Source organism: Malus domestica, chromosome 01, assembly GCF_042453785.1.
Source record: "Malus domestica chromosome 01, GDT2T_hap1".
NCBI lineage: Eukaryota > Viridiplantae > Streptophyta > Magnoliopsida > Rosales > Rosaceae > Malus > Malus domestica.
The window spans coordinates 31,805,818-32,043,149 of NC_091661.1; the positions used below are offsets into that span (position 1 = coordinate 31,805,818).

Here is a 237,332-nt window from a genome sequence, read left to right on the forward strand (position 1 = left end):
GTCAACATCAAAAGTATCCCATATCATCAGGGTCGAACATACTCTAGATTTGATGGACTTGTTTTGACCCTCAAATTCTTGAGTCGGCCTTGTACTCTGGAGGAAACCAGAAAACCCTCCAGCCCAGTTCAAGAATAAGCCTGTGGAAAGTTACTTATTCAAAATCAAAAGTATCTCATATCATCTTTTTTCCATTTGCTTCTCTTTATCCTTGTTGCTGTTTACGACACAAGGAGAAGGAGAACAATCAACCGGAAGTCGAAGTCGAACCTCCAATCCAGGTTGCTTGCTTGGAAGTCTGATTGCTTACCTTGTCTGTTACCTCATTCGCCAAATCTCCTAACTCGGCGACTTCGAGGACTCCTACTATAGGGTTTGTATCGCACTTGATCAAGCCTGAAACTACAAGTAAAGCTTCAAGTGAAATTGATACATTACCTTGTGCATCTTCATCGGTTAAAGATACCACGCCTCGATGGAGGAAAAGTACTTCCAGAGAAGATGCCACATCTACATATGAGACAAATAAGGCAAGTGAACATGATACCACACTTCGGTACTTAGAAGTTTCGTGATTACTCAATGGCTTGGATCTTGCAAGTCTCTAACCGAGGAGCTTCCCTCACTCGGGAACTTAGGGGAGCACTGTTTGTACCATACTTGACCAATCCCGAAACTACTGAGCACCAGTCAACATTATACCGTCAAGGACCCAGAAGAGTTTCCCTCCAACCAGGAGGCCAATCACAGTGCGACACATGTCGAAATCAGAAGCCAATCATAGTGCGACACATGTCAACATCAGAAGCCAATCACAACATGACACTTGTCAATGTTAGAATGAAACTAGAAACTCTCTTCTATAAATAGAGATCATTCTCTCACAATATTTCCTAATGTCATTTGTACTAAATCATTCACTTGTACTCACTAAAGGAGAGCTTGAACCTATGTACTTGTGTAAACCCTTCATAATTAATGAGAACTCCTCTACTCCGTGGACGTAGCCAATCTGGGTGAACCACGTACATCTTGTGTTTGCTTCCCTGTCTCTATCCATTTATATACTTATCCACACTAGTGACTGAAGCAATCTAGCGAAGGTCACAAATTTGACACTTTCTGTTGTACCAAAGTCCCCACTAATTTTGTGCATCAACATAATGATTTCCTCACCATTTTAGTAAATAAAAGAAAAAATGCCCGCGCTCCGCCGTAGGTTTTGAAATCGTAACACAATTTAACAACCATTTCTAAATTATTCAGAAATTAATCCGAGAAAACATCAAGTTGAAGAAAAATGAGTTCTCAATCAGAGAAAACTTCAATTTCATGCAAGTTTTTTTGTTGTAATTTCATAGCTTAACAATGCAAAGATTGGAATTTGCATTTGGTTTAAAGAAGATAAACTGATGAGCAAAATGAACTAAAAAAATATAATCTATTCCAATATGATTATCCGTTCATGTTCAAAAAAACAAAACGAAGAATATATAAGCATCCAAACATCAGTTAAAACTAAACAATGAAAAGCAATAACACTAAACCATTTCATTAAAGACATAGATAACATATTTGGCTCTTTGTACCTAAAATAAAAAACATTTGCTTTCCTATATGCTCTGAAGTTTGCATAAGTGCTGGAAATTTACAATATATAAAGAGACAATTAGAATAAAACACATTTGAAGGAAAAAGTAATAACAAAAGAAAATAGTGTTTTTTACCTATGATCCATGTGAGGAGTAGAATTTTCAGTCAAAATTGACAACCCAAGAGCTCTGTAAATCAAATATATAGGAAAAGATCAATAAAAAGTGAATTACAGTTTCTGAAATCAGAATGTAACATTTATTTGAAAAGATTCAGACTCATTTTGGATATAGATAAACAATGGCATGTTAAAAACCAAAATGATAAGGCATTAGACATTCAACATTTACGTAAAAAAAAAATAATAATAATATACATGTTATCCATCAATGTTTTGGTAACAAATTCCCAAATTGCTCTCCATATTGCCCAAACCATTGAACCAAAATAGGACAAATTCACTGCAAAAATCCCAATTTTTCCTACTTTTGAATGAATCAAGCATGCCATTTCAAAACCAATGTAACTTTTGTTCTCAAAACAAATTCACAGAACACACAGACAGAGAAACCAACTCAAATTGCAATTTCAAAACAAAAGTAACTTTTGTTCTAGAATCATAGTCCAAAACAAGACGTTTTGAATTTGAGTTTAGAGGTAATAACATATTGTTTTAGCCAACTCGACTATGTCTATACTAAAAGGTCACAAACGGTAAAGTCGAACAATTAATCCACACTTATTTTATGATTGTCATGCAGACATAAGTTTGGCCAGTTGATTATGACGTTTCAAACTTGAGTTTAGAGGAAGTAGCGTATTGCTTTAGCCAACTAAAGTAAGCCTATACTAAAAGGTCACAAACAATAAAGTTAAACAATTAATCTACCTTTATTTTATGATTATCATGCAAACATAAGTTCGGTCAGTTGGTTATGACAGTGTATTCACCTCATTATACCTGAGCTCGTATCCCTCTTCGTGTTAGAGTAAGTTAGAGTATCGCTTTGTCAGAACATTAGAAAAAGTTAGCTACAAAAAGGCTTCTAATTTGGTCCATCTCACCATTGCTACAAAATTACAAGTAGGGGATAGTTGCAAGCCTACATATATATGCACAGACAGCTATAGAACTCTAGGATTTTTACACATGCACAGCAGCTATACATCTCTTTCTTCCTTCTTAGCTTCCTTCTTTTTTTCCCCACATCAATGGGCACAATGGAAAGGCCAAATGTGTAATCCGGACGCTAGTTCGGTTATTCGGTTGCAAACTTGTAGATCAAAGGCCAGTTTCCTGATGTTTGTCCGCTTGGATACGAAATACTGAGCTTCGAACAGGCACAGTTAAAAAGGAGGAATGCCGATCGAAGTTATTTTCACTCTCTTTGCTGAAGAAAACTGGTTTACATCCATTCCGCACGGTCTGGCTGTAACCCTTGACCATTTCCCGTTTACAAGTTTTTGGTTCGTTATGTAACAAAGCCTCAAACCAAAGTTCTTCTGAGCTTGCGGTTGTCAGGGAATCAGCTGAGAGCAAGGCATTCTTATTGGTGAGAAAACCACTGTGAGTCGTGCATGATCGGAAAGAGAGTAGTCTTTGGGCCACGTTCCTTTCTCCACTTCAGGAGGGAAGAACACCGCGTTTTTTACACTGAAACCAATTGTTTGTTCCTGAATACCCTTGGAATCACTGTCACAGTCACTACCACTTTCATCCTTCTGCTCTGACCCCGTAGGATACCAAATTCGCTGCTGCAATGCCATTAGTCGTAGCATAAACGTTATAAAACTGTCTAATGGTGCTGAAAAACAGATTTAAAGTTTGAACTGCTAAGTTTTCTAAACCAAATTGCAGGGGTAACAATCCACAAACGCGAACAACCTAAGCCCATTGACACTGGAAAGCAAAAGCATTTTCCTACATAAAAGCTTAAACCCCCTGTACTACTAATCAATCTCCGTGGTGTATATTAGACTAATAACAATGAGAAATAGTTGGTGAAAATAACTCACCTGAAATTCTATACTATCAAGAAGGCCGTTCCCATCTATGTCTGCTTGAACCCACAACTCCTTTGTCTCTTCGAGGCTAAGTCCATGGCAATGACCCGTCATGTTAAGCTGTGTAACATAGAAATTAACCAATTGGAAAATTTACTAAGAGGCAAAGATTCAGAACAAGAGAAAAGATTAGGAGAAAATCTCAGTTTTAATTGATATCGAACCTGTCGAAGTGCTTCACAGAAACCTGAATAGGTTATGTAATCACCAGGATTATCAGCCTTTAGAAAGGCAAAGGCATCAGCCTCTGTCAGCGAAGCTCTTCGTAGTTGGTACTGAATTGTGAAAATTTATCCCATTAGAAACAGAACAGACAGCAATGTGGCTGAAAAAAGTATACAGCCAATGAACATGTATTGCTAACCTTGAACATGCCAAATACTGCTTCGGTCCAACTAGTTTTTAGTAGCTTACGGTACCTATTAGGATTGAGAAGCCATATAAAATCAACGCCGCATATGTTTCCCCGATGATTTCTGTGGCTAACCCACTGCATAAAAAAAATATGAAATACATGAGTTACAAGCATACAAAAACGAAATTGTAGGTGTTTAAGTTGAAGATACTGACCTTATGTGCATCTGCATCGGTGTAATGATGAGCAGTATCGTAAGAAGATACGAACCCCTGGGACCGAAGAAACTTGTAAACATGTCCACTTTTGCTTCCATTCCAGTCACTGAAGAAAGAACAGATTGAAACAAAATATTACAAATGGCTGCAATTTGAACACTAGGGAAAAAAAATATAAAATGTAAGGCATTAGAAATACCCGCAGAGTATAATCGGCATGGGATTAAGCTTGTTATCTTTCTGATAAGATTCTACATGTTGAAGGATTTTGTAGACCTACAAGGAGAAACCGACAAAATGTTATCACTAAGAAAATGTTATCAGTGTGTAGAAACAAGGGAAGAGTATGAAATCGAGAGTGAAGCTACCTGATGCAGTCGAACTATACACAAACTCGAGTCATGAGGAAATAACAAGTGGGTGTTCACAATGAGAATTTCCTGCCGAATATCATTGTTTCGAAACTGCGAAATTGGGGCAGCTAATTCCACATGTAACAACTGAGCAACACGATCACCACAATCATTGAAGTGCAACTCTACATAGTTTACAACTCTGAAGTAGTCTTTATGCACCGCGGTCAGCAAACCTGAACACCGGCAGAGAGAGAAACACCTTATGACGACAGTGTTTAATGTGTCTATAAAAACAGGATAAGCAGTTTCCATCATATACCCCAACAAAACAGACTCTTCGTTCCATTCAAAATCGCAAATTAACTTATTTCGTTAATCTTTCCCCATCTCCCCATCTGCTTTCTTTCTTATTCGTTTTCTCGAATCTAGATTAAAGGAATTGATGATGGTACCGTCGCCGCGGTTGTTGGTTCGTCCTAGTTTGAGATTGATATAACCAGCATCCCCAAGTCTCTTCTCGTAAATGTTAACAAGCTCTTCGTTGCCGACCCAGAACTCCTGTGGCAATCAGAGAGAGGTATAAACACCACAAAAAAATTGTGTAGCAACTCCAACTCCCATCCCTAATGCTTTCAAAAGGTTTTAAGAAATGCAAACCTGAAGACAAATGATAGAGGATCTCTCAGCCAACAAACAATCCAATATCCTTTGATTCCTGGCCAGCCAATAGGCTCTGTAATCGCTTTCCCGACAATCGGGGTCCTGAACATCACAAAGGAGAAGCTTAAGATTAACAAACTCCATTACCAAATGGTAGAAAAATGGATCAAACTTCCAAGGTTTACCATGAAATTCAAAACTAAGATTTCCCATTAGAAATAATTGGCTACAAACTCAAAAGGCATAAGCTTTTGACCAAACAAATGAAAAATGAACAACCATTCATACAAAACCAACAAAACCCATCACCAAAAAGCTCAAAGCTTTACAACCATATATATATATATATATATAGAGAGAGAGAGAGAGAGAGAGAGAGAGAGAGAGAGAAATGCTAACGTCATGGTTGAGGCGCTTGTAAATTGGAGCGAGGATGTTGAAAGTGGTGCAGGTAATGCAGGGCTGTTGGTGGTGGCCGTCTCGTTTGGAAGACGCAATTGCGTAGCTTCCAATTCTCGAAATCCTTCCCTTCGTCTTCGTCATCGTCATCGTCTTATTGTTCTCTCAACTTTCCCACCATTAAATAAACACGTAAAAATTTCACTGCCGCCGCCGCCACAGCAGACAGAGGAGGCAGAGCAACCCACAATATCTAAAAATGCTATACAACTGCCCGCCTGCCTTTTGCCGGAAACCAAGGCCAAAAACAATGGGCACAACAAAAAAACAAAACTGCTTTTTCTTGACGTCGATTGGATTGAAAGAATAATGACCGGACTCTCGAAAGATGCGCTGGCATTCGGGACGAGGAGGAGGAGGAGGAGGAGGAGGATGGAAAAGTTAACGGAACTACAGGTAGTGGGGGAGTGATCCTCGGACTCAAAGACCCCACCACAACCACCTCGGATTACTTGTCGTGGGTTGTGCTTAAGGGACAACCTCATATATGTTGTCTTTGTGAAAGCGTCAGTTACGTAGTACAAACAATGCGTGTATGTATTTTGTGATGCGTCTCTGAGAATATATTTAGAGTTGGAGGATGAGGAGGACGGCCATGGATGGGGGGCCTAAAAAAGCATGTATCTTTTGGGGGATTCGATTTCCACCCTCCAAAAATAAATACCGTTGCGCGCATTATTCGCGTTTTGCAATTTGAACCCCGAAGGATCCCAGAAGCTTCTTTCGTTTTGCTTGTAACCAACGCGACCTCTTCCCTCTTGCCTCCTTTGCTTGCCCTCTTCCTCAAGTTACTATCATTTTTTTTGGAGAAATGTTAAGGGGATATGTTACTTTACAATGATTTTTACGCTAACATTATAAAATAATGTCTTAAAAACATAAGATCATAGAGAGTTCATGGAAAGTTCTACATAATGTCCTTAGCCTTTCTCTTTATTTTTTCAAAAAATGTGACAATAGAAATTTAATATTAATTATTTTCTTTTTTGGGTCTATGAAAGTTCTGGGAAATTTTAAAAGAGTTATAAAATATATGAATTCGGGTGTATCAATTAAAGATTTTTAAAGAGCACTGAGTCCAAGTGTATTATCAATATTTATTTTAAAATGAATGATTTGATGGATTTAGGGAAATTTCATACCCTACATTAGAATTTGACAAATTCGACTTCTCTTGTTAAATTTGAGTGAATTCACTCAAAATTTCAATTAAATACACCCCTAACTTTCTGAGAAGTACTTGTCCTTGATTATTACATTTTAGTACTCTCCGTGAACAATAGCCCTTATGATTAAGGGAATAAAAATAAAAGGTGAGGTTGTAGTTCATCTTCGAGGGATATTAATCAAGGTTATGTGGGGGTAATTACAAGTAGGCAAGGTTGATAAAAGGGCTCCACAGAATGTTAATCTTTCTAGTTTCCCATCAGCCGAAAGTTGGATGACTATCATGATTGAGATTTGTTCTGGTTGACTACTACGAATTAGATAGTGCTTTGTTGCCTTTAAGCACGTATTAATCAAGGTTTGGAGCATAGTTGAAGGGGAATAATCATCTTTTTCGGAACAAGTATCTGATGTGATGGCAACTGAACCCTATCGCCAACGTGTATTGAGAGTGCCTAAATTAGTATCCAATTACGAATATTCTGCTAAATTAAGATCTTAGAATCAAAACGATTACCAAAAATGTAGCGTATCATGGTATGTAAGAATATTTTTTTTTCTAAATACAGAATGTTTAGAATGCATACTTATTTTTTCAAGTGTAAATTACAATTATTATTATGGCAAACTATGGAGATTTGTTTTCTATCTTATAAAATTATTGCGTTCTTGGAACAATTGATGGCCCCAAAAAGAGGTGGGAGGCATAACTATGTCTACGTGATTGAACACATATAGTAATGGATTGGATTGACAACATGTTTGGCAATTGGCATTGGAAGCATTGGAAAAAAAAAAAAAAAACTTATTATCCATTTTATTATTTATATATTTGGCAAGTCAGTCATATAAACAAGTAGATTGGTCCCTGAGAGTTGGTTGAGGCATAGGTACCAGTCCCACTGACGACAATCTCTTTCGGTAAGTAATCTTAAAAACTAAAAAAATAGGTTGACACCTCCTCTGTAAGTCATTAAACAAACTTGTGGCATGCCTGATCTAAGAAGAGAGAGATTTTTCAATGTGCTCAAAATACAGGACGGTACGGCATTATCCTAAAACATTTTGTTATAAAAAATAAAATAAAAAAACAATTGGATCGACTGCATGTGATGAACTTCGCCATCAGGTTGCTTTCGGTCATCCATGGCGTGCGGTGTGACATTGTAGCTTGTCATGTGCTGGTTAAGTCTCCTCAGACTTATTGCAACAAACAACATACCATGCATATGGGTGGCTGCACAAAGAAAATGAAAAATTGTCTTGTTTTTGCACATATTGTTCTCCTTTGGACGCATCTGTTTATTTACGTCTTTTGATTAATTTTTATATCTTTAATTTGAGAGAAAATATAAAACACGAGTGTTGACACGCCCCGACCCTAATATTCTCCGAATACCAGGATATACATGTGCTGGCCGACACCCGAGAGTGACGAAAACCATTAATTGATACAAAAGCTAAGAATAAGAAATAAATAAGGGTTATGAATTTAAATACAATGAATTAATAATTTAGGAACGTATTCAGAGCATACAACTAAACCTAATCACCAAAAAGAATTAAGATAAAATTGAATGAATAAAGAAATGGGTCACACATCGAGAGGATTCAAAGATGCTGCTGCAGAAGTGTCTTGACGCCGGGATTAGGTGTCTTAATCCTAAGTCCTGAATGGGGGCGCAAAACAAAGGTGAGTGGACCAAGTTCATATATACAATAATAATAAAACAATTATCAATGTACTAACCCCCACAGTTTAATAGTGAAAACTACTAGCATAGTAAATGAAGGATTTAATAAAAATCCTAGCATGCCAAAAATATCTCAAAAGTCATATCGCGGAATTCAAAATAGTAAACGTATCATAGATCGTCTCGTAAGTGCGGTGTGCTGCTAAAAAGATCACTGAATAAATATAACTCTCGGCCCAATACCTACTCCGTGGTCTCTGCGCCCGTAGCCAGAGATTACCAACTCCCGGCCCAATGCCTGCTCCATGTCCCTCAACCCTTAGCTAGGGATTATTTCTCCCGGCCTAAATGCCAACACCAGTTCCTCGCCCCAGGCGGCATAGTGTCCTCTAGGTACCCACAAATAGTTACGCCTCTCATAAATAACCACTTCATAGTATAAAGTCATCCATCGTCTATATTATAAAGAGGGGTTTCTAAAACATGTTCTAGCATCCTACCGTCATCCATCACATAGTCTATCAGATCATGGTTTTTATAGAAAATACGATATATTAAAATATAGCTCAATATAGGCCAACAATTAATTCCTCACCAAAAACACTAGACGAAAATCAATATATTCAGTAATCAGGCTTAACATAAATCAAATCATAAACTCGTAGGCATGCTAATCATTTATGAAATTAAACTATAAAATTATGTAATTTTAGAAGGGGTCCACTCACAGTACTTAACCACCAAAAACTGCGCCACTAGCGAAGACAGAAACGTCACAATAATTGCCCCTAAGCACATAAAGAGTCCAATAAATAAAACTATATAATAGAAATTGAATTTGAGAAAACGAACATTGGAAATGGGTTCAGGACGTCGAATTACCCTAAGAAGAGTCCCAGACGAAAACCCGAAAAGTCAACTCTAAAGTCAACGTTGATCGGGGGTCAACAGTCAAATTAGGTCAAACGGGTTTTAGGCTTGAATCCGGATTAGGGTTTAGGTTTAAATAAGGTTAGGATCTATTGGGTTTTGGTTTTAGGATCCTAAGGTTTTTGGTTAAAAAGGTTTAGGGTGAAAAGGGGTGGTTTGGGCTTAGGCCCAAACCCACACACAACACACACACACTCACATACTACACAAACACACACACACACACACACACACACACACACACACTCATGCCCCAAAGGCCTCACAACCAAAAGGGTTGGGCTCGGTAGGGAAGGCCCAAAGGCCTTGGGTTTGGTGGGTCGTCGGACCCAAGGATGAAGAAGGCCGGAAATTCGGCCGGAAACTGCACAACCTTTAAACGGCCATAACTTTGTCAAAACTCAACGAAATCAAGTGAAACAAGAACGAAAGTTGTAGCCCTCGAAGAGACGAATAGAATGGTACCTCACATGATGTCTAACTCGCGGTGGTTTGGTCGGAAAATGCCTCGAAAGCCTCGAAGGTCGTCGAAAACTGGGTAAGATTCAAATGAGTATAACGTCTTCAATACTCAACGAAATTGAGTGAAACAAAAAAGAAAGTTGTAGTACTCAGGGAGACAAAGAGAATGATACCTTGCACGCCTGCCAACTCACCGTGGTTTGGCCGCAAATTTCCTCAAAAGTGGCGGTCTGCGTCGGAGCTGTCCGGGTTTTGTTGTCCTTGCAGTAACTGAGAGAGAGAGAACGAACTGATGATGATGATGATGATGATGATGATGATGATGACTCCGTTGACGTCGGAGAGGGTGGTGTGGTGATGGGTATGAGCTCATAAGAGGACGAGAAAGAGAGAGACGAGGGAGAGAGAGCTCGGGTGAGAGGAAGACAAAGAACTGAGATAGGAGAGAAAGAGACCGGAAAACACACAAAAAAAAAAAAAAAAAAAGGTGGGCCCCACGGGCTCACCAATTAAGGCTTTAAAACAATTTTTAAATAAAAATGGGGTTGGAGTGTCTCAAATGTGCTGGAGAAAATGGTGCAGAATAATCCTCAAAAACAAAAAACCATGAAAGCAATTCCACCCCTAAAGACTTTGCACTAGCACACAACCCATTTATCCACTCAAGTGAACAGTAATATACTCCAGTGAACAGTAATAGGCTAAAGCATCTCCACCCCTAAAACCAAATAGCCTAGTCAATTTTATTAAAATATTATTAATTTTTATTATAAAATAATAATTTAATTTTTAACAAATGCATCTCCGCTCCGCTCCCCTGTCTCTGCCTCAGAAGCTCCCCTACCGCTCCCTTCCAATGTGCAGAAGAAAGAAACCCATTAACAAGATGAAGGGATATGGGAAGAACACAGTGGAAGGGATCTATCTCTCTCTCTCTCTATAAACCTCAGCCTCGAGGAGGGCATCGAAGGCCCCCAAACCCCCATCCCCATCGCCCTTTGCTCCGCCTGCAAATTGGCCTTCTTCAACCTCAGCCTTGAGGAGCTCTGCACCAAGATCTCTCTACGACGCGTTGATTGTGCGGGAGGTTGATGGCCCGACTGACATCAGATGACCCGACTGTGGGTTTTTCGATTTTAGGCCGATCTCTTGCCTGGCTTGGGTTGGGTGCTGGTCAAAATGCTAGGCTGGAGTGGATAGCCTGGGTGCCGGGCTGGTTTTTTGGTTGGGTGCTGTCCTATCAGTTCCCGATGGAACTGCTCTAAAGTTAAGAATTGAGACATTACAATATGTGATCTTCACAAAATAATAGGGCCTAGAAATTTGCTTAACTTCCTCCAACCCATTCTAATCCTAAGCACAATACTTTACATGAATATTTTTACTACAACTACCTTGTTCTCTTGGAAGTATTTTGTGTGATTTTTTAACCCTTTTTGTGCAGGTACTAAAAATCCTATCAATACATATGGCAGCTCAATCCAAACATTGGCTTGCATAATTTCTCCTTCTTCATTAGATGTCACAGAAAACATTGATTACAAAGCTCTCATTGCCTTCAAGCTCTGCAAAAATATACAAGCTTGTAGTATTGGTTATTCTAGCGTCTGTTATCGTGTTTAAAAGTGAAATTAATTTATCTTGTTATGGTGATCAATCAGGGATTTCATCTTCCGTTAGATCAAGATGATATAGACTTGTGCCTCACTGTTTCTTGTCGCATCTAAAGGTGGTTGAAGTTATTGAATTTGACGGAGATCATGATTCATGAGACACAACGTGCAATAAAGAGTTTACTACTTAATGCGCTGGTCTTGAAGACGTTAGTTATTACACTCCGTAAGTTGCAGAACAAGGTCGTTTGTTAGTTTTACGATTGAGCATGTTGGATTTAGGAGATGCTTGAAGCAAAAGTTTGCACTCAGTTTTATCATACAGGTGTTTGAAATTTGAATATTTGTGCCTTGCTGCCAATCCATTAAAATCTTCACATGATTTGTCATTTGGCGCCTGCTCTATATTCACAAGTAGCAGCAGCTGCATTAACTCATATCTCGCAGTGACTGAATGCCACTACAAATTGTCAACTTCTTGCTGGCTACTCAATAGCTTCGTTCCAAGAATTTTTATACAGGAGCCATGTATGTCACCGAAGAACACAATGAGAAGAGAGAAAAGAAAGAGAAGCAAAGATGGAATAACAGAATCAGTCTTTCAGCAAGCTTGCCTGAAGATGTTTGTGGTGTTTTTGCAGGTAGTGTGTGTGTGGTCAAGCACAGTAAAGACCCCATTTTTGATATAAGAGAATCGATACGGGAGATGATTCAGTCCGAGGGCGTTTGTGATTGGAATGATATGGAGGAGTTAGTTTACTGTTATATTGCTCTTAACTCATCAGAAGTTCATGAAATTGTTAGAGATGCTTTCCTAAGTTTATGTACTAATTAATTTTATTTTCTTGTATGTTGATTCCTTACATAATGTTTTGAGATGCATAAATAGTTTAAGAATACAAAATCCTACGCCCGTGAACTGACAAGATAAATTACGATATATAACGAATTGTTCCACTCTTAATGGCGTCAGATGTCTGTCTCTCTTAAATCTTGACATAAATTTAGTTTACTTACCATTTTATTTAAAATTAGTTATGGGAATCGATCTCATTTGAAACAGAATCCTGAGATCCCTAGGCTTTTTCTTCTGTGTTTATCACCACTTCCTCCAACATCTCTCAAACGCCACCTCCGTGATAGTGAACTGGTGAAGTAGTCGGCATTACAACAGCTGTCAATTGTGACCCTGTGGCGGCCGGCTCATCGTTTGTTTTTGCCGGTTCTGGCTGAGCTTGTGAGTCTGGCAAAGCTGAGGCTTTCCTCTCCTTTCTTTTACCCCACAAAAATGAGTACAGCCCAACTATGATCATAACCATCCCCAACAAGCTGCACAAATTTGAGTTCAAGCAAAGTATTTGATTGACATTTTTGGCGTAATGTAACAAAATTTTGACATACAAAAAATACTTAACAAACCATATGAACCATACGTTCCGGTTCTGATCTCTTCGCCGAGTATGAGAGCTGACGATAAGGCAACCAAAATTAGAGACAATGGGTTGAACATGGGAGGATACAGAGGTCCTTGGACTGAGATGGCCCATGAAAGTAAGCAGAATGTTGCAGCTGTGTTTAGTGCTCCCTATGCAATTTAATTTGCTTCGTTTAGTATGCAGCTAGCCTACAACTTATCCTATATTTCAACCAAGAGAACAAACCAATTCAGCTTACCGAATAAATTATAGTACCGAGTTGCAAATTCCACCCTAACCGCCATGAAGCTGCCCGTCTGTCCATACATAAGCCTATGACTGTTGATTGCACGGCTGCCGTGAGGCACATTAACATTGTTGCCCAATATTTCAAAGGGAATAATTTCAGAAACCTAGCCTGTTGAGAAAGATACAAATATCAAACAGGTTTGCAATATCGTTAATCACCGTGACAAAAGAGAACTTAGTGTCAATTTCGAATACATACTTGGACTATGAACCACGCAGAATAGGACAGGCAGCTACCCGCGAGCATGAAGGTGCCGCGAGTCCAATGAGCGTCAGATGTATTGACAGTGTATCGATGAGGGTGATTACTGTGCTGGCACATATAAAACGCTTTTCCCTTGTAAAGGCTCGCAGTTATGGCCCCTCCCACGCATACAATTACCCCAAGAGTCTTGATCTTGCCTGCCCTAGTTTGCAGGTTCAGTTTCTCTATGCTACAACCATTCAAACATAAAAATAGAAACATCTTTTTAAACACATTGCTAACGAAAAAGGGACACGCGGAAATAACTTCGGTTATGGAGTTTCCATCACAAATGTAGATATCTACCGGGTTACGATGGAGAGCACGAAAGTAGCTACCGGAATTAAGTTGAGGAAGTTGGTGGCATATGCAGGCGCGGTGTCCCGAAGGCCGTAGTAATACAATCCCATTGCTATTGTGATACTGCAGTTCGATCAATACATATGAAGAAGTAGACTACTTTTGTGCAATTTACATTTGTTGTGATTAGGTTCTTTGCCATACTTCTAAGGAATGCATTTAATCTTTGAATTTCCACTTTTCAAGTGATTTGAAATAACAAATACCAAACTCTATGCAAAATCAAACAATACCAAACTCCATGCAAAATCAAACAATACCAAACAAGGCTTACCCAGTTAAGGCATTGACAAAGAGCCAGAACCAAACACACCAACCTAACTTTTTTTCTTTCTTTCTGCACAAAAATGCCACAAAAAACACTCAGAATATGCAAAGAAAAAGACACGAGAAATCACAGGAAGAATGTGGGCTAGCAAAGAACAAAAACCTTTCAAGAAAGAAGGCGAAAGGGGCGACACAAATGGCGGCAAATATGTGCCGGTACGTGATGAGTGCCAAAATGAAGGTTCCTTCACTCAGTATAACTTTGGAAAGCAATTGCATCCCTGTCACAAATATCTGCACCATCAACATGGCCAACACTAGCTGTGACCACTTGAACCATTTTTTCACAAACCCCATTTCCATGCCTGTCTCTCTAGTCTCTTGATAGCTCTCTCGTATTTAGAAGGCGATAAGTCAGACACGCGGCCTTACCAACGGGCCAATACCTTAACAGCTCTCTATATATCTGATGATGTCGAACTAGAGTGCAAAAGGCCGAAAACACTGCTCGATATATATAACTTCATCATAAACTACAAAATAAAATGACAAAAAAATTATGAAGTATTGAAACATAATGAAAACATGAGGAACAATAATATAATGTGTGTTCATTTAAGTATGTAACAAGTTTCTTACAATTTATTAAAAAAATAAAATGCAAAATGAAAGTGATATATTTTCTGTCTAAGTGAGTTGTGACCTAGGCAGGTCTCTAGGCAGTCTAGGCGAGCACCTCAGCAGGTCAATGTGTATTTTCTTAATTTTCAAACGTCTAAGCATTAATCAGGACAATGGCTAGCCGCTTGACGCCTAGGCGGTGCTAGGCGGAAATTTTTAAAATAGTGCCTAAACCTGATGACCTCTATGTACGTGATGGACCAAACTAAGTTGCAAAGCATTGGATACACTACCTTAATCAACTGGTCTCAATGACTCACTTTGTATTTGATTGATGATATCAATGTATGGAGAGAAGAATCAAACGACAATGCATGAAGTGAGAGTACGATTGACTATTTGTACGGTGCGATGGTTCCCAAAACACATTGTTCCAAAGAGAGAAAGAAGGAAAGAAATGAATGGAAATGCACATAGGAAATGGAAAATCGAATTAGGTCAGTCTGTGTCCCTCACAGATGGGTACAGATGCCATATAGATATTCGTCGTTAGGAACCTCTCTGTGTCAATCAGTCACAGCCAATGCTACTACGCTCTCAGCCTTTGTACGTCGATGGCTCTTATCAGTGCCCTGCCCTTTTCTGACAGTGTGTGTTGTTAATCATGCAACAAGAATATCGAATACCAAACTATGATAAAACATATCAGCTTTGATGCTTAATCAATAAATCCAACACTTCTCGAGAAGAACTATGCAACTAAGACACGATCATGACGTTGTTTTTTAGTTGGCGACACGTTATTATGTGGGAAAGTTCAAACACATTGTATAGAGCTAAAGCTACTATGAGATATCGTCCAGGTAGCCTTTATTGAAAATCAAAACATAACACTTGTATTCCTTATTTTCTTCTTTTAATTAATTTGAATTTGATAACCAGTCCCTAAAAATTAAAGAAATACTTGAAAAAAAGAACACAACCAAACATGTTCGTGCGAAACATAGAAAAAAAACCAAAACAAAAAAGTTCCACAAATTCAATCTCATAAGTTGGTCAAACTGCTAGATATCTTGGAAATTACATAACTAGTTTCGATTGAATCACGAATGTCTCTTCATATGTGCAATTCTTAATTTCTTATATGAAATGATCATTCTGGTTGGGACCCACTTAGAGTATGTATTTAATATGAGCCATTGTAAACTCTTCGATTTTTCAGAAGATTTTCGTATCAGTTTTCTAGAGCGGTGATATTTGCACTCTCATATTTTTAGCTCTAAATTCATTTTATTTGTGTTCCTTAATTCATTTATAATTTATTTAATACGATGAGAAAAAAAAAATTGATATGCAGCTTAGTCCCTAAAACCTCTAATTTATTCAAACAAACTCACTCACTAATTTTTCATGAACACTATTTTAATTTAATTCAAATGATACACTCCCAACAGAAAAAAAAATTGCGTTGTCATTTAATTAAACGGGAGTGCTTGCAACTTTTGTATTTAAATATTTTTAGTTCTTTAAATGACACATATCAATTCTTTTACATAAAAAACGAGGAAAGTTTCCACCAAATTCACTTAGTATGGAATCCAAGCCATTGAATTTTGATCTAACGGCAACAGTTATTATAACTTTTAAATGGCCCCCTGTTTGTAGCAGTTGGATCAAATTTCAACGGTCCAGATCCAACTAGGTGGATTTGGTGGAAATGGATCCAGAGATGATCCCTTTCCAAAAAAGGATACCTTTCATGTTTTTGGCTATAAATTAATGGTGAAGGTCAGCTTGTGTAAAAAAAAAAAATAACACGAATCATGTGAAGAAGTGAAAATGTCCAAATACAAATATTAGTGCAAAAATCGTTAAAATTTCTCTTAATTTAAATTTCTAATGAGATATAATGAGCTCTCGCTAAAATTTTTATTGTGTTTCACAGAAAAACATGAAACTGCTAATGAATCAGGGAAGCATTTGTTCTTTTTCAAGAAAGTTTCAATAATTTTCTTTTTTCGCAAGTAAAAGTTTCGAGAAGCCAATCCCAAATGGGCCGTGAATAATTTTACTATTTTGGAAGAGCCCAAAACCTTTACCACTTGAACCTAATCAATAGACACACCAACTTTCTTAACTTGACAGGCCCATCTTGTACTATAATTTAAAAATCAAGCCCAAGTCCATATCACCTTCATTCTTTGAGCTACGATCGGCCCGGCCCATTACAAGAATAAGTCCTAGGGTTTAACATTCTTATATATACATTTGACAAGAGGTTAGGGTTTCCTGCCTCGCCCAAATCACACTCACACACCAACCGGAGCCGCAGAGCGAGAGAGAGAGATAAACAACCAGAGCAGCGGAGATGAAGACCATCCTCTCCTCCGAGACCATGGACATCCCCGACGGTGTCAAGATCAAGGTCCACGCTAAGATGATCGAGGTCGAAGGTCCTCGCGGGAAGCTCATCCGCAACTTCAAGCACTTGAACTTGGACTTTCAGCTCGTCACCGACGAGGAGACCGGAAAGCGGAAGCTGAAGGTCGAGGCCTGGTTCGGCACCCGCAAAACCAGCGCCGCCATCCGCACCGCCCTCTCCCACGTCGGAAATCTCATCACCGGAGTCACCAAGGGGTACCGCTACAAGATGCGTTTCGTGTATGCTCATTTTCCCATCAATGCCTCCATCACTAATGAGGCCAAGGCGATCGAGATCCGTAACTTTTTGGGTGAAAAGAAGGTACCTTTTTGCACCCTTTTGCCAGATTTTAACTGGGTTTGATTTGTTTTTGTGGTTATTGGAGTTTGATTGTTTGTTGTGCATTTTGGGTTTTGTTTGCTCAATGATTTGTTGCAACTGTTTGATTTGTGAAAGTCGATTTTGTATGTGAGATTTCATTGCGATTGTAGGCTGAGATTTATGATTATTTTCCTGTTGATGTTGTCGAATTGCACTAACTGTGGTAACGGTAGGCTTTTTATTTCGGGTTTGGGTTTAGATTGGGCATGCTTGTCGTGATTACTTAATTTTTGTTCGACTGAATACTTGGTTACGTGTAATGCATAAGGCAACTTTAGATATTGTAGTCCACACTGTCATCGGTGTAATTTAGTTCTTGAAGATGGCATATGTAATGTAGTCCCTGAATATAGCGTATCGACATTTTCCATGGCAATTGACACCAAAAGAATGAATCTTTCCTATTGTTGTTGTAGAATTGTGTCCGTTTCTGGTTATTGCTTGATTCGTGTTTTATGTTAAGTCCAAGGGGTAGTAGCCCGTACTCTTAATTTAGGTCCAATTAGGATTATACCATTTACATTCATTCTTCTGCTAGACTTTGGTGATTTTTGCCCTCTTTGAATGCAATAAGGTGTTGGCAATATTTCATGGGAATATAAAGAGCCGAATGACATGGTTATGAGAAATGAAAAGTTTGTGTCTGAATGCAGATTGCGGTTGTATATTATCAATGAATATGTCATAGGTTAGGTTAAACTGTTTTTACCTTTTAAACGTGAAACAACTTTTAGTATTTGGTAACGTTGTGCTTTCTAGTCTATTCGTCTTGATGATTTGTGTGCTTGCTCAATCAGGTGAGAAAGGTGGATATGCTTGATGGTGTTTCCATCACCCGATCTGAGAAGGTCAAGGATGAGCTGATCTTGGATGGAAATGATATCGAGCTTGTTTCTCGGTCTTGTGCCCTGATCAACCAGGTCCCCCCCCTCTCTCCCCACTCTATTGATCTAGTTTTTATCTCTCCCTCTCTCTCTCTCTCTCTCTCTCTCTATGCAGACATAATATTTATCATGTATAATGCTATGCTCACTTGCTGATAATGTACATATTGTATTTGTTTCGACAGAAATGCCATGTCAAGAACAAGGATATCAGGAAGTTTCTTGATGGTATCTATGTGAGCGAGAGGGGAACCATCCTTACAGATGAATGAAGGGTGTTTGTTTTTGCGTACTTTCTGATGTAGTTTAATTTCTTCATCGAATTGGCTAGTTATTCCTTTTGTTCGAGAGTTCGTGTGGACGACTATATAAGTTTGGTTGACTTTGTATTCGATAATTTTGTGTTGAAAAGTAATATTTCATTAGGTTTTGGTTTTCTGTTGGACCTAAATATATTGGGTGATAACTTTTGTTCCTTCACAAAGCATGAACTTGTTGACGAGCTCACAGAACCGAGCTCTGTGCAAGTTCCCAATCACGGGACCTCCCCACATACACAACCCGACCATCACTTGTTCATTTGGTAAATTTAGGTTTGATAAACTTCTTGATTCTAAATTTTTGTTTTTGAAACTAATGAGTACTAATGGCTATCGGTCGAGAAGACCAGCTGTTTCACAAGATTCGAAAGTCATTGATGAATTATTACTGACGACGTCTTATTATTAAGTTGAGAATGACTTATATAGAACGAGTTTATAACTAGTGTAGTATTCTATATCAGTTAACTCAGGGTTAGATCGAGACACATGTGACGATGAATTTATTCCGTATAAGCAACTCTTCACAAAAGAGTGTCCCAAAATCGAAATATTTGTAGGACTTCACCCTTCCTCTTGATGCCAAAAAACGAAAGCATGCACTAAGTAGTTATGCCTAATCAAAATATTTAGATGAATTATTGGTGCTATTATTTACTATACGTATATGCGATTTGTGCCCCTACCAATATCTCGTTGATAATATTTCCTTTGTTTTATTGTTTATATGGTTTGGCGGTCTACAACAACGCGACAAAGAACTAAAAAAGAAAGATGGTGCTACTCATACACCTTATTTTATCTCACATGCTTTGTTAATTTTTGTCATTTGATTATTTTCGATTTATTAGATCTGATGACCGAATTAAGAGGTATGCAGAAGATAAAAAGAGCATGTGAATAGCACCACCAAAAAAAAAATGAAAGAAAAATTGGTGGCCGTGGAAGGAAGTTTGAGTAGAGGGAAAAGAACATAATTAAGCACCGAGAATTAAGAGGTATATAGAAGATAAAAGAGAGTTTTAACGAAAAGCTTACGGTACTGTTCACTTTAATGAAAAACCACATTTTTACATTAAAAAGTCAAACCTGGTACTATTCATTTTACTCTTTATTTTATCCTTATGGTTAAAACTCAAAGTTTTCAAACCCTTTTCATTAGTTTTCCTAAGATAAAATGAGAATGCGAATGTCACCGCCCAAAAAAAAAATGAATGAAAAATTGGTGGCCTAGTAAGGAAGTTTGAGTAGAGGGAAAAGAACATAATTAAGCACCAAGAATTAAGAGATATACAAAAGATAAAATGAGAATGCGAATGACACCGCCAAAAAAAATGAATGAAAAATTGGTGGCTGTGGAAGGAAGTCTGAGCAGAGGGTCTTTTCTTTCTTCTCTCCCTGCTTCTACAGTTTTCTCTTCTCAATTTTCTCTCTGGTCTCCGCTGTTCCTCTCCTCTGGAAGGTTTCCCTCTTCCCTGCCTATCTTCGATCCGGTTGTCAGCCATGTTTTCTGAGATTGTGTGTAGAGTTCCGGCCTCTGCTCCGGCTCGGGTGGTACAACCACCACCACTTTCTCTTTGTAATCTGTCAGTGACAGCGTTGTTCGTGGGTATCCGCGAATTTCAATCTGATAGTCGGCTTTGCTCTCTTGGCTGCCGATTATCCTTTGTCGATGGCTGTGCTCGTGCAACAATTTGTGGTTGGAGATGGCATGGGTGGCGGCGTTGCTGGCCGGTGAAGGGGGCTCAGGCGGTGGACCTGTTTCAGAGGGTGGAGAAGGCTGTGGAACTTTCTCGCGGAAGTTGTGTGGTGTTTGGGCCCTTCTTTTGTTGGGCTTTTTTCTGTTTTCCTTTAGTTTTTAGGCCTCTTTTGGTTGTATATCTTGTGTGTGTTGGGCCTTTGTTGTAAGTGTGTTTTTGTAATAAAATAAAGTTTCTCCCTTAAAAAAAAAGAACATAATTAAGCACATCACATCCGTGGACCCAAAAGCCATCTCCATCGTAGCTGAAAAATTCTAGGTAGAAATGTCTCGCCGCAATAAAAAGAATAATTTTTTTTATATTCTCATAGATCCACTTGATTAACTATCATAATCCTTCTCCATTTAGCCAAAGACAACTCTAGAAATATATAGGTTTGTTCGGAATTGCAATTAAAATGATTACAAGTGCTTTCAGAAAAAAAAAATGTTTTTGGTTTCAAAAGCATTTAATATACTTTCTAAAAGAAACATCAGTTATTTGTTTCTTACATGAAACCCTAAAGTGTTTTTTCAAAATTCACTTTCATTTTTACTAAAAATTGATTCAAAAAACATTTTCAATCATTTTAAAAGTACTTTCAAACGAGTCCATTTATAGAAAAGGGTGTGATATATATAATAGCTATCATAATCCCACCACCCATTGATTGCTTTAGATTAATTTGGTAGTTTAATAGATTAAGGCACAATTTCGAAATTTGAACTTATCTAACGATAATTAATGAGAATGATCATCACCGCAAAAATGCACCACGATGCGTTCTAATCAATTAGATTAACTTGTTTGCTTGTGTATCTTACCCGCATATTTGCCAGTATCTGTCAATGATCGATCAATAATTAAACGAATGAAAAAGCCACCCATGTAGGCCTCCAATGTCCTTACGTACTTATCACAATAAGTGCTACTACTTCAAGCTTGTCCACCCAAATGTTTCACTCACTTGTCTTCACCCTTCTAAGAGAGACGTGCTCGACCGAAGATTCCAACTTCGTGAGACGATTTCCGGCGACGTTCTGCACGGTGGAAACCTGATCGGAATACTTCTTTGCCGCCGCGGAAATGGGTTGCTGCACCTACAAGTACTACTTCTTGTGGTTGACATGCTTGGCTTATCTTGTTCTTGTTCAAGGTAGTGAGAAGAAGCACCATTTTAATGGACCTGTTGTTAACGTGACGAAGCATCTCAATTTCCAAGATTTTAACTTTGTCAAAAACCCCAGAGTTTTGGAAGATGTAAGGCTCCTAGGCAGTGCCAAAATCTCAAGCTCATCGTCAGCCATACAAATCCCCGATGATCATGATCAGTACTCCGACGTCAACGGCGGCGATGATATCCATCATCTAAGACAGCAAGCAGGCCGAGCCCTCTACTCCTCTCCCATCCGACTCCTCGACCCTCACACTCAGTCTCCTGCTTCTTTTCAAACAACATTTTCTTTCCAATTCCACAACGGTTCTAATTTAAACGCTTCTGATCATGGTGGTAGTGGCCTCACCTTCATCATTGTCCCTGACGAGTTCACTGTCGGAAGGCCTGGCCCGTGGCTCGCCATGCTTAACGACGCTTGCGAGGATGATTACAAGGCGGTTGCAGTCGAGTTTGACACCCGCCTCAACCCTGAATTCGGAGACCCGAATGACAACCATGTTGGAATCAACTTGGGAACAATTGTCTCCACCGAAACAATCAACGCATCCGACGTTGGTGTATTTCTCAACGACGGCTCAGTCCACCGAGCGTGGATTAGCTACGATGGTCCGAACCGTTGGATGGAAATTCGTTTAGGATCAGAAGACAGTACTAATCACCCGCCACGAAAACCAATCTTCTCTGGCCCTCTGGATCTCTCACCATTTCTCAATGAGTACATGTTTGTCGGATTCTCTGCTTCAACGGGAAACCACACGCAAATCCACAGCGTCCTCTCGTGGAACTTCACCTCCACTAGTCAAGCTTTTCTCTGGATGCCGTCGATGGAAGCGTGCGAGAGTAACATAATTGTGACTGGCAGAGGAAGTAGTGCCGCGAGCGCTGAGCCTCGCGGGACTTTCTTAATCTTCATTGCTGTGGTGGTTTTGGCTCTGGCTGTGGTGGTTAGTCTGTACTATAGCGGCAGGCGCAAAACCACCGGAATATCAGACACTCCCGTTGTGTTGCCGGAGAAGACGCAGAGACCGAGGCCTCCGAACAAGCCTCGATACTTCACAATCTCCGAAATTTCCTTGGCTACTCAGTCCTTCAGCGAGTACGAAATTCTTGGTAGCGGCGAAAGAGGCGTGTACTATAGAGGGAAGCTTTTGAATGGTTGTCAAGTGGCTGTGAAGCGGTTTTCTTCTCTGTTTTTGAGCTCGGAAGGGCTAGATAGGCGGAGACTTTTCAAGGAAATAAAGGGGATTAGCCGGGTTAGGCATCCGAATCTGGTTCCAATCAGAGGGTGGTGTCAAGACAAGAAGGAAACCATGGTTGTGTATGAGTTTTTCCCCAATGGAAGCCTTGATAAATGGTTGTTTGGGGTGGGGGTCCTTCCGTGGACGCGGCGGTTCAAGGTTGTGAAAGATGTGGCTGACGCCCTCAGTTTCCTGCACTCCAAGCAATTATCCCACAAGAACTTGAAGACAACTAGTGTCTTTCTTGACGTCAGTTTCCGGGCTGTTTTAGGCGATTTCGGGTTTGTGCTAAGTGGTGCAGAATCAAGAAGGTTTGAGTCCGCAGTGAGCCAAAGTGCGGATGTTTTCGAGTTTGGTCTGTTTGTGTTGGAAGTGGTCGGTGGGAGGCCGCGATTGGAGGCGGATTCGGGGCCATTGGAGGAGAGGGATCTGTTGGATTTTGCATGGAGAATGCATGAGATTGATGAGATGGTGAGGGTAGTGGATAAGAGGATGGGCACTGTGATAAATTTGGAGCAAGCAATTAGGGTTATGCAAATAGGGTTGCTCTGCACTCTGAATGCGACCAAAGGTAGGCCTTGCATGGAGGAAGTGGTGGAGTTTCTTTGCATGGAGAGACAAATCCCCGAGTTGCCGCCGAGTCGGCCGGTTTCTCTCTTCCCTTACAGCAGCACCGGCGCCCTTTGCACTGGTTATTCCTGTGCTTCTTTCAAATGAAATTGCAAATGTGAAACCAATTAGCAATATTATGTGCTTCATTCATATTAGGAGGTCGCACTTGGTGCGATGGCAAGTGCCTTCGCCCATGAGTGGCAGGTCTCGGGTTCGAGACTTGGGAGCAGCCTCTCCATAAATGGGGGTAAGGCTAGCCGACATTCACCTTTCCCAGACCCTGCGTAAAGCGGGAGCCTTGTGCACTGGGTACGACCTTTTTTATTCATATATGTAGTCAATATGTTTTGTAAGGCACACACAATTGCAATTGGCGCAAAATCGAGCACATTAATGTTCTAGGATTCATACAGCCGACTGTATTTAGTGGAATAAAACTTGGTTGTTGTTATTATAATTGCTGGTCTATTAGTATGGATGTGATAAGATGTGCTAATTAGATTTTTGAGTTTGGAAGAGTTGAGCTGCAATGTGCAACCCCATCTATGCCAATTGCCAATCTTGAGCAATAATGTTGCTACGATGATAGGAGAGATACCACCATCGTGACAGCATATGATTGGTTTAAGATACCATCAACGTTGTATCTTTTGCTAGTCCTCTCTTTCTCCTTTCTCCCTCCTCCCTCCTCCTTCGTTCCCCCAACCTTTAACAGTTACGGTCTTCCCCGCAAAGTTCTCAATCAATGCTCCAACACGTTTCATCGGCTCTCTACTTTCCTTGTCTAGATCATTAACAAACATTCCATCTCTATTTTTGCAGACTAGGTTTTGCTTGTTGATCTAAATTTTTTGCTGCAATCGGTTGTATTGTATAATTATTGAAGTAACAAAGCTTAGTCCTTAAGAAGCTCTCAATCAACGCTCTTACACGATTTAAGCTTTGCTACAAGCGTTGATTGAGAGCTTCGTGTGGAAGACCCGTCCAACAAAACCAGCCTAATAATGATGATTAAACAAGTAGAAGTACTAGTGACACTCTCTTCTTTTGAGACTTTTTATAAATTCTTTATCACATCACAGTTTAACATCACTTCTGTATCAATAAAATACTCTACCAAAAACATGATGTGATAAAAATTATATAGAAAGTACCACTTTGAGAGTACGTTACATTTCTCTTGGACAAAACATTAGATTAGGATTAATCGTGTTGTTAATAGTAATACTAATACTGTTGGCGAAGCAAATTTTCAGGTAAATACCGCAATTAATTACATTTACATGTCAAAACGAAAAGTAAACAAAATAAAAAGAGATGAAAATAGCGGAATTGTTCTTGGAGAGCAAGAAAATAAGAAAGATGGGAAAGAGTAGTTAGATTTGATCCTCCAACAAGACAAGGGCTTTATAAAACCCTTCGCCTTCGTCTTCGTCTTTGTCTTCGCCTCTGTAAAGCCCTCCATTGAAATTCTTACTTCCGCCACAGAAATCCGCCCAAGAGCCAAGAAGATGAGTATGTTCAAGCTCAATTCCCTCAGCTCGCTGCGAGCTCTGAGGCACCTCCACGCTTCCCAATCTGCCGGCGTCAGAGCGCTCACCTCCTGTTCGTCATTAATCCTCAAACAGTCGAACCCACTTCTCTCCCCCTCTCCGTCGCCGTTTCCCTTCGCACCGTCGCACAATCTGCTCGCCATTCGGAACTACCGGAGCAGCCGCGATCTCAGGTAATTTGCTCTCCTGTGTGTATTGGGTTGGTGGGTTATTGGTAATCCGAAATGACTTGCAGATTTGATTTGGGATTTGCGTTTTTGTGGTTTTTGAAATCATGGGTTCGAGGAGTTTGTGCGTCTGAGTGAGTTATTTCGGGCTGTATGTGTAGAAACTATGGGATTACGCCTCCCAAGAATTGGGGCGTTCGGATTGTGCCTGAGAAGAAGGCCTTTGTGATTGAGCGGTTCGGAAAGTATGTCAAGACTCTGCCTTCTGGAATCCATTTCTTAATTCCTTTTGTGGATAGAATCGCTTATGTGCATTCACTGAAAGAAGAGGTCATCAATGTTCCTGACCAGTCTGCCATTACCAAAGACAATGTCGCCCTTATGATTGATGGTGTGCTTTACGTTAGGGTAATATCACATTCTCGAATTGGGTTTGTGTGTATGTTTGTTTACTGGGTTCCTGAGAGCTTCTTTTCGATTATTTCTTGTGCCGGTGCAGATTGTGGATCCTATGTTGGCCTCCTATGGAGTTGACGATCCTATTAATGCAGCTATTCAGCTTGCACAGACTACCATGCGTATTGCTATCGGGAAAATCACCCTTGACAAGACATTTGAGGAAAGGGAATCCCTCAATGATGAGATAGTGGTATGTTTATCTCCTTTTTTTGCTTCTAATAACTGTAAAGATTAATACTCTGGAAATGAATCATTCTTCTTGTTTAACAACAACAACAACAACAACAAAGCCTTTTCCCACTAAGTGGGGTCGGCTATATGAATCCTAGAACGCCATTGCGCTCGGTTTTGTGTCATGTCCTCCGTTAGATCCAAGTACTCAAGTCTTTTCTTAGGGTCTCTTCCAAAGTTTTCCTAGGTCTTCCTCTACCCCTTCGGCCCTGAACCTCTGTCCCGTAGTCACATTTTCGAACCGGAGCGTCAGTAGGCCTTCTTTGCACATGTCCAAACCACCGGAACCGATTTTCTCTCATATTTCCTTCAATTTTGGCTACTCCTACTTTACCTCGGATAACCTCATTCCCAATCTTATCATTTCTCGTGTGCCCATACATCCCACGAAGCATCCTCATCTCCGCTACACCAATTTTGTGTACGTTAATGCTTCACTGCCCAACATTCTGTGCCATACAACATCGCTGGCCTTATTGCCGTCCTATAAAATTTTCCCTTGAGCTTCAGTGGCCTACGACGGTCACACAACACGCCGGATGCACTCTTACACTTCATCCATCCAGCTTGTATTCTATGTTTGAGATCTCCATCTAATTCTCCGTTCTCTTGCAAGATAGATCCTAGGTAGCGAAAACGGTCACTTTTTGTGATCTTCGCTAGATTGCTCCGGTCATTAGTGTGGATAAGTATATAAATGGATAGAGATAGGAAAGCAAACACAAGATGTACGTGGTTCACCCAGATTGGCTACGTCCACGGAATAGAGGAGTTCTCATTAATTGTGAAGGGTTTACACAAAAGCAAACACAAGATGTACGTGGTTCACCCAGATTGGCTACGTCCACGGAATAGAGGAGTTCTCATTAATTGTGAAGGGTTTACACAAGTACATAGGTTCAAGCTCTCCTTTAGTGAGTACAAGTGAATGATTTAGTACAAATGACATTAGGAAATATTGTGGGAGAATGATCTCGTAGCCACGAAACTTCTAAGTACCGGAGTGTGGTATCGTCTTGACTTGCCTTATCTGTCTCATAGGTAGATGTGGCATCTTCTCTGGAAGTACTCTTCCTCCATCCAGGGGTGGTATCTGTAACTGGTGGAGATGCACAAGGTAATGTATCAATTTCACTTGAAGCTTACTTGTAGTTTCATGCTTGGTCAAGCGCGATACAAACCATGTAGTAGGAGTCCCCCAAGTCGCCGAGCTAGGGGATCTGCTGAAAGAGGTGACAGACAAGGTAAGCAATCAGAGCTCCGGCTGATTGTTCACATTCTCCCTATCTTGCAGGCAGCATGAAGGATAAAGAGAAGAAAAGTGAGGAGAGATGATATGGGATACTTTTGCTTTTGAAGAAGTAACTTTCCACAGGCTTATTCTTGAACTGGGCTGGAGGGTTTTATGGTTTCCTCCAGAGTATAAGGCCGACTGAAGAATTTGAGGGTCAAAACAAGTCCATCAAATCTAGAGTACGTTCGACCCTGCTGATATGGGATACTTTTGCTTTTGACAGAGTAGTGGATGTATCGGCACGTGTACTGTTACGCTTGTCTCCACATGCTTCCTTGTATCCTTCTCACTTGCCCTATTTGTTCCTCAGGCAGATGCGGTATCTTCCCTGGAAGCATAAGATGTTGAAGATGAGTACTCGAGAGCAATGCCAGGTAAGTAATCAGGTAAGGGGTTCCAGGCAGTCAGTTCCTGGCTGGAAGCTTGATTCCAAGTGCTGACTGATTGCTCTCTTTCTCCTTGTCTTACAGGTAAGAACAAGGCCAAAGGAAAAGACAGGGAAAAAGCATGATATGGGATACTCTTGCTTTTAACCCTGATGATATGAAATATTCTTGCTCTAATATAGCTTGTTTACAGAGGTATTATCGGGGGAAAGAAAGCTGAATATTTCGAAAGGCTTCGTTGGGAGTGCCCTCTCAGATAAGAGAAAGGGTTGAGCATTTTTGCAGGTCTGCCTGTCCGTTAGGGATGGAGGTCGACATATATAAGAGTCTCCCTAACATCAAGTAATAATGCTATTCCTTTACCCTGCTTGGTTATAGCACGGTAGTGGGAGCTGCCAGCTTCACATGTTTTAACTCTGTCAGAGCACTTTGAAAAAGTGGTCTGTGGTATCTGGAAAGCTGATGTTGCGTGTGAAGATTACAGACAAGCTTTATCCAAGGAGATCCAGCTCTTGAAATTGGGAAAGTGGTGCCTCTTCGATTTTCGAACAAGCAATCCTGTCGGGGATCTGGCTCTCGAGATTCGGAGAACGATGCCTCTTCGATTTTTGAGAAAGCAATCCTGCTGGGGGTCTGGATCTCGAGATTCGGAGAGCGGTGTCTCTTCGATTTTTGAGAAAGTAATCATGTTGGGAGTCTGGCTCTCGAGATTCGGAGGGCGGTGCCTCTTCGATTTTGGAGCAAGCAATCTTGTTGGAAGTGTTTTCTCGAATGTGAGTAAAGGTTGGACGTGTTTGCTAGTCTACCTTGCCACGAAGCACAGAGGTTGACACACAGGGACTTTCCAATTATCCAGCAGTGGTACTGTTCCTTTACCCTCTCTTCGATTTTTGAGAAAGTAATCATGTTGGGAGTCTGGCTCTCGAGATTCGGAGGGCGGTGCCTCTTCGATTTTGGAGCAAGCAATCTTGTTGGGAGTGTTTTCTCGAATGTGAGTAAAGGTTGGGCATGTTTGCTAGTCTACCTTGCCACGAAGCACAAAGGTTGACACACAGGGACTTTCCAATTATCCAGCAGTGGTACTGTTCCTTTACCCTCTCTTCGATTTTTGAGAAAGTAATCATGTTGGGAGTCTGGCTCTCGAGATTCGGAGGGCGGTGCCTCTTCGATTTTGGAGCAAGCAATCTTGTTGGGAGTGTTTTCTCGAATGTGAGTACAGGTTGGGCATGTTTGCTAGTCTACCTTGCCACGAAGCACAGAGGTTGACACACCGGGACTTTCCAATTATCCAGCAGTGGTACTGTTCCTTTACCCTTGTGGGTAATAATATGGTAGCTAGACCTTCAAAATTTATGTGTTTAAACTTTGTTAGTATTGTTTCTTTGCAATTCTTTTACCCTTCTTGGTCAGAGCGATGTAGTGGGAGCTGCAAGCTTCACGTGTCTCAACTTTGTCAGAGAACTTTGGCAAAGTTATCTGTGGTACCCATGAGCTACTGTTGCGTGTGGGAAGTGGGTGATTAAACAGTACGATTCATGTGCTTTCTACTTCGTCAGAAATCTTCGACAGAATGCCCATAATTTCCGCAAAGCTGAGTGTGCGTGTGACAGGTGCTGACAAGGCTGGAAAAGTAGGTGCCTCTTCGATTTCTGAGATCGGCCCTCGTGGTCTCTGAGCATCCCAGCTTTTGAGAAAGCAAGCCTCTTCGATTTCTGAGATCGGCCTTCGTGGTCTTTGAGCAGCCCAGCTTTTGAGAAAGCAAACGCCTCTTCGATTTCTGAGATCGACCCTCGTGGTCTCTGAGCAGCCCAGCTTTTGAGAAAGCAAACGCCTCTTCGATTTCTGAGCAGGCGCCTCTTCGATTTCTGAAGCTTCGTCGAGTGCAGATTTTTATAGGGGCTGACATTAAGTTCCAAAGCACACTTGAATATCCACCAGTAGAAGCTCCATTCTTGCACTTCTAAGATCTTGATTTGTCCGACCTCTTCTCTCTTCAACACCTTTGAAAATGTCTGGCCCCTCCGACCGTCGTTTTGACTTGAACCTTGTTGAAGAGGCAGCCCCGCCTTCTCCAGACAACATATGGCGCCCATCCTTCGTCTCCCCTACTGGTCCTCTTACCGTTGGGGATTCCGTGATGAAGAATGATATGACCGCTGCGGTAGTGGCCAGGAACCTTCTCACTCCCAAAGATAACAGACTACTTTCCAAACGGTCTGATGAGTTGGCTGTTAAGGATTCTCTGGCTCTCAGTGTTCAGTGTGCAGGTTCTGTGTCTAATATGGCCCAACGCCTATTTGCTCGAACCCGCCAAGTTGAATCATTGGCGGCTGAAGTGATGAGTCTCAAACAGGAGATTAGAGGGCTCAAGCATGAGAATAAACAGTTGCACCGGCTCGCACATGACTATGCTACAAACATGAAGAGGAAGCTTGACCAGATGAAGGAATCTGATGGTTAGGTTTTACTTGATCATCAGAGATTTGTGGGTTTGTTCCAAAGGCATTTATTGCCTTCGTCTTCTGGGGCTGTACCGCGTAATGAAGCTCCAAATGATCAACCTCTGATGCCTCCTCCTTCTAGGGTTTTGTCCAGTACTGAGGCTTCGAATGATCCTCCTCCGGTGCCTTCTCTTTCTGGGGCTCTACCGACTGCTGAGACTTCTCCTAAGCAACCTTTGTGAAGGCTCCCTTTTGTTTGTTTATTTTGACTCAAGTATATGTACATATTTGTAACTTATCGGGGATATCAATAAATAAGCTTTCCTTCATTTCAACGTATTGTGTTAAATACACCAAAGCCTTCTTCGCTAAGTTCTTTGAATTTTCTTTTGTTGAAGCTTGTATGTTGAAGCTTTGTGAGTGGAGCATATAGGTTGAGGTAGTGTTCCCTTAATTTCCCGAGTGAGGAAAACTTCTTGGTTGGAGACTTGGAAAATCCAAGTCACTGAGTGGGATCGGCTATATGAATCTTAGAACGCCATTGTGTTCTGTCCTGTGTCATGTCCTCCGTTAGATCCAAGTACTCTAAGTCTTTTCTTAGGGTCTCTTCCAAAGTTTTCCTAGGTCTTCCTCTGCCCCTTCGGCCCTGAACCTCTGTCCCATAGTCGCATCTTCTAATCGGAGCGTCAGTAGGCCTTCTTTGCACATGTCCAAACCACCGTAACCGATTTTCTCTCATCTTTCCTTCAATTTCGGCTACTCCTACTTTACCCCGGATATCCTCATTCCTAATCTTATCCTTTCTCGTGTGCCCACACATCCAACGAAGCATCCTCATCTCCGCTACACCCATTTTGTGTACGTGTTGATGCTTCACTAATTTTTATGATATTTCTGTGATAATTTTCTGGTAACAAGAAAATGTCAATGGGTGGCATGCCTTAACACGTGTCTTTTTAAATATTGTTTCAGCAGCTTTATGAAACCTTATTTTCTATGTGAGCTAACATTTTAGGTTAAGAAATAATATGAGTGGCATCATTTTGCAGACAGTTCTCAACAAGGCTGCATCCGCATGGGGGTTGGAGTGCCTCCGCTATGAAATAAGTAAGAGATCCCTTTTACAAGTTTTTCTTCTGATACTCTTTGTTAACTTCTTCCAAGATCTTTCTAAATGCTTGACTGTTCATACTTGGTTAGAGGACATAACTCCTCCTCGTGCGGTGAGGGAATCTATGGAGATGCAAGCAGAAGCCGAACGCAAAAAGAGAGCTCAAATTCTTGAGTCTGAGGGTAAGGAACTCCATGTCTATTTGATATTTCAATTATACATGTAAGTGAAATGCTATAGTTAAGCGCAATGGTTGCAAACAGATGATGGCATTCTTTTTTAATTTCTGGATTTCCTTTACCTGAAGTATTTTCAGTCACTATATAAAGTAGAAATATGCGCTGGCAGAGACTAATGTTTTCTAATCTTTCACAGGAGAAAGGCAGGCCAACATAAATATTGCAGATGGAAAGAAGAGTGCTATAATTTTAGCAGCAGAAGGTAGATACTGTTCTCTGAAATAGTTTAGTCCCAGTGGTATACAATATTGTGGACTAATTTGATGTTCATGGTCCTTTAGTCGCATAGATTTGGCACAAACATTCTTCCACTGAATTCCCCATTCTCATTTTACAGGAGAAGCGCAATCCATTCTTGCTAAAGCGAATGCAACATCTCGAGGAATTTCCCTTGTGTCAAAGACTCTCAAGGAAAGTGGGGGTGCAGAGGTGAGGTTCTTCAATTCCCTTCATTGTGCTTGTTTTGAACGTGGCATGCAGTTGGTTGGCACTTGTTTTCTTATTCCATTCAGGGTACATCGGCCTTCCTTTGGTTGTTAAAAATATGAAACCATCAATGCATTTGAATATTCAAGCCGGGATACTTCACCTTCAGCTACAAGTAGTGTTAATGTTTGTTAAAAGGTGTATAATTGGAAAATTCATTTTTCTTCATGAGAAACTTTTGACATCTTAATGCAGCAATCGCAAAACAACAAACTTTCGTATGTATTACACATTCACATTCCCACCTTTGCAGACCTTTTAACCCTCCATGACTGTTAGCAAGATATTTTGCATGTCCAACACATTACACTTGTCAGCCCCTACAATGATTATACTGTTATTTTGCTTATGTTTCATATAAAAATATGTAACATCATATGGTTTCCCTCCTGCATCTTGTCAAATAGGCCTACTATTAGTTGGGAAGAATATTGCTAAACTCGGGCTCTTTATCTTAGTTATTGAAATTTTAGGGGAGATGATGCATTCTTTTTGCCAATACTTTATTCTGGTCAACCCGTTTGTTTGTTCATTCTTATAAGCAAAAACTCTTGGCTCTTTAACTGCTCGCTGTTTCTCCTTGTTCACTCTGATCTACTGTTTTTGCTCATCCCTCATAAAGCCTTTCTGCATCGCCTCTTCTAGAGCCAAGAGTTTTTCCTTACAAGCACGGATCATGTGGTGCATAGATTTTAGAAACTCCCTGTTGCGTGCTTGGTATCTGTGGAGGAAAGCAACTAATATTAAGGTCTGATTTGCAGGCAGCTGCCTTGAAAATTGCTGAGCAGTATGTTGATGCCTTTGGTAATATCGCGAAACAGGTGAAAACCAAACCTTCTAACTTTGGGCAACATATATGCTGCGTCTAGTGATTGCTTAAGTATTCTGCCTTCTTTTTCCGTGAACGGTTTTGCAGGGCACAACAGTGTTGCTTCCTAGTGCTTCAAATAATCCTGCTGGCATGATATCTCAAGCCTTAAGTATCTACAAAAGCTTGGTTAACAATCCTTCCACCCTTGGATCAACTGGAGGCACGCACAGTGATGCTTCCTCAGAAGGATCTGATCACGGTGTTCGAATGATCGAGGAGACAAAGAATCAAGATAATGCAAAGGAATCAGGGTTTTCGCTTCAGAACCGCAAGAAAGGAGCATAGAGTTTGACTTCTCTCAATTGTTTGCCAATTCAACCAGTTATTGGGTTCTTTCACACCAGACATTTTTCATCGTAGGATGCTTCGTTGTTGTTTTAGCCGGAAGGTAGGACGTGTCCACTTACTATGAGCTGTGATTAACTAAAAGGGTGTCTAAATGTTTGCAATGAGAATGACAGATGCCAAATCATATAAAGGAACTGAAAATTTTTGGGTTGGAACTCGTTATTTTGCATATTGTCTTATTGTTCTTTCACCTAGTTCAATGGTGAACGTTTATGGTGGATCAGGTTTTCCTTTGGGCCGTTGGGTTCCGGAGGCCCCCTACTCGTAGTGTGTTTTTGCTGGTAGGTGATTGGGTGTGGGTTCAAAAAACCGAAAATAAAAAATAACCGAAACTGAAATAACCGAACCGAATTGAATTCTTTTGGTTCTTGTTTTCTGTTCTAAGTTTAGGAGGTGTAGGATAGAATTTGAATTCTTGATCATATATAAATATATCAAAATAAAGATTGTCTGTTCGACCAGAGGCTAAAATCTTGATCATATATAAATATATCCAAAAAAAGATTGTCTGTTCGACCAGCCTTCCGTTTAAGAGGCTAAAAAAAATTGTTATTTTTGGGCTAGGAGGTCTAGAAGAGGATGTTTAAGCGGCTACAGGGATTGGTTTTCGAGATATTGATGCTGGGATTTTCTGGCAGCAGATGAAGATTCCAGGTTTTAGGGAATGGCTCTAAAATTCTTTGGTAGGGATAAAGGATGTGCATAATACCTGGGGTTCCTCGGTTTAAAGAGAAAGAGAGAGTTTTTATTTGAGGTAGGGATAAAGGCAGCATGTGATGCCCCTTAATTAATTATACTCATCAATAAAAATGTGTTGATCTAGTTAGAATGTTTATGTTATGATTGTGTTGGAGATGTTAAAATTTTCAAATTTTTTCATTTTTTGAAAAGAAAAAAAAAACTGAAATCGAACCAAAAAAAAAAAGAACCAAACAGAAATTTCGGTTCGATTTCGGTTTTGACAAAAAACGAACCAATTTGAACCAAACCTAGCCCTATGTTGGGTTGTCTAAATCCTAACAATTGGATTTTTATAACATGTTAAAAGACTTGGAGAGTTTCAGGGCCAGTTTGAAAATGCTTTCAAAATTATTGAAATTGTTTTCGGTACAAATTGATGCGTTACAAAAGCACCTAAAGTGATATTTGGAAGAAGCACCAAAAATGTGTTTTTTGCAAGAAGTATTTAAATGTTTTTCCAAGATCCATTTGGATTTATAATAAGGATTGATTTTAAAAATATTTTTACAAAAAACGGATTCAATGATTTTAAAAGTAACTTCAAATTAGTCTTTAATCACTCAAAGCGACACTTTTGTTCTTAGAGGGGCCTCGTTGGGGGTCTGAGTGCCGCTTGAGGGCATCGAGAGGGTTCAAGCATTTGTGTTTAACTTTCGGGTACGTGGTCCTAGATTTCGACTCGATACTTGATGTGTTTGTCGGATCTTGTCGTGGATTAGCATCTACTTCCATAAACTACGGTAGAAAATGGTGTTTAACATCACCATCTGGCATGCGCGTTTGCGTTTGAAGGTTATGTCGGGCTGGGATCACCTACTGATCCCAGCTTGCAGAGCCAACTGACCAAATGGTCTCAACCTTTCAATTTCATCTTACCTTGTTTTGCATGAATATTTTTTATATTTAAATTGATTCCTAGCATCAGGATAAAAAATGAAAGGATGAGATCTTTTGGTCAGTTGCCTCCGCGCAGGCTAAGATTTAGAGGTGATCTCAGTCTGGTTATGTCAATAGCAAATTAAGACTTTTATGTTCCATATGTCAAACAAGTTCAAAAAAACAAGCCACTCTTGCTCAACAATTACTCCTTTAGGTTTTTTTTGGGGGGGGGGGGGGGGGGGATTGCAAAGGGTAGTGCTAGGGAGACATTTGGTTTTAAAATTTAGTCATCCTAGCATTATTTTTACTCGATTATATGCGCCTGCAAATTAGACATAAACGAAGTGTAATTAATTATTGAATCATTTGATGTCATGAAAGACAAGAGGTGAGGATTATATGTTGCTGACTTGAGCTTAAGTTAATTACGATATTGTTTCTGCTTTTTACCCAACTTAGAGTCATGCTCTTAATAATAAAGAATAACTGCTTTTGTAAAGAGATTTTTTCGTATGTTGGGAACACATGTACACTAAGTATAAGTGCAATAATACAATTAGTCAAAAACCTGAAGAAAAAAAAATTACATTTGATGTATCGAACCGTGTTTCTATTACTCTAAGAAAATTTCTCGCTGATGTCTTTATTTTAGTAGCACCCGTACCATCTAAGTTGTTTTTGTTCTTCAGAACTTGGCTCTCTTTTCTTACACCATGAATCAAGGACAGTGTGGCATGGACATACAGTTTTTCCGACATGGGAATTAAAAATACAAGATTCCTTTCCACCAATATAGGATTCTAACAAATGATACTGATTCCCTGAATTTAAATAAAATTCAAATTGAAGTAATATATTATTTTTTATGCATATTCAAATCCCGTCCCGCCGGGATTAAGGTTTTATAATCCGACCTTTCTCCCACACCGGGTTGGTTTCTGAAAACCCAGAGAATGCCTCGACTCCAGAAATTGTCATTTGCTATGCACTTTGTCCAATCCAAGGGTCCTTGTCCGATTTGACCCTTGCAATTTGTCCCGAACAAATATCATCCCGAGCTAAATCCATCTGCTAATCACAACCACATGTCAGTTCATCACACCATTTATCGATAATTTTATTTTATTGATTTCTACTCTCCACTCAAATCCCGCTTCAAGTAAATTTTAAACAAACAAAAAAACCGAATTCCCAAATTCCATTTGGCTTTGGCATCCAAAAAGGAAGAACTTTATAATCAAATTCTCAAAAAGTCGTTAAATTTATCATCTGGGATTATATGGGTATCGGAGTCGAAGAATCGGGATGCACGGAGGTGCCCCTATCGAAATTCAGGTACAACTCGCCGTTTGTTCAAGTGAGTCTCATCGGATTGGTCTGTTTCTGCTGCCCTGGCATGTTCAACGCCCTCTCCGGCATGGGCGGCGGAGGCCAGGTCGACCCGACTGCCTCCAACAACGCCTCCACTGCCCTCTTCGCCACCTTCGCCATCTTCAGCATCCTCGGCGGCGGCATCTACAACATCCTCGGCCCCCACCTTACCCTCCTCTCCGCCTGCTCCACCTACGTCCTCTACGCCGGCTCATTCCTCTACTACAACCACCACAAGCACCAGGCTTTCGCTATTGTCGCCGGAGCAATCCTCGGAATCGGCGCCGGCATCCTCTGGGCAGGCCAAGGTTCCATCATGACGTCGTACCCTCCCCCGAATCGAAAGGGGACATACATCTCGATTTTCTGGAGCATTTTCAACATGGGTGGCGTCATCGGAGGACTGATTCCGTTTGTTCTTAATTACCACCGGAGCCAAGCGGCTTCTGTCAACGATGCAACTTACATTGGGATAATGATTTTCATGTCCATCAGGACTCTTTTATCCCTCGCTATCCTGCCCCCAGCAAAATTGTCCGGGACGACGGGACTAAATGTACGGACATTCAGTACTCAAACGTCACAACTGAGGCCATTGAGATTGCCAAGCTGTTCACAAACTGGAAAATGCTTCTTATAATCCCGGCTGCTTGGTCGAGCATTTTTTTCTACACCTACCTATTCAACAACGTCAATAAAGTTATGTTTAATCTGAGGACGAGAGGATTGAACAATGTGTTCTACTGGGGAGCGGAGATTTTCGGGTCCCTTGGGATTGGATACGTTATGGATTTCAGCTCCAAGAGCAGGAGGACTAGGGGTTTCGTGGGCATTTCGGTTGTTGGTGTCCTCGGGACCGCAATTTGGATTGGCGGACTTGCCAACCAGCTCAACTACTCTCGAAGCGATTTGCCTGAGAAGTTGGATTTTAAGGACTCCGGCTCTGCTTTCGCGGGACCGTTCGTGTTGTATTTTAGTTTCGGGTTGCTTGATGCCATGTTCCAGAGTATGGTTTTCTGGGTCATTGGAGCCTTGGCTGATAACTCTGAAATTCTAAGCAGGTAATGTTGGTATATGGTCCAGCCCATGATCAATGTTCTAGATTATTCTAGTAAGCAAGAGATGAGGCTGGAGCTTGCTAGACAATTCTAGCATGTTATTAAGTTGATGGAAGAAGCTAGAGAGTACTAGCTTCCTTGGTTGCAAATGGAAAGATCTAGAAGCTACAAGTATGTGGCTAGTCTAGATTTTTCTATACTAGAGGTTTGAAGAAGGAACTAGAAACTAGTAGAATGCCAAGCCCTCACCTATAAATATGGGTGTGATGTAACCAATTGAGAACGAAGAGTGAGTAGCAAAGGATCAAGTCCAAAGCTAGAGTTCCACTCCAAGAGTGAGAGTGAGAGTGTTCCACTACACATTGTGTGAGTGAAGTTTAGAGTGATAGAAAGTGTGTGTTATACTTTCTTGTATCCATCAAGCCTTGTCTTTGGCTTGGTAAGACTACTCTTGTTGTATTCATCTTCCTTGTTTGGTGGACGTAGGCATAAATTGCCGAACCACATAAATTCTTGGCGTCCATTTTCTACTTTACCTTGTGCATTCTCTATCTTGTAGTACCGACATTCCTAACAAGTGGTATCAAAGCCCGGTTGGCTCGTACTACGAGATGGAAGGAAGTGGCACTATGATCAAACTCACCAACTCCAATTGGGTAACATGGAAGCCAAGGATGGAGGACATTCTCTATTGCAAGGATTTGCATGAGCCAATTGAAGGAGATGCCGCTAAGCCCGAGAGCATGTCCGATGCTGAGTGGAAGAAGATGAATCGCAAGGCTATTGGCACAATTAGACAATGGGTGGACGATAGTGTTTTTCACCATGTGTCTAATGAAACCAATGCTCGCGAGTTTTGGACGAAGCTTGAGTCCTTGTTCGAGAAGAAGACCCCAGCCAAGAAAGCCTTATTGATCAAAGAGCTCATCAATGTGAAGTACAAGGATGGTTTAAGTGTAGCAGAACACTTGAACAATTTCCAGAATATCATCAACCAGTTGGCTACTATGAAAATGACGATCGAGGACGAGCTACAAGCGCTCTTGTTACTTGGATCCTTGCCAGACAGTTGGGAGACCTTTGTGGTGAGTATAAGTAACTCTGCTTCTAATGGTGTTCTTACTCTTGATAATGTTAAAAATAGCATGCTCAATGAAGAAACAAGGAGAAAGACTTCTGGCACAGATAGCAGCCAAGTATTTGTCACAGAGAACCGCGGAAGAAGCAAGAGTAGAGGGCCTAGAGGTCATGGCAGGAGTCCTAGCCGATCCAAGTCAAAGTTCAGGGGTGCATGCCACCACTGTGGCAAAGAAGGCCATATGAAGAAAAATTGTCGAGTTTGGAAGAGAGAGCAAAGGGAAGGAAACAATCAGAAGAAAGATGATACTGGCAATACCACCGCTGTCATCTGTGGTGATGTACCAGAAATATTGTCTGTTGGTGAATGTCTGCATATGGGCAACTCTGACAGAGACATTGAATGGATTTTTGATAATGGAGCTTCCTTCCATGCTACGTCCAAACGGGAGTTCTTCAGTACATACAAAGAAGGTGACTTTGGCATAGTGAAGATGGGGAATGAAAGCTATTCCAAAATTCTTGGAATTGGTGATATCTGCTTAAGAACTAATCTCGGCTGCCAATTGATGTTGAAAGATGTGAGACATATTCCTGATATACGTCTCAATCTGATATCCATCGGTACCCTTGATCGATAAGGATATTATCACCATATTGGCGAAGGAAAATTGAAGCTTACTAAAGGCTTAATGGTGGTAGCAAGAGCACGACTTTGTTGTACGTTGTACCGGTCAAATGCCAAGGTTTTGAAAGGTGAGTTAAATGCTGTGGAGGACTCATCTCTAGACTTATGGCATAAGAGGCTAGGCCACATAAGCGAGAAAGGCCTACAAGTTTTGGCAAAGAAGTCTCACATTCCCTTTGCCAAAGGTACGTCGTTAAACTCTTGTGAGCATTGTTTATTCGGAAAACAAAGAAGAGTTAGTTTTTCTGTTCCATCTACAAAGAAAGGAAACTTGTTAGATCTTGTTTATTCAGATGTGTGTGGTCCCATGGAAGTCGAGTCACTTGGAAGAAATAAATATTTTGTTACTTATATTGATGATGTTTCACGAAGGGTGTGGGTGTATTTGTTGAAATCCAAAGACCAGGTGTTTCAGACATTCCAGGAGTTCCATGCCATGGTGGAGAGGGAAACTGGGAAACCTCTCAAGTGCCTTCGTAGCGACAACGGCGGCGAATACACATCTCACCAGTTTAGAGAGTATTGTGTAAAACATGGCATACGTCATGAGAAGACAGTTCCTGGAACTCCACAACATAACGGTGTTGCTGAAAGAATGAACCGAACCATCATGGAGAAAGTCAGGTGTATGTTGAGGACTGCAAAGTTATCTAAGCAGTTCTGGGGTGAAGCTGTAAGGACAGCCTGCTATTTGATCAACCGATCTCCATCAGTACCATTAGGTCTTGATGTTCCAGAGAGAGTATGGACTGGTAATGATGTGTCTTACTCTCATCTGAAGGTGTTTGGTTGCAAAGCTTTTGTGCATGTGCCCAAAGAGCAGAGATCGAAGTTAGACTACAAAGCTACACCGTGCATCTTTCTTGGTTATGGCGGTGAAGATTTTGGTTACAGATTATGGGACCCATACCAGAAGAAGTTTATCCGAAGTAGAGACGTGGTCTTTTATGAAGATCAAACAATTGGGGATTCGGATAAAGAGGCACAACCAGATGGCGCAGTCAGAGGAGTTGATCCATTAGCTTCAGATGAAGAAAGTCACGATGACATCCCTGAAGCAACTGCCAATGAAGTGCCTGCAGAATCAGATAATGCTAATCAAGAGGAGCCTGATCAAGATGTGCCAGACCATGAGATTGCTGATCAGGGGGAGCCTAGTCAAGAAGAGCAGATTCAAGGAGAACCCAATCAGGGGGAGCCTCCAGCCCTACAAGAGAATGAAGATCAGGTCAGAAGATCCATCAGAAGTCGAAGACCGTCTACCAAGTATTCTTCATCAGAGTATATCATGTTGACTAATTATGGAGAGCCCGAAACATATGAGGAGGCCAGAGCTCATAACGACAGTGACAAATGGATGAAGGCAATGGAGTCGGAGATGGATTCCTTATCAAAGAATGATACCTATGAGCTGGTGGAGCTTCCAAAGGGCAGGAAAGCATTGAAAAACAAGTGGGTGTTCAAATTGAAAAGAGACGACAACATGACAAGGTACAAGGCTCGTTTGGTTGTCAAAGGTTTTGGTCAAAAGAAAGGAGTTGACTTTGATGAGATTTTCTCACCGGTGGTGAAGATGACTTCCATTCGAGTTATCCTTGGTATGGCAGCAAGCATGGATCTTGAGCTCGAGCAGTTAGATGTTAAAACTGCATTTCTCCACGGCAATTTAGAAGAGGAGATATACATGGAGCAACCCAAAGGCTTTGAAGTCAAAGGTAAAGAAAATTTGGTGTGCAAGCTCAAGAAAAGTTTATATGGTCTTAAGCAGGCTCCGAGACAGTGGAATAAGAAGTTCAACTCATTCATGGTGAGTAATGGGTACAAGAGAACTCATGCTGACTCTTGTGTCTATATCAAACAATTTTCTGGAGGTACATTCATCATCTTATTGCTTTATGTTGATGACATGTTGATTGTCGGACAAGATGCTTCTATGATTAAAAAGCTCAAAGAAGAGTTATCTAAGTCCTTTGACATGAAGGACTTAGGGCCAGCCAAGCAGATTTTGGGCATGGAGATAATTCGTGACAGAAAATCCAAGAAGTTGTGGCTGTCACAAGAAAAGTATGTTGAACGGGTGCTTGAAAGGTTCAACATGAAAGCAGCCAAACCGGTAAGCTCACCTTTAGCCAATTATATCAAGTTGAGCAAAGAGTCGTGTCCAAAAACATATGAAGAAAAGGAGAAAATGGCAGTTGTTCCCTACTCTTCAGCAGTAGGAAGTATCATGTATGCAATGGTGTGCACACGACCAGATATTGCTCATGCAGTAGGTGTGGTGAGCAGGTTTCTCTCTAATCCAGGGAAGGACCACTGGGAAGCCGTTAAGTGGATTCTCAGATATTTGAAGGGGACTTCTAAGATGTGCTTGTGCTTTGGCGGTTCCAAACCAATCTTGGAAGGATTTACAGATGCTGACATGGGAGGTGACCTGGATGGTAGAAAATCTACGTCTGGGTACTTGTTTACTTTTGCAGGGGGAGCCGTGTCTTGGCAATCCAAGTTACAAAAGTGCATTGCTTTGTCCACAACCGAGGCTGAATACATAGCCGCTACAGAAGCATGCAAGGAGTTGTTGTGGCTGAAGCGGTTTCTCCAAGAGTTGGGTTTGAAGCAAAGTGATTATGGCGTTTATTGTGATAGTCAGAGTGCTCTGGATTTGAGCAAGAACACTACATATCATTCACGCACTAAGCACATTGATATTCGTTATCACTGGATTAGAGACGCTATCGAGAACAAGTTGCTACAGCTGAAGAAGATTCATACCGATAATAATTCTTCAGACATGTTGACAAAGGTAGTCACAAAATCAAAGTTGGAATTTTGCATTAAGGCTGCTGGGATGAACTCCAGGTAACTTGGAGTCATGATCGGAATTCCTCCCTCATGGACTGGAGGGGGAGATTGTTGGTATATGGTCCAGCCCATGATCAATGTTCTAGATTATTCTAGTAAGCAAGAGATGAGGCTGGAGCTTGCTAGACAATTCTAGCATGTTATTAAGTTGATGGAAGAAGCTAGAGAGTACTAGCTTCCTTGGTTGCAAATGGAAAGATCTAGAAGCTACAAGTATGTGGCTAGTCTAGATTTTTCTATACTAGAGGTTTGAAGAAGGAACTAGAAACTAGTAGAATGCCAAGCCCTCACCTATAAATATGGGTGTGATGTAACCAATTGAGAACGAAGAGTGAGTAGCAAAGGATCAAGTCCAAAGCTAGAGTTCCACTCCAAGAGTGAGAGTGAGAGTGTTCCACTACACATTGTGTGAGTGAAGTTTAGAGTGATAGAAAGTGTGTGTTATACTTTCTTGTATCCATCAAGCCTTGTCTTTGGCTTGGTAAGACTACTCTTGTTGTATTCATCTTTTTCATATAGTGAAGATTCCTTGTTTGGTGGACGTAGGCATAAATTGCCGAACCACATAAATTCTTGGCGTCCATTTTCTACTTTACCTTGTGCATTCTCTATCTTGTAGTACCGACATTCCTAACAGGTAACAGGATATTCCTTGCTTCTCAAGTTTTTAATCTCTCAATGATCTTTGTGCGTTTAGACAATTTTTCGTGCGCTGGACTGGACAATCCAATCCAATCCTGTGCCCGAAATGTGGCTTTAGTGACAGTCGCAGAACGAAGTGTGATGCTAAAAACTTATTTTATTTTGTGCATGTTTTGTACAGGTATGCTGGATTCTACAAGGGAATACAGAGTGCAGGGGCAGCAGTAGATTGGCAAATCGATACGTGCAAGGCATCCTTCCTCTCCCAATTGGTTACGAATTTCGCGCTTTACACCGTGAGTTATCCGCTGCTGGTGGTTCTGATCTTGCTGGCCGTGAAGGATGAAGGTGAGGCTGATGTGGAGGAATTTACCAAGCGGAAGGTTGCTGAATTAGCTGATGAAATTAGTCATAAGCCATCCGAATATTTGTCTTAATTACGTCCATACAATCGAATCTTCACGAATTAGTGTAAGGGAAATTCTAGTGTAATTGATGTAGCACGTTCAAATTGTCAAGTATTTTACGGGGTAATCAGAGTTCATGTTTTGATAAAATATCTGAATGATTAGTTCTTGATCACGATTGTCCATTATAGTCATGCATGCTTGGAAGGAAATGCTAGTGTAATTGATGTAGCACGCTCAAATAATCCTGCTGGCATGATATCTCAAGCCTTAAGTATCTACAAAAGCTTGGTTAACAATCCTTCCACCCTTGGATCAACTGGAGGCACGCACAGTGATGATGCTTCCTCAGAAGGATCTGATCACAGTTTTCGAATGATCGAGGAGGCAAAGAATCAAGATAATGCAAACGAATCAGGGTTTTCGCTTCAGAACCGCAAGAAAGAAGCATAGAGTTTGACTTCTCTCAGTTGTTTGCCAATTCAACCAGTTACTGGGTTCTTTCACACCAGACATTTTTCTTGTAGGATGCTTCGTTGTTGTTTTAGCCGGAAGGTAGAATATGAGTTGTGTGATTAACTAAAAGGGTGTCTAAATGTTTGCAATGATATTAATGACAGATGCCAAATCATATAAAGGAACTGAAATTTTTTGGGTTGGAACTCATTATTTTGCATGTTTTCCTTTGGGCCGTTGGGTTTCGGAGTCCACCCCCTCCTCCTCGTGTGTTTTTGCTGGTAGGTAATTGGGTTGGGTTGTCTAAATCCTAATTTTTGGATTTTTATGACATGTTAAAGGACTTGTAGAGTTTAAGATTGATTTGGATATGCTTTTAAAATTACTGAAGTTGTTTCGTGAAATTGGTTTTCTGTTACAAAAACACCTGACATGTGTTTCTTGCGGGAAGCACCTAAAATGTTTTTTCAAGATCCACTTGGATTTGCACTAAGAATTGATTTCAAAAATATTTTTACAAAAAATAGTTTAAATCATTTCAAAAGCACTTTCAAATGAGTCTTTAATCACTCAAAGCAACACTTGAGTAGTTCTTGAGAGGGGCCTCGTGGGGGTCTGAGTGCCTCTTAGGGCATCGAGAGGGCTCAAGCATTTGTGTTTTAACTTTCGCGTACGTGGTCCTAGATTTCGACTCGATACTTGATGTGTTTGTCGGATATTGTCGTAGATTAGCATCTACTTCCAGAAACAACGGTAGAAAATGGTGTTTAACATCACCATCTGGCATGTGCGTTTGCGTTTGAAGGTTATGTCGGAGTGGGATCATCTCCGGGATCCCAACTTGCAGAGCCAACTGACCAAACGATCTCAACCTTTCAATTTCATCTTATCTTGTTTTGCGTGATTTTTTTTTTGGATATTTAAATTGATTCTGGACCACAGGATAAAAAATGGAAGGATGAGATCTTTTGGTTAGTTGACTCCGTAGGCTGTGATCCGGAGGTGATCTCAGTCTCGTTATGTCAACAGCAAATTAAGACTTTTCTGTGCCATATGCCAAACAAGTTCAAAACAACAAGCCACTCTCGCTTAACAATTCCGCCTTTAGGTTTAGGAAAAAAAATACAATTATTTGATAGGTAATGTTAGGGAGACATTTGGTTTAATTAATTATTGAATCATTTGATGTTATGAAGGGCAAGAGATGAGGATTATACGTTGTTGACGTGAGTTTAAGTTAGTTACGATATTGTTTTCGCTTTTTACCCAACTTCGAGTCATGCTCTTAATAATAAAGAATACACCGCTTTTGTAAAGAGATTTTTCAATATGTTGGGAACACAGTTTGATACACTAAATATAATTATACAATTAGTCATAAACTTGAAGATAAAAAAATTATTACATTTGACGTACCGAAACATGTTTCTGTCACACTGAAAAATTTCTCGCTGTGTCTTTATGTTAGTAGTACTCGTACCATCTAGGTTGTTTTTGTCTTTCATACTTTGTCTCTCTTTTCTTGCACCATGAATCAAGGACAGTGTGGCATGGACATATAGATTTTCCCACATGGGAATTAAAAATACAAGATTCCTTTCCACCAATATAGGATTCTAACAAATGATACTGATTCCCTGAATTTAAATAAAATTCAAATTGAAGTTAAATATATTATTTTTTATGCAAATTCAAATCCCGTCCCGCCGGGATTAAGGTTTTATAATCCGACCTTTCTCACACACCGGGCTGGTTTCTGAAAACCCAGAAAATGCCTCGACTCCAGAAATTGTCATTTGCTATGCACTTCGTCCAATCCCAGGGTCCTTGTCCGATTTGACCCTTGCAATTAGTCCCGGACAAATATCATCCCGAGCTAAATCCATCTGCTAATCACGATCACATGTCAGTTCGGGTTAGTTTGGTATTGTTGTGTTTTAAAAAAAAAAAATTGTTTCTGTTGTGCTGTAAAAATAATTAGCTGTAAAATAAAGCAGTTGAGTGTTTAATAAACTTGTATTGTAAAAGTGCTTTTTTGTAGCAGTGTTCAAGTATTTGGTAAATTTTTATGTAAATCTGCTGAGATTATGTTAAATGACTAAAAAGATGTAATATTAAATGTGACATAATAATTTATTTTATTTTTATTTATAATTTCATCTTCAATCTTCATCATTTATCTTGATTTTGTTTTTTATTTATTTATAATTTCAGCTTCCATCTCTCTCGTTTATCTTTGTTTTATATTTATTTATATTTTTATCTTCCATCTCCATCTCAAATGGAATCGTGCAATTAAAATGGGACCAAAGTCATCTTCTTCCTCGTGCCCGACTATGCAGAAGAAAAAAAAATCCGATTTTGACGTCTTCATGTACGCCCGCCTAGCCCGTTCCCGGACCCGCATACCTCCGCCTAGTCCTTCTTAGTCTCGCCCAAGCATTCTGCTTTTTGATTTTGTGGTTGATTCAGAAGGGGTAGATTATCCGACGAGACCAGAGGGGCACTTGGGCTTCATTTTCGAAGAGGGGAGGGGTGCGCCACCCCTCTTATCCTTCTGTAGCTTCGCCTATGCTCTAGCCCCCTGGATCGCAAGCATTTTGTCCCTATAATAGTTCCCGTAAAGCATAAATCTTCAGAAGTTCATCCTCCCCAATAACATAATCGCCAGCGGCCTTGAATTCCTTGCGAAGCCGGACTCGACTCGTCCTCTCGAACAATCGGATTCGAAGATCTGATACGATAAAGGAAGCGAGAAGGAGAAACGAAGAGGGTATGATTGGGTTTAAGAAAGTTTCATTAAACTTTACTATTCATCCACCTGCTTTGAAAAAAAGCAGGTTTTGAGAAGCAGTAAAATGTTGCTTCCATTTTTCTGCTTATTTTGGCTAAAACTTTGAAAAGAAGCGCTTATTTTTATATTTATCAAACACATTTTACACTCCAACTTTTATTCATAGCTGTTTTTTTATAATTTCAGCCGTGCCAAACTGGTACTTCATCACACTCTTTATCCGTAATTTCATTGCTTTCCACTCTCCACTCAAATCCCGCTTTTAGTAAATTAGTTTAGTTTAAAATATCGCTCGAACAAAAAACAAAGCCGAGTTCCCAAAGTCCTTTTGGCTTTGGCATCCATAAAGGAAGAACTTTATAATCAAATTCTCAAAAAGTCGTCAAATTTATCATCTGGGATAAGGATTATATGGGTATCGAAGGAGTGGAAGAATCGGGAGGCACGGGGGTGCCCCTATCGAAATTCAGGTACAACTCGCCGTTTGTTCAAGTGAGTCTCATCGGATTGGTCTGTTTCTGCTGCCCTGGCATGTTCAACGCCCTCTCCGGCATGGGCGGCGGAGGCCAGGTCGACCCGACTGCCTCCAACAACGCCTCCACTGCCCTCTTCACCACCTTCGCCATCTTCGGCATCCTCGGTGGCGGCATCTACAACATCCTCGGCCCCCGCCTTACACTCCTCTCCGCCTGCTCCACCTACGTCCTCTACGCCGGCTCATTCCTCTACTACAACCACCACAAGCACCAGGCTTTCGCTATTGTCGCCGGAGCAATCCTCGGAATCGGCGCCGGCATCCTCTGGGCCGGCCAAGGTTCCATCATGACGTCGTACCCTCCCTCGAATCGAAAGGGGACATACATCTCGATTTTCTGGAGCATTTACAATATGGGTGGCGTCATCGGAGGACTAATTCCGTTTGTTCTTAACTACCACCGGAGCCAAGCGGCTTCCGTCAACGATGCAACTTACATTGGGTTCATGATTTTCATGTCCATCGGGACTCTTTTATCCCTCGCTATCCTGCCCCCCAGCAAAATTGTCCGGGATGACGGGACTAAATGTACGGACATTCAGTACTCAAACGTCACAACTGAGGCCATTGAGATTGCCAAGCTGTTCACAAACTGGAAAATGCTTCTTATAATCCCGGCTGCTTGGTCGAGCATTTTTTTCTACACCTACCTATTCAACAACGTCAATAAAGTTATGTTTAATATGAGGACTAGAGGATTGAACAATGTGTTCTACTGGGGAGCGGAGATTTTCGGGTCCATTGGGATTGGATACGTTATGGATTTCAGCTTCAAGAGCAGGAGGACTAGGGGTTTCGTGGGCATTTCGGTTGTTGGTGTCCTCGGGACTGCAATTTGGATTGGCGGACTTGCCAACCAACTCAACTACTCTCGAAGCGATTTGCCTGAGAAGTTGGATTTTAAGGACTCCGGCTCTGCTTTCGCAGGACCGTTCGTGTTGTATTTTAGTTTCGGGTTGCTTGATGCCATATTCCAGAGAATGGTTTTCTGGGTCATTGGAGCCTTGGCTGATAACTCTGAAATTCTAAGCAGGTAATAGAATATTCCTTGCTTCCCAAGTCTTTAACCTTTCAATGATCTTTGTGCGTTTGGGCAATTTTTCGTGTGCAGGACTGGACAATCCAATCCAATCCTGCGCACGAAATGTGGACTTAGTGGCATTCACAGAACAATGTGTGATTCTAAAAATTTATTTAATTTTGTGCATGTTTTGTACAGGTATGTTGGATTCTACATGGGAATACAGAGTGCAGGGTCAGCAGTAGCTTGGCAAGTCGATGCGCACAAGGCATCCTTCCTCTCCCAATTGGTTACGAATTTCACGCTTTACACCGTGAGTTATCCGCTGCTGGTGGTTCTGATCTTGCTGGCCGTGAAGGATGAAGGTAAGGCTGATGTGGAGGAATTTACCAAGGGGAAGGTTGCTGAATTTACCGAGGAGAAGTTGCTGAGCCTGCAGCCTCAGAGAAGTGATCGTAATGATCGTCGGCTTAATTAGCAGATGAAATTAGTCATAAGCCATCCAAATGTTTGTCTTAATTACGTCCATACAATCGAATCTTCACGAATTATTGTAATGGAAATGCCAGTATAATTGATGTAGCACGTTCAAATTGTCAAAAAATTTACAGAGTAATCAAAGTTCATGTTTTGATAAAATGTCTGAATGACTAGTTCTTGACCACGATTGTCCATTATATTCATGGATGCTTGGAAGGAATACTGAGAGAGTCTTCTACTCATCGAGGAACCTTCATGTCAAACCCTAGCTAGTGATAGAGCCAGATGATATTTGACGTGATTTTCCTATGATCTCTCGAGCCTTGAGTATTTACAAATGCTTGGTTAACAATCCTTCCACCCTTGGACCAACTGGAGGCACGCACAGTGATGATGCTTCCTCAGAAGGATCTCATCATGGTGTTTGAATGATCGAGGAAACAACTAAGCAAGATAATGCAAAGGAATCATGGTTTTTGCTTCAGAACCGCAAGAAAGGAGCATAGAGTTTGATATCTCATAGTTGTTTGCCAATTCAATCAGTTATTGGGTTCTTTCGCACCAGACATTTTTCATCGGAGGATGCTTTCGTTGTTGTTTTAGCCAGAAGGTAAGACGCGTCCACTCAATATGAGCAATAGATCAGGTTTCCTTTGGCCCGTTGGATTTCGGAGGCCACCCTACTCGTAGTGTGTATTTGCTGGTATGTGATTGAGTTGGGCTGTCTAAATCCTAATTAGTGTTTTTTATGACATGTTAAAAGCCTTCTGGAGTTTTAACCACTCGAGCAAGGCTCGAGCAGTCCTTGTGAGGCCTCGGTGGGGGTCCAAGTACCGCTTGAAGGGGCCTCGACAGGACTCGAGCATTGCTCTAGATTATCTTGACGGGTTTTCGTCATATTGTTAAACGTCTTTTAGTAAGGAAGCGTCGTAATCGTGGAGCAATAATGTGTTTGACTTTCGGATACATGGTCCGAGATTTCGATTTGATACTTGATGTGTTCGTTGGATCTTGTTGCAGATTAGGATCTACTTCCAAAAACTACAGTAGAAAATGGTGTAGAGCCAAAGTCTATAATCTTGAAACGTAGGTCATCCCTTTATCCTTTCCACAACCCTATTGCTGGTGGTCCGTTCTTGGACCACCATAAGTACCGATGAAAAGTCAATCACGTCTTGTTAAAATTTTCACAATTGATTTGGAATATTAATATAGTGATATTCTCGGCATATGTAACGTTTAAGTCATCATGATATTGTGTCTGTATCTTAAGTCAGTCGCACAACAGTAATAATTGAACTCTGAACAAGATTATAAAAGTTGCTTGAGTAATGAACTTATTAAACAAAAACTCATTCATTTAGGAGACCGAGTTTACAATTGTCGAATGTTTTTTTTTTTTCCACAAACCAACAAAAACAATATCTTCCTCTCAAGAACGCTCGATAACTCCCTATTGAAATGAGTTTTTAATCCTTTTATTTTCTTTAAAATGAGACTAATTAGTGGTTTCGTCATGACAATTTACTTTTTATAGACCGAAAAAATCCGCAGAATATATTGAAATGAGTTTTTGGTCGATCAGGAATTGCAGCCGCCCGACTTGCCGTTTAATGAGCTAATAATGCCAAAATGCTTTAACGTCACTTGGTGCGCTTGCGTTTGAAGAGTTTGTCGATGTCAACAGCAAACTTAGACTTTTCTGTGAAGTATGCCAAACAAGTTGAAAACAACATATAGCCACTCTTAATTTACAATTTCTCCCTCACGCTTGGGAAGGAAAATACAATTACTTGATTATCTGCGCCTGCATAATCATATTAGACAAACCAAGTTTAATTAGTTACTGAATTATTTGATGTTACGGAAAACAGAAGATTATACGTTGCAGACATGAGCTTAAGTTGGTTAACATATTGTTTCCGTTTTTTACCCAACTTCAAGTCATGCTCTTAATAATAAACAATACATCGTTATTATGAGGAGATTTTTCAGTTGTCGGAAACACGACCTGATACACTAATAAAATAAAATTGTACCTAATATTTTATCCGTACGTCTTTATTTCTTTAAATCTCATACCATCGAAGTTGTTTTCGATCTTCACACTTTATCTCTCTTTTCTTGGACCCTGAATCAAGGACGGTTTGGCATGGACATATACTCATATGCCCATTCCAACTTGGGAATTGAAATACAAGATTCCCTTCCACCCCTAATCTAACGAATGATTAAAAATTTGAAACTGTGATTTTTTTATGCATATTCATATCCCATCCCGTCAGGATTAGGGATTTATAATCTGACTTTTCTCAGCATCATTCTCACACGCCCCGCTGGACTCTGAAAACCCAGACAAAGCCTGGACTCCATAAATTGTCATTTGCTATGCATTCTTTGTCCAATCCAAGGGTCCTTGTCCGTTTTGACCCTTGCAATTGGTCCCGGACTATATCGTCCCGAGCTAAATCCTTCTGCTAATCACAACCACATAAGTTCATCCTTTCGATTCTCCACCAAATCCCCGTAAATTAGATTAGTTTAGAATATCGCTCGATAAAAAGTTCGGATCCCAGTTCCATTTGGCATTCAAAGGGAGGAACTTTGTGATTAAAATCACACAGAAGTCGTAAAATTTATCACCTGGGATTCGATGGTTTCCGAAGGAGTGGAAGAATCGGGAGGCACGGAGGTGCCCCAGTCGAAATTCAGGTACAACTCGCCGTTTGTCCAAGTGAGTTTGATCGGATTGGTCTGTTTCTGCTGCCCTGGCATGTTCATGGCCCTCTCTGGCATGGGCGGCGGAGGCCAGGTCGACCCGACTGCCTCCAACAACGCCTCCACCGCCCTCTATACCACCTTCGCCGTCTTCGGAATTCTCGGCGGCGGCATCTACAACATCCTCGGCCCCCGCCTCACTCTCCTCTCCGCCTGCCCCACCTACGTCCTCTACGCCGGCTCATTCCTCTACTACAACCACCACAAGCACCAGGCTTTCGCTATTGTCGCCGGAGTAATCCTCGGAATCGGCGCCGGCCTCCTCTGGGCAGGCCAAGGCGCCATCATGACGTCATACCCTCCCCCGAACCGAAAGGGGACATACATCTCGATTTTCTGGAGCATTTTCAACATGGGTGGCGTCATCGGTGGACTAATTCCCTTCGTTCTTAATTACCACCGGAGCGAAGCGGCTTCCGTCAACGATGCAACTTACATTGGGATAATGATTTTCATGTCCATCGGGACTCTTTTATCCCTCTCTATCCTGCCCGCCAGCAAAGTTGTCCGGGACGACGGGACTAAATGTACGGACATTCAGTACTCAAATGTCACAACTGAGGCCATTGAGATTGCCAAGCTGTTTACGAATTGGAAAATGCTTCTTATAATCCCGGCTGCTTGGTCGGGCAATTTTTTCTACACCTACCAGTTCAACAACGTCAACCAAATTATGTTTAATCTGAGGACGAGAGGATTGAACAATGTGTTCTACTGGGGAGCGCAGATGTTGGGGTCCATCGGGATTGGATACGTTATGGATTTCAGCTTCAAGAGCAGGAGGACGAGGGGTTTCGCTGGCATTTCAGTAGTTGGTGTTCTCGGGACTACAATTTGGATTGGCGGACTTGTCAACCAGCTCAACTACTCTCGCAGTGATTTGCCTGAGAAGTTGGATTTTAAGGACTCCGGCTCTGCTTTCGCAGGACCCTTCGTGTTGTATTTTAGTTTCGGACTGCTTGATGCCATGTTCCAGAGCATGATTTACTGGGTCATTGGAGCCTTGGCTGATAACTCTGAAATTCTAAGCAGGTAACAGGATATTCCTTGCTTCTCAACTTTTTCATTTCTCAATGATCTTCGTGCGTTTAGGCAATTTTTCGTGCGCAGGCGTGGACAATCCAATCCAATCATGCGCACGAAATGTGGCCTTAGTTACAGTCACAGAACAAAGAGTGATGCTAAAAACTCATATTTTTGTGCATGTTTTGTACAGGTATGTTGGATTCTACAAAGGAATACAGAGTGCAGGGGCAGCAGTTGCTTGGCAAGTCGATACGCTCAAGGCATCCTTCCTCTCCCAATTGGTTACCAATTTCGCGCTCAACACCGTGAGTTATCCGCTGCTGCTGGTTCTGATCTTGCTGGCTGTGAAGGATGAAGGTAAGGCTGATGTGGAGGAATTTACCAAGGAGAAGGTTGCTGAGCCTGCAGCCTCAGAGAAGTGATCATAATGATCGTCGGCTTAATTAGCAGATCAAATTAGTCATAAGCTCTGAATATTTGATTTAATTACGTTCATACAATCGAATCTTCACGAATTAGTGTAAATTATGTACCATGTTCAAATTGTCAAGTATTTTACTGAGTAAATGTTGTAATGGAGGTACTATATTGAAATAAAATAGTAGGTGGGGTATGAAAGTGAAATGTTTTAAAGATGTTGTATAGAGTTGTAATAGACTTTAAACTTGAGGGGTAACTATGTAATTTACCCTAATAAATAATACACCGTTATTGTGGGAAGATTTTTTCAGTACGTCGAAAACCCGGCCTGGTACACCAAATATAATAATATAATTAGTTGAAAATTGAAAATAAAATTTCAACCAATTATATTATTACACTTGTGTACCGAACGTGTTCCAAATACACTGAAAAATTTATCGCTACTTTAGCATAACGTCCCAATAAGTTAGAAGTATATGTAATATTTTATCCGCGCGTCTTTATTTCTTTAACGCTTATAGTTATACCATCTAAGTTGTTTTCGCTCTTCACTCTTTGTCTCTCTTTCCGTGGACCATGAATCAAGGACAGTTTGGCATGGACATATACAGTATACTCATATACCCATCCCACTAGGGAATTAAAATACAAGATTCCTTTCCACCTATTATCTAACGAATGATTGAAATTTTGAAATTGACTGAATTTTTTATGGATTTAACTTCGCTGCGGCTTTCATCCAATTTCGATTGGACACGTATACCAGTTTTGATTAAAAAAATTAAAATTTGAACACGTGTTCAGTCGGGTGTGAGCAGCTGCTGAATCTGCAGCAGCCAAATCCAGTTTTTTTTTATTTTTTTTATGCGTATTCATATCCCGTCCCGTCGGGATTAAGGATTTATAATCCGACTTTTCTCAGCATCATTCTCACACGCCCCGCTGGACTCTGAAAACCCAGACAAAGCCTGGACTCCAGAAATTGTCATTTGCTTTGCATTCTTTGTCCAATCCAAGGGTCCTTGTCCGTTTTGACCCTTGCAATTAGTCGTGGACTATATCGTCCCGAGCTAAATCCTTCTGCTAATCACAACCACATATGTCAGTTCATCCTTCCCATAAATTAGATTAGTTTAGAATATCGCTCGAGAAAAAGTTCGGATCCCAGTTCCATTTGGCATTCAAAGGGAGGAACTTTGTGATTAAAATCACACAAAAGTCGTAAAATTTATCACCTGGGATTCGATGGTTTCCGAAGGAGTGGAAGAATCGGGAGGCACGGAGGTGCCCCAGTCAAAATTCAGGTACAACTCGCCGTTTGTCCAAGTGAGTTTGATCGGATTGGTCTGTTTCTGCTGCCCTGGCATGTTCAACGCCCTCTCCGGCATGGGCGGCGGAGGCCAGGTCGATCCGACCGCCGCTAACAACGCCTCCACCGCCCTCTATACCACCTTCGCCGTCTTCGGTATCCTCGGTGGCGGCATCTACAACATCCTCGGCCCCCGCCTCACTCTCCTCTCCGCCTGCTCCACCTACGTTCTCTACGCCGGCTCATTCCTCTACTACAACCACCACAAACACCAGGCTTTCGCTATTGTCGCCGGAGCAATCCTCGGAATCGGCGCCGGCCTCCTCTGGGCCGGCCAAGGTGCCATCATGACGTCATACCCTCCCCCAAACCGAAAGGGGACATACATCTCGATTTTCTGGAGCATTTTCAACATGGGTGGCGTCATCGGTGGACTAATTCCCTTCGTTCTTAATTACCACCGGAGTGAAGCGGCTTCCGTCAACGATGCAACTTACATTGGGTTCATGATTTTCATGTCCATTGGGACTCTTTTATCCCTCGCTATCCTGCCCCCCAGCAAAGTTGTCCGGGACGACGGGACTAAATGTACGGACATTCAGTACTCAAATGTTACGACTGAGGCCATTGAGATTGCCAAGCTGTTTACAAATTGGAAAATGCTTCTTATAATCCCGGCTGCTTGGTCGAGCAATTTTTTCTACACCTACCAATTCAACAACGTCAATCAAATTATGTTTAATCTGAGGACTAGAGGATTGAACAATGTGTTCTACTGGGGAGCGCAGATGTTGGGGTCCGTCGGGATTGGATACGTTATGGATTTCAGCTTCAAGAGCAGGAGGACGAGGGGTTTCGCTGGCATTTCAGTAGTTGGTGTTCTCGGGACTACAATATGGATTGGCGGACTTGTCAACCAGCTCAACTACTCTCGCAGTGATTTGCCTGAGAAGTTGGATTTTAAGGACTCCGGCTCTGCTTTTGCAGGACCCTTCGTGTTGTATTTTAGTTTCGGACTGCTTGATGCCATGTTCCAGAGCATGGTTTACTGGGTCATTGGAGCCTTGGCTGATAACTCTGAAATTCTAAGCAGGTAACAGGATATTCCTTGCTTCTCAACTTTTTCATTTCTCAATGATCTTCGTGCGTTTAGGCAATTTTTCGTGCGCAGGCGTGGACAATCCAATCCAATCCAATCATGCGCATGAAATGTGGCCTTAGTTACTGACACGCCCCGATCCCGATATCCTCGGATATCAGGATGGTCACGTGCTGGCCGACACCCGAGGGTGACGAAAGCCATTTATTGAGTGCAATTGCTGAAAATAAAGGATAGATAAAACTTATAAATGTAAAAGAATAAGGAATATGCATTTAAGGAACGTGTTCAGAGCATACAACTAACTAGAACACTAAAAGAATGATATAAAATGGAATGAATAAAAGAATGAGTCCCACACCAAGAGGACTCGAAAATGCCGATGCGGAAGTGCCTTGATTTTCGGGATTGTAAGCCTCGATCCTAAATCCTGAAGGGGGCGCAAAACAAACATGAGTGGACCAAGTTGATATATATATAATAAAACAGTTATCAATATGTAAACTTTATGTGGTTATATAATTAAAACACAAACGAAGGAATTTTAGCTGACCTGATCATGAAGCGATAGCCATTGGAGATCAAACGGAGAAGATGAAGGATGCGGCAACACCAAAGTCTTCTACAAAGCACCTAGCCGGATACAACTACTTTATGGGAAGTGTTTGTTGTGTATCTAGGGTTTGCAGGGACCTTAGTATTTATACTGGCTAAGGCATTAAGGTTCCATCCATAAAGGAATCCCAAATCCCACTTTTTAGCCTATCAGTTAGGTATCATAATCACATAAAATCAAGGACTCCATCAATCTTACTTGTATTACAAGACACCTAATATAAGATTGATATCTTTAGGAAATAAATCACAATATCTACATTAATCTCCAATATTACATTCCTATTATATGTTGTAGACCATTTAAGGTTGATTTACATCGGAATAAATCCAACATTCTCCCACTGGTCTACACATATAGTATTTATGTTTATACTTGAAATTGGAGATTAATGTCACTTTAATGGCCATGTAATTGTGATAACATCCTATCCTTGATACAAGTTTCTGTCAAATAAGTCTTTCAACATGGAACTAACAAGGTTGTAAGGTTGACACAACCAAAAACCTTCATAATCACACATGCTAAAATCCTCATCCACATGAAACACCATCAAATTATGATTGCAAAGATGAACTTTAATTACCTTAATGTGTCTCAACTTTTATCATCTCAGGTCCTCTTTAATGCAAACTTCTACTGCAGTTGCAAACAAAACTTCATAAAACACAATTAATTCAACACCTACGAGCAAGATGAATTAACATGTTTTTGACACTAGTTCATATACCATATTAGTTACTTTCGTGAGAAAAAATTTTCAACACTTATGAGCAAGATGAAAAAACCCTCACAACTAATACAACATATAAATCATGTCATGCCATTTTAAGTCGAACCAAAAGAATTAATCCACACCTACGAGCAAGAAGATTAACCATTCCTTTATGACTTAAAATGCAATTTGCTTAACTGGATATCAGATATATCATCATCTGATAATTGACCAACACATAAACATGTGACTTCATGAATCCAACCGGAGATTAAACTAAATGAATGGATTCAATCAACCATACATACCTTATAGGTCATCTGCAAATGTAAGGCATCAATTACATGAAACTCAAGCTCCCACTGATTTGCAACATCGTCACTTAATTTGCAAATCACTACTTAAATCATACTTTTGAAATATGCTTGTGGGAACACCCTTACTTAGTCAATGAATGCATATCACTACAAAATTGTCTTTCTTTAACCTTTCCTTAACACCTTAAATAGCATAATCTCAATGAAAGGTAAAACTAAGACATTCACCGCTGTTTATACAAAACCATGCATTTCACAACCATCTATTTGCATTAATAATTCCATATTTGTGCTAAGTCCCCATGAGCCTCAAAATTCTTCTAAAGATTAACAAATAATCAATCAAGGCATCCAAATGATTGCAAGTAAAAATATACACATACACCAAGTACTCATTCTGCAACTTAAACATATTATTGTCATTCGAGTCATGGCATAATTCTAATTTCATCAACCAAAACACATATTCATGGAAGATAGAATAACACTTTATGCAAGTCCACTTAATGCTCAAAACTTTAGAACAACTCCCACTAAACTTTTAGAGTTTATACACTTATTGCAAATAAGTTAATGAGTGTGATGATTGCAAGTAAAAATATACACATACACCAAGTACTCATTCTGCAACTTAAACATATTATTGTCATTCGAGTCATGGCATAATTCTAATTTCATCAACCAAAACACATATTCATGGAAGATAGAATAACACTTTATGCAAGTCCACTTAATGCTCAAAACTTTAGAACAACTCCCACTAAACTTTTAGAGTTTATACACTTATTGCAAATAAGTTAATGAGTGTGAAGCCCAATTTTCTTTCACTAATTCTCCCACTTGGGCAAACACTCATTCATATATTCTTTCAAGGATTTACCTAAACAAATTTGCTTCATATTTTAGACATAATTAAATAGACATCACAACCAACATAAAGTTATCAAACAGAATTTCAGCAATGAGTTACACTTACTTTAGAATTTATCATAATTAATTTACAAGCTTAATTGCTACCAAAATTTTACAGATCAAAAAAGACATACTATCATAAAATAAAAATATAGGGCCGTTTTAGGTCAAACTAATTGTCTAAAGTGACGTCTCAAAAGACAAAAACAATATGCCAGCAAAACTGTCTGTACGAGCATGGGTTACTAGTAAATTCACCATAATTACACTACATGGCAAAACTTTACGAAAATTTGCAGACACATAGTAGACATATATATGTTGAACATATCAAAAATTCAGGTCGTTTGGTGATCATTAGACGTATCATTCACTCAATTTAAATCAAGACATGCAATCTGCCAGAAACAATCATGTGCATCTATCATGAATTGATACATCCATAACAATTCAATTTCATATCATTTCAATTTTGATGTCCAAGGGAAACTCTAGTAGTCAAATTTCATCATCTAAAACGACATCATACTTCAAATTGAAAAGATTTACAAGCATAAGACTTAAATAATGTGTACCTTAGCAATCCTTGATTAACCTTCATGGGTCCAATACTTTGCATCAACAAGTCTCATGAATAGACACAAAATATGTTATGATGCAACCGATTTCCATGCCTTAAAACCACAACCTATTATGGGGCTCATAGTGGGATTTTGTAACTGATGGCATGGAACTTTATCCCCAATAAACTTCATGAAACTAGATTAATTTACACCTACGGGCAAGAAAATTAATTAGTTTCTAGTACTGAATTATATGTCACAAGAGTTACCTTCATAAAAAACTTCAACACCTACGGGCAAGATGAAGTTTTCACAAACTCCTGTGAAATAAAACTCATACTATGCCATCTTAATTAAAACAAAGGAAACGATCCACACCTACGGGCAAGAAGATTATCCCTTTTATTCTAATTAAGATGCAACGTTGATCAAAGTAACTTAAAACCATAGTCCCAGCATCAACTAAGCCGCTACGGCTTGCTTAGTTGACAAGACATTAATCATCTCCAGCCTTCATGACTCCTTTCGATATCCAATTAATCTCAAAAAACCTGACAACATACTTGAAAGGAGATTAATCACATATAGATCAAGTTGTATAAGAGCTATAATATCAATCTTCCACCACAAGGATATCAACACGTATGAGAAAACATGATGGAGCTAATAGATTCAAAATGGAAACACTTTAAACAATATAGTCGCTTTTAATTCAAAAGCCAAATTGTGATATCACTTAAATGCTCTCTTAAGTCAAACGAGTTCCTTTCCTTTTGTACCTTTATTTCTGTAGTAAAAGACTCCTAAAACATTAGCATCAAAATCGTGCATTAGCCTTGTAAATACCAAATTAAGTAAAGGAACAACCAAAAATTCTTTTCTTCCAAAAGAAAAAACTCCAATACATGCCATACATTAGCCTTGAATAATTTCTTTTCTTCTCCCCTTATGGCACATAAAATTGACTTATCAAAACATTGTTTAAATTCTTTAGGCATGGGAAAAACTAATAAACTATATACAAGTTTGAAGACTTATGCTTATCAATTTAGTCACATGCTCTGAATGAAATACATACCTTATGCCTTCATATGTTCACCACTTCTTTATAAACATATTTATAATCACATGACCAACCACAATTCTCAAATAAATAGTTAAAATACAAATGAGAATTGTCACATAATTACTACAAACCTTATTCACTTGTATTATACCCTTATTCTTGTCATTGGATGCTTTCTGTCATTCTCAGTCAATCCATAAGTTATGCATTAGTCATGTACAATTAAATGACTATACTGAGATAGGAAAGCAAAATTGTAGACAAAACTAATTTGATTAGTCATGCAAATTCCGCATGGAGTTAATATCATTATAAACCGTACTTGAATTAATCCCCCATCATGCTTAGTATACTGCATTACTAATCAACACATTTGTGTTAGGACAACCCAATCCCTTTAATAAAACATGCCATATGTCCATTTTAGTTATTACCCATGAAAAACAGAGCAATAGACTTACTCTTGTACTAATGCCGAAACACCCAGACTATTTGTACAAAATATAGTCTCAAACAATAAAATAATTTATGCATTTTTACATATGCTTCTCCGCATGTTTACCATATACATACCATTTAGATACTGGTGTCATGATAATTTTACACATGCAATGTGAACTTCTAGATACATAATTGGCTTTAGAAAATTACGTATACTTAGCTTGATCAAACAATTGATGGCACTTATGCAATTGCAATTCATGGCAAACAATATTAGTCCTTATTCAAATGGATAACAAATGCAATAAAGATTTGGAGTTTAAGAAGTAATTCCAAAAAACCTTATAAGGTATGTAATTATATTTTGAGGGGTGCTTAGTGTCCCCTTGTTGCCTTTCCACCCTGGAAGCAGTGACTGGAGCTGCTTGGACCAGCCAATAGGCTCACTCATGCATATTACTAACAAAAAAAACCACGAACAAGCAAGATATATATGCACTTTTATATGCATGCATCTTGGCATATCTTAAAAATCTACTTTTCCCTCGTTCTGTATGCCACTTATATGCAGAATTAATCATGTTCAAAACATATATTTTCTCTTTGTTTTGATAACCAAGTTTAAAACTTAATAGTCAAAACTAACCATATGCATGATCAACTAATTAATTCGCAATTGACACATATAATGATCAATATTGTTTGCTTTGATAGGAGACTTTACCGAGCTTGTTGACTTGAGATGCTTCATAGTCTTCCTTGGCAAGATTAGTACAGAAGTACATATTTCTATATGCTTACAAAATTGACAACAACGTTAGCCAAAAAGTTGTATCTACCACTAAATCAATTCAACCAAAACATTGGCATGAATATCGAAAGAAAGCTTAAAGCATGCCATATTCTTCCAGTCATAATTAATTCAGTAAAGATGAGCAAAGCAAACTGTTCCAATCTTTCTTTATGAGAACTGAATACAAGAAAGGAAGCTTGAAGTGCTTGAAAACCTACCATTCAACAATTATTAGTTTACCAATTTATGAGTGATATATCTCAAAATTCTCCAGTGCAAGGTTAGAACCGACCTCCATCAGGATCTCATATGCGATGCATATATGAACCTCCTTATTTGGCTTTGCTGATCATCTCAAATTCTCCGGTGCATGGTTAGAACAAAATGACTATTTCAATTGAACCAAAACATTAATATGAACATTGAAATAGAAAACGTTAAGCACCATGGTAATTCCAATTATACAATTCCATGAAATAATGAACCAACTATTTTAATCTTCCTTTATTATAGTTAATTCAATATCATCATTTAGTGCTTCAATTAGAAAAGCCCACATTTGGAATTGAAGGGTGGTGGCGGTGGAAGAAAACTTGAACTCAACTGGCACCACTCGCAGAAACAGATTATCCAATTATGTAATTGTTTAATTTAACTGATAATTTCGGTCTCTAAGACCAAATAGGAATTTATGTAAAACATGTGCCGTGCATATCAGACTAATATGCCAAGTATATACAATTATATGCGGAACCGTACTATGCAGTTTTCAAGCAGGTCCAACATGGTGATGTTGCCGAATGCAATCACAATTTGGATTTAAAAAACCGCAGTCCAAAAGAAAAGATATTATATAATCAAACTTCAAACCTAATAGGTTTTAATCATATAACCAGTGGCTCTGATACCACATGTAAACTTTATGTGGTTATATAATTAAAACACAAACGAAGGAATTTTAGCTGACCTGATCATGAAGCGATAGCCATTGGAGATCAAACGGAGAAGATGAAGGATGCGGCAACACCAAAGTCTTCTACAAAGCACCTAGCCGGATACAACTACTTTATGGGAAGTGTTTGTTGTGTATCTAGGGTTTGCAGGGACCTTAGTATTTATACTGGCTAAGGCATTAAGGTTCCATCCATAAAGGAATCCCAAATCCCACTTTTTAGCCTATCAGTTAGGTATCATAATCACATAAAATCAAGGACTCCATCAATCTTACTTGTATTACAAGACACCTAATATAAGATTGATATCTTTAGGAAATAAATCACAATATCTACATTAATCTCCAATATTACATTCCTATTATATGTTGTAGACCATTTAAGGTTGATTTACATCGGAATAAATCCAACACAATATACTAACCCCCAGGTTTATGAAAACAAATATATAATGATGAACATAGGTTTTCCGAAACCTAGCATGATGTGCAGTATCTCAAATCATAACTCATATATAATAATCACTAGTGAATTGTCCGATAACCTGCAGGCCCCATGCCGGCTCCCCGTCTCTGAGCAGACAGTCAGAGGAAAATACACTTCAGGCCCCATGCCGGCTCCCCGTCCCTGTGCTAAATAGCCAGAGGAAACACACTCCAGGCCCTATGCCAACACCAAACCGTCGCCCGGGACGGACCGGAATCTATCCCTACGTCCCGTAGCGGAAAGGACCACTAGGTAAGTACAAAACCATTGAACATACATATATTGAAAAACAACTTCATAGTATAAAGTCATCCATCATCTATACTATAAAGAGGTGTTCGAAACATGTTCTAAATATCATATCGTCATCCATCAGATATTCTATAAGAACACGGGTTATAGGAAAAATAGTAATAATTCAAGGTAGCCTCAGTAAGCATGTTATCTCAAAACGTTTCATAAAACGTAATCATTAAATCATGCATTTCATGTATGCATTTCTACTATTAAAACATGCTTTTGAAGGGGTCCACTCACAGTACTTAGCCGCCGAAGAGCCACGCAAACTAACGTCACCAATATTGCCCCTAAGCACATAAAGGGTCCAATTAATAAAACTATATAATAGCAATTGGATTTGGGAAAACGGACGTTGGAAACGGATTCAGAACGTCGAATTACCCTAAGAAGGGTCCCGGACGAAAACCCGAAAAGTCAACTCTAAAGTCAATGTTGACCGGAGGTCAACGGTCAAATTAGGTCTAACGGGTTTTAGGCTTGAAATCCGGATTAGGGTTTAGGTTAAATAGGATTAGGATTTATTGGGTTTTGATTTTAGGGTTCTAAGGTTAAAATGGTTTAGGGTTAGGAAAGGGGTTTGGGTTTAAGCCCAAACACATACATATACTATAACCACACACACACACACACACACACTACACAAGGCCCTAAGGCCTCCTAACAGAAATCAGGGCTTTAAGCCCTTGGTTGAAAACCGGCCCAAGGCCAACCAAAACTAGGGCCCGAGCCCTTTGGGTTTTAAAAACATATAATTAAAAAATAAAAACTGAATGGGTTAGGGTACTGGGCTAAGGCAACACGGGCCTAAGGCCCGAGGGAGAGGGAAAGGCCGGATGGCCTGGGTTTGTCGAAGGAGAAGGCCGGAATTTCGGCCGGAAAACCACCCAACTTTAAATGGCCATAACTTTGTCAATACTCAACGAAATCAAGCAAGACAAAAATGAAAGTTGTAGCCCTTGAAGAGACGAAGAGAATGGTACCTCACACGACGTCTAACTCGCCGTGGTTTGGCCGAAAAATGCCTCGAAAGCAGTCGGACTCGCCGGAAACTGGGTAAGATTCAAATGAGTATAACTTCTTCAATACTCAACGAAATTAAGTGAAACAAAAAGGAAAGTTGTAGTACTCGACGAGACGAAGAGATTGATACCTTACACGCCGGCCAACTCGCTGTGGTTTGGCCGGAAATGGCCTCGAAAGGGGCGGTGCTCGCCGGAGCTTACTCCGTGCCGTCGAACTCGCAGGGCAGGGTCCGGGGTTCGTTGCGAGCCTCTCTTCGATGGTGACTCGGTCCTAGTGAGTCCAGGGGAAGAGAGAGATGCGAGAGGTTGAGGGAGAGAGAGAGACGGGAGAGCTGAGAAGGAGAGAGCTACGGGAGGGAGAAACGAAGAAGAAGAAGAGAGAGATCAGAAAACATAAAAAAAAATAAACAAGGTGGGCCCACGGGCTCACCAATTAAGGCTTTAAAACAATTTTAAAATATAAAAGAGGGTTGGGGTGTTTCAATCTACCACCCTTATAAAAAAATTTCGTCCTCGAAATTTAAAACAACATACTACACCGAAAATACTCGAAAATAGGAAGAAGAATAATATATATATATATATATATATATATATGTAACGAAGAGATCAGGTAAGAGCGGTTTCACAAAAGGGAAAATGCCACGCCGTCGCGATCGGCTGCAATGATTCCATCTTTCGTGCCTCTAGGCTCAAACTTTCTTTTTTTTTTTCCATCAGTGTAAAAATAGAACACATACTTTAATAAAATATAAAGTTGAAAACACAAAATAGCTTAAGGCCAGATAACGTCAAAATAGATATGTACTAACATATAGTTCAAAAACTCGAATCAACTTAAAAATGAAAACAGAAATACTTTTCCAAAAACATTTGTAACGTCAAAACAATTAACTAGAGTAAATGAAGTTAAAATACTTATACTGAAAACCAAAACTGAAAAATGAGAGTGGGTCTCGCCCAAGAATTCGAAATGTCATATATTCCGAGAATAGATGTGCCTTTAGGTCGAGTCCCAAGAAATACAAATTCTGAATCTGCATCAGCTGTTGTAGACGAATCTTCTTGCCCACTTGCTTAACGAACCCACCCAATAAGCTATCGATATCACAGTCTGCAGCCCGCAATATCGACCTCACATTTGTTGTCTCGATAGGCAAGTAGTAATTTCTCAAATGGTGTACAATTTCACATATCGTAGGATCGATCCTCCAAATACAAGTTCGCAAGACTTTTCAGTCAACCAGTGTTTTCCATGAAAAACTATCGTACCAGGTCGTAAAAAGTACCATACACCAAACCGAACAAAACAGAAACTGTCGTCATAAAACTCTATCCAGCACCAAGCATCATATCCTTCTCAGTTCTTCCAAATGTGACCAACTACTTCAGAATTTCACCAGTAAAGAACCCATTTGAAAATTGTACCTTGGGATTCAAGAGAAGTGGCTACCATGTTAGTAGTAGACCTAAAAGCTCAAATCAAGCAAGCAGAAAACGAGAAGTCATCTTCCTCAACACGCAGTATCTCTTAGGAACTGTTGTAGTGCTCAATCCACCTCTCCATTTTTGCTTAGTTGCAGATTTCAAGTCAAACAAGATCAAAGTTAGTGGAAAGAAGAACGACTCGCAAATGGTCATCCTAACAACCAAAGACAACACGCACATTTCGAGAGAAGTGTAAAGATTATCCAATTCTCGCTTCGACCGTCCTGTAGTGCCATCTCAGAATGCACCAAACATATCTGCTAGAAATGTTTTAACAACCACGTACTCACAATAATAAGGTTCAGAAATGAAGCAGTGGAAATGTGCGTTGAGGCGAACACATATAGTTGGAAAATAACCGATGTGATGCCTATGAATTCTAGTAAGATGGTGATACAATATGCTAACCTTATGCACCAAAATCTTCACCAGTCTCTTACCAAAATACAGCTTAAACCTCATACCCACATGGAATTCTTTATGGTAAGTCTGGTAAGCTTGTGAAAAGATTATGCTCCCAACATTCATGTCCGAATCAACACGAACTGGGTGCCCACTTTCACCGAAACGATCGATTGTGAATTTCTCACTGGTTAGGCGAGAAACCATGTCGAGAAGGCTAAAAGAATACTTAAGAATTTGAGGATCAAAACAAGTCCATAAAAAGATAGATTACAAGAAATCAGGATTTGAACCAGAAACCACGCCAAGAACAAGCTCATATTGTTCCGGCATGATTCAATTTTACATTGAGAAACCAACAAGCGAAGGAAGATAAAGATGCAGAAATAGAGTCATTGTTTCTGATTATTTTGCAAATCATCACATTATGGTCAACTGGTTCTTAGCCAAAAGGAAATAGGTCTAAGCTCAAGGATAGTTAATAGCTGATAATAAGATTTGACGAGGTCAAAAACATTACGAGATTCACAATACTTTGTGAGAGTTGTTTCAAAGTTCAGAAATTAAACATAGAACCTCTGAATCAGCAGAATGACGAAGAAGAAAGATACAAAGCAACTTGCGTATGCATGCAGTGACACGATTGGCTACCTTAAAGTGATGCTCTTGAGCAAACCAAAGCTCAATGAGTCCAGAGAAGTTTAGAGTAAAGTTCGATCTTCGTACAATGATAAACCTGGTAGAGTCTCAAGCCATTACAATGAAAATTACAAGACTGAACATTTAGGCTGCAAGCAATAGACTAAGTTCACCTTCGCCAAAAAGTACGCAGACGAGGAAATAGGGTTTGCCACCAGGTACCCAACCCAGGTGAAATTCAAGGAATCTGTTTATCCAAACAAAACTGGATATTCATCATCCAAATCCAACTACAACAACAACAAGAATTGCAACTCAATTTGAAAATTAATGAGAATAACGTCTGCTACTGAGGAGTTTCTCAAGATTTCAATGTAGAGCCGACTCCGCCCGCAATTCCTAGGGAACGCATGTTGCAGAGTGGCATCGCCATTTCAAATCTACAGCTGGTCTTAACCAGAATCCCTCAAATTGAGATTTCTAAAACACGTCGCTGAGTATCGATCCGATGCTGAAAGTCGTCCAACGATTCAAACACGTCACCGATGAGGCACAATCCCGACACGAATTCTTGAATTTCAACAAGAAGGTGACAATTCAATCAGAGAGAGATTCACACAACTGCACCAACTGGCACAAAATCCGGAAGTCGTGACATCCAAATGATGTCAAAACCAACACTTTAAGAGAATAGAAAAGAACCCTAAGTATGCTCTGAACAAACCACGCTCTGATACCAATCTGACACGCCCCGATCCCGATATCCTCGGGATATCAGGATGGTCACGTGCTGGCCGACACCCGAGGGTGACGAAAGCCATTTATTGAGTGCAATTGCTGAAAATAAAGGATAGATAAAACTTATAAATGTAAAAGAATAAGGAATATGCATTTAAGGAACGTGTTCAGAGCATACAACTAACTAGAACACTAAAAGAATGATATAAAATGGAATGAATAAAAGAATGAGTCCCACACCAAGAGGACTCGAAAATGCCGATGCGGAAGTGCCTTGATTTTCGGGATTGTAAGCCTCGATCCTAAATCCTGAAGGGGGCGCAAAACAAACATGAGTGGACCAAGTTGATATATATATAATAAAACAGTTATCAATATACTAACCCCCAGGTTTATGAAAACAAATATATAATGATGAACATAGGTTTTCCGAAACCTAGCATGATGTGCAGTATCTCAAATCATAACTCATATATAATAATCACTAGTGAATTGTCCGATAACCTGCAGGCCCCATGCCGGCTCCCCGTCTCTGAGCAGACAGTCAGAGGAAAATACACTTCAGGCCCCATGCCGGCTCCCCGTCCCTGTGCTAAATAGCCAGAGGAAACACACTCCAGGCCCTATGCCAACACCAAACCGTCGCCCGGGACGGACCGGAATCTATCCCTACGTCCCGTAGCGGAAAGGACCACTAGGTAAGTACAAAACCATTGAACATACATATATTGAAAAACAACTTCATAGTATAAAGTCATCCATCATCTATACTATAAAGAGGTGTTCGAAACATGTTCTAAATATCATATCGTCATCCATCAGATATTCTATAAGAACACGGGTTATAGGAAAAATAGTAATAATTCAAGGTAGCCTCAGTAAGCATGTTATCTCAAAACGTTTCATAAAACGTAATCATTAAATCATGCATTTCATGTATGCATTTCTACTATTAAAACATGCTTTTGAAGGGGTCCACTCACAGTACTTAGCCGCCGAAGAGCCACGCAAACTAACGTCACCAATATTGCCCCTAAGCACATAAAGGGTCCAATTAATAAAACTATATAATAGCAATTGGATTTGGGAAAACGGACGTTGGAAACGGATTCAGAACGTCGAATTACCCTAAGAAGGGTCCCGGACGAAAACCTGAAAAGTCAACTCTAAAGTCAATGTTGACCGGAGGTCAACGGTCAAATTAGGTCTAACGGGTTTTAGGCTTGAAATCCGGATTAGGGTTTAGGTTAAATAGGATTAGGATTTATTGGGTTTTGATTTTAGGGTTCTAAGGTTAAAATGGTTTAGGGTTAGGAAAGGGGTTTGGGTTTAAGCCCAAACACATACATATACTATAACCACACACACACACACACACACACTACACAAGGCCCTAAGGCCTCCTAACAGAAATCAGGGCTTTAAGCCCTTGGTTGAAAACCGGCCCAAGGCCAACCAAAACTAGGGCCCGAGCCCTTTGGGTTTTAAAAACATATAATTAAAAAATAAAAACTGAATGGGTTAGGGTACTGGGCTAAGGCAACACGGGCCTAAGGCCCGAGGGAGAGGGAAAGGCCGGATGGCCTGGGTTTGTCGAAGGAGAAGGCCGGAATTTCGGCCGGAAAACCACCCAACTTTAAATGGCCATAACTTTGTCAATACTCAACGAAATCAAGCAAGACAAAAATGAAAGTTGTAGCCCTTGAAGAGACGAAGAGAATGGTACCTCACACGACGTCTAACTCGCCGTGGTTTGGCCGAAAAATGCCTCGAAAGCAGTCGGACTCGCCGGAAACTGGGTAAGATTCAAATGAGTATAACTTCTTCAATACTCAACGAAATTAAGTGAAACAAAAAGGAAAGTTGTAGTACTCGACGAGACGAAGAGATTGATACCTTACACGCCGGCCAAATCGCTGTGGTTTGGCCGGAAATGGCCTCGAAAGGGGCGGTGCTCGCCGGAGCTTACTCCGTGCCGTCGAACTCGCAGGGCAGGGTCCGGGGTTCGTTGCGAGCCTCTCTTCGATGGTGACTCGGTCCTAGTGAGTCCAGGGGAAGAGAGAGATGCGAGAGGTTGAGGGAGAGAGAGAGACGGGAGAGCTGAGAAGGAGAGAGCTACGGGAGGGAGAAACGAAGAAGAAGAAGAGAGAGATCAGAAAACATAAAAAAAAAATAAACAAGGTGGGCCCACGGGCTCACCAATTAAGGCTTTAAAACAATTTTAAAATATAAAAGAGGGTTGGGGTGTTTCAGTTACAGTCACAGAACAAAGTGTGATGCTAAAAACTCATATTTTTGTTCATGTTTTGTACAGGTATGTTGGATTCTACAAGGGAATACAGAGTGCAGGGGCAGCAGTTGCTTGGCAAGTCGATACACGCAAGGCATCCTTCCTCTCCCAATTGGTTACCAATTTCGCGCTCAACACCGTGAGTTATCCGCTGCTGCTGGTTCTGATCTTGCTGGCTGTGAAGGATGAAGGTAAGGCTGATGTGGAGGAATTTACCAAGGAGAAGGTTGCTGAGCCTGCAGCCTCAGAGAAGTGATCATAATGATCGTCGGCCTAATTAGCAGATCAAATTAGTCATAAGCCATCTGAATATTTGATTTAATTACATTCATACAATCGAATCTTCACGAATTAGTGTAAATTATGTACCATGTTCAAATTGTCAAGTATTTTACTGAGTAATCAAAGTTCACGTTTTGATAAAATGTTGGAATGATTAGTTCCTGACCACAGGCTTGCTTCTTTCATGCTTAGAAATTCAATGATCTCCAGTTTTCAAACAGGCTCGGGCTCCTAAGGCTAAGGGAATGAATATTGGCATAGGTCAGTTGCCCAGTTGCACCCTGAGTTTGAATCCGACTCTTCATAGAAAGGAAATGGTGGTTGTAATTAACATTATCTGCGACAAATTTTATTCTTAAAACATAGATGGTTAATATATGATTCTGGCATATACATATAGATTAATTAAAATACAGGATTTTCACTACTTTTGGAGTCCCAAAAATTCATCAGATACAAAGTGCGCCAATATCCATCGTCAACACTGTGTTGTTGCACTTCATGGCTTTAGGGTTCTTGTTTTTTGGGATACATTAATTAATGCATAGCTGGATTGGAAACGCGTGCGATGCGATTAAACAGTGACAAGAGGTGCATCTTTAGATTTTAGCCTTGTCCTCTGAGGCGACAGGAGATGCTGCCTTTGCTACATCCCCCTCTGTTGCCTTTGGTTTGATATCCGCCGCTGGCTTCTCTTCATTTGCCTTCGGTGCAGGCTCCTCCACCAGCTCTTTCTCCTTGGTCTCCTTCACAGCCTCAACGAGATTGATCTCCGCTAATTGCTTGACAGCAACTTCCGCTTCCTCTTTTGGCCTCTCGGTTGCTACCACCTCAGCCTCTGCCGCAACAGCAGGGACAACAGCACGTGCGGCCGCAGCCTCAACTTCCTCTTCCTTTGGCTTTGAGAGGTCTATCAATGGTGCTTCATTGGTGGTCTCCTCTTGTTTTGCAGCCTCGGTGGTAGTGGCAGTGGTGGTAGTAGTAGTGGCCTCACCCTCCTGAGGACCATCAGCCTTCTTGGGGCTGGTGGTCTCGCTGGGGAGGGTCTCTGGGCGAGGGGTGTCGAACTCCTTTGGCTTGCTCGCACAGCCTCCCATGATTTGATTGGGTCGATGGGACGAGTGAGCGAGTCTCTGGAGTTGGACGCCGGGGTCCTGGATTAGGTATTTATCAAAGGAGAGGAGAGTGGTGTTTGAGGCTGAGGGAAAATGTTTTAGGACATAAAGGGTTCATATAGTGGAAGATGGGTCTTATGTTTAGGAGAAATCGTTGGTCATCAGCCTGGCAATTACCCGCAACTTGGTACCAACATTCTCTTCTATATAAATATTCCATGACTTTTTCAAACCCAACAACTCTATTTCTCTGTCTCCTCCGATTTTCTTGCTGGGAAATTAGAGGATGGTGGTCCTCCAGTTCGTTAATATCGTTGGTCGTTTTCCAATTTTGTGCGGCTGCCCCCTTCACCAAGTGTCCCTTGTTCCAACATTTTAGATCAACGACGCCTCCAAAAACAAAACCAATTAACCACTAAACTGAAATTATTAAGAAAATTACTTGATATATATACATCTCTAATAAAGATATGTATAAACATGTTTTGTCTTTAGCGGAAGAATGTCTACTTGAGGATGTAAATGTGTAAATTTGGTCTCATCATATTGAAAAAAATATTTGTAAATATACATGACTGTTTAATTAAAAGAATGAGAAATTTAAGAATTAGTCAAATGCATAATTGATCTCGGTGCTTAATTTAGTATTAGAAATATGATCGTTTGATTAAAGGGATACACTTATCTAATTAGCTGACTTAGCTCGTACATAAACATAATATTAGCAATCTATAAAGCAGTGTGTTTTCTTCGTTTCTCGTTAATATAACGACATGTTTATACTAAAAGAAAAAAATTAGGTTAAGTCACACAATACATCAATCGTAATAATCAATTATCGAACTTAAAATCTCTTAGACCATAATTCCTTCGAGTTTTTGGAAAACTAAAAAGAAAAAATAGTATACTTGGTAAAAAGAAATGGCATACGCGCCAAAATCCTCTATCATTACACGTAAAAGTTGTAATCAAGAAGCGGGGACAATGGCTGTCCCAAAAATCCGGCCGATATCAGCGTTCAGTGTCCAAATCCGTCAGCAGCAAAGACGACACCGTAGATGCACAAATCAAACTCAAAATTAGGAGGCACATTACGCGTCCGATCTTTGTTCCCTTCATTAAACACGGAAAAATTAGGGATCGAACTGGAAGTTAAGCTAATCATCTCCCTAATTATACCAGAAAATGGAGGGGATATATTGAGTAAGTAGTCAAAAGGGAAGAAACATTCCCATGGTAAACTCAGATTCGGGAACTTCATAATTAAACCGCAAAACCTAACCTGACCTGATTTGGAGAATCACATCTCTCAAATTTGGGGAAGGTTCAGGGAGCAAGAAGAAGATCAACAAGGATTTTTGGGGAGCTGAGGTGAGATGATTTTCTGGGAAGAAAGGTTTTGCAAAGATCATTTTCTTTGCGAAATATAAAGGCGAGCTTGACTTTGCTTTTCTTTCGGAATTCATCGAAAGAAAGGAAAAAGCTCGCCTTTGCGGGGTAGATTGATCTAATGGAAACCCATTTCGCAAAATCGGTACCAGTCCCCCTCATCCTCCTAAGCCTCTTCCCAATCTTTGTCTTCTGTTCCTTTTCCACGGTTGAATCCGACCACGAATCATCAACGATCATTAATCTCCGATTGCCCTCAGATGCCACGTCCGCGGATCGATGCAGCGCACAACTGGAGTCACCCTTGTCCCGCCCCATGTGTCCGGTAAACTGCTTTAGGCCCGACCCGGTGTGTGGGGTGGACGGGGTGACCTACTGGTGTGGGTGCCAAGAGGCACAATGTGCCGGTGTCAAAGTGGCGAAATTAGGGTTTTGTGAAGTTGGCAGCGGGGGTTCTGCCGGCCCTCTCTCTGCTCAGGCGCTGCTTTTGGTTCACATTGTTTGGCTGATCGTCCTCGGCTTCTCGGTTCTTTTCGGGCTTTTCTGAGTCGACAAAGACGACCTAGTCGACGATGATGATTTTGCTGGTTTCTTGGTTGTCAAGAAAGCTTTAATCTTTTTAATTTCTTGCAATGCAGAGACCATATCTTTCAATTGTGATCAGCAACATAGAGACATACAAAGGACATGAGGACATGCGTGTTGTGCAAGAAATTCTTGATCTTTTTTGTATTTTAATTAATTTTTTCTTGATTAGGTTATCTTTGATATGGTAACGGCCTCTCTTACTGAAGATTCTTTGATTAATAGAGGAGGATATATACAGATACAAGTTTGTGCTTACGTTTTGATCATTTGTATTTGTACATGCAAGAAAATCGAATTAACGGCTATTTAAAGAAAAAAAATAAAAAAATTAGCCAAGTTAGCTTGGATTTTCATTAAACATTCGTCCCTCCTTCGTTGAAATGAAAATATGCTCATACTTTATGTGAAAAATGCAGATGAGAATTTACGTCTGCATGCGTTAAGAAAAATATTATAAGCGATTTAGAAGCGGATTTAGCATTTACCAAGTTCACACAATTATTTGACAAGTAACACGATTCGATATGCTTCATCCATTTAAAGTATAAATATAGTACAAATTCATTCAATCATTTCTCTCTTCAACCTGATCCCTCAAAGAGTGAATGGATGTTGTATCCGCCGAAAGCTTATCATCCTCTATTACTTCACCAGCATAGACAAAATTTACACCAGGCCAAGAAGCCTATTGGAGGAGTTTAAAAATGCCACTTTGGTAGCTATGTGATATCTGTAATCTGGTGCTCATTTGGTTATATGAATTAAATTCGACGTTAATTTCTACTGTATTCATTTTGGATCGGAAGAGCTGATCGATCGGAGTGGCATTTGAACACGGAATGTCACCATAGATGGAGTAGAACTTTAGTGCTCCAGGCCTTTGATCTTGTCGAGATAGTACTGCATTTTTTGAGTATCTTGAGCCGACAGATTAGATCCAACAAGCAGCTTGTGCTGTTCAAATTTTGATTCATCACACTTCAATGCGGTTTCTTTACAAGCTTTGATACTTCCTGATACAAAGAAAACAAAAGAAAACATTGGTATTTAACTTTCTTTAACAGATGGGAAAGAAGGCAACTATGTTGTGTCTTTGTGATGACAGTAACTTCAGATTAGCTTAAAAAATGAACACTACGAGATTAAATGTGACCTCTTAACCGAGCACAGTAACTGAATTCAAGAGTCAAATGAATAACTTAATTGTAAGGTATTGTGCATTTTCGAAACAAGACTTAATCTGTTGCAACTCAACTCACCGCTTAGGTCCAACAAATTAAATAGAACCGGGCAATCTGCAATACTCCTGACCATGGTAATTGCAGCCCACACTTTCTGATACTCATCCCTTGAAGCTCTAATGATACACATTCTCGTAATGTCATTCACATACTTGACTGCACAAAATTACAAGGAGAAATTGAGAGAGGCCATTTTACGGAAAATTAACTGCAAAAGCGCATACTACTTACCTTGGAATGATCCAAGTGATGAAGCCAGACCGCACTCCCCAAAATTTACCAGAATGCTGTCTCGGATAGCTTTCATGACATTGTACGAGGTAATGATAACAGGATCTTTTCTCACCAGTTCTCTATTAGAATCCAAGATAACCTCCACTACCATATACCTGTTCTTAAATCCCACCATGATCCTTTACCTGCTTACAACAAAACCACATCTGATATATCAAATCTAATAAGAATATTAGATAAAAATATCATACGAAAAACTTAGTAGCTAACTTAAACTGTAATTTCAAATCTCAAATTCAACAAACAAGTAACTTCACAGCGAAAATATGTTCAAGCAATTAACTTTTTGATCGAATATGAAAGATAGAGATCGAAAACACATGCTAGAAACCTAAAAAATCTTGAATTATCAAAACAGAAACTATTGGTTTTTTTTCTTTCCAGAATCCTGAAATTGCATACTTTCACGGAAAGGTTATTTCTTTGTGACCAAAAGGTCACGGTTCGAGCCATTAAAATAGTCTCTTCGCAAAACAAGGACAAAGCTGCGTACTTTCTCCAACCACTCGCAAAGCGGAGAGCTTTATTGTCTTGGGATCGCTCTTTATTTTAAGAATTTAAATCATGATAATACATACAAAGATTATACACATGAAACATCTATACCATGATTAACATTAATTGAAGTATCATACTATTATCAATTTGATTAAAAATAAACATTGAGGGGAAAAAAACACAGTCAATGACAAAGCCGACAATTTCCAAACTAATTCTTCAGAAAGGTGACGAATTTAAACAAAATTTGAATAATTTTAAGCAGAAGAGATATAGGCAGACCTAAAATTCGAGTCTGAAACTGATATCCGAGCGCAGGGAGGAGCAAGCGTGGCGATTCTGAGACCGTAACCCTAGCAAACAGTGTAGACAGGGTGAGGAGCGAAGAGCAACGGAGCTTAGCCGGGTTGAAAAATGGTTTTCGGGTCAAGATCCACAGCTTAAACCCAAAAGGGCCGGGGTGAATTTGGGCCCGTGGGAGTTCGGAACAGCCCAGCGAGGAAGACGGGGAGAAATAGACGTGGCGAATGGTGGTTCGTGTAAAAAGTCATAGAGGGAGAGAGAGAAGAGAAAATTTTAGTTGTGACGAGAACATGATTAATACATCATATGTTTTTATGTAAGTGATGAGAAATTTTATTTTTTAAATTATTAAATTTTTAACACACATTTCACTATTTATATAACGACACATGATGTATGTGACGATCAAATTGAAAAATCTTTAAAAGAGAGGGAGAGCATTTGAATCTTCAATCTTTACGAAGAAGAGAGAGAGACCGTTGGAGGCGGGACCGGGAACACATGACACTCCGACCTCGAGCTTCACATTTTAATATATATATATATATAATTTTTTGGATTGTATTTTTAAAACTATTTAAAAACATCAAATACTTGCTACATAGTACTACGATTTAATGTATTTCTTATTTTTTTAGAAGTGGGAAATTTTAAATTCGAATATCGATAAATTTGATAATAAAAAGAGACATGTGTTACAGTATCGTTGATTTATAATATTATGCAACAATAGAAGGTGGATCTAGTATTTGTTTAGAGAAAATAGATAATATGCTTGGATTATCCTCTTTTATAGGTGAACCCTTTGAAAAGTCAAGTCCACTTGAGAGAAATTGGGTCGTACTTTAAACAGGAAAAAAGGGGGCACAAAGTGAATTTCAACCGCAATTTACCCGAAATTTCACTCGTATTTCATTTGGGAATTTGGCGCTTTATCAGTTTGGGTTAGTTGGGTTGGAGTTTTTGGATTTTTGTCCTCTCCTCTCTCTACAGTACCTACAACGTCAACTACTCCACCCCACTTTCTCTCTCTCTCTCTCTCTCCTCCCTTTCTCTCTCTACTTTTCTATATATCAACCCCCCACACTCACAATTTCTTTGTTAGCTTGCTAGGCATTTTGGATAACGAGAGAGAAAGTCTGAGTCTTTGAGAGAGAGAGAGAGAGAGAGAGATTGGTGGGGAGTAGGTGGTGGTGCTGCTGGGTTGCTGGGTTAGCGTTGAAGAACAGCGCAAGTGAGTCATTTTCTTCTTTGTTTTCTATTTTTTCCTGGAATTTATTAGCTTTGTTTGAGATAATTGCTTGTATATAATTATGTTTTATGATTGATTAATCGGGTAAAACAAAAAGTAAATACATTTTTTCTGTAAATTTTAGGGGCAGTAAATTAAATTGTGTAACTTTACATCCCACATTGATACATGCATCAGATCTGATGAAGAAAGTGAGTTGTTGGCTTCATATGGAACATGATCGGTGTTTCTGTCATGTTTCTGTGATCTTGTACATAGTACCTTGGTTTTTTTTCCCCTTAATTAACAAAGTACCATGTTTTTTTTTTTCCTTAATTAAAACAAATGTTTTGAGTAGCTTGATTCTTAAAACATTAAGAAATGCAAACAAGGTTTACGTGGGACCATGTTTGCTGGTGGAATCTGTTGAATTGACGTTCCGAAACTCATCAATTCGCAGTTGCAATGGAGGTGGATGGCAATTCTGTGGTGGCAGGACCAACGAATGTTGTATATCTGTCGACAATCTTGGGCCGTGATGGGTCAAATCCTGTGCACAAATGTGACTGGAAATGTCAGAACGAGCACGTCTGCGCGAATATGTACCTCTGCAAGCTAACTGGAGCCACTCACATCTGTGACAAAAACTGTGATCAGAGGATCCTGTATGATAACCATAGCTCCCTTTGCCGGGCAAGCGGAAAGATTTTCCCCCTTACACAAGTAGAGGAACAGGCTGTGAGAGGGGTCCGGAGGAAGCATGAGTCGGAGAACTCTTCTGCGGACAGTTGCTCTTCTAAGCGCAGACGGGATGCCCAGCTCCATCCTTCTCCCTTCGAGCGATCCTTCACTACTGCCAGTCTGATCTGCAGCAAAGTTGGAGATGGCATGGATATGAGCTAGACTTATATAAGATAAATGAAAGACCTTTATTGCTTATCTTAATCTTGTTCCTTTTAAACTTTTCCCCATTTTCATTTCGTGGAACGGAGATGGACGATGAACTTGATGAGTACTTTAAGTGGCGGACCTAATGTGTCCTACCCGTCTGTAGGAACAATCTATATTTGTAGTCCTGTTTACTGCAATTTAACTCCTCCATAAGCTCTTGACTTTAAAAGAATGTTCTTTAGGGGTGATCAGGGTATGTTTAACTGCTTAAGAATCTTGGATTCAATTCTTATTCTTGCCAGCCTTACTGGTCAGGAATTTTGGCTCTATTTGCTGCAGGGTGCTTTCAGGTCGTTTTTACGACTTTTGTCATGATTTAGCTTTGACTTCTTTTAATTTATGATGTTTATGTCGTCGAAAGGCAATTATTTGTATTAATTTGGATCTGTAATATTATTGGTTCTTGTTCGCTACGATTGCAGGCAGTATAGATTGTTGTTGGGCTACTTTTCCCTAGTTTAGTACAGGTTATGAAGGAGTAATCCGGATTTCACTTGTTTTATATGTTTGCATCATCTACATTGTTTTTTAGCTCTGGTTATTTGATCGAATGTATCTGAAATTGGTCAATTTTGCAGGACTTGAAGCATGTGCTATCGAGGAGATATTAGATATGCTTGTTAATAATGAATAATGTCTTTTTTATTTAGAAATTTTTTGATATGGCTTCTTATGAATTTTGTTTTGTTTTCTCGTGTAGGTAATTGTATAATTTCTTGGAGGACAAAGCTACACCTGGTGATGCTGGAGAGTTGAATGAAGTTGTAACTTACACAGGCAAAGCTACCACGTGCAGAAATATGGTAAAACTTCCAGAATATGGTAATTTATCAATCCCTTCGATTTGCCTTGTTGGTGAAGTACAATACAGCACTGTCTGCTCAGCCATCAAAGCACCTGGTAGCCACCTTGAACTACTTTTGAGTCGCATTAGATCCATCTTATCTTGTGCTGGTGGTTCGACATAAATTGTGTTAGAGTTGTCTGGCCCATGCCTATTTGGGTCGTCAATGTTTCCGTGTAAGGCAAATCCCTCTGCACCGGCATGTTTGAAAGTAACTGTGCTGATAAGGTAGAAAGTGTATCGAAAGTTGTAACCAGGCAGAAGTGTTGCCTCCTCCAGCCTGTTTTTAGCTTTCACTGAACCATTTCTAGGCTACTTGTAATCTTTTAGGTTACTGTTAACTTCGAAGTCCTTTTATTCTAGACGAACAGAGGAAAGTCCTCTCGTTGCTTGTAAATTTTCTAGTGATGCCCAGATGTTTTTATTAATTTGGCATCGTCAGTTTGTAAAAACATTGCGAGTTTGTAATCGACACAATTTATGAGCAAGGAATTACATGTTCATGTTCATTTTCATGGTCAGTGTTTCCGTCTTCTTGTTCTTTGGCTCGAGCTTACTGATCAGACACTGCCTGTATACATGTAGAGAGATCGAATTCAATCCAAGTGTTGAAACAGATGTTGCTTGTTCTCTAAGACATCTTCGAAAGAATATCGTTTATTTTCCTCGAGGAAGATTATATGATTTGGAGTTTGATTAATCCAAGTTTCTTCTTGGTAGAAAGAAAAGGAATCGCTTCTTGAAGAGGCCATCCAAGATAAAAGAAATCCTAAACCCGAAAAGGTCATCTTGCGGCTGAGATTGCACGTCTCCTTCCCTCACAGATTCTTCCAATCCTTCCATAAATCCCATTCCACCTGCAAAGCCAAACACTAAACCAAAACCTATGAGCCTAGACAATGCCATTTACGACGAGACCTCAAACTTTTCTTCGCTTCTCTTACATCCTCGTTCCTTTTTTCATCTCTTTATCGTACTCGGCCACATTCACTATAACAAACAACTGCCCGGAAACCATCTGGCCCGGCACATTAGCGGCTTCTGGCACCCCTCAGCTCCCAACAACGGGGTTTCGGTTGGACCCCGGCCAGAGTGTGAAACTTCCTTCTACTCCAGGATGGTCGGGGCGTATATGGGCTAGGACAGGTTGCACATTCGATGAGCTGGGAGCTGGCACGTGTCAAACTGGCGACTGTGGAGGCAGGCTGGAATGTGGTGGCAGTGGTGCCACTCCACCTGCCTCGCTATTTGAGATAACTCTTGGCAACGGCAATGGTATAGATTTCTACGATGTCAGCATTGTAGACGGCTACAATCTGCCCCTCATTGCCGCCCCACGCGGCGTGTTTGGTGCATGTAATGCCACCGGCTGCGTTTCGGATATCAACACAGGTAAATTAAGGTCTTGATCAAGTTTTAGTTTCGTAATTTTTCTGGCGCCAAATGGTTCAAATTTTGAAGGCCGAGCGGCAATGAAACACGCATGCAGGTTGCCCGAAAGAGCTTCAGGTGGTGGGAGGAGGAAGCGAAGGGAGCGTGATCGGATGCAAGAGCGCCTGCGAGGCATTTGGTTTGGACCAGTACTGCTGCAGCGGACAGTTTGCTAACCCGACGACATGCCAGCCTTCCAATTATTCCACCATTTTCAAAAGAGCTTGTCCAAGAGCTTACAGTTATGCTTTTGATGATGGCACAAGCACTTTTACATGCAAGGCTTTTGATTACGCCATTTTCTTCTGCCCCAACGGCAACGGGTACATTTTTTCTCCTCCTCATCATCATCTTTCGCATAAATTCAACAACTGCTTATTTTCTTTTCGACTCTCGGATTTCACACGAAAAAACATCCCTGATGCAGGATTAGAAACTCAGATGATGCGCTAGCTCCTCCGAGATATGAAGTGCTTGGCAGTAGGAAGGTTGTGTCGATGGTTTATTCTTCTTCAAACAGGCTCTTACCAGTTCCGCTGCTAATCCTTCTTCTCATCGTCTACATATTATCTTGATCGTTTGAAAGCAACTGTGAAGCCGGGAGTGTTGAAGCAACATTGTAGACGAGAACCTCCCTTGTCTATATGATCAAGTACATGGGATCGGAGGGCTTCCACAAACAGAGACTTTGACAACTTACTTTTGAGTCTTAGATCATTCATTCAGGAACACCAAATTGCATTGAAATGTAGTAGATCAATCGTTGCAATACAATACTTGTATCTAATCATGAACAATGGATCCTACATGTAAAAATTTCAAAGGAATACAGGCCACCAATCGGCATTGTTATACAGCAATGGTCACTAAATACTCCATGAACCAACTTGAAACAATGACAGTAATACGATACATCCGCGTATTATCAATCCCTTCGAAATGGCATATTATCGGCCTAAATCAGACACAGTGGGCTGCCACTTCATAGAACTCAAACCTTGTTATCTTGTGATTACGTCTGTTGAGCTGCTACATAATCTGATCCGCTAGGTATTCTACATCACCAATCTACTCCTGTCGACTATGAGAACTAATATCCCGATTTTGGGGCAGAATAAATGATAAAAAAAATTGTGTCCCTCATTTCTTCCCCTTAGCTTTCTTGGAAACTTGAGGTTTCTTTCTTGGTTTCTTCGCTGGTTGTGGCTTCCCTCCGGCAGGTTTAGCTCTCTTCCTTACAACAGTCTGTCGACAGAAAACTTCATATCATCAAAAAATTCATTGCATTTACCCAAACGAATTAGAAAAATTAAGGTTCTTAAACAGACCGATGCTTTCTTAGCCTTCGAAGTGGTTGCCCCCTTAGTTTGTTCTTCAGCATCCTCGTTTTGATCAGCTTGTTGAGGAGTGGCTTTAGGAAGTTTGTCACCCTCATCTTCTGAATCAAACGAGAAACCATCTAGGGTTCCTACTCATTCAAAATGATGAGATGTTGAGGAAATTACTGTTTCAAAACTTTTAAAGAGAAAATGGAAATAAAGAAACAGCCACCACAACGAAAACCAACCTTCAACCATTGTTTCAGCTTCATCAACATTTGATTGTGGTTTCAGCTGAATGAAGTCATTCATGATAGCTTCAATCTGCTCAAGGAATATACAATTCAGAGTTAAACGATTCCTTTTTCATTGAGTTATCCAGTTTATGCTTTAACTAACCTTTGCCTCCGACTGACCAAAGCTAACCTGAACAAAAAAAAATGTGTCATATCACATCACTGTTATAGTGCATCTGATTTCGTTAATCGGAAAGATAATTGATTTCTGCAAGGGACCATGTAGAGACAAGAGCTTACAACACAAAATGTCCTGGAAGGAACTATTGTTGTTTTGTATATGGTTCCTGTAACGTTAAACCAAAGATAAACTAATCAGATGTAGGCAGCTAATGAAGAAACATGCGGCACAATAAGTTGCACTGACAAGGCTGAACAACCACCAATTTGTTTATCTATATAAACAAGACACACCTTTCAAATCCAGGTACATTTCAGGATCCGCAGATTTGGAATCTGAAATAATTACCCGTCCTACAGCACCCATATCACCACTCAAATCTATGGATTCTCCTTCACACTCAACAAGTGCCTATACAAAAAGAAAAAAAAAAGCATTTCTTTTACAAGGGAAAGTAATTGGGGAGGTAAAACACCACGCTATAGAACAATATCTCTTCAACATTAGTTTCTACTTTTGATAAGAGCGCTATCTTGCTGACTATAGGTACAACCTATAACCAAGTGAGAAGAACAATGTCCTAATGTACCTTTGAGCGTTGGACTTTTTCGGAGAGCACCAAAGGCAACCTTGAGGTGGAGACCTGCAAATTACATACAACCGAAGCAACTCACTAGCTATAAAAAGATTCTATAGGAAATCATTGTTGCTTATATGCTCTTACATGAGGCTCAATGTGCTTGCCAGATGCTTCTTCCTCTGCAACTTCCACATCATCACTGTTTCCTGAACCAAAATTTCTCTCTTAAAAGTCTATAAACCTCATGATCAGGGTGCTAAAACTTTCAACCAAACCCTCCGCATTACCTTCTCCTTCCTTGGATATCTCAAGTTTCTTCTTTTTCAGGGGTTTCTGATCTTCTACTTTTTTCCTTTGTTTTGGAGAGTTTCGTTTTAACTTCTTATCGGATGGAGACTCTGCAGCACTTTCCCCAAGAACTTTACCCGAATTCTCGTCTTCATCAGAAAGTTTAGAAGATTTATGTGGAGACAATTCTGGGGAATCAGTTTTATCCTCCCCCGAAGGAACGCCATTCAGTGAAGCCTCGGAATCTGAGGATAATTCCACCGATGAATGAGTTTCCGGTACCTAAAATCAAAGAAAACCTTGCACTCAACACCCCAAAAAAAAAACAAATGAAATTTACGAAAAATACAAAAGTAGAGAGAGATATAAAAATCCAATCAAATCCCTAATCCGGTAAATCAGCTAAGCAACTTTAACCAGTAACGTGAACAAGATATACCCATCAGGGCATGAAAGCTTCAACTTTTAACCCTAAAGAGGAGGAATGAAAATGAGTCTTCACCTGGAAAGAGCGCAGCCAATCTGGCGACTCCTCCCTCGACGAGCTCATTCCGGCTCCTCGAAAGCACTAAACTTTGATTCCTCCTCCTCCTCCTCCTTTCCACCTTCTTGCATGAAATTTGTTAAAGCATTTCATCAAACGATTACCGTACAGGAAAAGGACAATGTAATACAAAATTAACATATAAGATGAGCTGATTCGGTAGAATATTGCAGGGTGAGAATCCGTATGCATAAATGTGAAGCTAAAGAATCAGCAGCAGCCATGCTCACAAAGTGTTTGTGAAAATGCCAACACCACAAACCAGAAACTGGGCATAAAACTGATATCGAACTACATCTGTGAAGCAAATAATACAAGTATCTGGAAGTGAAAGGAAGAAGGTACCACGATGAGACGCCGGCGGCGCAAGAGTGAATCAGACGGCTGCTAGCCACCGGAGCGTGATTCGATTTGCGCCAAAAGTATCTAAAATTTGATGTAATTTTCATTTGAGGTCAATGTCACCGATAGTCTCTTTGAAAGAAAAATGCACATTACCAAATTTACGTAACAAAATATTATGTTTACTTATAAACAATATAATTAACAATTAAGAGTCATTCAATAAATTAAAAAAAAACTAATGAAAATGACTTTAAAACTTTGTCCAATATCAAAATATGTAGTTTTCCACTTTTTACATTACAGTCTCAATCAGAGTAACAGGCCTTAAAGGGGTTTCTAACGGGCAAAGAAAAGAAAGACCTATACACATCCACTCCTTTATGCCTTCTTTCTGAAGATTCATTCCTTTGGCACGGAACCTTCACCCAATCTTCAACCAGGTCAGGCATACTATGTTTGATGGATGAAGCATCCCTTCTCTTATAAATATAAAGAAGACTGTTCGAAGGTTGAATTTACTTGCTTGCCTAGTATCACAGAACTAGGTCAGCTGCTGATGTTTCCTTTAACGATAATGACAAAATAAAGGGTAAAGTGAATAGTACTATAATTAACTTTTTAGTGTAAAAATATGATTTTTCGTTAAGATGAACAATACTGTGAGCTTTTCGTTAAAGTTCCCTAAATTAAAAGTTTATTCAAGAGCATTGCTAATTTTATAAGAAACGAGTTTGACCAATTAATAGTACTCATACAAAATGAGTGACATTAAGTACCAACGTTCATTTCTGCAAGCTAATGAAGTAGTTAGTTGCAGTTTGTATAGGACACAGGGCTGGCTTGGTATTGTTGTACTTTGAAAAAAAAAACTGCTTGTGCTGTGAGAATAAGTTCATTTTTGCTGTTTCACGTTTTCAGCTTTTTTTTCATAAAAAACTGTGAAAATAAATTGTTTTTAAGTGTTTACCAAACATCTTTTTGAGTTTAACTTTTTTTTATATCCACTTTTTATAAAAACACCTCAGTACCAAACCAGTACAGAGTATATAATATCATCGTCTTGGTGAGACAACATCACATAAGCCTTCTCCGAATGTAAAGAACCATCAGATGCAAAATTGAAAGATGGATGGCAAAGCTTATGTGTGGGTGTATAGATATATAAGCTCTGAAAGCATATTCAAAACAATATACAGCTCTATAATTATGGCTCTGGTAATGCAGATGGAGATAAATGTCTTCAAAATTTTACTAGCTAATATATACACACTCAACAAATTTGTGGGGTCTTATATTAGGGTAAGAAACAACCATAAACAGCAGAAACAATAAAAACTAAAACTAAAAGCAAATACAAATGAAACTAAACCTGAAGCCTAAGAATAAAGAACAATACTTGACTTCTCAAAGATGAGTAGGAATTCCTACTTAAAACATTTGTTTTAATCACAGAATTTTGTGCTTATGATCAGAACCGTTTATACTACAAATCACATTGTAAAGATCGTCTCTGCAAAAAATAAATTAAAACTAAAGATCATTTAGTCAATCTATCGTAGCAAATACATAGACGGTTCATAATGTTTTTACCAATACTGTTCGTTTGTTTTTAAATAGTTTGATGACTAAACGACCTTAGTTTTAATTTTTTTTTTTTCAGATGCGATCTTTATAGGATAATTTATAATATGAACGGTTTTGATTATAAAGACGAAGTTCTATAAATTGACAGCGAACAATTTTAAAATTTTTTAAACAGAAGTTCTTACTAATCTTTGAGTAGCTAAGTATTGTTCAAGAATAAAACCCCATGACAAGAAAATTATCGACTAAACTATGCCGCTCCAGATTTGACAGATAAGATACAAAATCCGACGAAAAATATGATAACAAACACTCCAGTTACCGCCCCACGCGTCTTTTTCCGGCAACTCTCGTAACTAGCTTCAGCCGCGAGGAGTAGAGCCTCCAAGTTTCTGTAAGTAATGGGCTCGCGGCGAGACTGAGCAGAACGGATCACTTCATTCTTATAGTAACTGTCGACATTTTCCATGATCACATCAACGATTTCGGTCTCAGGAACAGGAGAACCAGCTAACGCTAGTTCGCGGGCAATGGCATTGACGCGAGAAAGAAATTCAGCAATCGACCGGTCCACATGAGTAGTACGACGAAGATCACGGCGGAGCCGCGATACATGTGTCTGACTGGCTGAGGCAAACCGTTCTTCCAAAGTTAGCCAAGTTTTGTGAGCTGTACGGTCCTGCTGAGCGATGCAGCCAAGCACATAAGCGCTTAAGGTGCTATCGATCAAGGAAAGAGCAAGCTGGTCCTTTTGGACCCAATCTTCGAAATCGGGGTTGACAGTGTCGTTGGTTTTGATTCTGTCATCGTCGTCGGGGAGAAACTGAGGTGGACATGGAGAAGAACCATCGACAAAAGACATGAGTTTGTGACTCTTAAGCACGGGAACAATTTGGGCCAGCCAAACAGGGTAATTGTTGCAGTCGAGTTTGACGCTGTTAACGTGAGAGACGTTCGGAAGATCACAAGCAGTGGAAGAAGAGGAGATAACCATTGGAAAATTAAGTACGAAACAGAAGAGCAAAGTTTGAATGTCAACTGAATGAAACTTGTAGAAATATGAGTCCCTGTATTAATGTTCAGAAAATATTGCAATATATAGGGTTATACTAAACCCTATTTAGGTATGAATTTTACACTAATTATTAAAAATTACATTCCTATATTACATGCTAGATTTAGGTAAGAAGATTCTGAACTAATTCAGGATAGTCTAATAGGGAGTCGTGTATCTCGTATAAATACTGCTAATGCGTTTTGGAGAGAAACAAACTCTCCGACGACAAATTTGTTAAAACGGAAAGAATTCATTCATATTAGCATTTGCATATACACTTTGTGTGTATGAACATATTTTTTTTAGAAAAATGAGAAGGAGAGAGGGAGAGAGAATGTGGGGGTGGGGGAGTGGTAGGTTTTTGTTTTTGTTTTTGTTTTTTTGGTTTTTTAAATTTTAAATATTGAAGATATTTTAACATCATCTGTAAGTGAGATTTCTAAAAAAAAAAAAATGAACCTGTGAAATTACATTGTAAATTACCAAAGTAAATGGAAATTTTGAGGTAAATTTTTTTTTTTTAACAAACGATATTATCTACCCGAAAAGAAGATAAATCTAATAATCTACCGCAACTAACGAGGGTTTACACAACTGTTTTGACGGTGGAAGTTATCTTTTGGGGGGCTTACTTTTGCCAGGTCTAAGTCACAGCGCTTAGGGCAGGGTTTTAGGGAAAGATAAAAGAGTGAGGAAAACAAAGAAACCTCGTTATCCATCCATAGAGAGGGACTGTATGCTCCATTAGCATTTACAGAACCAGAACAAGGAGAAAAAGCAGAAAGCGAATTGTGGGGAGTCAAATCTTGCATGGAACAAGGTAAACAGGGAGTTATGGTGGCGAAAATGGTGCCTCCTCAGAACCCAATAGAGCAATTGCAGGCTCGCTTCAAGGAGCTGGAGGCTGGCTTCAGGGGTTGGCTGGCCAAGCAGTCTCTGCCCGTCGAGGCCGCCGTCGTCACCCTCACCAGCGGCGCTCAGGGCGCCGCCATCGGTGCCTTCATGGGTACTCTCACCAATGACGTGTCTTCCTCTCTTCCCACTCCTCCTCCTCAGGCCGGCCTTAACCCACAAGCCATGGCCTCTTTCAAGCAAGCTCAGGTCTCTCTCTCTCTCAAATTTCACTCTATTTTCGCTTAAACTACGAATTGCCCTTTGTTTGGATTGGATTTCTATTGGGAACTGCGCGGAGAATTTGGAGAAAGATTGAAACTTTTGCGCACCCCATTTGGCATTTTGATTTGATGATTAATCCCAATATTTTGTTTCTTGTTTGTAGTAATTTTCAGTAATTAAACACAGAGAAAGTTAATTTATTGGGGAAAAGTTATTGCTTTGTTCTGTGTGTTTGCTTACTGTGATTGCTGTCGGTGCCGGAAAATGCTATATCTTTTTCTTCCTCTCGGAGATTACCTATCTAAAATTTGATTCTTTTCACTTTACATGCGTTAGTACTTTAATTATTCGGCTTTTCACATATAACCCTTTAAAATATTACACTTCAAAGAAAAACACTTAAACCCAACCTTGCTTACATTGCAATGGGAGGACACTGAAGAAGTTTCGCAACGAAGAATCAACTGAAGTATTTGTTCTATGAAACTTATAGTTGTCAGGGTGTTTTTCTAATTTACTATTATTTGGTAGTTCTGTTAAACATTTGTAGAAGTTGAAACTTGTTCTTGTAGTCGTGTATTTTAGTATGAACCCCAAACATTCTTTAAGGTTCTCAATGGTAACAGATAAATTTTGAAACATGGCTACCGTTTGAATTAGTTTGAGCAGTTGCTCTTACTTGGTGGAGCTGTTCCGCTGATATACACAAATTGTTTGCTTTGATTATAGGCCCTTGCTGGTGGTCCGTTGGTCCAAGCTCGCAACTTTGCTGTAATGACTGGTGTCAATGCCGGCATATCCTGTGTCATGAAAAGAGTGAGAGGCAAGGAGGATGTCCAGTCTAGGTGAGCGTATTCATTTGTCCACACTGTTTGGTGTTTATAAATTTCCAGTCACATTCAATTGAGATTATGATTGCTTTGATGAAGAATTATAGGCAGTGGTTAACAACATTGAAGTCGGTGTGGATACCTGGTCTCATATGGCCATATTTATTCTGTTTTGTGACTTAGCCAAAACCATATGAATTGTGAAATAATATTAGGGTAACCTTTCTTTTAAAATTTATCTTAACTCCTGTCCTATGTGGATGCTGCCTTGCTGCCTTGCTGCCTTTTAGGCTGTATTTAGGTCATGTGGAGTAAGGAACAGACTTTAATGGATTGGTTCATTTGGTAAAATTGAAACTTACTGTGAGGGTGAGATGCGAATTCTGGGTTCTTTGCCCCTGTATAAGCCAAGGGCGTGCCACCACTGCCTAGATTTTCAGCAAGTCCCTAGGAGATCTCCTGTCGATTTATTTCTTCCACCCCACCACTCCTTTTTCTTTCCCGTGAAAAAGTGTTTCTTTATCTAGAAATGGATCATCTATCAAATTGTTCTTCATTTATATAACTACTTCAATGTGCCGCTATTATAGATTTCATGTGTTTCTGTTCCAAGTGGCCTTCGTTTCTTTGTTTTGTGAAAACCCTATTTTTGTTTCTATGTACTGCAGCATGGTGGCTGCTTTTGGTTCGGGAGCCCTGTTTTCACTGGTGAGTGGCATGGGTGGCCCCAATCAAGCAGCAAATGCAGTTACTTCTGGACTCTTCTTTGCACTTGTTCAAGGTGGACTTTTCAAGGTGAGACTCCCACAAGATATGATTTATCAGTTTGGTAATAGCTGGAAAGTGAAGTGTTTTCATTTTCTAGTCCTTAGCTACATGATTGCATTGCGGTTTTGGGAGACATTAGTAAAACAAACATGTCATTTGAAACGCAATGAAGCAGCTGAAAATCTGGAACTCACTTCTTCTTTTCTTTCGAAAATACCAAATGTAAATGAAGGTGTATGCGGTTGCATGCTATTCCAATTTCATAGTTCTAATACTATGCGACCTGTATGAGTTAGTACTGCTTGCATTGCATGCACATTTGTTTGTATCGGGGTCTTGTACTTATACGCACTGAAGGCACTTTTCACATGGTTATGCAGTTGGGACAAAAATTTTCTCAACCACCTACTGAAGATATCTACTACGCTAAAACAAGAAGCATGTTGAACAACCTTGGCCTCCAGAGTTACGAGAAGAATTTCAAGAAAGGCCTATTATCCGACAACACTTTGCCTCTGCTCAACGATAGGCAAGTAGCAGGACTTTCAAATTCTTTATCATTCCTTACTATCATAAAAGTTACTTTTTATGTCCGTATTTATAAACCACTTCAATTAACGCCATTCCGTTTGTCCTGCCATTTCGTTTCAGTGCTCTTAGAGACGTGAAAATCCCTCCCGGACCCAGGCTTCTCATTCTTGATCACATTCAGAGGTACCATTCATGCTCCATAAATACTTATATCGCACCCGCAAACTTGTGAGTTGGTTTGGATTATGACTAAATTTTTGGTTTCAGGGACCCGGAGATAAAAGAGAAGCGAGGACAGAATAGTTGAAGTGCGTATTTGTCGATTTAGTCTGCATCGCCATCCTAAAGGAGAGCCCTTCCATCTCCAGATCTAAACCTTGGACTGAGAAGTGAGATATGTTTTGAGTTGAGATAGTGTGATTTTGTTGTCCGACTGTCCTTAAATATTCAACTGCTACAATTTGCTTAGATTAAATTAAATGATTGCATAATTTTTCTATTTACAGACCAGATACAAACACCAAGATATAATGGTTAAAACATCGAGAGTATCCCATTCTCGGGGTATCTTAAAAAATCCCGAGTTCCAACAGGCAAGTTGATCAATCCAAAGTTTTACAATGCGTCTTCCACCGGTTTAGTGGATGATTGGATTTGCGTGTTTTGAATTAAACATTTCAATGGAGTCGTTCATAAAATCGTACTCTTTGATCTCGTTGGATGCATGAAGTGAGCGTATCTTATTGGTTACCGGAACATGTGTAGTAATATGCACTAGTACGACATTACACATGGGCGTTGGAGATGGCAGATGTGGTTTCACATGGACACCATTGTCTTCTTTGTGATCTTTTCTTGCGGAGGTAATTGCTTGCACTGTACGTGTAGCTTCGCATCGCCGTTGTCCCGTCCTTTTCTGAATCGGATAAAGGTGGAAGCTGAACGCACATGAAGTAAGAAGCGGAATGCGGAGAAATGCGTAGCAATTATGTTACACAAACACGTATGACTTATGAACAGAGTCTGAATTGCAAGATGTCATACGATCACGTATGACAGACGAACGTAGTGTTCTTATATTGTATCAAAAACGTTACTCGTGCAACGTTCATATGGAATGAGAGAAACTTACTTGCAATCGAAACGTCACTGTCACTGTCACTGTAATGGTATCTAAACCCAACTAGTGTTTGCTATAACCGTATTCTATTCCAATAGAGTATTGTTTTATATTGTACTTATTTCATATGACAATGTTTAATTAAATTGAGATATAATCACAATAATGTCTCAATTACATAAAAATTGAAATATGAAGAGCAACTTATATGAAACAGGTTCACCGCTACATAACGTCTCGATTCAATAATATATTGTCATATGAAGAAAAATTTACACGTAGTAATATATTATTGAACTGTGATATTATTTGACGGTGAATCTATTTTATGCAACTAAATAGGAAAAAAAAAAGAGGATTAGGCAAGAGGACGTAAATTGGAATGGAGTGTGGACCCATGTGGCACCATCTATGGCTTTCCTCCGGCTTCGTTTCCACCGTTCAGTTTCAGCACCTACGGTCGTAAGACCGAAATACCCTCTTTTGAATTGTTATGAGCACGTCAAGAGATCATTGATGTGTCTTCTGTCATGCCATTACCGAAATACCCTCTTTTTTCAGGGAGTATGAGAGACATTTACATTACACGAAAACGTTTTTTATGGTAATGTTTAAAACAATTCACATGTCGGTACATGTTTTGGGATTTTTATATGACGTTGCATGGTGTATTTGACATTGTCATCTTGATATTTCCGGTTATTGTAACTATTTCGGAAAGCATATAGAGAGATAGAGTTGGTCAAACGGAACAAACAATTAGTAGACTTTCATCATTTTTTGCATGAGAAATGATAAGGAGACTCTCAAAAGTAGAACTCTCCATGAACTACCTGTCATCTCATATCTTAGCACATTATTTTATAATATTGATACAAAAATTAATGTTAAACTGTGAGGTACAAGAAAATTACTTATTTTATTGTGATTGTGATGTCACCCTAGAGATATTTTTTTCTTCCCCATGTTCATTTCGGTGGGGGAAAAAGAAAGTCGCAAGTTTGTCCACAAAAACTATTCACCTTTCACCCAATTCTTTAATCTTCACTGAGATCATCGACTAACCAACCAAAATCTGGTGGTACCATTCCATGCACCAACCAATCTACCCCACAATTTGCTCTCCTTTGCTCTAATTAATTCAATTACTAATCATAATCAGTTAATTACCCTACAAAATTAATTATTCTCTTTTGTTTACAACCTTCAAAGTGACATATTCTTCAATGTATCCGAAAAACAGACCGATATGTCATGTTATTATAAAAGTGGAGGAAATGTTTATTTTCTTTTTTTCTTAAAGTTCTATCACTAATATAATAATATATAATGTATGTACCCGTATTCTGAACACATTGAAAAATCTCAGTCACAAACTATTGTGGCCTCCTCACTAAATTTAGTGTAAGTTAATGAAGATATCCCATTTCAGCTTAAACCTGACGAGTTATCCAATCCAATGTGATATAATCGACACCCAATGAGCATTTTAAGACTATCAACCGGACGGAGAAATTGCAAACACCAAGAACAAGAATTGCAAAACAATATTGATCTCTTCTTCCCTATATATTTGTTTTCCTTGAAGGGCAAGAAAATGAATCGAATGATTCAAATCGTCAAACAACATAATAATACACAACACGTACACGCCCAAATTACAACGAAAAACTCGTCCCTAATTACAACCAACAACACAACCAAAAACAGTTAAAGAAGAGGAAGCGGTTAGTAACTCAAGTTTTAACCAGGCTGTCATTTGGAAGCGAGTCCCGGCGGCAGGGCAACGGCGGAAGCCTGGAGGAGGCGCTGGGCCTGCGAGAGCTTGTCCACGAGGGCCAGAATCCGGGCATGATCCATACGCGCCTGATCGACTGCCTCGGCTTCGAGCTCACCGAGCTGCGAGCAGAGGCGCTCCTCCGCCTCCTCGGCGACTCGGAGCCTTTCGCGGGCCCTCTGGAGCTCCGCCTTCATCCTCTCCTCCCTCTCCTGGCTCTTCCTCAACTCCCTCTCCAATTCCTCGTTCCTCTGCCTCAGCAGCTTCTCTTCTTCCGCCGCCGGCTGTTGCTTCGTTACCGCCATTTTTGTTAGACTCGAAGAAGCTCACAGGTCTCAGCTAACGAAAATACAAAGTGTTTTGTGAGTTGTGGTGCGCAGAGTACGTTTATGGAAAATACAAAGTGTTTTGTGAGTAGCGGTGCGCAGAGTACGTTTATAAAGGCCAACAACAGGTGTCCAGGTTCAATGGAAATGCTTTGGTTTCGAATTTGTGACTCTGCTTACGCATTTGCATCTGTCATCCTAACTCTTTGTAGTGCCAAAATTCTATTTTATTTGAGATGCGTTCGTATGCCAGTACTAACTTTTATTATATTGAATTGGACTTAAAAGTTAGTGTAATTCCATATCTATTACGTGCATGGACCAACTTTAATGGAATGATATGTCGTTAAACGGTAACCTGATGACAACATGATGTTAGCTAGCCGTTTCTAGCTGGCGTCATACTGACGCCAAGTAGCCGTTGGCATTCAAATGGGCTGAGCTAGAGGATTGGTAGAATGTCAAGCTTGACATTGTGGAGCAGGAGGCCTGGCAAAATATCAAGCTTGACATTTTGGTGCTGGAGGGCTGGCAAAATGTCAAGCTTGACATTCTGGCGCTGGAGGGCTGGCAAAATGTCAAGCTTAACATTCTAGCACTGGGGGGCTGGGCTAGAGGACTGGCTGGCTGGCTAGAAATGGGTAGTCCGCTGGCCTGATTTGGGGGTTTGGGCCCGGTGGGGCCCATAAGCCTTTTGGCCTAACCCTCGGTTGGAGACGATTTTCGTGTCATTCTTAACTATTTTTAACATTATGGTCCTTTGATCGGGTCGGTTGGAGATGGCCTTAGAGATGAGTCATCGAGCACGTTCAAATATTGGCCCAAAAATCGATGACCACCATATGAGCTCATAATGTATTCTAATGTTTCTAGCCGACAAATCTTGATTATTAATTTTTAATTAAAATTTGTACGATTAAAAACTTTGAAATATAAGATACCTGAAGCATAATAGAATTTGTATGTGGTTATCTCCGAGTAACTAATCATCTCCTCAATTAGATATTTAGTAACGTTTTTTGTTACCAAATTGGGGTGTGTTATCCACACACCTCTTTTTACTTCTCTCACACCTCTTGTTAATTTTTGTCATTTGATCTTCTTCAATTCATCCGATCCGGCAGCCAAAAATTAAAAAGGTGTGAGAGAAGTAAAAAAATGTGTGTGGATATCACATCCCTACCAAATTATATGTAAATACAAACAAATAACAAAGAAGATTCATTTGGTTAACGTCAATATAGCTGACCAAATTTTTCATTGTCATCTCACATTATTAATATTGACGTTTTAAGTGTTTTTAAAATGATTGAAAGTGTTTTAGATTAGAGTACTTTTGGAACAAATTCTTAGTAAAAATATAAGTAAATCATAAAAAAAAAATCACTTTTGAAACACAAAAACACTTTCATTAAAAACGCTTTCAATTATTTTAAAAACACTTTTAAATAAATTGTATTAGTATTAGCACTGTGTGTAAAAAATGAATTTTTTTTTTTTTTTGAAGGAGCATCGTGGCCTTTCGTGGTTGCATAAGACACTTGATTGACAAACTAGTGGGCGGGCCGTCCTTATCTTCATAAAGTTGGACTACGCGGTAAGCATGCTGCGACACGATGAATATTCCGAGTGAACGAATAAATGTTATTAATTTTTCGATACATACTAGATATGTAGTGTTTCAAAATTTTGTGTAAAGAAATAGAGTTATTTAATTTGTTCTATCCATTTGTCGAGTATTGTCAAACATTTTTTTTTTTAAGGAAACGATAGCAGTTGTATTTCAATAATAAGGCATTACAATGAATCAAAGGAAAATTAGGGAAAGAAACAATCCTCAACCAGTATCCATGATAGTACTAGGAGGAGATCCCAACCACTCACAAAATTGATCCACAGATAAACCAGTACGAGCTAGCCTATGAGCAACCCCGTTAGCTTGCCGGCGAGTGTGGGTAAAAGAAACTTTAGTGACTGTAGAAACAATGGCCTTGATGTCTTCTATCACTTGTCCAATGGAAGATAGATTGACAGAAGAATCATAGACAATCTCCACAAAAGCGAATCACTCTCACATAATAAGTTTGTAAATCCCCTTTCAAATGCCCAAATCAAGCCAACCCGGACCGTCACAGCCTCTGCTTGGAGGGGTGAGAAGATATCAGAAAACTTCTCACATTTAACAGCCAAAAAACCTCATGATTCATTACGAACAATCAAACATTTAGTAGGCATGAAAGGGCATGTACCAAAAATACAGGTGGTCGTAGGACCACTTGGTTCCAATGTCCATCCGCCATTATGAGCATTGTACTTCATGAGTTTATTAAGTTGAATAAAGGTATATTCCATCTTCTGTCCATAATTTAGACAAAAAAAGAAAGTTTCAGATCAAATTACTTTGCAAATGTGAACAAATGTAATCTAAAACATTAGATCTCCAATATTTACCGACGATTTATTCCATGTTTACTTTTATTTATGTGGATGTAATATGAACATAAATGGTAAACAAATGAGTACGTCTTTCTAAAAGCTGATTATTTTTCGCTATATTATCTTAACGAGTAGTGCTATTCACAGTATCACACGCTTATTTTTACCTCCCTCATACTGTTGTTAATTTTTTTCATTTATCTTGTTCAATTTATTTGATATGATAATTAAAAATTTAGAATGATACGTGAGAAATAAAAAAAGTTGTGTGGATAGTATTATTCCGTCTCAACGCGGGTCCGTGGAAGGTTTGTGGCCATTCGTACCATTGTCGTCCTTTTAATTGTGACATAAGTGGTATTTCGAATTGGACCAACATCCGGTGCCAACTTTTGTTTGTCAAATCATTTTTTAAATTAATTACTTTAAAAATTACGAAAATAACGATTGACCTCGAGTGCTTAGTTGCTAAGTATATTATTTTGGCCAACCCATCTAATCACGCTAGCGGCTTAAAGAAAGACCAAATTTATGAGCAATTAAACTAAAACCACACTCATATTGCTAACATACAATTTATGAAAGAAAATTTTCGATGTCACGGAAACACAGTCTTCAAGACACAAAATTTTATAATAAAAGTGGTTGGATACTAAAAAAAAAAAATTTAATCACTTGTATTATGACACTTTGTATACTAAACTATATTTCTGACCGTTAATAGAATTAGTTGGTGTCGGTGAGAGATAAAATTAAAATGAATATTTGGCACCCTGACGATTAATCATTCTAATCTTCCCTTTACTATGTATGATTTTATGGATTATGACATGCCCTCCACCCAACAAACACAACTTGCCATCATGTGCTATGGTCAACTCTTGCTTTTTAAAGCCCGATGGGCCCCGTGTAATAATTAAAACTAGAAGCTCGTTTGAAAATGTTTTCGGTGAAAATATTTTTAGAATAAATTATTAATAAAAATGTAAGTAAATTTTGAAAAAAATACTTAAAATGCTTCTTACAGAAAACACTTTAAGTATTTTTGGAATCCAAAAATATTTTTTCTAAACTCGGTTTTAGTTATTTCAAAAGCACTTCCAAACAAGTTTTAAAACTAAAAGAGCACAGATTATTTTAAGTTGTTCAAAGCATTTTCCTTTTCATATATTTCAAATACAAAGAGTAAATATAAAATAATTATCGCTCTAAAAATGTTAATTTTGAAATGGTTAACGGACGTTGGGCCGAAAAGACGATACGAGATTAAACTCCCGTGCAGTTTATGAATTTGATGGATTGGGCTTACGAGTTCGACTCCCCAAATGCCCAATATTATTTTCTTTTTTGTCCTCATCTTGAGCTTAAAATTTAGGAAGTTTTAACAAAAAAAACCCACGATACTGTTTACTTTAACAAAAAATCACATTTTTACACTAAAAGATCAAACCTGTTACTATTCACTTTACCCTTTATTTTGTCATTATCATTAAAATTCAAAGTTTTCAAACAATTTTTATAAATTTTCCTTAAAATTTAAAGGATTTTTAACTCAAATAGTCAGATTAATATAATTCTTCATTTTAGTCATTCAGTGTTTCTATTAAATAAAGATAAAATCTCTATTTAATAAATTGAATGCATTTTTATCATTTAGTCCTTATATGTATTTCATTGAAAGATCAAAATGATTGATAGTAGACAAACTCATACATCACTACTTCTATCGATTTTAAATCTTAAAACTCAAAGTAAAGAGTTGTACCAATTTTAAGTACCATTTTGGCTAAAAAGAAAAAAACATACCTTAATTTTAATATAGGAAAACTAATGAAAATAACTTGAAAACTTTGAGTTTTAATAATAAAGATAAAATAAAAGATAGAGTAAATAATACCAGAGTTAATTTTTTAAGATAAAATATAATTTTTCAAGATAAAGATATGATTTTTCGTTAAAGTGAAAGTTATCAGGAGTTTTTATGGTTAAAGCCTCGTAATAAATCGACCATCATCTTTCGAGTTCATCCCCCTTCTCCCCCTCCGCCTACAGTAGTCAGACCACTTGCAATGACATAACTCAAATCAAATGATTGAGCCATTTTTTTATTCATCAAAACTTGAAATGTTTACTTAAAATTCAAAACAATCAAACAAATTGAGCAACAAGAAGAAGAAGAAGGGGAATACGTGGGCTCTCTCTCTCTCTCTCTCTCTCTCTCTCTCTCTCTTGCATTGCAGAAGAAAACTCCAAATTTACCATCACTCTTCCCTTTCAGTAAGTTTCCTGTTTCCGCATCATTTATTTTTCTGATTACGTTTTCAATATCATCTGGGAAGATTAGATCTCTCGTTTTTAACGTAATCTGATTATTTATAGTTTGATTAAGATTGTTAATTTATTACGAATTTCGTCATCTTCTTGTTGGATCATCCGAGGACCCATTTACCCGATATGCTTGATCCGTTACTTTCAGATGCTTAATGGGTCATTGAATGCTTTGCATGTTGAATTTTGGATTTGGGTTTTATTTGGATCATCTGATTTTGCTCCATTTTTGTTTCTTGCATTATCATCTTGGTCAGTTGTTGATTTAATTTTGTTCTGGCACTTCTGAAGTACTAACCTTTGGTTGAAAAAGGTTTCTTGAAGTGGGGGTTTAATTTTCACTGCTTTCGTCTGTTCGTTTAATCCGATAATTGCATTGGTGCACATCAAATAATTCTATAGTTTAATGCAGGATCGAGACTTTATCCGAATTCATGTTGTTGTTTTTGAGTGATTTGGGCAAGGAGTGGTTTTTGTGGGTACCGGTTGCTTCTGAGTGAAATGCTGTAAAGAGGGAGTGGGACTCTAGTTAAAGATTTAATTTTGAGGAATTATGGACTTTCAGAATAATTCTCAGCTAGAATCGGGGAAAATGGAACAGATAGTTTCCCAATTTCTGTTGAAGAGCTTGCATATTGTTTTGGACTCTAGGATTCCTTCTCTTCACCCGCATGATCGCAGCGGTGACCTGTCATCTGCTACTCGAGTGAGAAGGAGTGACAAGTGGTTTAACTTAATACTAGGGGACCGCCCTGCAGCTCTTGAGAATTTGAATTTTTGGCACAGAAGTGTAATGGATCCGATGATAATTGACATAATACTTGTTCATGGAGGACCTAGTTCTTCTTCTGTTGACAATCTGTATGTGAATTCTGTGGAGGGGACATCTGTTGAGACAATCATAGAGAGGTGGGTTGTCCAGTATGAAACTCCACGGGTTGTCGCTCCTCAAACTGGTGACACTTCGGCCTCTTACAAGAAGACATACAAGAAGTCCATCATACTTTTACGTACCCTTTATTCGTATATGAGGCTTCTTCCAGCTTATAGGATCTTTAAACAGTTAAGTACATCTAGTCAGACTTACAATTTTGATATCATCTACAAGGTGTCTTCACTTAGAGATCCATTCTCAAGGGCGGAGGAGGAACTAATGGAGGAGCACAGTTTTGCTCCCGTAGAGGCTCATCCTGGCTGCCTTTCTTTATCTGTGACTTACCGTTCAACACTAGCTGATTTCAATCTCGAGCCTTCATTACCAATGCCACCGAGGATAATTACTGATTATGTTGGTAGTCCTGCCACGGACCCCCTGAGGTTTTTCCCCTCATCAGAGAAGGGTTTTAGTGCAACTTCCTTTCCGGTGGGAGGAGCACGACCGCCATCTGGTGCGCCACACCAACGCCCACACAGCTGGACAAGTGGCTTCCACAGGTCACCCTCCTTTGTGCACAATAAACCCTTAGTTGGATCTCCACCAGCATATCGTGCATCTCCTATGTCATATGATGTTGGATCTCCTCCTATTGATACATTTGCTAACAGAGGTCAAAACTTTAGACCTCTAAGTCATCAAAGAAATATGAATTCTGATGAGTATCAGCTTTCACCTCCATTTTCGGCATCCCCATCGCCATCTCCCCCAACATACTTATCCAGTGGTAATTTCAGTCCTATGCAAACTCGAATTCGTTCAGGAACTGCTCCTGTAAGCATCCCCCTTCCAAGGGGGGGCAGAAGCCCTAGATACTTATCCCCCAATTTGTCTGATCCAAGTAGAAATTCTCTTCCTCCTTTATCATCCAGAAGCACAAGAAATGATCATTCCTCTCAAGAGTCTCCATCAGGAATCAGGGCAATCAGAAAATTGGAGGTTTCAAGGGCTGGAGAGACTCACCCTGGAAATTCTAATCATTACATTGGTCAGAAGGTAGTCCTTGTTTCCCGATTAAGCAACCTCTGGTCTTGAAGTTAATTGTTTCTCATGGTTTCTAGTAACACCAGTTTTTGTTTGTTTCATAGATGACGAAAGACAGCAAAGATGATTCAGGGCGTTTCTCAGGATTGTTGTCGTCTAGTGGCTCACCACGTGTTGGATTTTCTAGAAGCTCGAGTAGACTGTCTTTCCAGGACGATTTGGATGATGTTGAGTTCTCATGTCCTTTCGACGTGGATGATGTTGATACATCAGATTCTCAAACCAGGTACTTAATAATTTTTATGGTGTATACTTTTTATTCTGGTCGAATCTTTATGCTATATCTATATATGTAGTCATGGCCCTTTTTTGATCGAATCTTCCAGCAATTGTATTATATTAATTCCACCACCATTGTTGTGACTACTTTACTACATGCATTTTTTATGCTTCTCACCTTAATGTTTATTTGCTTTCGGCTTCTTAAATTGCTGGGCTTTATGATGGATAAAAGAAGCATAAAAGAGAACATAGTTTGGTCTATTTCTACCCGGATCCCTGTGATTAAGTTAAAACCAGTGTGTTTGTGTACATGATCTATCATTTGCCTGGTTCATCTCTTGTAACGGAATTCACTTTGTCTGCAAGCACTGCACCCAAAATCTGATATACTCGGTTCTATTACTTTCAGCTCCATTAGAGATTGTTACTGTAGTTTCCTTAACTAGAATTTTTTATGGTAATGTGCTATGGTATGTTGAAAAACGTAAGAAATGGAAACATATGATTACTATAATTGACGGGTTAATTACTTTTAATGACTTGAATTGACGTTTCTTTTTTCTAACCTTATCGTATACACTTGATCTGAATGTACATTTGGGATATTGCTTGCTGCAAAGATGCATAGCTTGCTCCGTATCATCTTATATTTCTCTTTTCACATTTTGGGTGAACAGTGACTGCAAAAGGCCTTCAGAGTTCACATCTCAGTCACTGCCAATGGGTAGAAAATCACAAGATGCTGCTGTCGGCGTTCTGGTTCAGATGCTGAGGACAGCTCCGCCTCTGCGCCAAGATTCAAGTTGTTACTCATCCCAGTCCGGGAAGAATGAGCATGAGGGAGGAGTTGCTACGGCTTCTGGTTTCTTTATGCCTCGGAAGACATCTGATGCACTGGAGGAGCTCAGAAGTTACCGAGAAATGAAAGACCTTCTTCTCTCTAAAAGCGGAATGAGGGTGCTTGCCAAAGAGGAATCATAAAGAGTCAGAGTTGCTGCAAGTATTGCCTGAGTTGTGCGCCATTGCCGCGCTATAGTTTCAACGTCTTAGAAGAAAAAACATACATTTTCATGTGAATAGAATGAATGGAGGACTAACAGCCTGTATATATCATGACCTAAAACTTAGTTATTGTCGTTAAATCTGTTTACTGCGATTTTAATGGCCGTTAATGTTTAGAAAGTGTTTATACCTTATGTTGATCTCTCTCTCTCTCTCTCTCTCTCTCTCACACACACACACACACACACGCACACACAGCATCCGAGCAAAAACTTAGAATTTGACACATTTGGATAATCTTTTTGACGATGGAAAAAAAATAACGGAATCATGCAGCTGCAGGCTTTTGCTTAAACAATGATTTTGAAAGCAACAAAATTAGAATCAATAACAAATTAGATATTGAAAAAGAAAATGGAACTCGAAGGAACCGAATTAGGCCTGACAATTTCTTGTACGATCTGTTAACCCGACACGAAAATAAGAGGTTTTGGATCAACCCGTTAACGAGTCGGGTCGTTATCGGATCATCTGTTAAGAAACAAATAAGATATCATTTGTAAGATTTAGACATTAAGATGACAATTTCTTGCATTACCTGGTAACTCGACACAAAACGACATGACCAGTTAACGAATCGGGTCGTTATCAGGCTACATGTTAAGATAAAGAGTTAAAGGGTATAACACGAAAACAACACAAACACGATAAGCACAACCGTTTGCTAGGTCTAAATTGAACTCTTAATTTGCTGAGCTATTTAAATTGACAAATTGACAAAGAAGATGGGCCAAAGAAATAATTTTGGACCCCAATTGGCAAATACATCAGAATTCAAATACGACAAATGACCCTGAGGTCCGTACGAGAATAAGGTAAAATAAGTACAAAATAGTAAGGGTATAATTGACTCTTTCGGCTGCGGTATCTTTGCGCCGCCGAATATTCACTCTCACGTGAGGTGTACAAACACACGTGCGTGGTTGAGAAAGAAAGAGTAACCGCGCTGTTCGAGCAAGAGCAAAGCAAAGCGTGCGCACCGGCGGAGGCCCTCGGAGTTCTTCAGCAGCTCCGCCGCCGTGAAAGTAGTGTATCGGGTTGATAATCCCATTTTTTTGGTGGATTTTTGATGTGTTTAAAATTGTGATTGTTGAATTCGAATTGCAGGCGTGCCAACGGTCACTTCGAGGAGGTTGAGGATGATGAGGTCGATAAGCAACTGGCGAGGGATTTGGAGTTTGCCCAACAGCTTGCTCTCGCTCCTTCTTCACCTCCACCAGCCATGGTAGTTACTCTTTTACTTTCTCCCCTTACTCTTTTCGGAATTGCTTTCGAAGCGCTGAAAGTGTTTTTTGACAATCAAAAGCGCTTATGATGGAAAAGAAAAACCATAGATTCATAGAAGCACTTATAGCAGAAACACTTTTGAGCAGAAGTGATTCCTACAGAAGCAGTCCCAAACAAGCCCTTATTCCTTGCTCATTGAAAGCATATAGGATAAAAGAACAGATTTTTATTCGTTTTTCTCAGAAAATATATTATTATTTTTTGTTTGTTATGTTCTTGTTCTTCTTCGTTCAAGCTGTAATCCGAAGTCAGTCTACTAACTTGTTAGTTTCGTATTGATATGCTTTGCAGAAAGATCAAGCAATCGGTGAATTGCCATTTTGGAGATGTGATGCAGAAATTAGTATGGGGGAAAAAGTTTCTTGCTTGATTGCTTTACAGACTAGGACTACTTTCCACAAGATTGAAGGTGGCTTAATGGCATTTCTTAGAGGCTGTTTGGAGTTAGAACATGGAAATGCAACCACCATTTTGTCTGGTTATATTGATCAATTTCAGAGCATTCAATCCGAGGACAAGGGGTGGTGTTGCGGGTGGCATAACATCCAAATGCTTAGCTCCCACTTGCTTGTGCAAAGGCAAGAAGCTTGGGAGGTTTTGTTTCGTGGTTCAGGTTTTGTTCCTGATATCCCATCACTTCAAAGGTGGCTTGAGATTGCTTGGGGAAAGGGTTTTGATACACTTGGTTCGGATCATTTTGCTGAGAACGTTTATGGCTCGAGAAAATGGATTGGAGCTACTGAATGTGCTGCCCTTTTCCGTTCTTTTGGACTTTGAGGAAGGGTAGTGGATTTTGATCCCAAGGAACTTGAATCATTTTATCCTTCTCTTCCTCGTTCAAGTCTTGGGAAAGAGATGAAGACTCAAGAGAATACATAATGGCGGAAAGAGGAAAGCAATCCAGGTTCGTGGCCCGTTGGATAGGTATTTGTTGGTAAGGAATCATGATACTACTCAAGCAAGTTCCAGTGGACTTGAAAAGTCGGGATGTTCTAGTATCCAGCTTGGTGACTCTATGGGTAGCCCTAGTGATGAGAATTCAGGAAATAAGTTTACAAGGAAAAGCAAGGGTCATCAGGTTCTCATTGATTGGATCTGGAACTACTTTTCTGATAATAATTCCACCAAATCTGGCAATCATCAGGTCATTGTCAGTGACAAAACGTAAGTTTCTGTTTTGATGAGTAGCTATAGTACCAAAAGTGCAATATGCATAAAACCACTACGTTTTATAATTTGGTCTAATTTGTAGAGAGGTTTTTTGAGCAGACCCTTGTACTTCCAACACGATGGACATTCGAGAATGATTGTTGGGATTCAAGTCAAGGGTCAACGTAATGGCGTGCAGCAACACAATCTCTTAATATTAGACCCTGGCCATGTAAGTTGCCGCCTGTTTTTATGATTCCGTGGTGCATCTTAGGCTTATCATCCTTTATTTTACAATTCACTATCGAATACAATTGGATTTTCACTCTTGTGAGTTGTGACACATAATTGCAGAGAACGGCAGATCTGGAAAGATCACTAAGAGAAAAAGGTAGGATGGCAGAAGTTTGTAAAACGAGGGGTTCAGACACTGAAAAAGGCAAAATACCAGGTAATGACTATTTCAATCTTAAATTTGCCTTTGGTTTTGATTACTCTCTAGGACTGGATCTGGTGTAACGGGTTTGTTTCAGTTGTGCTATATCGATCCTGGAGTTGCAAGCGGGGAGGAAAAGGGGTTGCTTAAGGCAATGGAAAGTGTCTTTCTTGAATTCTAGAGGAACCTGTTGTACATTTGACACCCGGGCAGAAGCTTTTCCAGTCGTTTTTGGCTAAAGGAACAAATAGTTCGCGTGTATACAATGAGACAGGAAAGAGACAGATGAGATACGTTTGGGATCAATGCACCCTGAAAGAGAAAATTGAAGGTTTACCCCCACCATTCAAAAGAAAATTTTGATTTCTGAAGATATTGCGGTTGCAGTTTGTGTTGTGCCTTGGCCCGTTCGTTAGTGCGGAAACGAGATTCAGATTACAACATCACCAAATCACACTCAGTTGAACAGAATAAAATACAAGAAATAAAGACACCGAGAAATTTACGAGGTTCGGCAAAAATCATGCCTACGTCCCCGGAGAAATATTGCTCTTCACTATGAGAATAACAGTACAAGATACACATGAGTTAAATCGACATAACCCAATCCCAAACCCCTTGCACACCCATTCATAGAATTTTCCAAGAGCCTCACTCTACCCCAAAAGTTCTTTCACTAGAATACTTTTCACTCTAGCTCTCTTAATTTTCTCTCAATCCATGTTCAACCTTTCCCATGGCAGAGCCAAAAGCTCTCACCATCTCCTTGGATGCTTCCCTTATGCAGCCTTCTCCCTCGGCAAGCACACATAATGCAAGCATTTCCTTGCATTAAATAAAGGCCAAGCCATCATCACATTTCTTGCATAATGTTCCCAAAGTCAAAAGGCAAACCCACTTTTGCTTTTACTTTGCAGCACTTGTCTGCAACTTTCATGCAACCCACACCATGTGATATTTCCACCGAAAGCAAACACAGGTCACTTCATTATTGCCAGCTCAAAATATGAGCCAATCACAACAGTTTTTTTGTTGACCTCTGATGTACAAGTGATCTAGAATGATTGGTTGGTTTTGAGGAAATGCGTTGCTGTTAATGGATTTTGTATGTGCAAGAGTGCTAAAGAATCATGGATCCAGATTTTTCTACTATTCAGTGGCCAGGGAGCTGTGCTGTTTGGCCAGCTCTTAATCTGGGACATATTGGTTATTTGGTGGCTGACACAATCAGGCAGCATGGAAAGAGTGCTAGAGAGGTCGGGGATGCCTGGAAGATTTGGCGGCCGACAAAATCATGCAGCATGGAAAGCACCTTATGCTTGCTTTCCGGTGTAAAACATACCTTTGAGGGTGAGGAATAAAGCTTGCTGGAGCTCAAGAGCACAGACTTATACTCTTTTGTTAATGTTTTTGGATGGAAGGACTGCTTGTACCCTCCACTTGGTTTGCGAGTGTATTCTCTTGTATACATACATTGTACCCCTTGAGAACAAATTTACTCATTTATCAATATATATGATGTACTGCTACATTTGTGCTTCTCTATTCAACATTTATTGTCATGAAAAAAGGCTTAAACTTGAAGCTCCTTTAGATATATATTAGCCCTAAATATTTCCTAAGAACCCTCGATGCATGTATGTGTTACTCTTCTCCCAAGTTCTGCAGCTGATATAATCTCGAGTAAACTCCTTCTGATGCTGTTATCAGGGCTGAGTGTGAACCTGTCTCCACAATCTTGCCTTTATCCATGACGACAATGGTATCGGAGTGTATTATTGTGGAAAGCCTATGTGCAATTGTAATTTGTGTGGTTTTTGACAGACTTCTCAAGTTTATTGCTTCCAATGCGCTCACCACGGACTGCTCAGATTCAGCATCAAGGGCACTGGTTGCTTCATCGAGGAGCAGAATTGCAGGCCTCTTTAGCAGTGTCCTAGCTATGGCTATTCTTTGCTTTTGTCCTCCTGAAAGTTGGCAGCCCTTCTCCCCAACAACAGTTTCATATCCGTCAGGCAAGTTACATATAAATTCATATATGTTTGCTTCCCTAGATACCTCCACAATTTCAGCTTCAGAAGCCTCCTCGGTCCCATAGCAGATATTGGCTTTGATTGAGGAGCTAAAAAGAAGAGGCTCTTGTTGCACTAGTCCTATTTGTCTCCTCAGCCACCTCAAATTGTATTCCCTTATCTCCTTTCCGTCGATGAGTATTCTTCCTTCCATTGGATCATAAAATCGGAGCAGAAGGGCCAGTACGGAAGATTTTCCAGCTCCACTTGGGCCAACAAAAGCAACCTTTCTTCCAGCTTCAATTTGTAAACTGAAATCGTTCAGGACAGTTACTTCCGGTCTTAAAGGGTAATTGAACTTGACATTCTGAAATTCAATATCCCCTTTAATTCTGTCAGGATTTGAACTTTCTGGTGTATCTGGTTCGATTTCAGTTTTGCGGTCAAGGGTTTGGAATGCAGGAGTTAGCACACCGATGGCAGAGATGACAGTGGGAATCAATGTCCATAGCTCTGTAATTGAAGGTACTGTGAGAGAAAAAATCTGGTAGGCTCTTATGCCATTTTCAAAGCTTGCTTGGTTTTTATCAACCAAAACTGTCGTATACCACAACGCAACAGCATGCGCAATGTTCCATAAGCAAAGGGAAATACCCTGAATTATGCCGTACTTGATACTTTCTCTCCTGCACCTCTTCTTGGGGTTTTCTAGAGATATTCTGGCTTTTCTGAGTATATGATCTTCGTGACAGAAGGATGCCACAGTTCTTATGTTGGTTGCAGACTCAGAAGCAAGAGTAACAAGTTCAGCATGTGCAGCAGCTGCATCACCCGAAAACCCTTTGGCAGACTTGGCTTGAACCAAACCACCAATGAAGTGGCAAGGCATCACAGCCCAAGCTACCAATCCCATTCTCCAGTTAACATACATGCTGACACCTGTTGCAATCAGTATGGAGGAGATGCACTGAACGATGACAGACATACGATCAGCAATTATGGTCTTCACCATCGAGGTGTCATTGATGATCCGTGAAGTAAGCGAACCAATGCCGTTCTCAGGTTTCTCATACCATCCGATTTCATTGCGTAGTACACCTGCATGATTTCAAAGGAACGGGTTAAAATTTTTAGCTTTCTGATACATAATTAAAGCAGAAAGATTCCACCTACTGATATGGAAAACATGAGATGATTGTGTTGGTAGTGTATTACCTGAATAGAGAGCGAGTCTTAGGTTTGTCATGGCCTTCTCTCCAATTATTCCAAACAAGTAATGTTGCACGGTGTGAGAGAACAACGAAAGAAATCCTAGTAGAGAGAAGATGATTGAATATATTTCAACGTGCCTCTTAGCGTCTGGCTTAACGTATTTTACTCCAATAGTTATAATGAAATACCCAAAGACAGGCTTTGATATGCCTGAGAAAGCTGCTGCGAAGGAACTGAGAGCAATCCTTCCGAGGTCTTCCTTTTGCAAGCCATACCAGATCCTGAAGAATATAGCTCTTTTGCTTTTTTCCAGTTCTTCATGCTTGGGAGACTCCTTAAGATTGCTGTCAGGCTCCCAAGGTTCCTTGTCTTGTTCCATCTCTTCAAGCGAAATCTGTTGTTGCGTGTTTGTAGGTTCTTCAGAGGTACTAGTTTCTCTGTTATTCAGTTAACGTTGTAGTATGGTTAGATATGTTATTTTTGTCTTATGCAGATTACATGAGTAACAATTAATCAAGGGGGATTTTAAGGTGTGAATTAATAACCTCGAGTCGCGAATTGGGTTGATGTTCTGCATAGAAAACAAGTTATTGTAGAATTTGCTGCTGTCAAGCAAGCTGTGGTGCGTCCCTGTTTCTGAAACTCGTCCATTTTCTACCACAGCAATCATATCTGCATTGATAATCGTTGAGAGCCTGTGTGCGATCAGGATGACTGTCCTTCCCTGCATAGCCTTGTCAAGGGCATCTTGAACCACCTTTTCTGACTCCGAATCAAGAGCACTCGTGGCCTCGTCAAGCAGAAGAATTGGAGGATTTTTTAGAATTGCTCTTGCTATGGCGATTCTCTGTTTTTGCCCTCCTGATAACTGGACTCCCCTTTGTCCCACCTGTACCCCATTTCAGTCAAAATGTATGAGTTACCGTAATATCGTCCATAATCCAAATTTTCAGTTAATTCGGATATATGGTTAGAGTAGCTAACCTCTGTTGAGTACTGGTCTGGAAGTTGGGATATGAAAGTATGTGCATTAGCCATGACTGCTGCTTTCTGGATCTCTTCATCTTCTGCATCCATCTTACCTACTTTCATGTTGTCGCTGATGGATCCTGCAAACAGTGCCGGTTCTTGCGAAACTGCTCCTACGTTTTTCCTCAGGAACTTCAAGTCAAGATCCTTGATGTTATGGTTGTCGATCAGAATCTCTCCTGAGGGTTGCACTCGATGATCAGTGATTCAGTGTTAGTAAATCAAGCAACCATTTTCAAACATTTAATTTGAGGAGAGGTAACAGACCTTTTAAGGGATCATAGAATCTTGCAACTAGGGAGATGATTGTACTCTTTCCACACCCACTGCTCCCAACAAAGGCTACTGTCTTTCCTGCTGGAATCGACAATGAAAACCCTTGAAGGATGGCTCTGTCCGGCCTGGACGGGTAGGAAAAGTGCACTTCATGGATGTCAATGTTGCCATGAATCTCCTCAAGTATCTTCCCTTCTGAATTGTAGCTTATGACCGGCTTTCTATTGATCACTTGGAAAACTGCAGTTCCTGCAGCTGTTGCCTGATTGAAGATTTGCATGTCCGGTGCAGCATAAGTCAGTGATCTGAAATTCAAACCAAGTTGGGTTAGTTCTTTCAAAGAACTTTCCGCCAGTCATGGATTTTGTCACATCCTGACCCGGGGTGGATCACTTCCCGGGCCCGTTCCACCACTGTAGCACAATATTGTCCGCTTTGGGCTTACCATTCCCTCACGGTTTTGTTTTTGGGAAGTCACAAGCAACTTCCCAGTGGATCACCCATCCTGGGAGTGGTCTGGCCTCATTCTCGCTTAACTTCGGAGTTTCTACAGAACCCGAAGCCAGTGAGCTCCCAAAAAGCCTCGTGCTAGGTAGGGATGAGAATATGTACTTAAGATCATTCCCCTGGGAGATGTGGGATGTTACAGATTATTTTTACTCTGCTTACTTACATAGCTCCAAATAGAATGCACATCACTGCTGCTAGAACGTCTCCCCCGCTTGCTCTCTTGGCTGTGACTACAACAGCACCAACCCAAATGATGAAAGCCCAAGAACCGAAAGACACAGATTGAAGCATTCCTGTGCCAACTCCCTTTATCAGAGCCTCTCCTTTGCTTAGCAAATACTGTTTTGCCATGCAATCCGAAAAGGACTTGATCGCAGAACTTTCTCCAACAAATGCATATACGGTTTTGATTTGAGATATTGTCTGTGATGCAGGAATATGATCAGTAACTTAGTTCATTTGGATCGTTTTTTTTCCTTGAATTAGATTTGTTCTTTGGCTCAAGTTACCTGTTCTACCATAGCCGTAGCGTCTGACTGGTAAAGCACTCTAGTGGCGGAGATGGAGTTCATTTTCTTTGTGTAAGTGCCTCCGATTACAAGAATCAAAGGAACAACCACCAAGGTCAGCAGTGCCACTTCCCAACAGCATATGGCAGCAATCAAAATTCCAGAAAAGAAAGTTGCCAAGCATGACAGAAAATGCCCCATCTGTGAGTGACCCGAAATTCATAGTTAACTAATTAGCATATATTTTGTCATGAATTTAATTTGTCAAACACGCGCTCACGTACACACACACACATTTATGAGCAAGGGCAGTGGCATTTTTGTATACCTTCTCTCCAATTGCATCTTGTATGATACTCATGTGGTAACTGATTCCGCTGATGATTTTTCCACTGGTTAAATCTGTATCAAAAGCTCCAATCTCCTGGCTAAGGACAGCTCGAAGATACGCCAATCTTAACCGTGCCACTTGCCTTTCACTCGAGTACATCCAGCACCCGATTTCTGCAAACTCCAAGCAGCAGGTAAAGTAACTAATTAAACAGATTATCGGCTTTTATTATGTTTCCGCTACGTAGATCATCATGGTAAACTCTAGGAAAGTGATCCCGATCAAACCATTTTGGTAAATATGGTTTCATCGCCCCGATCCCCCTTAGAGTAGTCACCCATAAATGCATGGAATATAAATTGCAGATAAAGAATACGAAGTTTACCAACTATTCCAGCTGGAAATGTGGCGAAGGCCATGTACCACACGTACGGAATAACCTGAAGAACAAACAACGTGAACAAACTCATGAGAAGCATGGTTTTTCTACTTTTCTGCGTTTGAAAATTTGCTGTTTTAGCATGGAAGCTGCTTCAAGCACATGATTAATGAATTGATTAGTTTTTAATTACATATTTATACCTTCTTCAGGGCTTTAACCATGCCTTCAGTGTCGTTGATATTGCTTCCAAACGCATTGAGAGCTTTTCCGAGCAAAAGATATCCAACTGGAAAAGCCATACCATGGACAACAGAACCCAACGTCCCCAATAGCATCATAGTCCAATCCAGCGCGTCTGCATAGCTCAGCAGCTTGCTGAATCCCACAGTCTCGGCTATGACAAGCTCCGCCTTCTCGTTCTCCACGGTTGCTCCTTTCTTTTTCCCCATCTGCATCAGCTTTTCACGTTTTCGGGCACTTGAGTTAGTTAAAGTTTCACCATTTGCATGCCTGCGTGTTTCGTTATATATGTTTACAATCGTTGCAATAAAATTGAAAGAGGTCTGCTTCAGCTTGGCTGCATGCCGATCACTAGACTGCTTAAATTATACAAAATTTATGAAAACAATACGTGTATACAGATGCTCAGAAGGTATATCTCGGAATATTCCACGTCGAAAACCAAGTAAAAAAACGTCCTGGTTTCTCTTCTTCTTGGCTGCATCTTAGTCTTCGATTCCTACGACGTGCATAGAAAATGCAGAGGGAAACAAAGATACTGCATGGCAAAAAGTTAATGATTTGTATATAAGTTAAACCCTGCTAACTCCTGAATCATTATTTAACGATTTTCGAACGTTCATCTGAAAACGAAATTGTTATCAATGAATTAACAGTTACCAATATTCTTAATCTGATGCATCGAAAACAACCGGAACCGGAGGCTGACGATCGAACGGATCAAAGTCGGATTTGTTTAATTTGTTTGCCTTGTATCAGCTAGAATCTGGATAAGTAGGTTAAGTTAAGATGGTGACATTGTTTAATATTCATATGTATTTGATTGAGAATTAACTAGTAATTAAGTTAATCCGAAAGCATATCCAACGGATATTTGTATTTGGCTGGCAAAGTCTGTTTTTGGAGGATTTCACTGTACTAGGTTTGGTCTTATAGACGTTTCCGAATTATATAGCGGACGAGAGTAACCAGTTCCTGGTTTTCAACGTCGATTTTTTAAAACATGTAGGTTGTAGCATGATATTTATGTCTGATGCAGTTAGGTTAAATGCTATTTTTTTTTTGTCCGGAAAGTGATTTTCGCACTTCATTTTTCTCTTACAATTCATCCTCTCGTCCTAATACCAATATTCTATGACTGAAACTTTGTTGATTTTCAATTTTTTATAGAAGTTCCTAAACTTTGTACACGTCACTATTTCACTATTAATGTATTTCCACGTCAGCTGTTTTATTTTTTTCAAATTCAAATAAATAATTTGTATCTTGCGCTCCCCCCTCTCCCTCAATGTTCTTCATGTACTATGTAATGAATACAATATTTATTTTTTTACTTGTAGCTTATGTACCCGTAAGTCGTCAATCATTCAAAATATACCCGTATTATTATACACATACTAATATGGGTACATTAATTGATTATATGTATCCATATTATGTATGTAGGAATCTATAGATATACATTCTTTTGAAATGCAACTATACATTGTTTCTAACGTTTTTGTCTCTTGGGAGGCTTTTACATGCCACAAAATGTGGGACTTCAAATCCCCTTAAATTGTGGAATTAATTTTAAGTTTCATATTATGTTAGATTTTTCATAACAATTTTTGCAAGATTTAATTGCTTAAATGATATAAAAAAACAATTCTAAAATAAAAAATACACGTGGCATGGTGTATTAAGAGTTTAGGACGAGAATAAAAAGTGTATTAAGAGTTTAGGACGAGAATAAAAAAACATAAAATACAAAGTTTGAGTTGACTAGAGATCACTTCCAAAGTGTCCCATAAATTACAGAGAATCAAGACCCGTTTACTTACATTTTGAGAACGAGTGATATGAAATAACAGAAAAATGATAATTAAATTGATAAATATTCATTCCTCTGCGAGTAAACAAAGACATTCTCAGAAATTAGAATTTTCATAAGGATTCATTTTCATAAGGATTCGACGTGATCATGGAGTGCCGGCTGTCGACTACCTGACGCCCTCCCCCTCCTCCTTTATCCGGGCTTGGGACCGGCAATGTAAAATTACATTCTCAGAAATTAGAATGATTGACGATATTTTTTTTTCTCAATTAACAAAACAAAAATCAACATCGGAATGCAACAATCAGTTTTTTGTACTTTGTATTAAATAACTGGTTGTGCTATCCAAACACCAATTTTTAATTCTCACATCCTCTCAATTTCCAGCCATCAGATCGAATGAATTGAAGATCAGTGGACAAAAATTAACAAGTGTGAGAAGTAAAAAGAAGTGTGAACAGTACTACCCTAAATAAAAAGGCAGGTGGCATAACTGTCAAGGACTAACTCAATGCTTCTGAAACAATAATATACAACGCCAAATTGACAAATAATTGCAGTGAAAAAAATAAGCCAAAAGCAGAGACAGTGCTACATCCCATGAAAAAAACCTCGGCCAAAAATTTCAGGATCTAGGAAATGGTCTGTACTGAACTGGTACTAAATTAAATCGTCGACGACGACGACAACGACGACGCAGCCGCCTATTTCCCCGATTAAAAGCTTGTTCTACAATGTACAAATGCCAAATTGCTCGAACACATGCTCCCCCAAAACTCTGCCACAACATCGAAGGTTGCAATGAGACGCCAGTACCGAAGCTGCAACTGAACTTGCACTGCACCACCTCCCGGCCATTTACAAGAACAGAGGCGTGACAAGAAATCCGCTTCCTATTCGCATTAACTCTTCCTCTTAAAGGGGTTCGATTGTCCCACTTTTTAGTCTCTCCATCCGAGCCTGAAGCCCGGATAATGCCCTCTCATCCATAGGGAGAACCCCGCCCTGGAGGGGAATCTCTGATGCACGAGGAATCTGACCGGAGAGACTCTGGTTTACGTTGTCATTCACATAGATTAGTGGCCTAGTTTCTTGATCCGGGTTCCCAGCAGCCGCTGCCAATTGCATGCTCTTCATCCTCTCTCTAATCGCATCTAAGGTTCCGTTGGTCACTGCATTTTCCAAGATGAGTTCTAGTGTAAGGTCATTAAGGTCAACAAAGAAACAAGAATTGACAATGCACAAGGAAACAACGTAAAAAACAAAATACAATTACCTCCACCAATATATCTCTCATTCCTTTGGTCTACCAATGAGTTTTCGGTGAGACCTCTAGAAGTAATGGCATTATTAAGCCTGTTTTCTTCATCATATGATGGCGGTAGATTAAAGCTAGTTGGTTCGGATTTCACATTTAATGATTTTGAATCAAGCAAGGAGTTTGTGTGTACAGGGGACAGGGGTGCAAATTCAGGAGAAGAAGCATTTAGAGTAGCTGGGGGAGGAGTCGGCATTGGCAAACTTGAAGGCGTCCTTCCAGCTGCGGCATTCTTTTCCATCTGTGACAAAGAAAATGATAATTTATTTCTATGGCAAGGAAACCTAATTTACTTTTTCAGGAATCATTAAGTGTGTGCCAGAGGGAACATTTTGCCGGTGATAACGATGATACCGACCTGCGCCAAACCATCTCTAATATATGTCCGAAAAGCCTCGCTAGCATTTTGGAGTTGAGAGAATATATCAACCTGAAATAAGTATTACAAACTTAAGAAACAGAAGATTCATGCACAGAAATCAATTGCATGCCATGCAGGGGGCAAAAACCTAAATCACGTCAATAACTCCTAAAGACCATTGACACACATTACTTACTCTTGGGTATAGTTGGGTTATGCGGTATAGTTCATACAGACCAATGGTGCAGGTTTGCTTGTCGCCAATCTTCTTGAATATGGCAGCAAGTTCTTGCTGAAAGAGAAACAGAACCAAAGAATGAGCATAAAAAAATTTAACCATTTTAGAGACTCGTAAACAGACTGAAATTGTGAGGAACCACAAAAGAATTTACCGTTAAGTTTGATAAAGATAAACTAGGTTACAATATTTACCTTTAACTGTGCATCAGCAGAATGTGTGGCAGATGAAGGATTGTTTGCTGCTGAATCACCCCAGTGAGTTTGGCCACCAGACCCAGTTGATGTCAGCATCCTTGCCGCAGCTAAAGTCTGCCAGGTTGTAGCAAAAAAAGGAAATTAAGGATAAATCGAAGTCCCTGTATAATTAGAAATAGGACTGCAGAATTCAGTTATTACCTCAAGATTAAGATCAATGTAGGCAAGAATGATTGGCTGCGGTTTTACGTCTATAGGAACCATGGAAAGGTGACCTTTAATTGCAGCTCCACGAAGCTTCACAAGCTCATGTAGAACAGTCTTCACCATACGCAGTGGTTTGTCATCAGCACCAGCTCTGTAATGAATTTATTTTTCACAAGTCAGGAGAGAATAACATTGCATGAAAATGACCAGGACAGGATGAGGCGGGGGTTGGATTTCAGGAATCTTTTTAAACAATACCTTCTCCTAATCTCTTCCATCCCTAAGTCTTGTAGGTATAAATGGATGCTTTGAAGGATACGGTCCAGATCGACATCATATATTGTGCTTTGAAGAACCTGCGGCAGAGAAATGCTGATTTAAGAGAAACCTAAAGATTATCGAACACAAAGATTATGAAATGGCAACAAAGAAAGAAAGACTTGACGTATGCAGGTGCATGTGGGATACTTTTTTCACAGACAACACAGCTCATGAAAAAAGAAGCTGAATAGAAGGCCACGAATTCAGCAATACCTTTGTAAGTTTTATTAAACATTTGACAACCAAATCGGAGAACTTCTGGTTTCTGGAAGCAAATGATTCATTGGATGCAGGTGATGGCCATCTTGAGGGATCTAAAGGGCGTAAGAGGTTGATGAGAACAACAAAGGACGAAGTCCGATCTGCATTATCCTGCAAGAATACAAATGACAGTTATAACTGATGTAATACCAAAAATTAACATGGGGAAGCAAATGCAAAAACAGTTAGATATTAACCAGAATCTTTAGCATCAAAACATTCAAGGCTTTCAGGAGTTGGCTGCCATCATCCATATGGGGAACCCTTTCATCCAAAAGCCACAGTAGGAGCTCAGTGATTAGACTGTCAAGAGTACTTTCCTTGACAGCATAAGCAAGTCTTTTATTTTGAAATGTCTGCAAAGAAGTCCAAAAAATCAGAATGTTATGAAATAAGTTCGTAAAAGGTAATAATCTTTTACATAGTACATTTGGATCACATGAGCATGAATGAAAACCAAGGCAAGAATTTGATGGTATGTTTACCTGCATAAGAGTGTTCAAGACATATTTACATGACCTAGACGAAGCTCCCGTCAAACTGAAGTCAAAAGTCTTTGCTACCTATTTGAAGAATAAAAGGACGGAGAAACTTCAATAAACACCAGAGTTCGACAAGTCCAAATGGAGAAGCATCTATAATGAACTGTTACTGTACTTGCCTTATTTGCCAAGCAAGAAACAAGTCTATCAGAATCCCGCACTAGTTCATCCATAGCACTGCCTTCTGGATCATTAGTCGCCTGTGCCAACTCATGACACACAACTTTCATTCCTTCAACTGACTGCAGTACCAGAAAACAGAAACAAAGGAAAAAGTGAAAGGTGGTAACAAGGAAATATGCACAAGAAAGAAACAACTAAATTAAGATATGAAAACCTTGACCACAGTCTACGTCCCTTTGATTATAAGTAATAGATTGTTATCACATCCAAACTAAACGAGATAAGTTGCATACCTGCTCAGGAGAACCAAAAGAAATGATATCCAAAGCTTCATTCCAGTCTGTGGGGCCATTGGCACTACTGAGTACATTGGGTGGCACCAGCTGCCTCTCCATGTGAGGCTCAGGATGGCCATAGTTTCTCCTAGAAGAAAAATATCAACATATCCCACAAATTAGAGAAGTAATCACACTGGAAAACTAGATGTACTTGTACGAGATATAGTATATAAAAAACTGAAAATTTTGGGTATACCTAGAAAGCATTGGACCAGAAACAGATCGTGCAACCTCCCCGCTTTGCTCTGCTACATCCAGCCTATTGACAAATACAGAAAGATTTAAGTTTACATAACTTTTATCAAGCAATAGACTGGGGTCAGGTCATGGGACAAATTTTTTCACAATTCAAAACACTTATAAGATGGTTATCTTCTGAAGGAAGAGAATTTTCTGATTCTCAACCTGAAATTTTCTTTTGACTGAGATCTTTCGGTACCTAAAGTTTATTTGGGTACGATTTCAGAGAATACAAGCAGCCATTAACGCTTCAGGAAAGTTGGAAAAACATTATTTATAGTGATTTTTCATTAAAACAATATGATATCCAAAATCAGCTTCAGACCTGCAATCTTTAGAAAAGCTGATATGAATACTGATTTGTCGTATAAAGAAGCTTTAGGTTCTTTATTTGGGTACTTTACCAAAAATTAAAATGCTTTTTTGCTTTTCGGTAATCTTTGCCATCGGATTTGAAAGAGCAAACGGAAAATTTAGAACATATGACATTAACCCTCAGGTTGAGGTTCTCAGCTTAACCCTCAGGTTGAGGTTCTCATCTCACATCAATCTGCCAGTCTTCATTTCCTTTGGACTTTGGATGAGAAAGAGAGAGAGAGAGAGAGAGAGAGGAGGTGCTTAAAATTCCAAGAGACATTAAACTTTCTTGAAACAATAAAATAGATGCACAGTTAAGATGATGCAATCTCAACCATCCAAAGTCTTCAAGTCCAATGATATAAGAAGTGAGCAAAATGTGTACCTTGGACCAGACCCTGGACTAGTACATTACTTGTAATAACCCTAAAACCTAACAGTACAATTTATAGCAGTAGCAGTTCATGCAATTTAGTTAAAGTTTCCTATCCAAAACGAAGGATTCCTAGTCTGCTGTGTTCCATATTTCTAACTGAACAGATAAGTGATTTATACGTTCTCTTAAAGGAACTATGTAACTTCTCTATCTTCTATTAGTGTGCAAAAGTCAGAGCAAAAGCATATACCCAATTTCCCTGACAGAACGCCTCAGAGAAGCCCTAGCTTCGCCAGGCTTTCCTTCCTTCCTTTTCTCCATTTCTCGAACCTATAAAAAAAATTCTAATTAAAGGAAGAAGAAATAAATCACAGTACCTAGACTTAATTGAGAACATAAAGTTCGGCAAAAAAAAAAATTGAGAGCATAAAAATATAGACCTTCCACTTAAATCGATCATCTAGCATGCTTTTCTGAGCATCTGTTAACTTTCCGACATATCTCCATATGTCCTCACCTAAGGAAAGGATAAAAAAAATTGCTTGATGAGAGAACATATCATGTCAGTAAATAACCTTGGGCACATATTAACTATTAGTTTAGAATTACGACCGACAACTTTAGCTCATTATGTGGCATCATGACATACCAAGAATCTTATAACCAGTAGCTAGCGTATTTAAAGCAGCTTTCCTAATTTCACCATCTCTTTCTGCTGTCAAGCTCGCAACAATTTGCAAGGACTTTAGTTGTCCACTAATCTGTCAGAAAGATGTAGATGTAAGTATCCTCTAACACAACTAAGAAAAATGTAGTGTATACATGATTGGATATAAAACAGACAAGTATGCAAAGGCTTACCTCAGCTACATGGTGATCAATCAAATATCCAACAAGATCAGCACACTCAATTCGAGTACGGTTGTTCTTAGAACGCAATCCCTCCAAAATATAAGGGAAACTTTTTGCAGCGGTATATGCCTGCACAATTTGTTTGGTCAACTCCCGCATTTTTTCTCGCACTTTCTCAATGTTATGCCCGAGCTGCAGCACAAGATTCAGCATTTCTGTCAGTGAAATTCCATTCAAGCCTTCTATTAAATACAAAATATTCAAATCTTCCAAAGTCTGGCAATTAAAATAGAAACCTTCTCTATCAAGCATGGAAAAAATATGGCTGCTTCTGATTCAGTCAACATGTATGCCTCATCCCTAAATGTATCAAAAAGTTCTGGAAGAAATTCCAACACCTGTAAATCAGAACATATGTGGTTAGGATAACACACCTAGAAAACCGTAGCACTTAAAAAGCAGCAAGGAAAGAAGATTGAACGAAAATAAATAGACCATACCTTTAACAGGCATGTTGTGTTCGATTTACAAAATTGTAAAACAAACCACCTTAGCAGTATATCCAATACTTCAATAATTTCCTTTTTAATGGTTGGAAGTGCCTGGAATGCATACACAGAACATTGGTCAAACTAAGCAGGCGTATTTGATACAAATTGGGATATTAGGAATAGCAGAAAAATACCTTCTGTAGTATCTCAAGGCCATCAACTTGCTTCTTAAAATCAGTAGAAAGAAGCCGCCTATGCACATCCTCTCTAAAGTACTTCGTCATATCATTCTGCAGAAAATGCATGAGTAAAATTCTTTCATAAATGCAATGACAATGGAAAACACAAGTTAGGTGAAATCTGCACAAGTACAAACCTCAAGATCTTGAATCTGTTCTATCCGAGGCTCTTCAAACTTAAACTTCTTAGCTACCAATCGCTCTCTATCGTCCTGCAGTTCAAATACCCATTCATCAGTAGACTCAAGATTAGTATACAAGTTCAAATTCCATGCTACCACCATATGTACCTTAATTGAATCTTTAACATTTATCAAGGCCTGTGACTGCACAGCTATATCTTGGACGGACATCATTGAATTTAATCCCTTTGTGGGAATGGTCCTCTTTTCAATTCAAAGGACAATCAATTAATATGATCATAAGAATAACGAGAAATAAAAGAATAAATGCTATCAACTACATCAGAGGGACGTACTGAAGTAGCTTTGGCTCCATGCTTCAAAACTCCATTGGAAGCAGGCTTTCCAGCCTTTGTAATGCTTTTGGAAGTTGGGGCCATCGATATTGCTTTGGCTGACTCAAAAGATTCTAAGCGGAAACCATTCAAATTAGTTCAATGCATTACAAGCAAAAACACCAGAGCCAAGAATTTGACAATCACACCTTGAAAAGATCCATTAGGCTTCAATCGTTCAACAAGAGCTAAAGTTGGCCCATGAATATCTCTCAAAATCTTCTCAACCTAAACAGTAATATAAACAAATAAATGAGAAGATATCAATCAATGGAAATGTGAAAAGGAAAAAAACGTTGACCATAGTTGTCCAGCACGCTTACCGTTTCTTGCCCACTAACTCTCAAAATTTCAGAAACACATGTCTCTGCTGCTTTACGAACATCTGAGGATTTATCCTATAAAAGATTCCAGACATTCAAGTGATTTCAGCAGCGAGTAATATGTGAAAGCACTTAAGCTTATATAAATGTATTATCTTATGTACATGTATGTATATGTATATATACACATTTGTGTGTCCGTGTCACACAGAGAGTGTCTGTTTAACTTAAATTTTTTACATCATTGTAAGATGTTTTCAATGTGTGCTTTGATGGATGGACAGGGTTAAAATAAATAAGACAAGAATTTCTTATGATAAATAACTCATTCTCAATTACAATTTACCGTCAAAGCAGAGGAAGCTGGTTTCAAAAGATGAGCAGCATCAGAGAATTCACTTAACCCAGAAAGCTGTCTTGTCAACCACTCGAAAAGATCTTTCCGCCCTTCTGCACCAAGTTTGGCATCTGATATAGCTGCTGTAATATAAGGAACCTACAACAACATACTGTTACACTACCTGACATGAGACTCAAATTCCAAAACACGAATAGAGATAAAAGAGTCACCATTTTATCAAGATGAACAGCAGAGAGCCACGAGTCTAAAGCAGTTAAAGTGCATTCTCTCATATGCTTCTTATTGTCTCCTAGACATTTCAAAACATCCGACAGAAAGCCCTGCAAGTAACCAATTAATGCAAAAGTTCAACTGTATTAAAAACAACAAAACAGATGCGTCATGGAAGTAGTTGTCAATTTGGTTATAAACAAACCTTGCTGAACTTTTCAACTGGTGCGCCCATTGCAGAAGCAACATGACCAACAACCGTTAAGGTTGCAGCGACCAAGTTCTTATTGCTATCATATAAGCGCCCCCTTAAGGCACCAAACAACTCCGCTGGCAGTCAAACAATAAACAAGTTCTCAAGAAACTGAAAGGCAACTATTCTGTACATAACAATACATAAAATATATATATGGTTTGTACCAGTTCCAGTTGGCTGGATGCGCTTATTAGCCTCTTCTAAAATCTTATCGACGGCTTCTATTGACTCCAAGCGAACCTGGAAGACCCAAAAAAACACACACTCAATATAGCTTCTAACAAATGACAACTTTCTTAAAACAACCATTATACACAGCATAAAGAAACAACATAATTCAAAAAACAAGACCTTCCAATCAGGACTCTCCAAGCTCTTCAGCAGAGTAGGTGTGACCTTTCCACTAATATCTTCACGTGGAAGGCCATCTAACCCGCCTACAGAGACAGATGAAGTAGATTCCGTTGCCCTAACACTTCTCTTCAGAACCACAGAAGCACCCTGGAAAATAATAAAAGACATGAGTTGCCAATAAACAAGAAAGACTGATGTACGCAACTTTGACTATCATAAGAAATACCTCAAATGGATTCTTTTCATACTCCGTGTCCAGTGCACTGAGTAGTGCAGGTTTAACATCAGTAAGAAACCCTTTAATATCTGAAACATAAAGATAATCTTAGAAATGCCGAAATGAAGATGACGTATATGGAGAATTCTAATTAAAAAGACAAGTCACCTGGACCAACAAATTTATGTATAGCACCCAAAAGCTTAATAGTAGAGTTCCTAGTGGCAGCAACACTGGACTGAAGTCCAGTTTCTTTACAAAAATCAATCAAATCCTGTAAAACATAATATCCCCTTTATGTAAATAAATTACTATTGATGACTGGAACTGATGGAAGAAAACAAAATCAGCTAAATCGGAACGGAATCTAAAAACCTTAAGTTTCACATGTGAGACACCAAAGTCCTCAACTGCCGAAACCATCCACAGTACTCCCTCGCTGAGAACCTTAGGGTTCTTGTGCTCTTTCATAATTTTATAAAGCTACAATAAGCAGAAATACCAATCAATCATTGGAGAACAAGCAAAATATAGTGCATGCTCATGGGTATACGATTAAGCATCCTTGCTTCAGGAAAAACAGAAGGCATCCAGAAAAACGATGGCTATTAGAAGAATCAAATCTGAGCTTACTCTTTCAAAAACTAATCCTGGACCTATTGCTTCAGAAAAAGCAGTGAGGCACTTCATGGCATGAGTCCGAGTCTTGATATCTGCAACCCGTTCACTAATACCTGTTAAAGTGCACAACACCATTAGAAGGTAGATTTGATAACCGTATCGCTCATCCACAAAAAAACCAAGGAGAGACAGAAAGCAAACAAGCGCCAATCCTGATGTCTAATCTAAATTAAAGAAAGCTCACCCAGAAGACAAAGTACTACACATTTCTTAGGAAACTTCTTTGCAGTGGACGCCATATAGGTAATAACTTCAATAACCTGTTGCTGAACCTGCATTACTCAAAATACGTGTCTTAATAAATTTTACACCAAAACACTAATAAAAAATAAAAGCAAGCAAGAGATTATTAAATTTGCCTAACAAACTATTCAACCATAAACTACCTGAACATTTTTTTCACTCCAACCAGGGACAGCACAAAGTAAACGAACTAACATCTCAATTGACAGGTCAATGTCCTGTAAACCTTCTACTTGCTGTCTAAATGAGGATATGGCTGCAACAAAATCAAATCATGATTATAATAAATTCAACCCGAATATTGCATGGAAAACATGGGAACATCAACCGTGTCAATTGACCACCAAAGACAAAAGGCAAACACATTAATCAACAACAGGACACAATCAAAAGTATTTTACCATTGAAGAAAATACTAAATATACACACAATACAATGAAAAAAAGTTCATGGAATTTCTGAATTTAAAGTATCATATCAATTTATGCTACTCAATAAGAAATGTGTCCTAGCATCAATGAAGAAAAATCTAAACAAAAAATAATTGAGTCATTGGTACTGGTCATGGTAGCTTTCCTACTAGCAATATAACTCATCAGCATAACATAACTTCAAAAGGCTAAAATGGGGAAAACACGTAGCTTTGGTACCTAGATCATGATGTCAATTCCTACTACCAGAAGAAAATGCAAGAAGGTCAAAAAATTACTTAATCTAATACTAGGAATACATACTATACATTTTGACATGCATGTATCCAGAATGCATTGATGAGCAGATCTTAAACAATCAATGCTGGCCTAAAATAAATATTTTAGTGTAAATATAACCATATCTACACATGAAATTTTTTAGAAACAAGAGGCATAAGCTTTTAATGTCATAATCAATAACATTAATGAATAAGCTCATCACCAACCTTCAAGCCGCTCTTTCCATGCGCTACTTTTTAATTGAGAGACAGTTTCTTCTTGTATAAGAGAGCCTAATCTGCTTTCAATCTCTTCAAGACTCATTTCTCCTGGCTGTAACATTTCACAGACCAAAGGTGCAGTAAAGAAAACATCTTTATTAATGTTCTAGGAAAAGAATCAAAGAGCATGTTAATCAAAAAGTAAGTACCTCAACATCTTCAGGGGTTTCAACTAACTTAGAAGCTTTTGGCTGCACAGTTGCATCTCCTTTCTTACTGCCACCCAATTTAACAGATCCCGCTTTTTGTTTTGCAGGCTAATGAAAATATCAATGTGTCAACCATGAAACATAATGATGATAATTTATCCCACATAATTTCAAAAAAGGTAAACACAGATTAACAAGTTAGAGTGAAAATGAACTCACAGCTGCTTGAACAGGCCTCTTCCCACTAAGCATGCTTGCAGCTGACCTTCGAACAAACGCACTGTCCGTAGTCTGCATACAGTTTAGTCAACACAAAAACCTTTAGGATCAAAGTTAGTCTGGTGTCCAGAATGGTTATGGTAATCTAACAATGCAAAAGATGTAACAGGATATATTTATTTAAATAAGAGCAAAAAGACAATAGACAATAGAAGGCATTCCGACAACCAAACTGTAGTGTGTAATGTGAACCCTAAATTGACAGACAAGAAGAAACCTACCTCCAAAGAGGGTGCAGTCACACCAGAGCTTTGGGCTGTAGTTGGCATATCATGAGGTGTAGAGCAGAGTGAGAAATTGGAAATTTAAAGAGAAGTAGTCATTAGAAGTGCCAAAAAAGGAAAATGAACCTGAGTTTGCAGTAGTGGATGCACCACCTTCAGAACCCATAATCATTTCAGAGAGCTTCTTTCTTCTGACATCATCAAGTTTCTCAAGTGACCTTTCCAAGGGCCTCATACCAACCATCTAAAGAAAATGGACATGGGAGATATGAAATTAATGTCAGTATTTGCTATCCAAGCATAAAACACAAAACATAAACCGGTTTAATGCATTGAACATACTACCTTAGCTATTGCTGTCAAAGCTGAAAAGGATGCATCCCTCACTTCTGGGGTTCCATCATTGAGGCACTACAAGGTCCAGATTGTTTTGTTTCAGCCATTGCATACAATTACAAAATTGAAAGAAAAAAAAAATAGCAATGTATAGTTTAAACCCTGCTAAATGAAATTGTTCTAAAAGGTTTGCACCTATACTCATTTTTATATTTTAGTAATGTATCCCAGAGGATTGGTTTTGTGGACTGTTCTGGATTGGCTTAAACTGACCAAACAAATCATAAGACATGAAATTCCAACCCCCCATGCAATAAATATAGAGTTTTTTCTTACTTTTTTTTTTTTTGAACATATATGGAAGCATTGAGCACATAATATTCATATTTCAAAACATTACGAAAATATTAAAACAGAAAACAAGAAAAAAAACCAGCAGACAACAAAGGCAAGTGCACACTGACCTCCATAAATATAGGAACGTAGTCCTTGTGTAACTTTAAAACAACAGCCTTGTTGCTTGTTTCAATACAAAATGTCACCCAGTTCAGAGTCAATGAACGCACAAGGGGTACTTTATTTTTTACTGCTGTCTTAATATCTGCAATGAAAAGCATTCATCAAACATTAACCTCAAAAACTGCATAAACAGTAAATTAAGACAACAATCAATACCAAGAAGTGATAGATGATGTCAGAGCATACAAATAAAATACACAACGTGAAAATGATGCATAAATTACAGACTAAAACATAAAACCCGCCTTCAGCAATGTCAATGAGATTTAAGCAGCCAGCAGTATGCATTGCTTGAAGAGTTTGAGAGAGTGCCTCAGTCATAGTTGGCTTTTTTTCTTTCAATTTTTCCTATACCAAACAATAAAGAAAGGTAAGTATTGAATCATAAATATCTTCTAATCATCACAGATGATGTAGAATAAAATAAACTTCATGAGCTAAATCCTCAGGCTGTGTTTGGAGGAGAGATTTGCAAGTACCAAGGGATTTGCAGTGCTTGTAGATATAATGCTTTAAGAGGGATTTGCAAAGGACTACTTGAAAGAAGTCATTTGTAAATCCCTTGTTTAAGTCTTTGTAATGTGTTTATCCAAAACCCCTTGGTACTTGTGAATCTTCATCCAAACATAGCTAAACCCTCATGCAGTGCAGTTTAAATCCCTCTATCTAAAGTTTAGTAGTTCATCTCAGACAAATTTACCCAAAACCCCTTCATACTTGCAAATCATTCATCCAAACATGGCCTCAGTGAAATAAATTAATCAAGACAAAATATTGTTGGACCAAAACCATCATAATACATGACCATGAGAAGTAAAGGGAAAAGGTAATGAAGCATGCCAACAAGCAGAATAAAAGCTTTCCACTTCGAAACATCAAAGCAGGCATGGCAATATCAAGAGTGCAAGATATAAAAAACCACTTGAAATGCAAAGCTTCAACTTAAAAACTGAAAAATAATCAAATAAAACGAATATAGACAATAGGCATGGCAGTAGAAGTAACTGAGCTCTGGGATACCTCATAAGAGCCATAGTCAGATTTTCTTTAAACACATTTCAACATTAAACTAACAATGAACCTTCAAAACGGTATAGGAATAAACTTACAAGTAAACCTGGCAATAGAAATCGTGAACTTCCAGAAAAATGAGTCCTTAGACCCTTAGCAAGATTACCAATAGCTTGAATAGCTTCAACTGCAACAGCTATGTTCACATCTGTTACAAGCTGCAGGAGAAATATAGTTCATTGAGAGAAATGAATTGGGCAGAGATAAATCACTTACGTACTAAATCATCTGTACTGTTCTTGTAAAAATAAAACATCCGTACCCATAGGCAATGTAAAAAGAACAATGTTGAAGCGAGCAGAAAAATACTTGTTTCAACTAAAATACACAAAAATACCTTCTTTAATGTCCGACAGATTTCTGTAAAATCGCCAGGGGCAATTCTTTTAGTTGAAGCAAGCTTGGTTAGCTCTGCAACAGCCTCCTTTCGCTCTGACCACTTTGTAGCTTTCTAGAACACAGTGACAATATTGACAGCAATAAGCAGCTAGAAGAAAGCATGCATAACTTAGATCACCTTTTCTGATGAATGTAATATTAAATTCACATCCACTATGAAAACAAATAATTCACGTTCATTATTGAAAACAAAAATAAAAAATAAACTGCATTTTAAAATAGAGAGATAACACTGACCACTCCGTCCCAAAATCCAGACTTCTCCAGAGGAGTCAATATATCAACCGGATCAACAAGCTCATATTCATCTATTTCCTGAGGAGCTGACAATCAAGATACGTTCAGATAAGACTGATAAAATATATAAGCACAACAGATAAAATAGTGGCACTAGAATGTCTAAAGCAAAACATATAAAATTATTCTCTCACTGCAAGAAGATCTACATAATCTACCAAAATATCATTTGCGAAATGGTAAAGCATCTAGAAGTAGCAAGAGTCAATCACATACCATCTGCTGCAGATTCCTCCAAAGGACCAGGGCAAACTACTTCAGAAACAGCTTCCTTTTCTGGCTCCTTGTCTTGCTCCGATCTAATAAATAGAATTAAGATAATCCAACATAAGTTATAGCTACATAGATGTGTCCTGCCTACAGTTAAAAACACATTTAACAGCAGACTTTTCACCTGATTTTGCGAGATGGCCTGGCTGTCCCTGTAACATTTACAAGCTCAGCCTCCAACTCTTTTTTCTTCAAGGAAAAAGGGGGCAATAGAGTTATTCATTTTGCTAAGAAAAAAATTAACAAAAAGGTGCACGCAACATATAAAAATTTATCATACCATTGTATCCCTCATCTTCTCAAACAATATTGATTTAACAGGGTCCTTTCCTATCCAACGGCAGAGCTCAAGAGTAAGCCCTTTGGAACATGCACGAACATTCTGATCTTGATGGTCAAATAATTCGGGGAGCATCTTCAAAATCCTTTTTGGAGGAACAACTTTTGCGCCAAATTCACTATAACAGCGAGTAATAATATACACCAGTTAGAAGAACAAGTAAAAGACTAGACAAATAGTTTTCAGAAAAGAAATCTTGTGAAAAAACCTTAAGGCCTGAAACATGACATCAATTGCAGGCACAACAGCTTTGGAAACTTTGTTTTTTATTGCCTTCTCCATAGCATCCTACAATAAACCGCAACCATTGTAAATGTCCAAAAACTTGCTTCATCAACCACAGCAAAGAAAAATATGATTATTCTAAGATTTCACTATCATGCCAAACACAGTACACAGAAATCAACAAACAATTATAACCTAAGGCACTAATCTTGACTTAGCTTACTTAGCATGGCTCCAACCCAACAAGACACACTCCCTCTCTCCCTTCATTTCTCTCACCTACAGTCCGTGCATGCCTACATACGGACCAGGAGTAAGCAAAACTTCCAACCACAAAACTGGAATACCAATGCCCTCATTATGTTACATGCAGAAAGCCCTCTGCTTCTAAATTTTAATAATTTACATTTAGCTCATATGTTTACATTCGACAAGTCCTTCATGCCAAGACCAAAACTAAGAAACAGCTACCGGGACTAACCAAATTAACGGAAACAGCCACCAACTCTTCACAACTTACTGCCGCTACTACTAATACTACATTCTATGAGAGTTCAGTTGTAAACTATTGCAACTATAAAAAAAATTCGAGTCCACACTGAAGCGTATTACCATGCAAACAACCAACCCAAAAAGCATAACTTACCAAGAAAGCGTCCACGGCCTCCAATTCAACCCAAAGCATAAATGCAGCTTGAGCCTTTTCCACCGTCTTCGGCCTACCAGTGAGGCATTTCGCCACAATGGCATCACAAACTTCCTTGGCAAATCTGCAAGCACGCGAACTTTAAAATTAGCAATTCGAACAAAGACTTCTAACAAAACAAGTTCAAAAAACAATTAAGAAAAAAATAAACCTTCCGGCATCAGCATCCGCAGCTCGTAAAAATGCAATCAATGCATCGAGGGCCTTCTCTTGCACAGGCGAATTGGAATCCGCCAAAGTCTTCCGAAAAAGCGGACCTAACCAAAACAACACACACACAAACAAAATTACAACCACTCCAAAATAATGCAGACCAAGATTGTTCACAACCAGTAATTAAAAATTAAATTAAAACAAAATTAAAAACACACAAACCCCACTACCCCCCGAGTGTAATATCTCACCAAATTCACGGAGGCGAGAGTCTTTGGGATCGGCAACGGAGTCGCAGAGAGCGGCCAAGTCAATGTTGGCCTCGTTCCTCACCTTCCAGTTCTTGTGGAAGAGCCGATCATCCCACGGCAGTTTCTTCGCCTCCTTCAACAACTTCTCCTCCTCCGACATTTCTCAAATCAAAAAACCGAAAAATCTCCGTGCCCAAACAATCTGATCCGCCCAAATGCAAATGCAGAGCGCGCAGGGCCAGATCGGGATCCAGAATTTTTGAAAAAGCAATTCGAAGAACAAAACCTAAAAAGATATTGTAACCATAGAGTGTAGGGCAAGAGAGAGAGAGAGGGAGTGCCCAATCGAGGAGAGAGAGAAAATGACGCACTGTTGCTGTTTGGCTTTATTTGGACGGAAAGGGATCTCTCCGTTTCCTTCCACCAAAGTTCACGGATCGAGATTAGTGGTTTGATCAAATTTCAATGGTCTGAATCGACGAGATAGAGAAAATGATGCATGGAAAGGGATCTCTCCCATTCCTTCCAATAAGTCCACCAAGGGTGCGTTTGTTGAACTGGACTATCTCGGACTGGACTAGTTTTAGGAACTAAGCTGGACTGGCTTAGACTAGACTAAACTGGACTAACTTAGTGAAGCGTTTGGTGCAGTATCGGACTAAGAAGCAGAATAATTAACAAACTCTAAAATTATATTATTTAATCCCTATCTTTTTTAATATGTTTTTATAAATTATCAAATTATAATATTATACTATTTCATCTATATGTTTTTTAATACTTTTTTTTCTTTTCTTTTCATTTTCATTTTCTTTTTCTAGAATTCTCGTCTCCTTCCCCAAATCTCTCCACTTTCCCGTCCATCTCCCTCTCAATCTCTCTCTCTCTCTCTCTCTCTCTCTCTCTCTCATCAGCAATTCTATTCTTTTCACACATTCTCAGAAAGTCGGGTGAGGAAGTCGACAAGTATCCGACGAGTGAGGAAGTCGGGTAAAAAACCCACCTCACCTTCAATTCGATTACTAATCAGTCGGGTGAGGAAGTCGACAAATATCCGACGAGCGAGAGAGAAGGCAGTTTGGTAATTACTGGACAACCATGGCAGCAGATCCTGTATCAAACAACAAACCACCGTCATCTTCCAAGGCCCCAGATCTAGCCAACCCAGACTCTTCTCCGAGCTGGAGCCCATCGATTTGAGACCCGTTGGGAAAGTTGGCGAGCGAAGCAGACAAACGAAGAAGACAAGTGAAGCTGACGAACAAAGTCGGTCTTAGCAGTCCTGTTGTTTTCGGGAGGTCTCTGTAAGACCATCTAAGGAGGTTGCTAGTCGAGGCGAGTCCCTCGTAGTACCATTAAAAGTAGTCCGTGTTCCAAACAAACACTGGACTATACTCCAATCCAGTCCAGTGAGACTTAGAGAAGCCAAACAAACGGGCCCCAAGTTCACTATCCGAACCGTTAAGAATTCTTATTTATAATCGTTTGATCAAATTTTAATTGTTTTGATGGATGAACTTGCTAGACTTGATGAAAGTGATCCGGTGAGAATCCTTTCCTATTTAGACGGCTGAAGCGTTACGAGGCTGCCGTTCCAATTTTACTCCATTTTTCCTTTTCAAATTTTGTCACCGTTTGACAATCGATGGCGTTTGGGCCGTCCGATTAAAGTTGCCCGTTGAAGTGTCGCCATTTTGACCTTTTATTTCAAATTAAAGGCCGGCATTGCGGGAGATTCCGGCTACGTAGTTGTGAGCGCGACGCAGTGGATCGCTGTCTGGTCCGGTGTAATGTCGTTTTCGCTTATTCGAGCCTTAACGACACGAGACCGTTCACAAGTCCCCCACATCAAACAAACAGTCGGCGAAATCGAACCTTCTCTCTATTTGGGTTGGGCATGTGGTTTTGGATTTAAGGCCCATTAAGCTTCAACGGGAAAAGGCCCATGGGTCTATGAATAAAATGGACATGGATACTATTCATTGTTGTGTAGTGGGCTGTAACGTGAGTTTTTAATCAAACGAGGAACATAGATACCATTAATGGCCGACCACACTTATTTTTGTTAATTTCTCAATTTCGAGCGTTAACATGTATTCTCAAAGCTTGTAATTAGTTAAACGCCATGTCAGTAAGCCAAACATACTTTTTACTAGTTCACCGAATCACCATAAGTTTATGAAACAAATGTAATAGTTTTTTCATACTAATAGATAAGTAGAAAACTTGTAAAAAGAAAGTCAAAAGTTTAAAACCAATTTATCGCTGACCCCTAGTACCGTAGTACATATATCTTTGTACAAAATAACATTCTTTTAGAAAAAAAAAACTTACCAAATTTAGAATGAGTTGAGAAATTAATGATTTCAGACAAATCATAAGAAAAATTGCTTAAAATTGTATTTCATATGACGAATTTAAAAGTATGTATAAGTTCATATACATTTCAAAAATTGTCACCTAATACCAAATTATTCTAGGTGAAAGGATGAAAAAAATTAAGGTTCAACTATAAAATTATTTAACAATATGATAAGTATTCAAATTACTTACAAGCACATATAAGAATCCTTATTTTTTCGATGTAGGATTGATACTCTCAACCCACTCCACTTGCTACGATTTTTCAAACCTAACATGAGAAACATCACAGCTTAATTATAAGCTCGTACAAAGGCCATCTCCTTTGATTAATGTAGCGAACAAAGCGGGGCACTTGAACTTCACCCGCAAGACAACCTGCATTGATATTACGAAGAAAGTTGAGATTGTGGTCTCTCCTTTACTCAGTGCGATTGATACTCTTAACAGAGGGGATTGCGGATCTCGGGATACAAGTCGAGTGCTTTAATTGTCCAAGTATATCAAAACCCCTCCGTTTCCTCGCACTCCCTCCTCCACCCTGCCCAAAATACCCACCCACCACACTGACTCACTGAGCTCCGTCGTCTCCGGCCGCCGAAAACCGCCGGTGAGCTTTGCTTTCGTCTTTTGTTTTTCTTCCCATGCGATTCAACTCGTTTCAATTTTCCCCTGTTCAATTTTCTTTTTTTTTTTCTCGTTTTCATTTTCTTCCTCTATTTGTTTGTGATACAATATTCGAGAAGCGTTTGAGGAACGATATATTGTAGATTGTTCATAGTTTTGTTAAGCGATATCGTTTAGTTTGGCAATGTCGCTAGGGTTAGTGTTTATCATGGATTCAGTTGTTTCTGTTATTGATTACTGATTATGCAGCTAGGGTTTATTTTCTTTTGGGTTGCACGATGTATTTGTTTAATTTCTTTTGTGTTGTATATAATGTGTACTGGGTTTTGTAATTTTTAATTGTATAATCTTTGAAATTTCATTTTGGTTTCTTGTTAGATTTGGATATAAGTAGGCAGTGACACTTTTCGAGTTCGCAGCGGACAGCACCCCTTCATATAGCATCGCCAAGATGGCGAACTTAGCAATGACCGGTATACTGGAGAAGGTATGTTACTTTTAAGATCGTGTTTACATGATATGCACTAATTTGTTTGTGGGAGCATGTTTGTTGGTGAAAGGAAGATGAATTCTCACCCGTTATTTCAGCTATGATGTATGTGTTTATATATGTTTTGACTTGTTTGAGTTTGTTTTACAGATGACTGGCAAGGATAAGGATTTCAGATATATGGCTACTTCTGATTTGCTGAACGAATTAAACAAGGATAATTTTAAAGCTGATTCTGATCTTGAGATAAAGTTGACAAGTATTATTATACAGCAACTTGATGATGTTGCTGGTGATGTATCAGGGTTGGCCGTGAAATGGTATGACCCATTACACAAACAGTTGTTTTTGCTCTTATCTGTTGGTTACACCATGCTTCCTTTAATTCGGTTCACCATTCATTGTTGTCATTGTTGTGCACGTAGTTGTTATATAAATGTTGTTGGTGAATTGTAATAAAGAATCATACAAAATTATAATGCTTTCTTAGTTCTTTGCTAGTAAAGTAAACTTGTTTAAATTTTAGATATATTGGCACAGTTTGTAGGTTGATTAATAGAATGTTCTGGAAGTCTGAAGAAGTTTCAGGCACGGATGCTTTCAAGTATCATGTCCTTAATTGTCTGACTCACATCTCCAAATTGAAGTGTCCTAGTAATAAAAAAAAACTAGTCATGATCTTTCTTTGACGTCTTATCTTGTTTTGGTTTATAATGTCTATAAGTGGAATATCTGGAATAAAATTTTATGATATGGAAATGCTGCAGTAGAAGGTTTATGCAACATTTAATTTGATTCTTTGTTTGTTATTTTTATGTGATACTGCAGTCTCGTTCCCTTAGTTAAGAAGGTCAGCGAGCCACGAGTTGTGGAGATGACAAATAAGCTTTGTGAGAAATTGCTAAAGGACAAGGAGCATCGTGATATTGCAAGCATAGCTTTGAAGACTATTATTGCTGAAATTTCTACTCAGTCTCTTGCGCAGTCTATTCTTCTATCTATTTTGCCACAGTTGGTTAAAGGAATTACTGATCCAGTGAGTTAATAGATCTCATACTTGTTACTTTATCATAGATACTTTTCCCTTTTGGGTACTTACTCTTTCTATTATTTAATAAGTTCTGCACTACTAACTTGGAGACGAAGTAACTAACGAGATTGATGATATGCACATGCATTCTACAAATTCACATCCATGGTGACCTTAGATAAATTTGAAATTTGTAAGTAGCCACACTTTGGAAAGTGTGAAGGCTGTGTAAACAATGATAAGGTTTTATAACTTTGCAGTTTTACTATCACAAAGAATTGATGTGTGTTTATCTCGGTATTTTATTTTCTTTTTAGCAACTGTGTTAGTAGAAGGAGAATTGGTTCTGCAGGCTATGTCTATGAAGAAATGGAATTACAGAGTGAAAATTGGGGTAATACCTGAAAGGGAAAGGAAATGAGTGATTAATATCCTCTAGTTAATTGATTTGTGATCTCGTTTGAATAAAGGCTCATAAACTAAGAATTAATTCAATAAAAAAGGGATTATTCAGGTTATGCTATCTTTCATTTCATCTGTTGTCATCTGTTTTGCCATTTTTGCTTTACTATTCCCAGATGCCGACTTTGGTTTTTATTTCTGATTTGTTGTGCTGTAATCCCAGGGAATGAACCATGAGATAAAATGTGAATGTCTTGATAACTTATGTGACGTTCTTCATAAGTTTGGCAATTTAATGGCAACCGACCATGAGCTGCTATTAAGTGCTCTCTTGTCTCAGTTGGGCTACAATCAGGCCAGCGTGAGGAAGAAAACTGTGTCATGCATTGGTAAGATTCACCGGTTCTGTTGTACTCCCTTATACTTATAATACTAGTTCAAGAGAGTCGTTTCCTTGATTACCTCAACTTTATTTTGCTTTGCCTGAAACAAGTACAAGTTCTTAGGAAGATCTGAAGGCCCTTTGGAAAATCTATTGACTTTTGCGACCAGTCACAACTAGTCTGTTTATACTATTTTGGGTTCTTCTTATTTATTTCTGAAATCTAAAAGTTGTCCAAGCTTAACTAATCATCCTTTCCAAGTAAACATGTACAAAATACCATGTATTGAGAAACCTGTTTGATTTGGTGCTACCATGCTACAATAGTTCATTCTTGTGGAAGTTGGTATTAACAAGTTAGATGCAGCTTTGTATTTTTATGTTCCATAAATAAAATAGTTGATTAAACCGTACAAATTGTTTTGCCTTCAGCATCTCTTGCTTCGAGCTTGTCTGATGATCTGTTAGCAAAGGCAACCGCTGAAGTTGTCCAGAAATTGAGAAATAAAGGCACAAAATCAGAAATGACTCGTACAAATATTCAGATGATTGGTGCTTTAAGGTGAGCTTTGTGGGTTTTAATGAAATGCCTTTGGTTCCATTTCCCTGTTTATAGTTGAGGTAATAGAGGCTGATGTTATTCACTTTCAAGTGGGGAGCAATGTATGGCCAAAAATTGGGGTACACGACTGTTCCCATGGATATACAAGCATCTGCTTTTAGTCTTAGAGTTAACTTACTTTTGGTAACTAGTTTATATCACTGTGTGCAGTCGTGCTGTTGGATATCGTTTTGGACCCCATCTTGCTGACACTGTCCCAGTGTTAATTAATTACTGCACAAGTGCATCAGAGAATGACGAGGAGCTTCGTGAATACAGCTTGCAGGTACTGTATATTGGTTCTTTATTGTTTTGGTATTTTTCATTTTATTTCCAGGATTATATAAAAGGTGTGTGCATAATAAACTGATTTTATTTATACTATATTTATAAATTTGGTTTATACTCATATATGATTTTGACTGCAGGCATTGGAGAGTTTTCTGCTTAGGTGCCCCAGGGACATTTCCCCCTATTGTGATGAAATTCTTCATCTTAACTTGGAATATCTAAGTTATGACCCGAACTTCACTGATAACATGGAGGAAGATACTGATGATGAAACTCATGAGGAGGAGGAAGATGAGTATGTGTGTTTGAGGTTACATTTGATTCATAGTCACAGAGCAAGAGCTATACATAAAATTTCTACTTATTCTGGCTTCTTTATTATGTTGTAGTGGGAGTGCGACAGAATATACAGATGATGAAGATGTCAGCTGGAAAGTTCGAAGAGCAGCAGCTAAATGCTTATCGGCAATAATTGTATCTCGTCCTGAGATGCTTTCAAAGCTGTATGGGGAGGTATCTTTGAAATAGCTCAATTATGTTAATTTTTCTTTCACACAAAAGTAGTTGCTTGCATGATTTTGGTTTTCTCTATGATATTATTAATATGTGGGTTTCTGCTTTTCTGCAGGCTTGTCCAAAATTAATTGACAGATTTAAAGAGAGGGAGGAAAATGTCAAGGTATGCCAGAATGAACATCTGTTAGTTTTCCCTTGAGATTCATGGGGCTGGTTGTCTGATATTATTTCTCTGCAGATGGACGTTTTCAATACATTCATTGAACTGTTGCAGCAAACTGGAAATGTTACTAAAGGACAAAATGATATAAATGAACAGAGGTAACTTAGTTGTATAATTGTGTGTTATCCTATTGTCAAATCACATGCAGTTTGTTTTCGTTCTTACCTCTTCTCTAGTGTTTTCTTGGACGAGTATGATTTTAGAAATTTTAGATTCTTAACTGGGGAATTGATTATTAAAAAGGCTGTGTATAGTTCTCATTACTGCTTTATTTTGCTCCTTCCACAACTTTAGGGAGATCTGTCAGCAACTCCTTGGGCTCTCTATTTCATTTTTCCCATTGCTTGAGTTGCATGGTTTTTCTGGTTATCAAGAATATATGATGTAATAATGGTCAAATTATTGGCATATTTTGCAGTCCAAGATGGCTACTGAAGCAAGAAGTGCCAAAGATCATCAGATCTATAAATAGGCAGCTACGTGAGAAATCTATCAAGACAAAGGTAAGAATTTCTGATGCCCCTTTCGGGTGGGTTCATTATGGGCATAATATGAAGTGAACTATATAACATTTATCTATTTGCAGGTTGGCGCTTTTTCCGTTTTGAAAGAACTTGTGGTGGTCTTGCCAGATTGCCTGGCGGATCACATTGGCTCACTCATTCCTGGAATTGAAAAAGCATTAAATGTAAGTATCCTATTCTCTGAAACTGGAAGTTTACTCCTTAAAGTTTAATACAAGTTTCTCTAATGCTGATATTTGTTCTCTTTAATTTTGTTTTAGGATAAGTCCTCTACCTCCAATTTGAAGATTGAAGCTCTTATATTTACAAGATTGGTGTTGGCATCACACAATCCTTCTGTTTTCCATCCTTACATCAAGGTAAGTACAGTAATTCTTACATCAAGGTAAGTACAGTAATTCTTACATTTATGCTATGCTATGAATATGCTGATATGATACATTATGATAGTGAGAAATAGACCACAAGGTGCACTTTGTGTAGGTATGGTGACAGTATCATTTATAAACTGATATTATTGCAGGCTCTTTCTAGTCCTGTTTTATCTGCTGTGGGGGAGCGTTATTACAAAGTCACAGCTGAGGCATTAAGAGTGTGTGGGGAACTTGTCCGTGTTGTTCGCCCAAATATTGAGGTGAATTGATTGGCACCCTGAGGAGGCTTGATGCATTGTCAAACCACTCTGCTTATATTATTTGGATTTTTTCATGTAGGGAATTGGTTTTGACTTCAAACCTTATGTTCATCCAATATATAATGCCATAATGTCACGCTTGACAAACCAAGATCAAGATCAAGTCAGTATAATTTCTCGTAGATTGTACTTTACGAATAATTCATCTTAAATGTTTTTGTCTATATTGTTGCTCATGTCTATTCTTATTCAGGAGGTCAAGGAATGTGCTATATCTTGCATGGGTCTAGTTGTGTCAACATTTGGTGATAACCTTGATGCTGGATTACCTGTATGTCTTCCTGTTCTTGTTGATCGAATGGGAAATGAGATTACTCGACTTACAGCAGTGAAGGTAATTTGTTTGCTCACTTTTGTGATTATGTGCATGTTCATTTTCAGGCTTTCTTCTCTCGAGACATACATACGGGGTCCTATATTTCAATGTTTGTGTTTAGTTATTAAGGTCTTAAGTGCTTTTCTTCCAGGCATTTGCTGTCATAGCTGCTTCTCCACTGAAAATAGATCTATCTTGTGTGTTGGAGCAAGTGATTGCAGAATTGACTGCATTCTTAAGAAAGGTGCGGTAATTTGTTTAATTTGATGTTGAATTGATAATCTTTTTACAAATAATTTTTATGACATTTGCTTTAGAACCCCCCAAAGGTGTATGGAATTTTTTCTGACATTTTGTGCTATTGTGGAAATCAGGCTAATCGGCCATTAAGACAGGCAACATTAGGGACCTTGAACTCCCTAATTGTTGCTTACGGCGACAAAATTGGTGCTGCAGCTTATGAAGTTATTATTGTAGAACTTGCTACACTGATAAGGTTCTGTTGTTACTTCACCATTTTGTTTCTTTTTGTTCTTTTTATAATATCGTGTGATCATTAGCTGGGTGATTTAGTTTCTGAACCCTAGTTTCGTTACCCCTTTACAGTGATTCGGACTTGCACATGACGGCCCTTGCCCTGGAACTCTGCTGCACCTTGATGGCGGACAGGTCTAGCCCAGTTGTTGGTTTGGCTGTTAGAAGCAAAGTTCTTCCGCAAGCACTAACGTTAATTAGAAGCTCATTGCTGCAGGGGCAAGCCCTTTTGGTAAAAAAATTTCTATCTGGTGTTATGATATAGAAACTTTGCACATGTTTGAAAACATTCTTCGCTGAATTATGCAGGCATTGCAAAACTTTTTTGCTTCCTTGGTGTATTCTGCAAATACAAGTTTTGATGCCTTACTAGACTCTCTTCTTTTGAGTGCTAAGCCCTCTCCTCAGTTGGGTGGGGTTGCAAAGCAAGCTTTGTATTCAATAGCTCAATGTGTGGCCGTCCTTTGCCTTGCTGCTGGTGACCAGCAATGTTCATCTACTGTGAAAATGCTCACTGAAATTCTCAAAGATGACAGCACTACAAATTCAGTAAGTCCTATTCGGGAAAAAAAGAGGAAATATATTCAGTTAAGGTTATATTCACAGATGACAGTGATTTGGTGGTTGTAAGCAAAATGTCATTGTAAAGTTGACGTAAACTAATAGATTTTAGACAATTTATTAGTATTCGGTCATCTTTGTTGATTGATTGTAGAGATCCTTGTAAAGATGGCGGTGGTTTGGGGTAGAATGATGGGATTTAGTTGATTTATTATTATTTATTACTATAATTATTTTTGAGCCCAGTATAATTGCTTTCTTTTTCTTATGATACAGGCTAAGCAGCACCTTGCTTTGCTGTGTCTCGGGGAGATTGGGAGGCGGAAAGATCTAGGCTCCCACAACCATATAGAGAATATTGTCATTGAGTCCTTTCAATCTCCTTTCGAAGAGATCAAATCTGCCGCCTCCTATGCTCTTGGCAATATTGCTGTTGGTAACCTACTCAAGTATTTGCCTTTTATTTTGGACCAGATTGACAATCAGCAGAAAAAACAGTATCTCTTGCTTCATTCTCTGAAGGAGGTGCATTCTTCTGAACTTTAAAGCCTGATTTTGTTACCTGTATTGTCTGTTTTGTCGTATTTAAGTTTGTATTCATCCATTTTGCAGGTCATAGTAAGGCAGTCTGTAGATAAAGCAGAGTTTCCGGATTCCAGTGTTGAGAAGATACTTAATTTACTTTTTAATCACTGTGAAAGCGAGGAAGAGGGTGTTCGCAACGTAGTAGCTGAGTGTCTCGGTAAAATTGCACTTATCGAACCCGCAAAACTTGTTCCTGCACTTAAGGTATTTGATCAAATGACCCTGTGCCCTCTGCATAATCTTTATGATTAAAATATTTGATGAGTTGCAGTTTCATATCTATGGTTTCTAATCCTAAGTTTCTATAGGAACGAACAACCAGTCCAGCTGCTTTCACAAGAGCTACTGTTGTCATTGCAGTTAAATATTCGATAGTTGAGAGGCCGGAGAGGATAGATGAGATTTTATACCCTGAAATCTCATCATTCCTGATGCTTATTAAGGATCATGACCGGGTAAGTCTTAGATTTCTGATGCTTGATATGCTAAATAAAGTGCTTGAGTTAACCATCTTTTAGTTTTTTCGTTTCCCTTGATTGTTGCTGTTTTCAGTATTGCGTTAGCTGTTATGTTCTTGGTTGGTTTGGACTTTTAGACTTTGTGGTGACTGATTTGGTATGGCCTAATGCAGCATGTGAGGCGTGCGGCTGTGTTGGTTTTAAGTACATTTGCCCACAATAAGCCAAATCTGATCAAGGGGCTACTGCCAGAGTTGTTGCCGCTTCTTTATGATCAAACTGTCATCAAGGTTGGTTGAGTGTTCTGAACTTTGTCCCTGTGTTATGTGGTTGATAGACTGCCTTTGCAGAATATAGGACATCCATGGTATTACTACATTTCTAGCATTATTATCTGTCTTGCGTAGAAGTCCGAGTTCCTTTTCTTCTGCTGTCATTTGGTTTGCATCAGTCGATCTTGGATGCTCAGCACCATCTATCATTCATTCATTTGTTTTACCTTGTGTTAGCCATGGGTTGGTCTCTTATTTCGCTTGAAAATCCTGGATGCAGAAAGAGTTGATCAGGACAGTTGATCTCGGCCCTTTTAAGCACATTGTAGATGATGGGCTTGAGTTAAGGAAGGCTGCATTTGAATGCGTGGACACATTGCTGGATAGCTGTCTTGATCAAGTGAACCCTTCGTCTTTTATTGTTCCACATCTTAGATCTGGTCTGGATGGTGAGTTTCGTTTTTGTTCATGCATTTTTGAAGATGGATAGTTAGCATGTGATGCTTATTAAATTTATTACCTTTTAAACTGAATTGGATTCGCTTTTCCAGATCATTATGATGTTAAGATGCCTTGCCATCTTATCCTCTCAAAGCTTGCGGACAAGTGTCCATCTGCAGTACTGGCAGGTCAGTTAATTCACCGATTTTTCTTCCCTGAGATTCAGAAGTTCTGCAGTTTATTTGCAATCTAAATATTTCTATCCTTCAGTGCTGGACTCGTTGGTGGATCCTCTCCAAAAAACTATCAACTTTAAGCCGAAGCAAGATGCTGTCAAGCAAGAAGTAGACCGCAATGAAGACATGATTCGCAGCGCTCTGAGAGCTATTGCGTCCTTGCACCGTATAAGGTTTTTTGCCCTTGCTTTATATTCTAGTCCATCTGTACATTCTGCACGAAATTCATGTTTGTTCTCCTTTCCTTACTCTTCGCGTATGCGTTTGTTTTGAACTTATGACATTGAACGAACCTTGTAATGCTTTTGTTATATGTTGTTATCCTGCAGTGGCGGAGATTGCAGCCTTAAGTTCAAGAACCTTATGAATGAAATTTTAAAATCTCCAGCGCTCGGTGACAAGTACGTTTCTATCCGAAATGAATGACCTGCCTGTCTTGGCGTTGTCTGCAACTAATAAAAAGAAAAAGAGATTGTATCGCTATCATATCGTTATTGGACATCTGCGGGCTTAAGCTTTTCTGCGGCGGAATACAAGAAATAGAGGGAGGTTGTACGAACATGTTCTCTTATTGTAGCAATACCGGTTATGGTTCTTGTATAGGTTTAAAGCAATTGCGTGGTTTTGGCCTTCTGCAACCGTATTTTTGTAACGCGATATCAGTATCAGTACCGTCTTTTTGTATTCCCTTGGTTAGCATCAAGATTGCCGAATTTTGCCTTTCCAGTAGGAAACAAGTTTACTACTGAAAACACGCGTATTGGTCGGATTTGCAGAAGGAGCAACAATGGAGATAACAAGCTCTTGTTTAAAGACGAAAAGCAAACTTTGGTCTGGACATCAAGCATTTCTAATCTCTTACAGATGCGTAGTTGGATCTTTACCAAACCTGCAAAAGCTATAGTTTCTAAATATTCAAACTCATCGTGTGATGCCGGCGCTTCTTGCATTACGTCATTCGTATTGCTCTTAAGATTGGTCCATCAAACGAGACATTCTTCACAAAATTCAGATGATGATGATACAAGCTAGAGTCTCCGACACAAAGGGGGATTTCTTGTAAAAACGCGACAATTTATCCGAAAGCAAAGATCGACACAAAGGAAGCACCAAAATAGCTGATCGATGACCAAAACGGCATGATTGCACAATTCTCACAAGAAACATATGCAACGATCGAGAGTACGTGATCTTCCTAGTAGAGAAAAATACAAGAGGCACAATTTACAGAGACACGAAAGCAAAGAACCAAGACTTTATATCGAAATAAATGGAAGGTAAAAGCTTGTATGCCTTCTCATTACTCTATGTATGTAATCTAAAAGTCTTACCATACACGATCTTCCCCCACATCTTGGGTTTCTCTTCATTTCTCCTCAAATTCAACATCAATAATCTCCGGCTCGGACTTTGACGAAGAAGAAGGGCCTCCTCTACCGTCTCTTGAAAAGAAGTCTGATTTTGGCTGCCACACGGTGTTTCCACAGCCTCCACAACGGATTACTTGGTTCTTGTAACCAACAAATTGCCTCTTACAAGCCGGACAAGCGCCCTGTCCAAATTTCGCACAACAAACACACTTAGCCATCCGAATAGCGATCCAATTGATTGTGTTCCATACAACGCACTCAATTTAGTTGAAGACTAGCAGATCGCTAACATTAACACAACAAACATATGCAACTAGTAATACCTTAATAACAAGGCTGTTGGCAACCGCTCCGATGAGAAGAGGAGCAGCAAACGGCAGAACCCAAGTAGCGAAAATCAATATCCGAAAAAGCCATCCGGATAATGCAAACCACAGGAAGAAAATTGTCTTCAAAATCATTCAAAACAATGAAACAGAAATGCGAATTAGTCGAAAACGAAATGATTAACAAGACAAGACAAAATCTTTGCATAATTTCGGAATGTGAGCTCATACGCTTACCGCAAGGCTTCTTCCCAATGGGGCCTCCATGAATTCAGAAAGCTGCTTCCTGTACTGCACGGTTGCCAAACACCGAACCAAACCAGAAAATTCAGCAAACATAACAACATGTCGCGTACATGCATACTGAAAGCAGAAGAGTAAGAGAAAGAGAATAACAAACCCTAGGCCAATTTCTGCTGAAATCCACGCTGAAGGCGCGCCAGCGCGTTCCAATCTCGAGTTCTCTGTCGATTTCTCTGGCGCGATCGACGGCGGAGCGAGCGATTGTGTCAAAGCGGCGGGAGAGGGCGTACTGACGGTCGAGGCGCTCGGCGGTCTTCTTCGCCTCGAAAAGGAACCGCTCGAATCCGTCGTTGGCGCTCCGCCACGCGTCCTTCGCGAAACTTCCTATGTCGCTGCGCCGGAACGCCTGGATGTTCGGCACCTGGCAGTGGCGGGGGCCTCTTCCGCCGTTGGGCCTTCTCCCCCTCCACGGAAGCGGTACCGCTGCTTGAGGGCACCGAAGCGTTGTCGCCATTAGAGATATGACAGAGAGAGTTTCTCAACTGTACTGATAAGCGGTTTAGCTGAGCGAGCACTTCACCTCCACACTTAACGACATGTCGTTTATTTGTAACAAGCTAACAAAACACACGTTGTCTCGTTTAGTTTCTAACTATTTATGTTAACGTGTTGTTCGCCCCTAAATTCGTCATGGGTCGTCATGGACATGCTGGTAATTTACTCGAACATGAAATTGGCGAGTATACTAGATGTCCCTAGCGGACGGGATTTGAATGATTGAGATTGCGTTTGAGTTCGATTTCTAACCAAGAGATTATGTCATTGAGTGGAAGTGGCTCAAATCAAGGTTCTTTTTTTACCTTAAAAATAAGGACTTTACTTATGTGGAAAAATTTAACAACATGTAAATGACAAGGTTGCTGGAAGTGTAAATGATATAGGAAAGTAAATGACTGGTATTGTAGATTGCTTGTAAACTAAATGACTGAAAATGAGTTGTACATAAATGTATTTATTTAAAGTACAAAACATTTTAAGTACAGAGGGATGCTAAATACAAGGTTCGAGGTTGTTTTCGAGGGATCAGGCAAGTTGCTCTAGTCTTGTAGCAATTTCTGGTGTTTTGGGGAATGACTTTGAAGGTTGTAAATAAAACTACAAGGGAGATCGATACTACTGAGTGAGCAGCAGAGCTAATAAACACGGAAAGTAAAGGGTGCTTGGCTAAAGCTAAATGTCTACAAGGAGATTGAGGAGCTGATTTGAGTAGAGTTGATTGATTGTTTGTTTGAGTGTCTTCCCATCCACTTGCAATGAAAAAGCATGTGTTTGTCTTGATTAAACAAAGCTCTTGGCACATCTCCACCACCACAAACAAATGGGAAAAATATTATTTTAATATCAAACTATCGCACTTGATGCAGCCAAATATCTTCAAAGTTAGCCCTTTTGCACACTAATCCTCCAAATGCTATATTTTACCTGAATGACCCAAATAAGTAAAATGGTGCACATTTTAGGTGCAAACACGTGCTCCTGCACACTGCTCGGTGCCTCAGTCTGCTGACTCTGCTCTCCCCTTGGCGTACTGTGAGAGCTTGAAACTTTGGCGGGGAGAGCTAGGCTACGAACAAGAATTACTGTCTGCGTATGCAGATTTTGATCATTTCAGTCAGAAATGTCTACAGCACCTGTTCCATGTAACAGTTTTATCAACTTTACGTTCAGTGTTTCTTACATGCATGGACGTAAAGTTTTATGAAACCCTGATGAACTATATTATTTTGATCATTTCACAAAACCATGAAACAAAACATGCATGAACGTAATAGTTTTATGAACTTTACGTTCAGGGTTTCTTAAAGCTAGGTTTCGATGCATGTATCTTTATTCCCTTTTATTTCCAGATCCTGAGAAAGCTGTCTCTGCTATCTGTTACAGGTTTACCTACCAAGTAAGTGCTTATATTTGATGGACTTGGGTGACTTGTACGATTCACTTTCTGGTAAGGGGTTTTCGGCAAGGCAGAAGAGATCGGCGGCGTCAAATAACGTTGATGTGTCGTCCTACTCTCGATATTTTGCACGTTTCCACAGAATTCCAGCTCTTGAAAGCGAATCTTCTGATTATGTTCCATGGTAATCTAAAGAGTGTATCTTTTGATACTTTTCTCATAGGATGCCCTTGCTCAATGTCTCATGTTACTCTCTCAAGGACTTGTTTGCCAGTGTGTAACTTATACAGGGAAGAAATGTTATACGTTTTTGGGCAGACAGATGCCTAATTGGCATGGTATAGAAAAACTAGGATATAAGGCCATCTCTAACCGAAGGGTCCAAAAGGCCAAAGGGTCGAAAATTAACCGAAAACCATCTCCAACTGAGGGTTAGGCCAGAGGGCTCGTGGACCCCACGGAATCTGAAAGGGCTAAAGGGGCCAGAAATTGTAGCAATCCTATAACCGACATGAATGCTTAAACAAAAATTTGAATCCAACGGCTAGCTGACTAGCCGTTGTATTCAATTTTTTTGTAATGAATTTTGTTGATGCACAAAACCGGATGGTCTTGGAACAACGTAAATCCGACCGTGGATCTGCATTTAATGTAAATAACACAAGGATTTTATCGTGGTTCACCCCAATGTTTGGGCTACGTCCACACTGTAGTTGATTCTGTTTCTCTGTAATTGTATGGATACAAGTGTTTGGGGGAAGTCCCCCGGAGGAGAAAGAAGAGAAGGGAGAGGAGAGCCTCGGTGGTGTGAGGTCTCTCCTGAATGTAATGATAGCTTCTCTTAGCCTTCTTAGGCTTGGCTCTTTTTCCTCCCTTAGAATGAGGGTAGGAGTCCCCTTTTATAGAATAAGGGGCTCCTCCTCTTTTACAAAGTATGGGCTTTAGTGTGAGGCCTAAATACAAGGCCCAAGGCCCAAATATACGAGGCCCTAAATATGGTATAAACAGTAGTCCCCCAAGTCTTCAGTCAAGAGAGTCTTTTGGCTGGAGACTTGAAATTCAGTCCATGTGTGGGCCGAAGTAACTAAATGTCATCTAGAACTGATGCTCGATATGAGGCGGTGCCCAATCTGAAATGATGTTCAACTAGAAGTAGCACATGTTGTGAGACCGCTTTGCTTGTAGCTTATGTTGCCTTGGTTGGCTTGGCTTGTGGCGTTTGAAGGTGAGGGAGTCCCTTTTATAAAATAAGGGCTCGCTCCTCAATACATAAATGATGGGCTAGAGTTGATGCTCACGGCGAGGCGGTTGCTCAACAGGCGGCGATGCTCTCTAATGATGGTGAGGGAGTCCCTTTTATAAACTAAGGGCTCGCTCCTCGATACATAAATTTAGGAGTGATGCTCGTGGCGAGGTGGTTGCTCAGCTGGCGGCGATACTCTCTAATGGTGGTGAGGGAGTCCCTTTTATAAAATAAGGGCTCGCTCCTCGATACATAAGTGATGGGCTAAGTCCCCCAAGTATTTTTCATAAGGCCCAGTTGAGGCCCAATATATGGTACATAATGTAGTCCCCAAGTCTTCGGTCAATAGAGTCTGTTGGCTGGAGACTTCAAATTGAATCCATGTATGGGCCGAAGTGGCGGTTGTTCGGAGGCGGATTTGTATACCCTGCACTGAAGCTTTGTAGGTGAAGCTTTGCAAGTGAAGCTTTGAAGCTAGAGCTCTGTAAATGAAGCTTTTGAAGCTGATTGACATGAGTGATGCTCATGAATGTTTATGTTGATTGACATGAGTGATGCTCATGGATGTTAACATGAGTGATGCTCATGAATGTTAACATGAGTGATGCTCATGAATGTTTATGTATGATTGATATGAGGGATGCTCATGAATGTTTATGTATGATTGACATGAGTAATGTTCATGTATGATTTGAAGTACTGGGCGTACTTTTGATCGTCTGGTTGGAGCTATTTTGGGCTTATGGATTTTCGCCCTCTACACAACATTCCAGCCCATTTACTTTGGGCTTTGCCGTTTTTTTTTTTTTTTTTTTTTTTTTTTTTTTTTTTTTTACCATCTGATGGGGTTTATACATATTACCCTCTGATGGGGTATTTATTCCTTGCTTTTGCAGTGTTTTTCTGCTGCACTCTCTTTGGTTCTTTATCTGGCAGACATAAGGAATTATAGGAAGATCTTTTGCTTTTCTTCTTTTCTCTTTTCCTTTTCTGTTTTTCCTTTTGCTTTCTCTTTTCTGCTTTGTTCCCCCTTGCTTTTTTGCTTTTTTCTTGATCTCTGCACCTTTGTTGCTCTAGCCTTGCTTGAACCGACTTGGTGATAGCTTGCATCTCTCTCTTTTGCTTTTTCCTTTCTCTTTTGCTTTTGTTTCTGCAGATGTCGTAGATGGCATCATTGTCAAGCAACACAAATACATTGGTGTGCTCCAGCAGAGAATGGGTTGAGAGAATGCTGTTGTAAAGCTCCACCACATATGTAAAAGCCTGGGGAGAAGGGTACACAGTGGATCCCAGCTTGGATTTCTTTGGATTTCTTTGGTATAGATCCATCATTGAGTTCACTAGGCCTGCAGGTCCACACACCACACCTTGTCTGCATTAAAGATTATGTGGTTCCACTTCCAGACGCGCAGAGTTGCTCCGCCTTCTGGTTCTGGTGGGCCCTACGAGACGGAGCACGGCATGTTTCCCCGATGATCACGGAGTAATTGGCATGGGCTCGAACTGATGGGGTTATACAACAGTTTTCCTACGAGGGGAAACCATGTACTACCACGTTGTTTCTCCTCCTCTGACTCTCAGTCGTTCGAGTCGGTGATGTGATCCTCCCGGCTTTCAACGGTTCCTTCAAGATTAAGACTAGCTAAGTAGCAAACCTCTATCACCTATCTCCAACCGGTCGTCGACAGCATCGGCGGAGCAGATCCAAATCCCGGGGACACCACCGGAATACAAAGCTTCGCCGGCCTCTTCCTCTTCGGCTGCGTCACTGGAGACCCCGGACCTGAACATGACAACCTGTTCGACGGATTCAAGATCCGAATCCGAAACGATGACGACGGAGACGAACACGAAGCCAATCCCGATGGTGATAAGGCCGACGGCGGCGGAGGTAAAGTCATGGTTTCTGGGGCCAGAGAGATCATGGAGGATTTGTTGCAGAATAGGGACGACGGCGAGTAAGACATCGGTGAGTTAGCAACGGCGACGGAGCATGACATGTTTCCCCTTTTCGGTTTTATTTTTCTGATTTTTCTGCTTTTTGGGTTTTGTAGAGAGAGAGAGAGATGAGAAAGAGTTTGAGAGGTAGAGGCAGATGCAGAGTCTGAAATCAGAGGCTCAATGGATCTGTTGGAGCACCAGTTCTTCCAGAGCACGGTGTTGATCTTCCAACGACAGCGAGAAGTTACTCAAGTCGTCAATCGCAATCTGCATCAGCTGCGTGTTCGAAGGCGTCTTCAGCTCGTCCGTGAGCTGCTTTATCGCTAGCCGGCGGTCGTTTAGGTCGGTGGGAGACAATCGCTCGACATCTCGCGCCTTCTCTTTCAATTGGACGGGATCGGAGTGGCCCATGGCCCATTGTGATTGGAGTGGCCTATGGCCCATTGTAACATTCCCTCCAGAGAAAAGAAGCCACCGTCGGCGTCAAGGTCAGCGACGGCGGTATCGTCGTCCCGAGGCTGAGTCCGAGTCTAAGCATGCGTTTCGTCTTCTGCACTGGACCACTATACCCTTCCCGTATTGTTAATATTTCGCTCCAAGGAACAACAATCATGGCACACTTTGCTAGGAGTAACGTTTTGGGTTCTTGCAGATTTTGCAGATTCACGATGAAGGTGAAAATTTGAGAGAGAACCGACATGATTTTTTGTGTCGTTTCCCACAGACGGCGCCAAATGTTGATGCACAAAACCGGATGGTCTTGGAACAACGTAAATCCGACCGTGGATCTGCATGTAATGTAAATAACACAAGGATTTTATCGTGGTTCACCCCAATGTTTGGGCTACGTCCACACTGTAGTTGATTCTGTTTCTCTGTAATTGTATGGATACAAGTGTTTGGGGGAAGTCCCCCGGAGGAGAAAGAAGAGAAGGGAGAGGAGAGCCTCGGTGGTGTGAGGTCTCTCCTGAATGTAATGATAGCTTCTCTTAGCCTTCTTAGGCTTGGCTCTTTTTCCTCCCTTAGAATGAGGGTAGGAGTCCCCTTTTATAGAATAAGGGGCTCCTCCTCTTTTACAAAGTATGGGCTTTAGTGTGAGGCCTAAATACAAGGCCCAAGGCCCAAATATACGAGGCCCTAAATATGGTATAAACAAATTTAAACCTTTTCTTTTCTATAAATACCTAAGCCATTCCTACACCATTTCTCACATAATTTTCACCATTCCATACTATCTCACTTCATTCTATTTTTTTCTTATAACTTCTATTTTACAAAATTTGTTTCATATTTTTTTGAAATTCTATTTTTTTCCTAAAACTTTCTAAGTCATTATACAACATTAAATTAAATTAAGTAACATGAAACAACATTAAACAATATGTTTGGCCCTATGGCCCTTTGACCCTCGTTTGGAGACGGTTTTTTGTGACAGGGCTAAAACGAGTCCTATGATCTAGGGGTGGGCAAACGGGTCTAGGAACCGCGGGGCGGGTCGGGTCTAGCCGGTTCGGGGCGGGTACAAGTTTTGTAAACTCAAAACGGGGCGGGTCGAGGCGGGTCCATGTAATTGGCGGGGCGGGTCTAAATTTCTGAAAAACCGGGTACCCGGGCCCGGACAGTTTCTACCGTCCATATACGAAGATTAAATCTCTACCATTCATTACTACCACTCTTTCTCTTAGTCGCTGACTCTCGCCTCCTCTCTCGACTTTTCCAGGATCCAGATGGACTCAGCGCCTACTCCACCGCTCACTCCTCCTCTCGTTGAAGCCACGGCGGTCTTCATCGGTGCTACCCCTACCCCATATTCTCTCATATCAGAGTCGTCACTCCCTTCTCCCACTCGAGTCGAGGCCTCTTGTGAACACCACCACCGCCGTCGAAACCTCCTCCATGAAAGACGCCTTCTCCAAATATTCTGATTACCTCAACAATCTCGTAATCCCTAATTTAATCTTCACCAATTTGCAGCTCTGTGAGCGACTCGAAGGTTTGTAGAATGACAAGCGGGAAAGGGTTGTAAAAGCAAGTCGCGATATCACCATTAATAGCAAAAAGGTCATCTTTAAGGTTCACAGGTAAGAAAGCTGCGACCTTTTGCTTCAAATTTTGTTTCTGTTTTTTGGGTTTTTGATTTTGGATTTTGGTTTTTTTTTTATAATAATTTTATTTATATCATCATTGAAATGATGTTGCTGTGGAATTTGAACTTGAACAGAATCAGTAAACACAACAAAGAGGAAGTTCTGCAGAAAGCTGAAAAGGATTTAGTAGCTGTGAGTCTGCGACAGATCAGTACATTTCCCAGCTTGTTAGAGAGATGCATGCTAAGTTTTTTTCTTCTATTTTAAAATTTGTTGCACCCGGCCCGCTCCGGCCCGTTTCTTTTACACCCGGTCCGGTCCGGTCCCTTCAAAATTGGGCCCGGCCCGGCCCGTGCCCAGCCCTACTATGATCCTTTGGCCCTCGGTTGGAGATGGAGGCAAATATGGTCATGCACTGTTCATTCAAATATTAATTTCTTGTATGACCAGAGGGTTAAAACAAGCCCTCTGGTCCGACCTCGGTTGGAGATGCCCTAAATTACTCGAGGAAAGGCGGCAAAAGCTCTAGGGAGAAGAAGTTGTTACTTCACTTAGATTGAATTTATCTGCAATTAGTTTGGCAGTAGGGTTGTATGGTGCAAAACTTGATGGCACTAGCTGGGTGCCCATGTCCAACTATTGTTTCATATTGCAAATGTTGCATTGCATTCTATGTCACGTTGATCATTTGATAGCTTTATTTTTTCCGGTGTATTATCCTAGTGGTTACGGTCTCTTTCTTCAATCCATTGCGTCTCGGTTTTAAACACTCTCTCTTTTCTAGATCCGCTTTGATCCATTATCTTAACGGGTCACCCAATTAGTTAACATGTTGATTCAAAACATGTTATATTTATATCATTCCATGTCAAGTTAACGAGTCGTGCAAGAAATGATTAAGTCTAGTTTAAATCATTGATACAAATTGAAAAATTCACATACAATTTGGATCAAGTTCAAGTAAGTATACATAAGATATTTCATTAGAGCGTTTCACCCTTCGAAGCGGGGTGAATGGGCTGCCGAAGCCCAAACTAATCTGCGCCGGCCCACAACTGGACAAAAGAAAATATAAAAAATAAGTGAAAAATTTAGCGAAGATCGAGCCCCCTCCAGCGGTTGAAGTAAGGGTATTTTCGTCCAACGAATCCCCGTCTTGGCGCTTCATCAACTTCATCTCCCGCCACAGTGATCGAAGGCTCGAAACCCTCGAGGCAAAAAGCCCCAAAAGCCCTCCAGTAGACAAAGACAGAGAGCTTTACAGGCGACGGCCATGGCGGACGCCCACTTCGAGGTAGGCGACGAGGTGGAGGTCACATCCCCAATCCACAACATGCGCGGCACCACATTCCCGGCGAAAATCGTCGCCAAGTCGAGAACCAAATCGAAATTCAAAGTCGAATACAACAGAGCGAAGGCTCGGATCGATCGCAAGATCGGCGCCGGCCACAAGGGTGGCGATGCAGCCTTGAGGGAAGAGGTCGACGCTGTGCTCCTCCGTCCGCCGCCGCCTCGAGAGAGTGACTACCGGTTCAAATTAGGCGACGTGGTCGACGCCTTCTTTTGCGGCGGGTGGTGGGAGGGCGTCGTGGTCACTGACGTTTTGGTGGACAACAACACGTTCGGGGTTTACTTCCGGTTCGCCAAGGAGAAGTTTGAGTTCGAGCCGGAGGAGCTACGCCTTCACCGGGAGTGGGTCAAGGGGTCCTGGATCCCACCTCTTCAACAAGGCGTAAGTAACATCTTCTTGGTGTTTGATTGTTGCCGGTTAGAGTTTTGAGAATCCTTGTTTTTATGTTCTTTTTCCAATGATCTAGGATGATTTTAGCGACATGTTCCTAATCCTAGTACAATTTGTAGTGACATCTTCCTAGCACATGCTTTTTTTCCCAATGTGCTGCAGGATGTCTCAGATGCCAAAGAACCAGAGATTCCGACGAAAGAGGAATTGATCGAAGGAACAGCGGTTGAGGTTTGCACTGACGAAGATGGATTTCAAGGTGCTTGGTTTGCTGCAAATATTGTCAAAGTAATGGAAAAGGACAAGTTTCTCGTTCGATACAAGGCAATAAAAACAGATGATAACAGAGAGTTGTTGACGGAAGAGGTCGACGCAAAGCACGTAAGGCCTCGTCCTCCAAAAGTTGTTGTGGCTGGAAGTTTCAGTCTGACGGAGGAGGTTGATGCTTTCTATAACGATGGCTGGTGGGAAGGTGTCATACGCAAGGTCCTTCACGGCCGAAGGTACAAAGTTTACTTCAAAGGTACAGACGACGAACTGCTGCTTCAGCACTCTGATTTGAGGCCACGCCAGGATTGGATAGATAGAACATGGGTTATGGCTTCTCAGGTATAACTTCTAAATACTCGCTTTCGTTGATGCAATGTTAAAGCTTGTTTCTTCGTCTGAAGATCTTCCCTTTAGGACCTTACCATCTGTTAGTCAAAATATTTAGAATGTTTCGATATGAACTGCAAATTTGTTTACATCTGGACAAGTTTTTGACATGCTTGTAGCCACAGTGCGCAAACACCCACAATCTAGACATGCTGAATATCGATAAATTACGAGCTGCGTTGTTAAACCTATTCCGCGGTTGAAACTAATCAAAGCTAGATTATTTCATTACAGTTAGTCCTGTGACTGCCGGTGTATCAGGAACTAGGGTGTTATGGCAACTACGAACTAAATCGTGCTATATCTTCTTCCTTTCCACGTTTCACCGAGGTTTCTGGCAGTCGTAACTATTGTAGAAGGGGTGAACTAATTTTACATCATATTTCTATGAATTAGGCTTGCTAACGACGAATTTTTTCAGGCATTGAAGCATTGATCTCTGGTCATCGCCGAAAGCATTACATCAGGAGGTGGTGTACATTTTTGTGGAGTTCTTGGCACGTCTGGTAGTAGACTTCGCAGTCGTCGGACGTGATTTTAATGGCATGGTTCCCTCGTCTTGAAAGCTTAGCCCATGTTAAGAGAGAAGTGGTCAGGAAATGATCCAATCTTAACCTTGGAAACCATTTTTTTTTTTTGTACTAGCGTTATGTTTTTTTTACAGTAAATTATCCAAGTCATTTTTCGTTTCTAGTTTGTACAGAATGAGACTGTTGAGTTTTTGCGCGCGTAAAGGGAATGTAAACCCTTTGCAAGCATTCTACCTCATGCCTCTGCTTTGGTATTGAGATGATTCGGTTTTGCTTGCGTGTTAAGGGAATGTAAACCCTTTGCAAGCGATTCTACCTCAGGCCTGGTTTGGTAATGTAATTCTGAAAAAAAAATGGGTATAAAAAAAAAGCTTGCTTTTTTGTGTTTGGTAAACATTCAGCTTCAGTTTTTTTTCACAATTTTGGATGAAAAAAAACCAAAAACACAAAGCTGTAAAACCCAGCTTTGAAAAATCGGCTTTTTTCATATCTATTTTATATAAAAGTTTATCAAACATTATAATATTGCTTTTTTTTCAAAAGCACTTTTACAAAAAAAAATTACCAAACACCCTGCTACTTTATTTCACAACTGCTTATTCTCACATCACAACAAAAACAACTTTTTTTTTCAAAGCACAGTAATACCAAACCAGCCTTGAGTCCGCATCATTCGAAATCAAATGCATCATGAAACACAATATGATTCTGCAAATCACAAAACCCAAAGTGATACAAAAATAAAGAGCCATGGCAGCATCTCGCTAACTTGGATTAATTAAGTTTACATACTCTGAAATTGGTGTGTTCATGAAACAAGTCCGGCAGTAAACAGACCAAACCCTAAACAAAAATCCTTCCAAAATCAAGCTCTCTCTCTCTACTTCTTCTCTTCCTTCTCGGCCTCTGCTGCCTTCTTGAGCCTGGCACCGACATGGCGTTGGTTCATCCTCTCCACACGGAGTTTGTCATAAGCCTTGAATGATTTCAGCTCATCGGTAATCTTCACAAGCTCAACCGTTGGCTTCTCACGTGCAATTGGAAGGTAGGGAGCATGGAGCTGGGTGGCGTTGGCAAGCTCCTCTGCGGAAGAATCACCAGCCTGTAGCCAAAAAAAAAAAAAAAAAAAACGTATAAGATACCATGCCCACAGATAATCAAATTTTTTAAGATACTCTACATCAACCACTTAACATCACCTTGGTATGCTTAGCACGTCTTGGGAAGACCACTAATTTGGCCTTGTATGTCTTCAGACGTTGAACATTAGCTTGAAGACCCTCCAGAGAACGATTCTTCCTACGATGATCAACAGAAATTCCAATGGTAGGTGCAAGTTTCTTTGGAATTCCAGCAGACTGGTAAGCAAACAAGGTAAACAACTTGTTAAAATCATCACATATAAGCGCATGGGTGGAAGCCATAAGCAAAATAAAGCTGATCAACAATTCCAATTTTAAGACCATGTTTATATTTTTATGGAATCTGGCGAACTGCTCAAAACTGAATAACAATCTGTATTTTATTTATCATTATAACGCTTCGTCCTGTAATCAACTTCAATAAACTCATAAAATACAAGCTGGATGAGTTCCAACTCTAATTCCGAAGCACAAATATAAATGAAGGAAATGAAGCACTATGTCAAAGATTTACGTAAAACACGCCTACCATAATCAGAATCTATGAGTAAATAACACTAATTCCAAAAAGTTTAACCACTGACGAAAAACGACCCAACTTGCCTTCAATTCTTCAAGAGTAAAGCCTCTACCAGCTCTCACTTTCATGTTATACTTCAGAGTCTGTCCGTGAACAATGGGACGGAGGGGACCAGTGGTTGGACGAGGGAAGATTTTCACAGCCTTCTTCTGGCGAGCTGATGATATTTCAAAACAGTCGAGTCAGTCGAACTACAAATTATCGTTTGTGAAATAATACGAGCGAGAATGTTTAGTACGGCACACATAAAAGAGTGCATGTAAAGCTAAGAAACAAGAAAAAAAGGTGATAAAAACGACTACTTTAACTCACCAGTTCTCCTCCTGGTCTTCCTAGCAGGTTGGTTAAACCAGGTCTTGACATAGTTCTGCCAATGCTTCCTGAAGTGAGAGCTCGGGATAACGTTGTTGTGCTTCACCATGGCTTACCTACGAGGTAATCGAATCGCATAATTCAGAATTCCAAATGCACAAATAACACAACAAATACCGAATATCGAACGAAAAACTCAAAAACAATCATCTCCCTGGATCCATCACAAATAATAAAAAAAACCCAAAAATAATAATCATACAGTTCAGAAAACGCAATACATTTGCTAGCAGAAACAGAGTCCAACATACGATAATTATTCCAGTTCGATAAAAAAACTCAGCGACCAAAAGGATACAAAACCAAGATGAAGAAAAATCCACACCATATCAGAAGCAATAAAACCCTAGAAATCTAAGCATAAGCAAATTTAAACGCCTAAATCTTCGGTTTTGGAGACCCAAAAAAAGTGAGACGAAGAAAACAATGAAATGAGAAACATTAATCGAAGATTTCTACGGACAAACAGAGAGGGAAAGGGAAAGTGAGGAAAACCTGAAATCTGAGTTCGCGATGAAATGTTTTCTTACTCCCTCTACTCGCGCGGTCTTAACAACGACTGTGCGAGCTAGGGTTTATGATAGATAGCAGAAAACCCGAGTGTCTTTCGTATTGGGCCGGAAGCTTTGGGCCTCGTCTTCCCCCACCCTTTGTTTCTTCAACTGGGCCCCTGTAGGCCCAGCACATCATACGGCTTTTTATTCTGGGCTTATTTTTAGCTACGCCCATTGAAACTCTATTTTGATCTTATTTTACCTCAGTAACTCAAAAGTCATCACCTTAGTCCTTAAAACTCAAAATTTGTTTCAATTTGATTTGGAGACTCTTTTCTTCTTAAAACTTATAGGTCGCATCCTGAAACATATGTGGGACCCAACAACCAATAAGACTCTACCACATGTGCAACATGATTATAAATTTCCATTATGTGTTAACATTCAACAATCAGAAAATTTTAATTTTAAAAGAAGTTGAAGAGATGAGAAACATAAAAAAGAAATTGATTAGCCTGGAGCACCCAAACCAAACTCAAATAAGAAATTAACAGGTTTAAGGCAATGTGAAGCAACTTTTGAGTTTTATAAAGACAATTTTCGAGTTTCAGGGGCAAAATGGGATGAAAATCAAGTTCTAGATGGCAAAATGGGACTAAAATTGAGTTCTAGAGGGCAAAGCGGAGTGAATTTTGAGTTTCAAAGACTAAAGTTGCGACTTTTACAAGAAGCAAAGTGAAATTAATAACACCAAACACCGAATTTGTGTCAATGACTAATATCCGACATGATGGCAAACAACGCGTAGTTGAATATTCCAACCAAGTGTGAAAGTCTAGTGAAGACCAAGTCGTGGGTGAGTTGCTTGTAACTAGTGCTAAGTCGAGGTTGAAGGTCACTGCGAGAGACATGAACCATTTCGTTTTCTTCTAAAAAAGACTTCAGTGGACTGGGTGGATACGATGCGCATATATATAAGTTAACTCGAGTGAGGGGATCTTCGATTTAGCAGAAGATAATTGGAGTGCTGAATGCTAACCGAGAGAGAGAGAGAGAGAGAGAGAGAGAGAGAGAGAGAGAGAGAGAGAGATGAGTCTATTGTCAAACAGGATTTCCAAGGAGGAGCTCCAGCCGGGAGATCACGTCTATACTTATAGAAAACTGCATACATACTCCCACCATGGTAATTTTGCATTCTTTTTCTCTTTTTGCACGCTCACATTTATTTATGTGCCTTGAATTTGCTTGATTTATTCAACCCAAATAACAAAAATTTACAGATATATGCATAAATCCCACTTTAAGCATATATGTGCATATATATTTATGGCATGGTTGCATGCATGCAGGTATATACGTGGGGGAAGGTAGGGTTATTCATTTTGTTAAAACAAAGGGAAAAGGGAAAATAAGTAGTAAGAGAAAGCCTCGATGCAGCGACTGCAAGAACGACCCAAACACGGCACGCGGAGTGGTGAAAACCTGCGTCGATTGCTTCCTGAAAGGTCACGGCCTTTTTCGATTCGAATACAACGTGTCTCACAATCGCTTCAATATCAAAAACAGGGGGACTTGCAGCACTGAGAGTTGTTATCCGGGAGGCGAAACTGTTCGTCGTGCCTCAGAGATTTTCGACAAGGATCCGACTCATGGGACGGGTTTCGGTGAATACAATTTGCTTAAAAACAACTGCGAGGACTTTGCCAGCTATTGCAAAAGAGGCACGAGCGTGAGCGAGCAGGCTGTGAGGGTTTGGTCTGTGGGGAATAGTTTTGCAGATTCAACAAATAGTAGTAGTACTAGTAGTGCTGCTTCCCCATCCAGAATTGATGATGCTACTACTTCCAAGGCTGCTTTTCTTATTTCCAAGGCTACTTCTTTCTTTTCTTCCGAGTCTTGATTCTGTTTAGACGGAATTGGATCCTCTCCTGAGCAGGATCCTCCTGATCCAACAACACGGACCGTTAGATTTTGATCCAACAACTACAAACAGGTACCTCTCTAAAAGTTTAATAATTGTAACCGTTGAATTAAAATTCAATGCCCCATGTTAGTGGGTCAGGAGGATCCAACTCCTCAGGAGAGGATCCAATTCCCTGTTAGACCGTGTCAGGTATACTCAGTCAACAACTCTTATCCAATGGGAATTATGTTAGGTTTGTTTGACTTTTGAATTTTGAATTGTACACTTGTAAATAGGGTTTTTGAAACCCTGATGTAATATGGAAATCATTACAAATAGATTGCACCCTACAACGTTGAGGACAAGCAATTATAGTGAAAAACCTGCCTTCTGTTCTTTAACTTCTCACGGTTCATATTTTTACAGATTCTTCATCATGATCAAGAATGTTGCATATATACTAACACACACTATGATATTTAGATGTGAGAAAACAAACTTAGAATTTGGTAAAAGTTAGAATTTATAAATTGACATGCATCATTTGAATTCATAAACATAGAGACTTAGAATTTTTCGTGTGAATAAAAACTTGAAATTTGGGACCTCAAATTTCTAAGTTTAAATTTTATATAAGAGCTAGATAGATTAAATTTATAGATTTAGTCTTTCTAGCATTACCCTTGACATAAATAGTTGTTATTTTCATGAGTGAGATTTAAAAATAAAAAAATACAACCATGAGTGGCTATCACCACCACCACATGTCATTGCCATACAATCTTCATACTCGATGCCGTCTTCTCCGCCAAAACACAACATGATCACTGCCACATACCCATGTCGCTACTATCATCACCATCACCGCCACCACTACTACCAACACATTTCCTAATTACAATGCCTCATTTATATATTAATGACAATATACACATTATATTTCATATTTAAATTTCATTGTCCTTTTCGTCACAAGAAAATTTACAAATTTTGAAAAAAAATTATGTCATTTCAAATTCTCTAGCAACCTTAAATTTTCTCATCTAAACAATAATTTTTTTTTGAAACCCATGGAGTTTGCTAAGCCTCACATGTCCAAAATAAATCTTTTTTATTCCAAATCACAATATATGTCTTTTATTTTTGGACAAAAAAATTAGATGTTGTTGGAACAAGCCCTTTAACAAGAGGATCCCCATTTAAAAAAAAAATAAGGACACATTCTTGACCGTTGGATTGACTTTAATAAAATTGTGTGGTTGAGATTAAATTACATGCCACATAATTTAATTAAAGTCAAATCTAACGGTCAAAAAAATATCTCTACTTTTTAAAAAAAAATAAGGATCCATCTTATTAAAAGATTCATATGTTTAGGACTCGATCCAAGACACCTGGTTGGGTCAGGCTCGTATCTAACCGGTCCAATAAAAGCAAGCAAAAACACTGATATTCTCTTCTGTCCGAGATGCCTCAAACACTCCGAGACGTACAATTTCCACGCTTCTTTCACTCACTCGAATCGTACCAAGAACGCGAAAGATTTCAAATTTACAGCACCCTATGACGAAAACACTTCAGTTCAGAACTACCTAATTGCTCAAACCACCGGAGAGGAACTTTCCGGCGAATCATACAACAATTTGATAAGTGGGTTCTGCAGAGCATAATTCAGAATTCCAAATGCACAAATAACACAACAAATACCGAATTCCAAATTCCAAATGCACAAATAACACAACAAATACCGAATTCCAAATGCACAAATAACAAAACAAATACCGAATATCCAACGAAAAACACAAAGACAATCATCTCCCTGGATCCATCACAAGCAATAAAAAAACCTCAAAAATACGAATCATACAGTTCATCTTTCTCAAAAAAAAAAAACATCATAAAGTTCAGAAAACGCAATACACTGCTAGCAGAAACAGAATCCAGCACACGATAATTATTCCAATCCGATAAAAAACTCAGCGACCAAAAGGATACAAAACCAAGATGAAGAAAAATCCACACCATATCAGAAGCAATAAAACCCTAGAAATCTAAGCATAAGCAAATTTAAACGCCTAAATCTTCGGTTTTGGAGACCCAAAAAACGTGAGACGAAGAAAACAATGAAATGAGAAACATTAATCGAAGATTTCTACAGAAAAACAGAGAGGGAAAGGGAAAGTGAGGAAAACCTGAAATCGGAGTTCGCGATGAAATGCTCTCTTACTCCCTCTACTCGCGCGGCCTCAACAACGACTGTGCGAGCTAGGGTTTATGATAGATAGGAGAAAACCCGAGTGTCTTTCGTATTGGGTCGGAAGTTTTGGGCCTCGTCTTCTCCCACCCTGTGCTTCGTTCTTAGTTCAACTCGGCCGCTGTAGGCCCAGCATATCATACGGCTTGTTTATTCTTGGCTTATTTTTAGTTACGACAATTTTTGATCTCATTTTGCCATTTGGAACTTAATTTTGATCTCATTTTGCCTCTATAACTCAAAAGTCACCACTTTAGTCCTGAAACTCAAAATGTGTTTCAATTTCATTTGTATACTCTTTTTTCTTCTTAAAACTTATAGGTCGCATCCTGAAACATACGTGGGACCCAATACTCAATAAGACTACCACATGTGCAACATGATTATAAATTTCCATTATGTGTTAACATTCAACAATAAAAAAATCTTAAGTTTAAAAGAAGTTGAAGAGATGAGAAACATAAAAAAGAAATTGATTAGCCTGGAGCACCCAAACCGAACTCATATCATTTTCATATTATACTCGTTATCTTAACAAATCGTGTTGTATCAAATTTGTTATCTTAACTAGTTCTTAATAAGTGACCTGATAACCACCCGATTTGTTAACGGTTGTGTCCTTTTGTGTTAGGTTAATGAGTTATTTAAGAAGTTGTCATGCCTAATGTCTAGGTCTGACAAATAATATTTTATTGAGTTCTTAAAGGGTGACCCAATCACGACCTGATTCGTTAACGAGTTGACTCAAAGTCTGTTATTTTCGTGTTATGCTATGTCGAGTGTTAATGGGTCGTGCAATGTTATGTCGTGTGTTAATGGGTTGTGCAAAAAATTGCTAAGTCTAAAATTTAGGCTTTATGGTTATTGAAGAAAGTTGGGGTTTGGGGTTCCATCATAAAATTAAAGGAAAACTAATGAAAAGTCCAAAAAAACTTCTATTTTAATGAAAAGCTCTTTTTAAAGGTATAGTGAATAGTGACAGTTAAAGGTAAAAATGTGGTTTTTCATTAAAAGTGAATAGTATTGGGAGTATTTTGTTAAAACTCCCTAAAATTAATTGGCAATATAGGAATGAGCCCAACTTACTTATAAGCCCTAACAAGGTCTCTCTTCTCATCAATGTGTGATTCATTTTTAACAGTTAGGATCAGTTACAGTCCACAAAAGAAAGTAATATGTTGGTCAAAGGTTGATTTTTTTTAGGGTAATGAAATTATTCGTGAGGCTAGTAAATGGAGTTCGAAAGCTGCTGCTTGTGAAGTATGGAAGGAGATCAAATTCGAATTCGAAGCAATGGATACTCTGTAATCCAGTTATTACTTAACTGTTAGTTCTCTTAATTGAATTGAAATTAAATTCGGCCCAATCTTTTTTTTGGTCTTGAGTGTATTAAAACTATATAAAAACAGGCTAGCTACCCTTATAGATCGGGTGATTAAATTGTACATAATCACACCAAACACCAAATTTGCCAAACAACGCGTAGTTGAATATTTCAACCAAGTGTGAAAGTCTAGCGAAGACCAAGTATTGGGTGAGTTGCTTGTAATAACAAGGGCTAAGTCGAGGTTGAAGTGGCAAGTTGTGGGAAACTTCACTGAGAGAGAAATGAAACCATTTCCTTTTCTTCTAAAAAGACTGCGGTGGGTGGCTACGATGCGCATATATATATGTTAACTTGAGTGAGGGGATCTTCAATTTAACAGAAGATAATTGGACTGCTGAATGCTAGCCTAGAGAGAGAGAGAGAGAGAGAGAGATGAGTCTATTGTCAAACAGGATTTCCAGGGAGGAGCTCCAGCCGGGAGATCACATATATGCTTATAGAAAAGCGCATGCATACTCCCACCATGGTGATTATTTAATTACAAAAAAAATAAAAATTTTGCGTTCTTTTTCTCGTTTTACACGCTCTCGTTAATTTATGTGCCTTGAATTTGCTTAATTTATTCAATCCAAATAACAAAAATTTACAGATATATGCATAAATCCCACTTTAAGCATATATGTGTGTATATATTTATGGCATGGTTGCACGGATGCAGGTATATACGTGGGGGAAGGTAGGGTTATTCATTTTGTTGCAACAAAGGAAAAAACAAGAAGTACGAGAGAGCCTCGATGCAGCGACTGCAAGAACGACCCAAACACGGCACGCGGCGTGCTGAAAACCTGCGTCGATTGCTTCCTGAAAGGTCACGGCCTTCTTCGATTCGAATACAACGTGTCTCACGATCGCTTCAAATTCAAACACAAGGGGACTTGCAGCACTGAGAGTTGTGATCCGAGAGACGAAACGGTTCGTCGTGCCTCAGAGATTTTCGACAAGGATCGGACTCATGGGACGGGTTTCGGTGAATACGATTTGCTTAAAAACAACTGCGAGGACTTTGCCAGCTATTGCAAAAGAGGCACGAGCGTGAGCGAGCAGGTTGTGAGGGCTATGTCTGTGGGGAACAGTTTTGCAGATTCATCAAGTAGTAGTAGTACTAGTAGTGCTGCTTCACCATCCGGAATTGATGATGCTGATAATAATTCCAAGACTGCTTTTCTTATTTCCAAGGCTACTTCTTTCTTTTCTTCTGTGTCATAATTCTGTTAGACCGTGTCATGTTTCCTCTTTAGATACAAACTCTTCAGTTTGTATACTCAATCAACAACTCTTATCCAATAGGAATTATTAGAAATTGAGCCCGCGCGATGCCGCAGGTTTTAAAATTGTGTTAAATGCGTGAAATATATAAAAATATATTCTCATCCATATCACTATATATTTACATGCTAATGTTCAATAAAGAAAAAACCAGTCTACAAAACTACGCATAACAACCTTAGTTGATCTGTCTTCCCAAGATATCAACAACCAATTACGAAATAAAGCATATATCTCGTTATTTAAACAAAACTAAATTATTGGTCTTACCCTCACAGCTAGAACCCTAATCTCATAAGTGTGACATATAATGCAGGCAAAGCCCATGCCATGTCCCAGTTCTGAAACTCCTCAATAAAAGCACTGCATGGTTCACCATTAGATATTAGTCAAAAACCAAGGTTAAATCTAGTGCAACAACAGAGATATATAGTATAGGATCATACAAAAGGAAGTTATATAGTAAGACACTTTAACCAATTCATTCAACTGGAAATGGAGAAGGCAAATAGAGCATAAAAATTAACAGGCTTAGCAACTAAGCAGAAGAATGTTCAAGTTGATGCAATGAGAGTTCTACTTATACATCAGCACTAAGCAAAATAAACTAGGTTAGTTTGTGGATATGCAACCCGAAATTAACACTAATAAAAATAGCACTTGAATCAAATGCTTAAACAAAAGCAGATGTTAAACATGAGAAAAATTACATGGAAAAGAAATCAATGTTAAATATCCTAGGTGCTCCATTTATAATTATTCTCTATTTCTATATATTTAAACTACCAATTATCTACACAAATATTTCATTTCCTTGCAACTACCACTACTATAAACAAAACATACTTGATAGAGCACCTAATTGCGTTTTAACTACATCATTATTAAAAAAACCATTGGGTGGGACATGCAGAGTGTTGCAATGGAAGCAAGAAGACAGAATATAGGAGTGTGGATTAAGTGTGCCATATGCTATATCAATGCCAACATTTCATTTTTACTTAAAATAGCCCCTAAGATTAAATAATAAATACAGAACTCACCAAACCACTTAGCCCAACAAAAAAATGCTGAGAATAAACATGTGTCAATATGTAGCCAAAGGAGACATAAACTATAAATCAACAATGGCTAAAAACAAAATCTCAGAGACCAAACATGCACGAACAGAATGTTGGAAGACATAAAAACACGGCTAATTTCAAGCATAAACTATCTCTGAAAAATTAATACCTCAAGTTTATTTTCCAAATCTACACCATAAATATTACTTAAAATTGAACCAGCCTTGACAACAAACTAAGGAAGCTCCTTGAAGTGCTGTAAAACACCCCAATAAGAAGAAGAAAATAAGATGCCAAGAATTCATGAGGAAAGACGGTCTAGTGCCTAAGAACCAACGAAGTGAAACTTTGCTTGCTATATATGGATATGCATGCTATAAGAAAGATTTATTCCCCATGTAGTTGGCTGTTCTCTGTACTCTTAAGATAACCCAAGTAGACTAATTATAATGATGCAAAATATATATAAATCTGACTGTTTTTTAAAACTGGGATTGGAAAGAATCAATACCTTGGCATATAACTGTCTTCAACAATTCTTGCAAGATCATCTTTCTAGCCATGCAACAAATCCAAATTGAGCACCATTGCATAATCTTGGGCTTACATTGTGGAAAGCAGAAGCACCGCCAGCGTTTAGAACAATCAACGTTACTTGCCAACATCATTAGAGAGTGAACAATTAGGACCATTTTTTCTGTCCAGCCATTTTAGTTGGCCTAACTCTATGTAATTGCTTCTAATAACAGAATATTCCCATTTATTTCTGTGTAACCTTCAAAAGTCTCACTCATCTACCTCCCAATCCCCTCCAATCTTCCAACAGATGTATAAATGAAACAATGAAAATATATGGGAACTCAAAACTCAAGTGACCTTTCTTCTTGCATGAGAACTCAAATTCAAAACTCAAAATTAAGTCTCATAAAAAAGTATAAAGCCATCTTATTTTTTTACCACATAAACAACAAATCACAAATGTAACTATACACGTAGATAAAAGATTATTCAAATTTAGATAAAATTCGCAAATGAGTCATACAGAATTAGAATTATATTAACATTTTTCATCCCTGGTTTACATTCATGTTTACAACTATATTACACTTCTAAACTTTCTTGGTCGTCACTTCAGAACTTCCGTCTTTTATTTTTCATGATATACATGCTTCTCTGTTACAATTTGGAAAAATAAAAGTTGTTAATGTAAATGAATAACAGTTTTAGTGAAGAGAGTGATTTTCCTAATTGCTAAAATAATTGATTAAATTTATGTGGTACTCAAATGCATTTAATAAGATTCATTAAAATAAAAATTGCAAGCTACCTTTTATCGTCAGTCAGCAACCTTCTACAAATTTTATTTTGGTGCCAGCACGAACAGTCACAACCTTCGTAATTAACAATTGACAAAAACCTGTCCAGATTCAAGATAAATCTTCAATGACTGTCATACGATAAAATATGCCATTCTTATAGTAGCATTCTTGCAATAAATAAAAAAGAAAAAGACAACCATTGAGTTGGTTTCCTTCCAAATTCAATTCATCCACCATACATAAAACAACTTGTTGACCCTAGAAACTACAGAGCCTACGTGGCGTGCAGGCCGAGTATTTTCTAAGCTAACTACGTCCTTCGGTGATTGTGGGGCGTGCCAACTCGTCGGCCGAGCTCGGCCGAGGAGTAAATTTGTTGATGTTGCGTTGAGCGCGCTGCTGACTTCTGTGTCTTGCGATTGCGGCCGAGGAAGGAACAATTCTCGGCCTCTTGGGTTCTAGAGCCTGAAGACAAGGCTGCTAATTTGCGAAGTTCAATCTCAAATTTGGTTGTCAACGTGCCGAATACAGTAACCTGGTAACACCTCACTTCGCCGAGAAGGCTGATGAGATGACCTCGACCAATAAGGATTCGGAAATCCTTCTCGACCGAGACTTGGATAGGTAACCAGTCGTCCTCGCCGTAGTGCTGTTGATGCCAACGGAGGATGCTGCGAGATCGGCTGATTCTACGGTGACAGAGCTATCTATGCCGACTTAAGATATCACCGGTTGCCTTCACAGTGCTGTTGATGCCAACGGAAGATGTGTCAGCGAAAAAAGAAAAAGAAAAATCACAAGTTGTGAGAGTTTGCGCAGGGCAATTTTGTATTGATTTTGTAGGGCTTTGAATGGTGTGCAACCCTCCCTACTTATAGTGAAAGTTACACCCGTCCGCTTGATACTCTTGGAGAGTCCTAATTGGACTCTGTCTTGTGGAGTTGCATCTGGTTGTACATTTGTCTTATATCCTTTGGCCAAGGATCATATCCCTTTATGCCAATAAGCTTCCCGCCTTGAAATATGCCAATAATATGCATGTATGGCTGACCAACGCCAATCATGCGGCTGATTAAATCCAAATTGGCATCCTTATCTTTATGCATGCGCAAAAATCCATACCAATCCATAACCATTCGCCAATAATCAGTAATGCATTAGGATTCTAATGCCCCACCATCCTACGAATAAATTGGGGTTTTAGATAAAAACTAGGTTTAATAAATTATGATTAAAATCCCAACATTATCTCAATCATAATTTATTTCAACCACTTTGTCGTTCAACGGCCTAAAACCCTGCTCATCCGACGACCTTGATTGCTCGGGCCGATATTGTAAAAATAGGTCCAAACATTGCCTCCCAGTTTCCTTGAGCTTCGGCCCGTAGGCCGAATGGTTAAGGAAATTAGCTCAGTCGAAGAAATGTACGGTCGAGGAGTCCACTCCATAGCATGACACGTCTTGAATATGATCAAATAAGTAATAATCTTGGTAGCCTTATGGTCCCCTCAGTCAACACAATGCCAAATGACCTACCATCCCCATTTGTTTTCAGCCACCATCTGTGAGATAGCAACAAAACTGGGGTCGAGGGTAAAGTGGGCCGAGGCCGAGAAGAATTGAGGTCGAGGTCGATAAGAAATGGTCCCTATGAATTCGGCCTGCCTATATATATGTGTATATATATATATATATATATATATATATAATTCGACCCAGCCGTATATCATCGAATGATGAATCCTCTCTATTCATAAACTCCTCTCGGCCAAATCAATACCTGCCGAGTCATCACCGAGAGCCACCGTCTAGCACCCACCATCGAATAAAGATTGGTCGCTGAATTCCAGGGAAAACAAATAAAACCACTTTACTTCGTTCGGTCGAAAAAAAAAAAAAACCTTTGGACACAACCGAACTCGTCGTACTGAAGCCAAGCTCAACAACATATACTGGGTAGCTCAGCCCATGCGTCGGTAATACGAAACCAACTCATTTACCAGCGGAGATCATCGTCGAACAGCAAAACCTTTTCAATACATGACTCGGCAAAAATTTGATGGACCTGCCGAGCTTGGTGAGAACCATAACAAATTGGGCCGAGGTTAATGATTTGGCCGAGACTCCAATTTGTATCTATGCCGAGATTGTTATGTGAGTGAATGCATAAGGCTGCCATGCACTCACTTTGAGCCGGCCGAATGATTTTTTTTTTTTTTTTTTTCGGCCAAAAGCTAATATATATATAAACACCCATATATATATATAAACACCCATACACACACACGGCATCAGGCCTATATAGACACATTCGGCCAAAAGCTAATATATATATATAAACACCCATACACACACGGCATCAGGCCACAATGATGTTGGCTTGAAATAATATATAAATATATATATATTTGTTGCCCCCCCTTATTTTCTTACGCATCGGCTTGCATAGCCGTATGTTTAAGAAAATAATATATATATTTAACAAACGAAAAGAAAAGTGGCTGAACCATAGTCAGGAGGAGGCCAACGATGCTTTATTCCAAGTCGAGATCTTGTAATAACAAAATCTTCAAATTGATTTCGCTCTAGGCCGAATAAAGAATTTCCTCCAAATATTTTTGACTTGGAGAAATATTTTTCATTCTCGGCCGCCGAATGTATTGAACAATTATTATGCCCCCCAGGCATAATTTCGGCTTTTAATTCAAACAACTTAGCCGAACAGGATTTCTCCATATCGGCTTTATTACCAATAATCATATCAATTGGCGTAGTTTCTTGGGCTAGGCCAATATCTTGGCCTCGTTCGTCATTGGAGCATTCCTCTAACGAATCATTTTCCAAGTCAATTTTTGTATCTAGCTCAAGAACTTGAATTTTTTTCTTCTAGGCCTACCACACTTTCGGTCTCGACCGAAAAAATAGGTGGCTTTTGTTCTTCGGCCAAATTAACAATTTTCTTAGGCCGATGTCTGATTACGGCCGAAGCGAAAAATTGCCCCCCGGCCTTTGGGCCTAACCATTTTTCAAATGGAATTGATCTGTAGTCGGAAACGTAAGGAAAATTTTCTTCATCTAGCCAGACATTAAATCGAGCCCTGTCTTCATTTACCCATTGCCTTTGTAGGATAACAGGAGCTTTTATTTTCAACATGCAAGCGAATGACTTTTGCATCTCTCTATGGCCACGAAGAACTTTTTCTGCTTCCAAAGATTTTTTACATTCCTCATTATGTTTTTTCAATTCCTCCAGGAGCTCGTACAATCGGCTACGTTGAGCCAGATTGGAATCTTGATATATCATATGAACTTCGTAGTATTAGCACTGGGTCCCACAGGGCGTGCCAAAATGTTGACCCTAGAAACTACAGAGCCTACGTGGCGCGCAGGCCGAGTATTTTCTAAGCTAACTACGTCCTTCGGTGATTGCGGGGCGTGCCAACTCGTCGGCCGAGCTCGGCCGATGAGTAAATTTGTTGATGTTGCGTTGAGCGCGCTGCTGACTTCTGTGTCTTGCGATTGCGGCCGAGGAATAAACAATTCTCGACCTCTTGGGTTCTAGAGCCTGAAGACAAGGCTGCTAATTTGCGAAGTTCAATCTCAAATTCGGTTGTCAACGTGCCGAATACAGTAACCTGGTAACACCTCACTTCGCCGAGAAGGCTGATGAGATGACCTCGACCAATAAGGATTCGGAAATCCTTCTCGACCGAGACTTGGATAGGTAACCAGTCGTCCTCGCCGTAGTGCTGTTGATGCCAACGGAAGATGCTGCGAGATCGGCTGATTCTACGGTGATAGAGCTATCTATGCCGACTTAAGATATCACCGGTTGCCTTCACAGTGCTGTTGATGCCAACGGAAGATGTGTCAGCGAAAAAAGAAAAAGAAAAATCACAAGTTGTGAGAGTTTGCGTAGGGCAATTTTGTATTGATTTTGTAGGGCTTTGAATGGTGTGCAACCCTCCCTACTTATAGTGAAAGTTACACCCGTCCGCTTGATACTCTTGGAGAGTCCTAATTGGACTCTGTCTTGTGGAGTTGCATCTGGTTGTACATTTGTCTTATATCCTTTGGCCAAGGATCATATCCCTTTATGCCAATAAGCTTCCCGCCTTGAAATATGCCAATAATATGCATGTATGGCTGACCAACGCCAATCATGCGGCTGATTAAATCCAAATTGGCATCCTTATCTTTATGCATGCGCAAAAATCCATACCAATCCATAACCATTCGCCAATAATCAGTAATGCATTAGGATTCTAATGCCCCACCATCCTACGAATAAATTGGGGTTTTAGATAAAAACTAGGTTTAATAAATTATGATTAAAATCCCAACATTATCTCAATCATAATTTATTTCAACCACTTTGTCGTTCAACGGCCTAAAACCCTGCTCAGCCGACGGCCTTGATTGCTCGAGCCGATATTGTAAAAATGGGTCCAAACACAACTACAGGGAGGAAATCGAAAAATCCTAAATCAAAAATTTTCCAGTGCATGCACCACGAAGCTCCATACACGGTTATATAACACTCCCAAAATAAACTTATGCAGAAACTATACACCATAAACTTTCTCAAAGATACAATGTCCGGCTTGTATACTACTCAGAAGACATAATCCATCGAAAATTAATCTGCAAGAAGGATAACGAAAATTTACCTTAACAACGCCATTAAAAAAATGGGAATCCTGGAGATATTTTTGTTCACCCTGAATGGAAAATCAACAGAATTTCAAATTTCAAACAGTGAGCATTTTTTCAAACCCAAAATTGAATCATCACAAAATGAATTCAGTGCAACCATTATGCTCAAGGGAAATTATTGTAACAAAATTCAAACAGATAGCAATCATGTCTGTGGATACCAATGACTTTTCTTATAACAACTTGACAGGTTCAATCCCAAATTCTGTCACTTTCCTAAAGATGTTCCAATTTCTCAAAATCTTAAATCCAACTACATTTCTCAATGACCAAATGGCCACATATGAGAACCAAAACAAAGCCTTGAAGGGGGAGTAGAAGAAAGAAAAAACAAACAAAGGAAAGGTACTGTTCGGCTCTTGCAGTAACGATTTACCTTTTGTTTTGGCAAAAGTTTCCATTTTGTTGGAGGTTTAGGCACTAGCAGCTGTAGAAAGCAATATAATATGTCATTGGCAGTCAGACGTTATGCTTAAGAATACAATAGCAACTCCTAAATCGATTACAGAAAAAAACCGGCAGCATCAACAGCCTTTTTGCATACACTAACATTTTAATCAACCAATTTACATGATAAGAACCGTAAATTAGCATCAAGACAAAAGGGGATCAACAAAAATCTCGACAATTACCTGAAAATACCATTCTACTCCGTTTCAATTGTGAAGCACTCTGCATGTATGTACTATCAAATGCTTGTATACCTGATCAAACCTGTCAAAACAACATCGTTTGACAACCATCGTAAAAAATACACCCAAAATTAAAATCAGTAATAAGAAGCTAAAATAAAAGCAAGAAAAATAAAAATTGAAAATTGATAGGACTTACAAATGCCCATCTTTTCTTACTTCCAGAAAACCACTCAAGAAACAATGAGATAAAGAGTTCCAAAAATAAGAAATATAAGCATTTTTCCAACTCACTGTGTCTCCTACCGAAAAAAATGAAATATTAATGTTGCATAATAGAAGAGAAAACAAAAGTAAAGGAGTTGACTAAGTCTCACATGTCCAAAATAAATCTTTTTTATTCCAAATCACAATAGATGTCTTTTATTTTGGGTGCATTTTTGCTCACTCACACTAACTATAGGGTATGCTTACCACATCTTTCAATGCTTGCCATATATAATCCACACTAAATCTAGTTAAGCCTTATTTTTTTTATTTTTTTTATTTTTGCTTTAATTAATAGGTGAGAGAATCCTACTTTTACTTATTTACTTCCATATATATCATTTCTTTTTAAATATTTTATTAAAACTTTAAACTCCCCTTTTTTAATACAAACAGACTCAACTAATTCCAATTTAAAAAGCATAAACATAAACTTAAAACCCCAATGTCGATTACGCCTTCATAGGTTAATAGTAAGCTTCCATGACCTAGATCTTTACTGTTGTATGATCATGTAAGGAGTTTTTATCATAAATAGATCTGTAACTAGCTGGAGATTATGGTAATCAAAATATGTGTAATCAAACTTTTTTGGTAATTAAACTATGCGAGCTTGATCTTTCATCAGCATATGATTCTAACTTTATATGGATATACGAATCATATCAAATCATTTCGTCAATATCCAACAAAAACTAATTTTAATGACAAAACTAATAGGACAAATGATGTCATTCAAAATACAATTGTTTTAGATGAAACTCGTCAAAATAAAATTGTACAAAAAGCTAGTCCAAATAATACAATTGTTTGAGATGAAACTCATCAAAATAAAATTGTACAAAGCTAGTAGGATGAATATTCTCCACTTCAAGGGATGTCGTTCCATTTCGTTTTCTTCTGAAAAAGACTTCAGTGGACTGGGTGGATACGATGCGCATATATATAAGTTAACTTGAGTGAGGGGATCTTCGATTTAGCAGAAGATAATTGGAGTGCTGAATGCTAACCGAGAGAGAGAGAGAGAGAGAGAGAGAGAGAGAGAGAGAGAGAGAGAGAGAGAGAGAGAGAGAGAGAGAGAGAGAGAGAGAGAGATGAGAGTTTAAAAATAAAAAAATACAACCATGAGTGGCCATCATCACCACCACCACATGTCATCGCCATACAATCGTCATAATCGATGCCGTCTTCTCTGCCACAACACAACATGATCACCGCCACATACCCATGTCACTACTATCATCACCATCGCCGCCGCCACTACTACTAACGCATTTCCTAATTACAATGCCTCATTTATATATTAATGACAATATACACATAAAATTTCATAGTTAAATGTCATTGTTCTTTTCATCACAAGAAAATTTACAAATTTTTGGAAAAAAATTCCGTCATTTAAAATTCCCTAGCAACCTTAAATTTTCTCATCTAAACGTTAATATTTTTTTAAACCCACATTAAAGGAGTAGAGGAGTTAGCTAAGTCTCACATGTCCAAAATAAATCTTTTTTATTCCAAATCACAATAGATGTTTTTTATTTTTGGACAAACAAAAGTAGATGTTGTTGGAACAGGTCCTTTAACAAGAGGGATCCCCATTTTTTTTTTAAATGGGGACACCCGACCGTTGGATTGGTTTTAATGAAATTGTGTGGTTACGATTAAATCTCAGACCACACAATTTCATTAAAATCAAATCCAATGATTAAGAAAGTGTCTCTATTTTTTTAGAAAAATAGGGATCCCTCCTATTAAAAAGATTCCGTTGTTGGAATATGTTTAGGACTCGATCCAAGACACCAGGTTGGGTCAGCCTCCTATATAACCGCGGTCCTATAAAAGCAAACAAAAACACTGAAATCTTTGGCGCCTATGAGAGCATGGCAATGCTGGTGCAGTCCATTTGGTGTCGTAACTCACCTTCACTTTCATCCGCAGGCAGCTTCGCAATCACTCCACTCTCTCTCTTCTGTCCGAGATGCCTCAAACACTCCGAGACGTACAATTTCCACGCTTCTTTCACTCACTCGAATCGTACCAAGAACGCGAAAGATTTCAAATTTACAGCACCCAGTGACGAAAACACTTCAATTCCGAACTACCTAATTGCTCAAACCACCGGAGAGGAACTTTCCGGCGAATCATACAACAATTTGATAAGTGGGTTCTGCAGAGCAGGGCATATCGACCAGGCAATGGCTGTTCTTGCAGAAATGGAAGCTCTCGGCGTCCGACCCAATTCGATGTCTTACGCTCATTTGATTGAGGGCCTCGGGAGCAATGGCAGGACTTTGGAGGCCGATGTGTTGCTTCAGGAAATGATATGTTCTGGGTTGAGGCCAAGAATCAGGGTTTACAATGTTATGCTCAGAGGGTGTTTGAAGAAAGGCCTCTTAGAACTTGCAACTAGAGTTTTGGCAGTAATGGGCGATTTGGTTGCGGAGAAAAATGAAGAGACGTATGAGATTCTTCTTGATTACTATGTCAGTGCCGGGAGGTTGGAAGATACTTGGTCAACGATTAATGAGATGAAGCGGAAGCGGTTTCGGTTGAGCTCGTTTGTGTATAGCAAGGTTATAGGACTTTACAGGGACAATGGGATGTGGAAGAAGGCAATGGACATTGTGGGAGAGATAAGGGAGATGGGGATGGCATTGGATAAACAGATTTTCAACAGCATTATTGATACGTTTGGGAAATATGGTGAATTGGACGAAGCTTTGGAAGTATTTGATAAGATGAAACAAGAAGGTGTGAAGCCTGATATAACGACATTTAATTCATTGATAAGGTGGCATTGTAAGGCAGGGAATATAAGCAAGGCACTTGAGTTGTTTACAGAGATGCAGGAACAGGGGTTGTATCCTGATCCAAAGATCTTTGTCACCGTTATCAGCCGATTGGGGGAGCAGGGGAAGTGGGATGTGATCCAGAAGACTTTTGAGAATATGAAACGCCGAGGGCATAAGAAAAGTGGGATAATTTATGCTGTTTTGGTTGATATTTATGGGCAGTATGGAAAATTTCAGGATGCTGAAGAGTGTATATCTGCCCTAAAAGCTGAAGGTCTTATTCCTTCAGCTAGCATGTTTTGTGTCTTAGCAAATGCCTACGCTCAGCAGGTTTTCCGATTCTCTTACATTGTTTTCATTGAATTTCATTATATCTCGAAACATATCCATATCTTGTGCATATCACAATGTCTTTATTCTTTTTAATGCAGGGATTATGTCATCAGACAGTTAAGGTACTCCAGCTTATGGAAGCTGAGGGAATCGAACCAAACGTCATAATGCTGAATGTGCTGATCAATGCATTCGGTGTTGCTGGTAGATATTTAGAGGCGTTATCCATTTATCACTATATAAAAGAAAGTGTAAGTCTTGTTTTTGCCTAAATTTTCTCTAGTTGCGATGTCAAATATCTTGAATTTTTTCAACCAATTCAGTTTTCGTGATACTTTTCAGCTAAGTTTCTAATGGTGCTGCTTTTGTTTTCTTTGAAGGGTTTTAGCCCTGATGTGGTTACTTATACTACACTTATGAAGGCGTTTAGTCGGGCAAGGAAGTTTGATAAGGTGCTATATATTGAACTTTTAAATTCTCTAGTCTCCACTCCAACTCTCATCTCAAGAGAGAGTAGGAAGCTTGTTTTCTTTTCTAAATCTCTCAAATTGCAAGCGGTTTCTTGATCAGGTCCTGGAGATATACAAGGAAATGGAACGCGCCGGATGCACTCCGGATAGAAAGGCTAGACAGGTGTTACAAGTTGCTTTAATGGTCCTTCAACAGAGGTATTGTGAGTAATAGTGAATGGATTGGTTTGTGATGCAATGTGATAGGGCAGTCCGGTATGGACACGGCCTATGATCCTTTCAGCAGTCCAACTAGGGTGAGCCTTTTTATCTTCTCTTTCGTTTCTTTTCTTGTTCACTTTACGTTTCAGACTCCTAGACTCCTACTCGTATGGGTTTCTACCAGATTGACCTTGATTTTGGTTTATCAAATGCTTCCTCAGGCCATACGGGATGATGGTAGTGTAAACACTTGAAGCCAGATGGGGTGTTGATTTTGCCACATTATACCACACAACTGATAATCGCAACGGGCTGCGAGAGCACATATGTTGTACAGATGATGAAACATGCTTCAGGTTTAGCCGTTGGAAACGTGGACAACACCGGGTACGTGCAACACGAAAGCACTCGCTTCGGACTTGAGAGGACGAGTCGATTTGATGAGCTACCAACTTGGTTCCTGTGCAGCCATTGGTTTGGAAGAATTGGGCTTTCGAAGTGCTGCAACTCAAAACAGTATTCCGTTCCGTACATGGAATGAATTGGAAAAGTTGGCGTTTCGAAGTGCCAGTTTTCGGTCCTCCCGCGATTTCGGCAATGAGATATATAGCTTTACCGACATTATATTGTCACCCTGAGTCCTGACGATTATTATCTCCACCACACCCATGTAATCATTGTTTGTTTCAAGTTTTGAATACCTCTTGGCACGCACTTACAGCTCTTGTATATAATTTTAATATTTATTAAAGTATTTATTATCTGTGAGCAATATGGAAAGTTGCTTTGGAGATTGGAGATACATTGAAATGAACATTTTGCGTTTCTTGTTTATTTGTTTTTTTAGGGACAATGAGTGGTAAGTCACGGTTATCCACTCATTCTGAGGATTGAGTAGACCCCAGAGCCTAAAATTATTTTTTTAGAAATTAGTATGAAATAGGACACTAATCATATATAAACGTGTTCTTACATATAAGAAAGAACACGTTCATTAATATAGCTGAAACTTTACGTTCTAACCGGTAAAGCAATTTTGTCATGATGAAGGAAATTGAGTTTTGCCAAATTTCACGTGGCACTAACTGATTGGCATCTTAACCATTGATTCACAAGGCATATCCCTCTATTCACGGAAAAGATACCGTAGAAAATTAGAAATACACAGCCATTGGCATAGGGTAGGTAACCATTAAGTTGCATATAATATGTAACACAGTCAACTCCAGCTCTGCTACCAACCGGTATTTGCACACAGAATACTACTACTTTTAGCACTACAGCACATATATAGGCAGCCTCCGCTGCAGCACGCCTATACATTATTTATCTATAATATATATAGTTCATATGTTGCCTCGGAGTTAGGGAAGGTGAGGCTTCTCCAAGTCCTCGATGCTGGTAGGACGAAACCACGCCTCCTGCTCCATCACCGAGGATCCCTCCCCACCATCGCCCGTGGAGGAGCCGTCCTCCCTGCCTGCGGAAGATGTGTGTTCAGCTTCAGGCCCGAACACCCCCGTGTGGGGATGTGGAGCCCAGTACTTGTCCGGTTGGGGTGGGATCACATCATCTGGAACAAAGCTGGGTCGAGTTTGTTCCTCCGGGTTCTTGTCATAAGTCGAGGTGTGAGCAGCCCTCCTGAATATCAATACGATCAATTATATATACATACAAGAGGGTATTTAAATTTAGTTAGGCCAAACTTAATTGAGATGGTAGTTGAGTCCGCCTAGCGGCTAATATTTCTACGAAAAATGAAAACTAAAAGTAAAAGCACTTATTTCCCGCTCTTCCTAAAAATGTCTTAAGATACTAATTCTTCCCAATAGTAAACAAAAGGCAACTTAAGAAAGGATGAAGGAAGCAATTAGGAATATGCAGCTTAAGCATGAGGACAACTTTACCACAAATAGTGCAGCTTAAGCTAGCCATGTTTAAAAGATGGGGACAGACAACACATTCCCATCAAGCATGGGAACAAACTATACCGCAAATGCCCTATCTAGCTAGTTATTTTCAACTTTTGTACTCTTTACCTGCTTTCCAAACAAGTTGGGCATCGGTTTTATCTTAATTAGATTCCCTAATGGCCAAAGCATAAAAGGATTTGTTTAAGGGTAGGTATCGATGCCAACCATGTGACTTTACACCAGATAGTGTCACCCAACATGTTATCTAATAGTAGATAATTACTAGACTGACCCAACGATTTTTATATTCCAAAACTAATACTGTATGGTATGGCATTTCTCACACAGAACTTCGCCGGCCTATTGTCCTGAAGCAGGCAAGTGTGTATACGGTCATTCATCCGAATTAAGTAATACGACTAATTATAAATAAAATATCTGACCAAAGAAATAAAGAATCTTCAGTCAAAGTAAGCGGATTACTAGTATTAATGTTAATAGGCGACAAGTATGGTACTGTGGACGGTGGAGTCTCACAGTTCCGTTATTGTTATACCAAAAACACTCGGTCCAAAACATGTATGTATCTATGAACATGAGTAGAAAACAAAAGATAATTCAAACCCAGAAACAAAAACAAAAACAGATTACCGTCATACAATTGGATACATCTCAAGAAAACGAAATAAAAACGAACTGAAACCATGCTATTAGACGGACCATTCCAAGATTATAAATCTGAAACTGCAAATGCAAGGCACCTAAAAATTTATCTAGTTCTTATCTGAAGTTGATATTTCACTAAAGGAATCTTGCCAAGAAAATGACACTAGATTTTAGGCACATGCACATCCACATTTATCGCTATTGAAAGGTTTACTGCCATATATATGTCTGAAAAAACCAAACCACCCTAAGATAAATATCCGCAAAAGATCTAAGGATTCCGAAATATGATCATCACCATGGTTTACTCCAAAAACAAAACCATAAACGTAATTATGTTGCCTAATTACCAAAAGTAACCTCCTTTCTCTCTATTTTTTCTTCCTCAATTCTCTTATTTATTTATTTATTATATTCATGCTATGGTGAACAATTGTCCAATGAGGATCCTAGTCAGTGGCAGCATGTCCTTATCCGAACCCCGCACCCAGCGAGTACCACGGCTAACAGGCCCTTGGTTGTTGGTACGAAAATGCCTATATATATATTATTTAATTTTGTTTCTAAATTTTATCTTTCCTTCCCTTAAAAAGATAAAGTCATAAAGAGCAAAATATCGATTAAAACGAAGCTGACTGAAATGAAACGAAAATCCTATGCTCCGGAGTATTCTATTTTTTGGAATTTTTAACGGTTAGATCTTGGTCATTGTATCTTTGACGAATCTAACGGAGTACACTACAAAATCCCAAAATGGAATTACAAAATTTGATAAGCTCTGCATCAAAATGTCAACGATATTATGCATCAGGTGTGGCAGCGAAAAATCTCACACCACGATCACACAAAAGGAAGGGATAGATTCCAAAAGTCACTCTTAAGCTTAACTAATCATTTATTTCTGTTCAATAAATTTCAATTTTTTTTTTCCAGAAATTAAAGCAAAATTTCCAACCGAGAAACCACCGAAGCAACTCAGATGATCAGATCGCAGCTCCTCTAACATGAAATTATTAACTACTTAAATTGATCATCACATAATTAATAGATCAGAAATTGAACGCAAATACGCGAAAAAGCTCGAATCAAATGCAAAATCGATACCTGAGAGTGAGAGCGGAGAGCTGAGCTGAATCGCGCGCTCGGATCTCGTTGATAAGGCGCTTCCCCAAGCTCGCGATACCTCGACTGCTCGAATTGGCGGCCATACAGTAAAAGACTGGTGTAGAGAGAGAGTGAGTGTGTGTGTGCGTGTAGAGAGAGAGAGAGGGAATGAGCGATGGTTGGCCTTTTGGTGTTAAAATGATTTGGACGATGGGTCAGTTTTATATAGTGGAAGGTGGTGTCTGATATTTTACATCCACCTACCCCAGCAGCGGACTCGCTTCTTTGCAGTTCGTACCGCCACCTACACGGCCCCGTACTCTTCGCTAGTACCAAGCGACGTCGTTTCTAGTTTTGGCGGTTGGGTTCGTTTTACGCGTCCGTGACGCGGACTTCTTGGAATGTTCTCGTTTTCATTGCCGTAGCGACATTATTGGCGGCGTTTGTTATGCGGTGGCCTTTGGTGATTAGCTCGTTTTTTGATAAGATATTCTCGAGTGAAACTGTTTAGAAAGGGGTGGGCATCTCTTGGGCTGGGCCCAAAATCTGAGGGATCGGACCGAATTTGTTTGAAAATAAAATGGAGCGGGGCGGGTCGGATAATAGAAAAAGAAAAATAAAGAAAATGAAAACTTTGCAGAATTTCAACCACAATTGTATTCACTATTTCAATTTCTTGCATGCATTCATAAATTAAAGCCACAAAAAATGAAGGAGTTCCCTATAAGTAGACAGAAAAAGGGCTAGAGGATTTCAGCTATCTTGGGTCGAGGTCTAATGATGATGGTGGCGGCGGACAGGGCAGGGATGGTGGGAGCGAGTCTTGAGGAGAGATCGAGGTCTAATGATGATTGTGACAGCAGGAGTGAGTCAGGAGGAGAGATCGAGGTCTGGAAAAAGAGGAGAGATCAAGGTTTGAGAGAGAGGAGATGGCTCAAGAGGAGAGACCAAGAGAATGAAATTCGAGGGTTGACTGCTTGAGCTCATGGTCTAATAGATGATATAGAGAGAGACTGAGTGACTGAGAGATATGTGGACCCGCCCCCACTCCTCCACGTTTTGGATTTATAAACTTTTGACCCATCCTGACCCGCGAGTCTTGGCCTCATTTGCTCACGCCTAATTTAGATACACAAAACCGACACTTTTATTAACACATCCTCTTCATGATAAGCTTCATCTCTATTAGATATCAAGGCCGTTTATGTGTCTAAATAATTTTATCAATATTGATTTTGCAAATTTAATAATCACTTATCGTTACCTTGGGCTTTGGAATTGGATGGGCTGAGTACGTGGTAGGCCAGTCTTGGTTAGCATTTAACCCTTATAACGTGGTGCCGGCCCAACTTTATCCCCTTTGTTGAGCCAACCCTTTGAAGAATGCTCCTGCTGCTCAAAACTAATGAACAACAACAACAAAACAACAACAAAGTCTTTTTTCATCAAGTGGAATCGGCTATATGAATCCTAGAACGTCATTGCACTTTCGTTCTGGATTCATTTTCATAAGGCTTCGACGTAATCGAGGAGTGTCGACTGTCGACTACCTGACGCCCTCCCCCTCCTCCTTTATCCGGGCTTAGGACCGGCAATGTAAGATAAACTTAGACGGACGGAGTTTGCTCAAAACTAATGAACAAATAAAAATTAATTCCAGAGAAAATTGGTGCTTGTAATTTGTGGCTGGCCATTGAATCAAATCGTGGCTAATCAAAGTTTATCTGGCCCTGCAATTCTGGGCACAACAATTTCATCCAGACACAAGGCAGACCGTAGAGAGTGTGCCTGACTCACACTAGCTTCTTTGTCTAGTCGCACTGTAGTGTGTCCAAATTAAACATGTCACAGGCGGTGCTTGCCGCTGCTTCCTCCTCCTCCTCCTCTTGCTCCGCTGCATTCAAAAGGCACCACTCGACAAGAACTCCACAGTTCACAACTCCAAAACAATTGGCACCAATCCAATGCCAGGTAGGTACCTACTCTAATCCAATGCCCAAAGCACAAGAAGAACTTTTCTGCAATGGAGATGTCAACTAATATGAAAAAGTTAAAACGCATTGCAGTGCGTGTTATAACTTGAGATAGTGTTATAGCGGCATTCCAATTAAAGTAAGTTTCATGAGCTACGCCATTACACAAGCCTTATGATTCTGTATTTTTTCTTGCTGTGTAAAGAAAACTAGCTTCCAAGGATTGTCGCTTGGAGAAGCCAAAAGGGGAGTGTTTGATTCTTTGCTGGTAGCTGCTGAGAATAACAGGAGTGGTTTAGGCAACAACAACGTAGGGAGAGGAAGAGGGCTTAGGGTTACAGCAAGAACTGCAGGGGCTCCCAAGTCGATTGAGGCTGAGGTGGACAATCCATTAGGCCTCACTTTGGGTCAAAAGCCCGGAGGTCCTGTTACCATCACAGTGAGTTAACATCAATAGCTTCCATTTTCTAACTTCATTGCACCATTTAGGACTGGTTGAGATTGCTTTTTGAAGAGCTAGTTATAAGTGTTCTATGACTATCAAAAGTGATTCCGTTTACTTTTGGTATAAAAACTTAAAAGCGTTTTTGAGTCGTATAAGCACTTTCTAGAGAAACACTGCTAATGAAAGTGCTTTTGAACATAAGTTCTTCCCACAGAAAAGTCCCAACGATCCCATGTTATTGTATGAAGTTGGGAGATTGAAATTAGTCGCACTCCAAAAGGGTTATTTGCACTTCGCCCTACAGGTAAAAATAAAGAAGGAAAGAGTATTTTGGAATGCTAATACCTATTCCCGTATGGATATGATCACTTACAATTGGCAGCTTATATTATCTATACACACACACACACACACGTATATGTATATATTGATACTGTGTTTAGGCTGTGGATGGAGGTGGGAATGCAGCAAAGGCAGGGCTTAAGGCAGGGGACCAAGTCCTCTACACTAGCAGCGTCTTTGGTGATGAAGTATGGCCAGCAGATAAACTAGGGTTTACAAAAACTGCCATCAATGCCAAGCCAGACTCTGTTTACTTCGTTGTTAACAGGTTGCTTATCTATTTCTTATTTCCTCTTAGCAGATAAATTGGTTTTGATTTAATTAATAACACTGTTTTAGATTGGAAAAATGAAGTTAGCTGTGATCATTTTTAATGCAGAGGTGGTGCTACTGTAGACGTTAAACGCCTGCCAAAGTGACTGGCTCCACCTTGATTTGGATGCAAAACTAACCGAGACTCAAAAGGCAAGAGTCAATTTTGTTGTCCGTATAACTTAAATTCAACTTTTAAGACATCAACTGATGTGACAGTGTTTTATTTGTTCCGTAATCTTTTACTTTCCGCGCCCTATAAATAATACTAATTGATTGATTGGACCATGAACAATTTTCAGGCTAGAGCTACTCACATATGCCTCGACTGTGGATTCATATACACATTACAGAAGCCCTTTGATGAGCAGGTATTTGATTAGCTTCATTTCCCCCAATTACGAATTAGGTTAGACAAGCAGTGTACTACGTGATTTTGACGTGCATGGTAAGCAATGCATAATACTATTTCATTTGCAGCCGGATGCGTACGCATGCCCTCAATGTCTAGCACCAAAGAAGCGGTTTGCATGATACGATATTAACACCGGGAAAGCCATTGGTGGCAGTTTGCCTCCGATCAGCGTTATCATTGGCCTGGTGGCTGGTCTCGCCGGCGTTTGAGCTTTGCTTGTATATGGTCTTCAATGAACACACATTTAAAACAACATGGAGTTTTTGAGATTTAAAAGATATATTCAATAAGGGTAGTATTTTCTTTCTTGGAGAGTAATGTTAGTATCTGATTGAATGAAATTGCGGATCTATGCGCAATATCAATATGACCTTATTTGGAGATTCAAGAACAATTTCTTATAAATTTATACTAAATAGATCTCAAGAAAAAAAAAATACTGCTTAATGTTTGGTTTGACTTGAAATTATAAAACAAGCAATTTACAAGAACAATACGTTTTGCCGTTTTGGTTGGGCTGCTTATTTTTGTTTGGCTTGGAGAAAAGGGTGAAAGTGATGACGAGACCCAAAAAAAAAAAACGTGTAAAGACAAATACAAAATTATATAAGCTAAACCGGTTCGGTATTAAGTGGAAAAATTGAAAATCGAACATGTCATAACTGCAATAATGTTAGTGCTATCCACATATTTATTTTTACTTCTCACACATCTTTCTTAATATTCAGCTGTGAATCACATGAATTGAAGAAGATTAACGACAAAAATTAATAAGAGCATGTGAAAGATAAAAATGAACGTGTGAAAAACAATCCTATATTTATTCCCGGTTTGGTTTACCAATGTATTTTTTCGCTTTGGGCCTTTTCTTGGGCTGACATTTCACATTGGGCCTCTTGTATTTAAACGACCTTGTGAATTGTAATAGACTAAAATTACATTTTTAGCCTTTTGTTTACCTCTTTTAGGCGCTTTTTACTTGTCCGGTTCGGTGCTGACCCCCTGAGCTTCCCTATATAGGACATCATAATTCACGCACCGCAAACTTTACGTCATCTCTTCTTCTTAACACTTAAGGCAAGTCACCAAAAGCTACTTTTAGCTGAACCCAGAAGCCACAGATGGAGAGAAAAGTTCTTCTGGTTTGCTCCGCTGTGGGACTCCTGGGGCTGCTATCTGCGGCTACAGGTTTCGCCGCCGAGGGCACGAGAATCAAGGTAAAAGCTAAAAAGCTCATCTGGGTTTTGCTTAGATCTTCTTTTCTTCACATGGGCTCGTCTAAATTTGCTTGCTTTCTGCTTAGTTATACTCCGCCCCTCTGTTTGGTTGCTGGGAAAAGTTGGGAAGTTAAGAAAAGTAGAAGAGGGATTTCATATTATTACTAACTATTCTGTTTTGTTCATCCTTGAAGGGTGCAAAGTCCAAAGTCCAAAGCTTGAAGCTTTAATTTCTTATTTGCTTTGACGAAACGGAGTTTTGTTGTTTCCACAGTTCCACTTTGCGTGTTCGAAGTTCCACTCCGAAATCTGAGGCACCTTTTATATTGTTATTTGGTACCTCAGACGGGCCAGACACGGCCCTTCTATTTGGATTAGCTTAATTGATAAAATGGCTTTTTGTTTAGCTGACTTCTACATTTCTCCCTTTCGGGAAGACTTTCGATTGTTTATAGCTCAACGTCCAAATTTCAATTCTTTATTTGATTTCAATGCTTTAACTTTCGGGCGTCCAAAATGACCGTGCGGAAGCTCACTAGTGTAGTTTGTCAATGAAGATTTGCAGTAAATTAAAACGTGGTTTGGAAGTGTGTTAAATGTTTACCAATGCGGCTAAAAATCTTGAATTCTGTGCTTTCATTTTTTGTCCTTCTTTTGTTGCACATAATGATAATAGCTCGTTTGAACTTTAATGTCAAAAGAGTTGCGTTTGTGCAAGAATCCGAGATGGAGGTTAACGGAGAGGCTGACAGATTTACGCCTTCCTATCCATTTGGAAGTTATTGTCGATGGACCTCAATCTGTTTAGAATATGCTCACAAGTCGTCAGCTTTCAGTACGGAGTGATTGTTTAGAATATTTAAGCAAGTGCCTCTTCATGCTAAGTTTTGTTTTGTTTTTTTCCTTTTCTTCTCCGGCTTTTTCCAGTTTTGTTGGCGTTGTTTATGCTGAATGTTGTGTTACTTTTATTTCTAACCCGCAGGGTTCTCAGGTTCAATTTGTCTCGAATACTCAATGCGAATACCCTCGGAGTCCGGCTCTTGGACTTGGTGTAACTGCTGCAGTGGCTCTTATGTTAGCTCACATAATTGTAAATGTTTCAACCGGGTGCATTTGTTGCAAAAGGAGCCCCCATCCTACCAACTCTAACTGGACGGTAGCTCTGTTCTGCTTTGTTTTTTCCTGGTAATTCTCAACTACAACTTCTTGTATCATTCACGAGGAAAATGACTAAGGCGGGTAATCCAAAAGCATGATTGGTTTGGACTATTTGGCTCTCTGGTAGGCGTAAATGCTAAACAAGATTCGTTATTTCATCGTTTTGTTATCTTGCCAGTTTCTTACCTTTCTTGTTGCTGCTGTTTTTGTTTTTCTGGTTTAAAAGCACATGCACATTATTTTTCCCACAAGAAAAAGGAAACACGTCTGTTCGAACGATTTGAGTTGGCTTTAGCAATTTGTCTATTCGTTTCAACTGGATTAACAATGCATGTGTTTTACTCCAATCTCCACACTGGTGCAGGTTCACATTTGTTATAGCGTTTCTTCTGCTGCTCACTGGTGCCGCACTCAATGACCGACATGGTGTAGAAAGCATGTACTTTGGCAGCTACTACTGTTACGTTGTGAAACCGGGAGTGTTTGCCGGAGGTGCCATTTTGTCATTTGCATGTGTGGCACTCGGAATTGTCTACTATGTAATCTTAAATTCAGCAAAGAACGGTGATACATCATGGGGCGGTTCTGCGCCAACTCAAGGGACAATAGCTATGGGGCAACAACTCCAGATCCCACCGCAGAGTACTACGACCCAAGAACCAGTATTTGTCCATGAAGATACGTATATGAGACGGCAATTCACATGATACGGGGAATACATCACTAGAGTTTATGGTATGAGCCTATGATCAGTCTCTGAAGATGTAATGGTTGGAATTCTAGGAAATGGGTTGTTTTCTGCACAATCCCTGTATTCGTTTCGTCAGTAGATTTCTTATGGTTGTATTTAATTCTGTGCATACCGTACTGTCCAAGAAACCCAATGCGTATGAATTGAATACTAGATTGATGGATTATTTAAAATTTACGAATTTTACTTGGAACTTTTTATCTAAACCACCTTGTAAATTGTAATCGAGGAAAATTATAGTTACAATCTTTTGTTTTCTTCTGTTTTGCCGCCTTTTTACTTGTCCGGTTCGTTGCTGACGCCCCTGAGCTTCCCTATCTAGGACATCATAATTCACGCACAACATTCTTTACTTCTTCCCTTCTTCTTGCCTCTTCAGGCAAATCACCAAAATCTACGCCCAATAGCCAGAAACAGAAGAGTGAATTGGAAGCTGCTTTTGGCGTAACGCAGAAGCCAGAGATGGAGAGAAAAGTGCTTCCGGTTTGCTGGGCTGTGGGACTCCTGGGGATGCAATCTGCAGCTACACGTTACGGCAACGAGCGCATGAGAATCGAGGTAAAAGCTAACTATTCGGTTTTGTTCATCCTTGAAGGGTGCAAATTCCAAAGCTTGAAGCTTTAATTTCTTATTTGATTTCAATGCTTTTAACTTTCGGGCTTCCAAAATGACCGTGCGGAAACTAGTGTAGTTTGCCAATGAAGATTTGCGAATTTTTTCAGTAAACTACAACGCGGTTTGTAAGTGTGTTAAATGTTTATAAATGCGATTAAAAATCTCGAATTTGAACTCACAAGAGTCATTTTTAGGTTCTAATAGCTCATTTTGAACTTTAATGTCAAAGGAGTTGCGTTTGTGTAAGAATCTGCGATGGAGGTTAACGGAGAGACTGAAAGATTTACGCCTTCTTCTCCATTTGAAAGTTATTGCCGATGGACCTCAATCTGTTTGGAATATGCTCACAAGTCATTAGCTTTCAGTATGGAGTGATTGTTTAGAACTTTTAAGCAAGTGCCTGTTCATGCTTCTCCGGCTTTTTCCAGTTTTGTTGGCATTCGTTCAGTTTGAATTGTGGAACCGATGCTGAAATGTTCTGTTACTTTAATTTTCTACCCGCAGCTTTCTCAGGTTAAGTTTGTCACGCCTGCTCAATGTGAATACCCTACCACTCCGGCTTTTGGACTTGGTGTAACTGCTGCAGCGGCTCTAAGTTGACGGTAGCACTGTCACGCATTGCATTTGTTATGGCGCTTCTTCTGCTGCTCGCTGGTGCCGCAGTGAATGGCGGAATCAGCTACTACCGCTGTTACCTTGTGAAACCCGGAGTGTTTGCTGGAGGTGCCCTTTTGTCATTTGCAAGTGTGATACTAGGAATTGTCTCAACTTATATTCAGCAAACAACTAATCAAGGGGCAATAGCTATGGGGCAACCTCGGATCCCACCGTGGAATACTACTTATTAATGCACAAAATCAGATTCATCTTGGAACAATGTAAATCGGATCACATCAACACTACTAAGTCTTGATTCATAAGCTCGGGTTTTTCCATTGATTTTGGCAGAAATGGATCAAATGAGATATTTTGGTTCATGTACTTTCTTCCTTTACAAAATTAAAAAAAAATGTCAGAGGAGGTTGGTTGAGTATGTAAGGATCGTTCACTTCGTTAGACCAAGACCTAAGTTCGAATCTCCCTCTTGGTGAGCGATCTGTAAAAACAAAAAATGGGCCTAAGATATAGTATTATTTTAGTGAATGAGACGTAATTGAATAATTATTTATAATTGTGATATAGGGATTTTTCATAAAACCAAAATAAAAATTGCTAGATGGGGGTTCCAACTGAAACGGTCTCCCGCATCTAACCAAACGCAGGGCCATTTCCGTCACACAAGTTTTCAACGGCTCTCCGCTTCAAGTTGTTCCATAATCCGAGATCTTATTTAGACATGGTAATTTCTTACATGAGTTGTAAGTTGGTTGTGTTGTATTTTTTTAATTTTTTTTTGTCAAACAATAATTTTTGTTAGACTAGACGTTAGTGTAGCGTAATTTGGCAAAACTTATGAAAGTTATTTGCGAGGATCTCAACAAGCTGCTACAAAGTTCCCGCACAATTTCGTTCATCACAAAATTGCTTTACAAGATGACAAAAGCTGTGTACAACCAAATCAGCAAATTAAAAAATCTTTATATATAAAGCCAAGGGCTCAATGAACAATATTTTTTAGTGTCACAAGCTTCACCAATAAAAATTGGACAAAATGCCCTTTAAACAAAAAACTTCAAAAGCAAGCAAAAAAAAAGCATCAAATGTAACAGGGGTATTTTCATCATTTTAACAGTTTTTTTTTAATAATTAATTTTTTTTTATAATCATTAGTACCGCACAATAGGTTAGCAATAATATGATCCCATCAGTTGTTCATTAAATATTATTTTCTCTATTCTTAAACACGTTTAAAACATCTTAAGAGGCGTGTAATGCTGGTTATAAAAAATGTTTTTCGCATGCAGATAATAATGTGATCAAATTAGTCGTCAAATGATTGTTTTTTTTTAATAAGCGATATTATTTACACTAAGGGAGGTGAGCTTAGCCTTACAATAGATTAGTAATAATACGATTCAATAAGTTGTTTATTAAATATTTTCTCTATTCTTAATATAAAGTTAATAAAGACCGATTTTATTATGTGAATTACTTTAATTGGTTTTGAGGAGTTTCTTCTACCATGATCTAAGATTATTCATTTACTTCAAATATTTAACTTTCATTTTGGTCAATTCACACATATATAATAAATACATTTAAAATGCCCTTCAACCAAACAGAGGCTAATGCTAGCTTAATCGAGTAAAATTATTGTTTTAACATTTATTGTTTTCCTCTGTTTTGCCGCCATTTTACTTGTCCGGTTCGTTGCGGACGTCCCTGAGCTTCCTATACAGGACATCATAATTCACGCACAACAAACTGTACGTCTTCTCTTCTTCTTAACTCTCAAGGCAAATCACCAAAATCTACGCCCAATAGCCAGAAACAGAAAAGAGTGAGTGGGAAGCTGCTTTTGGCTGAACGCAGAAGCCAGACATGGAGAGAAAAGTGCTTCTGGTTTGCTGCGCTGTGGGACTCCTGGGGCTGCTATCTGCGGCTGCGGGTTTCGGCGCCGAGAGCACAAGAATCAAGGTAAAAGCTAAGCTCATATGGGTTTTGCTTAGATCTTCTTTTCTTCACATGGGTTGCAATGTGTCTGTTCGAAGTTCCTGTCCGAAATCTGAAGCACTTGTCATATTGTTATTTGGTACCTCAGACGGGCCAGACCCAGCCCTTCTATTTGGATTAGCTTAATCAATAAAATGGCTCTTGTTTTAGCTGACTTCTCCATCCTTTCGGGAAGACTTGAAACTAATATCATTTTCAGTCTAACTTTTGTAAGATCCCACGTCGTCCAGGAGTGTGGATCCTATAAGCTTTATATGTATATTCTCATTTCTACCTAGTAATGAGGCATTTTGAGAGCTCACTGGCTTCGAGTTTTATCAGAATTCAGAAGTTAATCGAGTTCGCACGAGAGCAATCCCATGATGGGTGACCCACTGGGAAGTTCTCGTCTGAGTTCCCGAAAACATGAGGGCGTGATCGGGGCTCAAAACGGACAATATCGTGCTACGACAGAGTCGAGCTCGGGATGTGGTGGGGGCCGGGCCGGGATGTGACAACTTTGATGTCTATAATTCAACTTCCAAATTTCAATTCTTTAACTTTCAGGCTTCCAAAATGATCTTTCGGAAACTCACTAGTGTAGTTTGCCGATCGACGAAGATTTGCCTATTTTTTCAGTAAACTAAAACGCGGTTTGTACACTTGTTAAATGTTTGCAAATGCAATTAAAAATCTTGAATCTTAACTCAGAACTGTCATTTTTAGGTTCTATCCTTTCATTTCTTTTTTTTTTTTTTTGTCTTTCTTTTGTTGCACATAATGATAATAGCACATTTGGAACTTTAATGTCAAAAGAGTTGCGTCATTTGGAACTTTAATGTCAAAAGAGTTGCGTTTGTATAAGGATCTGAAATGAACGTTAACGGAGAGACTGAAAGATTTACGCCTTCCTCTCCATTTGAAAGTTATTGTCGATGGACCTTAATCTGTTTAGAATACGGTCACAAGTCGTTAGCTTTCAGTATGGAGTGATTGTTTAGAACTTTTAAGCAAGTGCCTCTTGATGCTAAGTTTGGTTTTTTTCTTTTCTTTTCTTTCTTCTCCGCGCTTTTTCCTGTTTTGTTGGCATCCAGTTTGAATTGTGGAATCGATGCTGAAATGTTGTGTGACTTTTATTTTCTACCCGCAGCGTTCTCAGGTTAAGTTTGTCTCGACTAGTCAATGTGAATACCCTGACACTCCGGCTTTTGGACTTGGTGTAACTGCTGCGGTGGCTCTTATGTTAGCTCAAATAATTATAAATGTTTCAACCGGGGGCAATTGTTGCAAAAGGAGGCCCCAGCCTTCCAACTCTAACTCGACGGTAGCACGGTTATACATTGTTTTTTCCAGGTAATTCTCAACTACAACTTGTTGTATCATTCATGAAGAAAATAACTAAGGCAGCTAATACAAAAGCATGACTGGTTTGGATGGTTGGCCCTCCGACAGGCGGAAATGTTAAACAAGATTGTTGAGTTCATCGTTTTGTTATCTTGCCAGTTTCTTACTATTCTTGTTGCTGCTGTTGTTTCTCTGGTTAGAAGATGTGCATTTTTTTTTATCCTTTTGCAAGAAAAAGGAAACTTGTCTGTCTGTACAGTTCGAGCTGGGTTTTGCAACTTGTCTATCTGTTTCGGCTGGATTAACAATGCCTGTGTTTAACTCTGATCTCCACTGGGCAGGTTCGTATTCGTTATAGCGTTTTTTCTGCTGCTTGCTGGTGCCGCACTCAATCACCGGCATGGTGTAGGAAGCATGTACGCTGGCAACTACGACTGTTACGTTGTGAAACCCGGAGTGTTTGCTGGAGGTGCCCTCTTGTCATTTGCAAGTGCGGTACTCGGAATTGTCTACTATGTCAACTTAAACTCAGCAAAGAACAGTGATATGTCATGCGGCGGTTCTATCCCTAAAGGGGCAATAGCTATGGGGCAACCTCGGATCCCGCCAACCCAATGTGGATGAATACTAGCTGGATGGATTATATAAGATTTTCGAATTTTACATGGATGGACTATGTCTTGATTCATAAGCTCTCATTTTCCATTGATTTTGGCAGAAATGGAGCAAATGAGATATTTTGATTCATGTACTCTCTTTCTTTGCAAAATAATAAATAAATAAATAAATGTCAACGATGGTTGGTTGAGTTAGTAAGAATCGTTCTCTTCGTTAGAACAAGACCTAGGTTCTAATCTTGCTGCCAGCAATCTCTCGTGTTGGCCATTTGTAAAAATAAAGAAAAGGGGCTAAGATGATTCAAAACTCGTGTTGGCCATTTCAATGAATGAGACATACTTGAATAATTGTTGATATCCATAATAATTGTGATATAGGGATTTTTCATTAAAAATAAAAATAAAATTACTAGATTAGGCGTTCCAACTCAAACGGCGCAGTGTATCTCTAAGCAAACGCAGGGGCATTTCCGTCACACAAGTTTTCAACGGCTCTCTGGGATACATAGCCGTTGCAAGTTTTCCGTAGCCCGAGATACTCTTCTGAATACAGAACCTCATTTTCCTAAACCCTAAAGCCATCCCCTTCATCTCATCGCTATATGAACCCACTGATTCAACCCATCATTATTCAGTTACGCTCTCTCTCTCTCTCTCTCTCTCTCTCTCTCTCTCTCTCTCTCTCTCTGAAATTGCAGTTCTTTGCAACGCTAAGAGATCTATCACATCACGCGCCGTCCAATTTTTCGATTTGGGATTTCTTGAACCTAACCCTCTTTTGCAGGATTGATTTTGCAAACTAACTAATCTTTTTGCAGGATTTTTAAATTTTGCTCTTTCAATTTTTCGCATATATACATATATTTTTTTTGTGTGGGTATTTTACGTAATGGATGCAGGATCAATGAGTTCTCCATCTAACCTGAAGTCGCAGTCTAGGTGCCCTCTTCAAGAACAGTTTCTTCAGAGAAAGAATTCTCGGGAAAATGTGAGTTGTTAATTTTATACCGATAGATCGTTATTAGGGTTTAATCGATTTGATTTCGGAAATTAGGTTTTGTGTTCTTTATTAGGGCTCAATCAATTTGATTTTGGAAATTAGGGTTCTGTTGTACTTTGATTTGGATTGTTTTTATTGGTTGGAATTTCATTTCTGAATCTCATTACCTTGTTAATTAGGGAACTTTAACGAAAAGCTCTCAGTACTGTTTACTTTATAAAAAAACCACATTTTTACACTAAAAAGTCAATCATGATACTATTCACTTTACCCTTTATTTTGTTCTTATCGTTAAAACTCAAAGTTTTCATACCCTTTTCATTAATTTTTCTTATTATGTTATTTTGTATGTTAGGGGTTTGGGGACCCATTTTTCTGATGTCGAATTGATTTCTGGAATTAGGGGTTCTATAATTGACCGACGTTCTGATGTGCATCGTTTGTAATTCCCAGTTGGACAGGTTCATACCAAACAGGTCAGCAATGGATTTTGATTTCGCAAACATGATGTTAACTGAAGGTAGGAAAGGTAAGGAAAACCCAGCTGTCTCTTCCCCATCCAGAGAGGCCTATCGGAAGCAGTTGGCAGAGGCAATGAACATGAACCGGAGTAGAATTCTTGCATTCAAGAACAAGCCACCTGCCCCTGTTGAGATGTTCCCACGCGAGTTCTCTTCTCTGCAACAGGATAAACCCACAAAGCCCCGAAGGCACATTCCTCAAGTGCGTATATTTTTTATATTCTGATCGCATGAATATATTTGCTTAAACTTGATTGGTTATCCTGAAAAATTGTTGTGGTGTTTAACTGACTACTAATGATTTTATGCAATATGCAGACTTCAGAGAAGACATTGGATGCTCCAGACCTTGTGGATGATTACTACCTCAATTTGTTGGATTGGGGAAGCTGCAATGTCCTCGCAATAGCTCTTGCAAGCACAGTTTATTTGTGGGATGCTTCCCATGGTTCTACTTCGGAACTGGTCACATTTGAGGATGGAGTAGGATCTGTTACCAGCGTCAGTTGGGCTCCTGATGGGCGCCACATTGCCATTGGACTGGACAGTTCTGAAGTACAGTTATGGGATTCGGTTGCTAAAAAGCAGGTTGGTTTGTTTGGTTGTCATTTATCCTTGGACCGGTCATCATATTCCTCTTCTGTTTTATATTACATTGTGGCCATTTTTGCTAACAGTTCTTGTCATGTTGTTTCTTTCTGTAGCTGAGAACTTTGAGAGGTTGCCACAGATCACGAGTAGGCTCTTTGGCATGGAACAACCACATTCTTACAACTGGAGGGATGGACGGTTGCATTGTTAACAATGATGTAAGAATTAGATCACACATTGTTGAGACATACAGAGGACATGAGCAAGAGGTTTGTGGACTGAAGTGGTCAGCCTCGGGCCAGCAATTGGCTAGCGGAGGGAACGACAACCTTCTCCATATATGGGACAGATCAGTGGCATCTTCAAATTCACCAACTCAGTGGCTTCACAGGCTTGAAGATCACACAGCTGCAGTGAAAGCCCTTGCTTGGTGTCCTTTCCAGGGCAATTTATTGGCTTCTGGTGGAGGCGGGGGTGACCGGTGCATAAAGTTTTGGAACACTCATACAGGTGCATGCTTGAACTCGGTCGACACTGGCTCTCAGGTCTGCGCTTTGCTGTGGAACAAGAATGAAAGGGAACTGCTTAGCTCACATGGGTTTACTCAGAATCAGCTCACCCTTTGGAAATACCCTTCGATGGCTAAAATTGCCGAGCTCACAGGCCATACTTCTAGAGTTCTTTATATGGCTCAGGTAATGAATCTGACAACCTTGTAATTGAATTGAGTATATAAAAGCTTTTTTTTTCTGGTTTTTTTGACAGAACACTAAATCCTCATCCTTTTATATTGTGAATTAACTGCAGAGCCCCGATGGTTGCACGGTCGCATCAGCAGCTGGTGATGAAACACTCAGATTCTGGAACGTTTTTGGGGTCCCCGAGGTTGCTAAACCTGCTCCCAAAGCTAACCCTGAGCCCTTTGCTCATCTGAACCGTATTCGCTGATCAAGAACGTGATAAAGGGTTTAGGGTTCCGTTCAGTCGCCTTTGCACATTTACATCAGATGGAGCTGTAGTATTCTTTCTCCGAGATGCATCGCTGATCAAGATTCAAGAACATGAGAAGTTAAACATGAAAAGGTGCATCAGATTTAATTCATCAAAAGTTGCAGACTGCATCACAGGGCAATCTCAGTCCACATTCTTTGTACATATCCTTGTAATTATTTAGTAATGGATTTTCAGTCTCGCTTCCCGTGGATGGATGTAGGCACATTGCCGAACCACGCAACTTTTGTGTGTTTCTGCTCTCTCTCTCTCTCTCTCTCTCTCTCTCTCTCTCTTTACCTTACCTTCAAGTTTTTTTCACAGCACTTGTGGTTCTGTCATTCGAAAGAGGCGGGAATATGAATGCATCTTAATATCAAACTTGCATAAAAAATGTGGAAAATTACGGTTTCGTCTGGTAGAACACGTTATGAACCGGAAGAAATCTACAGTTTCGTGCGAGGCTGCTACTGAACAGGCCTAAGGATTACAATTCTGAACTCTTAAATCGAAAATCAATCTTTGAATGGTCTTTACAATTTCTTGAGGAGTTAAGAGTGGCATCAACTTTAAGTATTCCTTCCGAATCATCAATCTGAAGCAACCCTAACTGAGACTGCAAAAGTGCAGGTGACATGAAATGCTTCCCTTCTGTAATTCGTTTTTCTAATCTAGCAGCCAGCACCTCTGCCTGAGCATCCAACAAGACGAACTTCACCAGACTGACACAACTTCCCGGTTTATAATTGTTAGGAATGTCGGTACTACAAGATAGAGAATGCACAAAGTAAAGTAGAAAATGGACACCAAAAATTTATGTGGTTCGGCAATTTATGCCTACGTCCACCAAACAAGGATCAATCTTCACTATATGAAAAGATGAGTACAACAAGAGTAGTCTTACCAAGCCAAAGACAAGGCTTGATGGATACAAGAAAGTAGGACACACACTTTCTATCACACTAAACTTCACTCACACAATGTGTAGTGGAACACTCTCACTCTCACTCTTGGAGTGGAACTCTAGCTTTGGACTTGATCATTTGCTACTCACTACTCTCTTGATTTGTTGGTTCACTACAACATCACACCCATATTTATAGGTGAAGGTTTGGCATTCTACTAGTTTCTAGTGTATTCTTCAAACCTCTAGCATAGAAAGATCTAGACTAGCCACAAAAGTGTGGCTTCTAGATCTTTCCATTTGCAACCAAGGAAGCTAGTACTCTCTAGCTTCTTCCATCAACTTAATAACATGCTAGAATTGTCTAGCATGCTCCAGCCATCTCTCTTGCTTACTAGAATAATCTAGAACATTGATCATGGGCTGGACCATATACCAACAATCTCCCCCTCCAGTCCATGAGGGAGGAATTCCGATCATGACTCCAAGTTACCTGGAGTCCATCCCAGCAGCCTTAATGCAGAATTCCAACTTTGATTTTGTGACCACCTTTGTCAACATGTCTGAAGAATTATTATCGGTATGAATCTTCTTCAGCTGTAGCATCTTGTTCTCGATAGCATCTCTAATCCAGTGATAACGAATATCAATGTGCTTAGTGCGTGAATGATATGTAGTGTTCTTGCTCAAATCCAGAGCACTCTGACTATCACAATAAACGCCATAATCACTTTGCTTCAAACCCAACTCTTGGAGAAACCGTTTCAGCCACAACAACTCCTTGCATGCTTCTGTAGCGGCTATGTATTCAGCCTCGGTTGTGGACAAAGCAATGCACTTTTGTAACTTGGATTGCCAAGACACGGCTCCCCCTGCAAAAGTAAACAAGTACCCAGACGTAGATTTTCTACCATCCAGGTCACCTCCCATGTCAGCATCTGTAAATCCTTCCAAGATTGGTTTGGAACCGCCAAAGCACAAGCACATCTTAGAAGTCCCCTTCAAATATCTGAGAATCCACTTAACAGCTTCCCAGTGGTCCTTCCCTGGATTAGAGAGAAACCTGCTCACCACACCTACTGCATGAGCAATATCTGGCCGTGTGCACACCATTGCATACATGATACTTCCTACTGCTGAAGAGTAGGGAACAACTGCCATTTTCTCCTTTTCTTCATATGTTTTTGGACACGACTCTTTGCTCAACTTGATATGATTGGCTAAAGGTGAGCTTACCGATTTGGCTGCTTTCATGTTGAACCTTTCAAGCACCCGTTCAACATATTTTTCTTGTGACAGCCACAACTTCTTGGATTTTCTGTCACGAATTATCTCCATGCCCAAAATCTGCTTGGCTGGCCCTAAGTCCTTCATGTCAAAGGACTTAGATAACTCTTCTTTGAGCTTTTTAATCATAAAAGCATCTTGACCGACAATCAACATGTCATCAACATAAAGCAACAAAATGATGAATTTACCTCCAGAAAATTGTTTGATATAGACACAAGAGTCAGCATGAGTTCTCTTGTACCCATTACTCACCATGAATGAGTTGAACTTCTTATTCCACTGTCTCGGAGCCTGCTTAAGACCATATAAGCTTTTCTTGAGCTTGCACACCAAAGTTTCTTTACCCTTGACTTCAAAGCCTTTGGGTTGCTCCATATATATCTCCTCTTCTAAGTTACCGTGGAGAAATGCAGTTTTAACGTCTAACTGCTCGAGCTCAAGATCCATGCTTGCTGCCATACCAAGGATAACTCGAATGGAAGTCATCTTCACCACCGGTGAGAAAATCTCATCAAAGTCAACTCCTTTCTTTTGACCAAAACCTTTGACAACCAAACGAGCCTTGTACCTTGTCATGTTGTCGTCATTTTTCAATTTGAACACCCACTTGTTTTTCAATGCTTTTCTGCCCTTTGGAAGCTCCACCAGCTCATAGGTATTATTCTTTAATAAGGAATCCATCTCTGACTCCATTGCCTTCATCCATTTATCACTGTCGTTATGAGCTCTGGCCTCCTCATAAGTTTCGGGCTCTCCATAATTAGTCAACATGATATACTCTGATGAAGAATACTTGGTAGACGGTCTTCGACTTTTGCTGGATCTTCTGACCTGATCTTCATTCTCTTGCGGGGCTTGAGGCTCCCCCTGATTGGATTCTCCTTGAATCTGCTCTTCTTGACTAGGCTCCCCCTGATCAGCAATCTCATGGTCTGGCACATCTTGATCAGGCTCCTCTTGATCAGCATTATCTGATTCTGCAGGCACTTCATTGGCAGTTGCTTCAGGGATGTCATCGTGACTTTCTTCATCTGAAGCTAATGGATCAACTCCTCTGACTGCGCCATCTGGTTGTGCCTCTTTATCCGAATCCCCAATTGTTTGATCTTCATAAAAGACCACGTCTCTACTTCGGATAAACTTCTTCTGGTATGGGTCCCATAATCTGTAACCAAAATCTTCACCGCCATAACCAAGAAAGATGCACGGTGTAGCTTTGTAGTCTAACTTCGATCTCTGCTCTTTGGGCACATGCACAAAAGCTTTGCAACCAAACACCTTCAGATGAGAGTAAGACACATCATTACCAGTCCATACTCTCTCTGGAACATCAAGACCTAATGGTACTGATGGAGATCGGTTGATCAAATAGCAGGCTGTCCTTACAGCTTCACCCCAGAACTGCTTAGATAACTTTGCAGTCCTCAACATACACCTGACTTTCTCCATGATGGTTCGGTTCATTCTTTCAGCAACACCGTTATGTTGTGGAGTTCCAGGAACTGTCTTCTCATGACGTATGCCATGTTTTACACAATACTCTCTAAACTGGTGAGATGTGTACTCGCCGCCGTTGTCGCTACGAAGGCACTTGAGAGGTTTCCCAATTTCCCTCTCCACCATGGCATGGAACTCCTGGAATGTCTGAAACACCTGGTCTTTGGATTTCAACAAATACACCCACACCCTTCGTGAAGCATCATCAATATAAGTAACAAAATATTTATTTCTTCCAAGTGACTCGACTTCCATGGGACCACACACATCTGAATAAACAAGATCTAACAAGTTTCCTTTCTTTGTAGATGGAACAGAAAAACTAACTCTTCTTTGTTTTCCGAATAAACAATGCTCACAAGAGTTTAACGACGTACCTTTGGCAAAGGGAATATGAGACTTCTTTGCCAAAACTTGTAGGCCTTTCTCGCTCATGTGGCCTAGCCTCTTATGCCACAAGTCTAGAGATGAGTCTTCCACAGCATTCAACTCACCTTTCAAAACCTTGGCATTTGACCGGTACAACGTACAACAAAGTCGTGCTCTTGCTACCACCATTAAGCCTTTAGTAAGCTTCAATTTTCCTTCGCCAATATGGTGATAATATCCTTGTCGATCAAGGGTACCGATGGATATCAGATTGAGACGTATATCAGGAATATGTCTCACATCTTTCAACATCAATTGGCAGCCGAGATTAGTTCTTAAGCAGATATCACCAATTCCAAGAATTTTGGAATAGCTTTCATTCCCCATCTTCACTATGCCAAAGTCACCTTCTTTGTATGTACTGAAGAACTCCCGTTTGGACGTAGCATGGAAGGAAGCTCCATTATCAAAGATCCATTCAATGTCTCTGTCAGAGTTGCCCATATGCAGACATTCACCAACAGACAATATTTCTGGTACATCACCACATATGACAGCGGTGGTATTGCCAGTATCATCTTTCTTCTGATTGTTTCCTTCCCTTTGCTCTCTCTTCCAAACTCGACAATTTTTCTTCATATGGCCTTCTTTGCCACAATGGTGGCATGCACCCCTGAACCTTGACTTGGATCGGCTTGGACTCCTGCCATGACCTCTAGGCCCTCTACTCTTGCTTCTTCCGCGGTTCTCTGTGACAAATACTTGGCTGCTATCTGTGCCAGAAGTCTTTCTCCTTGTTTCTTCATTGAGCATGCTATTTTTAACATTATCAAGAGTAAGAACACCATTAGAAGCAGAGTTACTTATACTCACCACAAAGGTCTCCCAACTGTCTGGCAAGGATCCAAGTAACAAGAGCGCTTGTAGCTCGTCCTCGATCGTCATTTTCATAGTAGCCAACTGGTTGATGATATTCTGGAAATTGTTCAAGTGTTCTGCTACACTTAAACCATCCTTGTACTTCACATTGATGAGCTCTTTGATCAAGAAGGCTTTCTTGGCTGGGGTCTTCTTCTCGAACAAGGACTCAAGCTTCGTCCAAAACTCGCGAGCATTGGTTTCATTAGACACATGGTGAAAAACACTATCATCCACCCATTGTCTAATTGTGCCAATAGCCTTGCGATTCATCTTCTTCCACTCGGCATCGGACATGCTCTCGGGCTTAGCGGCATCTCCTTCAATTGGCTCATGCAAATCCTTGCAATAGAGAATGTCCTCCATCCTTGGCTTCCATGTTACCCAATTGGAGTTGGTGAGTTTGATCATAGTGCCACTTCCTTCCATCTCGTAGTACGAGCCAACCGGGCTCTGATACCACTTGTTAGGAATGTCGGTACTACAAGATAGAGAATGCACAAAGTAAAGTAGAAAATGGACACCAAAAATTTATGTGGTTCGGCAATTTATGCCTACGTCCACCAAACAAGGATCAATCTTCACTATATGAAAAGATGAGTACAACAAGAGTAGTCTTACCAAGCCAAAGACAAGGCTTGATGGATACAAGAAAGTAGGACACACACTTTCTATCACACTAAACTTCACTCACACAATGTGTAGTGGAACACTCTCACTCTCACTCTTGGAGTGGAACTCTAGCTTTGGACTTGATCATTTGCTACTCACTACTCTCTTGATTTGTTGGTTCACTACAACATCACACCCATATTTATAGGTGAAGGTTTGGCATTCTACTAGTTTCTAGTGTATTCTTCAAACCTCTAGCATAGAAAGATCTAGACTAGCCACAAAAGTGTGGCTTCTAGATCTTTCCATTTGCAACCAAGGAAGCTAGTACTCTCTAGCTTCTTCCATCAACTTAATAACATGCTAGAATTGTCTAGCATGCTCCAGCCATCTCTCTTGCTTACTAGAATAATCTAGAACATTGATCATGGGCTGGACCATATACCAACAATAATTAGGGTCGGCAGATCTTAAAATTTCTCTGTATCGCTTCTGCAGAGCCGAACACCCAAGAATCACAGTTCCTCCACCGAGCAACTTGTCTCTTACACCATTTCGAAGTTTTTCAAGCCAAGGCATCCGGTCTTCTTCGGTGAGAGGGATCCCTTTACGCATCTTTTCTGATTACAGGAAGACAAAAGATCGATTAGAAACTAGAAAAGTTGGCAACATCGAATGTAAATTACACACCAGCATCCACCTTTGTTTGATTGAGGGTGGAAATCATCTGCATCTATAAAGCTAGAATTTGTCTCTCTCGCCAGCATCTCGCCTATTGTGCTGTTGAACCACATAACGGAATGCATAAGAAGCAGAAACTACAACATTCGAAGATCGAACATAAGAAACTGCAACTTTCCTAAGTGATGCTATTTATATCTAAATCCAATCACACCAAGGCATTTGAGAAAGTCATTCGCATCCAGTGTGGTGGTGCTTCTGAAGATTGTTAGTTTTTTTTCCATGTACAAGCAATATTGGGGAGGGAGCGGGAATCGAACTCAGGACCTCGCTCGGGCGCATGTAAATGCCAGTTTGATATGATGAACTCATCAGTGCTACCGTGTTACATATATATTTACAGAGAAATGAAAAATAACAAAAGCTGAGATCAAAGGCTTACGATTTGCCAGCACCACTGACTCCCATGATCACAACAGCTATCCCTGTACAATTCACAACCAATAAATTTCACGAGACACGTAACTGGAAGTAAAATTCAATTTCCAAACAAACCCAGATATGAAATTCTCCAACTTCTCTTTTAAATTCAGCCAAAAGCAAAGCAATACCTCCTCCAAGAGCTGCAGCCATGTTCGTCGCGCTCACCGATCAAATGGATCTACAAAGAATGCTGCTTTTTCTTCTTCCTCTTCAAGCTTCATGAATCATATGCTGGTAGAGGTTGGGTGAATTTACACGTGAAAAATGGTGCTGATGAGATATTTGGAGCGATGATATCATGCCAGCTATGGAAATGTTTGGTAACGAGCATAAAGGTTGACAATTTTGACATCACGAATCATAACCACGCATTTGGTTTGGTTTGGTTGAATTGGATTTTACACTCGTCCTCTATGGTTTATTTTCACATTTGTCCCTTTTATATTTCTAATTTACGGGAGGAATTTTTGCTAAAATGGTTTCTAAAAGTGACATAACTCGTCACTTTGGTATCCTGAAACTTAAAATCAATAAAGTAGTCCCTAAATTGTCCACTGTCAACCATTTTATTAAATCAATCCCTCCATCTGGACTCGAGGTTGTTCATTTTAACATAGATTTTTTTACAGAAAGACCAAAATGATTATTAGTGGACAATCTCAAGAACCACTTTTATCAATTTTAAATCTCAGGAAACAAAATGAAAAGTTATAACAACCTCACGAACCATGATTCAAATTAAACTTGTGGTGCAAGGGAGCGGATATCGTCCCATTATCACGGTTGCCAGTTGATATTATTCAAATTTCAAATTCCAAATTCCAAACTGAGTTAACGGGATAATCAGGCCATGTTTGTACAAGTTAAGGATATCATGTCGAAATTTGAAGTTAATAAGAAGTTTGTAATCGAGGATTAGAAGACTGATCCGCCTTCAACACCAAGATATGGCAATTTTACAATTCATCCTCATTCATCATCCAAGATGGGCACTTCATGACTTAAAAAAGTACAATAATGTATTCACAAATAAACAAGAAAAATAGCGTATCATATCATCCACTAGAATCGCACGTCTAAACACAGCCGGAAAGGCCTTGTCTTTGAGAGCCATCGCCAATTAAGAACGAACACATTACCATATGGATTTTGGTTTCTTTCTGCATACAGCCAGCCAGGCCTATTCTCCTACTTCATAAAATGGCAATCCCCTGGAACCGAAACAAGAACCACACGCACGCACAACACACATACAAACAAATTAGCGTGCATTTTGCAACTCTCGCTCAATAGGCAACAAGGACAGAGGCAGCAATAGTACTGAAACAGTCTACAAGACATACAGGATATAAAGAATTAAAAGAACATAGTTTTCAGGAAGTTTAGGAAATAGTCATAATTTAGGTCCCATATAGAATTTTAGCCATCTCTTTTGACTTGTGATAATCTTAGCCTAAACCCCAGCCTAACCACATCTCTCTTCCCCTTTCCTTCTCATCTTCCCAGTTCTCATCATCTCAAGTATCTCTTTTCCTTCTCATCTTTATCGATCAATCAATGATCAAAAATTAGAAATATCCGAAGTTTTATACAAACACTACTGCAAGTTAATTGGGTGTCATACGTTCCCGTTGTTATAGACTTTTAAGTATCAAAGCTATGCTGATTGTTAATTCGTTTTCTCTTTCAATAAAACCGAAAAAGGATTGGAAGAGTTCGGAGGAGTATGTTGGGAAGTATGGTACCAGTTATGGCGGAGTTTCCATAAGTAGATCATGAAAATGGAAGTTAATCGGCACTGGGAATTATGAGACAAGTATGCTATGAAAGAGAAGGCTCTGAACTGAATAGAGTATAGAGGGGCGGGGAAGGGGAAATGACAGAAAGAAATCAAGTTTCTAATCATTAATCTAATCATTAAGAGTATGCGAGTACTTTCAAGCAAACTTTTGGTTAGAATTATGATAAACTAAAACAGTAGGCTAAAATTATAGACAAAGCCAAAATTTGGCTATTTTTCCAAATTTCCCATAGATTTCTTAGATGGGACTATGCAAACAATGTGAAGATGACAGAAATTGGATTGCCTGAGTCTATACTCTATAGATCCGAACATTTTCTAAATTTTTATGGAACATTTTCTACATACAAAGGTCAGAGCTTACAATGAACATTCAATGAACATTCTAGCCATGGTGTCTTAAGAAATAGTCATTCGGATTTTGGCTTACCATCCACCGTGTCGTGAGAAATAGTCATTGTCCAACGATATGGCAAGAGCAACAGTTACAGCTCTCTCTAGCAGAGTCAGTGGTCGAACAACTTCCAACTCTTCAATTCTAGAAGGACCAGTAATAGAGCTGGGATCAGAACTCCCAAACCGAATCACATATTGCCCTGCATCAGTGAAAATCTGTATGATATGGAAGTTAGTTGGTATATCTACAACATAATCTGCAAACAATGCCACATAAAATCTAATATCTTAACTGAAAAATAAAAAAATATATAAGATCTTTGGTAAAAGAATATATAGAGCATTAATCTTTTGTGAATGTTGTTGAGTCAGAGAACTATCTCAAACCCCATATGCATTTTTTTCATAGCTTGGGGGTATCTGGGTCTTCAATCCAACTAAATAATTCCCAAGGGCATGTGCACACTCTCCAATCTGGATGGCTGGCACAAACAAACGGAGGTGGCCCACAGGAGTGTACACATCCGTTCGGGATCAAATATGATACTTTATGTTTTAAAGTTTAAGAAACTAACGGAAAAAAAAAAGTCCAAATACGCGCATAAAGACTGAACTAAAATTAAAAATTCATGATTTCATAAGATCTAAGTTTACCATTAATTGCTAATCACAAGATATCTAGGTCCCTAAATGCATATTCCGAAACATAAAATAATTTCTTCATAGGATATTGTAATGTTGTTGAAGATAAGAAAACAGACCTCAAAGCCAAAACCCCTCCACTCACGATCTATCTCACCCAAAACTCCCCCATCAATGTCCTTCAAAGTAAAAGTCCAATGCCAGAAGCCAGGATTTTCTACAACTGCAAACTGTTTATCCCTACAACAACCATGTAGCATAAGGCAACAATGTGCAGTATGGGGCACTAATCTTGATTATATGAGGTGACACATTCTGAATTCAAATAAACACTGCATTAAAATACAATAGCATTTGGAAATTACCCTAGGTACAAATCATACACCCTCCTCCAAAGATGCCATCGTCTGTGAACCACACCGATTTCCTAGAAATAACAGATAACCAACACTATCAACAATCTGAATGCTAATTTACATGCTCAACAATCTCTATAACTGCTTGGCGACCAACAGATAAATTATGTGAAGTTGTCCTACCTTACCATTGATCTCTACATAAATTGAGCTGGTTATCCACCAAAAAGGCCTGCGAACCTAAATAAGAAAAATAAGGGCTCAAACTGAAATGTCAGTATAATTCAAAATGCTTTTTTTTTTGGGGAACTTTAATGAAAAGCTCCTGGTACTGTTCACTTTAACGAAAAACCATATTTTTACACTAAAAAGTCAATCCTGGTACTATTCATTTTACCCTTTATTTTGTCCTTATTGTTAAAACTCAAAGTTTTCAAGCCTTTTTCATTAGTTTTCCTTTTTTTTCCACAAAAAATAAAAAATAAATGCTCTATATCCTCCTCACCCTAAAGAGCTCATTACCCATGGCATCAGTTACAAGAGCAACAAAAGGGCGCCTGAGACGAAGCAACTGCAAAATGAAATGCAAACATCAGCACAGGAAAACCTCTATAAGATAACATAAAACACAAGAAGCAATCAGTGGTCAAATGGAGGTAATTTTATAGTTGAATCAGCAATCAACTTTAACAAAATTAACATTCAAAATGAAGTAACTTATTAACAACGTCATGCTCAAACTGCATAACTGTACATGACAGAATATCAGCAAAAAAATTTAAAGATTGAGTTAGAAAGTACCTGTCTAGCAATAACATGACTCTGCTCACGAATCAAACCAACAGGCTACAAAAAAAAAAAGCCATTGAGTAACAGGATATGGTCCATTAGTTTAAAACCTAAACTTCTTATATGGGAAACGTCAAGAGAGTGCATGAACTAGAATGATTACTCACTGACTCTGGGTAGCACACATCCACTATTCCATACCGATTTTCCTGGAATTATGTCAAATACAATTAGTAACTAGAGTACCACTAGCAAGAAGACGAACTGAAAGAGATGCCCAATAAATGTCAGATTGCGTGAAAATAACATATTCAGAGAGAGAGAGAGAGTTACTGAGATGGAGAATTCTACAAACTTTTACACGTGACTTAGTTCTCAAAATATATTTGGAATAGAAACATCAGACCTATTATATTTATAAAATATTTTTCTGAACATTCAAGGCAAACAATTTGAGGGGGAGGGGGACAAACAGAAAGAAAACCAAGGGCTTTTAAAAGAAGTCAAGTTGACAGTTTTAGAACCAGCAAATATGGCAAGCACCAAAGCACATAATCTGATGCTTCCGGCCATGACAATATGTACATGCAAATTAGTGCAGGGAAGAACAATATTAGGGAAAAGAATCACCTGCTCAAATCCAAAAGCAAGATTTGCCCACTCTATATCCCTAGTAATCAGCAGATTTGATCTAGCAAGAAGAGGCATCACCTGGGCCTAAAAAAATAAAACGAATGGCAAGTAAGACATTTTATGTTACTCAAACTAGGCATAACAAGGAATGGCTTGGATACTAGAAGCTTGGAAAGATGAGCATAAGTGAAAAACTGTGGCAAATAATTTTAGCATAGTAATATAAGAGAATGTCTCTATCAGCAGTAAAAATCACATTTGAGTTGCTACTCTTTAAGAGCATACCGTAGTTAAGTTTCAACAATGATACTTACTACAAAATATTACCAGGGGGCCATGGAAATTAGGTGATTGCATCTATGTGAATAACTTAAGAGCTGTAATCCTAAGGGCGGAAAAGAAACAGGGAGCCAAAAATTTACTTCTTCTGGAGATTCTGGCTTCAGATATCCTGAGATGGATTGGCTTGGGGGCGGTTGTGTCATATTGGGTTCATCCTCATCATAAGAGACTGCTTGACTGAAAGGTGCACTTGGATACCATCCATAGGATGAATAATGGTACGGTGATTTTTTAATATACTTAACAGCTTTCCCTCTTCTCTTTCTTTTAGACTGTTCCATTTTCCTATCTGCAACCCAGAGCTGTACAAGGAAGTCCCTAGTCAATTCAGGATCACCGCCAGTACCAGCCTTGTGTCCAAACTGACGAGACAAAGATACCGGTCTCTGTTCAGACCACATGGAACTTCCTTTAAACTTTGAAATTACATTTCTTGCTCCAATCAACCGCTGCTCAAAATCTTTAGCTACAGTAGCAACACAGGATCCATCCTGAGGGCATGAAGTAGCAGGTAGACTTCCTCTTTGAGACTGAAAACCACAGTGGACCCAAATGCTTTTGGTGTCTTCAATAGCATTCTGATGGGGTTTTCTGATATGACAGAATGAGGATCCACATTTGGATTTTGCCGCACAAGTTTTGTAAACCTTGGTGGAAAACCTTGTCCAATTCATCTATAATATATTACAATTTCTTGAACTGATCAAACCCGAAAGCATAAATCTGTGTATGCAGATTACGGAATCATAATTATTATAAAAACAAACATAATTAACAGAAACTAAAGAATCTTTCCATGAAATTAAGCCAAAGCAAAGAAACTAAGCTAAAAATACAATGCATTCCAATGCTTCATAATTATAATAAAAAAAAACAAGCAGAATTAACAGAAATTAAAGAATATTTCCATGAAATTAAGCTAAAAATCACAATTAATTCCAATGCTTCAGTAAGCTTTCTGAAGCTCTAGTTTTTATTTTCCATCGATTGTTTTCCATGAAATTACCAAAAGAAAAAAAAATGAAACTGTTGATCCCCTAGCGTCTTGTGCAAGAAACCAAAATTCAATTTAGAAAAAACCGAAACAATCGAAGAACGCAGGTCACATTTGATCGCAATAGAATTTGATCATCGTCAAAATGTTATCAAGAAACACAAAATTCTTGTTTGTTTACAGTATGGAGGAAGACGAACTCACCAGTGCAGCTCTCGCTCGCTCGCTCGCTCTCTCCGATGAGGTTACAAAGCTTTCCCCGCTCTATCTCTCTCTGTGAACGAAAAGAGAATGACCGAAAAAGTTTCTCGAAGGGTTTGGATTCACTGTGGTATTGGACCGGGCTATGGCAACTGTCACGTATATACCACAAAAGCTGGGCTGGCCCAGTATGGTAATTTGGGTGCCTAACATCTAAATCAACCCAACTTTAAATGGGTTGGGCTAGTCCCAGCAATGTAGGGCCATGTGAATTTTTAAAGGAGGAAATTGGAAAATTGCACTACATTTTGACACGTGCATAATTAGCACAGGAAATTGCGCTTGAAAAAGAAATAAATTCCTCTAAGCAATAGGTGAATTGTTCTGATGGTTTTCTTTAATTCAATGTGTTCTATGTTTAAATTTTTTTTCGTCCCAATAGTGTTAGTTTAGAGTAGGACTTTCATTGGTATTAAAAAATTTCTGTTGTAAATATTATGTGGATGGTCCACATGAATAGTTTGTTACTATTTATGCACAGTATTTTCACTATTCATTTGTGGAAAATTTGTAAAGTGAATAGTGCTTTCTTTTGTTTATATAAAGGAAGAAGATGAATGAAGTGAAAAAAGTTCACGGGAAAGAAAGAGAGGAAGGAAGGAAGAGGAAGAGAGAGAAGGAAGAGGAAGAGAGAGAATAGAGGAAGATGAGAGGAGATAATAGAGAGAGTTATCTTTGTACTCCTATTATTTCAGATTATAATGAAAGCATCACAGCTGCCCCGAGGACGTACTCCAGTCACACTGACTGTAGAGGAACCTCGTAAATTTTGTGTCTTGTTTCATTTATTCCACTGCACCCACCGTCGATTTTACAACACGTTATCAGCACGAGAAGCTCTCATGTCAGTGGAAAGCACAACGCCACAAATCCTGTTCACCTCCTCCAGCTGGAATCTCATAGATAAGAAAAAAAATTTCATTTCATCTTCAAATCTCAGTACAATTGATTTTCTTGAAGCAACTATATATATTGTTATATGACTGTATATCATCCTTTGCAGAAGCAAAAGAGTAAAAGACTCAAAATTTGTAAGAGAATTTGACAGCCATGTAAATAGCCTCGGAACTCCAACTTGCGGACCTCGGATTGAAATACTTTCTTCTTAAAAGTTGTTCGTCTGCTCAGTATCTACAACATATCAAAATTTCAGAAAATGTTAACGGTGCGATCGTCGCAGATGTCTGAAATACCAAACCCGTTTCCAATTTCCGCAGAAAACTGGGCAGCCACCTTATGAGTACCAAAACTCCATTTCGGTAGTTCAAATTGAAATTGTTTCTTCACGAAAGTTGTTTGGTATCCTCTTATCCATATCATACTAAATTTTGAACTAAATCTAACGGTTTGATCTTCTCATAAGTTGCAGACACTCTTGACTCCAAAACTTATGGGAATCGTTTCGACTTTTTCGAAACTCACCGGAAGAGGAACACCAATTGGAACTTATTGTTACTATTATTTACTGAGTAACCAAAATGACTTCGAACTGTGAAATAATAATAAAAATAAAAGGGATGAAACAAAAGAAGTGGCAGACCAAGAAAATGAAAAAGCAAAACATGAGGACTTAATCATTGCATTTTCTGTTTTGGCATATTTATGTGCATGGTGTTGGTTTAAAGCCCATGTCACAAGTTCTATTTATTTAAAGCAATTTATTTATAGTGGGTAGAATTATTACCCTTTGCTTTAAAGCTTTGATATTTATGTGAATGGTGCTGAATCAAAGCCCTTGTCACATGCTTTATTTACTTTAAAGCAATTTATTTACCATGGACGGTTTTACCGCCTATTGCTTTAAGTTTTGATGGTGCTGAATTAAAGCCCTTGTCACAAGCTTTATTTACTTAAATGCAATTTATTCATTATGGCTGGAATTACCGTCTATTGCTTTAATTTATTTATTGTACTTATCTTTTGTTACTATGAGTATATACAGGACCTGAAGTTCCTTGATCAGATCAGAACCTGCAGTTTCTTGATCCTCATCATATAAAATAATTGGACCCGAAGTTCCATCATACAAAAGGATCTGGCATGAAGTCCCTTGATCCTGAAGATCAGGACATGAAGTTCCTAGATGAGTACCGTAAGTTTGAAGTGCCGCAGTGCCTTAACTTAATTGTAATAAAAGCCATAAGAGTCTCAGTTTACAGACTATTAAATAAGGACCAGAAGTTCCTTATGTCCATGCTCAAAATGGTTTAGCAGAAGCCTTTATTAATCGAATGAAATTGATTTCCCGCGCTCTGCTCATGAAAACGAAATTGCCAATTTTCTACATGGGGACATGTAAACTTTACATGATGCATTATTAATTCGGTTGAGACATGTTACCGACCATCAATACTTCTCAGTACAACTCGGGTTTGGAACCAACCAAACATTATACATTTACGAGTTTTTGGTTGTGTTGTCTATGTGCCTGTAAGACTGCCACAACGTACTGAAATGAGGCATCATTGCAGATTAGGCATTGAAGTTGAACACCATCTATCATTCAATATTTGGAATTCTTGATTGGGGATATGTTTACCGCATGGTTTGCGGACTGTCATTTTGATAAGACAATTTTCCTGCCATTAGGGGGAGAAAATAATATCGTTCCAGAAGAACGATGAGAAAATATCATTCCAAAAGAATGATGAGAAAAGACCGTTCCAGAAGAACGAAGAGAATTTGTCTTATTTTGATTCACGAAGCAATCAATGAGAAAATGAAATATGGATAATTAAATGATACAACGAAAGTGATGAAATCATATATACTTACTGCAAATGTGCTTACAAGAATTGATGTCTCTGTTGGATAAAATAATGAGACAGTAAATGATTTATCTGTTGCACGCCTGAAGCGTGGCAGATTTTTAGACTCAAAAGGTTCAGTTATTCGAAAGAAGAATAATATGGCACTACTGAACTATTGCATTCCCGAAGCATAACTGTTGCATGCCAGAAGCATGACAGTCGCCACATGGATACACGTCCCAGATAGGACAATCCACAGACATGGGAATATTGATGTCTCATGCATGTAGCATGATAGATGTATAGGTTCCAAAGACTCAACTCCCGGAAGTGGAGAAAATCCAAGCTCTATAACGCTCAAGAGGAGGTTATGATCCACATTCTCTCAATTATGACTATCCTGGAAGAGATAGCGTCATGCCCTTGAAGAGGCAATGGATATCCAAAGAAATGAAAAGCTTTTATGCATGCGCATGCACATGAGAATATGGGATCACGGATTGATGATAACCAATGGTAATTTTGGTTTTTACAAGTAGCTACTAAATTCATCAATGAACTGTGTTAATATTGAGTCACGTTCTTTTGTTCGTCGACAAAAGAAAAATTATTGGCCAAAATGGAGAAAGGCAATTCCATTACAATTTTGTAAGAACGTGGGCAAATGAACCTATATATATTTGAATACAATACAAATAGCCAAAAGATGTTGAACCAAGGAGGTTATATATGGGCATTTGTAATACAGTGTAATACACTTACATGATATGACACAAGGTTGTAAACGAGTTCATATAAATGGAGAATTATATACGAAGGGTTGTGAGTCGCCCACATCATATCTCCATAAGTAAATCCCTCAAGTATACATGGGAGCGAATTGCTCTGTATAAATTCCAAAGGAAAATGTATCATGAAGTGTAGAAAACCCTTGAAGGATTCAAATTGCTTGAAGTAAGCCTCTGAAGGGTAAAACATAAAATATGTACTCAATACCAATGGATTATATAAATTGCCTTAGTGAGTACTATCATTATGATATTGTTGCAACATACTAAAATCTCTTGCAAGAGTCAATGACATTAAATTATAACTCTTGAAGAGTTGATGATATTAAATTGGGACTCCTGAAGAGTCTAGAAAAATTATAAAGTGTTGAAGGAATTATTGTCTCGAGCTGCAGATCGAACAATCTACCAACACGAATCTTATCCATGATATTTATGATATTAAAAGAACCATATGGATTGAAGATTATGAGTTGAATACTCATATGATGAAGACACTAAGAATAATCATTTATCTTCGTGAGGGTAAAGATAAATTAATATTTGGTCCAGAAGTACCACATCTTAGTGAAGTATATGCTTTATTGTATTTGGCACAATACATTGAATGAAATAAAGTTTATTTATTAATATCTCCAAGAAATTACAGATATATACATACACATGAGTTAAAACAAACAAACAGGATGGAGCCTTCACAAAGGTTGCTCATGTGAAGCCTCAGTACTCGGAAGTACCCCAGAAGGGGGAGGCACTGGAGATTGATCATGTGGCACCCCAGTACTTAGCAAAACACCAGAAGGGGAAGGCATCAGTTGCTTTCGGAATCTAGCAACGAACCTCTGGTGATCACTTTGAATCCGACTTTCGGATTCCTGCAGTTGGACGAGCTTTCTTTTCATGCTCGTAGAGTAACTATTTGCAAGCACGTGTAACATCCTATTCTCGTGCTTGAGCCCTCTGATCTCTTGTTTAAGACTTGCCACCTCCGCCATCAATGATTCAACTTGGCGAGTTTGAGCAAGTAGGCGTTGGCCCATATTGGACACAGAGCCAGCACACTGAACACTGAGAGCCAAGGAGTCTTGAATGGCCGACTCTTCAGACCGTTCTGAAAGGATCTTGTTATCCCTTGGAGTGAGAAGATTCCTAGCTACCACAGTAGCGGTTATGTTATTCTTCATCATAGAGTCCCCAACCGTAAGAGGACCATTAGAAGATAAGAAGGACGGGCGCCATATATTATCCTGACGCTGCTCGTCTGTATCACTCCTAAGACTCAAATCTAAGCAAATGTTAGATGGGCAAGTCATTTTTCAGAAATGATGAAGGAAAAACAGAGGTCAAATAAAATTTCAGAAGTGCAAGAAGGTGGAAATTTCTCAGGCAGCAATTTTCTGAGCATACCCTTGAACACAATTGATGTCTCTATAAAAGAAGAGGCAGCAGAGCCACTTGTTCAAAGATCGAAGAGGCACCGCTCTCCGAATTTCAAAAGCCAGATTTTCCTGAATAAAGTTCGTTGGCATTTTTCAGACGTAACCCAACTTTTTCAGATGTCGCGTGCAATTTTGTCAAAGATCTCTGACAAAGTTGAAAACGCGTAAATCTTACTGTTCTATTTACACCACAGTTGCTGACAAGAGTAAAAGCACAGCACCACCACTTGCTATTGAGAAATCTCTATATATGTCGACCTCTGTTCTCCATAACAAGGCAGACCCGCAACACTGCAAGAATACCTAACTCTTCCTCATCTCCGAGAATGCATCTTCAACATAGCATCTCGAAATACTCAGTTTTCTTCCTCTCCGAGAATACCTCTTCAAACATGTCACACCAGAGCAAGATTATCACATATCTTCAGGGACCAGAGCAAGATTATCTCATATCATGCAATCTCCCTGTCATTTCCTTTGTCCTTGTTCTTGCCTACGAAGACAAGGATAAAGAAAGCAATATGTCGGAACTTCCACTCAAACTCCCGGTAAGGAACCGACTGCCTGGAACCTTTCCTGATTGCTTACCTAGTGTTGCTCTCGAGTAGTCATCTTTAACGGTTGGAGCTGGGTCTCCAGTCACCAAGAAGTGATGAACCATTCAAGGGTTTGCATTCCTCTCCTGCATCAGGGGACAAATCCTACAAGAGAAGATGCCACACATGCATGGGGGGAAAAGCAGGGAAAATACTACTTAAGCAAGGGGAGCAAGTAAGGAAAGTAAAAATGATACATTGAAGCATGTGGAGACAAGCGCAACAAACGCGTGCTGATTCATCCCTGACAAAACTGAAGATCACTTGCCACATGAAGCTCCTCATGGTCCAATTTCATTCAAGATCAAGCATCGAAGGTCCTTGAAGAAATCACAAGTCCGATTCAAGATCAAGTGTTCATTACTCTTGAATCAAATTCCGCTCCAGATAAAAGGAGTAAATTCCGATCTTCAATGCTAGTCTAGCAGAAAGTCCTACAACCCAGTTCAAGAAAAAGGCTGTGGAAAGTTAACAATAAGTAAAGCAACTCTTTTAGCAATTCTTCTTACTAAGAGACTAAAGCAGAACAATCAACGATCAACCTAAATGATTTGAAATCAGGGGGAGATACTCATCAGGGGGAGCATCCAAGACAGATCAAGATTTTAACGAGTCAATCGAAGACTTGTGGCCATCCAAGGGGGAGTGTTGTAAATATTATGTGGATGGTCCACATGAATAGTTTGTTACTATTTATGCACAGTATTTTCACTATTCATTTGTGGAAAATTTGTAAAGTGAATAGTGCTTTCTTTTGTTTATATAAAGGAAGAAGATGAATGAAGTGAAAAAAGTTCACGGGAAAGAAAGAGAGGAAGGAAGGAAGAGGAAGAGAGAGAAGGAAGAGGAAGAGAGAGAATAGAGGAAGATGAGAGGAGATAATAGAGAGAGTTATCTTTGTACTCCTATTATTTCAGATTATAATGAAAGCATCACAGCTGCCCCGAGGACGTACTCCAGTCACACTGACTGTAGAGGAACCTCGTAAATTTTGTGTCTTGTTTCATTTATTCCACTGCACCCACCGTCGATTTTACAACAATTTCATCTTTTTAGGTACGTGCACAATTTTTATGAACTTTTTTGGAGAATTGACGTAAACATTTTGTCAATTTTAATAATTTTTTAATTCGATAACCAAAACTACAAATTACTGCAATTTATAATTTAGGAAATTTTCGTAGAGTTGACGTGTATGGACTAACAGACAAGTGGCCTAGTTGAAAAGCGCAAACAACAACTCTCTAAAGAAAATAACGGAAGGTCTTAGGTTTGGTACTTTGTAAGCTATGAATTTGCTTGATCATCGTCACGAATAGGATGCAGTTCCCAATTAGCCTCATCCGATCCTAGAAATAGTGAAAAACCGTAATCTGCTATCAGTTGTCCCATTTTTCTAATGCATATGGACTAGTAATCCAATTTACTTGTAAATATATACATGGAAAATTAAAGTGCGAAAATAAAAAGTGCGTAGAAGGAATGAAATATCAGCAACTACAAATTCACGAACATACTCCCCACCTTTTATAGCTATATGTTACTTAAATTAGTTAATGAAAGACAGCCAAGATACAAATTAACAGCCTTGTATGGAATCACATGTACATTTCCCTATGAATTCTATCTATACCTACTTCCTCCCTACATAAGCCTAGTTCCTTCAAATCCTCAGAATTCCATATCCAGCAAATATGCAGTGCAGTTGACAACCCCTCTGTTTGCTTCCATGGCTGCTTCCTCGGGCCGGTAACCCGCTTCATCCGATTATTCCAAAAGACGGCAGAAAAAGGTGGTCTTCTAGTGTCCTTGTGGGTAGTCTCGTCCAGAAATAAGAGAATAGCAGTAAAATACTGTGCTAGAAGTTTGAACTTATTGTACTCATATAACAATGTACATGTAAATCTATCATGAATTTCTCTCCTTTTCGCTATTCAATAAAATAACTGCTTTTGATGGCGGCCTATTGATCTTCTCAAGTAACCTACTGAATACTAATTTCACGGGTATGCAAGCTACGGTCTTAGCAGCCCCAGAAGACTCCGGCTTGATCAGCCCATCCCTTTGATAACTACTGCTGTCATGGTGTATAGGCTTGTTACTAAAATTCTGTTCAACGGGTATTGAAGATATAGTCCTCGTTTTCTGGCTTGACGATAGGATCACTTTCTTGGCCGCTTTTTTTGAGAACTTTCTGTCAGTGGGAAGCCGAGAGCTGTTAGGAAGGCTCCCTTTGCCCTGGCTTGCCTTGTTACTGAAGCTCCCTATATTTAATTTCTTAAATGGTGGTCTGCTTTCTTCATCTGAAAAGCGAAGGTAGTCAGCAGTTTCATCACCATCCAATGCGGATGATAAATGAGGGCGTGGGACTCGAACATTTGCTGTTCTCCTTGCTGTCCTCCATGCATGTGGAAGAGTTACAACCCCATTATTGTCAATTGCTTCACCAAATTCATCAACTGTTGAAAGAAGCGAGTTGGATGACCCATCTTCCAAGGCTTCAATTTGGATTGGGTGCCCTATTATTGCCTTCCCATTTAACTTGCTCATCAGAGAAACAATTGGAACAGGCTCCTTTTGGTAACTTGCCTGGACCTTCAAGTCAACATCTATCAAGTATTTTGGCCTCCTGCGATAACGATGACGGCCATCATATACCGGGTTAAAGCGTTCTCTTTTGATGTCCCAGTACTCGTTCCTAGCAGACCTATCCTCCCAGGTCCAGTCCTCCCAATCAATCATATTCTGACCAACACTGTTTCGACTTCTTGTTGCAGCTCTTGATGCCATGGAGTATTCATCTTCCAGTCCAATAAACTCAGTCTGAAAATCATTACTATCGACATTAACCCTATGAGGATAATCACTAAGAGCAATGTATCACAATGTTTTAAAAGGCGAAGGCGATGCCAAGGCGTTTCATGGATAGCCCTGGCTAGGGGAAAGCCTTGAGGCGTGAGGCGATAGTCTCACGGGACCTAAAATTATTAATATATAGTCTAGTCGGAGGGTATGTCATAGTCTAGTTGAACTTAGAGGGTGTGTCATATAGTCTAGTTGAACTTGAACTTGAACTTGGGCAGTTTCTGAAGAAAAGAAAAAACGCCCAGTCGAATGCCTCAGGCGCGCCTCGACCGCGTCTAGGCAAGTTTAAGCCTATTCCAGCTGGGCAGAGGCGTTACATCACCGCCCAGCCTCCAAAGCTGCCTAGGCGCACCTCAAGGATCGTTTTTTAAACCATTGATGTATCAATGGAAACTTGAGATTCAAGAATAATATAGGTAAAAGCACATACCTTTTCTTCAGAATATGGTCCATAATTATAGCCTTTGCCGTAAGTTGCATCCACTGACTTTTTCGTAAGATTGCGGATATTCCTTTTCCCTTTCAACTGCCATTTGGAAACAGCTTCACTAGCAAATAAAGGGTCATGACTATAGAGGTGAGACATATCACCGGAATGCGAGAATTCATCAGGGTCCTCATCAACCATGATTTTGTGTTCTTGTGCTTCATATCTTCCCACTTCTGGTTCTGCAGATTGATGTACAGACAAAATTTAGAGGGTGTTCACAAAGAAGTGGCGAAGCCATCATGAACAATTGAGGCCAAAGCCAGTAAAACCAACTCAATAGCATAAAGTGCATACTCCACAAGTTATAACAACACATACTTACAAATATAAACAATAAAATAAGGTAGAATTAGGAAGGATAGACTTCATTTACGTTAAAACAATAGACTGTAGTTCGAGTGCATACATTTAAAAGCATAATTGCCGAATCACAATCTGCACATTAAGATGAGAAACATGCTACAGATCGAATCTTCCATAGAAGATCAAAATATGCATACCAAACGTTAAAGGAGGTACATGCAAAAAGAACTCAAAATATTGCATGTAGCATATGTATTATAAATAAGAATAATAGAGCTGAACTTCCCAACAAATATGAAGAGTGGGGCTATTTTACATCAGACAATCTAGCAACTCATAAACCATGGAATTTCAAAATATAAAGGTAGTAAAAAGCTGAACCTGAAAGTAAAGGCATGTCTTCATCCATTTCTGGTTCGGTCTCAGATGAATCCGACTCGGACTCGGAAGTATCAGTTTCAGAAGAATCAGAGTCATCCTCTGTAAAGCCAGAAGTGTTCTCTGAAATCATGGATTCAGCATGAGGACGAGCGCCAACTGGGGAGGCTGAGCTCGCTACATGGTTTGAAGGAGACGCTTCGTACTCCAAGGATTCACCAGACTCAGCTGGAAAATATACAATTTTACTCCTCTTTGCCTTGCAAATAACTCCAGTCGACTCCACTCCTGAAATAGAAGTAGAAAGAGTAGTACTGTCAGGATGCAAGCACTGTGGGACTGCTAATTTTGCACTATTCTGCAAAACTTGAACAAGAGGACGACGTTTATCAGGTCTCTTGACCAAAATTTCATCACTCAATCCATCATGTGACCTTCTCCGTTTCTCTAAAGAATGTTTACCATTCACATGACTTGTTCTTCCCATGCCAAGACCACTGCGACTAAGAGCTGGATCAGTACCATTAAATGTGGATTTCCAAGAACCATTTGAAGCAAGAGAAGAAATTTTTCGCTTCGAAGGGGCAATTTGGAGACCAAAGTCTTGCAAGCCTCTCATCCGAGGCATGACTTCAGAATGATCATCATCACCACTCGGTTGAATCCCCTCTTTGACTCTTTCAAAAGACATAGGACTGCCTATAATGTCGTTTCTATGAGATGTATGTGACTTGGAATTTCCAAGTTTTACATTGTCAATTCCCAAACTCTCGGAAGATATAACTAACTCCTTTTTCACAACACCAGATAACTTACTGTTCAAGCGTTCAGAATTTATACCTAACTTTCCTTGTTTCTTCAATAGCTGCTTCTCAAGTTCAAGCGCATGAAGAATAGCATCTTCTCGACGTGCATATTTCTCTCTTTTCTTTATAGGCATACCCTGCGCTGATTCAGCCTTCTCAATACAATCATCAAACTCACCGCATCGAAATGCCTTAACACGCTTCGATTTTTCCAAATTGTACCAGTCACTGAAAAGAAATACCACTGAATATCATTACTATAACAGTAGGTAAAACCATAAAATCAAAGAAGGCATGAGAGTACAAGAACCAGCAAGTATGAACAGACTCCAGTTTGAATTAGACTATTCTGCGAGAATAACATAGTTAATGAAATCCATCTTAACTAATTTGTAACGAAATTTTCCGCTAGGTAGATAAGGCCAAAAGAGTCAGCAGTATGTAATCATTCTCTGGAGGCCAGAACCATTTGAAGGATTCTGCAAAATAGTTCTACATGACAACCAATTGTATGTACATTGAACACTCATTAAGTTGGCATGGAAATAATGACAGGGGACTCCATGGTACTAGTACAATGTCTCTGAGAATTCCACTGCTCTCATGATTTTACCGTTCTCCAAACACTCACCGACTAACAAATAAATTCTCAACATAAAGATATACCTTAACAACAACAACAACAACATCATCATGAAAATATGAAAGATACAGAATTTTCGGGGCTTGGTTCTTTATCCTTTGAGAAATAACCAAAGTATTTCATGACAAGGTGTATCTAAAGGTATGCATAGAATAGGGTTTCAGTCCTGGCATTTAACATTGCATTTGATCAAGAAGAGTAGTCTAACCAAATATTTTCCATACATATCTCATCTTCAGTGTCTTTTATCCCTACAAACTTGGTTGGCCACAAAGTTGCAGTATTTCTCTGATATGGATTTCTACTTCTGCTCCAATATGTTGTGATTTGTTCAAGTAAAACAGATAAAAGCGCAATTTTTCGGCTCATTCATACAACAAAACATGATAATATACTCACTAAACTTTATTATTTTTCTAATTTCTGGATAAACATCTAACCACAACCCAAAGTGCTAAAACTAACAAGTACATACTGAAAAGGGGAAAAAATGAGAGACATACACACTGGCGTCCTCTCTGCCTAGGAGCTTGACGGGGGTCCCAGAGCGAGGCGACGTGAGATGCGAAGTGGAGAGCTCTTCCGGGCCCACTATCTTCCCCGGCCACCACGACCCGTTCCTCCGCCTCACCCAGACGATCGATCCTACACTGAACTCGCCCGCACCTGAATCCGTACTATCCATAACACACATAAACGCATGCACCACACACTCTCTCCTTTCTCTCTGTAGTTCTCTCGGTCGGCGAACAATGGAGGAAGTCGGAGCTGAGCTCAGCCTCCAGCAAAGAGCAGTGGGGGAAGGAAGATCCGAAGAATTACGAAAGTGGAGGGTCCAATTTGAGGGATTCGGGTTAGGGCTAGGGCTAGGGTTTCCATTCAGAATTGGGGATTTTTCATTTTTGTGTCTTATTTTATTTGTTTTTTCCGGCCTTCTTGTTTCTTTTCTCTCTGTAAAAAATAAAAAATTATATAAAATTGGAAAAATTATATAAAAAAAATATTATAATATTGGATGGTTCGGTTGAAGAAGGTGGGCTGGCTTAAGCAAGCAAACAGTGGGTCTGTGTCGTTGTGGTCTCAGTCTGTGGGGGGATAAATAATCAGGCATATTTGTCGGTTTATTCTCTAAATTTGTACATAATTGTTAATTTTTTCACTGAATTTTAATTTTAACTAATTATCTCTAAATTTTTATATGAATTTAACTTTTAACTAATTACTCCCCTGAACTTTTATAAATAATCAATTTCCCCTTATTATATTTTAAAATTGTTCATTCAGTTTTTTATCTTTTTTGCCGTCATACAGTTTTCATATGTTGTTTTTGTAATCAAAATGGATAGAAAATTAGATGAAATTTTTTAAAATATAACGGCAGAGCGAGATGGCTATTTATTAAAGTTCAATTGGATAATTGGTTAAAATTAAAATTCAAGAGAAAAATTAATTAAGTTAAAATTAAAATTCTGGTGAAAATTAGCAGTATCATACAAGTTCAGGGCTTATCGACAAATATGCCAAATAATTACCACGCGGAAATCGGACGAGTTTTGGTCCCGTGGTGCCAAAAGCTATTTTATCTCGAAGACGTGGACGGTTAGATGTGTGGGCTTCTATTTTTACAACTTCTAAACCCAATAACATTCTAGGCCCAACTGACCCAAACAAAAAATTCTTCTTGAGCATGTCACCCAAGGAACCTCATTATTATTGCTCAAGAAATATTATGTGTTTCTGGATGAGTTGCTTTGATTGGATGTCGATGTTTAATAAGTAAGGAAAAAATAACATAGTGAAGATTTTGGAATGGAAAAAATTTGACCTATGTCACACTATTGCACAATGTTATAAGTTTGTGTGGGCATGTGGTCCAATATCCTAGTAGATAGAGTGTTGGGTTTCTATCTATGCGTCTTGAGTTCGAAACTTACTTCACCCCTCTTCTAAATTATTATAATAGTTTCGAACTCTCCATCTCCTCTTTATAATAATAAATTTAGAAAATTGTTTATTTGGCATGATACATGAGATGAGTGACGTTTTTATTTGTATAAAAAATAAACACTCAACGCTCTCCAACTTCTTAGTGCAAATATATTGTTTTATCTAATAAACACTCGATTAATTATTGATTAGGTGGAATTTTATCATTTTGTTAATTCTACACATTTAAACATCGAATTTTGATCCAACCTAATATGATCAATAGACGATGAATTGATGCACTGAATTTTATAATTAGATGATTCGTTAACTTAACAAAAAAGTTATTACGATGAGATTATTTCCGACTTAATTATGTTTTTTCTACGTCTTTGAAGAAATTCAACAATAATTTTTTTCAAAGATACGATATTGTAAATTGATTATTAATCCTAATATGAATTCATATTTAAATTAGTGTCAATGTAATATGAACACGATTCATTTACCATGTTAATTCCTTTTTTCATACAACGATATATTTAACAAATACGAATTTGTCATAATTTTTTCTTTCATTGGTCGAATTTATCATACTTAAGTTTTGACCATTTTCCCGTCACTACGTGAAAACTTACCCTCTCTATGCGGCGCAAGGATACGATTCACGTACCTAATAAAAAATATAATAAACAAATTTCAAATTTCAAATCCGCGCTCTAACGGTCACAATTTCTAGGGTTGTCCAAACGTCTCTCATTGTATAAATATCCCCAATTGCTCACTTGTTTTCTCCAACGCTTCTACATCCTTCACTCTCAATCTTGTAGCCGTCTCTCTTTCAAAGACCAAAACAGCTTGTTTTGATCATCTAGGGTTTCCGCACCGCCATGGATTTCTCCACCCTTTCCAGAAGAGAGCTCCAGACTCTGTGCAAGAGGAACAAACTCCCAGCCAACCTCACCAATGTCGCCATGGCTGATTCTCTCAAGAATCTCGAACTCGTAATGCTCTTATCCCCCATTTTCTTTTCCCGATTTGATAGAAAATATGTTTTAAGTTTGTATCCGTTTGGATCCGGAGAAAATTGATATGTGAAAAGTGAAATCTCTGAGATCGGTACATTTCCAGATTCAAATCTGCTGGAGATTGCTGTTCTATTTAATTTGGATTGTAGATAGCATTTTCTACATTATTTTGTGTTTGGTTGGTGAGAAAATGACCGGAAAGGGGAAATGGAAGCGATATTGACTACTTTTTCCTCTGATTCAATTCTATATAATCATCTTGAGCTGAATCGTAATTTTATAAGAAAATTAAATTGGGGAATCAATCTACGAAATCCTGTTCTGTTTGTTAGCTGGGAATCACAGGCTTGTTTTTTATGTAAATCAATATACAGCTGATTTGATCCTATTTCCAATCAGAAAACAACGTCTAAATATTTGATTTTATATTCAAGTATTTTCTTTGCAGCCAAACAGAATGGCTGAAATTCTCTCTCATTCAATCTGACTGTTGTGCTAATTAAAATGTCAGGTGGAAGGAATTGAAGAGTTGCTGAATCAATCTCCACAGAAAACAATGAACGGTTCATTAAGTATCCCTCGTACTGCTGGAAGAACCTCCGTTCGAAGAAAGCCGATCATTGAAGAGCCAGAAAGTTCACAGACATTGACCCGCAGTCGCCGTGGGACAAGGCGAGAAGTTGCTGAAGAGGTGGTGGACCAGGAAAAGACTGAGGTGGTGCCTAAGACTCCCGCTGCACCAAGCACCCGGAGAAGGGCTCCTGCCACTTCCGCTTGCCAGAAGATGGAGACCCAGAAGGAGACATCTTCGGTGCAGAAGAGCGTGTATAACACTAGGCGATCCGTGAGGCTGCTGGAAAAGACCATGGCTAGCTTGAGCTTGGGGTATGAAAACACTATGCCTCTTAAGATGAATGAACTTTCCACAGAAATGAACAATGATTCGGAGAAGACTGATGATTGCTCAGTTGATGAGGGTAAGTCCATTCCTCATTTGCATATCAAGTTTTCGTTACTTGTAATTTGTCATTTTTGTCAACTAAATGTATTGTTTCTCAGAAATATAGTTGGATGGAAAATCATGTTATCTGACATAGTTTGTTGGCATGGAACAGGGTCTAGTATGCAGACGGTATCGGAGGCGAGCTCAGAGAGAGTTGATGTTTCTGAAGTTTCACTGGAGAATGAAGGGCAGTTGAAAGGTGATGTGGAGGAAAATAGCAAGGCTGATGTGATTGAAGTAGATGATTTCGAGCAGAAATCCGAAGCGGAATCTGAGGTATATGAATCAAAGTCAACCTCAGATGACATTGTGGTTTCAGAAGTAATGGATGCAGCATATGACAAGAGTAAGTTTAATGACATTTTGTTATGGCCAAGATATTTGTGCATTTGACTTTATGGTTCTCAATTCAAAATTCAGGGTTCCATGTCGTTTTACTTATTTGAATCTACTTGTGGTTGCTGCAGAACCTAATGATGAAGGAACTGAAAATTGTTTGGCTGCTAAAGTTTCTGATGATATTTCTGCTGAGGACATGGACCATTTTATTGCTGCTGAGAACCCGGAAGATAATATCACTACGGTGGAGGATCAAAATCTTGAGAATGACGGTTCTGACTCGAAATCTGCTGCTGGGGAGACTGAAGAAGTTAAGGATGTGGCTAATGTAGAAGAAGCTGCTAAGCCTAAGGCATTGACTCTGAGCTTGTCTGGTGAACAGCAGCCTATGCTTAGTGGCAAGGACTCAGTGCCAGAGGCTGATTATAACGAGAAATTCGATTTTGAATCAGACTCTGTCAAGGATGGAGATATTGAATCAGACTCCACTGAAGGAGTATTTAGTGAAGATGAAGCCACGGATGAAAACTTAGTTGAGTGTGAGGAATTTGAATCTTCGAAAACGGAATCCATGACCGAAGAAGGTTCTGATGATGACATCACTGAGGAAGGAGAAGAATTTGGTGAAGGAAGTTTGGTTGATGCTAACAATGGGAATGAAGTCGCAGAAGTCGTTGCCGTGGCAAATGTGCAAGAGATCAATAACTCTGAAGTTGATGTTTGTGTAAAAGGGGCTCCAGCTTTGGACAAGGCTCCAACACTGCCACCCTTGGAAGCTGAGCAGCTTTCGCTTCAGTTTCCCCGTCCAACTTTCTCAAAACCCGGGAAGTCTCCAAGCAAGAAGCGATCAGAAGTCACGAGCTGCATCTTTGATGACAATGAGGAGAACATTGATGATGGCAATGACAATGGAGGAGTTGAGATCAAGAGAGACGCGGATGCCACTGGCAAGGATAGCGGGGAGAGTGAATTGGAGGCCAAGAGTCTAAGGCAGTTAAGGAAAATGCTGAAAAGTCAATTAAAGATCAAGACAGAAGATAAGACGGTAGAGAAGCCAAGAACTGCATTGCAGGAAGTACCAGAGAACCAAATGGCAGGCAGTGGGAACTGAAACAGAACCACAGACAGAGAGAGAGGGGATAGAATAGTCATTTTACATGATGATTTTTGCCTCCTTAATTTTTATAGAGAATTTTTTGGGGGTTTGCTTTACTTGACATTACTTTTGAATAATTGTGGGCAATTGTACCGGGAGATTTTCATATCAAATTGGATTTTTGGAAATTTTCTAGTCGTTCAACCTCCTCTTTTTCCCTTCTAAACTTGCATTGCTACTTGATTCGAACGGTCTATTTTCTTTGTCGCATTTTAGCGATCATATGATATTGTTATTTAGTAGATTATAACGAACCACACTTTTAGTTAAATATTGAAATTATGACAATGTGAATAAAATTGTTAAATGATTTCGGATAAACGGGTTTCATTATCAAGCAACGATTCAAGATCGTAAAAAGAAGGGAGAATGTAGAATGAGAGTCTCATAGTGATGGTGCCTGGGATGCTACTTGCCTCATTGGTGGTATAGGGGCGGTCATTCGTGACTCGACAAGGAATTTTTTGGCGGGTTTATCTAAGTCATCCTCACATCCCCTCTCCCTCCTTGCATAAGCTTTATTGGTTAGGGAGGGCCTTGCTTTGGCATCTAGGGACTTTCAAAATATTATTATTGAGAGTGATTCGCTCCAGATTATCCAAGCTCTCTGTGCTTCCTCACTGGACCTCTCCCCTATTGGTCTCATTGTTGAGGATTCCAAAGCGATTTCTTTGGAGATCATTGAAGTTAGCTTTACCCATATCAAACGTCAAGCAAACGAGGTGGCTCATAGACTTGCCCATTACAGTCTCTCGTCCACTACGCCTGCTTTTTGGTTTGAAGAATCTCCGAACATTATCTTAGATGTTTTATTTGAAGATTGTGTATCGGAGCTCTAATTGTTCCCTTTGATGTCATCCTCTTTCTCTCATCAATATATCTATCGCCTTTATCCAAAATAAAAAAAGTGTTGTTTCAAGCATATTGTATCAAGGTCAAAGTTAAAATTTCCAATATTTTTATAAGAGTATGATTCTCTACCCTCCAAGTTCCTTCTCCTCATCTCCCCTCCACTCTTCAGTTTCTCTTTTCCTCTCTCTATAAAAAAAAGTTACACAAAATCTTGACATAATTTAATCAAGGCCGTTCATAAGAAGTCGACACAAGATGTTAGAGAATCCTACAACAAGGCCCGCGGCCCAACCCTCTTCCATCGCTCACACACTGTCAATTAAAACTTGAAAAATGAAAATAAAAGATGAGCGGGAAAAATCCACAAAAACCTGACATCTCTCAGTCCAGTCTATACCAATTTTCAAATCTCTCTCTGAGTTCCAGGTACGCTTCGATCCTGTTTCCAAAAACGATCTATAATTTCCTTATATAGTCAAATTTCAGATTAAATTTCAGGGTTTTGTATGCATTTTTGTTCATCTGTTCATTTTCCTAATATGCTTACCTTTTTCATTTAGTTGCTCGGTAAATTATTCGACGATTCATTTATTTCACTTCATTTCGCTTTGGTACCGAACACAATTGTTTCCTTTTTGTTTTTCGGTTGGATTTTAAATGCCGATGGCAGTCCAAAAATCCATTAGGATGATTAGGGTATTTGTTTTATTTTGATTTCAGGATCTACAAGTAGAAGAAATTATTATTTCATTTAAGCTGAAAAACGGTCCAGTTTAATTGGGTATTATTTGAATTTCAAAACACAAATTGGTTATGTTTGTAAATATTTATGTCAATTTAGGTTTGGTTGAGTTTGTATTTGGGAGTTGCATCAATTTTTGACTAAACCAGCTCGAAGGGGCTTCCGGAGTTAACTGGTAATCAAACATTAGTTTTCAAATTTTAATCTCATGAATTAGTCTAATGGTAGCCGCACCGGATTGATTTTAGTACTTCTTGCGTATTTGTTTATCTTACAGGACTGAAAAGAGTAGAGATATAGAGAGGTGGGTTCAAAAGATGGGTGTCGAGAACTACCACGTGATTGAGCTTGTAGGCGAAGGTTCCTTTGGGAAGGTATACAAGGGAAGGCGAAAGAACACGGGCCAGGTAATTGTTTTCAATCTTTCTTCTTCTTTGTGTTTAATGTTTAATGTTTATGCCGGTGACGTCTTTTTGTCACTGTTTCAGACTGTTGCGATGAAATTCATTATGAAGCACGGCAAAAGTGACAAAGATATCCACAATTTAAGACAAGAAATTGAGGTATTGGACTAATTTTTTATCTCAAATCAAACGTAGTTTACATTTAAAACTTCCTTTGTAAGATCCCACATCGCCCAGGGGAGTGATCCTTATATGTATATTCTCATCCCTACCTAGCACGAGGCCTTTTGGGAGCTCATTGGCTTCGGGTTCCATCGGAACTCCGAAGTTAAGCAAGTAGCGCGCGAGAGCAATCCCATGATGGGTGACCCACTGGGAAGTTCTCGTGTGAGTTCCTAGAAACAAAACTGTGAGGGTGTAGTCGGGGCCCAAAGCGGACAATATCGTGCTACGGTGGTGGAGTGGGCCCAGGATGTGGTGGACCCCGGGCTAGGATGTTGGCTTCGAGTTCCATTGGAACTCCGAAGTTAAGCGAGTAGCGAGCAAGAGCAATTCCATGATGGGTGACCCACTGGGAAGTTCTCGTGTGAGTTCCCAAAAACAAAACCGTGAGGGCGTAGTCGGGGCCCAAAGCGGACAATATCGTGCTATGGTGGTGGAGCGGGCACGGGATGTGGTGGACCCCGGGCCGGGATGTGACATCCTTGATTTCGTTTAGCATTTATGATTGACATTTTTCTCTTCAGTGTTTAGTTAGTTGATATCCAATGTTCCTAAATGTGCAGATCCTAAGAAAGTTGAAGCACGAAAACATCATTGAAATGCTTGATTCATTTGAAAGCCCACAAGAGTTTTGTGTTGTTACAGAATTTGCACAAGTACCGATCCCTTTCTTCAATATGACTGCATTAATTTATCTACACTAGCTTGTTATTTTGGAAACTCTTCCAGATGTACAAGGATATCTAGCTTTTGTGGAATGTGTTCAGACGCATTAACTATCAAGGAATTTCTTGGTATGCAGGGTGAACTATTTGAAATTCTTGAGGATGATAAGTGCCTTCCTGAAGAACAAGTTCAAGCTATTGCAAAGCAGCTGGTACTTTATTTATTACGAATTTTAGGGTCGATCCCAATTATTTATCGTATTTGACAGTTTAGTTTTTCCGGTTGTTGTTTATACTTTTTCTTTTATTATCCATAAAATATATTGTTAAATTTCTCCTGTATTGAATTTTACAGGTGAGAGCATTGCATTATCTGCATTCCAACCGTATCATCCATCGTGACATGAAACCACAAAACATTCTCATTGGTGCTGGTTCTATTGTTAAGGTTGATTCTGCTGATAACCTCTGTATGTTTAATATAAACATTGGAACAACTTATCAAATTAATTCATATTCTTACTTTTCCCCCTCTTTCTGTTTTATACATCTGGTGTTTCTTATAAGTGTATGTCCAGTACAGATAACTTTTCTTGTTTGTCACAGCTCTGTGATTTTGGTTTTGCACGTGCAATGTCCACAAACACTGTTGTTTTGCGATCCATTAAAGGTTAGCTTACAATTGTTGATTAACTTATAGGAAACTCCCCAAAGATCCTGAAGAACTATGTTATTGTGTTTGCTTATTCGGTGAAGTTTTCATTAATGTGCATTAGGTACTCCTCTGTACATGGCGCCTGAACTAGTACGGGAACAACCCTACAACCACACTGCAGATCTGTGGTCTCTAGGAGTAATATTGTATGCTGCATCCCTTCTTTTATCTTTCAATCAAGATAATTTCCTTGAGTTTCGATTAAACTGTTCTGCTTCTGATTTGTTAGATTTTGACCCATGCGATACTTTTACTTCTCTAACTTAGTTCAAGAGTGCTCTAATTTAATATATTCCTTCATGTCAGACGCTTTCTTTCCTTATTTCTGTTTAGTATTGCTGTCATGTGACATTTCGTGCAGGTCATAGTATATTCTTTCACTTCTGTAACTCATCCCAGTTTACCATATATCACAATCAAAATAAATATAGTTGGAATAGCAAGTTCCAGTCTGTTTGGGTTGGGCCATTTTTTCTGTCTCATCTTTATTTCTCTTCTTTTTCCATATTTGTTGACAAATATTATTTTTGTGTACACAACAGATATGAATTATTTGTAGGCCAGCCTCCATTTTATACAAACTCTGTATATGCACTCATCAGGCACATTGTTAAGGTACATGTCAACAAATTTTATGTGAGTTTTGTTAGGTATGTCAATAAAAGGTATAATCTATGCTACATTGAATGTTTCAGGATCCAGTTAAATATCCTGACAACATAAGTCCAAGTTTTAAAAACTTTCTTAAGGGATTGCTTAATAAGGTTTGCTATACAATTTGAACTAATGGCTTTTACAGTTGAATTGTTTCAAAAGTTATTTCTGCTAGCCTCCAGTGTTAACAGGTGTATTATTTTTGGGAAACAGGTGCCTCAAAATCGATTGACTTGGCCAGCTCTTCTGGAACACCCATTTGTCAAAGAGACGCCTCCCGAACTGGAGGCTAGGGTACTGATATCTCATCTTATCTGCATTTTCTATATTTACTTTTGAAAAGTTAGCAGAAGTATAGAAATTTTACACTTCTGCTAATAAGACCTTTATGTTATTTTACAATGTTTCACTATACATGAGGTCCAGACATCTTTGTCCTGTACTTACGGTAACATCTTAAATGTCAATTGTAGAATTACATAACTATAGCAATTATTATATCTTTCCAGGAAATGCGTTCTGCAACTGCTGCAGAAAGGGGATGTGTTGCGGCATGGAGGAGTGAAGGAAACAAAGTTCAAACATCAGATGGTCTGGCTGTTTCATCTCCTGGTAGTTACATTTTTCTTTACTTCAAAGTTTCAAATGGTTTTCTTTGAATTGTTATTAAAATACTTCCACTGTCATTGGTAAAGTCCACTCTTCAGCTTCTTCAGAGAACAACAGTGGGATAAGTTTTCAGAATGATGCTCAAGCAAATACTCCTGAATCCACAACAGTCAATTCTTCCCCAAATGAGTTCCCAGGATTAACAAATCCTAGTGAAGTCAAACAGTCAGGTAGTTAAAGTTCATTTTGAGGAAAAATAGTCTGTCTCTATTTTCTTCAATAAAATAAAATTTAATATATTATGATTGAGGCCCTGGCTTTATGTTTTATAACGGAAGCATAATTATTGCAATTATTACTTCCTAGTAACATTTTGCTTCAGGTTGCCAAATTTTGGACAGATTGGAAAATAACTCTCGTACAGTCAAGGGTGCACAAATAATAAGTCAAGATAATGAAGCATTAGCACATGTTTTGTTGCCACTAAAAAGATGCTCCAATGGACCCCCAGATTCATGCAGGTAAAGCTGCATTGCATTCCTATATTTATTGGACAATGATATATCCAGAAACCTACATTTTTTTTTTATCTGTAAGAGTTGATTGTTTTAAAATATTTACAGGGATGAAGATATTCTTAATTCAAAACAGTCTTTGAGAATTCTTTCAAACTTAGTTGCAGCTGGTGCCTTCCATTCCAGCGAGCTGTTTGATGAAATAATACATGAATTTCTTGCTTACTCTGCTATCATTGTGAGCATGAAATCTTCTGAAGTAAATGAGTTAAAAGCGAAGGTATAAGTGCATCATTTATAAGTTTCTTACCTCTGATTATTGCATCTTGAATTTTGCCACATCCCCATGGCCTTTGCTTGAATTTGGTTTTCACTTGGAGATGATTGACGGTTAGTAAAATTAATGTGTTGTTTGCTGGTAACTTTTTGAAAAGAAAAAAAAAAGTTCTAGCATTTTATGTTCTCCATCCCCCACCATGTCATCTTACACTTCTGCAATGTGTTTTCTATCCCTTCTATGTTTTTTTAAACTTAGCATCTTAAGAAATTTTAAGTTGAACAGATCATTAAGTATGGAGATAGGTCTTTCCCCTTTCTGTTTGATGATCAAGGTGTCTGATAAAAACATTGTTTTTTAACTTTTGCAGAGTTTCTCAATAATTAAAATTTTGGTTGACAATGCTGGAAGCAGCATTGGTGGCTCATATTTCAGGCACTGGGTTGTCTTATCAGATATTTTTTCACAGGTATGATTCTTTTTATAGTGCATATTGCTTGGTTGCTACAATTTAAGTTCCTGCTTCTAGTTCTCAACTTCTTGTCTCGTTGAATGTGTAGGTTGTTGGTTGTTGTGAAGATGCATCTGGAAGAGTTTTGTATGAGTCCATTGCTTGCATTACTGTCATGTTAAGAAGAGTCACACAGGGCCTTAAAGCTTTTTCCTCAACTTCAGTTCCTGAGGCAGCTTCTGATCCTAATGAAGCACTGAAACAGATTCTGGATCACACTAAAACATCTGGTTTAGTGGACCAACTTTGTCTCTGCTTAGTAACTGCAGGGTCAAGTCTTATTTCAGGCTCTTCAAATATGCTGTGTGCGGCTTGTGAGGCATGTACGGCAATTTGGTTTCTGATAGATGCATCAGAAAATCTTTCTATGAAAAGAAATGCCTATTTATTCCCCCTAAACACTTTGCGCCGGCCTTCACCCCAACTTGACATTAGGGATCAAGATCAAGGTTCTTTGATTGGGACAGAAGCAGCAAAACTTGTTGCTGTAATTACGAGAGCATTCCTTAGATCAAAAGCAGTACAAGTTGCTATCCATTATTGCCTTCATCAACGACTTGAAGCTTCGCTATATGCTGGCATTCAGGTGTTTTTCTCATCCTATTTACATGCACGCCAAAAGACAACACCTAAAATTTCTCAAGAAATCCACCTGTAAACAGGGTTTTTTTTTTACACTGTAAAGTAGGAAGGAAACTTTCTTGAGAAATTTTGTTTTTAATTACATTTGTGTTTGGATCTAGCTTTCATGATCACAAATTTTTCCATGTTTCAGTTATTGTTGAGGTGCTGCTTGCATAATGGAATTGTTCCTGGTGTTCTCTGTGGCCTGCCTAGTTCCCTACCTGTAACTACTGTTGTTAGTGGTGGAGGTGATGGAACCATTATTTCAGAGATATTCTCTTTGTTGTCTTTGTGCATTTCATCTCAAAATAAAGATCCCCAAGCAATTGAGACAGCCACCTTCAAGAACAAATTAACCAATCCCACTACCTTGGTTCTGCATTCATGCCTCATCCTTGCAACAGTTGCACAATGTTTGAAGGCAACTGGAAGAAATTCTGCACTATTTATGCTAACAACATCTCCAAAGAAGCAGCTTTCTCGACTTTCTGTTCTTGCTCATCATTTTTCTTCTGATGAGAGCAAAAACGCCTCCATTCAAGCTCATGCTGCATCGGCCATGCTGGCACTGGCTTCCATTTTGTACCTTGAACCTGGCAGTTCTGTTGAGTCTTCTATCCTCGAGGTAGCAGTGCCTTTGATTCCTAGAAGTGCCACACTATGTGAATACCTGAAGCTTTCATCAGGCAATGGAATTGGATTGCATTCGAATGGTCCTAGTGGTACTCTCTCATATTGGCATGGTCTAAGGGATGGATGTGTTGGCTTGCTGGAGTCTAGACTGAGGTGGGGAGGACCCTTAGCTGTTAAACAGCTGTGTGCAAGCAATATGCCTCTGCTTCTAGTGGATTTGTTAGCCAACAACCAACCAGAAGTTGGTAGCAACAATGATCAAGTTGGGCTTACCCCTATAGGAGTCATATGGACAATATCGTCAATATGTCACTGCCTTTCAGGTGGAGCCTTAACTTTTCGTCAGATCCTGCTTAGATGTAATCATATCAAGCTCATCTCCGACTTGATAGCTAATATGCATCTCAAGCTTGTAAAATCTTGGGTTGGGCCCGGTGGAGGGAAAGATGGTGTAAGAGATATAACAAATGCAGTAATTGACGTCTTGGCATTTCCTTTTGTGGCTGTACAGAATGCTTCAGGATTGCCATCAGCCACTGCTTCAGTTAATAGCGGGGCCCTTCTCAACCTGGGTTCACCAGGGGGTAGAGTTTGCATGAAAGACAAAGACATGGTGAAAGTAATTGAAGAAGACCTTGGGAAGTTTATTAAAAACCTTTTGGAGGTTCGATTTTCGTTCCTTTATTTTTCCTCTTTGTGAAGACAGGGGTGGAGTTCGTTTAGAATCGTCTTCCAGGATGGTATTCATTAGATACTTTGACGTTCTTGTTTGGAGGATACACAGCATATAGATCATTATTATATTAGATAGCAGAATGAATTGATAAGCTGAATCTTGATCTGTGTTTCTAATTCAATTTCTTCTGAAGTTTACAGGTAGGAGTGCCAGGCATCGTTCTTTGGTGTTTAGAACACTTGGATTTAAAGGATATGGGAAGACCAGTGGCCTTTCTTGCTAAAATGATTGGTTACCGACCATTGGCAGTTCAAATTGTGGGTAAAGGCTTGTTGGATCCTAAAACGATGAGAAGATTGCTGGACTGTTCTAGTCCAAGAGAGGTGATGCTGGATGTTCTAATGATTGTTTCTGATTTGGCTCGCATGGACAAGGTCAGATTTGGTTTTTGATTGGATATAGTTCTTGCTGGATGTAATATTGTTGTTCAATACATGTTCGTCTTTTTAATGTTGGTGTCTGAGCCGTGGAAAGAACATCGAATTGTTTAGGGGAATCCTTGTCATCTAAGTAATAGGAAAGTAAAAAAGAAACATTTTAATTCTTAATATTCTTCCTCCTTTTGGTGTTTAGGGATTCTACGAATACATTAATGGAGCATCTGTATTGGAGCTCTTCAAGGAATTTCTCACCCATGAAAATCCTAATATGCGCTCCAAGGCTTGTAGTGCTCTAGGAAATATGTGCCGGCACAGCTCCTACTTTTATAGTTCCCTGGTAAATAGTGAAGGATATATTGTTTTAAGGTTTTGCGAATACACTGTCTTGATGATCAAAGCGATCCTAGTCATCATCTGCAAGCACACACATAGACATATGAGGAGATTGGATTACTTATTTATATCTTACAATGGAATATGATAATCTCAGGCAAGGAATCAAATCATTGATCTCCTTATTGATCGATGTTCTGATCCTGATAAACGGACACGAAAATTTGCTTGCTTTGCTGTAAGTTCTCTTCCCGTGAATTAAAATTCTTATGTTACATTGAGCTGTCTGTTGCAGTAGATCAATTAGGTTTTGTTCTTCACCATCCTATGAAGATTATGTGTCTTCCTTAACTGTTGAACTTAATTTCTCCCTGCAGATTGGGAATGCTGCCTACCATGACAAGATGTTATATGAAGAGCTACGAAGATCCATACCCTCTCTTGTGAATTTGTTGGTTTCGTCCGAAGAAGACAAGACTAAAGCAAATGCAGCAGGTGCACTAAGCAATCTTGTCCGCCACTCCGATCAGCTTTGTGAAGACATTGTATCCAAAGGAGCCATGCAGGTTTGTGGTCTTAATTGATGTCTCTGTCTTTAGATAATCACACTAACTATGCTTTTCGAAATCAAACCTCTTTTCAAGCTTTGTTTCTATATACATTGCCAGGATAGAATCATGAACTCCCTCACTTTTGTGTTGCAGTCTTTACTGAAGTTGGTGGCTGATTGTTCGGTGGTAGCACTGAACCCGCCGAGTAGAAAAGACTCAGCAAACGAGTCACCTCTTAAAATAGCTCTGATTGCATTGGCAAATATGTGTTCGCATCAGCCCTGCAGACAATTCCTCGGTTCATCACCGTTGTTCACTGTGATCGGACGCCTTCGGCAGTCTCCGGAATCAACAATTGCCAATCACGCCTCGCTGATATTCGCCAAAGTTGCTGATTCCTGATACAAAATGAGGCTTATTACCACTAATCAGCCGTCGACTTCACCAGAGAATTTCGAAAATGGGGCATTCAAATGCAAGAAGGTTTGCAGATTTTGAGGTAAGATGCTGTCACATTAATCCTTTGTACGTATGTATGCTTGTATATGGATCTTTGTTTAATTCATCATTCTGTTCTGTTTCCTAAATTATGTTTCTGGTTAGTTTTCCTTGCACGCCTTCACACCCATACATACATACATTGTGTAGTTCTTCCACCGAGATTGAATTCTAAACCGTGAGTTAGATTAGTTTAGAATATTGTCAAACAAAAAAGGTATCTCGTATGTCTTTAAGGCTTTGGCTCAGAAAGAGGGCATACCATATAATCCATAGATGGATTTTGAAGAGTAAAACGTAATTTTGAATTTGTCGAGTCTAGAAGCATGGATTTTGGGTTTAGGTCCTCACCACGGTTAGGTGGCAACTAATGATTTAATTTTGATAAGGTATCTGAATTTGAGTTTATAACAGGGGAAAGGGAAGGATGGTAATTGGGTCAATTAACGAACCGATTTCTTCCCGACCTATTTACCAAAAAAAATCTGACCTTAGTATAATTAAATCTTATTTTAGTATTTCATAGAAACGAAAAGAATAAAAACTTACATACAACGGATTGCACTATTAACGTATTATTTGTTCAATAATGCGTTATGTAGTAGTTTTTTCAGAAGTAATATTACTTTATTAAATTGAAATATGATAGTGAAAAATAATGCGTCTTATGTAAGTTACTCAAAGTGAGAGCGACTCTTGTGGGTTTCCCGTACGGTTAGGTGGTGTGGTTGATAAGATAACGTCTCAAATGCCGCGTCCCGAATTGAGCGGTCGCGAGAGTACATGGCCATCGTACAACTTTCGAGCTCCTGAGAGACGCGTTGCATTCTTTTTCTTCTTTCTTTTTTATTTTTATTTTTATGGTAAAATTCTTTCTTTTTTTTTTCTTTTTTTTTAATATGTTGGACTTCAAATTCGTGGGAAAGTGGGGGCCATGTGTGTACATGCTGGTGTATTTTTTTAGGAGGCAGATTCTCTGCCCTCCTATTTTTCGTGCCCTCCTGTTTTGTGTGGTCATGGTTAAGCCACGTTAACATTTTATATTATTTTTCTATAGAGATAATAAGACAAAAAGGAATAGTAATATAAAATGTTGACGTGATTTAACTGTGATCATACAAACAGAAGGGCATGAGAAGTGGGAGGATAGAGAATCTGCTTCCATTTTTTTAAGAGAAAAACTTGGACAAGTCTCTTTGATTTTGATAGTTTTAGGATAGAAGACGGTCAGTTAAACTAAAATGTAAATAACGTGACTATTTTTAGTATTATGGTTTAATGGTATTTTTTATTATTTGTAAATGAAAGATCTCGATTTTTGCTTAAGGTAAATTTGAACTATGTTACTACTAGCTTATTGTAAGGCTTAAATCACTCTCCTTAGTCTAACACTCTCTTACTTCTTAGTATAGATAATCTGTTAAAAGAAATACAAGTGACATGAACATTTCTATTTCAATCTCGTTCGTTAGTTATTAAAAATTCATGGTTTTTCATAAAAAAAAAAATTGGTGGTCGCTTGCCATTAAATTTGATATACAAAATTACGATTAAACATTAAAAATACATATTTAATAAAGAAATATTTGCTACTTAATACTACGGTTAGTGATATTTCTCTTCACTTGTAAGTGAGATGTTTTAGGTTTAATCATCGCCAAATGTGAATTTGAATTACATTATTGCTAACTCTTTGTGAGACTAAACCAACGGCCTTCTTTTTGATATTGTTAATATCGTTTGTTCAAAAAATAAAAAATAAAAAAATATTTGATTTCAAGTCTAAGGATAATGATTATTTCTTGGTCGCTTGCCCAAGAAAACATTTAAGCTCGTTATAAGCCGCTGAGCAAAACGTCACATTTTGAGTCAAATCCACTTCAATAAAGAAGATTTTTCGATGTGCTTAGAATACAGAGTGAAGTAACTTATATCATTATACAATTTGAATGACACTAAAAATAATTTTTTTCATTGTATATTAACATATTGTGTTCAATCACATGTTTCAACCACATAGAAAAATCTCTATTTCAGCTGTTTGAAGTGGTCCCCACAGTATTTACCACTATAGTTCTCATTCAATATTGCAAGACGTTAGGCGTACCAAATTTCTTTGGCTATCAATATTTTTTTTAATAAAGATAAAATACGAAAAATAATTTGTACATATTTTTTTGTCATTCTATATAGTGTTTGTTAATTTTCTTTTAATTCATTCGATATGTTAAAATAAGAAAGTTTGTGTATGAATTTAAAATAATGCGCTGCCTGAAATCACATCTCTAAACTATCATTTGACGAGCAAAACATATGCTTAGCATAGTTTGATATCTCATGCATACAAAATTATGTTTATATCAAACTTGAGACCTTTCGTAATTAAATAGAGTTTGGAAGTTGCTAGTGTAGCTTGTTTTTTTTTTCTTAAAGGGAATTTTGGGGGTAGGATTCTCTCTTCTTCATATTCTCCTTTTCTCCTCTTCTTTCTTATTTGAAGGTCACGATTAAGTCACGTCAGCATCTTGTGTTAACTTCTTTAGAGAGAAAAAAACAAAGAGGAAAAATGAAAGAGGAGAGAAGGACAGTGAGGGAAAAAGATTTGAAGAAGAGACTAGGATTCTTGATGTTTTACATACAACAATCTCTGACGGTTTGATCTATGGAAGATACTAGGATTCTCTCCTCTTTTTTTCTTCTCTTGTTCTCACCCACCCTCAAGATTTCATCTTGTTTTTGCATCCTTGTAGAGAGAGAGAAAAAAAAAGTAAAATAACTGTGAGAGGAGAAGAGAGAGGGGAGAGGAAAAAGGAGTGAGAGTCTCTTTTAGGAATGGAGAGATTTTGCAGTGTGATTGGTACACAGGATGATACACCACATGTTACTGTATAAATAGTAGGATATGTGTGCTAAAAAGTTAATAACTTAAAAATAAAATTTTTGGGTTAATCTCAGTTTACTACTTTGAAGTTTTATGGTTTTCAACATGAAATTTTTTTCATCCCAAAGTCATACCTCAAGTCTTAATTTTGGGACAGTTTCATACATCCGTTAAGTTTTCTGTTAACTGATGATGTGGTGTACATGTAGCGTCACGTGTCAATATGAGTTCCACGTGGATATTAAAAATAATTAAAAAAAAAAACCCAACCCGTCTTCTGCCTCGCACCAACCCCTTCCATTCCTTCTTCCCTCTGCAACCCGCACCCTCTCCCCCAATCTTCCTTCACCACCAAAACCAGTCTCCCCCAAACAAAATTTACACTACTCGTTTCAGTTGTTTAAATACATCAAATTACCGTTGAACCTATACCTCTTTGTCGGCGAAGTCTCAGATCTACTTCTCCCTCTCCAACATTTCCCCCCAAATTCCAGACCCTAATTCTCATAAACCGTCGCAGAGACCTCCATTGCCCTCAATCCGCTCTGCTTCGCACTCTCCCGACGCTGATAGCGGTGTCAGTGTGAGGCTTTTGAAGTAATTTAGCTCCAATTTCAGTTCACCACTGCACGAATTAGGGTTTTTGGATGTTCGCCGCAGATGGTGAGGAGACGTGAGAGACTAGGTTTTATACGGAAGAATGCAGGCATCGTCGCAGAGCTCTGCGGCTCAGCCGGAAGTGATATTGCAATGGCTTCAGAAGGAGAAACTTAGGGAGGCTGCTAGTGCGGCAGAGACCAGGGAGGTCGCGCTGCAAGAGAGGGACTTGGCGGTAAAGGAGGTGGAGAAATTGAGGAACATTGTAAAAAGACAGAGGAAGGATTTGAAGGCCAGAATGTTGGAGGTTTCGAGGGCAGAGGCCGAACGGAAGAGGATGCTTGATGAACTCTCTAAAAAAAGGTTTGAGCCTTTTAAAAAATAATTTGTATACTCCAGTACATGATTTGGTTGGGGTGATATGGTTGGAGGGGTGTTGTCGGGAGTTTTTGGGGTGGGTGGGAGTTTCTGGGGGTTGGGGTATCGGAAGTGCAGAGGTCTGTTGTTCAAGAAGACGCCCATTTTTTATTTTTTGTGATTTTGTATTTTTTAAATTATTTTTAATATCCACGTGGGACTCATATTGACACGTGACACTTAGTTATTGTCCACGTGTACACCACTTCATCATTTAACATAACTTTTAACGGAAAACTTAACGGATATATGAAACTGTCCCAAAATTAAGACTTGAGGTATGACTCTGGGATGAAAAAAACTTCATGTACCAAATGTTGAAAATCACCAAACTTCAGGGTAGTAAACTGAGATTAACCCAAAATTTTTCACCATTCTTATTAAAACACGTGTTATATCACTTGTATTCCTGTTACAACTAAAAATTTCTTATAGGAATGCAGTAAAAAAGTGAGTAAATATTTAAGCGTCAGAAAAGTGGGAACACAATTCGAAGATCGGATCTGATAAGCACTCGTACTTATCATCCTATAGCAGACAGCTACTCCGCACTGGGGAAGACAATGACAGATTGACTGGTAGATAATAAATTAGATTCTCGATAGCTTTGAAATACAAAATTATTTATTGATGGGAAAAGTGAAAAGTAGTGGGACCACAACTGAAATGCGAAAAAAGAAAAAGAAGAAAATAGTGGGAAGTAAATTTAGTAATAAAGTACGAGGTAGGGTAGGGTAACGTGGCGGGCTTGAGTCGGATTTTTCCAAATATTCAAATCCGAATTCTCGTCTGATCATCTTTATGAGGATTATAGGGATTCGTGAATAATATCCATTCATTATATATCGTGAAGTTATAAATTATTTTAAATATTTTTATTTAAAATTAAATACAAATAATACTTGACAAATATTAACTGCAGGATGTACGATAAACGAACACGATTTAGAGATCCCTAGAATTCTCACCAAAAGGATCCGGAAGGATCCTGTTGGCAAATATTCCTCATACTATTTGTAAAAATTTACTATAGTAAATATTGTTAACAAGACGTAAAATATAGGTGGTGATATTTACACTCATTTTTATTTTTTACTTAATTTTGTTAATTTTTATATTTTAATCTTCTTATTTGATTTGACGGTTAAGAATTAAAATGATGTATAATAAGTAAAAAGAGTATGTAAATAGTACCACTCAAGAAAAATCACAAAGTACTGTAATAAAATAGAAGTGAGTGCAAGAACGAGTACTTGGCACCCCGGGTTTAATAAAATAAAAATATATTTGTGTTGGCATGTATTTAGTTTATTAATATTTAAGGGTGGTGTACTCACATGATATAGTCCACATAATTTAAAAAATATATATATATATATATTTTTTTTTTTTAAATCTCCCAAAGTAGGGAAAATTACTTCATGAGTTTCACATTTTTTGTTCATAATTTTCTACGAGCTACTCTTGTTCTCGAAAATTTGAAGTTTGAATAAATTGTCCTCGCATAATTGTGAGTTAAATGTTTAGTAGTTAAATTTGTAAACTGTGATTTCCATCGCTACCTTCCATAAAAAAATGGTGGTCCTTTTTCATTTCTCACGTTTTTTTGTCTGAAATAATTTTTTTATTTTAATTTTATGGGTGGCCTTATATTCCGAAGAAAAAGAAGAAAAAATAAAAAGGGTAATCGCATTGTGCTTAAAGTGGCGAGGGAGCAACATGTGACACATGGTTTTGTATGTTTTCCAAGGATAATTTATGCAAGGCGACATCTATAGTCACGCTATCTTATCACCCAAATACTTTCTACACAAAAATGGACATCTATATTCATGCTATCTTAACAATGAGACTCTTTCGCAAATTATATGGCATTTATAACACCGAAAAAAATTGTGTTTGGCTTGAGGTCGCGTTAAGATTGAGTGAATATATTGGGTAGCGTGAAATACTAAGACTGTTGAGCTTCACACGGATAATCTACATAAGGTCCAATTAAATATTAACTGACAGTAGCGAGACATGCCTCAGTGATAAAATCAATTGATAGTAACGAGACATGCGTTTAATGATAAAATTAATTAACAATAATGAAAGTAGCCTAAGGTCTCAATTGAGATTCTATGTATAAAATCTCTTGATGTTATGATCTGAAACAACACGATGCATTCTCACGAACACTACTAACAAATATAAATTCAAACTTAGTCACAAAAATCGACGTATTATATTGGTCATTGAGTACGATGGTTGTAGGTGGTAATGAAGGACAGTACAAAGGTCCCAATAGACAATGATTCAATTGCGACAAAAAAGCAATCACATGGATTGCGGACACAAAGTCTCTCTCTCTCTCTCTTTCTCATGCACACATGCATGTAGGTGTACACTTCTTTTTCTTTATGATCGGTAAAGAGCACAAAAGCTTATATTAGGGAGACTTGGAATGCGATCAGATAGACATTAATAATGTATTTCTATGTAAGTAGAAATCGTATATTAATAAATTTGAAAATTAATAAGATCTTAGTTAATAAATATTAATAACTAAGAACCTGATGATATTACCTCTCAATCCTCACCGATCAATGCAATTGTCAATTGTCAATTGCTATTACTTAAAGCAATCACATGGATTGCGGACACAAAGTCTCTCTCTCTCTCTCTCTCTCTCTCTCTCTCTCTCTCTCTCTCTCTCTCATGCACACATGCATGCATATGTACACTTCCTTTTTCTTCATGTTTGGTAGAGATCGCAAAAGTTTATATCAGAAAGACTTTGAATGCGGTCAGATAGACATTAATAATGTATTTCATTCAATATAGGTAGAGACCGTATATTAATAAATATGAAAATTAATAAGATCTTAGTTAATAAATATTAATAACTAGGCAATACTAATTTTCCATGATATTACATTATCAATTGCTATTATATAACGACAAGCTAGCTTTATTTACAGTTTTACACTACTGAGATTTGTATTTAAACAATCTTATAGTTCAATTTATACTACTGAGATCTCTCAATCATTTTGTTCATCCGTCATTCTCATGATTTTCAATTGATTTGTATACATAAAATTATATATTAAAATGAACTAAGGCATACTGACGAGGGAAAACAAATTTAATTAATTAAAAAATGACCATATATTGCTTTGGTTTTATTTTTTGTTGAGGTTGACTAATGAAAGCTTGTGTGTTTGATCCACTATGGATGGCTAGCAATAGGATATATGTTGTAAATTGCATTATTTTTAACGTATCGTTCGTTGCCAACTATTAGTCTCGATCAAATAATTTAATCGAACTTCTTTCTTCCATCCCTTTCGTTTTCTGCTAAAGATATACGATGGGAAAGACGAATTCCCACGTAACTTTGAAGGTCACCTTTCATCATTTTCAATCACAAAAAGGTTCAAATTTAATATGGCCTTTACATTATGCAAAGTGGATGTGATGTTTATGGTCGAAGGTATGCACATATTTTCTTTCATCAATAAATATACTATAATAAGTGGACAAAAAATATTTGAATTTAAGCGCAAGTAGACATATAAATTGTCCTAATCAACTAATTTAACTTACTTTTTGTCATGAAAGTTTACTTGGTTGCTTAAATTTTTTATGATTCAGGTACAATAGAATTATGCAACCACGACAAATCAGTCACAAGTTGGTAGGGAACTCCTCACAAGTAGATATTGAAATGAAGATTCAAACTCAAATGCAAACTATAAAACACTGACCTAATACACACATACTATGAAATTTTATATGAACTTAAACTCACTAGCCATCCACTATTAGATATATATCTATATATCTATATATCTATATAAAGGACGTTGCTATACGTACGCTCATATTTACTTCTTAAACACTCTTCATCAAAATCTATAATTTAATATTTTTTAATTCATTTAACTTAACGGTTAAAAATTTAAGAAAAATATATGAAAAGTAAAACAAAGAGTGTTGATAGCACACTCTCGTACATGTGAGCCAAAACCGGATTAGAAGTGTTGAAATTGAAGTTGTTTGAATTAAAGTGGCAAAATTGGAAGGGAAACCAAATGAAGACTGCCGACCTGAATGAGGCCTCTCTCTCTCTCTTTCTGCGCTTTGGAACAATAAAACAATTAAATCCATCACTTCCACGTATCAAATGTTACCGTTGGAATGCTCGTTGGTAGCCACACAAAAGTTAAAACCAAACGTCAAACATTTTCCGATGGTTTGTCAGCCATTTGACCAATCAGAAGACGAGCTCAGGCAGTGCAACGGTGGACCCTCCTGCATTCCAT

At 39.2% G+C, this 237,332-nt stretch overlaps 32 protein-coding genes, 4 long non-coding RNA genes and 3 pseudogenes across 58 annotated transcripts; 24 read left to right on the forward strand and 15 right to left on the reverse strand.

Annotated features, from left to right (window-relative positions):
- Positions 1 to 2,637: 2,637 nt before the first annotated feature.
- On the reverse strand, positions 2,638 to 6,355 carry LOC103444414 (uncharacterized calcium-binding protein At1g02270). 2 transcript variants are annotated; one of them, XM_008383338.4, is made up of 10 exons: positions 5,646 to 6,355; positions 5,244 to 5,348; positions 5,039 to 5,144; positions 4,599 to 4,819; positions 4,430 to 4,506; positions 4,228 to 4,336; positions 4,022 to 4,147; positions 3,822 to 3,932; positions 3,610 to 3,717; positions 2,638 to 3,348 (listed from the first exon to the last, which is right to left on the reverse strand). In XM_008383338.4, the coding sequence occupies exons 1-10, from the start codon at positions 5,793 to 5,795 to the stop codon at positions 3,112 to 3,114; spliced, it is 1,350 nt and encodes a 449-aa protein (XP_008381560.1). In that variant the 5' UTR covers positions 5,796 to 6,355; the 3' UTR covers positions 2,638 to 3,111. The 2 variants fall into 2 exon arrangements, with proteins under 2 accessions (XP_008381560.1, XP_070677112.1); XM_070821011.1 differs by lacking the exon at positions 5,646 to 6,355 and adding an exon at positions 5,432 to 5,548.
- A 6,035-nt stretch (positions 6,356 to 12,390) lies between these two features.
- Positions 12,391 to 14,641, reverse strand: LOC103445702 (WAT1-related protein At5g64700-like). Its single transcript, XM_008384720.4, has 7 exons — positions 14,330 to 14,641; positions 14,174 to 14,236; positions 13,846 to 13,962; positions 13,495 to 13,729; positions 13,246 to 13,404; positions 13,005 to 13,156; positions 12,391 to 12,900 (listed from the first exon to the last, which is right to left on the reverse strand). Exons 1-7 carry the CDS (start codon positions 14,527 to 14,529, stop codon positions 12,693 to 12,695), a joined length of 1,134 nt encoding a protein of 377 aa, XP_008382942.2. The 5' UTR covers positions 14,530 to 14,641; the 3' UTR covers positions 12,391 to 12,692.
- A 2,409-nt stretch (positions 14,642 to 17,050) lies between these two features.
- Positions 17,051 to 18,899, forward strand: LOC103444419 (large ribosomal subunit protein uL6-like). The gene is made up of 3 exons (XM_008383345.4): positions 17,051 to 17,530; positions 18,388 to 18,510; positions 18,660 to 18,899. Exons 1-3 carry the CDS (start codon positions 17,156 to 17,158, stop codon positions 18,744 to 18,746), a joined length of 585 nt encoding a protein of 194 aa, XP_008381567.1. The 5' UTR covers positions 17,051 to 17,155; the 3' UTR covers positions 18,747 to 18,899.
- Positions 18,900 to 21,409: 2,510 nt separating this feature from the next.
- Positions 21,410 to 24,017, forward strand: LOC103444428 (L-type lectin-domain containing receptor kinase VIII.2-like). Its single transcript, XM_070820980.1, has 2 exons — positions 21,410 to 23,719; positions 23,898 to 24,017. Exon 1 carries the CDS (start codon positions 21,620 to 21,622, stop codon positions 23,663 to 23,665), a length of 2,046 nt encoding a protein of 681 aa, XP_070677081.1. The 5' UTR covers positions 21,410 to 21,619; the 3' UTR covers positions 23,666 to 23,719; positions 23,898 to 24,017.
- An 831-nt stretch (positions 24,018 to 24,848) lies between these two features.
- Positions 24,849 to 33,301, forward strand: LOC103444445 (uncharacterized). Its single transcript, XM_008383378.4, has 9 exons — positions 24,849 to 25,286; positions 25,442 to 25,688; positions 25,780 to 25,929; positions 31,141 to 31,198; positions 31,292 to 31,384; positions 31,578 to 31,643; positions 31,779 to 31,870; positions 32,689 to 32,748; positions 32,844 to 33,301. The coding sequence occupies exons 1-9, from the start codon at positions 25,072 to 25,074 to the stop codon at positions 33,081 to 33,083; spliced, it is 1,221 nt and encodes a 406-aa protein (XP_008381600.1). The 5' UTR covers positions 24,849 to 25,071; the 3' UTR covers positions 33,084 to 33,301.
- A 2,647-nt stretch (positions 33,302 to 35,948) lies between these two features.
- Positions 35,949 to 43,018, forward strand: LOC103445709 (UNC93-like protein 1; annotated as a pseudogene).
- Positions 43,019 to 45,632: 2,614 nt separating this feature from the next.
- On the forward strand, positions 45,633 to 48,313 carry LOC139187705 (UNC93-like protein 1). The gene is made up of 2 exons (XM_070820984.1): positions 45,633 to 47,686; positions 47,873 to 48,313. Exons 1-2 carry the CDS (start codon positions 46,530 to 46,532, stop codon positions 48,150 to 48,152), a joined length of 1,437 nt encoding a protein of 478 aa, XP_070677085.1. The 5' UTR covers positions 45,633 to 46,529; the 3' UTR covers positions 48,153 to 48,313.
- A 2,039-nt stretch (positions 48,314 to 50,352) lies between these two features.
- LOC103444466 (UNC93-like protein 1) lies at positions 50,353 to 52,678 on the forward strand. Its single transcript, XM_008383394.4, has 2 exons — positions 50,353 to 51,964; positions 52,149 to 52,678. The coding sequence occupies exons 1-2, from the start codon at positions 50,808 to 50,810 to the stop codon at positions 52,378 to 52,380; spliced, it is 1,389 nt and encodes a 462-aa protein (XP_008381616.2). The 5' UTR covers positions 50,353 to 50,807; the 3' UTR covers positions 52,381 to 52,678.
- A 552-nt stretch (positions 52,679 to 53,230) lies between these two features.
- LOC103444456 (UNC93-like protein 1) lies at positions 53,231 to 68,955 on the forward strand. The gene is made up of 2 exons (XM_008383386.4): positions 53,231 to 54,783; positions 68,555 to 68,955. The coding sequence occupies exons 1-2, from the start codon at positions 53,627 to 53,629 to the stop codon at positions 68,784 to 68,786; spliced, it is 1,389 nt and encodes a 462-aa protein (XP_008381608.2). The 5' UTR covers positions 53,231 to 53,626; the 3' UTR covers positions 68,787 to 68,955.
- Positions 62,099 to 63,242, reverse strand: LOC139195716 (uncharacterized). The gene is made up of 3 exons (XR_011580558.1): positions 63,102 to 63,242; positions 62,932 to 63,000; positions 62,099 to 62,238 (listed from the first exon to the last, which is right to left on the reverse strand). It is a non-coding gene; the product is annotated as an uncharacterized lncRNA (long non-coding RNA).
- On the reverse strand, positions 66,353 to 68,338 carry LOC139195713 (uncharacterized). The gene is made up of 3 exons (XR_011580555.1): positions 68,137 to 68,338; positions 67,967 to 68,035; positions 66,353 to 67,273 (listed from the first exon to the last, which is right to left on the reverse strand). It is a non-coding gene; the product is annotated as an uncharacterized lncRNA (long non-coding RNA).
- Positions 68,956 to 72,402: 3,447 nt separating the features above from the next.
- LOC103444486 (probable ribonuclease P/MRP protein subunit POP5) lies at positions 72,403 to 74,432 on the reverse strand. The gene is made up of 4 exons (XM_008383415.4): positions 74,220 to 74,432; positions 73,377 to 73,564; positions 73,164 to 73,301; positions 72,403 to 72,917 (listed from the first exon to the last, which is right to left on the reverse strand). Exons 2-4 carry the CDS (start codon positions 73,552 to 73,554, stop codon positions 72,769 to 72,771), a joined length of 465 nt encoding a protein of 154 aa, XP_008381637.1. The 5' UTR covers positions 73,555 to 73,564; positions 74,220 to 74,432; the 3' UTR covers positions 72,403 to 72,768.
- A 777-nt stretch (positions 74,433 to 75,209) lies between these two features.
- On the forward strand, positions 75,210 to 77,775 carry LOC103444493 (uncharacterized). Its single transcript, XM_008383423.4, has 2 exons — positions 75,210 to 75,474; positions 75,932 to 77,775. Exon 2 carries the CDS (start codon positions 75,937 to 75,939, stop codon positions 76,372 to 76,374), a length of 438 nt encoding a protein of 145 aa, XP_008381645.2. The 5' UTR covers positions 75,210 to 75,474; positions 75,932 to 75,936; the 3' UTR covers positions 76,375 to 77,775.
- Positions 77,776 to 78,048: 273 nt separating this feature from the next.
- Positions 78,049 to 79,557, forward strand: LOC103445728 (pathogenesis-related thaumatin-like protein 3.5). Its single transcript, XM_008384755.3, has 3 exons — positions 78,049 to 78,658; positions 78,756 to 79,020; positions 79,125 to 79,557. The coding sequence occupies exons 1-3, from the start codon at positions 78,166 to 78,168 to the stop codon at positions 79,270 to 79,272; spliced, it is 906 nt and encodes a 301-aa protein (XP_008382977.2). The 5' UTR covers positions 78,049 to 78,165; the 3' UTR covers positions 79,273 to 79,557.
- On the reverse strand, positions 79,419 to 82,674 carry LOC103444503 (DNA-binding protein BIN4-like). 3 transcript variants are annotated; one of them, XM_070821049.1, is made up of 12 exons: positions 82,480 to 82,674; positions 82,191 to 82,271; positions 81,804 to 81,906; positions 81,301 to 81,583; positions 81,158 to 81,219; positions 81,023 to 81,076; positions 80,727 to 80,844; positions 80,553 to 80,599; positions 80,416 to 80,442; positions 80,265 to 80,340; positions 80,026 to 80,165; positions 79,419 to 79,942 (listed from the first exon to the last, which is right to left on the reverse strand). In XM_070821049.1, exons 3-12 carry the CDS (start codon positions 81,849 to 81,851, stop codon positions 79,838 to 79,840), a joined length of 960 nt encoding a protein of 319 aa, XP_070677150.1. In that variant the 5' UTR covers positions 81,852 to 81,906; positions 82,191 to 82,271; positions 82,480 to 82,674; the 3' UTR covers positions 79,419 to 79,837. The 3 variants fall into 3 exon arrangements, with proteins under 3 accessions (XP_070677150.1, XP_008381657.1, XP_008381666.1); XM_008383435.4 differs by lacking the exon at positions 82,480 to 82,674 and having other exon boundaries at positions 82,191 to 82,477; XM_008383444.4 differs by lacking the exon at positions 82,480 to 82,674 and having other exon boundaries at positions 81,804 to 81,909; positions 82,191 to 82,350.
- Positions 82,675 to 85,434: 2,760 nt separating this feature from the next.
- Positions 85,435 to 88,575, forward strand: LOC103444516 (chloroplastic import inner membrane translocase subunit HP30-2-like). The gene is made up of 6 exons (XM_008383457.4): positions 85,435 to 85,932; positions 86,677 to 86,792; positions 87,446 to 87,572; positions 87,926 to 88,074; positions 88,197 to 88,259; positions 88,344 to 88,575. Exons 1-6 carry the CDS (start codon positions 85,642 to 85,644, stop codon positions 88,381 to 88,383), a joined length of 786 nt encoding a protein of 261 aa, XP_008381679.1. The 5' UTR covers positions 85,435 to 85,641; the 3' UTR covers positions 88,384 to 88,575.
- A 2,158-nt stretch (positions 88,576 to 90,733) lies between these two features.
- Positions 90,734 to 91,442, reverse strand: LOC103444521 (protein RESPONSE TO LOW SULFUR 3-like). Its single transcript, XM_008383470.4, has one exon. It carries the CDS (start codon positions 91,276 to 91,278, stop codon positions 90,952 to 90,954), a length of 327 nt encoding a protein of 108 aa, XP_008381692.1. The 5' UTR covers positions 91,279 to 91,442; the 3' UTR covers positions 90,734 to 90,951.
- A 4,281-nt stretch (positions 91,443 to 95,723) lies between these two features.
- Positions 95,724 to 99,459, forward strand: LOC103444528 (autophagy-related protein 13a-like). 2 transcript variants are annotated; one of them, XM_029104938.2, is made up of 4 exons: positions 95,724 to 96,012; positions 96,476 to 97,993; positions 98,086 to 98,267; positions 98,941 to 99,459. In XM_029104938.2, the coding sequence occupies exons 2-4, from the start codon at positions 96,617 to 96,619 to the stop codon at positions 99,242 to 99,244; spliced, it is 1,863 nt and encodes a 620-aa protein (XP_028960771.1). In that variant the 5' UTR covers positions 95,724 to 96,012; positions 96,476 to 96,616; the 3' UTR covers positions 99,245 to 99,459. The 2 variants fall into 2 exon arrangements, with proteins under 2 accessions (XP_028960771.1, XP_028960773.1); XM_029104940.2 differs by having other exon boundaries at positions 95,798 to 96,012; positions 96,466 to 97,993.
- A 737-nt stretch (positions 99,460 to 100,196) lies between these two features.
- Positions 100,197 to 103,794, forward strand: LOC103444538 (uncharacterized; annotated as a pseudogene).
- LOC103445738 (ABC transporter B family member 19-like) lies at positions 103,681 to 108,913 on the reverse strand. Its single transcript, XM_070827081.1, has 10 exons — positions 108,659 to 108,913; positions 108,462 to 108,516; positions 108,074 to 108,249; positions 107,746 to 107,946; positions 107,400 to 107,659; positions 106,718 to 107,031; positions 106,406 to 106,629; positions 105,967 to 106,310; positions 105,425 to 105,858; positions 103,681 to 105,307 (listed from the first exon to the last, which is right to left on the reverse strand). Exons 1-10 carry the CDS (start codon positions 108,911 to 108,913, stop codon positions 103,842 to 103,844), a joined length of 3,729 nt encoding a protein of 1,242 aa, XP_070683182.1. The 3' UTR covers positions 103,681 to 103,841.
- Positions 107,965 to 109,049, forward strand: LOC139198405 (uncharacterized). Its single transcript, XR_011583866.1, has 2 exons — positions 107,965 to 108,269; positions 108,668 to 109,049. It is a non-coding gene; the product is annotated as an uncharacterized lncRNA (long non-coding RNA).
- A 1,761-nt stretch (positions 109,050 to 110,810) lies between these two features.
- LOC103444546 (protein MOR1-like) lies at positions 110,811 to 126,725 on the reverse strand. 3 transcript variants are annotated; one of them, XM_008383498.4, is made up of 54 exons: positions 126,330 to 126,725; positions 126,077 to 126,182; positions 125,866 to 125,989; positions 125,203 to 125,282; positions 124,935 to 125,112; positions 124,779 to 124,843; positions 124,601 to 124,683; positions 124,325 to 124,410; positions 124,026 to 124,139; positions 123,727 to 123,846; positions 122,863 to 122,965; positions 122,563 to 122,699; positions 122,108 to 122,173; positions 121,889 to 122,006; positions 121,760 to 121,794; positions 121,479 to 121,550; positions 121,260 to 121,367; positions 121,057 to 121,162; positions 120,281 to 120,393; positions 120,079 to 120,166; positions 119,847 to 119,947; positions 119,589 to 119,696; positions 119,382 to 119,487; positions 119,223 to 119,302; positions 118,994 to 119,143; positions 118,807 to 118,882; positions 118,592 to 118,716; positions 118,386 to 118,496; positions 118,162 to 118,311; positions 117,816 to 117,890; positions 117,642 to 117,720; positions 117,454 to 117,566; positions 117,266 to 117,361; positions 117,113 to 117,187; positions 116,931 to 117,026; positions 116,746 to 116,847; positions 116,542 to 116,643; positions 116,255 to 116,437; positions 116,043 to 116,154; positions 115,834 to 115,910; positions 115,644 to 115,723; positions 114,617 to 114,679; positions 114,376 to 114,505; positions 114,079 to 114,201; positions 113,903 to 113,980; positions 113,615 to 113,773; positions 113,370 to 113,528; positions 113,094 to 113,191; positions 112,830 to 112,986; positions 112,626 to 112,742; positions 112,390 to 112,485; positions 112,191 to 112,262; positions 111,791 to 112,073; positions 110,811 to 111,686 (listed from the first exon to the last, which is right to left on the reverse strand). In XM_008383498.4, the coding sequence occupies exons 1-54, from the start codon at positions 126,487 to 126,489 to the stop codon at positions 111,430 to 111,432; spliced, it is 6,051 nt and encodes a 2,016-aa protein (XP_008381720.3). In that variant the 5' UTR covers positions 126,490 to 126,725; the 3' UTR covers positions 110,811 to 111,429. The 3 variants fall into 3 exon arrangements, with proteins under 3 accessions (XP_008381720.3, XP_070677184.1, XP_070677185.1); XM_070821083.1 differs by having other exon boundaries at positions 113,903 to 113,976; positions 114,075 to 114,201; XM_070821084.1 differs by having other exon boundaries at positions 114,376 to 114,510; positions 114,649 to 114,679; positions 126,330 to 126,693.
- A 2,292-nt stretch (positions 126,726 to 129,017) lies between these two features.
- Positions 129,018 to 138,557, forward strand: LOC103444556 (cullin-associated NEDD8-dissociated protein 1). Its single transcript, XM_008383508.4, has 29 exons — positions 129,018 to 129,300; positions 129,696 to 129,804; positions 129,958 to 130,127; positions 130,636 to 130,843; positions 131,463 to 131,628; positions 132,054 to 132,183; positions 132,394 to 132,508; positions 132,651 to 132,808; positions 132,903 to 133,026; positions 133,142 to 133,192; positions 133,268 to 133,350; positions 133,671 to 133,755; positions 133,839 to 133,940; positions 134,037 to 134,135; positions 134,300 to 134,410; positions 134,490 to 134,573; positions 134,664 to 134,804; positions 134,938 to 135,030; positions 135,161 to 135,282; positions 135,393 to 135,552; positions 135,630 to 135,869; positions 136,158 to 136,406; positions 136,494 to 136,670; positions 136,775 to 136,921; positions 137,098 to 137,214; positions 137,477 to 137,645; positions 137,748 to 137,825; positions 137,908 to 138,046; positions 138,203 to 138,557. Exons 2-29 carry the CDS (start codon positions 129,769 to 129,771, stop codon positions 138,297 to 138,299), a joined length of 3,651 nt encoding a protein of 1,216 aa, XP_008381730.1. The 5' UTR covers positions 129,018 to 129,300; positions 129,696 to 129,768; the 3' UTR covers positions 138,300 to 138,557.
- A 442-nt stretch (positions 138,558 to 138,999) lies between these two features.
- Positions 139,000 to 140,541, reverse strand: LOC103444565 (uncharacterized). Of its 2 annotated transcripts, XM_008383525.4 has the most exons (5): positions 139,970 to 140,385; positions 139,807 to 139,860; positions 139,567 to 139,692; positions 139,205 to 139,425; positions 139,000 to 139,068 (listed from the first exon to the last, which is right to left on the reverse strand). In XM_008383525.4, the coding sequence occupies exons 1-4, from the start codon at positions 140,324 to 140,326 to the stop codon at positions 139,240 to 139,242; spliced, it is 723 nt and encodes a 240-aa protein (XP_008381747.1). In that variant the 5' UTR covers positions 140,327 to 140,385; the 3' UTR covers positions 139,000 to 139,068; positions 139,205 to 139,239. The 2 variants fall into 2 exon arrangements, with proteins under 2 accessions (XP_008381747.1, XP_008381739.1); XM_008383517.4 differs by having other exon boundaries at positions 139,000 to 139,425; positions 139,970 to 140,541.
- A 7,543-nt stretch (positions 140,542 to 148,084) lies between these two features.
- On the forward strand, positions 148,085 to 150,359 carry LOC103444582 (protein AGENET DOMAIN (AGD)-CONTAINING P1-like). The gene is made up of 3 exons (XM_008383536.4): positions 148,085 to 148,769; positions 148,941 to 149,387; positions 149,857 to 150,359. The coding sequence occupies exons 1-3, from the start codon at positions 148,311 to 148,313 to the stop codon at positions 149,869 to 149,871; spliced, it is 921 nt and encodes a 306-aa protein (XP_008381758.1). The 5' UTR covers positions 148,085 to 148,310; the 3' UTR covers positions 149,872 to 150,359.
- A 167-nt stretch (positions 150,360 to 150,526) lies between these two features.
- LOC103444601 (large ribosomal subunit protein eL13x-like) lies at positions 150,527 to 156,724 on the reverse strand. 2 transcript variants are annotated; one of them, XM_008383566.4, is made up of 5 exons: positions 156,649 to 156,724; positions 152,000 to 152,115; positions 151,711 to 151,844; positions 151,165 to 151,323; positions 150,527 to 151,067 (listed from the first exon to the last, which is right to left on the reverse strand). In XM_008383566.4, exons 2-5 carry the CDS (start codon positions 152,106 to 152,108, stop codon positions 150,846 to 150,848), a joined length of 624 nt encoding a protein of 207 aa, XP_008381788.1. In that variant the 5' UTR covers positions 152,109 to 152,115; positions 156,649 to 156,724; the 3' UTR covers positions 150,527 to 150,845. The 2 variants fall into 2 exon arrangements, with proteins under 2 accessions (XP_008381788.1, XP_008381780.1); XM_008383558.4 differs by lacking the exon at positions 156,649 to 156,724 and adding an exon at positions 152,555 to 152,683.
- On the forward strand, positions 153,451 to 154,857 carry LOC114825920 (uncharacterized). Its single transcript, XR_011580593.1, has 2 exons — positions 153,451 to 153,736; positions 153,903 to 154,857. It is a non-coding gene; the product is annotated as an uncharacterized lncRNA (long non-coding RNA).
- A 1,678-nt stretch (positions 156,725 to 158,402) lies between the features above and the next one.
- Positions 158,403 to 159,438, forward strand: LOC103444591 (protein LEAD-SENSITIVE 1-like). The gene is made up of 2 exons (XM_008383549.4): positions 158,403 to 158,563; positions 158,756 to 159,438. Exons 1-2 carry the CDS (start codon positions 158,470 to 158,472, stop codon positions 159,301 to 159,303), a joined length of 642 nt encoding a protein of 213 aa, XP_008381771.3. The 5' UTR covers positions 158,403 to 158,469; the 3' UTR covers positions 159,304 to 159,438.
- A 9,732-nt stretch (positions 159,439 to 169,170) lies between these two features.
- On the forward strand, positions 169,171 to 171,934 carry LOC114825916 (putative pentatricopeptide repeat-containing protein At5g36300). Its single transcript, XM_029104968.2, has 5 exons — positions 169,171 to 170,488; positions 170,590 to 170,742; positions 170,872 to 170,943; positions 171,062 to 171,257; positions 171,384 to 171,934. Exons 1-4 carry the CDS (start codon positions 169,247 to 169,249, stop codon positions 171,170 to 171,172), a joined length of 1,578 nt encoding a protein of 525 aa, XP_028960801.1. The 5' UTR covers positions 169,171 to 169,246; the 3' UTR covers positions 171,173 to 171,257; positions 171,384 to 171,934.
- A 399-nt stretch (positions 171,935 to 172,333) lies between these two features.
- LOC114825928 (late embryogenesis abundant protein At5g17165-like) lies at positions 172,334 to 175,307 on the reverse strand. Its single transcript, XM_029104983.2, has 2 exons — positions 174,846 to 175,307; positions 172,334 to 172,803 (listed from the first exon to the last, which is right to left on the reverse strand). The coding sequence occupies exons 1-2, from the start codon at positions 174,947 to 174,949 to the stop codon at positions 172,527 to 172,529; spliced, it is 381 nt and encodes a 126-aa protein (XP_028960816.1). The 5' UTR covers positions 174,950 to 175,307; the 3' UTR covers positions 172,334 to 172,526.
- A 1,380-nt stretch (positions 175,308 to 176,687) lies between these two features.
- On the forward strand, positions 176,688 to 178,779 carry LOC114826666 (uncharacterized; annotated as a pseudogene).
- Positions 178,780 to 179,325: 546 nt separating this feature from the next.
- LOC114825930 (protein VASCULATURE COMPLEXITY AND CONNECTIVITY-like) lies at positions 179,326 to 181,631 on the forward strand. 2 transcript variants are annotated; one of them, XM_029104990.2, is made up of 3 exons: positions 179,326 to 179,549; positions 180,532 to 180,734; positions 181,072 to 181,631. In XM_029104990.2, exons 1-3 carry the CDS (start codon positions 179,454 to 179,456, stop codon positions 181,412 to 181,414), a joined length of 642 nt encoding a protein of 213 aa, XP_028960823.1. In that variant the 5' UTR covers positions 179,326 to 179,453; the 3' UTR covers positions 181,415 to 181,631. The 2 variants fall into 2 exon arrangements, with proteins under 2 accessions (XP_028960823.1, XP_070677217.1); XM_070821116.1 differs by lacking the exon at positions 179,326 to 179,549 and adding an exon at positions 180,271 to 180,412.
- Positions 181,632 to 184,554: 2,923 nt separating this feature from the next.
- LOC114826668 (protein DESIGUAL 2-like) lies at positions 184,555 to 186,633 on the forward strand. The gene is made up of 3 exons (XM_029107406.2): positions 184,555 to 184,650; positions 185,816 to 186,018; positions 186,351 to 186,633. Exons 1-3 carry the CDS (start codon positions 184,555 to 184,557, stop codon positions 186,631 to 186,633), a joined length of 582 nt encoding a protein of 193 aa, XP_028963239.1.
- Positions 186,634 to 187,073: 440 nt separating this feature from the next.
- On the forward strand, positions 187,074 to 189,972 carry LOC103436456 (cell division cycle 20.1, cofactor of APC complex-like). Its single transcript, XM_029105002.2, has 5 exons — positions 187,074 to 187,614; positions 188,080 to 188,349; positions 188,466 to 188,735; positions 188,852 to 189,433; positions 189,546 to 189,972. The coding sequence occupies exons 1-5, from the start codon at positions 187,516 to 187,518 to the stop codon at positions 189,684 to 189,686; spliced, it is 1,362 nt and encodes a 453-aa protein (XP_028960835.1). The 5' UTR covers positions 187,074 to 187,515; the 3' UTR covers positions 189,687 to 189,972.
- A 120-nt stretch (positions 189,973 to 190,092) lies between these two features.
- Positions 190,093 to 196,879, reverse strand: GK (glycerol kinase). 2 transcript variants are annotated; one of them, NM_001294027.1, is given in 6 exon segments: positions 190,209 to 190,281; positions 190,283 to 190,476; positions 195,775 to 195,938; positions 196,019 to 196,098; positions 196,442 to 196,484; positions 196,611 to 196,632. In NM_001294027.1, coding segments are annotated over 6 exon segments (576 nt in total).
- A 475-nt stretch (positions 196,880 to 197,354) lies between these two features.
- LOC103436455 (altered inheritance rate of mitochondria protein 25-like) lies at positions 197,355 to 202,770 on the reverse strand. 2 transcript variants are annotated; one of them, XM_008374881.4, is made up of 11 exons: positions 202,640 to 202,770; positions 201,522 to 202,164; positions 201,097 to 201,183; positions 200,634 to 200,675; positions 200,479 to 200,523; positions 200,183 to 200,248; positions 199,861 to 199,917; positions 199,687 to 199,748; positions 199,441 to 199,561; positions 198,714 to 198,895; positions 197,355 to 197,693 (listed from the first exon to the last, which is right to left on the reverse strand). In XM_008374881.4, the coding sequence occupies exons 2-11, from the start codon at positions 202,113 to 202,115 to the stop codon at positions 197,663 to 197,665; spliced, it is 1,287 nt and encodes a 428-aa protein (XP_008373103.3). In that variant the 5' UTR covers positions 202,116 to 202,164; positions 202,640 to 202,770; the 3' UTR covers positions 197,355 to 197,662. The 2 variants fall into 2 exon arrangements, with proteins under 2 accessions (XP_008373103.3, XP_070683187.1); XM_070827086.1 differs by having other exon boundaries at positions 201,522 to 202,115; positions 202,640 to 202,762.
- Positions 202,771 to 209,773: 7,003 nt separating this feature from the next.
- LOC103444663 (uncharacterized protein At1g51745-like) lies at positions 209,774 to 214,755 on the reverse strand. Of its 3 annotated transcripts, none has more exons than XM_017334892.3 (5): positions 214,258 to 214,755; positions 213,146 to 213,339; positions 212,309 to 212,593; positions 211,565 to 211,803; positions 209,774 to 211,092 (listed from the first exon to the last, which is right to left on the reverse strand). In XM_017334892.3, the coding sequence occupies exons 1-5, from the start codon at positions 214,446 to 214,448 to the stop codon at positions 210,178 to 210,180; spliced, it is 1,824 nt and encodes a 607-aa protein (XP_017190381.3). In that variant the 5' UTR covers positions 214,449 to 214,755; the 3' UTR covers positions 209,774 to 210,177. The 3 variants fall into 3 exon arrangements, with proteins under 3 accessions (XP_017190381.3, XP_017190377.3, XP_017190376.3); XM_017334888.3 differs by having other exon boundaries at positions 212,768 to 213,339; XM_017334887.3 differs by having other exon boundaries at positions 212,309 to 213,339.
- Positions 214,756 to 216,417: 1,662 nt separating this feature from the next.
- On the forward strand, positions 216,418 to 219,334 carry LOC103444652 (acidic leucine-rich nuclear phosphoprotein 32-related protein-like). Its single transcript, XM_008383608.4, has 4 exons — positions 216,418 to 216,684; positions 217,220 to 217,685; positions 217,824 to 218,057; positions 218,179 to 219,334. Exons 1-4 carry the CDS (start codon positions 216,571 to 216,573, stop codon positions 219,159 to 219,161), a joined length of 1,797 nt encoding a protein of 598 aa, XP_008381830.1. The 5' UTR covers positions 216,418 to 216,570; the 3' UTR covers positions 219,162 to 219,334.
- An 899-nt stretch (positions 219,335 to 220,233) lies between these two features.
- Positions 220,234 to 229,216, forward strand: LOC103444628 (serine/threonine-protein kinase TIO-like). 10 transcript variants are annotated; one of them, XM_070827132.1, is made up of 24 exons: positions 220,277 to 220,484; positions 220,900 to 220,975; positions 221,078 to 221,207; positions 221,289 to 221,363; positions 221,990 to 222,082; positions 222,229 to 222,303; positions 222,447 to 222,539; positions 222,698 to 222,761; positions 222,868 to 222,952; positions 223,349 to 223,421; positions 223,502 to 223,570; positions 223,674 to 223,754; positions 223,970 to 224,072; positions 224,156 to 224,299; positions 224,452 to 224,590; positions 224,693 to 224,864; positions 225,232 to 225,330; positions 225,422 to 225,958; positions 226,148 to 227,293; positions 227,506 to 227,739; positions 227,939 to 228,082; positions 228,236 to 228,316; positions 228,456 to 228,644; positions 228,783 to 229,216. In XM_070827132.1, the coding sequence occupies exons 3-24, from the start codon at positions 221,118 to 221,120 to the stop codon at positions 229,029 to 229,031; spliced, it is 4,035 nt and encodes a 1,344-aa protein (XP_070683233.1). In that variant the 5' UTR covers positions 220,277 to 220,484; positions 220,900 to 220,975; positions 221,078 to 221,117; the 3' UTR covers positions 229,032 to 229,216. The 10 variants fall into 10 exon arrangements, with proteins under 10 accessions (XP_017190367.3, XP_070683210.1, XP_070683213.1 ...); XM_070827135.1 differs by having other exon boundaries at positions 224,168 to 224,299; XM_017334878.3 differs by lacking the exon at positions 220,900 to 220,975 and having other exon boundaries at positions 220,234 to 220,484.
- Positions 229,217 to 237,332: the final 8,116 nt, after the last annotated feature.

What these genes read in the sequence shown, in the direction of transcription:
- LOC103444414 (XM_008383338.4), bottom strand. Translation starts at nt 5,795, where the DNA reads ATGACGATGACGAAGACGAAGGGAAGGATTTCGAGAATTGGAAGCTAC. An exon ending in ATGCCGATTATACTCTGCGG is followed by an intron (nt 4,337 to 4,429) that starts GTATTTCTAATG and finishes TTCTTTCTTCAG; the next exon opens with TGACTGGAATGGAAGCAAAA. An exon ending in TTGATAGTATAGAATTTCAG is followed by an intron (nt 3,349 to 3,609) that starts GTGAGTTATTTT and finishes ATGGCATTGCAG; the next exon opens with CAGCGAATTTGGTATCCTAC.
- LOC103445702 (XM_008384720.4), bottom strand. Translation starts at nt 14,529, where the DNA reads ATGGAAATGGGGTTTGTGAAAAAATGGTTCAAGTGGTCACAGCTAGTG. An exon ending in TTTGTCAATGCCTTAACTGG is followed by an intron (nt 13,963 to 14,173) that starts GTAAGCCTTGTT and finishes ATCGAACTGCAG; the next exon opens with TATCACAATAGCAATGGGAT. An exon ending in GAAGAGATCAGAACCGGAAC is followed by an intron (nt 12,901 to 13,004) that starts GTATGGTTCATA and finishes AAATTTGTGCAG; the next exon opens with CTTGTTGGGGATGGTTATGA.
- LOC103444419 (XM_008383345.4), top strand. Translation starts at nt 17,156, where the DNA reads ATGAAGACCATCCTCTCCTCCGAGACCATGGACATCCCCGACGGTGTC. An exon ending in ACTTTTTGGGTGAAAAGAAG is followed by an intron (nt 17,531 to 18,387) that starts GTACCTTTTTGC and finishes TTGCTCAATCAG; the next exon opens with GTGAGAAAGGTGGATATGCT. An exon ending in CTTGTGCCCTGATCAACCAG is followed by an intron (nt 18,511 to 18,659) that starts GTCCCCCCCCTC and finishes TTGTTTCGACAG; the next exon opens with AAATGCCATGTCAAGAACAA.
- LOC103444428 (XM_070820980.1), top strand. Translation starts at nt 21,620, where the DNA reads ATGGGTTGCTGCACCTACAAGTACTACTTCTTGTGGTTGACATGCTTG.
- LOC103444445 (XM_008383378.4), top strand. Translation starts at nt 25,072, where the DNA reads ATGAGTATGTTCAAGCTCAATTCCCTCAGCTCGCTGCGAGCTCTGAGG. An exon ending in GTGCCTCCGCTATGAAATAA is followed by an intron (nt 31,199 to 31,291) that starts GTAAGAGATCCC and finishes ATACTTGGTTAG; the next exon opens with AGGACATAACTCCTCCTCGT. An exon ending in TCAAATTCTTGAGTCTGAGG is followed by an intron (nt 31,385 to 31,577) that starts GTAAGGAACTCC and finishes AATCTTTCACAG; the next exon opens with GAGAAAGGCAGGCCAACATA.
- LOC139187705 (XM_070820984.1), top strand. Translation starts at nt 46,530, where the DNA reads ATGGGTATCGAAGGAGTGGAAGAATCGGGAGGCACGGGGGTGCCCCTA. An exon ending in AACTCTGAAATTCTAAGCAG is followed by an intron (nt 47,687 to 47,872) that starts GTAATAGAATAT and finishes TGTTTTGTACAG; the next exon opens with GTATGTTGGATTCTACATGG.
- LOC103444466 (XM_008383394.4), top strand. Translation starts at nt 50,808, where the DNA reads ATGGTTTCCGAAGGAGTGGAAGAATCGGGAGGCACGGAGGTGCCCCAG. An exon ending in AACTCTGAAATTCTAAGCAG is followed by an intron (nt 51,965 to 52,148) that starts GTAACAGGATAT and finishes TGTTTTGTACAG; the next exon opens with GTATGTTGGATTCTACAAAG.
- LOC103444456 (XM_008383386.4), top strand. Translation starts at nt 53,627, where the DNA reads ATGGTTTCCGAAGGAGTGGAAGAATCGGGAGGCACGGAGGTGCCCCAG. An exon ending in AACTCTGAAATTCTAAGCAG is followed by an intron (nt 54,784 to 68,554) that starts GTAACAGGATAT and finishes TGTTTTGTACAG; the next exon opens with GTATGTTGGATTCTACAAGG.
- LOC103444486 (XM_008383415.4), bottom strand. Translation starts at nt 73,554, where the DNA reads ATGGTGGGATTTAAGAACAGGTATATGGTAGTGGAGGTTATCTTGGAT. An exon ending in ATCACTTGGATCATTCCAAG is followed by an intron (nt 73,302 to 73,376) that starts GTAAGTAGTATG and finishes AATTTTGTGCAG; the next exon opens with TCAAGTATGTGAATGACATT. An exon ending in TAATTTGTTGGACCTAAGCG is followed by an intron (nt 72,918 to 73,163) that starts GTGAGTTGAGTT and finishes TCTTTGTATCAG; the next exon opens with GAAGTATCAAAGCTTGTAAA.
- LOC103444493 (XM_008383423.4), top strand. Translation starts at nt 75,937, where the DNA reads ATGGAGGTGGATGGCAATTCTGTGGTGGCAGGACCAACGAATGTTGTA.
- LOC103445728 (XM_008384755.3), top strand. Translation starts at nt 78,166, where the DNA reads ATGCCATTTACGACGAGACCTCAAACTTTTCTTCGCTTCTCTTACATC. An exon ending in CGTTTCGGATATCAACACAG is followed by an intron (nt 78,659 to 78,755) that starts GTAAATTAAGGT and finishes ACACGCATGCAG; the next exon opens with GTTGCCCGAAAGAGCTTCAG. An exon ending in TTCTGCCCCAACGGCAACGG is followed by an intron (nt 79,021 to 79,124) that starts GTACATTTTTTC and finishes TCCCTGATGCAG; the next exon opens with GATTAGAAACTCAGATGATG.
- LOC103444503 (XM_070821049.1), bottom strand. Translation starts at nt 81,851, where the DNA reads ATGAGCTCGTCGAGGGAGGAGTCGCCAGATTGGCTGCGCTCTTTCCAG. An exon ending in CTTCCAGGACATTTTGTGTT is followed by an intron (nt 80,443 to 80,552) that starts GTAAGCTCTTGT and finishes TTTTTTGTTCAG; the next exon opens with GTTAGCTTTGGTCAGTCGGA. An exon ending in CGAAGGCTAAGAAAGCATCG is followed by an intron (nt 79,943 to 80,025) that starts GTCTGTTTAAGA and finishes TTCTGTCGACAG; the next exon opens with ACTGTTGTAAGGAAGAGAGC.
- LOC103444516 (XM_008383457.4), top strand. Translation starts at nt 85,642, where the DNA reads ATGGAACAAGGTAAACAGGGAGTTATGGTGGCGAAAATGGTGCCTCCT. An exon ending in AAGGAGGATGTCCAGTCTAG is followed by an intron (nt 86,793 to 87,445) that starts GTGAGCGTATTC and finishes TATGTACTGCAG; the next exon opens with CATGGTGGCTGCTTTTGGTT. An exon ending in TTCAAGGTGGACTTTTCAAG is followed by an intron (nt 87,573 to 87,925) that starts GTGAGACTCCCA and finishes ATGGTTATGCAG; the next exon opens with TTGGGACAAAAATTTTCTCA.
- LOC103444521 (XM_008383470.4), bottom strand. Translation starts at nt 91,278, where the DNA reads ATGGCGGTAACGAAGCAACAGCCGGCGGCGGAAGAAGAGAAGCTGCTG.
- LOC103444528 (XM_029104938.2), top strand. Translation starts at nt 96,617, where the DNA reads ATGGACTTTCAGAATAATTCTCAGCTAGAATCGGGGAAAATGGAACAG. An exon ending in ATCATTACATTGGTCAGAAG is followed by an intron (nt 97,994 to 98,085) that starts GTAGTCCTTGTT and finishes TTTGTTTCATAG; the next exon opens with ATGACGAAAGACAGCAAAGA. An exon ending in ACATCAGATTCTCAAACCAG is followed by an intron (nt 98,268 to 98,940) that starts GTACTTAATAAT and finishes TTGGGTGAACAG; the next exon opens with TGACTGCAAAAGGCCTTCAG.
- LOC103445738 (XM_070827081.1), bottom strand. Translation starts at nt 108,913, where the DNA reads ATGCAGATGGGGAAAAAGAAAGGAGCAACCGTGGAGAACGAGAAGGCG. An exon ending in AAGATGCAATTGGAGAGAAG is followed by an intron (nt 107,947 to 108,073) that starts GTATACAAAAAT and finishes GGTCACTCACAG; the next exon opens with ATGGGGCATTTTCTGTCATG. An exon ending in CAGACCAGTACTCAACAGAG is followed by an intron (nt 106,311 to 106,405) that starts GTTAGCTACTCT and finishes AATGGGGTACAG; the next exon opens with GTGGGACAAAGGGGAGTCCA.
- LOC103444546 (XM_008383498.4), bottom strand. Translation starts at nt 126,489, where the DNA reads ATGTCGGAGGAGGAGAAGTTGTTGAAGGAGGCGAAGAAACTGCCGTGG. An exon ending in ATGAAAAGAATCCATTTGAG is followed by an intron (nt 119,144 to 119,222) that starts GTATTTCTTATG and finishes ATTATTTTCCAG; the next exon opens with GGTGCTTCTGTGGTTCTGAA. An exon ending in TCTGGTCCAATGCTTTCTAG is followed by an intron (nt 114,506 to 114,616) that starts GTATACCCAAAA and finishes TTTTTCTTCTAG; the next exon opens with GAGAAACTATGGCCATCCTG.
- LOC103444556 (XM_008383508.4), top strand. Translation starts at nt 129,769, where the DNA reads ATGGCGAACTTAGCAATGACCGGTATACTGGAGAAG. An exon ending in TCAGGGTTGGCCGTGAAATG is followed by an intron (nt 130,128 to 130,635) that starts GTATGACCCATT and finishes GTGATACTGCAG; the next exon opens with TCTCGTTCCCTTAGTTAAGA. An exon ending in TTTCAAAGCTGTATGGGGAG is followed by an intron (nt 133,027 to 133,141) that starts GTATCTTTGAAA and finishes GCTTTTCTGCAG; the next exon opens with GCTTGTCCAAAATTAATTGA.
- LOC103444565 (XM_008383517.4), bottom strand. Translation starts at nt 140,326, where the DNA reads ATGGCGACAACGCTTCGGTGCCCTCAAGCAGCGGTACCGCTTCCGTGG. An exon ending in TCAGCAGAAATTGGCCTAGG is followed by an intron (nt 139,861 to 139,969) that starts GTTTGTTATTCT and finishes GCAACCGTGCAG; the next exon opens with TACAGGAAGCAGCTTTCTGA. An exon ending in CATTGGGAAGAAGCCTTGCG is followed by an intron (nt 139,693 to 139,806) that starts GTAAGCGTATGA and finishes ATGATTTTGAAG; the next exon opens with ACAATTTTCTTCCTGTGGTT.
- LOC103444582 (XM_008383536.4), top strand. Translation starts at nt 148,311, where the DNA reads ATGGCGGACGCCCACTTCGAGGTAGGCGACGAGGTGGAGGTCACATCC. An exon ending in TCCCACCTCTTCAACAAGGC is followed by an intron (nt 148,770 to 148,940) that starts GTAAGTAACATC and finishes AATGTGCTGCAG; the next exon opens with GATGTCTCAGATGCCAAAGA.
- LOC103444601 (XM_008383566.4), bottom strand. Translation starts at nt 152,108, where the DNA reads ATGGTGAAGCACAACAACGTTATCCCGAGCTCTCACTTCAGGAAGCAT. An exon ending in TTACTCTTGAAGAATTGAAG is followed by an intron (nt 151,324 to 151,710) that starts GCAAGTTGGGTC and finishes TTTGCTTACCAG; the next exon opens with TCTGCTGGAATTCCAAAGAA. An exon ending in GACGTGCTAAGCATACCAAG is followed by an intron (nt 151,068 to 151,164) that starts GTGATGTTAAGT and finishes TTTTGGCTACAG; the next exon opens with GCTGGTGATTCTTCCGCAGA.
- LOC103444591 (XM_008383549.4), top strand. Translation starts at nt 158,470, where the DNA reads ATGAGTCTATTGTCAAACAGGATTTCCAGGGAGGAGCTCCAGCCGGGA. An exon ending in GCATGCATACTCCCACCATG is followed by an intron (nt 158,564 to 158,755) that starts GTGATTATTTAA and finishes GCACGGATGCAG; the next exon opens with GTATATACGTGGGGGAAGGT.
- LOC114825916 (XM_029104968.2), top strand. Translation starts at nt 169,247, where the DNA reads ATGGCAATGCTGGTGCAGTCCATTTGGTGTCGTAACTCACCTTCACTT. An exon ending in CAAATGCCTACGCTCAGCAG is followed by an intron (nt 170,489 to 170,589) that starts GTTTTCCGATTC and finishes TTTTTAATGCAG; the next exon opens with GGATTATGTCATCAGACAGT. An exon ending in ATCACTATATAAAAGAAAGT is followed by an intron (nt 170,743 to 170,871) that starts GTAAGTCTTGTT and finishes TTTTCTTTGAAG; the next exon opens with GGTTTTAGCCCTGATGTGGT.
- LOC114825928 (XM_029104983.2), bottom strand. Translation starts at nt 174,949, where the DNA reads ATGGCCGCCAATTCGAGCAGTCGAGGTATCGCGAGCTTGGGGAAGCGC. An exon ending in CTCTCCGCTCTCACTCTCAG is followed by an intron (nt 172,804 to 174,845) that starts GTATCGATTTTG and finishes ATTGATATTCAG; the next exon opens with GAGGGCTGCTCACACCTCGA.
- LOC114825930 (XM_029104990.2), top strand. Translation starts at nt 179,454, where the DNA reads ATGGAGAGAAAAGTTCTTCTGGTTTGCTCCGCTGTGGGACTCCTGGGG. An exon ending in CCGAGGGCACGAGAATCAAG is followed by an intron (nt 179,550 to 180,531) that starts GTAAAAGCTAAA and finishes TCTAACCCGCAG; the next exon opens with GGTTCTCAGGTTCAATTTGT. An exon ending in TTCTGCTTTGTTTTTTCCTG is followed by an intron (nt 180,735 to 181,071) that starts GTAATTCTCAAC and finishes ACACTGGTGCAG; the next exon opens with GTTCACATTTGTTATAGCGT.
- LOC114826668 (XM_029107406.2), top strand. Translation starts at nt 184,555, where the DNA reads ATGGAGAGAAAAGTGCTTCTGGTTTGCTGCGCTGTGGGACTCCTGGGG. An exon ending in CCGAGAGCACAAGAATCAAG is followed by an intron (nt 184,651 to 185,815) that starts GTAAAAGCTAAG and finishes TTCTACCCGCAG; the next exon opens with CGTTCTCAGGTTAAGTTTGT. An exon ending in TTATACATTGTTTTTTCCAG is followed by an intron (nt 186,019 to 186,350) that starts GTAATTCTCAAC and finishes TCCACTGGGCAG; the next exon opens with GTTCGTATTCGTTATAGCGT.
- LOC103436456 (XM_029105002.2), top strand. Translation starts at nt 187,516, where the DNA reads ATGGATGCAGGATCAATGAGTTCTCCATCTAACCTGAAGTCGCAGTCT. An exon ending in CCCGAAGGCACATTCCTCAA is followed by an intron (nt 188,350 to 188,465) that starts GTGCGTATATTT and finishes TGCAATATGCAG; the next exon opens with ACTTCAGAGAAGACATTGGA. An exon ending in ATTCGGTTGCTAAAAAGCAG is followed by an intron (nt 188,736 to 188,851) that starts GTTGGTTTGTTT and finishes TTCTTTCTGTAG; the next exon opens with CTGAGAACTTTGAGAGGTTG.
- GK (XM_070804593.1), bottom strand. Translation starts at nt 196,632, where the DNA reads ATGGCTGCAGCTCTTGGAGGAG. An exon ending in GTCAGTGGTGCTGGCAAATC is followed by an intron (nt 196,099 to 196,441) that starts GTAAGCCTTTGA and finishes GTGGTTCAACAG; the next exon opens with CACAATAGGCGAGATGCTGG. An exon ending in CCACCCTCAATCAAACAAAG is followed by an intron (nt 195,939 to 196,018) that starts GTGGATGCTGGT and finishes TCCTGTAATCAG; the next exon opens with AAAAGATGCGTAAAGGGATC.
- LOC103436455 (XM_008374881.4), bottom strand. Translation starts at nt 202,115, where the DNA reads ATGAATTGGACAAGGTTTTCCACCAAGGTTTACAAAACTTGTGCGGCA. An exon ending in GGAGGGGTTTTGGCTTTGAG is followed by an intron (nt 198,896 to 199,440) that starts GTCTGTTTTCTT and finishes CATATCATACAG; the next exon opens with ATTTTCACTGATGCAGGGCA. An exon ending in TTCTCACGACACGGTGGATG is followed by an intron (nt 197,694 to 198,713) that starts GTAAGCCAAAAT and finishes TTTCGGTTCCAG; the next exon opens with GGGATTGCCATTTTATGAAG.
- LOC103444663 (XM_017334887.3), bottom strand. Translation starts at nt 214,448, where the DNA reads ATGTGTGTTATGGATAGTACGGATTCAGGTGCGGGCGAGTTCAGTGTA. An exon ending in GGCAGAGAGGACGCCAGTGT is followed by an intron (nt 213,340 to 214,257) that starts GTATGTCTCTCA and finishes ATTTCTTTTCAG; the next exon opens with TGACTGGTACAATTTGGAAA. An exon ending in GACCATATTCTGAAGAAAAG is followed by an intron (nt 211,093 to 211,564) that starts GTATGTGCTTTT and finishes AATGATTTTCAG; the next exon opens with ACTGAGTTTATTGGACTGGA.
- LOC103444652 (XM_008383608.4), top strand. Translation starts at nt 216,571, where the DNA reads ATGGATTTCTCCACCCTTTCCAGAAGAGAGCTCCAGACTCTGTGCAAG. An exon ending in TGATTGCTCAGTTGATGAGG is followed by an intron (nt 217,686 to 217,823) that starts GTAAGTCCATTC and finishes GGCATGGAACAG; the next exon opens with GGTCTAGTATGCAGACGGTA. An exon ending in GGATGCAGCATATGACAAGA is followed by an intron (nt 218,058 to 218,178) that starts GTAAGTTTAATG and finishes TGGTTGCTGCAG; the next exon opens with AACCTAATGATGAAGGAACT.
- LOC103444628 (XM_017334878.3), top strand. Translation starts at nt 220,405, where the DNA reads ATGAGCGGGAAAAATCCACAAAAACCTGACATCTCTCAGTCCAGTCTA. An exon ending in TTGTTACAGAATTTGCACAA is followed by an intron (nt 222,083 to 222,228) that starts GTACCGATCCCT and finishes CTTGGTATGCAG; the next exon opens with GGTGAACTATTTGAAATTCT. An exon ending in GTGCTGGTTCTATTGTTAAG is followed by an intron (nt 222,540 to 222,697) that starts GTTGATTCTGCT and finishes TGTTTGTCACAG; the next exon opens with CTCTGTGATTTTGGTTTTGC.